This window comes from Lycorma delicatula, chromosome 8 (genome assembly GCF_047948215.1).
Source record: "Lycorma delicatula isolate Av1 chromosome 8, ASM4794821v1, whole genome shotgun sequence".
NCBI lineage: Eukaryota > Metazoa > Arthropoda > Insecta > Hemiptera > Fulgoridae > Lycorma > Lycorma delicatula.
The window spans coordinates 11,735,374-11,966,861 of NC_134462.1; the positions used below are offsets into that span (position 1 = coordinate 11,735,374).

General features: G+C 30.7%; 2 protein-coding genes, 1 long non-coding RNA gene and 1 pseudogene across 7 annotated transcripts; 2 read left to right on the forward strand and 2 right to left on the reverse strand.

Annotated features, from left to right (window-relative positions):
- Positions 1 to 27,428: 27,428 nt before the first annotated feature.
- Positions 27,429 to 59,027, reverse strand: LOC142329447 (queuine tRNA-ribosyltransferase accessory subunit 2). 2 transcript variants are annotated; one of them, XM_075374086.1, is made up of 9 exons: positions 58,804 to 59,027; positions 57,145 to 57,294; positions 53,482 to 53,600; positions 51,152 to 51,308; positions 46,161 to 46,355; positions 43,226 to 43,389; positions 39,185 to 39,301; positions 38,811 to 38,936; positions 27,429 to 33,906 (listed from the first exon to the last, which is right to left on the reverse strand). In XM_075374086.1, the coding sequence occupies exons 1-9, from the start codon at positions 58,927 to 58,929 to the stop codon at positions 33,825 to 33,827; spliced, it is 1,236 nt and encodes a 411-aa protein (XP_075230201.1). In that variant the 5' UTR covers positions 58,930 to 59,027; the 3' UTR covers positions 27,429 to 33,824. The 2 variants fall into 2 exon arrangements, with proteins under 2 accessions (XP_075230201.1, XP_075230202.1); XM_075374087.1 differs by lacking the exon at positions 58,804 to 59,027 and adding an exon at positions 58,395 to 58,504.
- A 23,699-nt stretch (positions 59,028 to 82,726) lies between these two features.
- On the forward strand, positions 82,727 to 121,406 carry Snx16 (sorting nexin 16). Of its 3 annotated transcripts, XM_075372881.1 has the most exons (8): positions 83,170 to 83,462; positions 83,658 to 83,837; positions 92,182 to 92,320; positions 95,771 to 95,860; positions 100,206 to 100,421; positions 102,827 to 102,966; positions 105,929 to 106,099; positions 121,286 to 121,406. In XM_075372881.1, exons 2-7 carry the CDS (start codon positions 83,686 to 83,688, stop codon positions 106,074 to 106,076), a joined length of 885 nt encoding a protein of 294 aa, XP_075228996.1. In that variant the 5' UTR covers positions 83,170 to 83,462; positions 83,658 to 83,685; the 3' UTR covers positions 106,077 to 106,099; positions 121,286 to 121,406. The 3 variants fall into 3 exon arrangements, with proteins under 3 accessions (XP_075228997.1, XP_075228996.1, XP_075228995.1); XM_075372882.1 differs by lacking the exons at positions 83,170 to 83,462; positions 121,286 to 121,406 and adding an exon at positions 82,727 to 82,824 and having other exon boundaries at positions 105,929 to 107,160; XM_075372880.1 differs by lacking the exon at positions 121,286 to 121,406 and having other exon boundaries at positions 105,929 to 107,160.
- A 951-nt stretch (positions 121,407 to 122,357) lies between these two features.
- On the reverse strand, positions 122,358 to 162,052 carry LOC142328978 (uncharacterized). 2 transcript variants are annotated; one of them, XR_012757396.1, is made up of 5 exons: positions 161,943 to 162,052; positions 159,279 to 159,480; positions 145,676 to 145,913; positions 132,744 to 132,872; positions 122,358 to 122,440 (listed from the first exon to the last, which is right to left on the reverse strand). It is a non-coding gene; the product is annotated as an uncharacterized LOC142328978 (long non-coding RNA). The 2 variants fall into 2 exon arrangements; XR_012757395.1 differs by lacking the exon at positions 122,358 to 122,440 and having other exon boundaries at positions 131,879 to 132,872.
- A 2,790-nt stretch (positions 162,053 to 164,842) lies between these two features.
- Positions 164,843 to 230,601, forward strand: LOC142329125 (serine-enriched protein-like; annotated as a pseudogene).
- The last annotated feature ends 887 nt before the right edge of the window (positions 230,602 to 231,488 follow it).

Consider the following 231,488-nt stretch of genomic DNA (forward strand, 5'->3'; position numbering starts at 1 on the left):
AGACCAAGTAAAAGTATTTATAACTAGAAAATTTATCGTTAACTAATTTCTCCAAAGCTATAAATAACAAAATGAATAATTTAAAATATTATAGCTTGTACCATACCTTATTTTTGAGCGATCCATTGATTCCGTCTTTGTTTTTTTTATCACATCGATGTTATTTTTAATTTACTTTATGTTTTTACTACTACGCGCACAGTTAGTTACACACACACACACAAAAATTTTGTTTTTAAAAATTGTTGGTTCTATTATCACAAAAAAAATAATGAAAAAAATAAAAATTAAGCAAAATAAATAATTAGTTAATACCTTTCAAATAAACTTTATATTTTACATATTTACATGTAGAAATATATTTTTTTCGAAATTCTTTGATGTAAGTCTATTTCGCCTTTCTGTTATTAACTGTCCCGCTTTTATTTTATTTTTTCTTTATTAGGCATGTGTGCGTACTGTTTAAAAGTAAAAATACAGAAACTATTCTGAATGGTAACGAGTAGTTGATCAAAATGAATTTACTATTAAAAAAAATTACAAATTTATGATTTATGTAAAACCTTTACATAGTAACACAATTTCAATGACATATTGGAGATCAGCACCCAAATTACAGTGAGGAAAGTTGTGTAACATGTTGGATACAAATTTTGCGTCGTCAGTATTATTTCAACATTTGACAATATGTTTAAATTTAAACAATGTTTTATTTAAATTTAATTATTTAAAACAAATCATTTTAATTAACTATTTTACATCTGCAATGATATTAGATTATAAGAATTAATTACATTTTTAGTAAGTAGAAGCAAAGTATATAATGCGCTAACACCAATCAGCTATGCATAATCTAATAACATGTTCTTTCATTTAATGCTGGTAAAAGAGTAGTCGATGAAACACATGATGTTACTGTTCCCGACTGTGAGGTACATTTCGTGAATAATCTTCTGTGACCTAGCAGAAGTTGTAACTTTGGTTATTGAATTACATAATCTGTCATAATCACAATGTAGTGATGAATATAAAGCACAAAAGAGGTAAGAAGTACAATTGCTTTCTATTTCATTAAGAATAATGATTTTCATACGCAACAAGTTCGCAGTGGTGAACGGAGCGAAGGTGTTGCTGGTAGAGCTGAAAGATTTCCTGCCTTTTAGTGGGCTTGGCCTACTCTGTGTAGAAGATGACGGGCAATTGTTTCAGCCCTCACTTTCCTTACTAAGCCCGGCATGAAATGCTTTTTTCTTGAGAATGCTAATGCCATTTTGTTGGACAAGCATCTCGTATCTTGTCGCATTCAATCTTTTGTTTATGGCAAATGGTGTATATATATATATATATATACGATTATAATTATTTTATTGATTTATTTTTTCAAGTACAATTTCTACTTAAGTAACTAGAAAAAAAAAAAATTATCATAACAGCTGCGATTCCGCTATCATATTTTAAAATAAATATCTAAATATCAATCAGGTTTAAGTAATTCTCGATTACATACCATTGTTCAGCTGTTCTTCTTCAATGTTAGGGCAAATTAATAAAAACTGCCAAGTTTTACTTTAGTAAAAAAATCATGACTACGTCACTCATAATATTAGTATAAACATGAGATTATAATCTACAGATTTTAGTTTCACTGTATGCTTGCTCACAAAAAATGAATTACAAAATGAATTACACATTGCAGATAGCATGTCCAGAATTCCCATTAATGATACCGATACTATTTTTGTTGTCTGTAAAGCAAAACGTCTGGGTTTTTTATTTGATAAATTCTTGTGGGATGATAAAATTGATTCTGTTTGTTAACAAAATGGAGTGAACCGTTTTACTCTGAAGAACCTTTACAAAACACTAAGCTTGTAATCATTATGAATACATATTATGACTAAATATTTTCTCGTATAATGTGTAATGTCAAGTTTTTGGGGTTCCTAAAAACATGAGCTTTTAGATCATTAGCGATGCATACTTTATGAGAAAGGTAACTACTGTACAATCAGTTTATTTTACAATTAAAAGATTTACTTTTATAAAAACAATATTGTTCTGTTGATGAATTAAAAAAAAGACAAACATTTGATTTATCTGCGATCACTTCAACATGTACAGATATAAGTATATGCTCTTCTTTCTTTTTCCTGTTTAGCCTCTGGTAACTACCATTTAGATAATTCTTCAGAGGATGATATGTATGAGTGTGAATGAAGTGTAGTCTTGTACATTCTCAGTTCGACCATTCCTGAGATGTGTGGTTAATTGAAACCCAACCACCAAAGAACACCGGTATCCACGATCTAGTATTCAAATCCATTTAAAAATAACTGGCTTTACTAAGAAGTATATGATCGAAATAATTTTCAGTAACGATTTCTTAACCATTAATTATTTTGTAGTAACATATTATTGATGTATTTACATTAATATTATTTCATGTGTTTGATTTAATAATTCAAATGAACTTGAAATAAAACTATAATTTTTTTCAAATTTTATATATGTTCAGATCAGAAAAAACATTTATTTATAAAGTAGCAAGTTAGGTTAAATAATTTGTTATAATAAAAAAATCACCCTTACCAACAATTCATATTACATCCCTAGGGCTTTGGGTTATTCGACAATCCTCAGGAGAGATATTTTTTTTGTAATTTAAAACATTAAAATTAAAAACGTAAATAAAAAATTATACACTACTGATAACCTACCTACGCGTCGTCATTGTATACTAACAATCAACTGGTTAGGTTTAGTAATGGGAAGAATTGTGAACGAGTCGGAATGGATAGGAATGCAAAGTGGCGGGAGTTTATAGATTCTCCCTACAGATCGCTGAACCTGGACAGTGTCCCTTGCTGCTGGATGATTCTATCGGGCGTGTTTTTAAAGTTTTATTTTTAGGTGACGGGTCTAATTTTTCAATTTTTGTCTTATTTTAATATTTTGTGTTTTTAAGGACGGATTTAATTGCATTCCAATCCGTTGTTAAACCAGCGTTATCGAACCCATTTTATGGGCCGACCGCGGAAGCCTAGGCTTATGAAACGTGTCCTCCCGACGTAATTCCCCTTCAGACCGACCACTGAAGTCCTTTCAGTGCTAACGCTTCATAGGCTAGCAGGAATACGCCACAACGGGGCACTAACTGTATAGAGGAAGCAATGCGCCCCCTTCTCAGGAGGAGTCGCAATTGCTGAATTAAGTTAATTTAAATGTAAGTTTTAAAAGGAGACGTTGAGTAGACGCTCTTCATCCACTTCTGTGATGGCTGCCTTTCGGGACGCATCTCTGCTTGGCTCTTTTCCGGACTCCTGTCCGTGTTGTTGGGTCGAGTAGAGGGTCTTCCTTCTTCTTCTTCCGATGACCTGAATGAGTCGTTCCTTCAATTCGTTTCTTTATACTGAACGAATGAATTGAGAATCGGTTTGCGGGAGAAACCGATTCTGTTTACAATTCTCACCAGTTAATTTGATAGGGGATAAAATCCAAATAAATCTTTCTAGTTTAAGATCCGATTAATAGCAATCTTTCTTAAGGAGTCGAATAAGAGTTGAAAAGAGACGAATCGAGACATTTGGTTGGTATGCATCAGTTGAATCGAACAAGTGTATGAAGAGAGATGAACCGCTAAACATGGGTGAAGAACAGAAAGAGAGCATAAGCATTAGAGTTTACAATATTGGTATTGTGGGGCAAGTAAAAGAATCTTTGAATTGGACGACAAAAATATTTTGACGCAAATTTTTTCAGGTCTTCAGGATGGATTAAGAAGTGATAAATTGAAGAAGAAAATGGCAGTCTTGGCTTTACTTATAACATTCTAACTGCTTTTGAAGAAAAAATTCTATATTGCTGTTGCTATGTTTTGTGATCTGATAAAGCATTTGAGTGTCTGCAGGGCAGTGTATTGGGTCCCTTATTGTGGGTGGTGGGGTTTGATTCACTTCTGCGGCTGAGGTTGCAGTCGTTATTTTTCTGTTCAACAGTGACGTTTTTTGGGACCAATTTTGCACAAACTTTTTTCTAGTCAAATTCGTTTTTCAAAATTTGATGGTTGTGTTATGGTTCAAAATCAACTGTTCTGCAATTATTCTGACAATTAATACCGTATCAAATTATATTTACTTAACATTGTAATCACTTTTTGACGTTAACAGTCTTCCAGAGCATAGATCGTCCACAACTGATTCCCAGCCATCTGAAAATGCTTTAAATCACCTAAAAACTTGGGCTCGTGACAGTGTCTCTCCATATGCTCTTTTCAATTTTGAAAAAGTTTCGGTAGCATTCTCATAGAGTTTAACACAAAACTTGATTGCACAATGTTGCTCATAATTATAATCATTCATTTTTTAATAATAATAATTAATATCACACACAACAAAAACTCATTTCACAAAATGTTTGTTTACATGACAACAGTAGACCAAAAATATTAATATCTAATATAAATCAGTTGTTCATATAACCATATATTTACTAGTAACTTTACTTGGCTGCCAAAAGAAACTAGTATCATTACTTTATTTATAGACCTCATATGCTAACGATAGGCTCCTGTTGGTTGAAGGAGGTTCACGGAGGAGGGTTGAATTCTGAGCCACTCAAGCATGCAGGATACTCAATCTACAGGGTCATCAACATAGAATGACTTTAGCCTGGAGAAGAACGTGACGATGCTCCTAAAAGGCCATTTGGTTGTAAGTTGTGGGTCAACGTGCTAGAGTACCCGCGATGCTTATTAATGAGAAATTGCAGTTTAAGAAGCACCTTCAGTACGTTGCAAGGAAGGCCTGTAATGCCTTCTTTGGAATTCGATGTGTAGTCAATCCTGATTGGTCTCAATTTTAAGACTACGAGTATCTTGTATAAGGGCATCTGTGAGGCAATTATGCTATATGTGGTGCCTCTTTGGGCAGATAGGCTAAAATTTAAAAGCTCTCGTGTTCTATTTTTACAGAGTTAATATTAGATGATAAAATCTCATAATTCTATTTAATTAATAGAAAAATTTCAATGCTTATGAATATTAAATAAATGTTGAGTTAATCATTGTATCATATAAATGTTTTTATAAAAACTTTCTACAATAACTTGAATTATGAAAGATAACTTGTAATTTGTGATGAGAGAGATCGTCACAAACTTATTGAACGGACTGTAGACAAAGAGAGAGGTATACCTCTAAATCAGCTATCTTTGTTGGCACGGATTTCTAACGCTAGTGCCCATTCCAGTGCCTAAAACTGAACTAGACTACACTCACATATCATCCTCAGAAGTAATACCAGACTGTGATTCCCAGAAGCTAAAGAAGAAAGCTCTAAGAAAAAAAAAAGGAATTGAAATCAACTTGTATACAGAGTTATAAAAAAGTTCTCCCGGGATTTTCATAACATATTCTACACCTTAAATTTATGGAAAATTTAATACAAATGTATGCCCTAAAATGCTTTGTTTGTGAGTAATGGCTAATGACAGATTTCACTCAGACTTCAGCAACCCCCGGTGAAACAGGTCGTACTGAAATTTTTTGGATATTGATTAGGGGCAGAATTAGTGATTTCAATGGTTTTTTATCTTAAAAATTAAATAAAATACCTACCACAACTGTATCTGCAGTAGTTTTTAAGGAATCTGGGATGAAATTCAATAAATTAGGTAAAAAACCCGCTTTTTATGTTTGACGTACAAAAACTTTGTTAAATGTGTAATAAACATCTAAAACCTTTAAATAAAACTTGTAGAGAAATTAATTCTGAACAAAGTGGTGTAAGATAATTCGAATAAAACAAAGAAAGTTTAGAAAAATTAGAATTTTATTTAGAAGCAATACAGAAGATCATACCTATCAGTTTATAATAAAAATTCAAAAACAAGTCTGCCAGTTTCAAAACATTTCTTGGCTCGCTTCTGTACTGCTTTTGTAGCTCTTCATAGTTCTTCAGGGCTATCCTTAAGTTACTAGGCAGCATCCATAATGCGAACAATTAATTCCTCATTAGAATGTATTGTATATATACAATAATTTTCATGCATCCACAGACGCAAAAATCTAAAAGGTGTTAGATCAGGTGATCTTGGTGGCGAGGAATCTGAACCTCCACGACCGCTCCATTTCTCAGGGAAATGATGGATACATTATCCATTACGTTTATTTATTTTATCAATTTTGATTCTAACACAAGTATTTAAAAGAGTATTTATTTATCTTTGCAGATTTCATCTAATGTAGGATCATCATGACAGAGGGAGTACAGCACTTATAGTTAAGATTTCATCATATGATCATCGGGTTCAGAAATTAAGGAACCAAATCGTCAAATAACATGCAAATTATAATTATTTTTGTTACCTTCATCAGTTTGTAAATATCAATGGTCTTAAAGATTAACTAAAAAGCTGCTTACAAGGTACTTAATATAAAAATCATTTACAAATTAACTAACTTAAGAAGATGCATTAATTTAAGAGAATACAGTGTAAATTCAAGTGAGTTGTATTACAGTAATATTATTTATATTTAAAATATTGATTCTTTTGAATACTGTTGTCGATGTATTGAAAATTACTTCTTTAAAATAAAAGATTTGTTGGATGTTTAAATCCACTGAAATTAATGAGGCAGACTTAAGACTTGTTGGCATACCCTACATTCCAAATACTATCAATTAAACATTTTATAACCGCAGATTCACCATCTTCTAAAATATTTATTCAGCTCATGAAATTACAAAAACATCATTTACGACTGTAAAAAGGTTCCGTACATTAAGTCAAATGAATTTTTATTCCAGTAACAGGCTGTACTATTATCTGTCTTACTGAGATCATAATAATAAACTATGAACAAAGTTTAACATTTTGAGGTTGCAGAAGGATATACTTTCAAATGATTTCATAATCGAATCGTTTTCTATGACTTTGTGTCACTACTAAACTTATGGGATAACATAATCTTATGTAAAAACATTAGGAAATTATTTAAATACAAAATTATTAGCAAATAATTATTAAAATTAATACAGAAAATCAGATTTTCAAGTAAAATGAAAACAAAATCCTAATTTATCTTTTTAATTCACGTTTTATTATTAAATGTATTGTAATGTTATAAATCCTTATTTGGAAATATTGTGCAGAAATTTTTTATTAAGATTATAATTCTTAGTTTTATATTATGTAAAATTAATTTTTTTTCAACATTTAAAGTAATATTGTTAATTACTATTTCAAGTACAATAATTTTTTAATATTTATTCGGTTAATTTCTTTCTGATTTTGTTGTGTGTTAAATTTATATTAACAATTATTTTATTACTGAAAAACTTTTTATTAATTTAATTACTTTTATACTATTTATTTATGTAATTGTGAAAATGGTTATTTCTTTTACAAAAGAAAAACTAAAAATATTTAGTGTTAATTAATTACAAATATTATGAATAAAGACTTTCATGTTGCCCAGTAAGTATACATTAAGGTATTAAAACTTAATTTCATGTATATCAAAACAAGGGTTAATTTGTATTTATAATCGTGAATGTGTAAAGACAATTGTAAATGTTTGATGTTAACTAATGTAGGGCTCCTTCCTGACAAGAATATGTTTAAAAAAATAAGAGATTTTTCTTTCTCAATTTATTTTATTTCAGAATGTAATATAACTGGAAGAACTTACAATTATTTCTGATCGTAACGTTTATTTTTTTGTAATACTGTATGGTTTAAAATATTGTCGATGTTCTGACCAAAGTTTTTCAATGGTTTCCCTTGGTTGTAAGGCAAATGCCACAACAGTTTATTTTGCTTCCATGGTTTGTGCTTAAATTTTTTTGTGAGAACATACTATAGTTTAATCAGAATAATCAACCAATATTTATTTTCTTACAACAAAGATTTGTTTGTAAATATTTAATAATAATAATGGACATGTTATAAAGCCATACAAGTATTAAGTGAATTTATTTACCTTCCCCTACTACACCTTTATTTATTTACCTTTTCTTCTATTCGAGTAGGTACTCAAATAAAATATAATATAGCACAAATATTTAAAACTTATCTCCATTGCCTACAACATCTAAAAGTAAATTATTGGTGGGGGGGGGGCAGAGCTTTTGTCATTTCAACATTGTTGTGAGAACCCCAAAACAACTTTGTTCAAAGTCGCCATTGTACATACAGTACAGTAGCACCACATGAAACATTAATGACTGTGTTGTATTATTTAAAACCTTTTTATTGTCTTCAGTCATTTGACTAGTTTGATGCAGCTCTCCAAGATTTCCTATCTATGGCCAGTCATTCCTTTTTGGTATAATCCCTACATCCTACATCCCTAACAATTTTTTTTACATATTCCAAACATTGCCTGCCTGTAAAACTTTTCCTTTCTACCTGTCCCTCCAATATTAAAGCGACTATTCCAGGATGCCTTAATATGTGACCTATCTCTGTCTCTTCTTTTAACTATATTTTTCCCCAATATTGAAATTCTTCTACCTTCATAATCTATTCTCTTCCTACTTTATATTCAATGATCCATCTACATTATTTCTACACCAGTTTATATAATCTACCTATCGCTTCCTTACCTTCACTGTGCAGTAATTCTGCAGGTATTCCGTTTATTCCAGGAGTCTTTCTGCCAATCAAATCTTTTAATGCTCTCTTAACTTCAGATCATAGTATTGTTTCTCCCGACTTCCTCTTTTTCCTATATAACACCACTTTCTAATTCATTTCCTCTGTATAACTCTTCAATATATTCCACCCACCTATTGATCTTTCATTTCGTATTATAAATCAATGTACCATATTTGTTTAACACATTATTAGATTTTAATTTATATACCACAAAATTCTTCATAACTTTCCTGTATGCTCCGTTTATTTTACAAATGATCATTTCTCTTTCCACTTCTGAACACTTTTCTTTAATCCACTATTCTTTCGCCAGTTTGCACTTCCTGTGCAATAGTATTAAGAAATACTATTTATTTCTTAATTGTTGATAGTTCGTCTTACTTTCTTCATCACTAGCATTCTTATATTTTCTACGTTCATCCATCAGCTGCAATATATCGTCTGAAACCCAAGGTTTTCTACCGGTTCTCTTTGTTCTGCCTAAGTTCACTTCTGCTGATTTAAGAATTTTGTTTTTAACATTCTCCCATTCTTCTTCTACATTTTCTACCTTATCTTTTTTACTCTGACCTCTTGCGACGTCCTCCTCAAAAATCTTCATTACCTCCTCTTCCTCAAGCTTCTGTAAATTCCACCGATTCATCTGACACCTTTTTTTCAGGTTTTTAAACCCCAATCTACATTTCATTATCACCAAATTATGGTTGCTATCAATGTGTGCTCCAGGGTAGGTTTTGCAGTCATCGAGTTGATTTCTAAATCTTTGCTAAACCATGATATTATCTATCTGATACCTTGCAGTATCGTCTGGCTTTTTCCAAGTGTATATTCTTCTATTACGATCTTTAAATTGGGTGTTGGCAATTACTAAATTATACTTTATACAAAACTCTATAAGTCGGTTCCCTCTTCCATTCCTTTTGCCCAGCCCGTATTCATCCACTATATTTCCTTCATTGCCTTTTCCAATCTCCAACTATTATTAAATTTTCATCCCCTTTTATGTGTTTAATTGCTTCATCAATTTCTTCGTATACACACTCTACTCATCATCATCGTGGGCACTTGTAGGCATATAGACATTAACAATCGTTTTCGGTTTAGGTTTTGATTTTATCCTTATTTCAATGATTCTATCGCTATGCGTTATCAAATACTCTACTCTCTTCCCTATCTTCTTGTTCATTACGAAACCTACTCCTGCCTGCTCATTATTTGAAGCCGAGTTAATTATTCTAAAATTACCTGACCAAAAATCGCTTTCCTCTTTCCACCGAACCACACTAATTCCTACTACATCTACATTTATCCTATCCATTTCCCTTTTTAAATTTTCTAACCTACCAACCTTTTTTAAACTTCTAACATTCCCGGCTCCAACTCGTAGAATGTTATTATTTAATTTTCTGGTGACCCCTTCCTTAGTAGTCCCCACCCAGAGGTCCGAACGGGGGACTAGTTTACCTCCGGAATATTTTACCAAGGAATGCGCCTTCATCATTGCTATATGAAAATGCAGAGAGCTACATTTTCTTGGAAAAAAAAGCAGCTGTATTTTTCCATTACTTACAGCTGCACAGTACTCAGAGGACTGAATGATGTTGATATGGCCGTTTAAGTCGTCCTAACTTACGTCCTTAACAGCTACTGAAAGAGATGCTGCCCTTTTTCAGGAATCATTACTTAGTCTGGCTGTCAACAGATACCTCTACGATACGGTTGCACCTTCCGTCCAGTTACTCTGTATCACTGAGCACTCAAGCCCCCTCACCAACGGCAAAGTCTCATGATTCATAAAGGGGAAAAAATAAATAAAATAAATATACGAGATTAATACCTGAATCGCTAGAAAATAAATATTTTAACAACCAAGTTATTTCATTTTGAGCACAACTTCTAAACAATAAATATTGTGATACATTCTACAACAAAAATTGAAAAATTAGATATATTTCCCATGAAAAAGGATGGTGAGTGGGTTTGTTTGTTGTATGTCTTTACATTTTTATTTTAGTATCTAATGGCGCAGAGCGGAAACATCTGTACCGGGCAGCTGCGCGCAGTGCACGAACAATTCATTCGTTCGAACGTTTATTTTTCCTTATATGAACGATTTACATAAATTATGTTTTGGGGATAAAAATGGAAAAATAGGGGATAGAGCTGTGTTGAATAATCACAACTCAAGAAACAGCCAAAAATGTTCAGGATTTTGAAGAATTTCGTTGTAAAAGTTACAATTGGCAAAATCATTTGTAATGAAACGTAAACCATGTAATATTTTTGTGGCGGGATATAGGTATACCTTTTTCCTAGTTACAGCTAATAACTGGTTTAGATCGTATATTAATTCTTGAAATTGCATTTTTCGTATCGCCTCTTGTTACGTAGCCTTCTTAAACTGCGTTCGCTGGGATTCGTAACTTCCCGGAAAATTATGGTCATGTAATTGTGAATCGCTCAAAGAATTTTGTTAATCCTCAAACGTGGTCACACACCCAAACATTTGAATGTGCATGAAGATATTTGTTGGAGAAGAATCTAAATAAGAAACGGTTCACATCTACAGTCAATCGATCGATTTGTACAAGAGTGTGGATCAATGGTGGCTGCATGACATATACATTAAAATTTTGCTAGGTATTGCTGCTTCCCGGTGACTGTTGTGGCGCCAGGGGGTAAACTGGGTAGCATAGTTAAAAACACCCTGGAATTCTGGGCAAGAAAGTATAAAAGGAAGGTTACTATGTTTCACTCAGGTGACCCGACCGAGGAACGGCGTGAGAGACAGATCGAGACCGTGGTCCTACGGCAGACGGGCAAGTCCTATGCAGAACTACTACGCCAAGTGAAGGTAACAGTGGGAGAGGAACTGGCTCCTAACATACTCTCAGTTCGTAAAGGCAGGGGCGAGGATGTCGAGGTACGGGTGCGGGCGGGGACCAACTCTGCCCAATCGCTACGAGAGAAAATGGCACAGAAGGCGCCAGAGCAGAGATGAAGATTGGTGGGAAAGGGCAGTTGGACAGAAAAGAGGTTGTCCACATTAGAGACCTCGACGCTGAAGTGACTAAGGAGGAGGTAATGGCGGCAGTACAACGCGCGCTGGAGGGAAAGACTTCTGCTAGGATCACATCAGTCCGCCAAGCATATGGACAAACGCAGAACGCCACTGTGGTGCTGCCGTTGGAAGAAGCGAAGAGGCTTACGTCCACCGGGAGGCTCCTTGTAGGGTGGCAATCGTGTCGAGCGGAGATACGAAGACCAGATGTTAACTGCTTTCGCTGTTGGGAGACGGGCTATGTTGCGGCACACTGCACGGGTCCCGATAGGAGAGCCTGTTGTTACAATTGCGGAGCGACGGGGCACAAGAGGGCAGAGTGCCGGGAACCCACCAAATGCGTGGATTGTGAAGTGATTGGGCATAGACTGGGTAGTAGGGACTGTAAACACGCTCGGAAATGAAGTGTTTACAGCTCAACGTAAACAGAGCCGTGGCTGCCCATGACTTGGCATGGGCGGCAGCGCTGGTTGGGGGATACGACCTACTGCTGGTCGTGGAACCTAATCAGCGGCTGGTTAACTCAGGCCACTGGTATGTTGACCAGGATGGCGATGCTGCTATACGGAATGTCACCGGCAGGTTTGCAGTCACGAAGGTAGTTAGAGGTAGAGGGTTCGTGGCTGTAGACATCCATCGACTCACGGTGATCAATGGGTACATCTCTCCCAACAGCGGAATGGATCGACATGAAGAATTCATCGGAAACCTGGAGGAATGCATACGGAGGGCTGGGTTCCCGGTACTTTTGACCGGGGACTTCAACTCCGAAGGCACTGAACTCGAAGGGTGCCGGTCCACGCGGAGAGGCTACACCCTAGCTACAATGCTTGGGGCCGCGGGACTGGTGGTCATAAACATGCCTAGGGTGCCTACATACGACCCAAGGGGTGATGGATCGGTGTTGGATCTGACAGCGGCCTCAGATAGGGTGGCAAGAAGGATAGTGGGCTGGCAGGTAGTAGATGATTTTGCCAGCACCACAAAGCCATAATTTTTGAAATACAAGGAGTCGGAAGGGGTCTAGAGGAACAGGACCCTATCTGGAGGCCGTCGGAACAGCAGGCCGCGACGGTAGCGGATAGGACGGCGGCAGAGGTGGCCCGTAGGCGCGTTCACACCCCCGAGGAATTCAAGGCCATCCTACAGGGGGAATGTGTGAAACAGCGGCCACAGCCTGGGAGATGCGTAAAGAATGTTTATTGGTGGAACAGGGACATTGTGAGACTGCGTGGTGAAACCAAAACAGCAAGGCGGAGGATGCAGCGCGCACGACGAAGGGACTCTGAGCGCCTACATGAGGAAACGGAGGTGTTCCACGCGGCACGAAGAAGCCTTTGTAGAGCCATTAAGGCTGCCAAACAAGAGGCGTGGCAACACCTCGTGGAAGACCTGGAGCAAGATCCGTGGGGCAGGGCCTACCAGATCGTCACCAAGAAGTTTGGTAGGCGCCTGACCCCATTGACAAGGGAACAGTCTCTTACAGCGATAACGGAGCTCTTCCACGTCGAAGAGGAGGAATGGGAACCGATAGTTGGTGATCAACAAAGGCGCTTCACTGTAGAAGAACTACAGTGGGCGTCCAAGAAGATGAGCCTGCGGAAGAGCCCGGGCCCACATAACATCCCTGGGTCCATCGTGAAGGTTTTGGTGGATAGGCACCCGTGGACGGTGTTAGACATGTTCAGTGGGGCATTGTCCACGGGGAGTTTTCCCGGCTGTTGGAAGGAGGCCAGGCTGGTCCTCCTCCCGAAACCGGGATCCGAAGAAACCAGGATATACCGGCCGATCTGCCTCATCAACACGATGGGAAAGCTGTATGAGAGACTGATCGCTGAAAGACTGCGGTCGGAGATTGAGGCGGGCGGAGGTCTTTCCCCAGACCAATACGGCTTCGTTCGGGGAAGATCGACCGTCGACGGGTGCTAGAGTGGGCCAGAGTCCAGTCTGCAGGCATGTCGCGACGAAGGAAGATCCCATTGATCATTCTCCTAGACATCAGGAATGCATTTAACAGCGTGCCAGGGGAGTGATCATGGGAATACTCCGGGAGAGAGAGATCAGCGGCTACTTGCTCGCCGTAATAAATGACTACCTGCATGAGAGATCTCTGCGGGTACGCACAGAGGAAGGAGAAGATGACTTCAACATGTTTGGAGGCGTTCCGCAGGGGTCGGTGCTTGGGCCTCTTCTTTGGAACATCGCGTACGAAGGCCTTCTGCGGGAAGAACTCCCGGAAGGATGCCAGTCGGTCGCGTACGCAGATGACCTCGCGCTGATGGTGTCGGGACGGACGGAGGAATGGTAGAAGATAAGGCAAACTTGGCGGTGGCAGTCATCAGCAGATGGCTGGGAGAGAGAGGACTACGACTGGCACCGCACAAGACGGCGGCTGTCTCGATCACCGGCAGAAGAAGACTGAGGGGAATGTCCTTCATGGTGGACGACGTACGGGTCCACACGTCAGGTTGCGGTAAGTACCTGGGCATGTGGATTGACAAGAATGGGCTGTCTAACACCCACCTCAGAGAGGTCACGAAGAGGGCCGAGCAGATACAAGACGCTCTACAAAAACTAATGGGCAACAAGGGCGGACCACGGGCGAGCAAGCGACGGCTGATCCTTTCAGTGGTTTCCTCCGTCTTGCTGTACGCGGTCCCGGCCTGGAAGGACGCACTTTCGAGAAAGAAGAACGTACGGATGCTAGCATCCCTTACCAGAAGAGCGGCGATACGCATAACATCGGCGTATCGCACCGTATCTGGATGCGCAGTGGCAGTCATTGCAGGGGTGCCTCCCATCGAGCTGCGGGCCACGCAGCTGGTCTCCACATACGAAGGAACGCCGAAGGCGGAAGCCGGGACGTAGCTGATGGTCAACTGGCAGGAGATGTGGAGAACGGCTACGGCTGGGGCATGGACCAGGAGACTGATCCCGGACTTGGGACCGTGGGTCAGGCGGAGGCACGGGGAGGTAGATTACTTCCTCACGCATTTCCTGTCTGGACACGGGGAGTTCGGGGTCTACCTACATCGGTTCAAGAGAAGACGGACACCGAGGTGCTTCTACTGCGGCCAGGATGACACGCCGGAGCACACCTTTTACGAGTGCGAAAGGTGGGCTGTGGTCCAGCGTAGGCATGGCACAGATGGCCTCACTCCAGAAACCACTGTAGCTCACATGCTGAAAGGGAAGAGAGAATGGGAGGCGGTACAGAGCATGGTGGCTAGCATCCTGAAGACGAAGGAGGTACATGGAAGAGAGTGGGGAGAAGACTTCTAGGCGCGGGTAAGCAGCAATGTCCCTAGCAAGTATACTGTGTGTTTCTCCTATTATATATTTTATTTTTGTGTTGTATTGTATTGTGAATTCATTGTCTCCATTGTCACTGTGGTTGGTACTCTACGGCCGGCTCGAGATGACAAGCACGGTCGCTTCGACCGTGTGCAGGAGGGCCACGGCTAGAGGTGACATCGTCGAAGAGACATGAAGTGTGGGTTTCATTTATTATGTATTTTCCTTGTATTGTATGATTGTGGTATTATTTTATTTTATAGATTGTGTTTCCGTTCCTGCTAACGGCTACGAGGGCACTCACAGCGAACGTGCCCGCGACTTGCGGAAGGAGGAATAAGTTCAGACGCCAACGTGATGGGCTTCAACTGAAGGGAGGGTTCTTCGCTATTGTCCTGATTGTGTTTTATTTTATCTTATTTTATTTCATTTTATTGAGTTGTTTTGTGTTTTGCTGCCGGTTGAGGAGTGCAATCGCAGCCAAGTGTCGTGGTCGAGGGCTGCTGCATCTTGATGAAACTGAGAGGACCCCGATGGGACGCCAAAGAAAAGGCAAGACAGGGGGGCAGTCGACTGCCACGACACTCCAACATTCCTGCACATAGCCTAACGGCGGAGGCCGGGGATGTTTAAAAAAAAAAGAAGAGATTGCTGCTTACTGGCCACCTGAATGTTTTCCTTCCATTTTGGGGGTTTGCTGTAATTAAAGAAGAATTGAGCAATCTGCTCACATTTCTTTACAGGGAATATTGATTACAAGTATAATTATTTTTTTATAATTAAATGATTGCTGACCTCTGCGGTGGGATGGTAGCATCTGGGGGTCCTAAATTCAAATCCCAGTCAGCATTCCATTTTTCATATACTACAAACCTCCATTTCCATAATCCAATGCTACAAATCTTCAAAAGTGAATTAAGGAATTAATTCATCATCACAAAAATAATGGGGAAGATGCTATTAATAGGTATTATTTGAACAGTAGTTTTACCTTAATTTTAGATGTACTTTCATTTGGCTTGAAATTCTTATTTACATCATGTTCAATTTTGAGAAAAAGCAAAGTAAAATTACATTTACTCCTTCCTTATTTGCCCTCGTATTCTGGAGAAAGTTTTTGGTGAGAAAAGTTTGTTCTTAAGGATGGTTTGAACCTTTCCACAGCTATCTCATTGGGATGGATGGTAGAACATGATTAATATTTTTTGCCACTTTTTTTTTAATTATTAAAGTTGAATCATCTAATAAGTAGAAGATATAACAAAAAAACAAACAACCTACAGGCCTTTTTTTTTCAAACTGGTTTAGCGGTTTTTAAACCAAAGTACAATAAATAAATAGACAAGGGACAGAAATTTGATGGCGGATGCAATCACATCTCTAGTAATTTTGTGTACTTTTGCCTAAAATTATTTGGAACATTCAATGAAAAACAAAAAATCCCTCTTAATACACATATTTTTTATTAATAATAGACGTATTTTAATAGCCAATTTGTCCAATCTTGTTCTTTATTAGCTCCTGACTACATTTAGGCATTGATTTCAATTGTTTTTTTCAGTTCAACATGAAACCATATCTTGATTATTGAAGAAATCACAGAAATTTTTGTTGCATTCTTTGGCAAGTTCAGATAAGCCATGACTTCTTGATGGGTTGAATTCTGGTAAGTAGCCAGAATTCAACCATGGAAAAAATTTATACCATTTTCAATGAAGTTTTTGCATTTTTTAGATATATGGCAAGACGAAAGATCTTCCTGGAAAATCCTGTGCCAGCGGGAAAATTTTTTATAAGAGTGATACAACCACTCTTCCCGGAAGTAAATAGATGTATTTATCAGAATTCTTCATTCCTTTTACAAAAACTAATGAACCTAGTCCATGAAAGGTCATACAGCCACAAAACATTTTCTTTGGAGGATGTTTTGCTGATTGTGGGATATGAGAAAATGATATAACTTCATTTGGGCTTTTGCATACAAACTTTATGCTCCTGGGCTTTAAGTGATTCATCAGAAAAGGAAATTCATTTCCATTGTTCTGCTGTATATTCTTTATAATTTTCATCCTATTGCAGAAATTTCTTGTGCATTATTGCAGTAAGCAGATGCTTTTACATAGGTTGGTGTGTTCTCTGACCAACTTCCTAGAGTCTTCGTTAAACTGTACTCAAATGGATATCAATACCATTTTCCCTCAACTCTCTACTTAAATCAACACCAGAAAACTAAAATTCATTTTGACTCATCTATCGAGTGAGTGGTTTTCCTTTTATGACCATGCTCTCCTTCTCTTTTGGGAGAAAAAGTATTTTTAAACTGCTTTAAAATTCTGTGTACAGTAGCCAAAACTGACCTTACATTCTTCAGCAATCATCCTCTGTGACAAGCTTGTATGCTGAGATAAAGTAATCTGCTATGTTTTCAAGGTATTGTATCCCTCTTGTTTGGTAAATGAATAAAAATGCTTAAAAAAAACTATTACATTATACTACAGTATGTTTAACAAAATACTGCAAATAATATACGAAACACTAAACTCACTTACTATCTAAGAGGTTATGTGTAACGAAATCATCTGGTTAGAGCAATTGCAGTTTGGCTAACTGTGTGTTACAAAAAGTATAGAAAAATTTTCATAATGTTCCACTTAATTAGAGCGGTACAGTGTATACAAAAAAAGTGCCTAGAAACATAAATAATTTGAAAAAATCAGTTTTCAGGTAGCTGTAATGTAAGATTTTTTTTGGTTGATGTATACATAAAAAAAAACCTTGATCGAGTGGGGTTACAAAGTTAAGTAAGTCAGAGGGTTAATGCTAGTTAGTCTTCCTGTGTGGGAAGTTAATAGTTAACTTCTAGCTGGAAAGCCTCGGCTGAACCAGTTAATAATAATTTACTGGAATAGCTCCTCATTACTCTCTCCAACCATAATTCTGTTAAGTTGTTTATTACTGTACATAGCAATAAACATAAAATAAACATGCAATATTTACTATATTAATGTAAGACAATACCTCCTTGAGTGAAACAAACTTAAAGTACACTTGTTATCCAATGGATCAGGTCTGAATCAAGAAAGCTGCACTAGATATAGAGAGATTTCCTGAATATCTTATGTATGTCAAAGTACAATATAATTTTTATATAAACTATAAAATGGGGTTTGGTGGACACCAGTAAGTACTCCATGTATACAAAAAAATAAGCGTTTGTACACAGAAGGTTAATTGCAAATGTAGATATTTTCTGATTAATTAATCCATGTATAATTAATTTTTTTTTAAATATTGAATTATTCTGTTATCATAACTGCAAAGATTATTTTTAATTTTTCACAGAATTTTATCCCCTTTATGCTAATAAAATTATAATTCTTCTAAAATAAGCCCATAATTGTATGAAAATGGAAACCAATTTCTGAAGTTTCTAGCATTAAGACAAATGTATAGCTATTCACATGAAATTTATACTAGTTTTAGTCAAATTTAATTTTCTGAAGGCTAATAATTTTTCTAAGTCATAGTAAAATATATAGTGAAAATTACTTTCAAGACAAATATGTAGTTGAAGAAAAGATGCTGAATTACTAAGTCAACATGCAATATAATCACTAATAGATGATAAATTTGTAACAGGAAATTTATAATTGGGATGACTTTATACTAACCCTCCTAATTACATGAGTTTGTTTAATAAATGAAATCAGTAAGAGTTTTGTAACAAATTTTTCTATTTTTTTTGCTTATTATATGGAATGCTTAAAGATTTCTTATTATTATTGTATGTCTGTTGTCTACATATTTAACACGTATTTAATTTTTAAACAAAATCCTAAATTAAAAACAGATTTTGATAATAGATATGTAGTCGTCTCTCACCTCGTTTCATATCATTTTGTTATCTGTGAGACTCTTACCATATGATTTACAATTTCATTGCAATTTTCTTGTATTGTATACTTTGTGTGTCCAACTTGATGTTTAATATTTGAGTTTAGTTATTTTCAGATTTTGTTTTTGCCTCAACAAGTTATTTTAAGTGTATGAAAAATATATTTGCAAAGGTAAGTGGTCGCAGATTACATTTATATAGCTAAAATATTCAGTTTCAAGATCATTTTGTCATGATTACTCCTTGTAACAGTTGTGTAGTGATTTTATTTAATCCTGGGTTGAGGTTTTGTTGTGCTAGGTGTAATTATTATCTTTTATATTATGATTATTAATATATTTTTAAAACAAATTTCTCATTTTTTTTGTTATTTTTGTACTTATTTTTTTTCTTATTATTAAAGTTTGTTTAATGTATTTTTCAATAATATTTCTCTGTTAATTAAATAATTTTCATTCATAGATTTTATGTATGATTTATAATATGCAACAACTACTTTCATTCACTATACATAATGTTTTACTTTTATTTGTTTTGGTATACATTTTTCTTAGACAATGCAGAATCTTGACTGATTTAACAGAAAGTAATTTTTTCTCTAACTGTAAGAAATGATTTTTTCTGGTGATTATATTCATCATTAATTGTTTTTTTCTATCAAAGCACAATTTAATTACTATTATTTTCTGGGTTTTGTTTTATAGATACAAGATGTACAACTTTTTGCATAATGATGATTGTCATTGCAGCCCTTGAAATACCTACAGTAGTGAGGATGATTTGGACTATGATTCGGGTGAAGATTCTGATTACCAGTCAACAACACATCTTCAGTCCTACACTGACAGTAATAATGAAGTAGAACCGTTTACCACAGAAAGCACTGTTAATGGCGATACTCGTCCAGATACTAACTCACCTGGAAATGCTGCATTTCAGGTAACTATCTTGCCTAACAATGTCTCAAAAATACATAAGCCTGAATCTAGAAACATTATTTGGAAAAAAGTGTCATAAATTATGATGAAGAAAAAATTAAATTCCAAGGGAATTCATGTTATCATCTAGTGTAAAAGATTTAGAAACACCAATCCAGTCTTTTGAGTACTTCTTTGTTAGTGACATAATAAGCTTAATTGTAGAGGAGTCTCACTATAGTACACAGTGTGACCCAAGTAAGCCTTTCAATGTTGATATTGACATAAAATATTACATTGGTATTTGTATTATGTTCATTTACCCAATGTTGGAAAATACTGGGGGTAGTGTAATTGGAAATGATGTTGTAAAGGAAACTATGCCAGTGAATAAGTTCAAAAAAATAAGTTCTATATTTTTAAAATTCAGAAGAAGTACCTCGTGATCAACCTGAAATGACCATCTATTCAAGTTAAGGCCATTAATCAATCGCTGACGGAAAGAAAAAATTTCAGTTTATACCTCTTGAGGAATCCCTTTCTATTGATGAATAGTTATGTGCAATGAAAGCAAAACATTACGTACAATACATACCTATAAAACCCCATAAATAGGGCTACAAAATATTTGTTTTATGTGTCGTATCAAGGTATGCTTATGGCTTTGAAGTATACTCTGGTCAGAAAAATTGTGCTGCTGAACATTCTGCAAACAAGGAACCAGATTTGGGTGCAAGCTCAAATGTTGTTGTAAGACTGAGTCAATGCAAAGAAAATAATTTGAACCATAAATTGTACTTTGATAATTATTACTTCCTACAGAGGTGTATTTGGAAAAAAGAATAATCCACTACCTTGGGACTGTTCGTTGTAACAGAATTCAGAGTAAAACTTCCAACAAAAGCAGAAATTAAAAAAATGGTTCATAGAGAATCTGTAGTATGTACTGATGTCTGAGTTTCTGATGATGTGGAATTATCTTGTACATTTTGCAAGGATAGTAAAGCAGTGTCTGTGTAGACCACTTTTGTTAGACAGAAGCCTTTTATTACATCCAATCGACAAAGCAAAAAAGGTAATAAAACTATCAAAGTCAGTTTCCCCAAAGCAGTCTAGATTTACAACAGGCATATGGAGGGGTGTGAATCTTATGGGTCGAGTCATTATAAAATATAAATGTACAACAAAAAATGGTACTTTGTATCTTCTACCATTTGGTTGATATTACTGTAATTAATGTTTGGTTGCTTTCTAAATTGTGACAAATGAAAAAGGATACCTACGAATAGGAAAACGTTGGCTGATTTTCAAGAACTAGCTTTTTCATTTTATAAAGTGAAGACACTTTTAACACCTACTAGAGGAAGACCAAGATCAGAAGAAAATGAATTGGTTTCTAAATAAGAAAATCAGGTAATGTGTCAAATGTACTACTTGATATTCGCAGGCATCAGTTATTACACTGGCCTCAGTATTAAATTAAAACATTTATTTCTTGCTCAAGTGCAATATTACTATCTGTTTTAATAAAGACAACACTATTTCATTAAAATTCACAATCAATAAGTATGATTTTAAATTTAAATAATATCAGTTATATAATGTTAAATAATAGTTATAGTTATAGTGTTAAATAATATCAGTGCAAATAGTCATTTAACTTTGATTTTTATAGCATATATATATTTCTAATATAAATATAATTGATTTTTTTAAAAGTATTTAATAAATTGCAGTGTACCTAGCTGTAATGTTTGTTTTTTATTTTGTTACCCATTTTCAGTTAAATTGTACACACACACTGCACACTATGCCATATGTGTGTGTACAGATAAAGAAAGTGATTTAAATTATAAAATATTGTGAAATCTTTTTTCTATTTTTCAAGAATGTATGAGCAATTTAAAATTATACAGATTTGTTTATACACTTAAAAAAAATCCATGCAGTGAAGGGTTAATTCACCACAGAAGCTTGTACGTGGGAATATGAAAAGGAATTATGTAGAGTATAAAAAATGCCATGCCTAACCAGGATTCAAACAAAGGACCTACTGAACTAAAAGGCCGAGATGCTACCACTCTGCCATAGAGGCAGAGTGGTAAAATTTTATTACTTACTTAAAATAAAATATAGTATAGTAATAATCTTTTTTTACGGAATGGTATTGTACAAAAATATCTAGAAAGGATTTTCTTGTACAAATTACTTTACAGAGAACAACATAATATTTAATTTACATTTTTAATTCAATTTTATAAAATATCTGTATTACAGACAATTTAATTGCAAAAAAAAAATATTCATTTTTATCCTATTTTAAAAACAAGCCATTCAAAAAATTAATTTCAATTCAATAGAAATTTTAATGATTTCATTAAAAAAAAATAATATCATGATAACTTTATTTAATATTATAAAAAGTTAAAATTTAATAACATAGCTAAATTAATACTTTGCTGAAAGAGGATGTAATTAAAAAAAAATATTTAAAACAATTTTTCAATAAAAAAGGGAATGTAGAAAAAGCATTTTGCATAATTTATATCATTTAAACACAAAATATATAACTGATTATTACATAAAAATTAAGAACAAAGTTATATTAACAAATGCCTCAAATAAAAAAAAATTATCTATTTGTCAAAATAAAATTTAAAAAATCATATTTTTTTCAATTTTTAATATAAAATTAAAATCAATAACATCATTTTCGAGTATTCAAATTTATGTTTTAAAATATAATAAATTAATGAAGAATTATTTACATTGTTAAAAGATTAAAATAAATAAAAACAAATTAAGAATACCAAAAAGAAACAATGAACTTTCATACTTATGCATTCATTAACTTTATCCTCATTGATTTATATATTAAAGATTTTTGTTTATTTATTGCAATTTGAGTAATCAAAATTAACAATTTTTAATGATTGCATACATCTTCTTTTTTTTTCACAAAAAGCAATCTGGATTTATAAAAAAAAACTTTCAACACATACAAGATGTACATAAAAGAATTTTTGGGTATTACAAATTCATATTACACTTATTATTAAGGGAGATACAACTATTCTTCGTTCAAGCACATTCTGTTAATTAAAAATATCTTATATTAGATTTATCCATCAAGTTTGTATGAAATAATTCACATTCAAATGGCCTCAAATGAAAATTATACAAGAGATTGGATCTGACATTATAGTCACACTAAAGAAAAAAGCACCACAGTAAATAACAATTAAATGAAATGGAACTAAATTATAATTGCTACTAATATCAATATGAATTATTTTTTAATATCTCTTCAAATGAGATTAATCACTAGTAACTAATACTTTTAAAAATAACAGGATCTGTTATAAAAGAAACCATCAGGAAGCCATTGAAGAAGACAACATGGAAAAAATCTGAGCAATCCTGTACTCATAGTCTGTCCTTAGAGAGCAATACTAAAGCAAAAAATGGGTTATTTTTTTCCCATCAAGATCTTGATCCAACCCCTTAGAGTAATTATATCTAGGTTCCAACTAACATCTTGTTTTCAAAAAGGTGGACTGCATTATTATTATTGTAGGGTTATTACTTGATTATTACAAGGTCCAACAATTATTATACAGTTTGATTTTTTTTACATAAGGAATATGTGAAGAACATGATTTACTAAACCTTCATCATTTAAAATAGGGGATAACCACTATTGTAGGCATTATGTCCAACATGCCTGACAATGAAATGGGGAGAGATTTAATATAATTGAGGACATCGGTAGGACCATGAATGGAGCACTTATTAACCACCTACTAAAAAAAAATAACTTTATTATATATAAACATATATATACCTTTCATATTACATATTTATTTAAATGACAATTTGTATGTGAAATACATTTTAATCTGTTCTTTTATGAACCCTGTGTAGCTTTATTATAGAGTACTTCAAAGCTAATATTTTACTTTTTTGTCTGTAGTGAAATCTAACTATGATTTTTTTTTTAAGAAAGCCAATGTATAATTTGTTAAAGATCTGGTAACCAGTGATTAAAAATAAATTAATATATTTAAAACAAAAAAACAACATTTCTTACGCAAATTGAAGCGATAAAATTACAGAGTTGAAAAAGTGACATATTAAAAACATTCCCAACTAAAACAGGGCATGAAACAGGTCTTCTGATTATCAGCAAGTCATTTACCAGTGAGCTATTACAATGACTTAAGACAATTACTTTGGAAGCTTATTTATTAAAAAACACAAAGAAGAAAAACTGTATAATTATTAAACACAAATCAAGAAAGTGTCAAGTGAATGTAAAGTATCACAATTTTTAATATAAGGAAATAAGAAACTAAATAAGAAAGGCCTAATTTTTATATTTTAAATAATACTGAAACATTTAAGTACAAATACTGAACTAATATTAACTTTTACTAAATACTGAGTAATTCTATTGTACTTAAGATATAATTTCATTATAACAATAGATTTGTTAATGCAGTGAAGCCCCTATTATATAACTGTATTATACAAATATAGCTCTTTTGTGGTCACCAAAATTCCTTACGGCAAGTAAAAAAAAATCTTTGAGATAAGGCAATATCCTGTATTTCATCTCTTTTTATGATCATATTTATATCTTTGAAAAATTGTGATAAATTCATCCAAAGGTTAGTTTTTTCTTATTGTATATATCTTTAAATGGTCTCCAGTTGGAAAACAAAAGGATTTTTCAATAAATAACGAAAAAAAGAAACATGAAATCACATCTAAAAATAAAGAACTTGTTCTAATTTTACCATTATAAGATCCATCTAGAGGTCATTACGCTCTTCCATCCCCTACTCTCAAAATAAACAATATGCATAAAAACATGCCCTTACCCAGAAATAAATACAATTTCTACTCACTATAAGTTGTTTAGCAACTTTCTCCTGATCAGAAACAGTCCGTCTGTGGCTTAACTGTTCCTTTCCTCTTTAATTGTAAATTTTAAGTGGTTCAGATTAAAAAAAAAAACATTGTGAAGCTATGAACCTACAACCACAGCCATTTTTAAAGATTTATCTTCATCTAGGTTACTAAAAGTAACCCTTTTTTTTTATACGCAAGTTAATAAATTTTTCTCAATCAACTGACATTAACTGTAGGGTAAATTTTTTCCATATTCTTTCAAGTAGTTCAGAGAATGAAAATTGACCTAATAAAAAGAGGAAACTTCATTCTTCTTTAAAAACTTTTAACTTGTACAATCAGTTTTAATTCTCAAATTTAAATATGCCCCTTCTATTATGAGTTCACTTCTTCAGAACACATAAGAAATAGAAGAAAGATAGAAAGAAAGAATTGTAAATAAGGTGTTTATTGTTCTCTTGTTTTCAGGCTTTGTTAAATTGTAGATTTTCAAAATGTGTATTTGAAAAATGTATATTCATGTATTTTCTCATTTAATATCATTATTCATATGTTGATTTCAGCTGATATTTCTTATATAAAATTAAGTTATGTTTATTTCATAATTTCATTTAATTTTTTAAGGTTATGATTCAACATAAGTTCATTTGTTTTCTTTCTAATTAAAGTCCAATTTCTTTTGGCAAATACGAGCTGTGTGACTTTTATTTTTGTTAACTTTACCCAACAAAGACTTTATTCAACCAATGAAAAAATGGAAACTATGCCTTCATAGTTTCTTCAAGCAAGTCCCAAATATATCAACCAGTTCATGTTCATGTTAGTTACAAAAGCAAAGAAAAAAGTTCTTAAGCTTTAACTTTTCAACTCTGCATTGATAACTTCTAAGCTTCTGATTGTTGGTTGTATAAATTTAAACAAGAGTATGGTCTCACTTCTAAAAAAAAATATAAAAGAACAGAGAAGGAAATAATGTAGACTGGGACACAGTCGAAACTCGAAGCAAAATCTTACTGAAATTACAAAGGAAAATACCTAAGTAATAAAAAAGTACAATAAACCAATGGTGTTTAAAGGAATTAAGCACCTTCCCCACAAACATAAAGAAAAATGTACTAATAATCTTTCACGAAAGTACACTTTTTGAGATGCCTCTCCCCTTACTTCTACATGGGATAGCATTCAGCAAGCATATTTTCAAAAAATTTGTCAATAGCAGTATGCAGTTCATACTACTCATATTATAACAGAACATGACCTTCATCAAGAGAGTAGCACCCAAAAAGATTGATGTTGTAACTGGGGTCAATTGTAGTAAAGAATCTGAACAGTGCAAAAAATAATTTAGTCTAAATTTAAACATTTTGAAGTAAGAGGTTAGAATTTTTGCCCCTTCTTTAACATAATTAAATATACAATAAATTATTAACAATTTCTCCCAAGAAATAAAACAGAACATTTAGATTTGTAAATAAATAAAAAGTAACAATATGAAAAATTTAAAGTCCCATTTAGTTTGTGCAGCTTATAATATACAAATAAAACATACACTTGAGATTTTAAGTGATGTTTTGTAATAATTCAGCTGAAGAGCAACAGTTCCAAAAATGAAATGATGCTATGCAGCAGAAACTACATAATTTAAGTATAGATTTTATATACTATCTATTCTCTATGCAAACTCTAAATAAGGCTGATCCTCATATAAAGTTCTTTTTTGATGACCTATTAATGAGTCTTATGAAGGGATTTCACTGTATTAAACACAACAAATGTACAAAAAAAATCATAACAAATTTGTTTTTATTATAACTGATAAAGTAATCTAGTAAAACTATTTTATTCTACTGATAAGTAAATTGTCTGCTTTTACAATAAATTTATATTGCTACTTAATCCCAAAAACATTTTAAATAAATACATAGACACAACTGCTATTGATGTCTCTGTGGTAATGCTGTTAATACTTGCAAACAATGCCACTAATACCTCTACAACTTATTCCTATTACTATTTAACTTTGGATGTTTTATCTAGCTATTAATAATTGTACTATTTTAAAACTTTGCTGAGACAACTTTTAATTTGAAATTTGCATTAAACAAAAAAATATTCCCTTGACATCCTGATTGTTCCACAGCATGTCATTAATGACCTCAGAAGTTTATGGATTTAAGAAAACATACACGTTTATTTAGTAATTAAATTGCAATAAAAACAAGATTATTCAAATAATAGAACACATAAAAAAAAAAAAAATTTTAAATAAAATTATCTCAAACAATAACTCATAAAACTCATTCAATTTCTTCACTGATATTTTTACTGCTATTTTATAAAAATAAAAAAGATATATTATAATATATACTTGTTAAATTTAATGTTAAAGACATATTAGAGATACTTATTAAAGATGAAATTTAACAAGTCATCTACTGGCCTAACTGTGGTAGACTCTCTGTGATAGCACTTTTTTCTTTTCTTTTTTTTTTAGCAAGATATAAATTATTAAAATGTAATCTGCTGTCATAGTGTCAACCAGATTTTAAACCTCTTTGATATTATTTTAATTTTATATACTAACACAAATCCCATGTTAACATAAAAAAATTAATTAATAAAACCAAATATTATGTGCGCACATGCACACACACAGATAGAGGGGGGGGGAGAGTGAGTAAACACAACAACAAGGAAAACGAAATTTAATTTGGTTAAAACTGAAGTTAATTCTTAATATTATGTTTATAAGACTACAGTTTTACAACAAATTGGCAATAAAACCAAAAATACAGTAAATAGCTGATTAGTATTAATCCAAAAATACAACAGCTAGACTGTTACTTACTTCATTACAATCTCAACTTTATTAATTAACATGCTTAAGTCTAAAGTACTAAAAGACCAGCTTAATACAATAAAAATCCACTACAATTTTCACGTTTAGCTTAAAATGTATCAAATTATAAGACTGAATAATTTTTGTTTTGATATTAGTTCACTATTATCTTGTATTATATAAATGTTAAAATTGGAAACTTTCTTTGGTTAATTATCAGGTAAACTTGAACTAAAAGGTTATATACATTCTAATTTCTGTAGATGTAATATTTAACTATAAATTACATTATTTTTTTACATTGTACACAAAGTTTAGAATATACACTATTTTCTTAACTCATCTTTTAACAACTTCAATAAAAACTTTAACAACTAGAACCGATAAAAATTTAGGCTTATCTAGAAAGCAAGGTTGTAAAAAACTTTTGCGTTGGAAGTTTGATTAAGTTGATATACCCACAATAGCTTATTTTTACCCCTATGGATAAGTACAACGTTAAGTTAACATTGTTTTAGTTCATGGATTTCTGTAAGGTCTACCTATTTATGAAAATAGGCAGACATTTACATCTGTAAATGTATTTTTCTGTAATAGATATATACAAGGTCTACGGTGCCAATCCTAATTTGTCGCAAATAAAACTGCAATGTGATAGAATCTTCAAAAGCAACGTCTCATAATAACTGATCTGATAAAATCATTTTGCCATTAAAACAAATATTAGGCTCTGGTACTATTAATATACCATGTAAGGTATAGTATATATATCAAATAGGCTTGAATTTAACATAATATCATAGTCTGAGAGAGAATGGCTTTCCTTCTTTATAATGTGGATTTAATAGGACCTGAGCTCCAGGATTTTATAAATTATAAAAATTCACTTAACTTTGAAGGGCAGTAAATTTGCTGTTTGGTAGGGCACTCTGTGGGGTGGTGTTTACATAATGAAGCCACCTGAATTTCTGTTAATATGAGTTTAAAGGGCAACAGGTATATAGGAAACCACTTTTACAGTTTATAGGAATCTGCCACTTGTAGTGTTAGTTACCAATTTCTCTTATTTCAGCGGTAAATGATCTGCCATTTTGTTGTTGCAAGGTTTTGTTTACATGCCATGAGTCACTGTGATCCTGCGTTTGATTTGTTTTACCTAACAAAAAACTCAACTTTTTTATGCTTTTGGTTTAAAATACATTAATTTATTCGTCTTTTTCCACGATATATTACATTTTTCTAATATATCAAAATAATATAATAAACAAACTATTTTTTAAAGGTTACAATGTGTAACCTCTACCCGTGAGTGATATTTTTTTAATTCAAAAAATGGCAGCAAAAGTAATAACAGAAGAAGAAATTCTGAAGGATTTGATGGATGATAGACGGTGAAAGTGTTGTAAGAAATCTGGGATTTGATTCTGATGACTGCACAAGGGAACCAGAACCTGAAAATTGGCCTAGTGATGTTTTTCCAGATAATTTGGACAATTACGTTATTTTAGATAAATATGATAGAGAATTATGTGAAAAGACTACAAATAATAAAATCAGTTGAGATACTAGAGGTAATACTCAAACTGTACTACAGTTTAATAACTATTTTGATATGGCTGACCATGTAAAAAAAAAAATGGATTCTCCAGATCCTTTTAAAATTTTTAGTTTGTAATAGTTTCCCACATTGTATTCCATACAAATTTATATGTAACACAAAGATGTATACAATTTAAACTTACAATCAATAAAGAAATTAGATGCTTTTTAGTTATTAATTTGTGTACATCAATTAACAAAAGATATAGCTATTGTGATTACTAGTCATTAGATGAAGACTTGCATGACAGTTGTATCTCTAAGCAGATGTCAATAAAATGTTTCAATCTTTTATTACGTAATCTAAATTTAAATTACAATTCCATTATGCCAAAAAAAATTAATCTTAGATAAATTATATAAAATATGTCCATTCATAAACTCTTTTTCTGAATATTTTGCTTAATGTTATAAACCACATTGTAATGTTATTGTTGATGAGTATGGTGAAATTCAAGGAGCACTCCTCAATGAAACAATTTATGAGAAATAAACCTATAAAAAGAGGTGATAAAATCTGGATGTTGTGTGATGAATCGCTTACAACCTTAAATTTCAAGATTATGTGAGAAAAACAAAAAATAAAATTGAAAAGGGTTAAGTGAGAGGGTGGTTTTTGATTTAACAAATGATTTGGAAAATAAAAACCATGTAGTTTTCATAGACAATTTTTTCTTCTATTAAGCTGTATAAAAACTTGAAGGCTATGGACATTTATGCTTGAACTGTTAATCCTAACAGAAAACGATTACCAACACTTGAAAATGAAAAAAATTTAAAAAGAGACGAGTTCTCATTTACAGTAAGCAATACTAGACTTGCATTTTACAGATGGAAGGACAACAAAGGTGTAGATGTATTGGGTACAGCCCATGGCCCTTCAAAGCTTTGTGCTGTAAGTAGAAAACAAAAGGAAGACAATAAAAAATTTTGATGCACACTTGCTGTGCAACAGTATAACTGTCATATGAATATTTTTGACAAATTTGATCATGTAAAAACTGATTTTGCAGTCGATAGAAAAAGTAAAAAGTGGTAGATGAGATGATTTTTCCATTTTATAGACTATTGCATGATAAATGTTTTTATAATACACAGAGCTGAACATGAAACAGTTCACAAATAAAAATTTGACTCTTGCAAGGAATATACAAAGACATCTTGCCCCAAATTTTGTCGTTGCAAAAAACAGAAGTGTAACAAACACTTTAGAACCAAGTCAATCATATTTATCTAAAAAAAAACCTGTGTAGACGTAAATATCAGGATAAATTCCCAAAACATATGGATAGGCCATGTAGATGTGGACACAGCAGCACTTTAAAAAGATCCCAGTACAATCCAGGTGGTATGTGATGTTTGCAACATTGCACTGTGTTTAACATTAAAATAGACATGTTTTAAAGATTTTCACACAAAAGAAGTTTGTACTAAATAAAATAGATATTAACTTTATTAAAGAGAAACATTATATGATAGCCTTCTAACATATTACAGAAGCTACATATATACCAGAAAATGGCCAATTCATGTGTTTAACAGTTAATGTAACCATAATTAACTGTTAATTGATATATAGAAGACATTGCAAAAGGAATGGGATTGAAAAGAAAGATCAACTATCTCTAATTCAATACAAATCGCAGCTAGCCAATAATTACATCATCCTCAATTGCAAAGAGAAATATTGCAAGTGAAGAGGAATCTGAAAATGAAGAAGAAAATGACATCATGTGCCAAGTACAGGAAAGACGTATCACAGGCCCTTCCTGGGGTGAAGTATGGTAACGTGGGATAGGGGCAAATGCTGCCCTGTACCTTGGGTTGGATGTACTTTTGGTCCGTCTCCATTGTGCTCTATCTGAGCAGGAAACAGTAGATTTACTGTCCTTAGTTATTTGATTTACAACTAGGAGCACTGTGAATATTGTTTACTCCATTGTGTACTGCTAGATTTTTTCAAAAATAGTATTAGCTTTTCAGTGGTAAAAGTAAATATTTTTGATTGAGTTTCTTATTTTTGGTGAGAAACATATTAACAAGTTGAAAAAATCATACAGGTAATTAGGTTGTATTTTTCTCTAATGATATATAACATCTGTAGCTAACCCACAGGATGCGTGCCACTTTTGGCACACAGGGTCACTGTGAATGGCACACCGACGATATAAAAATAAAATTAGTCATTGAAAACAATAACTTACAATGGGATAAATTAGATAGCATAAGCACAGATGGAGCCCCAGCTACGATTGGTAAAACTAAAGGTTATTTATAACAACTCGAAAATTACTTGAAAAGGTGCTCAATGAGGAGTGTCTCTTAGTGACCACCTCTATATTGTATTCTGAGGTGGCTCGAGATATGAGCAGGATAAACAGTCCTTCAAGGGCTTGAACTCAACACCAAGGATTTGTAGAAATTCACTGAAGTTTTAGCAGGGAAACTGTCTGAGGGTGTCGTTACGGCTTATGCTCTATCAGGGGTTCTGTCCAAGGCCCTTGAGGTCATTCGTGAGAATAAGAATGGCCTCCATACGGAGGCTTACTGGCGGAATGCAGAAATTTCATTTCTAACGATGGAGTGTTGGAGGGCTAGAAGGGCTCTATGGAGAAGGAAAAGGACCAGCTCTGAAACTACAGCTGCTAGTGACCGGCTAGTAAGATGTGGGCACACAATGAGACTGAAGATTAAGAAATCAAAGAGAAAAAGATGGAGATAACTCTGCGACAAAGTAAATGAGGATCCATGGGGGGACAAAGTATAAAATTGTTATGGGATGGTTTGGAAGAGCATTACCCGTTCTCTCAGGGGCACAGACACTGGAAGTGATAATATGGCTGTTTCCCAGAAGTGTTCAAACAAACTAAAGGGAGACAGTGGTGCCAGATATCCCTCGTTTTACTGTAGGGGAGCTCCAAGCTGCATGCAACAAGTTGAGATTTGGTAAAAGCCCTGGATTAGACAAGATACTTGTTGAGACAGTGAAGGCAGCAGTCGAGGTGTAATCTTAACAGTGTAGAAGGAATGATTGATGAAATTGATTCAAAACTCCTTTAACAGACTAATAATAGCAAATATATGAAATAATATCGTAGGTAATGAAATATTTTTTTGCAACAGCTTACACCTTGCTCTTCAAAATAACTTTCATAAATTGAAATAATAAAAAATATCACATATGCACAGCAAGTTCTCAATTTATAAACAATCAGAGATATACATTACCAGGTATCAGGTTTTATTGTAAACTATTTTAATACAATGCAGCAAAAATAATTTGTTTCAGCTAAGTAAGTGGCGATTAGTTTACTCTCTTTAATCTGTAATACTGACCAAACAACAAGTGTGCACATTTTCATTAAGTTCTGCTTTTACAGCAGTACATGTAAAAACAGCTGTTTATAAAATCTAACAAGTTCTGAGAATAAAACCTTGTGACAGTTGTAAGCAGTCCATTTATGGATTTCATACTGTTTAATCTCATAGACTGTTATCTCATACTGTTTAATCTCATAATTTGTTTAGTCTCATACTGTTTAATCTTCATTTCTTGAATAATTTTAACATGCTTCATTTCTTAAGAATACATCCAGTTCTATGCTGATAGGTGACCCAGAAAGAATGTAGCAGATCAGTTAACCAACCCAGAGAATTTTTTCTGGCTGCCTTATAGCATATCAAAAATAGCTAGGCTACACTTTATAATCCTTTCTAAAATTATGAATATTCTCAAAACATGTAATATTCTTTTATATCAATTAAATGTTGTACTGGTTTTTATAAATAAAAACTAATATCACACCTACAACATAAACAATCTACTAATTAAAAGCAATAATCAATTAAATCAAAAGACTACTGGCAATACCTTTCAGTGGGCAATAATATAGTAATATAAACTTCAGTATTTACAAAAACAATTTAGTGTTTATAAATATTGTTCAACTAAAACAATTAGTTCATAAGAAGAGAACTTATTATGTAGATATTACAAACTGTACACAATTAGGCATTGATATAGATAACAATAATGTACAACATTATTACTTATGAATAATTAAAATAATACAATATCTATTATATTAGAAATCACTATAAACCACGCTAAAAATATTACCTTATTTAGGCTGGAGATAAGGACATTTAATCTCTAAACCTGTTAGAAATTCTGTTAAAATATAAAGAAAAAACTAACCTGATTTATTCACAGCAAACAGTTAATGCATACTTTTAACAATGATTTCAGTATACATTATCTTATAAAGGTAACCAAGATCCATGCAGATGCATTACAAATTAAACAATATAGGAAGCTATAATTCATCTGTCAAATTAAAGTTCTTATAGTTTAAATAAATAAAAAAATAAAAAATATTAATAATGGAAACAAACTAACCAACACAGATCGATAATACTTATCTGGTAAGCATAATCCATACAAATATATAAAAATTATAACTGATGTAATCTACATGCCTTTTTGTCCTCAGCCTGTATAAAAAAAGACCCTGAGTATGGTAATTCAGAAAAAATAAATAAAAAGTATGAAAACCAAAGTGTATAGAAATTACAACTGAGCAGAACCTTTCAAACACAACTAACAAAATTAAATGATAGTGCAAATGATAAAAATTGAAATTTTTGCTACATTATATCAACACTTAGGCCACGGCGAATGCTACTTCTGATAAATTTGAAGAATTCTAAATAATGATGCAGATTGTGTCTGTAATAAAAAAATAAATAAAAAATAAAAAGCTAGAAAAAATTTATAAAATACAAAAAAAGGTTGTATGAAATTACTCTATAATTTAGATTATTTATTTTATTAGTAGTTCTAATGTAAAAAAAACCTTTAAATGTTGATGTTTCAAGATCCCACCAATCCAAAAAATAAAAATAAAACTTATAGAAATTTCTAGAAGATGTATGTACATAAGGACTGATTGGTTCAACATAAATTCTTCAGTAATGACTAACAAATTTCTATGAATGGCATTCAATTTTAGACAAAATGAAGAAAGTAGCTTGGCCACCGTTAGATGCATTAAGAGGTAGTTTTTGCCATTAAATTTTTTTTACTTTTTGTATAGTTGTATGGGAAATTGAGCTTTAGTGCAACGAACGTGCTTATAAGATTACTTAAAATTCCCAAGTTTTAATTGTATTTAGAGGTGGGAGATATTCAACATTATTTCTAGCAGTTTTTGCCTTGTAACTCAAAAAATTTGAGATGTCAAGCATCTATATAACCAGCTTTGACCTGATTTTCAACCCACATCAGATATTGGAGTATCAGAGTATACTGCTTGCAATGAAACTTAATTTCAGTACTTCATTTTACGTTTTGTTAATTTTCATTTATCATTTAACAGATTTTATATTAAAGTGCAAAATTTAATTAAAATGTTTCTTTACAAAGGAATTATACGACAGATTAATTTTTACATGAAGTAAACATTGGTTCACTTTTTGCCCTTTACCAACTAGTGAAATATCACCAAAATTCTGTCAAAATATAAATTAATTTATTCACAGCAAACAATTAGTTATTGTATATGCAAACTTTTAACAATGATTTCAATGAGGATACATTACCTTATCAAGGTAAACAATGTCCATGCAGATGCATTACAAATTAGTGTTCTAGGAACATTGTAGAAATTGATTTCCAAAGTAATTTTCTATCTGTGTTTAATTAATTAAACACAAATAGATAATAAATAAATATAAAATAATCTATTTCATAATAGATTTAAATCTATTCAATAAGAAAAGAATGACAATAATTTTTTTATATTTTTTTTGTCTTCAGTCATTTGACTGATTTGATGCAGCTCTCCAAGATTCCCTATCTAGTGCTAGTCGTTTCATTTCAGTATACCCTCTACATCCTACATCCCCAACAATTTGTTTTACATACTCCAAACGTGGCCTGCCTACACAATTTTTCCCTTCTACCTGTCCTTCCAATATTAAAGCGACTATTCCAGGATGCCTTAGTATGTGGCCTATAAGTCTGTCTCTTGACAATAATTTAAAAAACTGATTGATTTTAAAAACTCAATAGCGAATTTGAAGTAAAAATCTGTCAAGAGTAAAGCCGGGAAAGTTATGCAACCTTTAGCTGGAATTTTTGTACTCCTGATCTACTATATCTTTTGATCTATAAGATAAAGACTGAATGAACTTAATCACAAAACTGTGGAAGTAAATATAATATTTCTAAAATAATTTTAATTTTAAATGCATCAATATGCATGGACGTGCATTAATTTTTTAATCTATGTTGAACATGGCTCATAAATACTGGTGATTCTTATGATAATTGAGCCACATATATATATATATATATTAAAGATAAATAAATATATATATCAAAAAAACTTAACCACCAACAAATACAGTAATAGAAAAACCTAAAAAACTAATACAAATAATCAACTTCTACAGGATCCTACATCAATTGGTTCATAATTCTACAATTAAATCAAAAAACAAATACAAACTTAAAAATTTAGAAAACATAAATTCAAACAATATAAGGTTGTTTGATTATGTTGTTAGGGTTTAAGTTTTCTAAATTTTTCAAGTTTTTACGTCTTTTTTGTTTTTGTTTTTTGATATAATTATAGAATTATGTACAGCCTGATGATGCAGGATCCCACAAAAGTCAACTATTGATATTAGTTTTTTAGGTTTTTGTTACTGTGTTTGGTGATTAAGTTGTTTTTTGAGTTTAACTGGCACAATGGTCAGAATGGTAATGATTTGAATTTTCAGAAAATATATATATATTTGATTTGGAATCACCATTATTTATACATAAATAATATCTTATCTCAAAAAATAAGATTTAAATATCTTATTTCATAAGAATCAAATATATATATATATGCTTATCTGGTATGTATAACACCTGATATCATTTTAATTGACTGTTGTATTTTCTAACCCTATTATATCAGGTTAATATGCTTCCAGTATAATAGAATAAATACTAATAAGTTAACAGGTTTGGAAACACTAAGATACATACTCGCAGCATGTAAATAATTAGAAAAATATTCCACATCATAATCTATCTTATATAACTCTACCAGATGAATAAGAAACCAAAAATCAAAACAAACAGCATTATCTTTTTTTTAATCTGACCAATGTACTAATTAAATCTAAAAGCAGAAGGAAAATGTGAATAAAGTTTAAAACTGATTGGATTACATCAATTTACTAAGATATACTTCAATGCTTATGTTATTGTTCAAACCTTTCTTATAACTTAAGAAATGAAAATTTTTTATAATAAATGAATATATTTAAGATATATGAAAATTAATGGCAGACAGTAAAATTATACTGAATTTCAGTACAATATTACTGAATTATTAATTTTACTAAAACATTACATTGAATTTTCATAGAACTCATATTTTGGACTCTTCATTTCAATTATAAAGATGAGTAAATTTTTTCAACCATTTCATTCTTATTATATAGGCATGCATGCACACACACACACACATACATACATATACACACACACAAAATTAAAAATTTAGATGAAAAAGTTACAAAAAAAAATTCATTGATTGTAAATGCAAACACTGCAATATTATTAAAAATAGAATATAGATAATTTTAATGAAATTACATAGTGTTGCTGCAGAATAATAGATTCTCTGACTGAAAATATACCTGCAATAATTGCCCAAACATACAAATAAACACATGCAGCAGTCTACTAGTTTATACTTTAATCACACGATCTTAATTTAAAAATACATTTAACTTAATAAATAAAATACCCCAATAAATCATCTATACTAGGAAGTAGTTTTTTCTTGAATATTTTTTTACAGAGGAAGAATAAACAATTAAATATATAAAGTAAAAGTAATTACAAAACTAAATCGGAACTCATACATTCAATTTCAATCACAGAAGATTTTTGAAAAACAGTACAATAATTCATGATATGATATATTTAATAAACTCTACAGTAATGTCTTGTACTGTAACCTTTTCATCACAATATTTTGGAAGAAAAGTCTGCTTCTGTAGGCACTGTTAAAAGGTGTTACTGTTATTTAATAAGACACAATTATTCATTTTCAGTCCATTTTCTCTATTTTAATTGTGTCTTTTCTCTATTTTAATTAGATCTGATTATATATATATCTACTGTATTGAGACTGAATTAATTTATGTGAAATACAAAGTTTTTTGTAACTTTAATTATACAAATAAAATATTTTCTCATATCTAACACAAAATGTGAGAAAATAAAGAGAAATAGATTTCATTCTATGTAATACAGGACTGCTCACAAAAGACACAACTGCTGGCCAGAGTGTGTCTACAAAGCTCCAATCTTTAATGAATAGACTTTTGTATGTAATGATGAAGAATGATCACACCTTTTGTAATAAAATATAAAGATATTCTTGATCACTGCATAAATTACAAGTCTCTTCATTAAAGGTTTGGAGCTTTGTAGACATACTATTTCATTACAAAAAGTGTGATCAAAAAGTATCAAAACTTATTTATTTTTTTTTTTGCAATAAACAGTTGTAGTATTGGAGGGGGACCATCGTGAAATGTGACCTTAACTCATATTGATTGCATATGATCCACTATATTGCTGCCATTGTAGACAGTCACTGCTTAGTAGCCATGAAAGTAAAATGTATAAGTAGAGTTGTCATGCTTAAGTTGCCATTCAGAATTGATGAACGGATTAAGCAGATAATTTGCATTAAATTTTCTCTGAACTTGATGACATGCAAGTGAAAACCATAACGAAGACTCAAACAGTTTTTAGTAATCAAGCTTTTAGGTGTTACACAAAGAGTGGTATCACTGTTTCTGATGGGCAAACGACGTTGAAAGTGATGAATGCTCTAGCAGACCTACCATCAGCAAGTCTCCAAAAAATTGAGTAAGTTTAGCAGATTGTGACGAACAATCTTCAAATAGCAATTAGAGAACTTTAATATGAAGTAGGAATTTAATTTCAGGCTAGGTATAATTGATTTTAACAGAACATCTCAAGTTATGGTGTGTAGCGCAAAATTTTTCTCATAACTTCTCACTCATGAACAAAAGGAAAAGACTGCAAGTTGGGCAAGACATGCAGGAATGTGTTGCCTTGTAACGACCAGAAGCGTTACAAGGCGTCTTCCCCTATGGGGTTAGGATGTAGGAGTGGAATACTAAACAATTAAGCTAATCCACCAATGTTAATCATTAAAGCCATTCTTTTTTTCATCCGTATAAAGTCAGGTTATTTTTCTTTTTTAAAAAGTAGAGACTATAATAATACCATTATATGTGAAGAAGATTACACAACTGAGGGTGGGTTTTTATCACATAGTTACCATAAAGATCATAGCAATCTACAAAAAAAGTATTTCATTTCAATGATTCAGCAATTCTCACATCATAAGCTGAAAAATAAATAAATACATATATAGATTAAATGAACAATCTTGAAAAGTCTGTCATGAATTAAAAAAAAAGCAAATTCAACAAATCTGTCATTCTAATTAAAAAGATTGATAAGAAGAAAAAAACAGTATCCAAAATTCCCATAAATCTAAATAATAATGAAAAAGGTATACTGACATCATCAACAGTACAGGTCCTAGAAGTTCTCTTGTATTATAAAGATGATGTATATATGCCCTGGTATGATTTCTACATGCTGCACAGGTACATCCTTCTAAAATAGGTGAAAAATCATCAAAATATCTGAAAAAAATACACACTATCAAAACAATTTATATAATAACCAAACATAAAGCATTAATGTTTTTTTCTTGCCAGCAGTCCAATTTGTAATTTTTCAGCAAATAATATATATCAATTTACATACAAAAGTTAATCATAACAAAGCAGGAAACGCTTACTAAGAATTAATATACAAATTAACTACATCAAGAAGTAAGCCAAACAAAAATAAATATAAATTAAAAAATTTGCTAAAGTAAATAACTTACATTTTATCTTTAAGGCATATTTCCATTTTATAATCTGAATCCATTTTAGCATTCTTTTCTAAGGAATCTTCTTCATGATTAATAGATGAAAGAATTCCAGTGAAAGGTTTCACAGGCCTAAAAAATTAAATAACAATATGACAATTTAAAATAGATTCATTTATAAATATACATATAAATTAAAAAAGATACGAACATCTACTAAAGGTCTAACTCCTGGAACTATAACATTATGGTATGGAATCAGTCATAGTGGTAACTATGTTGTACCTATCATTCATTAGGTAGTAGACAGTATTAACAGATATGATGACATTTTCAGTGTTGTTTGAGTTACTGTCATTTTTTATATTTTTAAAAAATCATAATATCAAAGAACCAGTATGTTAATTCTGCTTTTAAACAGGAAACAAATAAAATAATGTTTTTTACAATTAGCAGATGCACAACATACTTTTCACACAGATTTTAGACTCGCCTACTGAGATCAACAAACTTTACAAGTAGTATTAAAAAATTAACTTTTCTAACGATAAACCAAACCACAATTTATAATAAAATTTGAGTGATGAGTCTCTGAGATTGGCTACAAAGACTACTGAAAACAATTAGGAGTAGGCTTTAAAAAATATTTTATTATAAGTTCTAGTTAGAATTGTCATTGCAAATGTTAATAATTTCAAATTAGTATCATCACTAATATTACAGACAAAACATGGCAATCAGAAAGTGAAAGAGGTGCTGGTTTGGTATAGTGCCTCATAAGGAAACCTTTGATGCTGATAAATGGTAAATAATAAAACTTATTTTTCTATTTCATTTATAACAATCTTAAAAGCTTTTAAACGAAGCAGGAGCGATATAAAATGCCGAATAGCACAAGCTAAACGAGCCTTCAGTAAGAAATATAATTTGTTTACATCAAAAATGAATTTAAATGTCAGGAAAAGATTTTTGAAAGTGTATGTTTGGAGTGTCGCTTATATGGAAGTGAAACTTGGACGATCGGAGTATCTGAGAAGAAAAGATTAGAAGCTTTTGAAATGTGGTGCTATAGGAGAATGTTAAAAATCAGATGGGTGGATAAAGTGACAAATGAAGAGGTATTGCGGCAAATAGATGAAGAAAGAAGCATTTGGAAAAATATAGTTAAAAGAAGAGACAGACTTATAGGCCACATATTAAGGCATCCTGGAATAGTCGCTTTAATATTGGAAGGACAGGTAGAAGGGAAAAATTGTGTAGGCAGGCCACGTTTGGAGTATGTAAAACAAATTGTTGGGGATGTAGGATGTAGAGGGTATACTGAAATGAAATGACTAGCACTAGATAGGGAATCTTGGAGAGCTGCATCAAACCAGTCAAATGACTGAAGACAAAAAAAAAAAAACAAATTAATTTAAATAGACAAATCACCATCAGTTGTAATTTCACTGCAACCAATTGTTAAAGATTTTATGAATAGAAATAAAAGGTTTCGTTTTTAGGTAACTTTTATAACTTAAAATAAATGTTTTTTATAATGAATAAAGAAAGATTATATTTTTACTGATTTCAGCTTTTACTCAAGATTTAATTTCTATATTATGAAAATCCCACTAAAACCATATGCATCGGCTTTCAGAGCATTGGTTTTATTGCATATTAACTATTAATAGTAAAGAAGATTTAAAAAATTACACTGAAATTTATAATCTTCAGTTAACTCATACTTTTACTTCCTGCACTGTTACTGTATCACCACAACATAGTGAAAAACAACTAAATAATAATAAAAAATTTAATTTAATTTAATTTAACTCAATAGTAAGAAATTAATGCTTTGTACAAAGCAAAATAAAATTACTTTAAACAAAGTAATGAAAAAGCTGACCAACTGCAGCTACAATATTGCAAAATTTAAGTAGAAAAGACTAAATTATTTTATTATAATAAAGATATTAAGATGCACTACTGATACAGTTCTTTTGATACAAATTAAATATTATGCAAAATATAAACTCGTAGCTAAGAAATTTTATTTACAAATCCAAGAAATAAACTGAGAAAGAAGATAACAAAAATAGCAATGAAAAATCACAATAACATAATATACCAGAAATTAATGCAAAAACTATAAATTAATGCAGGAGCCATCCCAAAAGTAAAGAATATAGAGTTCACATAGGTAATCTCTCACCACTGATGTAGTCACCAATTTTCACCTTAGATTAGGTTAGTCAGCTTTGTTACAGTAAATACATTATGAATCCTTCAGACATATAAAATATGTGAGAAGGTAAAAAATCCTACCTGTCAATATGAAATTCAAGACATAAGACAGTTTTTAAGTGAAAAAAAAAATCACTATGAAAATAGACTTATAAGTAAATAAAGGAAATATGTAATAATACTATGAATGAATCAAGATTAAAGGTGCATACATATACAAGATTACTTTCCAGCACAGACATGCTTAAAATAATGTCACTTACATAGATAGTTCAATAATGCTTTTACGTAAAAAAGCTGGTTCAGCTACTCAAGCACTTGCCAATCAGTAACAATTCTGCTTTATTATTTAAACATTTATTTAAGCACTTGGATGTTTATATTTACACTGTGTGTATTGATAGGCTACTTTACTGATCTGTTAATTGACTGCAAGTGATGGTTACCAGTGCCAGTTGGTGCTACTACCTAGCATCACAAACCAGTTTTGTATGTGAATACACCCAAAAAAATGTATGTTTAATGAAGATGTTTATCATGATTGTTCTGGATAACTTCTCTTACAACAAACTGATGCAAAAAATAGACAATGAAATACAAGCTGACATTCAGCTCATTATTGTGAATTGTCTAGCTTGTTTCTTCTTAAATTTTAAGGTCTCTTCTACACAAAATTTATTAAAAAAAATGTTACAGGTAAAAAAAGGAAGCAGTTTTGACATTATCAATCAATAATCAACTCAGAAGTGATAAGAGGTTAAAAATGTTGTCAGCAAGATCATAAAATTAAACGCAAGCTTTTATAATAATAACACCTTGCGAAACTATATGTATACAAATTATAATTTAGTTTAATTATAACAGATCACTTTGGTAGCAACTCTAAAATTACCCTCTCTTTCCATCAATCAATAAATTAATAATAAATTTAAAAATGAAAATTATAAACATGTGACACAAGGTAAAGTGAAATTGGATTGTATCACTGGAAGACAAATGAATACTAATCCTGGACACCAATAATGGAAATGGTGAATCATAAAAAAATTATGTGCTATTACTATCTTGCAGAATACTTCGATAAAATTGGAAAATTGGTATCTATCAGTCACTAAAATGAGTAGTATGTAAGCAAGACATTGTTACAGTTGGTACAACCTAGAAACTGTACAAAGTTACTTGCACTTCTGGGAGGGTGTAAGGATTGGACATGTATCATCTAAATATTAAAGAAACAAATAATTGCTTGAATTAAATTTTAAATATGTAAAATTTCTTAAAGTTTCATTGTCAGCAAAAAAATAAATATTTTTTAGTAATTAGGAACATTCACATAGTAAATAATTCTTCTAGTGTCAAATATAAATTTTAGGGCTACAAATAAATTCCTTACAATATTTTATATGTATTGTGTCTGGGTCTTTAAGGTAGTGAAACAAGGACAATGGAGAAGCCAGAAAGAAGAAAAGAACATGAAAAAATTTTCTCACTACTTTGGTGGGTAATATCTTGAGATACACAAAATTAATTAATTTAAATAACCAGGAATAATAGGAGGTAAAGTATGTAAAGGAAGATTAGTATGTCTAACAAAAGAATGACAGACAATACAAAACAATTTAATGCACAATTACTGTACTCATTTCAAATATTTTAAAAATTAACCGCAATTATAAACTCAAAGAATGTTAGCTCCCAGTATATGATTTCAGCAGGTAAAAGGTACAGGATTAACATATACAACACACCTTATTATTATTATAATGCTTTTACTAAAATTTCTCTGAAAAGACAAGAAAAAATTATTACATATGATAGTCTATAACACACCTTGGAACTGCTCTCCAGTGAAATGTAAGAGCATTGTATCTATCAGTTACTACATCAACAAGAGATGAATCAAACAAATCAATACCTAGATTAACTAAACCGATAACAACATCTGGCCGCCAACATCCATGAATTACTTTCATTTTATAATCAGGTAATAATTCCTGTAAAAACAGAATATAAAATGTATACATAAACATTTAAAGTAATCTCTTAGTATGTCACAAATTAACAACAAATGAGTTGCTTATATATGACATAAAATTTATACTTTTATCAAATTAGTCTAAGCAGAAACGTAGGTCTATCTGCCCAGGTATCTGGGCAAAGCCAAAACAAAGTGAGTATGTTGTTGACAAACAGTCAAACAACTCTCACACACACACACCCACACCCACACACATACACTGAAGTCCTTCACCATTCGGTTAATCCATACATTAAATTCATTACGATTAATTTCACAATAAATTCAAAGAAATTTTTTTTAATTATTAATGAGTTATTAATAATTACTTCACTATTATACTATATATTTGTGTTTTTCAACTATTGTAAATATACCAAAATAAATGAAGAGCAAGTAAATAAATTTGTGTAAATTTACTAAATCCACAATATAATTATTTTTACTGCTCATTTTCCTTGTGTACTGGAGTAGTTTGCTGGATAAGAATAAATCACAATATACACACAAAAACAAGAGAAACCTTATCTTTCAGTTAAAAAATAGAGATTAACCATTAATTTATGGTTGTCACAAACAGAAGTAACGAAGAGTTAATTTTTTTTTTTTTCAATTATAGCAATTTCAAAGCTAAAAATAGTATTAGTAACAATTACAGTTAAGTCATGGACTTAGTGTTGTAAAAGTTTTTTTTTTTAATATATTTACTTAAGTCATTCACTTCTGATACAAAATTAAATACAAAAGACTACAGACAAACTATTTACATAAGCTGCTTGTTGTGTATAAAAATTAATCTATAAAAATTTAACAAGAATACATTTCTTAGAAATAGGTTTACAGAAATTAATTACAATGATTCATATGTAATATTGGGCTTAAATAAAACAACTGAAAATAAACTTGGGCTGATAACAAGAATAAAAGAAAATATCTCTGGATGTCATTGGTAATCTCGATTTCTAAAATACTTTTGTTTTTTCAGTTTTTCCTTAGTAAACACAGTATGTAACTTCTTAATTTCTTCTTTTCAACATTACTTTACTCTTTCTCGTTTTCTGTTTATTCTGAAATTATATTTCTTATTTTTAGTTATATTCCATTCCTCATACTCAATATCCTCAAATCATCACAAAAAGATAGAATTTTATCTTCTGGTTTGACTTTAATCAAACTCATTAGTGTCATCAAAATAACATATAGGTGTCTTCATTACACAATACTTTTTTTTATATACAATATTAATAATAAACATTAAAATAATTTACAAAAATGATATAATTAGTAAAGATATAAAAATTATGATATACACTAAAAGTTAAATGTATATTACATTATATATTACATTACATAAATATTACATTACATAAATATTACATTAACAAACATAATAAAGTTAAACTATTGTAACAGGACCAGTATAATGGACCAGGATAACATATTCCTTCAAATTAACAAATATGAGAAAATAATAATGAAAGGAACTAAAAGGGATCCTTTTCTTAGGATAACAGGTCTGTTTGAAAATCTGTTCTTTGTACAACAAACAGTGGCTCCTCCAATAGCTGTTATTCAATGAGAAGGGTTACCACACTGAAATAAGAAATGTATGGGAAAACATAAGGGCGTGGCCAATGATGCCAGTTATTACACTTCAACAGTTAAGGAATGAGATGGGTTCTGGTTCTGCAGGCCAGGGAATATAAATACTACCTGGACCAGCAGGAACAATTAGTAGTTAGTTAAGCGAGTAGTTCTGTGAGGCAACATTTTGTGTAATTGCAATAACAGTGAGTAGTTCTGTGAAGCTGTGTTCAACGCGACTGTGTGACTGCGTTATCAGTAAGAATTTTGTATTGAGTGAAGAATACACCACACGCATTCCAGTATGGGCAGTGGTTGAATGCTAGAAATTGTTTGGTGAATTATTGGTAGACAAGTAGTGAAAGTGATAGTATTATATTCATTCATAAAGTGTAGGGTAGTTTCACTGTAAACAGTAAAAGTAATAATATTTGCAGATAACTGAATTGTATAAACTTTAGACTTTTCTAATGTTATCTTGTTGTTAAAACAATATCAGGTTTTAGCAGTCATGAATTTTTGAGTAAATTAGACTGAATTCTGTTTTTTTATAATTTAACTACCTTTAAACAGATCCTTATTTGAATTACTATTTTTATATGTCAATTATTCATCATTATTATTGTTGTTACTATTACTACCAACATTATTATTATTAATTTTCCTTTATATGTTCTTAGAGTAATAAATTCTATTTATAAGAAATTTTTACTTTGTTAGTCTTTTAATATCCTGGTCGAGCCACAAATATGCGACACTATGCATGATTAATTAGCATAAATTAAAATTAATTTCTAAAAAAAACCCAAGCACTACAGCACAGTTCATACAAACATAATACAGTAAAAAGTGATTGTAAACACTTTAATGTTATTTTAATTAAAATAACATAAATACTACATAATATTATACATCATAATATTATATATTATTACGTAATATTATAAGTTATGCTAAATAGCATATTCAGCAAGTTTTGTTATAAAAAAACTAATAAATACTATTAAAAACAATATGAATAATGATACCAAATCTGCTTTCAGCACTAGCAGTTAGCAAAATTTCAGTTATCCAGTACAATTTTTAAGCTGTCAGATATTTCATTTTCTTTTTCTATAAAAAAAAAAAAAAAAAAAAAACACCAAAAAGAAAACATAATCTTACCAGTGTTTGAGAAATTATGGGCACTATTGATTCTAAAGATATTGATTTGACATCAGGACCGTTGTAATGTAGTCCACTAATAACAAAACCACTTAAAATATCAGCATGGAGATTAAGATTATTAACAGATAATTCTCTAACTTTCATATTGTAACCACCTTCGACTACACCAAGGACAGCACTATTTTGGAGCACCTTTAACACACAATTTTTAAATACATTTACATCAAAATTTTATTTAGAAAAATAAAATAAAGTTACTATTTTATCAAAATAACGGTTTTACATGTTAATGGTCTAGACTCAACTGGAATTATTGTTCTCACAAACACACCCAAGGAAAGTCTATTTTGTATTTTCTAAAATAAACTAACATACCAAACTCCATAAACAAAATTATAGTAAAAAAATCTGATAGAAAATCTTGTTGTTAATGTTGTAATTAATTACAACATTAATTACTATGAATTAATGTAATTCATAGTATAAATTACATTAATTACTGTAATGTATGAATTACATTAATTACTATGAATACACCAAAATAGCAAGTTTAATATAAAATGACAAATTTATATAGTAAGCTTTTCTGATCCAAAGACTCATTAGTTTAAAAAAAAAAACTATAATATTAAGTAATGCATTACCTGTAACATTTAAAAGCAAACAGTTATCATAACCAACCACATTAAACAGTGGTTACAAAAAGATACTACTGAATATAATGACTATTGAATACACAGTCTGAAAAGTTCCTGAACTAAATTAAATAAAAATACAGATTTAAAGATAAACAAATTTACTCACACCAGCCCTCTACATAGAACCCTTCTTTAGTACTTATACACCGGTAGAGCTCATCATACGCTTTGGATAAATCACTTTGTGGGATCGCCTTCAACTGCTTAGTGCAAGGCCTTTGAATGGCGGAAATGTCATCAAAAAATCGGCCTTTGATCTTCAACTTGAGTTTCAGAAACAGAAAATAGTCTGCTGGAGCCAAGTCGGGTGAATAGGGTGGGTGGGATAAAATGGTGATTTGATATGCAGCATAATAATGTGTAAAACTGTTGCAATGTGTCCCGAGGCATTGGTCATGCAAGAGAGTCCAACTGCTCACATCCTGGTACTTGCCGAATTCAACAAATACGACGCATCAGGCACTTCATTACTTCCAAATAGAATTTAGAATTCACACGTTGACCAGTGGGGGCAAATTCATGATGAATCAGGCCCGTTTGAGTCGAAGAATGCAGTCAACATCATTTTCACTCTTCGTTTTTGTTACCTGACTTTTACCAATCTTTGTGCTCCAGAACTCAACCAAGCAGTTGAGTGACGCTTTGTTTGCGGATCATACATGAAGCACCAGCTTTCATCCCTGGTTACAATTGTTTGCAAAAAATTCAGATTGCTATTGTCAGTTTCAATGAAGTCTTGAGTGCAAGAAAAACCCACCTGTTTTTGTTCTTCGTTCAAGAAGTGTGTGGAATGAAACCAGAGCACAACTTTCGGCAGTTCATTTTTTCAGTAAGAATTGTATGTACCATATCTTTACCGATGATTAGCTCTTCTGCTATGGGCCAAAGGATAAGATAAGATTCTCTGAGCAGGAGTGCATGCACTTTCTCAATGTTTTCATCATGAACAGCTGTTGATTGCCTCCTGCTACATTCATAGTCATCCAACGATTCTCTACTGTCTTTAAACCACTTCCACCATGTGTATGTTGTAGTACGAGATGCGGCTTCATCACCATATGCTTGCTGTATCATAGAATAAATTTTAATGAAATATTTTTGAAGTCAAACACAAAATTTTTCACGCTTCTCTGCTCCATGTCGCAAACTCACACAAGGTCGCATGAACACAACATACACAGCCAAATATAACTCGAGACTGGAGTGACAAAATATTATGAAATTTTGTACACAAACTTGTCAGACATCGTACTACATAGTTCCTTGGTTGTCCGAGAGTACTTATATCGACATCAGAAATTTAGTTCAAGCACTTTTCAGACCTACTGTGTAAAATGTAGCATGAGAGAGGTATTTACACACAAGAGGATCTGATGGGAATTTCTCCATTAAGTCTGCAAAGGAGAGTGAAATATTTCAAATACAATGGATAATTGAATAGTAGTTAAGATAGAGACAAGTTTATCAATAAATTTAATCTTAATTATACAATTATGTTAAACATAAATAACTAGATGCAAAAATTAAAGAATTACTGAAGTTAATAATACAAAAAAAAAGAAAATTCTAAACTGATATCATCCTCCTTCCATTTCATCTTAATTAATAATAGGTCAGGATGTGGGCTATGGACTTTGTTTCTCTACCATTCCTCCTGGATAACTATCAACATTCTTATCATCATTTTTTAGGTCTCATATCATGTAATCATCTTTCTTTGTCATCCTCATCATTTTAATCATTTTCATCATCCTAATCATCACATTTAAAATAAAATTTCTTGAACTACTCTTCTACTTGCCATTATCCGTTAGTGCTTACATTCCTTAGTCTGTACAAGTTAATTCTCTCCTACAGCGTTTCACATCCTAGAGTCTTCTCTTATTGTAGACTTTCTTACTTGACTTCTTCAAAAGACTTAACAATCTAAGGAGACTAGAAATTTGAAAATATCTAGTGCTTCTTTTATAATTCCTCTATTTTTCTCTACACTTATTTGCATTCTCAAATTTCCTATTTTGTCTAGCATACAGTAAGATGAATTACATCTTCCTTTTATTCCATAACAATGTAATCAGTAATACTTATTACTTTCCAATTCTTCTCCACATGAATCTTATCTAGAAAAATGATAAATAACAAAGGTGAGAGTAAAGTACCTTGTCATATTCCAATTTCCACCAAAAAACTTTCAGTCTTTCCCACCATGTTCCTTCCTAAGCTTTCACATTCTATTTATTTTGTAAATAATTTCTGGGTACATTCATTTCTTTCTCCATATGTATTTTATACATCAAGACTATGAATACATACATAGAAATTAAATAAATTGCAGAACAATAATAATATCTAAATAATCAGCAGACTCTGTGATCACCACCTTTGGTACGAGGCACATTCATAAAGGAAGGGCCAACGGCTTATATTTAAATATTAGCGGATCTGAACACAGTTTCATGCATGCAGAGTCATCTTATCAGTTATTTACGAAGCCACTGCAGTTGTTGTTTTGATTCAGTAGCTATCTGCCTGCCAGTGAATGCAGATCACAATGTCTGCAACAATTGTTTCTCCCACCAGTTGTGAAGTGTGCACTGTGATTTGATATCGATTTTAGTGTGCAAATGGATCTTCAGCTGCTGAAATTCATTGGGAGTTATGCCTAGTATATGGACCTACAGTAATGAGTGAAGTAACGGTTAGACAAAGGTATTGAGACTTTAAAAATGGTCACACAAATACAGCCATTTTACGTTGAACAAGTGAACCAAAAACTGCGATGTGATCAGCGATTAACGATTGATTAGTGTTCTGGCAGATGAATTTCTGCACGTTGGATGCACCTTTATCAACACGACTGTCACAGAAAAACTTGAATATCACAAATTGTGTGCAAGATGGGTACCGAAAATGCTGACCAACACAAAAAGCAGAGAACGTGCAGTGGATGAGCGTTTTTGAATTGTTATCAACAAGATGGAGATGATTTGAATTCCCACATTGTTACAGGCGACGAGATGTGGATCTTCTACACCAACGCAGAATCGAAACAACAGTCAATGCAGTGGCACCATTCAAGTTCCCTAAAAGTGAAAAAGTTTAAGCAATCTCTGTACTAGAGTCGAAAAATGTAGGCTACCATTTTTTGATACAAACAGGGTTGATTTCATGGAACGTAGATCAATGCTCAACAAACTGAGATGTGCAATCCAAAATCAACGATGAGGGCAACTGACATTCGGCATAATCCTCCTTCACAACACATGTCCTCACACCACTGCCTTAACAAAGAAGATTCAAGATTTTCGTTGGGAACTTTTTTGACCACCCTCCATATAGTCCTGACCTTGTACCTAGTGACTACTTCCTCTTCTTGCATTTGAAAAAGTAGCTAGATGGAGAATGGTTTGAAAACGACAAGGAACTCAAGACTACCATTGTCAACTGGTTCAATTCCCAGGCGGTGAACTTCTATGCAAAGGGATTAAAGAAACTGGTGTGGTATTACAAAAAGTGCTTAGAACTGAATGGCGATTATGTGGAAAAGTGAAGTAGAAGTGTAGTAAACTAAAACTCTAAGTAAAACCTTTTCTCACGAATTAATTTTTTTTAATACCCAAATGGCCCCCCTTACTTTATGAATATGCCTCGTTAAGTCATCAACTGTAAACTGAATTATATTCTATAAAATAATTTTTAAAATAAATTGACAATACTGTAATTTGCCAACCTCAGTGATGGGATGTAACATGTCTTACATACATAAGGTTCTGGGTTTAAATCCTAGTCAGGATTGGTATTTTTCATACACTAAAAAATTCATCACTTATTCATAAACAAAAGCGAGACTACCAGTGGTATCAGTCTGTAATAATCAGTATGAATAAATAAATTAATTACTTACAGCAGATATAGTTTATACATGGATACCATACTTCACAATAATCAAAACACAACATAAAATTTAACTTTCAATTTTGTTATGAAAATGATAACAGATAATGTATTTCACTGAATTTTGATCACAAACAACAGAAAGAGGTACACAACATGACAACATCGTCTGTATATAACACTAACAATATTTTTTTATTGTTTATTTATCAATTGTTTTCTTCTAATATTATTTTGAGACAAACTATTTTTGGCTATTTTTCTTTACAACTTATATACATCTAATTTATAAATAATAATATAAATGTTTATATCTATTACTGTATGTCACTCTATAATATATAGAATGATATCCCTCTAAAATAATATATAACAATTTAAAAAACAAAATTTTACCTTACTATCTTTATGTCTATTTAAACAACATTTCAAAAAATCAGATGAGTTATCAACTGATTTACGGACACGTTTTGCACTGCTGCTGGCATCGGTGTCGCTATCAGACATAACTTCATATATATCAGGCTTAAATACTTCAACCATATCCATAAACCTATAATAAAAAAAATTAATCATGAAAACTACAAAACATGTACAATCAATAAAATAAGATACAAGAAAAGTTTTTCCTTTGTTAAGTATTTTCACTTAATAATTGCTAAAACATTTATTTAACTATTTTAAACCCACTAATTAATTTCACTAGTTCTTTTACACAATTTTAAAATAACTAAAAATAGAAAAGTAAAAAAATAAACCATTAACAGATTCAACTGTAACTATTGTTTGCTTTTTCTTCTCAAAATTCATATCTCTGCTAGAAATTAATTGCTAATAATAATTAAAATAAATCACAGAAAAAAATTACCAACTTCCAAAAATGTAAAAATACTGTACATAATGGAAAATTGTAATACAGATTGGGATAATCACAAATGAATTATTACTGCATTTATGTATAGCTTAACTAATCAGAATTCAATAAACAAGAAGTGATGAAATCATAATTCAGAATTATTCATAAAATAACTGATCCCAATAACACAGTAATAATAAGCAATTGCATTTTATTGGTACAAATACAGAAGTCCCACCTAAATGAGCCTTAGCAATTAAAATAGATGGACGATTCAAAAAATCAATCTAAACTAACTGGTAGAAAGAAAAAAAAAGTAAAAACTATATGCACAATTACCAGTAAAAACCACACAAGCACACCAAATTAAATTAATTAGCAAGCCCATATAAAATTACCAATTAACAGAATAAATACTTTTTAAAACCCAGGATTTACAATCAGTTACTTAAAGTAAGTAGTTTGTTTATGACAAAGGAAACTTATTACCCTTGACATAAGTTACAAATGATAATTTTTATGATCAACTGATTTAAAATGACTTACAACAAAACCAGCTATCAAATAAAGAATCTGTTGGTTTAAGAAATGTATATTTCTTTAAATCCAGTTTATATAGGTCGCAATTATTAAATTAATCCTATGATGTAGGTTTAATATAATACAATATTTTACTGAACTATTTATCAGTCTAAAAGATATATTGTAATTTTCACCACTATAATTTTACTATAAGTTCCTGTGGAGAAGACAGCTTGATGTGCAAGAAATTTGGGTACATCTGTTTTTTGTTCAGTGTACCAGTGAAATATATTTTTCAAACAGCTTCTTAGCAAGCAGTAACTTTGTTTAGAAGTTATCTGTAAACAAATTATAGGCCTTATCTAACAACCTACTCTTAGTTATCAAAATCAAATGTTATTTTTTCAGCAAAAGGAACATCCCTATCTTCTACATTTTTTCCCAATGATAGCCACATTTATTACTAAAATATATATATATATATTTTTCATTTGAATGGTGTATATATAAGCTGATCTTTGCAATCTAGAAAAGTTTTCATTTTCCCAGAATTCCTCTACACACTTATGTTTTTTGTTGGGTATAAGCGCATTGGTTTCTGCAGCCAAGAGATTCCATAATTCTCTAGTGAAAAGTAAATAATAAGGCTACTGTTACAAGGGGGACAGTTTCTTATTCTGGGATGTCTAACCTGAAATTTGCAAGAAAACTGAGTGCAATGCCACAGTGACTTCGCATTATAACTCTTAATTTCAACAGCTATACCTTTACATAATTTTCTTTAAAGAAAATTGTAATTATGGTTTTTAAAAGTGAAATTTTTACTTCTAATGGTATATGATACATTAATATTTTTAGATATTAAGCTAAGTAGTGATATAAAACCATAGTCTAAGATTCTACATAATACATTGATCGCAACTCCAGCACTTGATGACATAGCTAATGTATGGTGATCGAGGTGGTTAGCAATTCTAGGATTAAGTTTTAACTGCCTTGGGAAAACATTTATTGTAACATATTAGCAGAGGATGCATCTAGCAAAAGATTTTTCTTTTATTCTGAATGGGTGAATAAAAAAAACCATTCTTAAGATTTCATTTTTTTAGAAAACCGTGTATTATGTTTTACTCATTTTCAAAAACTGCAACTGATAAGAATAAAAGAAAGTAGAACTCCTCCTTATTGTATAAAGTTTTCCTTACAATTTATGGTGGCAACATGTTAAAAAAAACTTTTGGAAACACAATATTTGTGAAATATATAACAGGATTTTAATTGGGAAGAGTTTCTTTCCAGCAATATTCAAGAATAAAATTTATAATAAAAAGTATAAAATAATACTAACCTATCAGGAGTCAATGCAGTTCTACCATTTACAGTCCATATTGATATACTAGATTTATGGTTATAACCATGTGGTGTATTGATAACAGGATCCTGAACAGTGCAATATGACACATACTCCTAAACAAAAATATTTATTAACTATTATTTACAACTTTTTTTATAATATAATCAAATATATGTCAATAAGAACATATATTTACATTTTTTATATGAATGGACAATCAGACAAAACACACACTTACAAGGGTAAAGCTTAATTTATGGCCCAGCAAAAAAATTCCACGTAATGAAAGTATTAATTTCAAATACATGTGTTTTTAGACTCTCGACTGATTTTATTAAAAATTCTAATTCTCTGTTTTCCTCTCAAAATGTATGGTATATCCTGAGAGAAAAATTACATTCAAACTCTGCACAGTGAAAAATTTACCAAATTACAGTAAAACTTTCCAACATCGGACACGGCTCGGGAACAACAATCTGTCCGTTATTTAGAAACATCTGCTATTCAGAAAAATGTAAATATAGTATTATGTTCAGTAATTGTACATAAAAAAAAAACATGTTGAATAAAACAACAATTGCGTATTTATTTCACGGAAATTAAAATAAAAATTATTTGCCAATTAAAACAACTTTGAATTAGCTGTTTTCTACTGTTTTTTTCTGAACATAAAACACTGTCCTCTTTGTTCATACGTTAATAAAATAAATAACACTATACTACTGTAACCAATAAAATAGAAAATGAGATTACAGTACTATACTAAAATGGAATAAAAACAACGTACGTAACAAAAATATCAATCAAAACACATATACAAAAAATAATGTAAAAATAAAAATTCAAATATGATACATATAATTCATTTATATATAGATGGTTTAAAATAGCTGCCTAGTTTGGTTTGAAAGTCCTGGTACATATTTTTTTCAATAAGCGACTGTACTTCTGATATTAAAATAACACCTTCTGGTAATCATTTTTGTAACAAATATTGCTTTAATATTCTAACTTCTGTCACTTCCTTACTTGTGATGGTAAATCCAGGTACACTGTCATTCATTTTGGAAGTAATCAAGTCTGAGACAGCAAGATAATGGATGTCAATCGATATCTCCTCTGTGCTGAGCGTGTCATCAATATTCAGGTACTCTTTGTAGTTTCAAAACAGTTCAATAAGTTCTTGTAATTCACTCATCCACAGAATTTTCAAATGGTTCAGTAAGATTATCAATGTCAGAATTGAAGTTAGTTTGTGGAGGTTTAATACCAGCTTTTACAAAACAATTTCTGTCATTATAGTAACCTGCTTTATTGCGATGTGATTTCATAAAACAGGATCCAGCTCACTAATGCTTTTAGAAAGCACATCGGCATCCATAACTTCATTAATTGTTGACAATAAGTGCTGTAACACCTTTTTTCTGTACCGAATTTTAAATTTCTGAATGATCCCCCCGTCGAGCAGTTGATGTAGTGCAGTAGTATTTGGGGAAAGAAATATCAATTTTACATTTCCTACACTAATGTGTTGGGGGGGACTTTTGCATTGTCCAAGAAAAGTTTGATTTTCCTATTTTGTCTTCCCATTCTATGATCAAAACTTAACAATCAGTCCATCATTATGCCCTAGTCATTCAAGTTTTTTAATTTGAATACCATTCAATTTCAAATTAATTTATGTTTACATCATAAGACATTAACATTAACTTTTCCTTCCACTCAGAGTGCAAATTCTCATCTACAGCCCGTACATTTCATCACAAACATTTTTAAATGAAATGTTATGTTAATTCAGAATTTATTTAACCAACCCCCTGATGCTTTAAATTCATCCTAACTGAATTCTTAAGCAATTTCTAGGGCTTTCTCAGACATCAAAGTTCCAGAGATTGGAATAATACTACCACGAGTCCTGCAAACACACTCATAAGTCAAATTGTTAACCGCTAGGCCGGCCATTTTAGGAAATGCACGTTTGTTTAACTGATTGTCTTTTTCAGTCCACAAATTTAAGATATCACTTATGAGTTTTCCCAACATCAAAGCATTTGCCACAAATGTTAATGAATTATAAATATAATTCATTAACATGTTGACCACTGTGACAATTAAATTCAAAAAATAACAACTCAACCACCAAAACACAGTAACAGAAAAACATAAACAACTAATACCAACAGTCGACTTTCATGGGATCCTGCATCATCAGTTGGTACACAATTCTAAAATTACATCAAACAAATAAAAAATTAAATAAATAAAAAAAAAGGTTGTTTGCTGTAACCGATTGTGAAACACAATCATTTTATTATTAAAAATCAATCACCAAAGAAATGACAGCAAAATGATGCAGCGTGCAACATGATAAAAAACTAAACATTTTGGAAAAATCTAAAATTAAAAAATTGTGTACCAACTGATGATGCAGGATCCCACGAAAATAGACTATTGGGATTGGTTGTTTTAGGTTTTTCTTTTACCATGTTTTGGTGGGCAAGTTATTACATATACACATTATATATATAATACATTTACATATAAATGTTTTTTTTTTATGTAAATTCAAATAATTCATCAACATATTGACCACTATGCTAATTAAATTCAACATTAACTGAAACTTAATCACCAAAACACAATATACAGATAAGTAAACTTACCAAATTAACACCAATAATCGATTTTTGCAGGATCCTACATTATCAGTTTGTATTTAATTCTACAACTACATCAAAGCCAATTATTTCTAAACATTTTTAAATTGTCTAAACTATCACTGTTCTATAATTCTGAAACTTTGTTACAGACGAAGACGCAACTCTGCTGCCCAATACTGGAGTGACAAAGAATGTAGCATATCTTATCCTATAAATCAAAATCCTTTTTCACTATTTTCTTTCTGTGTAATATATTCAGAATTCAAATTTAATGTAATAGAATAATGAAAATGTTTGTTTTCCAGAAATGGATGCTGTTCATTCCAGTAATGAGTGGCAGAGTTGTGTGTTCATCCACAACAAAGATTCTATTACAGATTTTTATAAAAGATTATAGAACAGTGATAGTTTAGGCAACTCTAAATTTAAAAGTTATATATATATATATATATATATATATATATATATATATATATATATATACAGATATTGTATTACTAGAGAGTTGTTTACTGTACTGTGACTAACCATCGCACAATCATTTTATCATTAAAGGTCAGTCACCAAAGTGATGCAGCTTGTGCAACATGATAAAAAACTAAAAATTTGGTAAAAATCTGTAATGAAGTGAAGGTAGTAAAAATAATAAATCAAGATAAGCTATACAGTTTATCAGTTGATAAAAATCTTATCTAACAAAAAGCACAAATGAAAACATTTTAATTTTTCTAATAAGATTTCTTAAGAGATTTATTTTCAACATTTTACAACTTAAAGATTAATAAATGTAACTGATTAATGTACATGATAACAAACATTCTGAGCACTTTAATAAGATAAACTTTAACAAATCAATACAAATGTTTTTAACCAGTGAAAACTCAATTTGATTTTAATAGATATATTTTATAAAACCAAATAAATTTATATAAACAATTATTTCAACATAAAAATTAGAAATTTAAGATATAAAAATTAGCAGACGTATAATGCGTACTTTATGACCAATAAATTCGGCAATACTTCCATTAAAACCTTTAAGACCATTATAACACCTAGCTGAATTTGAAAGTGGAATCTGTAGAGCTTCAACTTTACTGGTAACTTTTTCTAATACTTCACGAGTTAAATGTGTAACACTGCCACACTAAAAAAAAAATTAAATACAAATACAAACAATATAAGGTAAAAAAGTGACAAAATTTTAAGAAAACATATAATTAATTTAAGTTTCTGTAACAACTAAATCTCATTTTAGCACTAAAATTAATTCAACATCCAAAAAATGCTGCTAACCAGCACAAGTCAAAATATAGTTTCTATGTTTAGTAGTGCTTACCTTTCTTAGATAAAAGAATGAACCTCAGAAAGGTAGGTAGTACTAAATAAATAAATCTCTTAATACTTTAAAAGTAATACACTGTCGTCAAATCTATTATTTTAGTTTCTTTAATAAGAAAGGCTGCAAAAGATTGGTTGTACCAAGTGCTAGTAAAGTTTTCACACTTTCATTTCCTGCTAGGAAAAATATATGTATTATATGAATTTAGCATTAAAACAAGTCATAATACAATAAAATAATAAGGTAGCATGTCTTTACACTGCAATTTACTGATATGCAACATTTTTTATATTTTACTGAAACTGCACAAAATTTAAATTAAATAACAATGAATGTAGTAATATCACCAATATTACTGTAATTGATTTTGGTGGGGTTCTTACAGCTTTTTCTTACAAAAAAGGGAATTTTTTTAAGCAACTACATCACAGTTTAGAAAGAGATCTTATGGATGCATTATTTGCAAATACTTAATAGTCAAATGCCATTAGATTAATCTTTTGTAAAGTTTAAAATAAATGAAAATTTATTACCATTTTATTTTTTAAATATTTGTTTACATACATTACTATGGGCAAGACAAAATTGTAAATTATCATTTTAGTGATTATGGTGTAGGTTTGACTCTTCAAGAAAATCTTTTTAATTATTTTGGTAGCAATAAACTAAAAAAATTCATGTTCCAACTAAAACAGGAGCTGATAAATAACAGTGATTTTGCTAGTCATACATAATGTCTAACTAGAAATCAAGCAATTACACAAAATCTCGTCCCTTAGCAATTAATTATATAATATAATTATGTTTAATTTACAATAAACTGCAAATAAATAAAAAAAAATATTTTAAGCAAAACTGCATGAGCGATTTTTAAGTAACTAATACTGCACGAATTAAATATTTACACTCATCCACGCAGCGCAACACAATGTTGTAACGGAGAACAAACAGAATTTACCCAAAACCTTATTTTTTAATTTAATACATACTTCACAAATAACATGAAAGTTTGAATGATAAAACTATAGTGTGATCTACCTCTAGGAAAGAATGACAGTTTTGCGTACAATGCGCTTATCACATGACAGAATAGTACGCAAAATATTTACAACGTGTTTTACAGAATACGAGGAACTGCGAAAAGCAAACAGTTTCTTAACCTAAACCACATACAAACACCTATTCTGCACAAACAAAAATATAATGACAGCATAATGAGCAGTTATCATATCTGTACATATTTACTATTTTGTTAATAAGACGCGGATCGATGAAACGTTTCACAACAGTTATTTCCTGACGTAAACAAATTACCTTTGTATGCAATAATAACGTTGGAGTTTCCAGTTCGACATTCGGTAACCTCGGGAGGTCGGATAATTTACCTAATCTACTTCTACTGCCAGTAGCAGGAACACCGCTAAGAATCGAAAACTTCATATTTACAAAATAAAAACTCGCCAAACACAAATTCACAACCACTCACTACTCTAATAACTTCAGTACTGAGAAATGAATGCAAGACTACTACTAGCATCTCTAACGGATGAAGTCGTAACAAGGAACAAACTAACGGTATTAGGGATAAAGACACAAAAATCCGAATTCTGTTAATATCGATCATTATAGTTAAAATGTATTATATAGAGAACTTTTGAATAATTTTCCCAATTTTATCTCATTCGAAGGATTCTTAAACTGGAAATTTCTTGCTAGATAATACTTTAACAATTTGTTTAGCATTATCACAATGCTATCTACAGACTTAAATGATAAATTATATTGAAGAGCCCCGTGGAAACCGCGCTGTGCTTCACCACTTCCAAATCCCTATAAATAAAAAAGTTAAAGTTAATTGTAGCATCACTACTTTTCGTTTAAATAATGTATATTTAATGAAAACATGAGGCAACATGGTCTATATCTAGCAGATGGTATAAAATGTTATTTGTAAGCCTTAATTCATTTTTATAATTGTAGTTAACGATAGTAATTAAAAGTTTCAATTTCAATATTCATGATTCGTCATAATTTAAAAAGTGAATTTTTGAGGTAAATCAACTATATTACACTTTTTTAAAGTTAAAAACTGTTCACATTAAGGCTACCAGCCGCGAAATAGCTATCGGTCTACGTTTAGATTCTCCGGAGAATGCCGTTGGGAGCGCTGAATGTTGTAGTATGATTAGAATAGTGATATTTGCCAAAGGATTTACTCCCGAGTTTCCGTCAAAAGCATAAAGTTTCTAAACCTACGTAGTTACAAAATCCCTTAACACAGTTGCAGGAATATAAACATAACATACAATTTTTGATCTACATAAAGTTCACCTCAATTTACACACTTATACACAACTCCTTTATGCTGTGTACAAGGAATATTTCATTTTTTAGAACCATAATATACGAAATTACAGTTTCACACAAGTACTACTAAACAACATTCACATAAAGATCAGAATGAACCAACACAGTAAATCATTTAGCAGAAACAAATGGATTTACGTTAATAATTGTCATCAAAACAAAAACAGCAGATTCACTTTCACTTACATCAAGAACCTCATTGAAAATTTCATATTTAAAAAAAGCTATTTCAACATTGCATCAGGACCACAAATAAAACACAATGGATTTTACAAAACCAGAAAAAATCTTATAACAAACAATCCAGAAAATTTGACTTACCTGTGATACAAACTTGACTACTCTAACTGTATTAAGTTCTACAGAAGATAAAAATGAGACGCAGCTTTTCACAATGATACAAAGAACATGTAAAAGCAGTTCACTCCACCACTGAATCCACTTTCATAAGCCACACACACGTTACAAATATCAACATGAAAATCTTACATATAAAAAATAAGGGACACAAACTAGATATACTTCAAATCAAACACAGTACAAAATATCCATATAAAACACACTCTAGAATACAATTTTAATCTCATAAAACAAAGAAGGAAAGTCCAAGCAGAACATCACACCCATTCAGCGGTCCTCTCTTTGGCCAAATAAGTAATAAAACTTTCCACCCATTCAGCACAGTTTTTCTAATTAACATGGGGATCAAGAGTTAGTCCGATAATATCAAGCTGACAAATGGTCTCTGTGCGCACAAAGTCATACCTAGCACATTCATATATCACATGATAAGCATCGTCCAACAATTTGCATTGCAGACACATACCAGAGTCCACCAGGCCAAATTTCTGTAGTTTGTTCTGAAAAACACCATGTCCTGAAAGAAATTGCATCACATACTTGTTCTGGTATACCTAAGAGGCAGCCTGCAAATCAACAACATTAGGGAAAAGAGTATAACACCCACACTCTGTCATCCCATCTGGCCTGCCAAAGGGTGACACCATGCTGTTCTATATCCTTTATTTTGTCCGAAGTCAGTTACCCTGATTTCTTAGCAACATAACGCTAATGCCTCTTAGAAGCAATCAAGACTGCAATCACCAAGATCGCCCCCCGTGAAATTGTACAGTAACCTCCCGTTATTCTTAGCAATATAAGGTGTTGGTCCCGTAAAAATATAACACGAGAGCTTTTAAATTTTAGCCTATCTGCCCAAAGAGGCACCACATATAGCATAATTGCCTCACAGATGCCCTTATACAAGATACTCATAGTCTTAAAATTGAGACCCCAATCAGGATTTACCACACATCGAATTCCAAAGAAGGCATTACAGGCCTTCCTTGCAAAGTACTGAAGGTGCCTCTTAAACTGTAATTTTTCATTAATAAACATCGCGGGTACTGTAGCACGTTGACCGACAACTCACAACCAAATGGCCTTTTAGGAGCATCGTCACGGTCTTCTCCAGGCTAAAGTCATTCTATGTTGATGACCCTGTAGTTTGAGTATCCTGCATGCTTGAGTGGCTCAGAATTCAACCCTCCTTCGTGAACCTCCTCAACCAACAGGAGCCTATTGTTAGCATATGAGGTCTGTAAATAAAGTAATGAGACTAGTTTCTTTTGGCAGTCAAAATGGCAACACTGTAAAGTTACTAGTAAATATATGGTTATATGAACAACAGATTTATATTAGATATTAATATTTTTGGTCTACTGTTTGTAATGTAAACAAACATTTTGTGAAAATTTGTTGTGTGTGATACTAATTATTAGTATTAAAAAATTAATTAGTATTATTATTAAAAATGAGTGATATTAATTATGAGCAACATTGTGCAATCAAGTTTTGTGTTAAACTCTATGAGAATGCTACCGAAACTTTTTCAAAATTGAAAAGAGCATATGGAGAGACACTGTCACGAGCCCAAGTTTTTAGGTGATTTAAAGCATTTTCAGATGACTGGGAATCAGTTGTGGACGATCTATGCTCTGGAAGACTGTTAACGTCAAAAAGTGACTACAATGTTAAGTAAATATGATTTGATACAGTATTAATTGTCAGAATAATTGCAGAACAGTTGAATTTGAGCCATAACACAACCATCAAATTTTGAAAAACGAATTGGACTAGAAAAAAGTTTGTGCAAAATTGGTCCCAAAAAATGTCACTGTTGAACAGAAAAATAACAGGGCTGCAACCTCAGCCGCAGAAGTGAATCAAACCCCACCACCCACAATAAGGGACCCAATACACTGCCCTGCAGACAGTCAAATGCTTTATCAAATCACAAAACATAGCAACAGCATTATAGAATTTTTTCTTCAAAAGCAGTTAGAGTGTTATAAGTAAAGCCAAGACTGCCATTTTCTTCTTCAACTTATCACTTCTTAATCCATCCTGAAGACCTGAAAAAATTTGCCTCAAAATATTTTCTAAATTGTTTTTTGTACATTTCCAACAATTTGGCAAGTACAAGTATATTTGAAAACTAAATGCTTTCAGATATCATATCAACAATCTGGCCACAGAATCAGAAAAGTGATTACTTCTGTCAGCATTAGATCTGCCATCACATCACTTTCAGAACGTTCCTTGAATATGCGTTTCTTGAAGGTGCATTATGATTCTGCATTAAATCCAAAAAGCTTTACATGAATGTGCTTCTTCGATGAACTGACAATTTTCCTTAGCCAGTTTCATTCTATTTACAGGAGTTTGTTGTGATGCATGTAGTTTATTTATTTATTTTCATCATTAATTGCAGCTGTACACTTATGACAATGAATTCAATTTTTATGATTATTTTTCTTTTAAAAAGTTGTACTGACTACTAATCATTGAAAAGATCTTAACACGTCGACCATTCCTGAAGTGTGTGGTTAATTGAAACCCTACCATGAAAGAACACTAATATCCACAATCTAGTATTCAAATCCATTTAAACGACTTTACTAGGATTTGAACCTTAGAACTCTCGACTTGCAATGACAAGTTAACCACTAGACTAGCCACAGTGGACTAATGCCCTGACCTTGGTCTCTGGTACAAGGCAAGTGATAATGGCTGGTTGAATTCACAGAGCGAGTAGCTCCATTACTTGGTTGCTCTAACTGAAGCTAAACATTACATAAATGGATGGAGTCTTAATAAATACTAGTATTATCATGAAATTATATGGTGTAGTAAAGAATTAGTAGTACCTTAATATTTTACCATTTGGCAACACAGCTTTACATTCATCGCCACGGTCCATCGAGCAGCTGAGAAAATCGGTCGATCTGGTAGTCTGAAGAAATAGGATGCAGCATGAAGTGAAGAGTTGATGAGATGTGGAAAGTAATCTGGTAATCTGTATTATTTCTAGTCTCATTTTTATTTATAGTTTGCAAATTTTTGTAGTGAGGAAGATAACGTTCATTTCACACTTTGATCTTGATCGCACTTTAATTTCACACTTTATTTACACCAATCACTTATTTCCCCCACAATTTCAAAATATGTGAAAGATAAAATAATTACACACTAAAAACCAGGGTCAGTTCACGCCTTTTTAATATCCAAGGCAAATATATTACATATAAAAATGATTAAATTCTGAAGTAATTTGGATTACTGTGTTATGCTAGATGGATTTTTTCACATTCTACAGGATTTTACCACAAAAAAATGGTTAATTTTGCAGGTTAATTTTTTTAATAAAAAAATTAGCGAATAAAGTGAAATAATTTATTATGGCACCTCTAAAATCAGCTGACCCTGGTTTGAAAAAATTAAACTACCATGCAAGCATGCATCTTCTCTGAAGCAGGTGGCTGAACGCTGATTGGGGAAAGCAAAGGGGTATTTAAAATTTAAAATATTTCAAAAAGAAAAAAATAAAATTTTTAGAACTGTAATTAGATATAAAAATGCTCTAACCTTCAATTTGATTAACACCTACCAAAATAATTTAAGAAAAAGCTTATGTAAAATAATAAATATCAAATAAAATAAATATATATATAAAAATAAACAGATTATATCCTACATGAACCAGATTTAAAAGCTGCATTTAATTAAGAAATTGCCTCTATATATTTACTTATTTTTTTAATTTCTTGAACATATTTAAATTATTAATTTTATCAATGAAATGAATAAAGTTTAAATAATTTATAAAAAAGGAAATTTAAAAAACCCACTCATTAATATTTCAAATAAAATTTTATAAAACAATTTAAACTACACAAAGGAATTTTTATGTGATTAAATTAAAATTAAAATTATAAAATTTAATTTTTTATGAATTTAAATTGATTTATAAGGAGGACTTCAGCCACTGGTAGCGAAGTGATGAGCTGAAAAGACAAAGAAACATACAAAAAAAACATAGAATAATTATAAATAAAATATTTCTAACATTATCATATTTATATGATAAATACCCCCAACCAAAACCCGATACCAGGATGATGAAATACGGTCGCGACGCGGTACGAATGCTTTATGTACCCTGCGCTGTACTATTCATTGCATACAACATAGATATTTACAATTTCAATATGTAATCAAGAACTATAATTAAAAATAATTGTACATCATATTTGGTACATGATAAGCTAATATGTGAATAATACACCCTGATCTGTGCAAGAGCATATCAGATTTGCCACATGTTGAACAAAAATCTAAAATGATCTGTGTGTTTTTACAGTTACATAATTTGAAGCTGTATTTCTAAAAATGAAACCGAATTAGAAGACTGAACTAGGGAAATATTAACCAGAAGATTTAATTTCAATAGAAAAATGTTATGGATTTGAAGAAACATAACTTAGGGATTTTTCTATTATTTTCAATATTAAAAATAGAAGATTTTTCAAAGAAATCAACTACTCAGAGAGTATTTAATAATAATGAATTTACTTGTATTTTACATATTTCTTTTTTTCCCTTTTGTACCTGTGCAGGTGTATGCATTACTATCCAGACCTCTTAACTACCCCTTTTAAGATTCTCTTAAGATTGCATTTTCACAGCATAATTTGGCCAATCCTGGTTGGAATTAAAGTCTATAATTTATATTATTGAAAAAAAAGGTAAGTTGCTAATCATAGCAAATGGAATCAAGTTGTGATTGATGACAATGCAAGTGAAAAGGGGGTATTAAATAATGCAAATACTAAATGTAATATTGAAGTTACTTTTATCTGTAAGATTATAGAAAAAAAATAAATTTTATTATTCAGTAATCCATAAGGAGGTCTTTTTTCATCAACAGTATGAAATATAATAACAAAGAAATTCAATATGTGAACAGTGGGAGGTGCAGAATGATTAATAGCAGGCGACAGGTACTGATTAAATTACAAATTCTAATCTTGTATAAGAAAGAGAATGTGCTTGATTTCAGTTTTACATGGTTTTGGAAAATGGTTTTAAAAAAATGTACATTATAGAAATAAACTAATAATTTCAGTGGATAACCACCAGACAGCATATTGGCATATACTACTCTAGAGGACTAAAACCAGGGGGTTTATATATATAGTTTGCTCATACGAAAGGTTTAATGTAGTGTATTTTTAGGTTGTAAAAATTATCAACAGTAATACTGACGGGTTCCTGATGGATATACTCTAATAGTTCCTTGATGGTTCTCCAGTATACTTTCAAATACTGTTTGATGGTGTCAAAAATAGATTTATGTAATGTTATATGGTTAGGGTGAAAAGTTTTTTTTAAATGAATGCCAAAAAACCGATTGTGTTCTATTCTTAAATTTGTTTATATGTAGATAATCAAAGGGACATTTTAAAATTAATTTTGTTGTTAAATATGCTTATTTATTTAAGAAATTACTTAGGATAATTATAAAATAAAAGCGAATCCACAAAGAAAATAAGATGCGAGGCTGTTTTACATAAACAGATCAAATACGATTGAAAAAAGCCCTATACTATGAATTAGCAAATCAAAATTTATCCTTATTTAAAAATAATAAATTTAAACAAAACTGGAGAAATTTTATAAACAGCCTGTTAAGTGGTTTATATACCCTGTTCCTTAAAATTAATTATATTATAATTTAACCTCTTTGAAGACACAGTTATAATTTAATAATTGATAATGGATTTATATTACATTTAAATTTAGATATTCAACTCAAATACAGCAGAATGAATGATATACATAAAATACCCATCAACTAAACTTAAATTAGTGTAATTAATGTTAGTAAGTTAGTAAAACAATTTTTTATGATAAAACAGTTATATTTCTAAGCTACATAAAAAGAACATGCAATTACAAGCCGCATGAAATTACTAGCTACCTAACAAGTACATGCAATTACAAGGTACCTAATTATTTTATGTATATTATTAAAATTACTGTATATGAGCCAACAAAACCGTGTAAACATAATTTGTATACAAAATATACATAGTAAAAACATTTATCTCTCTCCAAAGAGGTTAAATTTAAATATTTAATTAAAAGGTTAGGAAACTAATGCTTATTAATATTTTTGAAAAAATTGTATTGTTTGCATTACATTAAAAAACAGAGAATTCACATAAAGAACAAGATTATAGTGTACTACTTGTTATTATGAAAATAAATGGAACCTTTACAGTATGTGGTCATTTGACTATTTTCGTAAAGGTATGAATATAAACTGGGATTGTATTTTTCTTCCAGTATGCAGTTTTGTAAACGGCTATACATAATTAAATAAATTCAGTAAAATAATTGTAACTGAAGAGAAAAAGCAGAGTAAAAAGTTGTAAATGATTTCAATGAAGAAATTATTTGAAATAATTGGCTAACTTTTTGATATGAATGTAGTGACAAAGGAGGTATAGGACATTAGTACCTTAACCACCAAAGTACCTAATCAAACAAAGTTGAGAATTACATAAAAAATATATTAAAGCGTAGACTAAATTCATTTAGAAGAAAAGTGAGTAATTAAAAAAAATTATGTCCTTATTTTTTTTTCTACCTAGTCATCTGTATAATCAGAATAAATGAAAACTAATGATAGCAAATGGAATCAAGTTGTGATTGATGACAATGCAAGTGAAAAGGGGATATTAAATAATGCAAATACTAAATGTAATATTGAAGTTACCTTTATCTGTAGGATTATAGAAAAAAATTAAATTTTATTATTCAGTAATCCATAAGGAGGTCTAAAATTTTTAAATAAAAAATTTGCACCTGCTTGAAAATAATTAAAAAATATGATAAAACCTTTTTGATTGTATTACAATATTCAGAAATTTGTGTGCCGGTTGGCAATTCACTACAAACGGTAATGGATCAAATGAAAATGGATTAGAACAAGTATTACTTGGATTTGAATATTCTGTTTTTATTTATTAGTGAGCTGAAAAAAATTAAAATAAATTTAGCTAAAACAGGTTTGGTTGATTACACAATAAAACAGCTTTACAAAAGATTTATTTTTCAGGTTACAATTGAGAGACCCAGAAATGAATGCAGTTAACTACAACTGACGTCCAGAAAAAATTTAGAAATATGGGAAACAAAAATAAATTTTAAATTATCTTTAATCAAGATAAAAGATAATTTCTTATTATTATAAACTCTTGAGAAATAAAGGAAGAATACCTCTGCAATAATGGAAAATATTTGTAGAAGTGATAATTTGCTTTTATTTAATTTCTATAATTTTCTAGAGAATTACAGAAAAAAGAAATTGAACTACATAGATGTGAAAATGTGAGGATGTCCAATAAGATTTGGTTCAATGATTTTGTATGAAAGAAGATTAAGATTGTTCAGGTGGGGAAATAACACAATTAGTATGATCTGAAAAAACTAAAAAAGAATAAGAGTATTTTAAATATGATACATAGCTGCACATTATTGTTTTTTAATTCAAACTACAGTCTTATCTTAATACAGTTTCTAAAAAATATTTCCTAATAATTAAAGTGTTTGATACATCAAACAATAAAATTTGATAGTTCCTGCAAGATATTCATCGTACTAAGGTATTGTACTTCTTTTCAGTAGACATTAAAGGTAGCCAAGCGCAAGAAAAAACATGTCTATTCAGTGCATATATTACACTTAACTATTTATACAAGTAATGTATCCAGATGTAATATAAAAATTAGGCAATTCTTATAAAATTATTGAAAATATATACATTTTATAGCATTTTCTTGAATAAAGTTCATTTTAGTTCCTACATAAAATTCATCAGTAATTAATTTTATAAAAATTTTGCCATGTTGATGTATCAATTTCAAAAAAATATTACATCACCCCTTTTTTTTGAATAAAACAAATTTTGTAAAATGGAATATTATTATTTATCTAAAATAGATTTTAAATTAAAAACAAAATTTCATGTAAAAAAGATCATCATATAAACTGTAGCAACGTGCTTTAAAAAAATCTTCGTTAAATTTTAATTTTCATTAAACTGTAATTAAGAAAAAAAATAAAACTATGTTGTATGCAATAAAATAAATGTTCCTCACTTTAAAATAATGTCCTAAATTATGTGGTTATCCTGTCTAGAAGATTGTTCCAGTTACCACATGAAATAGATATACACAGTTCAACGATTTCGACGACACTGTCTTTTACTTCGTATGAGGTTAGAAGATTGAAAAACAAGTTAATTACCTTTCTGCGTTTCTGATTGGTCAATCATATCGGAGTGTTTCGTTACAGACCCGAGCGACTCCCTCGTGACATATCTTATCCGTCCAACGTTAAAATTTTGACAAACAACTATGTTTGTTATAAGAATGGAAAAACAAGTTAATTACTTTTCTGTGTTTCTGATTTGATTTTCAGTTGTTTAATCGTTCTAATGAATCCCTCCTGATGTAACTTAGTAATCTTCAATATATATAATCGCTTTAAAATATATATTTGAATTTAAAATAAAAGAAGGAAGCAATTTCAAAACCTTTTTTTAACTTTTACCTGTATTAAAATATTTAATAAAACAAATTACGTCATCACAATTGCCGATGTAGTCGAAAATTAACAGACTTTTTTTTCAATAGTAATTTATAGAACTGAACTTTTGTTATTATGTTCGGTACTTTCGTTATATGCCACCCAAAAATTGTTTACTAAATCACTCAAAAATAATTACCATGTTAAAAACCAATTTTAAGTCGAGAAAAAATTGAAAAAATTTTGTCAACAAATTTTTTCGATTTTTTCTATATATTTTTTTAAAATTATCGTAACGTAAAATTATAATTTTACATTTAGACCGTATATTGTAACAATCGGAGGGGCTCTGCCAACCCCCCCAAACCCTCCTGAACAATCATATTTCCCTGATTTTGGGCATAAAAATAATTTTAAAATGAAAAAATATTATTTTCCCCGCTAATCAAGTTTAAACATCTTAGTAACTCATTCAATATAACAATTTATATTTATTTATTTTATAAATATAATTTAATCAAACTTAACCTACGCTCGCTTCGCTCGCTAACCTTGCCTAATTAACACAGTAATGTTTTGAGTATTTAAATAATAAATTGCTGATGATATAGTAATTCTAGCCGAGAGTAAAAAGGATTTAGAAGAAACAATGAACGGCATAGATGAAGTCCTACGCAAGAACTATCGCATGAAAATAAACAAGAACAAAACAAAAGTAATGAAATGTAGTAGAAATAACAAAGATGGACCACTGAATGTGAAAATAGGAGGAGAAAAGATTATGGAGGTAGAAGAATTTTGCTATTTAGGAAGTAGAATTACTAAAGATAGACGAAGCAGGAGCGATATAAAATGCCGAATAGCACAAGCTAAACGAGCCTTCAGTAAGAAATATAATTTGTTTACGTTTTTTTTTTGTCTTCAGTCATTTGACTGGTTTGATGCAGCTCTCCAAGATTCCCTATCTAGTGCTAGTCGTTTCATTTCAGTATACTTTCTACATCCTACATCCCTAACAATCTGTTTTACATATTCCAAACGTGGCCTGTCTACACAATTTTTCCCTTCTACCTGTCCTTCCAATATTAAAGCAACTATTCCAGGATGCCTTAGAATGTGATCTAAGTATGTGGTCTGTCTCTTCTTTTAACTATATTTTTCTAAACGCTTCTTTCTTCATCTATTTGCCGCAATACCTCTTCATTTGTCACTTTATTCACCCATCTGATTTTTAACATTCTCCTATAGCACCGCATTTCAAAAGCTTCTAATCTTTTCTTCTCAGATACTCCGATCGTCCAAGTTTCTCTTTCATATAAAGCGACACTCCAAACATACACTTTCAAAAATCTTTTCCTAACATTTAAATTAATTTTTGATGTAAACAAATTATGTTTCTTACTGAAGGCTCGTTTAGCTTGTGCTAGTCGGCATTTTATATCGCTCCTGCTTCGTTCATCTTTAGTAATTCTACTTCCAAATAACAAAGTTCTTCTACCCCCATAATCTTTTCTCCTCCTATTTTCACTTTCAGAGGTCCATCTTTGTTATTTCTACTACATTTCGTTACTTTTGTTTTGTTCTTGTTTATTTTCATGTGATAGTTCTTGCGTAGGACTTCATCTATGGTCTCTGTATTTGAACCCTAATTTTTTTAAAATGCTGAACATTTTATTCCAGTCTACGTTATCGAATTCCTTTTCTAGGTCTATAAACGCCAAGTATGTTGGTTTGTTTTTCTTTAATCTTCCTTCTACTATTAATCTGAGGCATAAAATTGCTTCTCTTGTCCCTATACTTTTCCTGAAACCAAATTGGTCTTCTCCTAACACTTCCTCCGCTCTCCTCTCAATTCTTCTGTATAGAATTCTAGTTAAGATTTTTGATGCATGACTAGTTAAACTAATTGTTCTGTATTCTTCACATTTATCTGCCCCTGCTTTCTTTGGTATCATTACTATAACACTTTTTTTGAAGTCTGACGGAAATTCCCCTTTTTCATAAATATTACACACCAGTTTGTATAATCTATCAATCGCTTTCTCACCTGCACTACGCAATAATTCTACAGGTATTCCGTCTATTCCAGAAGCCTTTCTGCCATTTAAATCTCTTGGGCTATTTTTACCTCTTGGGTAAAAATATTTATTTTGAATGATGAATATAGATATAATGAAAGTTAAATAAGAATTCTAACTCCAGAAATTGATACTAACGAATCAGGATTTTCCGCTAGTGATCGGTACATTCTGGTGCCTACATTTTGGTTAGAGTTCATTACTTTATGAACATAAATAAATAAAAAGTATGTAAAAAAAAAATGTTTACACTCTTAAATTATAAACGCACTAAAATATAAAAAATAATTTTTGGACGGTATCTCAGAATGGATTTGACAACAAGACTTGATGCAGATATCTAAGATTATGTGAAAGTCATAGCTTCTAATCAAAAATTTGATGTTTTTGCCAATCTTTTCTTATGCGTGTTTCAACCCCACTCTTTAAGCCATTCATCACGCACAAAAAAAATTGTGAAAAACATCAAATTTTGAATCTGAAGCTATGATTTTCACATAATCTTGAATATCACCATCAAACCTTGTCAAATCCATTCTGAGATACCGTTCTTTTAGTGCGTTTAATTTAAGAGTGGTGTTTTTAAAATATTTTTTATTTTCTACTTTTTAGTCTTTATAAGTTTATACTTTACAGCTTCGCTAGCGCACAGGCTTGAAAATATTATTATCTGACGGGAACCGATGAGAACGGATGGAATTGTCGTCCAGGGGGGTTGAGAACATTTTTCAGAGCGCTAGGACCGGTTTTAACCGGACCTAAAATTCGGATCCGGTTAAAAAGTACTAATTTTTCCCAAAACTTCAATATAAATATATATATATATACATATAATATATAAGAAGTATCCACCTGACCACTACGGGACAAGTACTAATGAATCGGGATTTTCCGCTAGTGGTCGGTATTTTCCGGTAACATAAGCGGGACACACAGACCCACATACAAATGCTCTTTACTACGATAGCATAGAGTAAACAATAAATTTTACTGCTCGATCTTTAATCGATCGAGCAATCGATTAAAGATACTCGGTTTCGAAATTGAGTACATATAATAACGATCAAAATAAAATTTAATTTATCTAAAACATCGACCTAGATGAGCTCGATTATAGACTGTTTGAACACAGATCACAGTACTTGGTAATGGTTAAAAGCACTTAACATAACCAAGAAATTCCCTTTCGGCACTCCCGAAGTAGATTTCACCGGCGCTAAGTAGGGGATAAAAAGATTTCCCCCTTAAAGTTAAGAAAAACTTCAAATTTACTCAATACGACAATGGTTGCATGTTTAGCATATGCCAAGATACGCATGATGGCATACGCCATCTTCTTACAATTCCAGCAATATTCTGGTCATTCCTTGACGTAAGGGTTGGTCATATCAAAACGTTTTACGTAATGTTTGGAGAACTAACGACCACTTTAAATCGATTCGATACTGTGCCTATTACGGAAGGAATGATTTTTTTTTGTCTTCGAACTCCATTTCTTCCACGCTTGGGTCAATGGTTGGTGATATCAAAAAACTTTACTTAAATAAATTCTAGATATAAATAATATCAATTTTATATCACTAAGTGCGTTGTAATGGTAGGTCTGTAATACAATTTTAGCTAAGGACAATCAACAAAGAAATATTTTAATAAAAATAGCAAGAACGGAAGAAAAAATTAAAGACGTGAATTTAAGGTTCAACTTTTCATTTAATGAATTTATTTCAGTGTAAAATTTCTTATACATTTCCAATCGGTTAGAAAATTTATAAAGTCCTTTATTTTAATTTGTACCCTCAAATATACGAATATATACAAAATAAATTGTGGGGAGAGGGTCGAATCATATTATTATTTCTACGGCATTAGGGTATACTTTGGTTTACTACAGTTTGTTTTGTTATTATTTTTTTACAGCGAAAAGTAAATTCCTTGTGATATGATAAAATAATTTGAAATTGCAGAAAGAGATCTTATTTAAATTTTCACAAGAGTTTCGCATTCTTGACACAATTATATTGAATTGCGTTAAAAATAAGGTAAATTTTCGTCGTTTTTTTTCCCCTACATCCCTGGGCCGGACATCCAATTAAGTATACTCGGCCCAGAGACGTGTCTTTTGACTCTAAGGCGGTCTTCCCCCCCACCAGTTTTACACCCGGCACGGCAGGTCAACCGCCCCGGTACTAGATCTTTTCTTGCCTGCCTCTAATTCCCGCCGACGAGGGCAAAGCCCGGCTATGCCGTTACCCACCCTCGCCGACAGAAACCGGGTCTCGGTCTTTATGCCATTTGCCTCAAACCAGCGCGACCAGCACAAGGAGCGCGCGCACCCCCAAAACCAGCCACGCCGGGTCTAGGTCTTTTAATTTTATCCCCGCGAAATCTCCCCGGAGTCCCCGTCCCCTCACCGAAACCTGCACGCCAGGGCATACAGGCTCTCAGAGACGGGGATGTCCACCTATCCCTATTGACAATTGAACCTAACGATTCCTTCGTCGCGCCTCCTCTTCCTTAGTGCGAAGAACCGTACCGGCGAAATTGTTAAAACCGTTCCCGTTCTGCTCCCTCCTTAGCGACCACTCTAGTATGTTATTCGCGTTCAGGTTATTGACTGTTATGAATTGTCTGTATTGTGCCCATCTTCGGCATTCGAACATCGTATGCTCTGCGTCGTCCACCTCCCGGCAGTAGTCGCAGTTGGGTGTGTCTCTCTTGCCGAATGTTTTTAAATAGTAACCAAAACATCCATGACCCGACATCATCTGTATTATGTAAAAGTTAACCTCGCCATGTTGGCGATCCAGCCATGCGTCCAAATCACTTATTAACCTTCTGGTCCAGGCCGCAGCGTTAGTCTCTGCCCGTACTTCCTTCCACCACTGTCGGGTCATCGCCTCGGTCTCAGCTCTACTACACCCTTCCGCTCTCGCTTTCCTGCTCTTGATCTGAAGTTCTATCGGCGGGATCGACGCAAGCACACATATAGCTTCATATGATAGAGTACGATACTCTGCCACCACTCCCAACAATGCCGTTCTGTGCATTCTTCGCAGTCTATCCTTGTTTCTTTGTATCCTGATTGCATCAGCCCAAACCGGCGCCGCAGACACCGCCGCCGACGCAATCAGTTTCCGTTTGGAGGCCCTCGGTACTGTGTGTTCTACGAATAATCTCCTGATGGCTTTTATGGTGAGCCCTACTTTTTTGCACACATTTTCTATATGCCCACCAAATTTGAGACTTTTATCTATTGTCACCCCTAGGTATTTTGTATCCTTGACCTCAGTTATAACCTCTCCACGGATCACGACCCGAACGCCGCGCAGTCTTCTCCTACCCGTGAAGAGGATACACTTGCTTTTTGCCGGGGACACCTCCATGTTGTTGTTTATTAACCGGTTGTCTATGAGTTGGAGGGAGCGATTTGCTTTATCCTCTGCATCACCGATTACCTTATCTTCCACCAATAGTGCAATGTCGTCAGCGTAAGTGACTACGCTGACTCCTTCCGGATAAGGTAACCGGAGCACCCGGTCGTAAAAGATGTTCCATAACAAGGGGCCTAACACAGACCCCTGTGGAACTCCACCGAAGACCGGAAATCTCACCACCCCCTCCAAAGTGCGAACCTCCGTCAATCTATCAGACAGGTAGCAGTCAACCTGGTTTAGCAAGTGGTCACTAACATTCATTTCTCTGAGCGCCGCTACAATGGCCGTCCACGGTACCGAGCCAAACGCATTTTTGATATCTAACTGGACCATCAACGGGATCCTTCTGGTCCTCCAAGTACCGCTCCGTACCTCTGCCGCCCAGCTAACCACCCTGTTTATCGCATCCAGAGTCGAACGGCCCTTACGGAATCCATATTGCTCCAAATGTAGGCTTCCGTTTAGGTCCAGCTCCTCTTGGATCCTGGTAGCAAGAAGTCTCTCAGCAGCCTTACCGATATTATTTATGAGGCTGATAGGACGGTACTCGCAAACGCCTGGGTTTGTATTCGGTTTGGGAAGAAACACCGTTCTGACCTCCTTCCAGCATTGAGGGAAAGTGCGGTGTTGCAGCCCATAACTCAAAATGTCCGTCATCTCCCAAGGTACTATTCTGGCCAGGCCTTTAATGACCGCTGCCGGAACTCCATCTGGGCCCGGACTCTTCTTGTTATTTAACTTGTTAATTGCGGCAATCACCTCATCCTGTGCGAACCTGCCACGTTCGCACAAGACTGCCTCCCGTCTTATCTCCTCCTCCCGTGGGAAAAGTACGGACATCTGGCGCGCCGCTTCGTCCTCGTTCAGCGCAGGCACTCGCCTCCCCCAATCGCTTCATTACTATTTGGAAGGCTCGCCCCCATGGGTCAGCGTCGAGCTCACCACACAGTTCCCTCCACTTAGATCTCTTGGCGTTCTTAATCAGGTAGTTCAACGTTTTCCGGGCCGTCCTATAGGCCTCCATAGTTTCTTCAATCTGAGCCTCAGATCCCTGTCTAGCTCGTAATCTTTGGGCCGTTCGTTTATTTCGCTGAAGTATGATTGTTTGTTCGGCGATCTCCTGGTTCCACCAGTACACAGGGTGGTATCTATGCTCCGTTTCCGGTATGCTGGAAATTTCGTTTGAGATTATTTCTTGGAGTACCTCCGGATCCAACCTTCTGCCGTCGGAGATTTTTCGTGCCGCTCTCTCCACAATTATGTTCACCTGTCTGCTAGTGAGTCTTCTTGCCGGGTTCCGTACAGCAGGGGTCGCCGAACAGACGTGTATTATCAAGGAGACCGCAAGGTGATCACTCCCGGTCTCCTCTTCCAAAACTCGGAATTCGGTTCTATCAGTGACCGTTCTCCCATCCACGATCACCAGATCGAGGATGGATTCATGGCCCCTCGCCCGATAAGTCGGAGTTCCGTCGTTCAGGCATGTGGTACCGGTAGCTGCAAGGAAGTCCTCCAGGACACTTCCTCTGTTATTCGTGATCCCAGCGCCCGCCGCCACTGTCCTACGGTTGAAGTCCCCCAAAATAATAGCTCTCTTGGGGGACTGCATAACCAAGCGTTGCAACTGTGTCATCCGGTGTTGGTACTCTTCAACGGACACATTAGGGCTAATGTAGACACCGTACATAATATGCTCTTCCAGTTCCACGGCTACCACACCCTGCGCTCTGTGATACAGACCAAAGTCCCTAATGCCTGTTGCTCGCTTCATCGCGACATCCCCCGCCATATCAGACATCCACTGCGAGTGAGCGGCCGCGAGGACATTTGGCTCGGTAGCCACAATAAAATCAAAACACCCACGGTTGGCAATCTCCTCCACCAGATAATTGGAGAGGAGACTGCGGTTGTGATTCGATAACAGGATCCTTAACATGTCTTACAACAATCGGAGCTGCCCGACCTGTGCGTCGAGCTCTTACAGTCTAGGCACCTAGTGGCCTCTCGACATTCTCGAATAAGGTGCCCCGCACCGCCACAGTTGTAGCATAAGCAACCACACGGTCAGGACCCTTGCAATTTCTGCTACCGTGCCCAGTAGCCCAGCATCGATGGCAGCGCTCATTTTGTGTTCTGATATACGTCCGACAGTGGACCCACCCCACCCGAAGCCTGGAGGCAACCAGCTTGGTCGCCCCTCTGTGAGTAGTGATGACCGTAGCATTTTTGTTTCTCCATATGCACCTCTTACAGATGTTATTCTATAGCTTTCCTCTTTTCCAAGGACCCTGTCTAGCGCCTCCTTTATTTCGTTTTCCGTGGTGTCATACTCCAGATCTTTAATATGCACCACGGTTCTTCTGTCGCCTCTCGTACGAAGATCCACCTGTAGGTCTGCCGCTCGGTTTCTTAACATATTAGTAAATTCGCCGGCCTTTTTGGTTCCTTGGATTCGAACCTCCACTTCCTGGTTGCGGCCCTTTCTAATTGAGAGGACTTCTCCTGCTTCCTCCCTGGAGACTCTGTCCTTGACTGTTTTTAAGAGGTCAGCATACGTCTTCCCAGGTGCTCTCACCACCACTGTCTTACTCTCCGTCACCGGTGGGGCGGCCCTACGCACAGAAGCCGATCGCGATCTGGCTCGTGTTTGATCCCCCAAATTAGGATGGATCATTTTTGGAGGCGATTTTTTCTCCCGTGACAGGTAAATAACTATTTTCCTTATAAATATACCCTCCGGTCCAGGCGGTATGACGAATACCACTTCCTCGGGTTTACTGACGACCCTCCTCATGGCCTTAATCACTTGCGCTGCGGCTGCCTTTTCTCCTTCTTCGGTGCTGTACACCACCGTGTACCTTGTACCCCTCGAGGTAACACAGTTATCCTCCAACACGGTGGAGTCCTTGATGATCATGGCCCCTGGTTTGGTGCCATGAAACTGGCTGCCGGGTCTCGTCTTGGTCAAGTTAACATAGTGGCAGCTGTCCTCCCCAGGCGTTAAGTTGGTCACCTGGGTAAGCCTGTTCATCGCCCAGGTTGACCATCTGCTTGGCAGTCTCTCTAATAGTTGGTCATCAGTAAGGTCTTGTTCTAGAATATCGTCCTCCCTGTGGGGTCTATCTGTTTGTGTCCCCTGCGTATTTGTGTCAACACCAGCCGCTTCCTCCTCTACCAGTTGAAGCTCCTTGTAAATCTCAGATAACTCCCGCTCATGCGCTTTCATAAAAGCCGGGCTGGATTTACCTAGGCGGAATTGTAGTAGGGCGTGTCCCAGTCTGCATACAATATTCTTAAGAGTTAGCGGGGCATCCTCCTCCTCGGATGAGCCCGCCCTGGCCCGTTTAACGTTCTTTGTCTCCGTAATCCTCCAAGTTTTCTTTTCCTGTGTCCTTGAAGACCCTGAGGCACTTACCTCCATGGGGTTGATGGATATTAACTATTTTGGTGTTTTTGGGCTCTCCGCCCAATTCCTATTACTTTAAGACCCCACAAGGGGGGGTTCAAAATTTTCAAATTTGGGGGCCCAAAATTGGGCAAAATTTTTGGGGGCACCAGATGTACAATCTTATGATTCGTCCAGAATCGGGAGGATTTTCCTCTAGGCCCACCCAGTCAAAAGTTATCTGAGATCAAAGTTTCCCAAATTACTAGGCGGTTTGACAAAAATTTCCTGATTTGGGAAAATTTTTTTGGGGCGCCAAAAAATGCACAAACTCGTGATTCGCCTAGATCCGAAAGGATTTCGTTCTAAACGCACCCGTTCAAAAGTTATTAAGGTTTGAAGTTTCCCTAATAACTGAGCAGTTTGACTAAGAAAAATTTTTCACTTGTCTTACAGCAAACAACGAAATATTTTCTAAGTTGTTGTTTACTTCTATTGACAGGCCTGTATTGCCCTGCCAATCGACCTAGAAAATATTCAGCTGTATATCTTACAGCTATAACCAATGTTTAACCGATAAATTATTTTAAATATTTATAAATAATTTTCCAGTTCACCAAATCTCATGAAACTTTACGTACGTTTCTTGAACCCTTCCTCTTGAAAACTTATTAACTTCCAGAACCTGGCACCAAAAATTAACTGTCCAAAAAACACTTCTCCAGTACTTATATTCTTGTATAAGCCAAATGGCTTCGTAACCAAAAAAAACGTAATAAAAATGTAATCCGTTGACCAAATCTCACAAAATTTTAAACACTTGTCCGTTAACCTTTCCACTATAATCCTATGTACTTTCCCGATCAAAAATCCGTAAAAAACCAACCAAATTCACAGTATAACGCGGAGCTACAAACACACGTCCGAACGGCTCGAGTATCCAAACTCAACTAAAATTTCGTGGTTATCTCAGGTCTTTCACACGTATCGCTTCAGAACTGTTCACTTATACATTAATATATAAAAATTATACTTTAAATGTTGTTAAATATATTTAATTTGTACGGTGTCGCCAGCTCGTTTTTTCCAAATCGCATAATTAAAATTTTGGAAATAATATTAAAAATTACCTTCCCGTAAGTACATCAGTATAAAGAAAACTTATTTTTATTAAGTTCTTTTCTTAAACTTCCAATGGTTCAACCTAGTTCTCAAATTTTGCAACTTTAATTAAATAACCTTATTTCCCGATGTCATACATCGGTGACATTTTACGCAGCGACGTAAGTCGGGTTACAATACAACATTCCGTGGTTAATTTCATATATTTTATACTAGCATTTCCGTCGTCTATCGCACGCACTATATGGTTACATAAAATTAATGAACGCTAATCATCTGATTTAGTTATAAATAATTGGTATCATTTTTAATAATAAAAACGAATTATCCAGGTCGATAAAATTTCACATAAATATGTTTTCTTTTGCTAAAGAATTTAAAAAAAATAAAACACAAAATTTGTTCGTCAATATATTATTTTCACAACTATGAGAGAAACGTACAGTCGGGGGTTCAGGGGTTGGTGCCGTCTGGGTAGAAGGGAATGGCGAGCGAAGTGTGCTCTTCGGTTATGGGATAGGTCCCGAGGACCCCCTGAGTTGGCTCCGGGATTCGCCCTGGCTGACCTGAGCCCCGAGGATTCAAATTCTGACTAGACAGGACAGCAAGTTTAAAATAATTTTAAATCGTGTGATATGCCAGGAAATTTGATTAAAATTCTATAATAAGATAAAAAGCTCATTAAAGCTAGGATAATTATAATGAAAAAAGTTTTGGAATTTTTTAAAAATGGTTATTGTTTTTTTGTGAACATCCAAATGCTGTAGGGAAGACACCCGCCTTGTTACGCTTCCTGTTGCCACACCCCAATCCCGTTCTTAGCCCTGATGGGCTTTAACGGGAGCATTTTTTGGACAGCATAGTTGTGGCGATTTATACAATTAGGATGTCATTTTTAACCTAACCGGATTTACGTGCGGGAAAAACTAAAAGGGAAAATAGGGGAAAAGGGAAATAGGGAAAAAGTGAAAACTTAAATTTTTTGAAGTTCCGTGATGTTCATTTTGTTAATGTTTTAGGAAACTTCTTTCAATTGTGTTTATTTAATATATATATATATATATATATATATATATATATATATATATATATACACAAATCTAGTAGTAACAGCGAAGCATTGCTGGGTCTGCACGTATATGAATAAAATATGAAACAAATATTCAGTCAAACATTTACTATACAAAGTAATGAAATAATGAAGTTTTTATTTCATTTAATTAATTAACCATCACAATTTTCGACAAACGATTTTTTGAGTTTTTATAAAAGATTTCTCATTCGATCCGTTTTTGATAATCCATTATTAGTGCAAATTCTTCTTCCTGTGTTAATTTGGAGTTGTCCAATTCTTCGATCCTAAGTCCATCGAGAGATCTAATTCGGCTAAACCTGACATTTACTTGACCTTCAACAAAGTGATTTTGACCCACATAAACAAATGCGTATTGTACAATGCTTCTTTCTTTTTCCTGTTTAGCCTCCGGAAATTGCCTTTCAGATAATACCTCAGAGGAATCATCCTCTGAGGTATTATCATACATATCAATGTATGAATGTAAATGAAGTACAGTCTCAGTCCGACCATTCCTGAGATGTGTGACTAATTGAAACCCAACTACCAAAGAACACCGGTATCCACGATCTAGTATTCGAATCCGTGTAAAAATAACTGACTTTACTAAAACTTGAACGCTGGAACTCTCGACTTCCAAATCAGCTGATTTGGGAAGACGCGTTCACCACTAGACCAACCAGCTGGGTTAATCTGCAGTGCTGCCTATGGACGGTTAATTCCCGTGATATAATTAATAGCAGCATTCGACTATCAGCTGTTCCGTAGGAGTACAGGGCAGGAAATTCAATGGCTTTTGGCTGTATTACATGAGAGACGTCTCTGCCGAAGTCTGTTCTTACTGAAATGTACTATTTTATATATATATATATATATATATATGAGGTCTGAATATAAAGTAATGAGACTTATTCAGAAAAACGTTTTATTTACAATCCAATTATACATGGACTCTTATCACTTTCAAAATAGTTCCCTTGGGAAGCCACACAACACTTCAAACGGTTTTCCCACTCTTTATAGCAGTATTGGAGCTCAGAAACCGGAATATCATTCAGATGGTCGGTTAAATTTTTTTTTATCTTTTCAACTGTTCCAAAATTACCACCATGTGCAACGTAATGGTAGGTCTGTAATACAATTTAAGCTAAGGGCAATCAACAAAGGAATATTTTAATAAAAATAGCAAGAACGGAAGAAAAAATTAAAGAGGTGAAATTAAGGTTCATCTTTTTATTTAAGAAAGTTATTCCTTATACGTATGAATAAACGTAGTTATAAAATTATGTAGTCCTTTATTTTAATTTATACCCTAAATTATACGATTATAAAGAAAATAAATTGGGGTTCGAATCATATTATTAGTATTTATAGTGCCTGTCTAAACTCCATTAGGGTATATTTATGATTTACTACAGTTTGTTTTATTATTTTTGTTCAGCGAAAAGTAAAGCCTTGTGATACGATAAAATAATTTTAACTTCTAAAAAGAGGTTTTATTTCAATTTTCCTAACAATTATGCATTCTTGAGCCAATTACATTGAAATACGTTAAAAATGAAGTAAAGTTTCGTCGTTAACTTATTTCGATGTTACAAGTTATAATCTTTTCATCTAGGTCTTATTCAGTTAGCTTAAAGAGTTCAATTAAAAAAATTACGAGTATGAGTGTTCAGGTGACCGATTCACAAATATCTCTTGTAAATCCTGATGCATTATAAATGAAAACTACGCGACAAAAATATTCAGTAACAACGCGCTCAGTGGCGACTCGCGTATAAGCACTGTGGAACTGCAGCGCCCCGTATTTCCACTTGATATTATCGATAACATGTAACATAATGAGTCCTTTTTTTATTCTTTCTTCATAATTGTACAGTATACAATCCTCAAGTTTAATGTCAGTAGCCATCCCCCAGCTGATGAAAAAGATATGAAATCTTTGTATGGAACAGTGCAATTCACAGTTCCAGGGACATTGTGTTTGGTAGTTGTGCACATGCGCACATACGAAGCGGACCGAGGCTACGAGAATGACATAGAACTGTTGTTCCCGCAGTGACGATTCTGAAGTGCTGGTAGAAGATCGTTTTTTTTTTTGACTCCGCGTGCGTATGGAACGTTCCTTTGTTCGTAATTAACCACCACAGAATCCCAGATTATCAACCACCAAAGAATAATAAGATCATGGATACAATCTTGGATTCAAATTTGTATAAAAGTAGTAGGATTTTAATTTTAGAACTATTGACTTTGAAGTCAATAGATTTGTAATGACGAGTTTACCACTAGACCAACCTGGCGGGTCGGAGTTAATTATCTACTATAGCAGTTTAGTCACCTTGCCACCTTCCTTGAAGAGTGTATTTAACAGAAATAATAAAATCAGTAGTAATAACACGAGTGATGAAAGACAGCTGGCTATATGCATCTTTAGTTACGGAATCTGCATGATTAGAGTTCCAGCAGAAACTCACTATTACAGCTATTTTTTATATTTAGTGTCATCTTCATCACGTATTTTATCTTAATATTATTTCAAGTTTTTTTTACATTTAATAATTAATATAAACTTTAGTCAAATCTATTTTTGACTTTATAATTATTTATTTTGCGATGCTGCTCTGAACAAGGTTTTACCTGAGGAATGCTGTAACAGTTCCTTTGTCACCTATGAAGTAGCATATCTATCCGTTCCTTACACCATCTACTTAATGCATTGTTATTGGGTCTTTAAGCGTAATTATGTTAGTCTCTTTGAACAAGAGAATTGTTGTATTATTATCAGTTTATTTATAAGTTTATTTTAGAGTATTGTAATAATTCTGTTAACAATTCATGGAAATCTACAGGACCACTCTTCTCTGGTTGTGTGAAACTGACACAATAAAGATGCGCAAAGTTCACAGAAAGGAGTACGAGTAAAAGCAAGTTAAGGTTAGAAAGAAGGAACAAACGAATAATTTAATTCAGAATACTTTTCCCATTATGTGTCAGCTTATCTAACTTACTTTATTTATGAGTTTTTTCTTAACAATGAGAGAATTATTTAAAGACTTGTATTTTTACAACTTTTTTAATTTATTCAACACTTTTTTCATTAAAATTTTTCGCGTAACGAAACTGTAGTTTTTACAATAAATCAGATTATCTTTTTCAATATTAAGCAACTTTTTTAAATAAAGAAATTATGATAATTCGTATTTTGTTCGCTAGATAGGAGTAATGTTGATTTGTTTGGCAACAAGGTATTAAGTTGTATAGGTTATGATACGTGTTGAATTCTTACAAGGTTAATAATTCAAGTGATTCGTTACTCCAGTTTTTTATTTATTTCAAAATAATGATAAGTTTCAAATTACATTTAAAAAACCGGTTTTTATTGCTTTTAAATATAATTTCGTTTGTGATGTACTAATTTTGTACTATTCAATTATTACTGCGTTGAGTGTATCCTTCGTATTTAATAATTTAAAATCAAAAACACTCTCCATTCAGCTATAAAAAACTCTTATTGTTACTGTGTATGCATTATGCAATTCATACAAAAAATTAAACCTCAACCTTTTGTCAGAGTAAGTGCATTCCTTCCAATGTAAGATTTAGTAGTGTAAACTAGTGATTATGATCGTGTGTTTCTTTTTATTGAATGCATGTCTTTAAATAACATTATAGTTTTTCGGTAGTTTCAAAAGTTTTTTAGTTGTGGTTTAAATAAGAAAATTATTTTTTTGGGATGTTTAATATCAGGCCTTGTTTTTAATTTTTAGGTGATGTAAATGTCTATTTGTGAGAAACATGGCAAAACCCAATCCTCGAAGCCTAGATATGGACAACTTAATTTCTCACTTAAGAAAAAGGATTACAGAAATAACAGATGATTATGTGCAAAATCCTGAATGTGCATCGTATGCACAAACTTTATCTGAAACGTTATCTGATGTTGTCAGGTAAGTAATAGTCAAATTTTTTATTTAAGATTTTTAATTTCACTGAGGTTATAGCCTAGTTTGCTTCATAACATCCTGTGGCTACTGATATTAAGCTTTTCCTGTATATAATGTTTTTTACTATTAATGAGTAATTTGTTTTATATATTGTAATTTTACTAAAGATTTTTGTTTGTTCAACTACTAACACAACTAATATGTTCGATAATTGATGATTGTGGGAATTAGGTTTGTAGAATTTATTGACTGATAACTTTGGATTAGATTTAAAGAAAAAAGAGAGCAGCTGTTGATTAGAGATTTTATGAACTGAACATCAGGATTTGTTTTTTAAATTTATTAGGCTACTTTTTGTCAAGAGTTTAAACATGTGATCATTTAGTATGTATACTTAGTCGCTCTGTATAACATATTTTGAATGTTCTGTTATTTCATAGCTTTTTGATATTTTGGTTGCGACAGTTCAGAAAGTTTTGTAACGTGTGAGATTCTTTCATGGATAACAGTCATTGATTTTGTTTCAAGATTGATTTAATGGATTACTATGCATTTACTGGAGTGATTATCAGATGGCCATTTTATTCAATTTTCCCTGGCTTTCATGCCCAGTTAGGCCGGGAATTTTTTTTTTATCAATTCATCATCTAAATTTTTCTGGGCATTGTCTAATGAGTAAACAGAATTTTTATTAAACATAATCAACTGCCTACAAACATAATCATATGCCTACAAGCGCCCATGATGATGATGAGGTAGAGTGTATATACGAAGAGATTGATGAAGCAATTAAACACGTAAAAGGAGATGAAAATTTAATAATAGTTGGAGATAGGAATGCAAGCATTGGAAAAGGCAAGGAAGGAAATATAGTGGGTGAATACGGGCTGGGTAAAAGGAATGAAAGAGGGGACCGACTTATAGAGTTTTGCACGAAGTATAATTTAGTAATTGCCAACAGTCAATTTAAAAATCATAATAGAAGAATATACACTTGGAAAAAGCCAGGCGATACTGCAAGGTATCAGATAGATTATATCATGGTTAAGCAAAGATTTAGAAATCAACTCGTTGACTGCAAAACTTACCCTGGAGCAGACATTGATAGCGACCATAATTTGGTGATAATGAAATGTAGATTGGGGTTTAAAAACCTGAAGAAAAGGTGTCAGATGAATCGGTGGAATTTAGAGAAGGTTGAGGAAGAGGAGGTAAAGAAAATTTTTGAGGAGGACATCGCAAGAGGTCTGAGTAAAAAAGAAAAGGTAGAAAATGTAGAAGAAGAATGGGAGAATGTTAAAAAGGAAATTCTTAAATCAGCAGAAGCAGACTTAGGCGGAGTAAAGAGAACTAGTAGAAAACCTTGGGTTTCAGACGATATATTGCAGCTGATGGATGAACGTAGAAAATATAAGAATGCTAGTGATGAAGAAAGTAAAAGGAACTATCGGCAATTAAGAAATGCTATAAACAGGAAGTGCAAACTGGCAAAAGAAGAGTGGATTAAAGAAAAGTGTTCAGAAGTGGAAAGAGAAATGAACATTGGTAAAATAGACAGAGCATACAAGAAAGTTAAGGAAAATTTTGGGGTACATAAATTAAAATCTAATAATGTGTTAAACAAAGATGGTACACCAATATATAATACGAAAGGTAAAGTCGATAGATGGGTGGAATATATTGAAGAGTTATACGGAGGAAATGAATTAGAAAATGGTGTTATAGAGGAAGAAGAGGAAGTTGAGGAGGATGAAATGGGAGAAACAATACTGAGATCTGAATTTAAGAGAGCATTAAACGATTTAAATGGCAGAAAGGCTCCTGGAATAGACGGAATACCTGTAGAATTACTGCGCAGTGCAGGTGAGGAAGTGATTGATAGATTATACAAACTGGTGTGTAATATTTATGAAAAAGGGGAATTTCCGTCAGACTTCAAAAAAAGTGTTATAGTAATGATACCAAAGAAAGCAGGGGCAGATAAATGTGAAGAATACAGAACAATTAGTTTAACTAGTCATGCATCAAAAATCTTAACTAGAATTCTATACAGAAGAATTGAGAGGAGAGTGGAGGAAGTGTTAGGAGAAGACCAATTTGGTTTCAGGAAAAGTATAGGGACAAGAGAAGCAATTTTATGCCTCAGATTAATAGTAGAAGGAAGATTAAAGAAAAACAAACCAACATACTTGCCGTTTATAGACCTAGAAAAGGAATTCGATAACGTAGACTGGAATAAAATGTTCAGCATTTTAAAAAAATTAGGGTTCAAATACAGAGACCATAGATGAAGTCCTACGCAAGAACTATCACATGAAAATAAACAAGAACAAAACAAAAGTAACGAAATGTAGTAGAAATAACAAAGATTGACCTCTGAATGTGAAAATAGGAGGAGAAAAGATTATGGGGGTAGAAGAACTTTGTTATTTGGAAGTAGAATTACTAAAGATGAACGAAGCAGGAGCGATATAAAATGCCGACTAGCACAAGCTAAACGAGCCTTCAGTAAGAAACATAATTTGTTTACATCAAAAATTAATTTAAATGTCAGGATAAGATTTTTGAAAGTGTATGTTTGGAGTGTCGCTTTATATGAAAGAGAAACTTGGACGATCGGAGTATCTGAGAAGAAAAGATTAGAAGCTTTTGAAATGCGGTGCTATAGGAGAATGTTAAAAATCAGATGGGTGAATAAAGTGACAAATGAAGAGGTATTGCTACAAATAGATGAAGAAAGAAGCGTTTGGAAAAATATAGTTAAAAGAAGACAGACTCATAGGCCACATACTAAGGCATCCTGGAATAGTCACTTTAATATTGGAAAGACAGGTAGAAGGAAAAAATTGTGTAGGCACGCCACGTTTGGAATATGTAAAACAAATTGTTAGGGATGTAGGATGTAGAGGGTATACTGAAATGAAACGACTAGCACTAGATAGGGAATCTTGGAGAGCTGCATCAAACCAGTCAAATGACTGAAGACAAAAAAAAATAATCAACTATTGTTGTGTTAAAAAATAAATAAATTTAATATTGTTTTAATAAAATTAATTTAAATAAAAAATAATTTAAATAACACCAAATTAAAAAAAAAAATTGATTTTAGTTTCCCATGCCCTCAATATTTCAGTCAGAAACCCACAAATTTTCAGAGTACAATGCACTACATACGTTCAATTAATGACTAGACCTTACACACAAGCATCAAGTTTCAACTCGCTCATCACTGCTGTGACTTGCTATATAAACACGTATGAAAAATACACTATTACACAGTCTGTTGTCAACCTTAAGTTGAATGTAGCCCAAGAATGACTAAATCAATCTTCATCAAATTTTCACATGCACAACTTAAGATACACTACTACAGCTTATCTAAATTTCAATGATTTTAATGTAATTTTGGAGATCTTTGAAAAATTTGATACATAGACCTACATAATACATACATATATATGAAGAAATCCCGTTTTAAGTGAATGCTATTTGTGTACTTCTCATAACTTAATACCGAAAGTAATACTGTAACTTTCTTCAAAGAGTCAGTAAAAAAAAATTGCTGTTTTATTTTAGGAGTGCTTTTATACTAATTCAGTAGAAAAAAAATTTGTAAATTACATGTGATTAGTAGTGCCAGAGCAAATGTAATTAAATCAACGTGATAGGTGTTATTAGATTGACCAAACTTCATTAACATACTTCATTATTTTCTGCTATAATGGATGATGCAGCTCTCTTATTAATTTTGGCTACAATTTACAATGATGTGTTTTCTTAACATATTTACTGATTCATTAGAATTTTTTTTTTTACTTGAATTATATAGTTATTTAATTCTAAACTTGTTCATACGTTTATGTATATTAATTGTGTGGTATTGTTTTTTTTTTGTGATCAGTCATTTGACTGGATTGATGCAGCTCTCCAAGATTCCCTATCTAGTGCTAGTCGTTTCATTTCAGTATACTCTCTACATCCTACATCCCTAACAATTTGTTTTACATATTCCAAACGTGGCCTGCCTACACAATTTTTTCCTTCTACCTGTCCTTCCAAAATTAAAGCGACTATTCCAGGATGCCTTAGTATGTGGCCTATAAGTCTGTCTCTTCTTTTAACTATATTTTTCCAAATGCTTCTTTCTTCATCTATTTGCCGCAACACCTCTTCATTTGTCACTTTATCCACCCATCTGATTTTTAACATTCTCCTATAGCACCGCATTTCAAAAGCTTCTAATCTTTTCTTCTCAGATACTCCGATCGTCCAAGTTTCACTTCCATATAAGCGACACTCCAAACATACACTTTCAAAAATCTTTTACTGACATTTAAATTAATTTTTTATGTAAACAAATTATATTTTTTACTGAAGGCTCGTTTAGCTTGTGCTATTCGGCATTTTATATCGCTCCTGCTTCGTCCATCTTTAGTAATTCTACTTCCCAAATAACAAAATTCTTCTACCTCCATAATCTTTTCTCCTCCTATTTTCACATTCAGTGGTCCATCTTTGTTATTTTTATTGTTTATGTATTATTTAAAGTTCATCTACGTTAATGAAATTTTTATGATGCCTATTAAAACTGATGTTAAATGATCTGTTAATTCTACCTATGTAAATTTTATTACAGTGTAACATACAAAATTTATATTTGTTGGATGTATAGATTTCTTTATTTTGGTTGTCAGTTTTAGTCTACATTTGAATATAAAGATTTGTATTGTCTATAGACTATATTCTAATGTTCATTTTTGAAGGGATTAATTACTTTTTTGATGTTGGTGTCATTTAGATATTGGTGTCATTATTTTTAATGTGTTATTAGTATGGTAATGATTTTTAAATATTGTTTTTGTATATTTGTTGTGCTAAGGTTATAATTCATTAATTGTTCATAATAGTTATCTGTAACTATTTGTTTTGTGTATTTATTAACTGCTTTTTGTGTTATTTATTTATTCTGTATGATATTGACTGAAACTACTGGGTTTGTGTGTCTAAGTATGTTTGAGTTGTTCTGTTTACAAATTTATAACTCTGCTAAAGAGTACATTGATTATAATTACATTAACCCACAAGGTTGGTGTAATGGTAAAACATTTCATTGTAAATCATCTGATTTTGAAGTTGAGGGTTCTTAGGTTGAAATCCTAGTAAAGGTAGTTAGTTACTTTTATATTGCAGATATTGGTATTCTATGGTGGTTGGGTTTCAATTAACCACATGTCTCGGGAATGGTCTGGTTGAGTCTGTTCAAGACTACACATTTACTGGCACATTCCAGTCGCTAATGACTTCAGTTGTTGATATGACTATAAATAAAAAAGAAAAAATTAATTACACTAAACTACTTCCAGGAAATACAAAATAAAATTACAATAATAAATCTATATTATTGTATAGATTACATGGTATCCCAAAGATACATTAATGAAGTGACCTGTTTGATCTTTAATGAACTTTTATAACTACATAATATTCAAAATTACTAACAAAATAGTATGATTAAGAATGAATCTAGCAAAATAAGCATTCTATGTATAAAAAAATATTTATTGCATCATTGGTATTCTCTCAATAACACAAACAACACTACTATGTTTTCATATGATATTCTGATTGTGCACCCAAATATTCCTATAGAAAAAATAATAATTTAATTAGGAATAGATAATGCACAGAAATAGTGCCAGAGTGCTCCTTGAATAAAATTATGATTTAATTCTTAAATAACACTAATAAAAATAAAAATGAACTTTATTCATTAGATATAATATAATTAGAGTTCAGAAAATGGTAAATATTATAAACAAAAAATCTATTTTACTGTAAGAAATTAAAATAAATAATTAATTTACAGAGATATATGATAGAAGTTGCCTACAGAGTTGATAAAAAAAAAACAAAAAAACATTGAATTAAAACCTAAATTCTGTAACTGGACAGTTTTTTTCTTCATTTAACTTTCCTGTACAATTAACCAAATTATACCAATTTTCCCATTCAAACAACACTTAAATTAAAGAGACTCTGATCCATAAAATGATAAACATCTGTTTCTCACATGTCAGACACTGAATGTAGTTTTCCATCCTTGTCTTGTTGTGCTGTCTTAACTAATTGTGTTCTAAATGGAATTTAATATTAATAATTTGATCATATTCACCTTTTACATGAGACTTCTCCCCATGACTCAGATTAATGTATAATAGTTTTTTCATCATGCCCTCTGCCCAGTTATACTCCTCTCTTCACATTCCTCAATTTTATCTGAATATTCTCTGATTACAATGGTAGAATAATTAAAGTATCATATTTTATATCTAATTGATACATTTTTATTTATAAAAGATAGTTTACAGTTATGTATATTCAAATGAGACTTTTATTTGAGAGATACATTTTTATGACATGAAAACTGCTAAACTGACTGGGTTGGAATCTAGAACTTTCCAGATGAAAGGTTGTGATGCTACCATTTCATAATGGAGATTGGCATCTGTTAATCACATGTAATTTACATAAATATTAATATTAAATTTATTACGATTTAATTTATGGAATGATAATTTTTTTTAAATTAATCTGAAAAATGTTTATACATTTTGTGTCTTAAGAGTTGATACCTAATTTTAGTGTCATTTAAAATCAGAACATATCATTTGATCGTTATTAAATTTTAATGATAATAACTATATACCCCTTATAAAATTAAAAATTTCTCTGTTTATGTTGAAATGTTACTTGTTTTTCAAAATAACCCTTTTTTTACCAGAGGTCTATGAAATAATTCAAATGATTACCTTTTTCAGTCATAAAGGAAATTTTTACAATAAGTGCACCTTTTTTCTTCTGTTTAGCCTCCTGAACCACCATAAGGAGGTATTACTTCAGAGAATGAATGTGGATGATATGTATGAATGTAAATGAAGATCTTGTACTGTCTCGTATCAACCATTCTTGAGATGTGTGGTTAATTGAAACTCAACCACCAAAGAACACCAGTATCCGTGATCTAGTATTCAAATTCATATAAAAGTAGTTAATTTTATATATATATATATATATATATATATATATATTTTTTTTTTTTTTTTTTGGTAAAGGCTATACCTAAGTATAGCCTTTACTAGGATTTTAACCGTAGAACTCTCGACTTTGAAATCAGCTGATTTGCAATGATGAGTTCAACACTAGACCAACCTGGTGGGTTTACAATAACTACTGCAGTTATTGTATCATTACAATGATACAAAGAATGCCTAGACATTAGGCAAAGAATTGCCTAAACAAAGAAGCACTCCACTGTGGAGTGCTTCTTTGTTTTATATAGTTACCAAAAATTAATCCAAATTGAATATTTTTTTCATCTGTAAATTTCAAAGTTTTTACCAAATTTTGTTTCAGTTTGATTTATCACATTCAGCTTCTAATGGTCCTCAGTTTAGTAGTCTCAATAATACAGTTTAGTTAATACAGATTACAGTTTAATAATCATAATACATTTTTGAACTGAGTGTACTGTTAGCCCCACTTGTTTAGATACAAATCATGTATACCAAAATAGAAGACAGTTTATGTTGATTTCACTGTTTTTCTTAACTTTCAATATCTTTTAAAATATATATATTTTGTTTAATTTATTCATAGAACATTTGTGAGCCACAGAACAAGATTTAGTGCTGTTCACCTTCTGTTATTCTTGCTGTAAATCAAAAGTAGCATCTCTTCTGAGGTATGTTTGCTTTCCTTGCACATTCAGTGGAGTGTTAATGAGAAAATAGATTAGTTTCAGATGGACAGAGTAGGTCCAGGTATGGTCAGTTCAACCACAGTGGCTTCATCCAGTGGCTTACTTTTCAAGACTACATTTAGCTTTTTGCCAAGTGTGACTATCTACTGAAGCCAAACCTGGTTGGGATCCAATCTACATGCAGTATGAGAACTCAGTTTTGCTTAAGGGCTGTATGAGAAGCAGCATATCAAACTGAAACATGTGACAACTGAGGCAATCAGATTTTTGTAGATGCAATCTTCCTGCTTGGCAGCCCAGGATTGGGCCATCACTAACTCTGTTATTCCAAATCTCAGTTGGTTTACACATAAGATGTCTTTTCATTGTTTCCAAGCTACTAAGGTTAACAGCTGCTTGGGTATTAAATCTTCTCTTCATTTTTGGAATACAGTTCAACAGCTATTTATAAACCTAAGTAGCTGTTCCTCTAATGTGACTCCTGCATTTTGCCTTATTTGTGTTGTTAATTTTGTATTACAATTTTAATAACATTATTTTTACTTATTTTTATTGTATAAATTAATATCAATTGTCTTGTTTTAATAGGTTACATAGTCTAAATTCATCATCAGTTTTACCTGGATTGTCAGGTGATTTAGAGTTTGATGCTATGGAAGCTCCCATTCAACATGTTAGTATACCTATTGTTGGTTATGAAGTGATGGAAGAGCGTGCAAGATTTACAGTAAGTATTTTTATTTCTTGAATTATGATTAACAATTTTAATAAATATTAAAGAAATAACTAGCTACTGAGTATTGTTGGCTATTATTTGTTGTTTTTTTGACATTATCAGTATGACATAATTAAATATGATTGAAAAAAAATAGTTATGTTATTGCAGTCTTATGTAAAGTTATTGTTGATTAAATTACAGTAATTATGAACTAAAACAGTGTTAGAAAGAATTGAAAATCAAAAGTGAAAAAAGTAATAAATTAAAAAAAAAAAAAGAACAAAGCTGAGTGAACAACAGAACATTAAATTAAATTTCATTCACCTGCAGTTGATGCAATAAACAGATAGCTTTTCTGTAGGAAATTAAATCATGTTGTAAGATGCTTAATACTATCAGGAAGTGGGATTACTTTTTTGTTAACTCCCACTTACATCATAGAATTCTTTTTTTATACCTTCATGTTGCTTAGACTTTATAACTTATAAACTATCAAGAATATAATCAAATGAAATAACAATCTTTTTTTTTTTAATTAAGTGCCAAAAATGATTTTGGGGCTGGGCTAAGGATAGTGTGTATTGGGATGTGCCCACTAATATTTTATTTTTATTTATACTTATTTTTGTAGAGCATTACAGAAGTACTTATCTCCCTGCCAAAACAGAAAATTAGTTGTACTCTTTCATGAGTAAGTTTTAGTTTTTCCCATTCATTTATGAATATTCTCAGTGCATGGTATTTTTTTTGCCAACACTGCCTACAAATATATTTCTTCAATTAAAATTAGGATTGTTAAAGCAATATACTTTCATAATATTTTCAAATATGAAAGAATTTGTTTTTCAAGTCACTTTTTAGGTGAATTAAGACATGGTGGTCACTGGATGTGAGGTTTGGACTGGAAAAAACAGAGATCAAAAAGATCCCATGTGTATTGATAAATCGTCTTAACAGACATGAATAAGAGCAATTTCTAGTGACAGCATGCCATACTACTGATTCTGAACTGTTCTATTTTGAATAGTTTTGAAAATGTTTCACTGCGTACCTCTGCTGTTATTGTTGTTCCCAGCTTTATTAAATCCACTACTAGGATGGTTTTTTATCCAAGAACAGTCACCATGCTCTTACAAGGTAACTGGGCTTGCTTGAATTTTTTTGGCTTCAGTGAACTTGATTAATGGTACTGCATATTTTGATTCTATATTGATTTATGAAATTCTTGTTTTTCACCAGTTATGGGGAAAAAAAAATTTGACCTCTTTCTTGCAGCAGTCGAAAGATGCAGAAGTGATGCTATTCTTAGATTTTTCTGAGCGCAGTCAACAATTTCAGAATCCATCTTGCACACAGTTTATGATAGTCTCGTTTTTCAGAAACAGTTTTGTTTATTGTATTGTGTGAAACTGGAAATTTCATTGCAAGAAACTAATTGTAAAGCATCAGCTTCTTAAAACGTTTACAATCACTTGTTCGTTAGTAAAGTCATCTTTCTGAACATCAGGTCTTCCACTATTTTTTACATCATGAGTTGAACCTTCATTGAACTCATGACACCACTGCCTTTATTCATTACTTTAGAATTGTAAACTTGAGACAATTTACGATGAGTTTCAAAAGCATTACAGCAACAGAGTGCTGACAATATGGCTGATATATAGAAAATGAAGTGGTTGACACTACTGCGAATAGATGGTATGATTCATTTTAAGTAGCTACTTTTTATTAGTAAAAAGCCTCTTTTTTTTCTGTTTAGCCTCCGGGAATTACCTTTCAGGTATTACTTCAGAGTATGAATGAGGATGATATATGAGTGTAAATGAAGTATAGTCTTGTACAGTCTCAGTTTGACCACTCCTGAGATGTGTGGTTAATTGAAACCCAACCACCAAAGTACACCGGTATCCATGATGTAGTATTCAAATCCAGATAAAAGTAACTGGTACAGTCTCAGTTTGACCATTCCTGAGATGTGTGGTTAATTGAAACCCAACCACCAAAGTACACCGGTATCCATGATGTAGTATTCAAATCCAGATAAAAGTAACTGCCCTTTACTAGGACTTGAACGCTGAAACTCTCAACTTCCAAATCAGCTGATTTGGGAAGATGCGTTCACCACTAGACCAACCCAGTGGGTTTAGTAAATGGCCTGATATTATTTATCTTAACTCTGTCTTAAAACATATGCCCCTCCATTTATTCCTTTCCATTACCATTCCCATTTTTTCACAATTTTCTATTCTTCCCTCTTGTTCAGAACTTTTACACTCTGCTGAACTACCTCTTGGCCTTTCCCAATGCTTGTGTCTTATATATTATCCCTTCATCCATTCTTTTTCATATCCACAAATCTCATTTTTGATCTTTTTATTTTCTTGAGTTTTTTCTTCCTTATGTCTTTGTCCCTTTGGTTTCTTATTCTGTGAATCCTTATAATTCTCATGCAATTCTTTAGAAATTCAGAAGCCTTTATTTCAGTTATGTTCCTTTTATCTACAATCCATGACTTACATGCGTAAGTTTTAGGAATAGCAGATTTAAATCGTAGTCTTATTTTTTGGGAAGTACATTTTGGCTCTAAATTGCAGTCCCTATATTTTCCAAAAAAGTAAGTATACTTGTGTGGTCTTCTCACTAATATGTTTTCTATTTTCACCTCTTTCCTTTGTGTTTTTGAATCAGTAACCACCTTTGTTTAATATCTTGGTTAGGTGTACTAATTCTTTATCTTAATTTCGCTGGTTCATAATTCAACTAAATAATAGTCATTATTCAGCCATGATAAATATAATTTAATATACTCTTTAAATTTTAACTATAAAATATTACATTGAGGTGTAGATGAAGACTGGATAATACAATAAATTAGATACATTATTACTGCCAGCCTCTATGGAGCAAGTAGCATCCCGGTCTGGCATGGCATTTTCACTTGCTACAAATCATTCATCTCATCCTCTGAAGCAATACTTAACGGTGGTCCTGGAGGATAAAAAAAAAACATTGTTACTGTAAAATATCACATAGCCAGCTGAATATAAAGAAATTTACAAATGAATAAGAAGAAAGTGACAGTTTATATGTTTATTTGCCTTTACAAATGAATAAGAAGAAAAACAGACATTACTCTTAACATTTTGTTAACTTCCAGGAAACTGCCCACATTATTTAGCTATTTTCCAATTGTTATTACTTTTGTGGACCTATACTTGTTTTTAGTTGTGATTACTTATGCATACTTCTCTCTATTAAATCTTATTCCTTATTGCTAAACAATTTCAAATCACACATCAAACTGTTGAGCTTTCTGTTGTGTTTCACACAACGTCAGATCATTTCCTAATGTTTTTGCTTTCATCATTTTCTCTCAAACGTTTTCCTGTATTTTTAATAGTGAACTTAAATTTTTTCACTAGTAGTGGATAGAATTAATTAATTTATTTTTTATTTCAGGTATACAAATTAAAAATAGAAAATAAATTAAATGGTGACTGCTGGTTTGTTTTTAGACGTTATACTGATTTCGCTAGACTTCATTCAAAGGTAATGAAAAAGTTTAAAATATTTTGTCATAATTTTTTGCTATTACTTATTATTTTCATTTATTTACTTCTGTTTATTTCATTTTCAGTTTTCTGAATGATGTATAATTTTTACCCAAAATAGAGTGGTAATTTATGCTTCAATAATTTTAGTAATTATTTGAGCCTGTTACATTGTTAATTATGTTTTGTTATAATGTTTTATTGTAATGTATAATAGATTAGTGAAGCAAGAAAATCTGAATTTTGTATAACAGATGGAATAACTTTAAGCAGATTAAAAAAATAGTTATGGAAGATATCAAAATTGCTGAGTACATGGTTTAGAACTTCTTAATAATAATAATTGAGTAACTAGAAATTAAATTCATTGATTACTTTATGAGTGGGTAGTAAGAATCATAAAAAGACATGTATAAAGCATATAAGGAAAATGTTTTAATGGTGTTAAGATTATGGTAATATTTAAGGTTATTAAGTTTTAAAGGTAGTTGTTATAATCAAAATATATAGAAAAATATGAATTGTATATTCATAACATTCAGACTCATGAATTTATTTAAATATATTTATTACTTTGAGATAAATAAAAACTGAAGGCTTTTGCTGAATGAATAAGTGTCAATTACTGTAACAGTACTTAGTATAAACTAAGTTTATTGTCATGTAATGAGTACAAATGTACTCTTTTTCACTATAACTGGAAAATATCTTCACTATTTATATCACGGCTTGAAGGCATTTTGGAATTTTCTACATATCAAGTGCATCTTTATTGATTGGGTCTTATAAACAGCTTTTTTCCTTGACTGTGTACTTGCAACTTGTTACGTCTCTGGATTATCTACCAGAATCATTTGTTGTTGAAAGAACCTCTTCAGTGAAATGAATCGGTGTAGAAGTCAACTGAGTAACATACACACAAATCATATGTCACATTGTAAGTCATTGAAAAGTATTTGACTTGACGTACATATTTTATGGCATTAAATGTATATATTTCTTAAAGATAATTAATTCCACAGTGTTTTTTGATTGATTATTCTTAAATCAGATAAGAATGTAATGTTCTGCCCTTATGTAGTACTTATTGAAAAATTGCTGTTATGTTGTAATCATAACAACTCTGTAGATGTATAAATTGTTATTATCTTAATTTAAATTATAGAAAAATGACTATCAATGAAAAAATAATTAAAATTGGTATTATTTAAAGTTTTCTTTTCAATGTAAAATTAAATATTAAAAGCAACTGTTAGTCTATCTGTATTTATTTACAGGTATTGATTTTAAGTGTACCACCATTAGCTTATCTGAAACTATAGGAACTATAAAAAAAGTTTTAATGGGGAACACTGCAGTTCTTTTTCTCTAAGCAACGGAAGTATGTATTGGCAACTTTCACTGCAAATCCATTTTTCTAACATGGCAGCTTACTTTATTTTTTAAAAACAAGGTCATTGAATAATTAGAAAGGTAAATAACTAGAAAAATTATTATTTATCCAATGACAATGAAACTAAACTACTTTAGTGTCAATGTAATCCCCAGTTACATTCAGACACTTGCCCTGTCTTTCTGTGGACTTTATTATTCCAACACTCAAAAAAAGAAGACCTAACAAAAAAAAAACAACCGATGGTTTGAAATTGGGACGGTAATTTGGTTGTGGCAATACCTCTCTAACCAATTTTTGAATAGCTTCCTGTGTTTTTTGAGCAGTATGGGGACATCCAGAAAATTACGCCTTGTAAGAGTGAATCAGGATGTTTTTTCGTTTTTGCAGGTCAACGTTTCTGTTATTTTGAATTACCTTTCTCATAACCTATTATGAAAACATGTTTTTCGATATTCAGTTTATTGTGGATAATGAAATGATCAGTGCCAATACTCGCAATACAAATTTCAGCAATTTTAAATTTTTATGCATCTGTCCTTGTGAAAAAGATTATTAATGCAATTTTGCAAAGCATCTGCCAAAAGTTCCTTATTTAAACTGTTTGATTCACTTATAAAAATTTAGATGGCTATATATGTTTTATCGTACTGTTTTAACATATGGAAGTGAATTTCGGTCAGTTTTATACATTAAGAAAATAAAAATCTTATCACTGCACATTGTTCTTCTACATAAAATGTTTCAAGCAGAGCTAACATTTTGAAATAAACAGAAAAGGTTGAATAATGCAAATTCCCTTTGAACAGCTGATATTTTTCTATGTAGGTGTGCCAACTTGAATATCAGACAGTTCCTGTTTTATTGTATTAAGTAGTTCAGTAGAAGACCCGCAGAAAATTGGGAGTGTTCAGGCGGTCTAGGAAGACAATGGCTGATTAAAAAAAAAAGAGCAAAAATTATATTTTCCTAATATCTTAAACTAAAATTAAATACCTACTCCACTAATATAACAAATTAAAAACTATAATTGTAATTGCTGTTTTTAAGAGCGCATCTTAAAAACAGCAATTGCAATTATTATTTTTAACAGATGGTAATTTAAAAAATTTTTGGGTACGCTACAAAATTTTTGATTCTCAATGTGGGTGGTGGGAGAAAAGATTTGAGAATCAATGGTTTAAATAGACCAAAAAACGTTTTAAAAATCAAAAATCAATATTTTAAAAAGTTTTTTTGCACCCCCACCCTCCACCAAAACAACCTTCCAAGAATTTTTTTTGAATTTTCTGCATTTACTTGAATTTTTAATTTTCTTCATTTATGATTAATGAAAAAACTAAAAAAAATTCTACAAAAAATGTAATGTAATAAAATATTACCTAAGATTTCTTTTTTTTGGGGGGGCGGGGTGGTAATTTATGATAAAATTTTATTTCAACATTTTGCAATTTTATTTCCCACAAATTGCCCTGTATACATGAGTATGTTGAAAATTTCATCAAAATCAGTGCATCCAGTTAAAAGTTAGCTTCAAACACATCAATGATGTATGTACATATGAACTTTACCCGCACTTTTTTTTTTGTTTTTTGGGGTCCCTGGGTTATGAAATGTCAAGAAATGTAAAAAAGCTACACCACATTTTTTGACTGATTACCATACTTTCCTTGTTGCAACATAGCTCTAGAGCCTATGATGCCAGGAAAGTAAAATGCCAATATTATACTTTTAAAATTGAATGAGTTCTCTATTTAAAATGTCTTAGTTTGAGGAATCTTAATGAATGACTCATTTAAATTGGACACTATGTACATGTATTTTGCTTTTTATATTTGAAAATTACCTATAAATTTAAAAATAAATTGAATTTTAGAATATTCTACTTTATAAATACATTGTGGTTGTTTACATTTATATATATATATAAAAGAGCTGTTTTTTTTCAACCTCCGATCATGCATCTATGTAAACGAGAGATAGGCAGGAACCAGGTCTGTGCATTGTGCAATTGCGCCTCCACTCCAAAATCTCTGCCATTGCCAGCTCCATTGCGTCAGTCTGAGCCAAGCTACAAGCAATTGAACATGGCTGCTGTGATCGATGCTCCTGCCAAGTGAGTTGTGAAGTGTGATACGTTTTCTGCAAGCAGAAGGATGTAGCGCTGCTGAAATTCATCGCAGAATGAGTCTAGTGTGAATGGTGAAAACTTTATGAATGATGGTAATGTGTGGGAATGGGGTAGGAAATTTAAAGAAGGGTGAGTAGACATCCATGATGAAGGTGGGCAAGGCCACAAGTCTGTCACTACTATATGCCTGGTTGAGCATGTTGATGATTTTGTCTGTGACAAATGGAGGTTTACGATAAGTCAACGTTCTGCAGAAATCCCAGAAATGTCAAGGTGTTCTGTGTACAAAGTTGTGACTTAAGACCTAGGATACCGGAAACTGTGTGTAAATTGGGTTCCAAAAATATTGAATGATGATCACAAAATGCAGTGAATCAGCCTTAATGTTTCTCACACGTTATGATAATGAGGGGGGAAGAGTCTGTTGTTACTGGCGATGAGACATGGATCCAGTACAACAATCCAGAGACCAAAGAACAGTCTAAGCAGTGGTTGCACACTTCTCCAAACAAGCCAAAAAAATTCAAACAGACACTGAGCAACAGGAAAACAGTGGCTACAATTTTTTGAGATCTTAAAGGTGTCTTGTGTTGGTAGACTTTATTTTTATTAAGACTGTTTTCTTAGTATTTTTATTGTAATCTTGTGTAATCATTTTTTTTAAGATTTGATTCTTAAATATGTTGTATTTAAGAATTTGCTTGAAAATTATTTAGATGTAATAGTAATATATCAGCAATTTTATTATAGTGATTTTGACTATTGTATGATTGCTATTTTAATTGTAAATTTTAAATAAATTTTTTTTATATGTTTTAGTTAAAGACAGATTTTCCAAAGTATAATCTTAATTTACCTCGTAAAAGATGGTTTGGTGATAATTTTGATGAAAGATTTATTGAAGAACGTGCATCTGGATTACAAAAATTTATTGATGACATTGTTTGTGATCAACAGTTAATTATGTATCCACCTGTTAGGGATTTTTTCTGCCTTGATGAACCACCACTCAATGAAAATGGTGATGAATCAAAAGTAAGTTTTAGTTCATTTAAAACTACTATATATCGTATTAAAAGAAAGCCGAATAGGTGAACTGAACTTGGTTTATACGAATCTTACACTAATACAATACCCTATGTTGAAAACTTTCTTTTTTTTTACTTATTGTCGTACTAAAACATTACTTCTAATGTGATTTTTTATTGTATAATTTTTATTTTTAGACAATATATATTAATTGTATTACTTATGATTTACTCCTTTTTGTATTAGAACTTTATTATTATACTATTTTAAAATTGTTCTCTTTCACATATTGATATTGTATATTGCTATTGCTAAGAAAAGGTAGCCATTTGCAGTTTATTAAACTTCAAATAAATAAAAAAATGTCATTATTTGCGTATAAATCATTTTACATGACAAATAAAGACTTTTTTTAATTGCTGTAATTTTTGTAGTCATTGGTGCATAATACTGATTATCTCATAATAGTAGACATAATTAATAGTGTTAAAGTGAATGCTCTTCTTCATATCAAACTATCTTATTTTAGCACAATGTACATGTAAATAGTGGTCCATCCTTGTTAGAAAAATGCTTTTCCGCATGGTTATAATTATTTTAAAATATCTGAATGGAGAATTTAAATTGTTTTTTGTTTGGATGTTTAAAAATATTAAACTTATGATAAGAATGATAATTTTCATTTAATTAAAATCAGTATTAAATTTCAGAAAAAAATTTATTTATTAGAAAATGTATTTGGCTTATTTTATTTAACTTTCATGTGTTATTTTATATTCCATAGAAAATTACCATTTTACTATCTTTGTGTTTGACCTAAGTGTGTTGACATGCTTAATATATGTCAGTCATTAAAGAAGTAAATAAATATTATAAAGGTTCCTATGAAACTTCTCCAAAACAAAAATCTATAAAAATATTAACTATTTATCAGTTATTTGTTAATACAGTTATAATATTCAGTGTAATTAATTTTTCATTATAAGTTCAATGTTCATGTAACATTTGTTTATAAAGTTATTTTAGTATTTTAAATTAACATGTACTAGATTTCTTTTTAAGTTTTGTCTATTAGGTACATTGTTTGCTTTAAATCTTTAAATATCAAATAGCAATTGACCTTATTATTAAATGTTACTAAATTTATGATTGATTACAGTAGATAAATTAAATAGTCTATTTATTGTTAATGGCAGTATTAGAAAGGGTTTCTTTTACTGAAATTATTAACAGCCACTTAGCTATTTATTATTATGAATTTCTTATGTCATTTATTCTTTATGTAATAGTAGACTAATAAAATATGTCATACAATTAAAAATAGTCAATTTTGAGCATATTAAAAGCATGATGTACATTGCATTTAATGCGTGAGTATATGTGTGCGCATGCAGTGCATACACAGATGCGCATGCACACACACACACACACACACACACACACACACACACACACACATATATATATATATATATATATACTTATAAAAAATACAAAACCTTAAAAGTGTAATAAAATTTTCAATTATATTAAAATTTGAAGAAACTATTTTTCTTTAATACTTTTTCTACAAATAAGTTTTTATAAAATTTTTAGATAACATTGGAATTACTAACTAACTTTTATTAATAAATTTTTTTTTTTTTTAAGAATGTGTAAGATTCCTCTGTTAAAAAACTGTCTTTCTATAATTTTTTAGAAAACTGTTCTAAAATACTGAATATTTCTCAAAAATAATTTTTTTAACTCGCTGATTTCTAAAATAATTGTACCCTGAAGTTTGTGTACAAAATTTGTGTTATTTATAAACAAATTATATGATTGAAAAAAAAACAATCAGACAAGATAATAAGTAAACAGAACTTTTCAATAATGGAGAATGATTAATTATAAGATTCAGTGAATGAAATCTTTAAAAGTGAAAAAAAAAACAATAATTACTATGATGATTTTAATGTGAATGATGTTGAATAAATCAATCCAGAAATAATTGGAGAGATAGTTTAAAAAAGTCTGAAGAGAGAAAAAAATTTTAATGAGATGAATATTTTTTAAATGTTAATACTCTACTTAAAGGAATGCAAAATGTTTAAAAATAGATAATATTTTATTAAATTTTTTAAAACATTAAAAATAAAGTATGAAAAAACATTATTTACTGTTTTCAAAAATGTAATAAAATCTTTTAAAAATCCTGTATAAAAACACTAAATTAAAAAAAAATTATCATTGAATGTTTGTGATACAGATTTTTTAAAAACCTAAAGCTATAAGTAATTAATTAATTCCATCTTTCAAACCCGTTGAAATATTTGTTGTAATGTGAGTTCAAGAGATAATGTGCTATATATAATTTTTTAAATAAAATAATACAATATATATTTTCAATAAGACCTCATATTTCTTTTCAGCAAGCAGTTTTTGAAGCTCTAGATGAAATAATATTTAATTTCAATAAAGTTATATTAGAGAAAGATCAAAAAATTGAAACACAAAAACATACTATACATAATCTACAACGAAAATCATTGGAATGGGCGTTAAATGTTTGGTAAGTAAATCTATATTATCAGTATTTTTAAAAATCTCGAACTAGAAGTATTAAAAATTCTGTTCAAAAATTTAGATATTTCTTATTTCTGGCCTGATAGAAATTCTCGCAAACTCTGCAGTCTGAGACTTTTTTGATGTAGTCGATATAAGTTTGCAAATCTAAAATAAAAATTTTGTTTATTACAATGATCAAATTAATATTTCTGTTCTTATAAGAACAGAAACTCCTTTTCTTGTTTAGGGACAGGACACTAGGCTTAACTTCTGAAGTGCATTACGGTAAAACCATGCTTCTAATCTGCACTGAAAAAATTATACAGTAATTAATCTCACAACAAATATTATTGTATTCATTCTATCTTAGATAGTATGACATTTTCACACATTATGAAATTGACATTTCATATAATCCTCAGAAGCAATATCTAATGGTGGTCCCAGAGGCTAAAAAAAAAATAACCGTATTGTACAGGGTGTTCAACTTACAAGAGGCTTCAGCACTCAGTAGTTTATACTAAATGCATATTTTTGTTAAAATGCATATATTGGTGTGAGATGGGTAAAATGTTGTGAAATATTTTGGCGCAACTACTGGAGCTGGAGTTGAGAGGATTGCTTATTGTATACACATTTGAGTATTGCCAGTCTGAGTCAAGCATTGGATTTTAATAAGGCTTCATAATTGTGTGTTGAGATTAGATTCAGTTCGCATTGCAGTGAGGAGAATGCTGAAATGTTATTCATATCAAATGCAAGCTTTCCATGAGCTAACTAATGCTGAATATACTAAAAGGGTTCACTAACTGTCAATGGTTCAAGAACTTCATTAGAGGCAGCATTTTACTCAAATATTTTTTTACAGATGAAGCGTGGTTTCATCTTGCTGGGTATGTTAATAGTCAGCCTACTAGACCTGGGGTACTGAAAACCTGCAAATTTTCTTTGAATCTCCCTGACACCCACAAAAAATAGGCATATGGTGTGCAGTTTCAAGGTGACGAATAATATGACCCTTGTTTTTTTTTAAAAAATGGATGTTGCCGTCATCCACACCATAATTTTATTGAATAATTTCACCAAAAAATTATTCAACAGTTCATAGCCTTACTGCAAGAGGTTTATGGTTTATAGCCTTACTGTTGGTTGCAGCAAGATAGTACCATTTGCCATACAACTCACTCTACTGTAAAGATGCTACAGGATTTCTTCAGTGGAAGAATCATTTCTAAAGGATTGTGACCAGCAAGATTCCCTGATCTGACTAGACCAGATTTCTTTCTATAGAGTTACCTGAAAGAAATTGTTTATAGGAACAATCCACACACCCTGCAGGAATTGAAGATAAACATTACAAATGCCAACCAGAAAAAGGGTACAGCTAACAAGAGTAGCCAGGAACATGGTCAAACGTGTTGACAAGAGCATAGAAATTGATGGACATCATTTTCATCAACCTGTTGAAATACCCAGTTGAATACTTTGACATTGTAGTCATACTGTATTATTTGTTTATTTGTATCCCTAATTGAAGCTTCAATAGAAGTTATTTTAAAATATTGGACAGTTGCTATATTACTGATTAAACATTGTACAAATTTTTTTTAATTTGTTTTCCATTCTTATACAATAAACAGTCATTGTACAGAAATATTATGTTGTATCAAAGTGGCTAATTGTAGGACATTACACCTATTGTGGTCATTTATCTATCATCGTACAATTTACTTTTTTATTCGTTTATATATACTGTTAGTCACAGTATGTTAAGATACTTTATTTTTACCTATTGAAATTAGTAAATAAATGTTGGTTTTTATTTGTTTTTGTTTCATTATCTCTTCAAAGGTTTTTTTTAGAAGCAATGTTTTTCACTTGTTTTAGATCATCTGTCACTAAACCTGATTTGATACTAATCTCCTCTCTTCTAAATAATCGTTTAATGTCAACATATATATTTTATTAGGGAAGGTCAGTTTTCTGTTTTATACATACTCCATTCTGTGTGTCTGTTATTTTACCCTGTGAGGGCTACCTACAAAGAATCCAAACTTTATATTAGACAGTATTTTATTTGGTAATTAATTCATTACTTTGGCTTATCTTCTTCAAAATACTTCCCTACTTGTTAATGCACTTCTGCTAAAGTTTTTTTACTGTTTTTTTACTTTAGTAACCATTTTCTGTCGGATAACAACATTATCCTTTCATGTTTTTAAATTTTCCTCCTTCCCATCCACTATAACAATACAATTTTTAAAAGCACATGGAATATAACAACAGATACTAACTTGCTTTTTCTTTTTATTAGGAATTAGTGAATTCTTTGAGCATGACATTCCAGTCAGAAATGAAATTTCCTTTTGTAAAAGTAACATGCTAGTTTACTGCATATTAAAATTATTATGTTTAGTATTGAAGAAAAAGTTTACAATTTGGCTCATTGTTAAATTTTCCTGATCTCACAAATTTATCTACATAGATTTATAGAACTTTAAATTATTTAAATATTCATAACTATTCTGGATATTTGTAACTTAACAAAATTTTTTTGGATGAAACAATCAGTAAATCTAAAGAAAATTATATTCAGCTAAAATAAAAGAATGAATTTGTATACAGAGCACAGTATTATGATTTAAATGTGTATTGTGGATGTGGCAAATAGCAGCATGTTTTCATACAAGATGGCAATTCCATGAGTACTATGAGCTATTGATTGCTCTACTTATAAGCATAAAATTCACATGAAATGAAATCTGATAAAGCAGAAAATGAATCATATCAGATTGTAATAGAGGTGTTACACATTTTGAGAGAAAAGAGATAAAAGTATCAGTAAAGAAGATGAGATTATAGAACAATGAAATCTTATTACTTGTGCTCAGTCATGTAATGCAAAAAATCGGGAAGTAATTTTTTATGTGTACTTTTAATTAGTTTATTTTTTTTATTTTTTACAGTGATAAAACTAAAACGTGTAAAAATTGTAGTCAAGAAGTATTTCAATCATTATCTGAACTTCAGCAGATAATATCATCCAAGGAATTCTTACCTTTCCAATCAGATAAGTCTGTTACATCTCCAACCAGCAGCTTTTCATCAAATTGAGAATAACGTTTTTTTATTTAAAAGTATGTAATATTATATTTCATATACCAGATTGAATCATTAACATTAGTTATAAATTTTGAAGAATCTCAAAAAAGTACAATATTAATAAAGCAGTATATTCATTTTATGTACATACTGATACAATTGTAATTAGATTATAAAATTGGTAATTATTTTTCATTTTTGTAAATATAAATATAATAATATTGCTTAAAGTATTTAAAATCTCATATATCCTATAATCTGGTTTTTACATGAATTTGTTATTTTATTATGTACACATGTTGATGTACAGCACTTTATTTTATGAATTTTATTTGTGATTATATTTAAGTAATTATTAGATTTATGTTTAAACATTTGCCATGTTGTTATAAATATACTAGGGATCTGTGATGGTTCCCAAACTGTATTAGGCGAATTTCAAAGAGTTTATTATATAAATTAACTGAAGTATACTTTATGTTATCCCAAAAAGATACTCATTTCATTGACTTGCAGTTATTAGATCATGTATTTCTTACTAAAATAAGTATTAAGTAGATATCTTTAGTTTACAGAGTTCATTGGGGAAAGAAGTTAATATTGCTATTAAAATGTATGAGTTAGTAAATCACACATTGTTTTAATGATTTTATTATTATTTCAATTGTCTTAATACTACTTTTAGTTTTTGAATAAGTCTTCCTATTTTAAAATTGTCTGAAAAGAGTATTCTTTTTGGGGGAGGTCATATAATTAGAACATGAGAGCTAACAGACCGTGAGTTGTAAACATTGGGTATCGCTATTGTAAGCTTATCAATAAACACAAAAAAAATTATTCAGAAAACATATTTATTTTATTGAAAAAGAGTTTTGTTTTTATTTCTGTTGTGCCAGTGGCAATGATTGTGCTTAAAATGTTGTGCTTAGAACATAAAATATAAGCTATAGCTTAAAAAAACAAAATATAAAACTAAAAACATTTTATTAGTTCTAGAATATTCATTTCTGAGTAATTTTTTAATTATGTCTAATTCATTCATAAAATATTGAAGTAAAAAAAAATTATTATTTTCTGCTAATATTATAAGTTTATTTACTTATTTTAAATTAACTTATGACATAATAATTAAATAGAGACTAGCAAATGTAATTCAACATACATCTAATTTCTAATAGTGTTCAAAGGAAAATTTTATGAAATGTTACTATGATTTGATTATGTTATTTGATTTATTATTGAAATATAGTTACTCTAGTGATTTTGAAACTATTTAATTATTAGTAGTCATGCATTCTATACTTTAATGGGTAATACATATTTGTGGAACTGTAAAATGTAAAAATACTAAATGAAAGACTTAAGAAGTAAATCTCATGTTAAAATTATTTAACTGTAAATTTATTTCTTTTATTTGTAAGAATATATGAGTTTAACGTTTTAATATTTTATTGCCGTAAAATCTATTCATAATAATATCACTCATTTATAATAATATTATGGAAATACAGGTAGGTATCATAGAAAATGCAACTTTTTGTTGGGTTCAGTAAAATGTGTAATTTTAATTTGATTCAGTGTTAACAGAATTGATAGATCTTGTGACAAGCATTGCAACTGATAAGTGCCTTACTATGTTCATGTTTCATGTTCATTACTGTAATTCTTGATTGTTTCTTATTAACCAAAGTGGAATTCCATTATAAATCTCAATGTTAATGTTATATATCATTATTAAAATCATATATCTTTTTCCATTACAGAAAAAAAGATTCTTGCACTGCAATTAATCATGTTCTGAAATATGTCAGATGTTGGATGTATCAGTTTGAGGCAAAGTGAACAGTCTCTACCGTTCACTTTTCCTCAAAAATGTGAATTATGTACATGAACATCTCTTTGTTCATGTACGTAATTCACATATAACTGAATTCTAATCAGTGGGTTTTTTTATATGGAACGTTCTGTAAACATAATACTATTGTAGTATAATTTGATCTAAAGCCTACATAGATTCTTTCTACATAGATAAATGCTGATGACTTAGTATGTATATATATATATATGTCAACATTTTTACTTCTAGTAATACTTTTTCTGTCACTTTGTGGTTATTGTTGGTAATCCTTCCTAGTTTACTTCATAGATATCAAAATACTCTAATTGTAATTGCTTTTCTTTTACTAATTCTACATAGTAATTAAAGCAATGAACTCAATTATATGTTAGATATAAAGTTTTTTCTAAGAAGAAAATTTTTTACCAAAAAATTTTTAAGTCGTGCTATATATAAGGTAGGTTTGGTATTAGCAATATACATTTTAAATATTAAAAACATTTCTAGGAGAGACATTTAAATAACAAGATTTCTTGGTATATTTATGTACTGTTATTTATTTATTATAGTACTGAACTTAAAATTCTTGATTCAGAGTTACACTAAATAGTTATAACTCAGACTTAGGGGGTGGCTCCCTAAATTGTCATAATTGCTTATTTCAAAATAATAGATTTCAATTCTACTTACAAAAAATATTTTATAGATGATTTTGTTTTTGGTCTTTCTCTTCCTCTTTTATCGGGTCAGTTTTTGGGTTTAAGGATTATTAGTTTGTGGTTAGCGGTATACTTTACAGAAGGATGTATCCTAATGTTAGATTTAATATTATGCGATCATAAAATCAAAAGGACTTCAAGTCCGGTGGTGTTAGTGAACTCTTATCTAAAAAAAAATATTATAGTTTACATTTTAAAATTATGTATGTAAAATCAGATATAAAGTTTTATATATTGTTGTTACATTCATTTATAATGCTTTCAATCCAAGGATTAAATTATTAATAATAATAGTAGGTATTTATCAAATTATTACAATCACAGTTAATATACAAGAAAAACCGCTTACCAACAATTGAATTTGACATGTTCAAGCGCTTTTGGAATTAAATTCCATCTTCTGGAACTCTCATATTCATCCTATTTATGACATTAATTAAAACTTCATGTGTAAATTGTAAGAAAATTGATATTTGCATAAAAACATAACAGTTGGTTGTCATATGTTTTAAAAATTATGTCAATGTCCTGTCAATTTGATGGTCTCAACTGTTGTGTTAATATAACTATATTATTATAGTTATATTAACTGTAACTACTTTATATAAGCAGGTTAAAAAGTAATAATAGATTATGTTGGCCAAACTGATCCAATTTCCTTTTAACACAACAGTTGAGACCACCAAATTGACATTGACACAATTTTAAAACATGATGACCAACTGTTATGTTTTTACACAAATATCACAATTTACTTCATTAACTATAACTATATATTTATACCAACGAGCCATGCTTAACAAAATTATTATTATAGTCATTACTAGTATGATAACTTTTATCCCCTACCTCCCAGAGCTGGACCCGCATTTAAGCATTAACGCAGCCCTGGGAGGTGCCTTTCCCTCTAACCACCAGGAAGGAGCAATAACCAAGCCTGGGTATGCTTTTCCCAGTAGTCGGGACTTGGTCTTTTAGTATCTTACCTCAAGTAAGAGCACTCCTGAGAGGAGGCACTCCTTCTGGGACTCTATCTTAATTGCGTGGGAAGTTAGCATTTCCAGTGCTTCATCACCGTCACCCACCCGAGCTAGCCCAGACTAATGACAACTCTGCAGAGGGCTGTCCATCACTCACTTCTGAGCATTTTACTTATGACATTATCTACAGTCACTGTTTCCACTTGAAGCTCACAATTGTGGAGCTCTTGTACCCATCTGTCACAATTAAACACGATGTGTTCAATTCTGTCCCCATTATTGCAATAAGTACGCACATCGTCATAGGCCCTCCACCTCTCGAAAAATACCCCCAAAAAGCCACATGTCTGGTCAGAAACTGGGTGAGCCAATAACTCAGTTCACCAAATCCTTTCCTGAACCAACTTCTGTGATTCGTATTTTAATCTCAGAAGATGGTGACAGTTTATGTAATTTTTTGTATTCTGTTTGAGAAGTAAAATATTAATACTTATTTTTATCCTGTTCTAATTGTAAACTGGTTCTTGAACATTAGCACTGTCTATTAAAAAATCTTCTTTTCCATAGATATCCTTTACAAATTACTTCTCTGAGAAAACTACAAAGTTTTCTCAATAAATTTCATGAGTACATTTTTCTTATAATGCTGCACCTGATGGAAATCTAAAATGTAATTTAAAATCTTGTTAATTTTTTATTGTGATTTGATTTTCAGCCTGGAACTCAACATTTTAATATCATCTTTTAATAGCCAATTTTGTGAAACTAGATAACTGTTTTCTGTTTAGCCTCCGGAACCATCATAAGGTATTACTTCAGAGGAAGTATAGTCTTGTACAGTCTTAGGTTGACTATTCCTGAGATGTGTGGTTAATTGAAATACAACTACCAAAGAACACTGGTATCCATGATCTAGTATTCAAATCCATATAAAAGTAACGGCCTTTACTAGGATTTGAATCTTAAAACTCTGGACTTTGAGATCAGCTGATTTGCGATTATGAGTTCACCACTAGACCAACCCAGTCGGTTGAAACTAGATAACTATACAAGGATACAGAAAAATAAAATGTTTTAAAAGTTGTAATGTTTTGAAATATAATCACAAAAACAGAAGAAAAAAAATGGAGCCACAGAAATATAAATGATAAAGACAAGTGTTTATGAGGAACTGGCTTTCAGATGCTATATGACCACTAATGGCATTTCATCACACTGGTGGGATGTTTGGATTTAAGAATATTAGTTGCTATAGGCCTCACTCAAATTCCCTGATGTTGGTTAACTTGACAACTGTTTTTTTTTATTATCGGACATGGAACGTTCTAGAGACATCTGTTTACTGTGGGTCTGCTGCATCAGTCTTCAAAGACAACAGTACAAATCAGTTTTTATATGTCAGGTCATTTGGTACTTGCCTTTCAGGTGTAGAAATATCTAATTTACAGGAAAAATCCTAATATTTGTTGAGATAGATTAGATTAGCAGTATTTTTTGGAGTGCTCATTAAGTATATCAACTAAAAAAAAATCACAGGCTTTCTCAAAAACATAGCAGTGTAAATCAGGGCAGGATTTAAAATTAATTATAAAAAACAAAAATTTTTTTAGAGCTAGTTTACATTTTTTCTTATGTCCATCTTTCTACAAATTCTATTCACATGGAAAAATTCATTATTCATAGGTCACTATTCATTATGGGAAAAGTAACAATTTTGTACTTATGATCAACAAGTTTTAAGTACTTATAGTATTTGATTTAGAGTTTTCTTTTCTCTTCATGCTTTTCTCAAGTAACTACTTTTTATGGCCTTATTATAAATTCTCTTACGACTTGCAAGTTGCTTTTAAAGAAAAGATTTGTAATTTTTGAAAAAATATTTATTCCATGCACTTTCTTTAATATGTTACGAAATCATGGAAAAAAGTAGTAGGGGCAATTAGCGTAACCTAAAATGCATTTAAATCTAAGTTCATCTTAGTCATCTTAAATCTTTATTAATTCTTACTCTTCTTAATCTTTACTTATTACTTTTTAATTCATTATAAAAACATTTTTCTTGGTTAAATTAAAAAAGTATAATAAAATTAAGTTGATCAAAAAAAAAGATGTCTATAGATAGATGTGTATGATAAATGATGTAATTTGTTGAATACCAATTAGGATGAAATACACATAATAAGATGTTGAGGGCTGCTATTTTATACTGCTTGGTTTAAAGTTTGAAATGCTTTAAAGCAGTGATAGTCAACCTTTTTATACCTACCGCCCACTTTTGTGTCTCTTTTAGCAGTAACATTTTCTAACCGCCCACCGGTTCCACAGTATGGAGATTTGTAAAGTAGGGATGTTACTTTATAAAATTTATAAAGCAGAGTTACAGCAAGTAATTCTGCTATGAAAATTTTTTAAAAAGTCAATTAAATTTAAAAAAAGGATAGTGCTATAGTATCAGACAAAATCCCTGCCACCCACATGAAAGCTGGAACGCTCACTAGTTGAGTGGGAGGGACCAGGTTGACTACCACTGCTTTAAAGGGTAATAGTAATTATGAAATAAATGATTCATCATGGCAGTTCTTTTGCTTTTACTTTAATTAGTTTATTTGTTGTAACAGGTATTGTTACTTTTAATATTGTACTGTGTTATCAACTAAATACTGTATTTAAATAAATAAGCAGCTATGTGCCTTTATTAAGTGCATTATTCTTAGTATGGATATTTAGCATAATAATTTATTATTTTCACAACTTTTAACCAAAAAGAAAAAAAATTACTGTGATATACTTTTCTTTAGCTTTTAATATTGTTACATATTATTGTTATCTCTTGGTATGTGCGTTACTAAATAATAAATAGATATTAATAAAACAATAAATTATTTTATTCTTTATGTACTGTGGGTGACAAAAAACTGTTTTACAAGTTTAAAATAATCACTACTACTTCTGTAAATCCCGTTTACCTGAATTAAGCAAAACTGAAAGTAATTTAGGTAAATAATAATCTAACATTAATAGAATAAATTAATCTTCATTGTATTGCTTTTATTATAACATAAAATTATAATTTACTTAATTTCAATTTTTTTCCCTTTTTTACACTAGGTTTGATTCTAAAATCAAATGTTTATCTGATTCAGTTTTTTTTTTAAAATTGTATTTTTTGTTGTTTTTCACAAAACCAGCATAATTTTTTTTAAAAATGAAACTTGTTTTTATCAGGATTATTTTTATGAAGACAAATATTAAAAATTAAAAAACATGACTACCAAAAATAAAAACATTGCTCTGTAATATTTTTATTTTTGTCTTCAGTCATTTGACTGGTTTGATGCAGCTCTCCAAGATTCCCTATCTAGTGCTAGTCGTTTCATTTCAGTATACCCTCTACATCCTACACCCCTAACAATTTGTTTTACATATTCCAAACGTGGCCTGCCTACATAATTTTTTCCTTCTACCTGTCCTTCCAATATTAAAGCGACTATTCTAGGATGCCTTAGTATGTGGCCTATAAGTCTGTCTCTTCTTTTAATTATATTTTTCCAAATGTTTCTTTCTTCATCTATTTGCCGCAATACCTCTTCATTTGTCACTTTATCCACCCATCTGATTTTTAACATTCTCCTATAGCACCGCATTTCAAAAGCTTCTAATCTTTTCTTCTCAGATACTCCGATCGTCCAAGTTTCACTTCCATATAAAGCGACACTCCAAACATACACTTTCAAAAATCTTTTCCTGACATTTAAATTAATTTTTGATGTAAACAAATTATATTTCTTACTGAAGGCTCGTTTAGCTTGTGCTATTCGGCATTTTATATCGCTCTTGCTTCGTCCATCTTTAGTAATTCTACTTTCCAAATAACAAAATTCTTCTACCTCCATAATCTTTTCTCCTCCTATTTTCATTCAGTGGTCCATCTTTGTTATTTCTACTATATTTCATTACTTTTGTTTTGTTCTTGTTTATTTTCATGCGATAGTTCTTGCGTAGGACTTCATCTATGCCGTTCATTGTTTCTTCTAAATCCCTTTTACTCTCGGCTAGAATTACTATATCATCAGCAAATCGTAGCATCTTTATCTTTTCACCTTGTACTGTTACTCCGAATCTAAATTGTTCTTTAACATCATTAACTGCTAGTTCCATGTAAAGATTAAAAAGTAACGGAGATAGGGAACATCCTTGTCGGACTCCCTTTCTTATTACGGCTTCTTTCTATGTTCTTCAATTATTACTGTTGCTGTTTGGTTCCTGTACATGTTAGCAATTGTTCTTCTATCTCTGTATTTGAACCCTAACTTTTTTAAAATGCTGAACATTTTATTCCAGTCTACGTTATCGAATGCCTTTTCTAGGTCTATAAACGCCAAGTATGTTGGTTTGTTTTTCTTTAATCTTCCTTCTACTATTAATCTGAGGCCTAAAATTGCTTCCTTTGTCCCTATACTTTTCCTGAAACCAAATTAGTCTTCTCCTAACATTTCTTCCACTCTCCTCTCAATTCTTCTGTATAGAATTTAGTTAAGATTTTTGATGCATGACTAGTTAAACTAATTGTTCTGTATTCTTCACATTTATCTACCCCTGCTTTCTTTGGTATCATGACTATAACACTTTTTTTGAAGTCTGACGGAAATTCCCCTTTTTCATAAATATTACACACCAGTTTGTATAATCTATCAATCGCTTCCTCACCTGCACTGCGCAGTAATTCTACAGGTATTCCGTCTATTCCAGGAGCCTTTCTGCCATTTAAATCATTTAATGCTGTCTTAAATTCAGATCTCAGTATTGTTTCTCCCATTTCATCCTCCTCAACTTCCTCTATAACACCATTTTCTAATTCATTTCCTCCGTATAACTCTTCAATATATCCACCCATCTATCGACTTTACCTTTCGTATTATATATTGGTGTACCATCTTTGTTTAACACATTATTAGATTTTAATTTATGTACCCCAAAATTTTCCTTAACTTTCCTGTATGCTCAGTCTATTTTACCAATGTTCATTTCTCTTTCCACTTCTGAACACTTTTCTTTAATCCATTCTTCTTTCGCCAGTTTGCCCTTCCTGTTTATAGCATTTCTTAATTGCCGTAGAATGTTATTTTTTAATTTTCTGGTGACCCCTTCCTTAGTAGTCCCCACCCGGAGATCCGAACGGGGGACTAGTTTACCTCCAGAATATTTTATCAAGGAAGGCGCCTCCATCATTGCTATATGAAAATGCAGAGAGCCTCATTTTCTTGGAAAAAAAGCAGCTGTAGTTTTCCATTGCTTTCAGCTGTGCAGTACTCAGAGGATTGAGTGATGTTGATATGGCCGTTTAAATCATTGTGACTCACCCCCCTAACAACTACTGAAGAGCTGCTGCCCTCTTTCAGGAATCATTCCTTAGTCTGGCTCTCAACAGATACCTCTCCGATATGGTTGCACCTTCGATCTAGCTACTCTGTATCCCTGAGCACTCAAGCCCCCTCACCAACGGCAAGGTCTCATGATTCATAGAGGAGGCTCTGTAATATAGGATAATTAAAGAGCATGCGAGTGACAATTTTGTATATAGTATAATTTTTTTTAGATTTATTTAAAAATATATATATATATATATATAGCCTATGACATTCCCAGTAATGTAAGGATTCCAACGCAGGGTTATACATCTAAACTGGTTCAGCCATTTAGCTGCTACAGTGGAACATAAATATATACATACAGCCTAAATAAACTATACACTTCTTTTGGGAAATCATGTAAATATACCAAAGAGAATACCAAGCAGTTACAATTAAATTAATTTATTCGGTCTTGTTTTTGCATTTAAAGAAGATCAGTTTTTCTATATCCGTATGTACTGTACCCTTAGTGTATGATGTTTGTTTGTTTTATCGTATAATATAAAGAAAGAACCTTCTTAATTTTTAATTTATTTTATTACATTGTTGTCTCAAAAGTAGTAAACCCCATTTGATTTATTTTATTAGTTAACAGTATTTTGAGTTGCTATTAAAATTTAAAAATATATATTTATGTATTGAAGCCCTGTGGATTTGATTGGAGATTATTTATGAAATAATTTTGAGCCATATGACCATTCATGTGCCAATCATGATAGATCCTAGCCAAATTGGCCAATACTTGCAAATTTTCTTGTTAGAAATTGCTAATTATATGCCCTTTTGAGTAGGAATCACTCCTGGTTTATTCCTATTGACACTATCCTTGATGAATCCTCCAAGGAAAAAATAGGAGCTGTGGTGATCTTGGAGCTAATGGTTCCATTGCAAGACATGTACTTCCCATAAGTACATTATAAATTTCTGATATTTAAATGTATTTTTAGATAGATAAATTACATATAAATTCATTTAAAAAAAAATTAAATTTTGATCTGTTAAACAAAAGATCTAATAAATGGGGTTTTACTAAAGTAATAAGCAAGTCTAATCTTTATTTTATACACCAAGAATTTTTTTTAACATTATATATTTTATTATTAATTTATTTTAATATAGAAATGATTCATTTTTAAGTATATAGAATGTATTTCCAGAAGCATTTTTGAAACTAATCCGTGAAGGATAATATTCTAGCATTTGAGTTAAAAAAAAAATTCATTACATTTTGATTTTTTTTTATACTATTCCATGAATTTATTATACTATCCCTAATATTAATAGTATCACATAATAAATGAAAAGCATGGTAATATTTACTGTATTTGTGCCTTAAATTATTGATAATAAATTTATGTTACGTGAATTTTTGAATTTGAGTATTTTGTTGATTCACTTGATATTTTATTATATTATTGTTATGTATTATTGTGTATAAGTGCATGTGTTTATTGCGCATGATGCATGTAAGCAGTATTAGCATTTGAATATATATTATATGATTAAATTATACATTTGTGTAGTAATAATTGACTTTATTAAACTATGTATAAAATTTTGTTTGAAATTAAAGTGAAAAATATTGTTATCAAAAAAAATTTTCATTTTTTTAAAATTTTTTATTTATAAATTTCAATCTTATGAATTTTTGTCATTGCATCACACTTATTATTGCAGTTGACCTCAGTGAATTCCTCCAGTGTGTTTAGGCATAATCCCGTTGTATATACTTTGTTCCATAAATTTGTGGGTCCTGGTAGTCAACCTTTTTATACCTACCGCCCACTTTTGTGTCTCTGTTAGTAGTAAAATTCTAACTTCCCACTGGTTCCACAGTAGTGGTGGTTTGTAAAGTAGGGAAGTAACTTTACTTTATAAAATTTGTAAAGCAGAGTTACAGAAAGTTAAAGCATATAATAGTAATTAATTAGCAAATACTTATGTTGGACTTTCACTAAGTTTGGGAGAATAAATCTTTATAAGACAACTTATAATGTTTTGTTTGAAGCTGTAGGCACGTCCTCACTCTCACAAATCTAACTGTGTACTGATTAGATGCACGAGCTATTCTGGAACAAGGCTCTTTTGTTTGTGGTTGCACTATAGCGCAGTGCCATTTAGTTTTAGTTATGTAACGTGAACTAAACTTTTGCGTGGTGATACAAATAGTTTATTTTTTTAATTTTAATTGTCACAAAGAATTTTATGAAAACTTAATGAAAATGTTTTTTAAATAATGCTATGAAAATTTTTTAAAAAGTCAATTAAATTAAAAAAAAAGGAAAGTGCCTACAGTATCGGACAAAATCCCTGCCACCCACCATGAAAGCTGGAATTTTTCATTCCAAATAGCTCAAAAATTTCCAGTGTTAGGAAATATTTATTTAATTTGCTGACATTTTAGCCATTTCATTATAAACAAAGTTTTACTTTGATTATAATAATAAAAAATATAATATTGCTGCGTGTTTGCAGTTAAACCAGGATATTGAGAGACTGACAAACTAAAAATTTCTTACAATTTATTACTCTAGAAACATATAAACAAAATAAATAATAATAATAATGACAATGTTTATATATAACACAAAATAGTAAAAAAAAAAAGGACAAGATTTGTTTTGATGACAGTTAAATTATAAGAACCAGAATACAGTCCCATTTAATAAAAACATTAAAATGGCTGATAGAAAGTAACATTGCAGGAACAACAAGATAACAATAGTACAGTCTAAGTTCATAAAATTCACTTTCTGCATTCTTTTACTGTTTACAATAGAACTATCCTACACTTTATGGATGAGTAGAATACGGTCTGTTTCACTAGTATTTACCAATAACTCACCACTCGTTGCCCACGTTGGAATACTCGTGATGTACTCTTCACTAATTGTTACCACACACTTATTAATATCACCATCACCATCACTGCATCAAACTTGGGCTAGTGAAACTACTCTATTATTGCTTATTATCTTGATTGCACGAACATGGCCTCATGAACCACTGACTGTGGTCCCTGGCAGTATGTATATCCCTTGGCCTGCAGAACCAATACCTACCTCATCCCTTTAATTGTTGAAGCGTAATTTTCATTGTCTGCGCAGTTACGTTTTTCTATAAATTCTTTTCCCGGTCCAATAACCCTTCTGGTCAAACAACAGCTTTTGAAGGTGCCATTGTCTATATTACAAAGAACAGATTGTTAAACAGACCTGTTACTCTGAGGAAAAAATTTCTTTTAGTTTCTTCTGGATTCTTCTTTTCATTGTTATTTTCTCTTTCTTTTTTCTTAATTGAAAGAAATCCGTTACCCTGGTCTTGTTACAATATATAATAAAATATATACTTAATGTATATAAATAATAATGTACAGGTGTCCATATAAAACGCAACCCAATCTTATATTGGTAGGTATTGAAATAATAAAAAGCCATATGTAAATGTAAATGTAATTGTAATTTTTATTATTACCATCCATTACCTTACATTTAGAGTAAATGTTGGAAGTGACCACCATCTTCTTGAATACAAGCTTCAATTCTTTTTACAGCGTTTCTTGCAACTTTTTTCAAAGTTTGTGGCTGGATATTTAATACAGCTTGTTCAATATTGACTTTCAAGAGTTCATGATTTGTTGCTATAGGCTTTTTCTTTGAGGTAACCCCATAGAAAAAACTTCGCCGCAGTAAATCTGGAGATCTTGGTGGCCACAAGCCTCGACCGATAACACGATTACCAAAGAATTCCTCAACGAAATCAGAAGTTGAACCTGCGTAGTGCGATATTGTAGCCATCAGTGCCTGTCTTCCTCTTCCAAGAGTGCAATGAACTGAAATAAAATATCCTGATATCGTTCTGCATTAATAGTGTACTCGAAAAAAATAGAACCGATTATTTTCTTCTTGGGCGTGTGGTGCGATATCGTGCACCACACGCCCAACTTCTGTGGTTGTAATTATTTTTCATGATAAACGTGGGGATTTTCAGCGCTCCAAATTCTACTGTTTTGGCTGTTTACGTAGCCGTCCAAATGAAACCGTGCTTCATCTGTGAAAAATAACGAATCCATAACATTAATTCCCTCACGCAGAAATCGACGGAACCGTTGACAATATTGTAGTCGTTTTACTTTGTCGGGCTCAAGAAGTCGATGAACCGTTTGAATGCGATAAGGTCGTAATTGTAATCGTTTGGTCGCCCGATGAACAGTTGATTTAGATAAATTAATTTCAGCGGACAAACATCTGAGCGATTTATTTGGCAAAGCGAGTAATCGGTCTTTGATCTCAGCGACAGTATCTGTATTCAACACTGACGCAGATCTTTTGTGTTCCTTGTTATTAACAGAACCGGTCTCTCTAAATTTTGCGACTAACCTTAATACTGATGATTTGTTAGGAGCTGGTTTATCTGGCTACTTATGGCGAAACAAATCTTGCACTGCAACCGCTGATTTCGTACTGAAGTACGACTCGACAATGAAAACACGTTCATCTAGCGAAAACATCATCTTGTCTCTAGCAATACACTGAACGTTATGATTGCATTGTTGTTACTATCGGTAGTGTTCTACTGCGTCGCCGCGATGTTCAGATGTTGGACGAGTCCATTTCAGTAACGAGTAAGGGAGTAAGCTTGACTTTTGAAATTTCATGGACGAGTGATTGATGGGTTGCGTTTTATATGGGACACTCTGTATAATTATGTTATTAAATATATAATAAAATATATATATATAAATGATAAAATAATAATAAAATAATAAGCATTTCATGCTATGTTTACTAAGGAAAACAAGGAGTGAAGAGGTTTCCTGTTGCATTCTTCATTAAATTAATTAAAAAACTGTATATCTGAAGCTAATCCCATCAAAGTGGAAGTGATATTCAACTCTACTAGTGTCACCTTCACTAATCACCACAGGGATTGGTTGTATATGGTTCTCATTCAAGACAGGGACTGGTTGAACATCATTATTCTCAGAAGCAGAAGCTCTGATTTATCCATCTTACATTAAGTGCTTTACATGTATCACAGACAAGAAAAACTGGAATAAATAAGAGTAAAAAAAAATTGCTATTTTATCCCATTTTGTTTTGAAACAGTGCTAAATATATATATTGCTTCAACTCAGCTGGGAAGTAATTACCCTTCAGACCTAAAATATAGTGCACAAAGTGCAGTTAATGAATTAAAAGTAAGAAACCATTACTGCACTATATTAAATTCATCGTGAATATAATATAATTATATGAAAAATTGTACTTTTACATGATGGCAGTAGGAAGATGTTAATTTAAAATTTTAAATTATTTATCAAAACACGATACCAATTGTATAATAAAATTCTTTAAAAAATTTACTTCAAGTCTTTGTAGTGACAAATACCTCTGAGGATAGTAACAAACACCATTTTTACTTTCCCAGTTGTGTTATATGCTGCTATAGCTGTAATGGGAAAGTATATAGATCAGTAAAAAAAAAAAATTTTAATTGGTATTTTTTTAAGTTTGTGTCTTAAAGAGACATTTAGAGATTAAAAAAAAAAATAGATTTAATTTAATTGTAAGTAATCTCAAAAAACTGTTTTATTGCAATGCACCCCAAGTCCAAAAAATTTATTTTTGTCAGACAGATGTTTGTACATACGTATCTATTTTGGCTTGTATTTGTCTTGACAAATTTTGTTCAAACTTGGTAGAAAGGTACTATCTCTGGGGGATGGGGGGAGAAGAATGTATTAAATTTTTGCAAAAAGGAGAAATGTTTTGATCCAAATAAATTAGAAATTTTTACTGTGGCACTTTAGCCAAAAATTTTTTTATCAATATCACAAATTATCAAAACATTTTATATTCACCCCCTCGTCAACTTATATCTTTTTCTTTTTTTACCTTTATCTTCCTTAAGAAAAGTAGTTAATGGGAGTATTTTGCACCTATACTTTCTACATCAATATAGTAGCCTGTTGATGTAGAAAATATAGATGCGAAAAAACTTCTTCCTTCTAAAGCAAGATATAGCTAATAAAAGAAAAAAAATAATCATTTTTTAGTAAGGGGGTATTAAATAACATTTTTTTAATAATATAGTCTTGATAAAAAACTTCAAGTTTATAAGAGAGAGTTTTGCTAAAGAGCTCCAGTAAAGATTTTAAATATTTAAACCACTTTAAAAACCTTTTTGCTCATCCCACTCCAATAGTCTGTGGTTACAAAGAATATTTTTTTAATTTAAAAACTAAAATGGCTTTTTTTAATTTTATTTCCAGCTTAACCTTTAGAACTTAGACAAAAGAGGTTTGGCAGATACATACCAATTGGTAGAAAATATTGAAATTATGAAAAATATATTAGAACTGATGGATTGTTTCAGAAAATTTTAAAACACAGAAGATGACAGTAGAAAATTTTTTCAATTTAAAACAAATTAAATTAATAGAAATTGCAAAACTGCGAAGGAAGATAGATTGAAGATAACATTTAATGATATAGAAAAAGCAATAACAGCAATTGTAGATACATACAGAAATAAGAAAATTTTGGGGAAATGAAGGCAAAATATGAATATCAGCAATCCAGATGGGAGATCATTGTTGTAAGTGAGAAAAAAATATATTGATTATGATTTCAAAGGAAATTACAAATTGAAGCAGAAAAATTTATTACACTCCATTTGCATTACTAAACAGTATAGAAGTTGAGTTCAACAAGTTACTTATCTATTAAGTCTAATAGAAAAATAACTTGTGCATAATTAATAGAGCAAATTAAGAGATATACCCTCAGATTTCTATAAAGGCATTATTTATTATTCAATAGAAATCAAGAATACTCGTAGTTAGAAATGAAAAAATATGACATTACAACTTTAACATCTCATGCTTGTAAATTACTTAAAAAATATATAGAATAATAGAACATGAGGTAAAAGATTATCTACTGGCTTATGACCAATTTGATTTTAGAAAACGAGAAATAATTAGTTTTAGAAAACAGGTTGGAAAAATCAGAGCTATGACATAGACATGACATTTACAGCTTTTGAAAAAGCATTCAATAATCTAGAATAGAGTAAAATGTTTAAAATTTTGAGTTAATAGGATTGAAGTTTTAAGAAAGAAAAGTTATTTATAATTTGTACAAGAATAAAGTAGATACATTCATTTCACCAGCTAAACTTTTATTATTAATAATTCTAAAACAGATATTACTTAAAAAATATCACCTGTATTAATTTTTTTTTTTTTTTTTGGAATCTAATGAATCATTTACTGATAATATTATCAAACAGTGCATATTTACAATATTTTACATTACCACTAGTATACATACCATTAATTCATTTTCTGGCTGCAAAATTACAAATTAATAGAAGTATGCAAATTTTATTGGAGTATTTTGTTGTACAGATGTTAAACTTGGCTCTGAAAAAGAAATATCTGTAATATTTACATATATATTAGACAATGGATGAAAAGATATATTGGAAAGAAAACCTGTTTGGATAGAATACATCTTGACAAGAAATTTGCAATAGAAAGAAAATAAATTGAGTGATCAAGAGAAAAAAGTAATAGGAAATGTGCTTAAAAGTAAACCAAGGCAAAGAAAATATTATGAGATGAAGGGATTACACAAGACAATTCTAGAAAGGTCAGTTCAATTAAAATTTGTCTAGGTGTGTAAAATTTTAAAAGGGAAGAAGCTGACCATGGTTTTATAATAGTTGATTAATACACTCTTTAGTACTACTTAAAATTTATATTACAGCTGATAATAGTAACAAAGTTAACTCCAGACATTGGAGCTAGTAATTAATTATCAATAGTTTTATACTCAATTTTTCCAGGAGAAAAATTTTTGTAAAATTTGAATTTTGTTATTGTTACAACAGTGGCAGCTCAGAAATAGGCCTAGTCGTTTGTTTACAGTGAGCATTTAAAAAAAAAAACTTTGTGAAAAAATGGAAATTTCCCGTGAAGGTTTTTGTTGGATGATTTTTTTTCTAGGCCTTAACAAAACAACAATGCCTCGAATCGTTTCAACTTTTTGATAACATTAGAAAAACTAATCAGAATTGGTTTGCTACAGAATTTCGTTGTGGTCGTGCTTCCGTCAGCGATGAATTTCGTGAAGGACGACCAAAATCGATTGTTTCAAGAAACATCGATGCTGTGCGCAACATGATTGAAGAAGATCGGCATGTGACTGATCATGAGATAAGAGGCCTTAGGCATATCGAAGACTACAGTACATTCGATTTTGCAAGAAAATTTAGTTAAGAAAGAGATCCTGTTCCCGATGGATTATGCTTAATTTACCCGAAACTCAAAAACAGGCTCGTGTCAGTTGGTGTGAGGAAATGCTCAAAAAGTCACTGAGAAAATGCAAAATCCATGTACATCTTCGTAACAGGAAACGAAACTTGGATATATTCGTATGAGACAAGATGTACCGAAACCAACAAAAGCGGTTCGTTCGCGAAGCACTTACAAGAAAATTATTGCTTGTTTCTCTGGTTAAACTGGATATGTAGCAACCATTGCTTTAGAGAATCGAATAAGAGTTAATGTTGAGTGGTATACAACAATTGTTTGCAAGAAGTCATCAATGAAATCAGGAAAAACAACCGAAAATGTCACATCATTCTTTATCATGCAATGTCAACACAGCACGTCAAACAATTGATTATTGGGTGGAGAAAAACACTGAATTAATGTCTCATTGTCCGTATTCAACTGATTTATCGCCTGACGGCTTCTTTTTGTTCCCAAATGTCAAACAAAAAATTCGTCGACAGCGATTTTCATCAGCTCAAGAAGCTGTTGAATCCCTGTAAAACCATGTTTTTGAGCTATCAATTTTTTTGAAAATTTTTTTTCAGAATTGGTTCGAACAGTGCAAAATTGTATAAATATTCAAGGTGAATATTTTGAAAAATAATAAAATGATTTGTATCAAAAAACGTTTTTCTGTCAATGTTTTTTGTAAAAACTTAAAAGGCGGCCCTCATATAATATTCAATGGATTAAAAAAAATAGCTGCCCCACAATTTGTCCACATGGATTAAGATAAACTATGATTAAACCTTGTGATCAGAACCGCATCTCGGAATACACAATTTATTATAAAATATCAAATAGATGTGATTGAAGTTCATATTAATTATTTAAAATATAAATGCATAAAATAATATAAGTTAATGTATGAAGAAACTAAATTTAGAAATAACTACCTAATAATTCACAATTCAGATGTTAATGAAAATTATTTGAATAATGTATTCTTTCTTGTAAGCCGAAGTATTGTGCTGAGTCAGAGGAAAACAATTCTATTGTCTTTTTTTTTGGTAGTAGAGGGAATTATTATTTTTTTAAGAATAAGTAACTTTTCCTTTTAGTAAAGGTTGCACATTCATAAATTTATAAATGTATACACAAGTATAAGTAAGCATATTTCATTTTTTTTTTAATTTTACATATTTTGTTATAACACACTAAAGTAATTTAAACTAAATTAAAAATATATTTGTTTTTGAATGATTTAAATGATTTCTAACAAAAATAAATAAATCTTAATTTCAATTTTATAGTTTTTACGAGTATTAAAGTAAGTTTACCTGCTCATTAACTGGAGTGTGAAAATTTATTTAGGAGAGTAAATACCCCTCTACATAGATATTTTGAATGTTTATGCAGTTTCTTGGAAAACCATATAAATTTCTTAAACAAAAAAATTGTGATCATTGTTACTTGTATTCTTTACCAATTAAGAGAACACTTGTTTCCATTTCATAATTCAGAGAGCCTCACGTCTTTAAAAAAACATTTATGGAAGTCTTTTGTTAAACAAATACTTACTTTGGTAAGTACACCTAACATTTTAAAACACACTGGTTAAAGGATTAATGATTATTGTTTTCCTTTAAAAATTTTGTTATCAGAATTTTATGCTTTTTCTTTTTTTTTTAATTATGTGGGGAATAGAAAGAGGAAAATTTTATTTGATAACAGATCTAGTAAGATGGTCGTAATATTAATATTTTTTGTTTACAGTAAAAAATGTTCTTTGTTTAACGATAACTTTTTAATTGATGATAAATTCAGTTAACTAATAAATCTTTCAAAGTGAAAAAAATGTATAATATAGATCTAATAACTATATTTTATTCCATTTAGTCATTTACATGTACCTTGTCATAATCTTCACTGATTATTATAATTATTAGGTGGTTTCTGTGAATATAGAGAGGGTGTATAATAATACCTTATTATGCAATTTTATATCATTATACTTAATATTTTAACTTTGCTGAAAAAAAATAGTTTCTTAGTTTAGTTTTATGTGTGATTTTGTTTGGAAATATGTTAAGTACGAGAGTACTTAACATGAAATTTGAGTTATGATGAAATTTGCTTTACACCATAAAGTAACAGCTGTAAGGTTGGTGTATTCTCTACTTTTTTATCTGAAGTTTCTGATCAGTTTAGAATTTTTAACATACTATAAAATTCATTAAAAAAAATATAATTGTAGGGAAACTGTAATTAGGTATAAGCCTGTAATTTTCATACAAGATAAATGATATTCTTTACATATGTATTAGAAAAACTAATAAAATACAGGATGTTTGACTGAGTGTTTTGAACGAGGAAGATGGGTAAGACAAGGGTGCTGTCTATCACAAACCTTACTTTATAATTAGTTGAGAGTTTGATAAAAATGCTTTGGAAGAAGGGGTCAAGTTAGGAGAAAAAATAAATTATATAAGCTACACACTTGACATAGGCTTTTTAGGAGGTAAGAAAAGGATTATTCAACAGACGATTTCAAACGTGCCGAGCTGTATAATTTGATGATTATATTTTCTTTACAATTAAGGTTATCTAAAATAAAATATAATAAATAATTCAATATGTACTACTACTGGAATGTGTACTATGTAATATCTTGAAAGGAAAAATGGATAAATAATAAATAAACAAAAAGTAAGGATTAATAATAAATTGGTTCAGAATCAAGTTTATTACTTTTTTAAAATTATTTATAATAAATCGATTGTGAGATCATTATCTGTTGTCCATAAGTATGAGGTGTTTTGGCTTACATTTAAAAAATTAAATTTGTTAACTTATTCTTGTTTTTATATTTATGAATGTACAGTCTTTGCCAAAAAAACAACAAATCCACTTTTACCAAACAAGACAATAGAGCTGTTTTCATATAACACAACGTAATACTTCGGCTTAAGTGAATAGGCGCTATTATTCTTCCTTTGTCATTTTTAATAAATTGCCAAACCATTTGAAAAATCTTCCCACCAGTTTATTTAAAATACAATAAGAAATTTTCTCCTACAAAAACAATATTACTTTGTTAATGAATTTATAAATAATATAATTAAAAAAGAAAACATTAATTTATCTGAATTATATTCAAGATGTACATAAATATGTACTCAAAATAATTTTCAATTGCAACATCTGAATTGTGGATTATTTTCAGGTAATATTTTTATAGTTAATGAATTTATCTTAACATTACTTAACGAGTTTGTATTTTAATAATTAATATGTACTTTAACACATCTAATTCTTATCTTAGAGTTTACTTTTATATTTATAATTTATCTTTTATTGATGTGATCTACATAATGTATTTTTATATTCGATTAGAATAAAAATTTATTTATTTATTTCTCTCTCCAGAAACAACAGGCCTATACCCAATTACAGCTTATCAATTTTTTTTGTGACTGTTTAGAAATGAATCTTGTAGTATGTAAAAATTGCCAAACCTTACTGGAATTTAAATCCAGAACCTTCCAGATGAAAAGCAGAGATGCTCCACTCTGCCATAGAAAATTGGCAGTTTGATCACTGAATCATAAATTTGTACTTTTCACTTTGGATTAAGTATTACACACAACTGAAATATAAAAACTTATGACCATAATAGTTATTGAACATAAATTGAATGGTAACTTCTAAAACTTCAGAAAATATTACTTTCGTAATTGAGAGATTTTTTATTTAATACAAAAAATATTGCATGAATGCTTGTTTTAAGGTAAATACAGTCTTGGAAAATAACAGAAGAATGTATATATGTATGTCAGCTTATTTTTTGCTTGATATTTTATAACTGAATGGATTGATTTGGATGAAATTTAGTATGATGATTTCTGTATAGGGGGCACTAGTGCTTTCTACTTCTGATCATAATTGGTCAAGGTAGCGGGGAGATATGTTCATATCTCCCTGCTATCTTGATACAGGTTCTGGTATCTCAAAATTTTACTCAACGGATAGGTAAATTTTTTCATATATTTAATATACTTTAGATAGCTAAGATATTTCTGGTGATGTTTGGTGCTTATTATTCAATCCTCCTCTCTAAAGGGATGGGGCAAAAAATATTTCTTTATTTTTGTGTAGTTTCTGAACTTAATCATATTCTTTTTTATGTTCTTTCCATTTTCACAGATTCCAGTCTTTTCTTATTTCATTTCCATACTGACCACATTCTGTGATCCACGTATCACAAACTTCCTCATGTAACCTTCTATTTACATTTTAGTTTTATTTTCAACCAACACATTACTTCTTTCTATTGCACTTAGTAATAGCAAAACACATTTTAATAATTTTATTCTTCTACTAATAATCACTTAGCCTAGCTCAGAATGTTACTGTATTTCTTTTTATCCTTTACATTGTTTTCACTGCTGATGTGTATAAAAACTAAGAGTAATCAGGTAGGTTCATTACTTCATTTTATTTTGAAAACAAATGGAACAAATTTAATGATACCTTATTATTTGATAAGTGATTCGATAAATGGAAGGTCTGAATCAAGATGTCTGAATCATCTTTATTTATTCAGGCCTATAGATAGTTTAATTTCATTTTCATGAAATGATTAGACGAGTTACATATTTATTTATAAAGCAACAATAGGCTGACACCTAGTTACAATTACTGATGGATGATAATAAATTTTGTAGCAAGTGAAAGAAAAGATGTTAACCCGTAACCTCCAGATCAAAGCTTATGTATAAGCTTTACCAGTCCAGGGATGGACGTTTTAACTTGTTAATTTCTTAATTAATGGTTCTAATTAGAAACTAATAAGGCTTGCTTGCAGGGAGATAAATGGAAATCACTATAAAACAATACCACGCACTGGATCATTGTTTCCTGGCTCAATGACTCTTAGTTATTTTATTGTGTTTCATTGAAAAAACAAGAATATTAAGATTAATTACAATAAATGGGTGTTGATGTGTTAACCATTCAAAGAAAAAGCAAGTATTTAACTTTTGTTTAATCTCATATGTAGCACAAGACATAATTTGGTTAATTCATAATGAATTCAATAAGCTATTTAAATAAGATTTTCAGGAAAAAGAAATAAATAATTCTGGTAGAAAATTAATCCAAATTTTTTAGAGAAATAAACAGAAAGCCTGCAGAAGTGAATTCCTTCTCTTTAAAATCGATTAAAACTGATAAATCACTGTTTGGCATGTTGCTGTGGGTATATAAAATAATGTTTTTCATACAGTAAACTTCATTAAATTCTTGGTATTTTCTTAGAAGTAATAATTATACAAAATTTGTTTGACATAAATCTATTATCATTTCATCAAACTGGTTAGTACAATACTAGTTTCATATTTACATCTTTTACCTCCATGTTTCTTTTAGAATAAAGCAAATTGATATGATAAAAATTGATAAATTAATCAATAGTAATTGATATGTACTATTGATTAATTCTTTTGTAATTAAATAATTTTATAACCAGATTATAATCTTTTAATATTGAGTTAATTTAATTCGCGAATACATAAATCATTAATGGTGAAATTATATATTTTTAAGGTTATTTACGATATACGACCGTTTGTATATAGTCGAAGAAGTTAGTTTCGGTCAAGTACTGTAATAAAATAAAAATCAGATTTTATTGGTAATTTTGATGTCCAGTTATACTCCCCGTTATCTATTTATATGAATTCGATATACTCCCTCCATTGTCACTAGTTCTGCCCTAAAACCTTGTCTGTTATTACGAACTTCACCCTATCTGTGTACAACACTGAGAATTTTTTTCTGTGATCCATGTTAAAACTTTTCTTAAATTCTTAATAACATTATGACTTACTTCTTGAAATGGATTAATTTATTATTGTAAAAATTTGCCACACTTCAAAAGATATCCAACTTTAAAAAAAAAAAACCTATAATTAACTACACAACACTTAGCAATCAATAAATGAACACTGAATATCTTGACTTCACGGAAGGTACATTTATACAGGTTCATGCTTTCTTACATGATGTTATTCCACAAATAAATTATTTAAATAAATAAAATATTTTAGCTCATATTTAATATTGTTAACATAAGAAAAAAAATGGACACAGATTATGACTAAACTAATGTTGTAGTAAGCTTCAGTACATTTTCTTTTACAAGTTGTATTAATTACACGACTCATTGCATTACATCATCAGTAGCCATTTGTTTAAGTTGAGATATACTATTTCTTATTACTAGAAAAAACAAATGAGCAACATATTACCTCATTACTTTCAGTTTCTTTTTGAAAGACATTTTATTTGATTTTGCAAATTCAGCCAACAAAAATTTAAGTTTTTACCACCTAAAAACCCCCCAAAAAGGTATTTTTGCTAAAACATTGATATACATTTTTTTCTCCTAATCCCAATGCAGTCCTGGTTTCAAATCTGCACAGCTACTTTATAATATAATGATGAATATATTTTTCATAAAAAAAGATCAAGGACCTGTTTTTTCTGAAATTCACAGTTAAACGCTAAACATGACAACCTTGAAATAAAGATTCATGTAAACATAGGCTTGCTATATATTATATGAAAGAGTATCAAATAAGCTTTAATTAAAGTTCAACATTCTACCTTAATAAATAACAAACTTATTTCAATCTAACATTATTGCCGCTAGTCAAACCATTTTTCAGCAAATTTGAAGGGCTCTACAAACAAAACGGTTAATGATAGGGATCTGAAATTCAGCATTTTCTCACAACTCTATCAAAAGTTAATTCACAAAAAATTTCATGAACATCCCAGTCGGTCACACCTAGTTGATTCAACATGGAAGGACCCGTATTTTGAATTCTAATCTTATACCAGGTAAATACATACCAGATTATAAAAATATAAATTTTATACAAAATCTACTAAATGAATTTGATTTCAAATAATATTAATTTATTCTTTATATCACCAAAAAAAACTTGAAGCTTTTACATGGAACATGAAAATGGAATTTTGTAGTGTAAGAAAAATACCATGCTTGATTGGGATTTGATATTCATCATCGTAAAGAAAGTTTTCCAGAGGAATTACAACAATGTATTAAGAATATTCTTAACTGTCATATACCAAAAATACTTATACAAGAAGTGCAATTCTCATAGTGTTTTTCTGGTGTCTAATTATCACTATTATTAATAACAAAATGCTCCATAAGCTACCTAAAAAATATAAAACTACTTGTTATGAATAATTATTTCTGAACAAAGTGTGTGTAATACTCTTAGTCATAAAAATCAATTATTAAATTACACTGTTAAAGTTAAGGAATCTTTGCCAAATGATTACAAAAATTTTTAAATTTGCTAAAAAAAAATTTACGATAGGTCTTAGCCATCTTATATGCTTTTGGAAAAAAGTATGCTAATACTGAAGAACAATTTGCTAAAAAAAATTGGGGAGTGTCTACTAACAATGATCTTTCCTAGACTAAATTACATTTAACTGTAATGATCTCTGCAGTAAGATTATTTTAACTGAGAATGATGTTGAAGTGGTCATCTGATGAATTAATGATTCCTCTTTAGTGAAGAAATGCTCTGCCATTTTTGTGGTTTTTAACTAAGCTCTTCAACCATTCATTAAGTACTCTACTTTTTCCTAGTGTTTGAAAAATTTGCTCCATATGCCCGTTATTTAAAAAAGGTCACATAAGATATCAATAATTATCACCCTATCAGCAAATGCAATGTTTTTGCAAAACTCAGAGATAAGTTATTTTATAATAAATTACATCTTGCAAAAAAAATTATAGTTTCTCTAAACAACATGGTTTTTTTGGAAGGTAAATCTATACAAACAAACTTGTGTGCAATGGGCTAAATGAGTATTATTATCTTGATGCAATTTATACTGATTTTCGCTGTGCATTTGATTTAGTTAACACCAAACAACTTATTTAAAAATTTGCTGCGTGTGGACTTAACAATAAATTGTTGTCTTGGATACACTCATTTCTTTCAAATAGAATTCTGTATGTTGAAAAGATAATTTTATCTGTAAGCCTATTTATGATAAAGCCAAGGCATTCAATTGGGTTCTCCAGGTTTCCTAATATTTACAAATTATATTAGTTTAATTATACGCTACATATACACAGAAGATGTATGTACATTCACATCTCTGAGTCACCATCATGTCTAGTTAGTTCATCATATATTTTTTATTAAATTGAATGATAACAAAACTAAATAAATAGAATCTTAAATTAGAGTTTTGTCAAATTTCATTGCAACAAAGAAATATATGAGAAAAAAATAAAGGGCATAATAATATTATTTTCCACTTAAATAAAGGATTAAAAACAGTATTTCAATGCAATTAAAAATTTCAGTCTAACTGCTAAAAATGAAAGGAATATCCAAGAACTGAAACAGAAATAGGCCAACAAATGAAGAAATCTTGTTTTAATTTTTTTTTAAACAAATTTATTATCTATGGAATATTACAAAAGCTATTAAAAATATATACATTTTATTTTTTTTAATGTGTATTTGCAATTTGTCCAACTAGTGAACAATAAACCAAATTCTACCACGGTCCAATTAAATGAGGATGATCTGTAATCTTTTACACTCAGGCCTACCATTCCTGAGACATATGGTTAATTGAACCCCTACCACCAAAGAAAATTATTATTGTGCACGGTTTAGTTTTTAAATCCGTATAAAAGCAACTAACTTTTATTAGGTTTGAACCTGAGAATCTTTGACTTCAAAATCAGCTGTTCAACAACTGATTTATCAGTTAACCACTAGACAAACTTGGTGGGATAAATATATACATATACACGCACACACGAGTTAAGAAATAAACTACATGTAATCCAAAATTTATTTATTAGGTAATAATGAAAAGTTAACACAGTGGGGCACCAATTTTCCAGATGTCCAACTAACTACATTACTTAAATTCAGTCTAGGTAATTTAAAAAAAAAACTAACACATTATTTGAAAAATTTAAACACTATTGAAATAAGTATTTGCTTCAAAAGGACTTTTTTTTAATCAACGTTTATTTTACTGGATTAGCAAAAACAATATGTATATTTAGGCCTTTTTTAAACTAACTATAAAAGAAAATTTCTGCACATTCCTTTTTAATACCACATTACTGTTTTTTTTCTTACAATACATATATTCAAAGTTTTATTTTATATTTTAGTTTTATTGAAATACATTTATTTTTCTATATATTTTCCTTTGTGCATTACAGATTAAATATTAGAATGATATGTAAAGTATGTATAATAGCCGTTTTTTTTTTTTAAATTACCCTTTCCAATTAACCAGCTTTGGCCTCGCAAAGGTCCATCTGGGTAATTGGTATTCCATTGAATACAAAATCTAATACACTTACCCTTTCATTTTCAACTTTTACATTTTCTAATTTAACCAAGTTGGTCTCTTCAATTGCTAAAGAATCTTTTTCAATATCACTACTAATAACATCTAGTGGTTCCTCTTTCAGTTGTACTAAATCTACTTGCTGTAATAAAAAACAAAATATGAATGCTACAAAATAAATATGTTTATGATTATTTGTATAATTTATAAAATAAAAATAAATGTATCTCTAATTCACTCACCATACACATTAACAGTGCAGCCACAGTTACATTATTATTAGGTGAGTGTAATGTGCAAGGTTTTGTGTGGGAAAACCAGTAAAACACTTGTAAAACGTCTCCTAATATATTTACCACAGCTACCATACACGTCATTCCATGTTAAATCAACAAGGCACACAACTTGAGCAACTGGTTTTTTTCATAAAACTGAGTAATTAGTTTTATAACAAGACTGCAATGAATATTAATTAAGTCAAAATGATGTTGAAATTCATTTCACTTTATGCTTAATAGTGAAATTAAGTTAATAATTGTAAGTAAAACAATAAATTTCAGACATTTTTAAATGATCATATAAAAACACAAGCATAAAACATATGTACTGAAAAACAACTAAACAAGAATGTACTCAAGCGATAACCTCAAGGATATGAGATTGAAAAAAATGTATGCAAACTATGAAAACATTGTTACGACCTTAAACAAGCTTCAAAGTGTTTGTATAAATACTTAACGTACTTCTTATAACAGTGTGTTCTAGAAGAAAGCAAGAATGATCCTTGCATGCATCACATTAAGAAATTGTGGTGTTTTTCATGTTGATAAGTCTTATTATAAGTCCTTCTTCAAAGATCATGAGCATAATAACAAAGTTAAATTCTGAATTTGAATTATAATCACATGAACTGGACAATTATCTTCGGATAAAGATTACTTTAACGGAAAAATTTATACAGATAGACAAGTTATGCAATAGATATGACCATGCAAAGATAATTTTACAAAAATATAGTTTTGACAACTGTAAACCATTACTTTTACCACTTAAATTTGGTTGTAAACCTGGAAACTCTCCTCTAATCTCCCGGTGGACATTACAGGGAAATGGTTGGAAACTTAAATTATTTAGCTTCAGGCACACACACCAGACTTAAGATTTGCCTTAATTATTCCATCTAGAGCACAGTCAGGCAATAAAGGACCATTTTAATTTGGTAAAAAGGAATTTTCAGATATTTGAAATTATTTCTGAAGATACAGTAAAACAAACAGTAGAAAATTGAGGCAAACAGTGATGTAAACTATGTTAGTGACAAAGTGACTTCAAGATCAACTAGTGGAACTCTCCTTAATTCTTTAAAGACCACTTGACAGTTTTTCATCAGGTTCAGTTTATGCTAAAAGACCAACAGCTGATTTTTTGTCAATCTCATTTTGAGCGAGAAAGATGAACTGATGAAATTTCATCAGTATCAAAATGTTGTTTGTACTGATCACATGTTTGGGTGTCAGGACAGTCCACTTGAGAGAGGTTATATTTGTTATTGTTGAAAGGCAAACACAACAACGCAATTAATATTCAGATGGTAAACAAAAATAATTACTTTGAACTTAACAACTGTTTATGCTCTTATTTTTATAGAACATTTAATCATGTTTGTTAAGTAATATAACAAACAAACAATTGTTATTGTATTGAGTTGGCTGTGGAAATCATAGTTTGTTCAGAATGAAAAGGAAGCTTTATTTTATTTATATTACAATATTGTATTTATTGGCCTATGGTATAGTATATAGATAAGCAAGAACACTGCAGCACGTTTATCATTGTTTCTGATGTTTGTAATAATACATAAAATGGGTGGTAAATTTCAACACAATTAAGATTGATCAGGATCTTAGGAAGGCTCAATCTGATAGTGATTTGTGTACTGACAGTTCTAAAAAAACTTAATTTTACAGATTTTACTAAAATTTATCAATTTCTAGTCAAAAATCATGAAATTTTCAGGTTTAGGCACTGCACAGTTTTTTTTACCAACAATAATATAAGCATGTAATATTTTTTTTAAACAATCTCCAAAAAATGCTTGTATTCATATTAAATGTGATCAACTCAAAAGTACCTAATTTTTATGCATATATATTTCTTAAATAAAATTAAACTTTTTCTTAAACTGAGATAAACACAATGATGCATGCAATTGGTCAATTGCAACCTCATATGTAATATTACATAATTTCAAATTAAACTAACATTACAGAAAACACACCAGGTTGGTCTAGTGGTGAACACATCTTCTCAAAGTTAATTTAGAAGTCAAGAGTTCCAGCGTTCAAATCCTAGTAAAGGCAGTTACTTTTGAATGTATTGGAATACTAACTAGATCATGGATACCGGTGTTCTTTGGTGGTTGGAATTCAAACCGCACATCTCAGGAATGGTCGAACTGAGACTGTACAAGATTACACTTCACTTAAACTCACACATATCACTCTCTGAAGTAATACCTAAATGGAAATTCCTGGAGGCTAAACAGGAATAAGAGAACATTTCAGAAAAAAATGATTGTTTTTTCTTCATTAAATTTTATTGCTTTCCATACATGAAATCATTTATTTTCAATGTTATGTAAATTAAGGCATTTCTTCAATGAATTTTATTAGTTACCTTATGAGATTATTGAATTCAGCAAAATTTTATCTTTTTAAAAATAAAGTACAGAAATGATAATTTAGATTCACTGACTTCAAGCGCAACACCTTATCGATTGGAATGTCATTTCATATTCAGTCATCAATATCAAATGTTATGTTAAACTCTTATTGGTCTCCTGAGCATTATTATAGTCTGTCATTTTTAACAGAGATTAGTAAGAATGAAATTTTTTCAAAAGGCTGAGAAAAGCAGTAGACTAACTCAGTCTGTATTTCAAGTTAACATTAATTTTAATATAATTTTTACAAATAAAATGGCTAGGATTACTAATCAATCATGTTATCGGTTGAAGTATCTTTGCTTAATCATTTATAAAAGATGTTCGAGTCATTTTAGTCGTTATGATGCTTTCAATTTTTGAATGCGGTAATTACTGTTAACACTGTATTAAGATTCTGTATGTGGTCCTCCCTATTCTTAACTAATTATTCTGCTGTTACATCTCTTGAGCTTACAATCTGTTGAACTATAGGTCAAGGTTTCACTTTAGAAAAACACCATTGAAATACATGTGGATCTCAAATTAATCGATTCTTCTTTGAACATAGAATCTCTTATTCAGAAAACTTGTTTCTGACATTATTCTTTTATTTATCTCTCTTTTCATTCTGTCTAAGAACAGGACCGATTAGAACTGTTTCATTCTCAATAACTTAGGTTCTTCTGAAGCAAGGATAACGTTTTTTATTTAGGTTTATTTTCACCTTCATTTTTGCAGATAAGGTTACATTTCAGATTTTTGACAAATAGGCTACCTTTGAGTTCTTTTATTTATCTCTTTCCATTCCATCTAATATATCAGGACTAATTGCATCTGTTACATCTTAAATACCTTAGGTTTAATGGAAGCAAGGATATCGTTTCTTATTTAGATTTATCTTCACTTTTCTTTTACCATAAGGTTACAGTTAAGATTTTTTACAAGTAGGTTAGCTTTGAGATTTGTAAACTATACTTTCCACCGATAAATAAATTTTTTCGATACAATTTGTCACTGTCTATAAAACTTATGAAAAGATACAGGAATTATGTAGAACAACATTTTTTCACTAAATAACCTACTTGAAATGACTGAGATTACATTCGAAATTCTGAAATAGTTTCAACAAAAAAAATTTCATTAAAGAATTAAAGTTTTTAGACAAACTACTAATAACTGTAAATTTAGAGGAAATGAATGACAGGTTTTTCAAATTAAATCTTCATCCCTTCTATCACCGACATTGGTATTAGGGGAATAACTGTCTTTATCATCCTTCCTGGATGCAATTACCTTTATCAGCCAATCAAATTTCCATTTCTTTATTGAAGTTATAGCTGTTGTAATATATGTATAATTTCTCCCTACCCATATTTAATCTGGACTCGGGTATGTTTCCTAGTAAAAGTTACCTTTGTCTGCTTGACCGGTTAATCAATCTTTCATACTTATTCAATGCACAATGGATTACAAATATTATAACCGCTACAATTAATGTTTTTAATGTTCAATGGACTCTTACAGCATTATTCTACGTTCAATTGTGTTAATTATTTTTTTTAATTAATTTTATCAGCTGTGCGATAGATGAGGTGAAATTTAAGTGTAAGAACATCATTACTGACTTTTTATTAAAACTTAATCTGTGTTAACCGATAGAAAATAAGGCTGGAACTAGCAATTTATAGAGGCATTGGCAAGACCCAAATTAATATTTCACAGCAAATGGAAACCGATGAATCTCGAGTGTGCGTGCAAAAAAAAGTGTAATCAGAAAAGAATCCCAATATTATTGTTCATTGTGTGCTTTGCAACCAGCTCTTAATTTAACTCCTTGTTTTGAAATCTACCATAAGTACATTTAGTCTAGTTTACATTTAGTTTCAACTTTTTATTGTTACTATTTCCATTTTAATATTTTATTATATTTACTACTGTTTATGTTATTCCTTTGAACTGTTTTTTTCTGTAATGTAATGTATTATGATCGTAATTGATTAAATATTAACATTTTGTTTGATTATTATAATAAAATTAATAATTATCAATTTTGATATTTGTGTTTTTATTTTATGTCTCGCCCAGTATAACAATTTACTTTGTTTAGTCTACAAAGTTCATAATATAACGCTTCTATTACTGTAGATTGTACAGTATGAATAAAACTAATGAAAGTATAACATACTAATTATTTTGTTGTTTGGTGGTGAACGCATCTTCCCAAATCAGTTGATTTGAAATTCAAGAGATCCAGCTGTCAAGTCCTAGTAAAGTCAGTTATTTTTATTTGGATTTGAATACTAGATCGTGGATACCGATGTTCTTTAGCGGTTGGGTTTCAATTAACCAAAAATAAAATATGAGTTTTTCAAAAGGAAAACTATAGTATACATTTTTCATAAGTTTCACTTAAATTAGTCTATATAATTCTCAATTTAAGTCTATTTATTGTATTTGAAATACTACTAGTTGGAATATACTTACATGGAATATTTTTGCTTTAAAAAAAAAGGAAGTATTTTTGAGAATTGCTGCTGTTTTCAGAAGCGATTCATACTTTATGTCTGGTTGTAAAAAAGGAGGAAAATCTAAAAATCTGATTTTTTCCTTTAGATAAAAAGTAGTACCCGAGTTAATTTTAAAAGCCAATAAAAAACAGTTATTTACTGAAGATAAAAATTGAAAATGTTAAATTTAAAATATCAGCTGGTTTGATAGAGCTGAGTTTTAAAAGATTCACATATTTCCACCATAGATAGATTGAGAATAAATAATGTAAAAATTTAAAACTTATTTTTGCAAAAAAAAAAAAAATTATAAGATGATTATAATAATCATACCAAAAAATTAGAGATCGGGAATTAATATTTATATTTCTAAAATTATTAAAGGCATATGATTCAATAGAAGCTCTAGTTAAAATATTGAAATAATTTGTCAATAACTCTAAAGCATTATAAAATAAACGTACTCCAAAGTTAAAATTTAAGGTTGAATTTTCAAACCCATTCAAATAAAAATGACAGTAAGACAAGGTGATGGTCTCTTACATCGTTCAATTTTGCTCTGGAAAAATTAATTGAAGAATAGAATATGAAAATACAAATACTTGTAAACAAAAAAATGCAAAAGTAAGCATCTAAATGTTTATATTTTACTATTAGCTGATGACATTGTAACTTTGGAAAAAACTTTAGATAGGAGAATGAAATTTCAAGAATCAGAAAAACATGCAAACAAAATAAATCAAGCTATAAATTTAATATAATGGGTTCGAATAATAAAAGTAGATAGATGCAAACCATTAAAATTTCAGAAGAATCAATCAAAAGAGTCAAAAAGTTGAAATACTTAGGTAAAGTCACTACTGTGAATGTTTAGAAAAAAAAAGAAATAAACTGCAGAACACAAAAAATGAAAAGTGGCTTTCATCTTAAAGAAACATAAAATAAAAAATTCTTATTAAAAAACACATAAACACTATAAAACCATTGTTTTACCTAGTACGGATGGCATACAGAACTTCTTAGGAAAAATCTAGTAATTGCCAAAAAAATTACTTTAAGGAAACTCTACTGCGAAAACTCAAATATTTATAAAATAACCAAATTTTGAAAAGTCATAGAATTAGAAGAAAAGTCATGGTAGAAAAAACTCAAATTTTATGGTCACTTGAACGAAATGGTTGAAACTAAATTAATAAAACAAATATGTAACTTTTTTTTAAAAAAGGGAAGCAATTTCTCAATGATGGTCGATTGAAGTTCTTATCTGAAGATCTCAAATTATTAAATATTTCCAAAGAAATAATCTTTGATAAATTCTTTCAGAAAATTTGTGTTTGGAATCTACATTTCCAAAGAAACAGAAAATGAAACACGGTGACTGGACCAAAGAAAGGAGAGAAAGGTTTAGGGAAAAATGAAACAATTTGGAAAATAAAGAAGTGGACTATGCATGGGTGAGCCTTTGAAGGTCTAATCACAAACAAAAATAAAAATAAAAATAGGATATGTTATAATGTTTTAAATGTAGTTTAGCTTATCAAAACAAAACTGAATAAATCTGTTACAACACTCTTCACTATTGATTCTGTACATTATTTTAGTTATTAGTTCATATCTTTTTGCATTGACAATTGGATTCACACATTTATACATTGAACTTCCCTAATTGAATGACTGTAATTACAAAATTTATCAGAAACATCAAAATAAAAGATCTCAGGCAGATTCACTTTATAATTTCATCCGGCTTAAGAAGCCAAATTAAAATAACTTGATCAGAAAATCAACAATTTTTCTCACTAAGACTTAACTTTTTTAAAACTATAAAACTTTTTTCAAAAACAACAAAAGTAGCTTCTTCAAGACAAACAATATAGTACATTTATCTAAAAAAGTGTCTTCATGAAAATAATTTAATTTAAAAACATTTCATTACAATGAATAAACATTGAAAAGTATTTTTTTTTAAATAATGATTGCCTTTACATAGTCATTTGCTGTTACTTTGGCTTAAGTTAATGTGTATTAACTTAAGCCAAAGTAACAGAACCACCCGCGAACTTACCCATTCATGTTCCATTTACTTTAGCTGGTTTACATAACTCTATGATAGTAATTTATGATAAAAACATCATGAAGTGTTATTTATAAAATTATATTCACTAAAAAAAGTTTTCCCTGAAGTCTTATACTGTTCGAAAGTCTTATGGAATTTCTTAGGAAAAAATAATAAAAGTTGTAAATATACATATATGTAAATACAGCACAGAAAGAAACCCAGAAAGAAAAACAACAGGAAGTATAAAAACTGGTTTACAATGTTACAAATTAACGTTCAAGATTTTGTACCTAATTTAAAAAAAATTAGTTTAACATTCATTCTCAAAGTGGGTGATAATGCTCCCTTGTGAGCGCTGGAGGCATTCATGGGACTCACAGAAGATTGGGGGTGTGTTCAGGCGGTCAACAAAGGCAATGACATTAAAAAAAAGGCAAAAATTATGTTTTCCTGATACTTCAAACTAAAATTAAAAATACCTACTACGTACAAAAAATTTTTCAATTGAAAACTTTGTATAGATACAACTGTAATATTTTTGAAAGCAATTTTAATAAAAATACTATTAAATATGATTAAATATCTGTTTTCACTGCTCTTATTTAAAATGTGAGTTTCAACTATGAAATTGCTGTTTTTAAGATGCAACTATTAACAGATACCAAGTTTAAAATTTTGGTGGCACTAGAAAATTTTTGATTATAAATGTGGATGGTGGGCGAAAAATTCAGAATCAATGGTTTAAAAGAATATACATATTAAAGAAACATCATGAATATTTTCACTGTACAAGTCTGGCCAGGGGTTTTGTTAAGCCCTTCATCATTTGCCCATTAGCATTTTCTTTATAATCTTCAATTTTCAGGATCTTACTCTGCACTATGTTGTGAAGCCATCAAACAGTAAGGAGTTGATGGTAGGGTATCATCTTACCCAACCGCCCTTCCTCCACTTAATTATAATTTAGTAATGGAAAGAATGATCTACTATAAAAAATATGAGAAAATATAATGTTAAGAATTAATTAACATCAGGTAATTATTAAAAACATTGAGATCAAAAGATAAGTAAAATTTGGAGAAGTGTTCTAGTGACATAACTTGAGCTTATAATCACAAATAAAAATAAATTTTGAATTGTTTTGTAACAGGGAAAAGTTAAAATTTGTTTCAATTATTTCCCTTGAAAAAAAATTGATTCATATAATCTCTTCCATTTTTTCTTCCTTTAAAAATCTGAATTCTAGTTTAAATAATTTTCTAAATATGTTGAGAATCAGCGGAAAATAAAGTTTGACAACCAGTTTCAGAATAATGAGACTCTATCTTCCAAAATGCCCTATGCAGCTAATTACCGTTTCATTCCTATTTACTCCAGGAAGGAGCCAATAATTAGCTACACATGACTTAGAAGAAAAATTTCACTAATCTGAAACTCAATTATTAATAACTTTAGTTTTGTCATGCCGTTCAATGAATAAATCCACTACGCATTTCACAATAGTGTTATTATAAATTTGAATTAATAGAGAAAAACGTTTGGGACTTACATTTAACATTTACATTTTTTGTGTGCGGAGGTAAATGTTCATGCATTTCTTTAAATACACGTATTAACCACTTTAAGCAAACCATTAAAAAGATAGCTAGGACGGGTAAATCATTACTGATATTCAGCGGCAATAACCAGTATACATTACGAATAATAAAACAAACTTTGTTTACGAGCACAAAAAATATTTTAACAATAAAAAAATTTCAGATAAAAGGTACACCAAAAGGTTAGGTCTAAAAATTAACTATAAACATAACATCTTAAAAGTTATTTATAATTTTATAGAGACCACTTGTATCTAGACCACTTACTTACTTTTAGTAAAGGACCACGGTGCAAAATAGTATTTCTTTATTAACAAAAGCCAATCGGTAGACCTACCACATTATTTTATCTTAGTAAGCACTCAAGTAAAATTATTTGGATTAAAAAGTAATCTACGTCGTTAAATTGAGTAATATAGCCATTAACAGTATGGTTACAAAGGACGCACACCCATGTCGTATAATGTATTTAAAGCGTTCTCTCGTTTTTTACAAGATGTAGAAACAATTTTAATCTGCCGACATTTTTGACACGGTTTTTTAAATGTACGCAGCAAACAAGTCAAGCGAGTGTTATAAATGTATTAAAAAAACAATATTATTCTGGAGCTTATAAAAACCTAATAAAGAAGATAGATTAAATTAAAATACTATACTTACATTATATATTCACACAAATTCATAATCTTTTTTTTATAAACATACATTTTAATTTTTTTTTATATCCACAATCACAGTTTAGATTATTATTATCATCTTGGAATGTTCTTTGATCATTTACATACATTACAACTGTAAATAATTAATGTAAAACGGGTTCAAAAACTTACAATTATGAAAATTAACTATATCATTACTTATTTTTAGTAGAGGACCACAGGCACAAAACAGCATCGTTTCATTATTCACAGAAACCATTCAGTAGACCTATCAAATTATTTCTCTTAGTTTGCATGTTGTGTGTTTGAAATTTATTATTGAATAAAAAAAAAAAACCCCTTTGATATTTATTTTATTTCCATCAAATTAGTACAGATTAGATAGGTATCTTATTCTTTTTACTGCTTGTTTTTCAATAAACATTTATTGTAATATTTAACAACGTTAATTTACTATTTTTTTACTAAATATTTGTACCCCTTTGTCAAAAAGTGATGCTGATTCTTTTAATAAATTAAGTCTTGCATTTTTGTGATTATAAATATTATATTGTAATTGTAAATATGATTTATGCGTATAACATTAATAACTTGTAAATCTTTATGTAAGTTTATTGTATTAATATATGTAATGAGTGAAATAAGATGTGAATCCTTAGACTTGTACTAGTCTCTTCAGACTATAATAGGACTAAGTGAAGCGAGGAGCTTGCTTACAAACTGTGTATGGAGGTGCTGAATCATCAGGAGCCGAGTACATCCAAAAGAAGCTGAAGATCTTTAAATTTTTAAAATCCTCATGAATGAAACTAAGTCTATACATACTGTTTGTACGGGAAAGACGCTGCCGTCTTATACGGGTAAGCAGTGGCTGGTAGAGCTTTCCCCTCCACCTTGGCAAAACAAAAAAAATCTAGTTGTAAGAATGGGAGAGAGGTTTTAATCAGTGAGAGCACTAACCTGCATGTACATAAATATATACCTCTAAATACATTTTAAAATATAATATATATATCTTTTACCTGGGCTGGTCAAAAAGTTCTCACCCAACACAGATGTGGTGCAAGTATGACCAAATTACTATTTAAGTATGATTCTTTATATGTTATGCTATGAAGGATCAGATGTATACATTTAGAATACTAGATCGTGGATACCGGTGTTCTTTGGTGGTTGGGTTTCAATTAACCACACATCTCAGGAATGGTCGAACTGAGAATGTACAAGACTACACTTCATTTACACTCATACATATCATCCTCATTCATCCTCTGAAGAATTATCTAAACGGTAGTTACCGGAGACTAAACAGGAAAAAGAAAGAAAGAAAGAAAAGATGTATACGTTTATTTTCACGGTTGTATAGCACAAGAATAAAACAAACAAGTTTGATATTTTTTTGGAATATGGATAAAATTTATTAAGTTTGAACTGTTACTAAGTACTTGTGTTAAAAATGGTAATTCTAACAGACATAAAAAAAAGTTTTAAATTCACTTTAAAGAATTCTTCGTTTTCATTTTTTTTTCAATTAAAAAAGTGGGCTGCTAAATGTAGATCAATTTAAGACGATAAAAGCTCAGCACATCCAAAACCTGCTAACACTGAAAAAATCATTAAAAATTTCCCAATGTTGTATTAAATGATCACCGACTCATGACGGTGTCCGCTACAATTATGCACATGAGCTAGTTGACATCAGAAACATTTCAATAGAAAACATTTTAGGTGTGAAAAACTTTCTGCTCTATGGGAGCTGCATTTGTTAACAACTGACCATAAACTTCTCAAGGCTATTATAAATTTATTTAAATATAATTCCACTCAGTTTCTTCAACGTTCTATTACACATCATGAAACACAGATTCATCGTTACATGTCACAGACCAAAGAATAATGGTTGCGTGAAATTGTGCCAAAGAAAGAGAAAATGGTTCAAAATAAAAAAAAAACACGGCTACGCATTTTTTTCTGTTATTTAAAAAAGATTCAGCTGGGAAATTGTTATTTCAGTAGTTTTCAACAGTTGAAACTCAATAGAATTTCAACCACGCTGATTATTATCGATACATGTAATTCAAGAATTTGTGAATCTATTACCGGTCCTTTTTTCCAGAAAATTAATCTTTAATATTGTAAATTAAATACTGTTAGTTTCTTTTACAAAATAATAAGAGATTTTGAGGTTACTGATAAATCTTCTACTAATGAAAGATTTATCGATTAAATTTGTTGTTTATGACTTAAGTATTGAGAAAGGAATTCCATCAGTAGCAACTGAATCTTTAATTTTTATGTGCAAAGTCCGTGTTTTAATTTCTTGTATATCGACCTTAAAATAATAGTAATACAATAATTTGGGTCCCAGAAAAATGTAATCACTTTTTTTGCCATTCTATAAAAGAATAATTTACACGTGTAGGATTCCTCTAGTTTAGTAGAGACCAAAAGACAAGCCAAGTCTTAATAGCTCTACATTCACATAGCTAATTAGCAGGGAGCAGATCTCACATTTTAAAATTTGTACTTAGAATCCCAACTCGATACTAGAATATTGTTTCTTCCAGTATTAGAATAACGATTCGGTATTCTACATACAGTGTATTAAAGATTGTCAAGTTTTTCCTTTATTTTTAACTACGGGTCAGTCAGAATCTCTCTCCATTTACTTGTTTCCTGAAATATAAGTCTCCATTTATTTTCCCTCAGTTCCTGAGGGCCTGGGAAAAAAATTTATGCAAAAAAGATTTGTGCAATAAAAGAATCGTAAGTTACAGATTAACGTATTAAGGATTTACTGATTTCTTTTATATTTAAATTTATGAACAAAATTCTAAAAATTTTACTTTATTTAAATTCAAATACCTGCCATACAAAAATATTGTACTCGTAAAAATATTACTTAAATTAAAAGAAACATGTACAAATATGGATGCAAATTCATGTTTTTGAATTAGACCGCCTAACATCATGCATTATTTATGTTAAATCATAGAATATTATTGCTTCACTTCAGTCAATATTATTTCCTTAAAATGTAGCATTAATGTTATTTGAAGACAAAAGCTGGTTAAGCTTCTGTCACTTATACTTTAGAAAAAACTGTTGAATCTTTATTCTTAACATCGTATTCATTTTCGTATAAAAGATTTATAGCATTTAAAAAAAATACCAACTAGGAATATGAACCAAGAATTTCACTCTTTTAAACTCACCAATTTGTGAGGTTATGTTTGTATTCATAATAAATGTGATCACCTCAAAAGTACCTCTTTTTTATGTATATATATATATTTCTTAAAAATTTAACTTTTTTCTTATTCTGAGATAAACACAGTGATGCATGCAATCGGTAAATTACAACTTCATATGTAATACTACATAATTTCAAATTAAACTAACATTACAGAAAACTCACCAGGTTGGTCTAGCGGTGAACACATCTTCCCAAATAAGTTGATTTAAAAGTCGAGAGTTCCAGCGGTCAAGTCGTAGTAATCAGTTATTTTTACACGGTTTTGTATACTAGATCGTGGATACCGGTGTTCTTTGGTGGTTGGGTTTCAATTAACCACACATCTCAGGAATGGTCGAACTGAGACTGTACAAGATTACACTTCACTTAAACTCACACGTATCATCCTCTGAAGTATAACCTATACAGGAATAAGAAAGAACATTACAGAAAAAAATGAATGTTTGTTCCTTCATTAAATTTTATTGCTTTCCATAAATAAAATCATTTATTTTCAAGGTTATGTATATTTAATTATGAATATGAAGATGTGACTATCCACTACAAAAATAAAACAAAAAGGCATTTCTTCAATGAATTTTATTAGTTACCGTATAAAATTACTGAATTCAAAAAAAAATTTTATTATAGTTTTGAAAAATAAAGTACAGAAATGATAATTTAGATTCACCTACTTCAATGCAACACCTTATTCAGTCATCAACATCAAATGTTACGTTAAAATCTTATTGGTCGCCTGAGCTTTATTAGTCTGTCATTTTTAACAGAGATTAGTAAGAATGACATTTTTTCAAACGGCTGAGGAAAAATGATAACACTAACTCAGCCTGTATTTCAAGTTGACATTAATTTTAATATAATTTTTACAAATAAAATAGATAGGATTACTAATCAATCATGTTATCGGTTGAAATATCTTTGCTTAATCATTTATAAAAGATGTTTGAGTCATTTTAGTCGTTATGATTCTTTCAATTTTTGAATGCGGTAATTACTGTTAACACTGTATTAAGATTCTGTATGTGGTCCTCCCTATTCTTAACTAATTATTCTGCTGTTACATCTCTTCAGCTTACAATCTGTTGAACTCAATGTCAAGGTTTCACTTTAGTAAAACACCACTGAAATACATGTGGATCTCAAATTAATCGAATCTTCGTCCAACATAGAATTCTCTTATTCAGAAAACTTGTTTCATTATAACTTGTTTCTGACATTATCCTTTTATTTATCTCTCTTTTCATTTTGTCTAATATCAGGACCGATTAGATCTGTTTCATTCTCAATATCTTAGGTTCTACTGAAGCAAGGATAAAGTTTTTTATCTAGGTTTATTTTCACCGGTAAGTTTAAATTTCAGATTTTGGACAAGTAGGCTAGCTTTGAGTTCTTTTATTTATCTCTCTTTCCATTCCATCTAATATATCAGGACTAATTACATCTGTTACATCTTAAATGCCTTAGGTTTAATGGAAGTAAGGATATCGTTTTTTATTTAGATTTATCTTCACCTATTTTTTACCATACGGTTGCAGTTAAGATTTTTTACAAGTAGGTTAGCTTTGAGATTTGTAAACTATACTTTTCACCGGTAAATAAATTTTTTCGATACAATTTTATCACACTGTCTATAAAATTTATGAAAAGATATACGAAGTATGTAGAGCAATATTTTTTCACTAAGGAACCTATTTAAAATGACTCTGAGATTTCATTCGAAATTCTGAAATAGTTTCAACAAAAAAAATTTAATCAAAGAATTAAAGTTTTTAGCCAAACTACTAATAACTGTATATTTAGAGGAAATGATGATTTTGCAAATTAAACCTTTATCCCTTCTATCACCGACATTGGTATTAATGGAATAATCGTCCTTCCTGGATTCCATTACCAGCAGATCAAATTTACATTTCTTTATTGAAGTTACAATTGTTGTAATATACAAGTATGTATAATTTCTCCCTCCCCATATTTAATCTGGACTCGGGTATGTTTCTTAGTAAAAGTTACATTTGTCTGCTTGACCGGTTAATCAGTCTTTTATACTTATTCAGTGCACAATGGATTACAAATATTATAACCGCTACAATTCTTGTTTTTAATGTTCAATGGACTCTTACAGCATTATTCTACAGTCAATTGTGTTAGTTTTTTTTTTTTTATTAATTTATCAGCTGTGCGATAGATGAGGTGAAATTTAAGTATAAGAACATCATTACTGACTTCTTATTAAAAATTAATCTGTATTAACCGATAGAAAATAAGGCTGGAACTAGCAGTTATATAGAGGCATTGGTAAGACCCCAATTCATATTTCACAGCAAATGGAAACCGACGAATTTCGAGTGTGCATGCAAAAAAAACGTGTAATCAAAAAAGAATCCCAATATTATTGTCCATTGTGTCCTTCACAACCGGCTCTTAATTTAACTCCTTGTTTTGATTAAATCTACCGTAAGTACATTAAGGCTGGTTTACATTTAGTTTCAATTTTTTATTGTTATTATTTCCATTTTAATATTTTATGATATTTACTACTGTTTATGTTATTCCTTTTAACTGTTTTTCAGTAATGTAATGTATTATGATCGTAATTGATTAAATATTAATATTTTGTTTGATGATTATATTAAATTAATAATTATCAATTCCGATATTTGTATTTTTATTTTATGTCTCGCCCAGGATAACAATTTACTTTGTTTAGTCTACAAAGTTCATAATATAACGCTTCTATTACTGTAGATTGTACAGTATGAATAAAACTAATGAAAGTATAACGAGATAATTATTTTGTTGTTTGGTGGTGAACGCATCTTCCCAAATCAGTCGATTTGAAATTCGAGAGTTCCAGCGGTCAAGTCCTAGTAAAGTCAGTTATTTTTATTTGGATTTGAATACTAGATCGTGGTCACCGATGTTCTTTAGCGGTTGGGTTTCAATTAACCAAAAATAAAATATGAGTTTTTCAAAAGGAAAATTATAGTATAGATTTTTCATAGGTTTCACTTAAATTAGTCTAAATAATTCTCAATTTAAGTCTATTTATTGTAATTGAAATACTACTAGTTGGAATATACTTACATGGAATATTTTTGCTTTAAAAAAAAAGGAAGTATTTTTGAGAATTGCTGTGTTTTCAGAAGTGATTCATACTTTATGTCTGGTTGTAAAAAATGAGGAAAATCTAAAAATCTGATTTTTTCCTTTAGATAAAAAGTAGTACCCGAGTTAATTTTAAATGCCAATAAAAAACTTATTTACTGAAGATAAAAATTGAAAATGTTAAATTTAAAATATCAGCTGGTTTGATAGAGCTGAGTTTTAAAAGATTTACATATTTCCACCATAGATAGTTTGAGAATAAATAATGTAAAATTTTAAAACACTTGTTTTTGCAAAAAAAAAAATAATAATTATAAAATGATTATAATAATCATACCAAAAAATTAGAGATCGGGAATTAATATTTATATTTCTAAAATTATTAAAGGCATATAAATCAAACAAATCAGGGCATAGATAATTTGAATTCTCAATACGTTCAAATTTTTGAACATTCAGTATATTATTATTAACTAATATTATAATAGAACACTAAAATAAATTATGGAAAACGATAAATACTCAATGTCATTTATATATTTTTATTGTGGAAGTTGAATAAATTGCATAGAAATACCTTACAGCAAGCAACAGCAGAATATTTTTAAATGGCCAGAATCATAATTAATAGACTATTAACAAAATATTTATTTTTAACAAATGAAAAGTTATGAGAAATTTTGCTAATTTTTTTATGTATCATTACTTTACAATTTATTACTCCAAAATTTAACTGTAGTAATCTTCTTGAATCAGAAGATTCAAGTCTTCTGAGATAGCTAGTATAGTACAATCTCTACTAGAAAAACACCATAACAGGATGCAGGTGGATTGGAGGAATAAGAGAGGATCTTAAGGAAACTGTCTTACACCAGAAGACACCACATTAAGATAAAATTAAACAAGAAAATCAAAAACAAAGACGCCTGCTTCACACTCGCCAGAAAAACATACAACACGAACATTTTTAACACTAGAAAGGGCACAAAGAACAGAACTTATTAAAAAGTACTGGCAGGAACGCAAGGCTCAAACAGTCCCATCAAAGAGACTTTGATAATGGCTGACCAAAATGTTCTTATTATGTGGTCATAAAAAATTATATATATTTATATATATATATGTCTCTTCTTTTAATTAAATTTTTCCAAATGCTTCTTTCTTCATCAATTTGTCGCAAAACCTTTTCATTTGTCACTTATCCACCCATCTGATTTTTAACATTCTCCTATAGCACAACATTTCAAAATCTTCTAATCTTTTCTTTTCAGGTACTCTGATTGTCCAAGTTTCACTTCCATATAAAGCTATGCTCCAAACATATACTTTCAAAAATCTTTTCCTGACGTTGAAATTAATTTTTGATGTAAACAAATTATATTTCTGAATAAAGGCTCATTTCATCTGTGCTATTCGGCATTTTATATCGCTCCTGCTATGCCCATCTTTAGTAATTCTACTTCCCAGATAACAAAATTCTTCTACGTCCATAATCTTTTCTCTTCCATATTCAGTGGTCCATCTTCAATATTTCTACTACATTTCATTACTTTTGTTTTGCTCTTGTTATGTTCATGTGCTAGTTCTTGTGTAAAACTTCTTCCAAATCGTTCATTGTTTCTTCTAAATCTTTTTTACTCTCGGCCATAATTACCATGTCATCAACAAATCGTAGCATCTTTATGTTTTCACCTTGTACTGTTACTCCGGATCTAAATTGTTCTTTAATATTATTTACTGCTAGTTCTATGTAAAGATTAAAAAGTAACAGGAATAGGGAACATCCTTGTCGAACTCCCTCTTTTATTACAGCTTCTTTCTTATGTTCTTCAATTATTACTGTTGTTGTTTGGTTCCTATAAATGTTAGCAATTTTTCTTCTATCTCTGTAATTGAAACCTAAATTTTTTTAAATGCAGAACATTTTATTCCAGTTTACGTTATCAAATGCGTTTTCCAAGTCTATAAATGCCACGTATGCAGGTTTGTTTTTCTTTAATCTTCCTTCTACTGTTAATCTGAATGCTAAAATTGCTTCCCTTGTCCCTATACTTTTCCTGAAACCAAACTGGGTTTCTGCTAACACTGCTTCCACTCTCCTTTCAATTCTTATGCACAGAATTCTAGTTAAGATTTTTGATGCATGACTAGTTAAGCTAATTTTACTGTATTCTTCACGTTTATCTGCTCCTGCTTTCTTCGGTATCATAACTATAACACACATTTTCGAATCTAACGGAAAAGAGATGCGATGTATATACTATATTATTATTATTTACTCATCAGAATACAAGATTTAATTAACTCATTTAAATAAACTTTCTTGGATGCTAAAGTAACATCTTGAAACTTCAAAGCCAAGAGGAAAAATGATCTGTCATTAACGGTGAGCCCTTATGGCGTAAGCCATACTGGTGGATTGAATGTACAAGAATCTGTCAATTCATTCAACTACAGCCAACAAGTCTATGTAGATACTTTCGATGGCTAAATTCTTGCTTGTGACCATAACGGTGTATAGACATCGACCGCAATTGTAATCGCGCAGCTAAAAGAAGAGTTGTTACAGTAAATTAGTCTAGTCATAAAAGGGGAGTCCGTCCCTGACTTCGTTTAACTTTATTTTATTTTACCAATTATAAGGCCAAATTTGGTATTTTAAATCGATGCAAGAGTAGTCTACATACATTTGACTAAGGGACTAATAGCCCTATCTACGCTATTATCTATTTTATACCTAAATATAAGTTTTAAATATTTAGCTTTAACAGTAAATTGACTGCTAACTACGATTACAATTAGCAACAGTTCCAAAGACCAGACTGCAGGTCTCTATGCCATCATTAGGTAGCCTAAAGGGGTAGCAGAAGAAAAATTAGTTAAAAAATAAAAATTGATTCATTAAATTTTAATCTCCCTCATCTAGAGTTGAAAACGATTTGTTTGTTTACGTCACTCGTATGAAAGACAATATTCTGTTCATACATTTTGTAAATTAAGCATAGTAAACGATATTTGCTCATTAAAGCACAATAATTTTTTGATTTATTTATAACTGGAAAATAACTGATGTGTTTTTTTTTTGTTGCAAAACCCAGAAATACACACACATATATATATATATGACAAATATCAGTACACAGGATCAAAATACTGTTCAGATTTTTATCTGGAACCGATCAGAATAGATTACGTAATTGTAAATATCTATGTTTGAGTTCATTGTTCAAAGAACTTTTATTCTGTTAATCCACATATCGATTACATTCATTGTAATTTTCCTTATATTATATAAGACTTTTTTAATATTTTATCAAAAATGTATTCATAATTGATCGTTAGAATTGAAGTAATGCTTTTAATGAACCACCGTAACACATAATGTGTTTTTTTTTACTCCATTCTTTCTATATTCTCCTGAAGACGGGTGTAACAGGTGAAAACCTTTCGATACATTCTATTGATAAGAGATTGTAGATTGTTATTATTATATAATTTTTATTTCTTTTTGCAGGGAAAAAGGATGGATATCACCAGATGTGGAAGAAATTTATAAATCATAAAGATTTATTATAATTAAAATTGTAATATTATCGTAATGTATAAATTTTTTTTTTACTATGTTATAAGCCTGTAATGTGAAATGTATCGTAGACATACATATTGTTAGGCTGTTCTTATCAAGGTTTTGCCACGGTTTCCCTTGATACAATAGGGCAAATGCCGGAACAGTTCGTTTAGTTTTCCGTGGAATTTAATCTTTGATATCCTTATTCTTACCTAAAATAATGAAAATAAATATTTATTTATAATTTTATTTTTTGTATTTTTTTTTCATTACCTGCTTAATGCCGAATTAATGTGACCCCCATTAACCACTAAAAGTTGAAATTTAGCTCAAATACATAATTTTCTATCGGCTAGATGGCGCTCCGCCGTGTTACAGCAACCGTGTCCGTGCTGCATTATACATCGGTTTCAAAACAAGCGGAATGGAAGAGGAGGGCTGATCGCACGGCCACCAAGGAACCTAAACCCCATTAGATTTCTTTTTGGGAGGCATATAAAAATCATTATTCGGAGAAAATCCGCGACATCAACCATCTACAGGAGAGGGTTGTTGCAGTGCGACGGTAGCATACATTACACTCGACATCCTGACCAGTACGTGGGAAGAGCCGGATTACCGTCTGGACATTTGCAGGGCAACGAACGGTACATATATCGAAGTACACCAAGAAAAACTTCAAAATCTACCCGTTAAGGATAGACACTCATGTACAGTAAGTAAGTTATACTACCTTAAATATAATGCCGTTTAAATCGTACTTGAAATCAAACAGTTCTTATATAAAAACTCTGTATGTATATTTATTTGAGAGTAAAATCATATTTCTATGGTTTGCATATTTTTTCCATACGCAAGACATCCACACGTGGATCTAACTTACGAAGGATATCTCTACAGTAAATTTAAAGTAAAGTTTTAAGCGATTCAACGGAACATTTTTCCGATAGGTTATGTATAGTAAATACAATTCGATGCCGAGTTGTAAATTGTACTAAATCGTGGTTGTGTTTTTTTAGTATTAATACAATTTTTAGCTGATTTTAATTTTTTTTTTCATTTAATTAAATATTTTGTGACACTCATTGTCATGAATTTATCACGGTTATGTATTTATCATGATTTCCCTTGATCCATCCAGAAAAATGTTGAGCGGTTCTTTTATTTTCCCGTCTAAATAACGCTATAGTACAGCTGTAGCTCTAGAAGGAAAAAGTATCCGTAATCTGTCCAATTTGGGCATACGCGGTGTTCGCCTCTACGGAACCCAAAAAACCGGATGGAAATTTTCCGAATGTTAATGTTCGTATGTACGAGTGTGCGAGTTCGGTGTTAGCCTCTAAATCGTCTTATATCACCAGATCAACCGGACGATTTTGACCAAACACGGTCAGATTACTTCTATATACGGGGCATTGATGAGTTAAATTTTCAACTTAAAAACTCAAGGGGGCGAGGATGTAGGACAAGGGCACCCTCGGTATCTCGAGATTTCACCTAATTAAAGTCGTATTTTTCTTAAAAATAAAAATATTTGCGAAATCGCACCTCCACCCCAAAAAATGCTCTAAACTACTGTACGAGTATATTGTGACGTCACAGGTGAGCGGTAAAATTAAATAAATTAATAATATTTAAAGTGTAAAAAAATAATTCGGACTGGACGGTGCGTTAAGCCTCACAGCTGCAACAATCTGCCGACGGTGTAAGCGAAATTTGTTCTGTGTAACTTGTGAAATTACATTAGTTAATGCCGACCGTCACACATGACGGTATGCGAATTAAATACGGTATGCGCGCGCGCTTTAGTTAGAATCATTGAATTAAGTAAACGAATAAATATACTTAAATAAAATAATAAATATTTTAAATTAAGTTGTGTGTGTAAACCGTGCATCAGAATTAGAAATAATGGCTAATTGAAGACTACAGAATAAAAAATTCACAGTCCACTTACTTTATTCTATTTCTATAAAAAATTATATTTTATTTATATATTTTTGTAATTTTTTTTTTTTTTTTTTTTTTTTGAGGAAAATCAAAACTAGTCAACGGTTGCATAACTTCCCCAGATTTCCTCTTGACTGATTTTTATTTCAAATACGCCATTGATATTTAGAATACAATCTCGAAATATTTTTAAATATCGAGTAATAGAATTCGAGTCAGATTTGAACCCCTTTGTCAAATGACGTTTTTAATATAAAAATTATGCAGTATTGAAATTATATCGAGGAAAAAATCAAATTTCTTAGTAAAACATTTTGTTTCCTAGTCGTTCTCCCCTTCATCAAATTATTTATATATATATATATATATATATATGTGTGTGTGTGTGTGTGTGTGTGTGTGTGTGTGTGTGTGTGTAGATATAGATCTATTACAAAAAAGCTGTAATGAGGATTACTTGAAATTATAAAAAAAGAAAAAACACAATCATGAACCCCTCAAAAAGAAAATATGTTTCTTCAATTAAAAATTTACATACGCTTACATTCAAATAGTTTTAAAAATTACATTTTCTTGGTTAGCGATTCTTGTCTGATAAAAGTTTTACATTAATTCTTGCCAGTTTGGTAAAGTTAAGCCAGATTGTAGATCTAAATAAAAGAGTAAATGCTATGTTTTCTTTTCTTTACGAAATCTGAAGTGAAAAATCGAAAGAAATTGGTTTGAGAACTGTATTTTTAGTAGTTTCTGAGAAATCACGGGTTAAAAGACAAACGATGTGTACATTTCCCGCATTATGCTTCCGTTACTGAACCGTTTCAAAAAAAAATTTAACATCGGTTGTTTATTTAAAAAACAATTAAATTATTTCATTCTACATAAACAATATTACTGTGTCGATAAATTTTTAAATTATACCGATTAAAAAGTAAAAAAACCCTCAATTTCCTGTATCCTGTTCACCGTGTAAACAAATACAAATAATTTTCATTAACGCCTTCTGAATTGTGAATTATTATATATTTAGTCGCTTAATTTAGTTATCTCGATATTATTTCATCTGTTTTTATATTTATGGACTTTAATCGAACCTAATTTTATTTTGTAATCGATAGTGAAATTTTTCATGCCGATCTGATTAAGTTTTTACCACGGTTTCCCTTGATCCATCCGCACAAATGCCGGGACAGTTCCTTTTTTTTTTATTAATGAAATAGCGTATTTACGCGTTCCCGAGTATTATATACTCTTATGTAATATATTATTCTACACTAATCGGAATAAAAAAAATTATTTATTAACTTAATTAAACCCCAAAAGAAAAATTTATAGAGGTATCTTTTACTTTCACGTCTCGATTGAAAGTAGATGAATAACTTTAGGCGACAGAACAATCAGATAGTGTAATGCGGTAGTGTGTATCTTTTATTGTATCGATAGTCGGTTTGATTCACGGTAAGGGTGTGACATTTTTTATCATATGATCCTCATCATCTATATCGATTCACTATAAATGTTGAATATCTCTCTAGAGAAACTGAATTTGAACCGCAGTTCTGCTATCTCAAACATTAGACGTAATAACAACTTCCTGACAGCCGTGCACGATGACTGAATCGGTCGCTGTTACCATCTATCTATACGATGTTTATCGTTCATTTATTATTTATTTTTTTACGATCGATGAATTAATTCACCGCAGAAGCTTACAAAGACACTTCTAAAGCGAGAACGTGAAAATGGAATTTTTAGCGTATGAAGAATACCGTGTCTGGCCGAGATTAGAACCCGGTACTCTGAATGAACGGCCGAGACGCTACCGCTCGGCTACGGAAATCGAGTAATTAATTTTATTTTTCACTTTTAAGTCGGTTCAGCTATTAACTACGTTTTGATTGTTTTGTTATACGTTTACCATACCTAGGCGCCAATTCAACCCACGACTTTTAGTGTAACAGGGGGAGCAGTTCTTTTTCCGTTGTTACAATCTTCATTCATTTTATTTATTTAATTTTAAATATTTAGCGATATTTGATATGAAATTTCAATGCGCACGCGTGCGATTGTTTTAACGTGTACTTTTATATTAATAATAAAGTCACCTGATTTGTCAGAAATGGAACATTAAATAAACGGTAACTATCAGTTACCGTTAACTAGCATAGATGTCGCTCGGATTTCAGTTCCCCGGTGAAATAAGTCATACTGAAATTTTTAAGGCGTTATATAAGGGGTAAAATTGATGGTTTCTTATGTTTTTTGACCCGAAAAATTGAATAAAAAAACCCATTACTATCATCCCTTATTTTCACGATATCCAGCGTAGAACAGAAAAGTTCAGTAACGAAAAACGTTTTTTTAGGTTTGAAGTAGAATAACTTTGTTAAACAAACTTGTAGAGAGTTTAATTCTGAGAAAATCGTTGTAATATACTATATGGAGAAAAAAAACTTTAAGGATTTGTAAAAGTAAAAACAACCGTTTTCTTTTTTTTATTTAGTAAAATATGTTTAACCTTTGAAAAATTAAAATAATTTTAATTCACTTTTTAAAAAAAATACTCACTGTGGTTTATATTTTTTTAAATTTTAAATAAACGTTGGAAAATTCCACCGTTGTCATCGATGCACTTTTCAACTCGTTTCCTTGCGTTCCTTGATGAGGGGCAACAGCACTGAGAATGCAAGCGATCAGTTCGTCACGTGCTTCTACACCTCTCATTTCATCCGTTCCCGTAAACAATAATCTAAGGGATTTAAGGTTCAGCTATCTACTCGAACAATTTACCAGCCCTCTACGTCCAGTCGTAGAGGGCTGGACGTAGAGTTTACGTAAATACCGGTACATTTTTCATCTAAAAACCGTCTTACTTTATTCGGGAAACGGGTCGGTATTCATCAAGTCGATAATACATTTCGATTTGTTTCTACGATGACAAATTTTCAAGAAAAAAAAATACATCGTTTAAAATTTTCTCCCCGTGACACGTTTTGGTAAGAAAGGGCCTAATTTGTTGTCGATCGTGCCGCATCAAACGTTCACCGAAAATTATGGCTGGAAATTTGATCCGACTGGAGCGTGTGGTTTTCTTCACACCACCGATGTGAATTTCACGTGTTGTTTACGCCGTTACGGATACAAGTAGCTTTGTCCGAAAATGTACGAACGAGATTTAAAAGTAATTATGTTAACCCGCTGAAAAAACTCGTCCGGCACGGTCACCAAGCTTGAGGTGTTTTATTTTCTGGACGTGACAAGGATTCAGTCCTTGAGCGTGTAATGTCCTCCGTACTGTACTTTGTAGAATGTCGAGTAGCGAAGAAATTTTTCCCGTGCTCGTTTTGGAACTAAACTGTACTACTTGAAGAATTTTTTTCTGTTCATCAGCTTGTAACGGTCGGCGTTCAGATGAAACACGAGTGCTGCGAAGTGTACTACTCTCACGAAGATTATTAAATTCTACAAATCAATTTGTTGTTTGCGATCTAAATTTATTACACTAAAAAATTGTTTTTAATTTTCATAAATTCATTTGTTTTCTGTTAAATTTTGTTCCGTTTTGTTTTAATAATAAGAGTTGATATTTTTTTGTTTTTACCGGAGGCTAAACAAAAAAAAAGTTTTGAAGGTACAGATTTATTTACTGTAATACATAATTTGTGCTAGATTTAAAAAATTCACATTATGATAAAAGAGAGTGTTTGATAAAAAAAAAAAAAATAAAAATGTAATTGTAAATATAAATAAAATAAAATAAATGTAATAAGTAAATTTGTTATAATAATAAATGCTTTAATAGAAAAACAATTGTTCGATAGGCAATGATAAAATAAAACAATAATTTATAAAATTGTATCGTTCATATGCTGTCAGAGGTAATTATTTTTTGTTTAATTTTTTTGGGATGACGCAAATAAAATCAACTGTCAGTCTGACTACTGCGACGTCGGTGAGGGGGAGGGAGAGAGGGGGAAGATGAACAAATGCAGCAGGTGGCTAACTTCACTCTGATTGGCTACCCTCGGACAGTACTGGTCACGCGATGGTACAACAATTCAAATACAACCGTAAATGTGCGTACGTGTGTGTGTATTGCGGTCGAATAACAAAGTTAATATCCCTAATATATTTCTTATATAGACGTTCGATATAAATTAAATTAAATCAAGATTTGTTGATCATTTTATATCTCTATTATTACATTTTATTTAAAATAATAATTAATCTCCCTTAATTTTAATAATTTTTTTAAAAATATTACGATTAAATTTATCAGTTTTGTAAAGTAATTTACAAAAAAAAATATTACATAATAACAGATAAAATTTTTCCAGTTTTATTTACAATTCGACCTCGTAATTAATGCTATTCCTAACACGTATTAATACCTAATACATTTTTATATTTATTTATTTGTACGGGCAATAGACTCACATTCAGTTCGTCACTTACTTTTATTTCAAATTTTAATAAAGCGTATAAAAAAGCCAATTCTGACCGAAATTTGAACATAGAACTTTCTGTCTACCTGTACTACCTACAATTCTGGTGTCTTTTGCCAATGTTTTACATTACTATTATTTTTGTTTTTACTTTTTATTCTCGTAAATACAAGTTTAAAATTTAATATTTCAGAAACGAATAAAAGTGAAATACAAAATACCGTAAGAATTTGGTACGAAATTATATACTTATTTAGAGAATACGATTATCAAAATAAGAGTCGCTCTTGGAAAGTAATAAAACATCACAATCACTATCATCACCCCGTCTCTTAAACCTCACTCTGTCCCAGACAGCGCGAAAATTCTCTAACATTCTCTCTCTCTCTCTCTCTCTCCTCTCTCTCATTCTCTCTGTGGGTGCGTGTGAGCGCGTTTTTACACATTAACCGTACTTTGCTTAACCCACGAGTACGGTACGTTTAGATTGTGCAATAATTTTTTTTTCTATTTTATTTGGTTAATTATTTATCGGCCGATTAACCTAAAATTTATAAACAAGCGTGTAACTTTTGTTTATTTTTGGGGGATACTATGTAGCCGGTGTTATAAATAGAAAATGCAGTACGTAATAAGAAAACAAAAATAATAACACTTATTTTAAGCTATATTAAAATAATATTAATATAAAGAAACTTACCTCGATTAATAATGAAGGTCATTAAACACCAAAACAAAATAAACAACGTATAAGAAATAGTTAAACAAGAATGACCGCAGACACGAGGATCCAAATTGAACTGCATATCAAGGGCCATCTGTAATGTCGCTAGATTCCATAAGCTTTCGTTCTCTGCCACGCACGTTATTTCTCTGTCGCTTCAAACAACGTCCGAACAAATCTGCAAAATAAATTATGAAAATTGGCGCGCCAACTAAAATGTATTACCTACACTGTACTGTTTCTCCTCTCATAATAACAACCGACAGTATAGCATTAATGTTTTACAGATTTGAAAACTTTTAATTTTACAAAATAATAACTGAAACCAAATTTTCGCTTAAACCTATGTATACAAAGTTAACAAAGGAACGTAACCAACGTTAAACTGTAATGTTAAGGTTTTCAGTTATTTCCTTTTATTCGAACCCGGGACCTCCGGATAAAAGGCCCCGCAATTAGTCGAAAAATGTTTGAGATATGGAGGTCCGAATAATCGACGTTTTAACAAACATTAATCTCAGATTATATTTAATTTGAATCACAATTTTGTAACAAGAAAATCTCTGATAATTCGAGTACTTAAACAAGCAATAGTTTATGTAAATTTTACGGATAAATAAAATATGTAAGTCCGGTTAACCAAGAGTCGGATGTATAAAATCAGAGATTATTTTACTAATTGTATTATAACAACATAAAAAAAAATTAAAATAAAAAAGTTATCGAGTATGATTTTTAAGTTTTTAACACTAATACATAAACGATAAATATCAAAGTTCATTGACCTTGTTGTCAAACAAAGAATTTAACACGATTTAATTTTTTTTTTTTTTTAATATATAAATATAAATAATAGTAAAATAATAATATGATTTATTATTAAATTAAAAAAAAAATAAATAATAAAAATTTTACGAAAAATATTAAAATTATTTTTTTCATTCATCTTCCTTACTGGTTAGCTTGCAAGATGTATTCTATGTAAAAGTGTTGAATAACTCAAATACAAATTATATACCACTCCGTATTAAGAATAGTATTAGACGAGAAGAGAAGTAAGAGAGAGTGAGAGAGACCCTCTGTCTCGCTTCCTCTCCATCAATGATCCCCCTACCAACCCCTCTCTCAATTTCTCTCCATCGCCCTCGCACCCTCTCCCACCAAATCTCTCTCACACTACCCGCTCAGTCTCTCACTCGACCCCTCTCTCTCAAAGTCACTCTCTCACTCTCCCCCTCCGTCAATCTCTCTCGCTGTATGCGGTGGGCTACTTAAACATGTTTGTATTTTTTCAATTTTCTCACTCAAAGTGCATTTTTACAAAAACTTTGTAATAAAAAAAAATTGACCGTTAAGGTTTTTGCCGACGAGAAGAAAAGTTACAACGTCGTTTGTAGTAATAAAAAATTACGCGTATAGAATTTTATTTCGAAAATACGAGTACACCGTTAAATTATGTTACTTCAATTGTTTTTAAATTTCAGAGCTCCTTTGATCAGCTAAACAAACATAGTTTTTTTGTAATTTATTTATTTCGCGTCGTTTATTATTGTACGTAATGAATTAGATGAATTGTAACCTATAAGGAATGCCGAAATTCAAACCCAGGATTTTCGGTATATCAGTCGGTTAATTTACCAACCGATCGATCTGAGGGTCATTAAAACTTTCTTAAAAATAGTTTTCCTCTAAAAGAATGATCGACTATACATTTTCAACAATTTTGTGATTTTTTTTTTAATTTAGCTTAAAAAATATAAATTAAACACGGGAAATGTTAAATATAAAAATCTGTAATGAACTATTTGTTGTATATATCTCGCTGTACTGTTTACGAATAATTTCTGCTTTAAATATTATGTACGCATAATTATTAAGATGATACACGATTATACAGAGTCCTTACCGGGTGTCGACTCATATTATAAAATATTGGTTGCCTTCTACAAACTCATACCTACGTTTTTTTTTCCTTTCTTACTTATATTATTAAATATATATAAGTTAAATAAAAACTACGCCGATAAATTTCTAAAAATATTTTTACAAATTTATTAAAACGATTATTTGTTACTTTCTTTCCTATCAAAAAATATTTTTCTTCAAATTTTTGTGTTATTCCCGAGACATTCATTTATGAATATTTAACGACATTAATTGAGATCGGTGAATAAACGGTAAGCTATTTAGGTGTCGAACCCAGGACTCCAGTAAATATATTCTTATATATTATTCTTATATATTATTTATTATATATTTATTTATATTTATTATATATTATTCTTAAATATATTCTCCGGTATATTCTTTATAACGATACAGATGCGAATTATTTTCTTAGCTTCATTCTCGTTACCCGACTTAAAACATAATATATTTAACACGAAATACATCTAATATATCACTCACGAAATACTCTTACAAACATATAACTTGTTTATTTTTTCGATACTGTTTAGCCGCTATTAAGAGATAAATAAACAAATTTATTATTATTAAATTTATTTTGTAAAAATAGACGAGAGTAAATTGGGTTCTAACATTTTTAATCTAATAAATAATTTGAATAACACATACACAGAATAAAACAACTGCCAATAATAATTGGCCAATAATATTAAAAAAATAAATACAACTCACCTTAATCAGTAATAAGAAATATCTCAGTAAAAAGATGTAAATTGGATGACGTCAATGTTAACTGGAAGCATTACGTATTCAGTCGGCTATCTACCGATAATTCCCGCCAATAACTAACCACAAAACAAAGCATCTCGGTGAATTTCTTTAGTTAGACTCATCTTCCCCCCACTACGGAATCGACGTCATCGAAAGACATCCGCTAGTTTAACAACAAAATTGTAATGAAAAAATATTATATCTAAAATTTGGTTCGCAAACTGTCATTAACCATCAATTTTTTTTTTAACATTAGACCATCCATTACATGTCGTCTAATATTAAATTGTTTTTAAAATTGACTATCGGTCTTGCCCAACTTATAATTAGATAAAATATTAAAGAGAATAAATTTTCGCTTAAAACTATAAATGGACATATTACAACAACAGCCAACCGTACACAAAGGGGTTATAACGAGATTTTTACTTATTATTTAAATACGTATAACATATCAGTTTATATACGTAATCAAGCTCAATATATAGTACATCCGGGCGATGATAACGTTCAACCGTTTTTCGCCCTCAAAAAAAAAAATATATATATATATATACTACATGTAAATACGGACCCCCACGCGCGCGCACGTACAATTTTGTTATTAAGTGTTACTATATTTTTTTAAATATCAATCAGGAATTAAAAAAAAATTGTATTATTAATCTTTTCTTTTTTAGATGTAACATGACCTACATGCTATTAGAGAAAAGGTAGCGCTAGCTACCTTACCTGCTAGACTAAAAGTTCCAGATTCGATCGATATCTGGAACTGCAGTTTTTTTTTGAGAAGATGAACAAAAGATTTGCTTCTTTTTGAGAAGACGAACAGTCATCTTCTCAAAAAGAAAAATAACAGAACCGCATCTTTTACGATGTAGATTATAGAAACTACGAACAGTACGCAAGGAGGTAATGAATGATTAGTATTATCTCTAAATTTCACGGTTCGGCCCGTCTACAATATCCAAATCGAATGGATGTGTAAGAGCGTACATACACCCGTAGATCTATTTATTAGTTCACTTTATTATACGTATAAAGCCTAATTTTATTTTATTTAGATCTTTTAAAATATATTTCGTCGTTTTTAACTAATACCTGGCTCTCAATGAACGAAACAGTTTAATCCAAAAATTATATTGAGAGTTCTTTGAGTGACATGGAATTAAATTTTGTCGGATGTCGGATTTTTGTAATCTATTTTGTCACCTCCGTAATAGAACAACCGAATGATATACTGAGGGTTTTGGGTCCGATTCTTGGCTTGGACTTAAGGTCATATGTTTAATGCCTATCTGGGTATTGCCAGTTAAAAGAACGTTACTCGTAGTCTGAAGATCTAAGGTTTTTTTCTCAGCTTGAAGAGGGTTTACAGCAGCGTAATATGCTTATAATTAAAAAAAAAAAAAAAAAAAAAAAATTGTTCATAACGTTAAGACACTGTAGTTGATTGTTAGTTGCCGCACAGAATTACCTGCGTAATGCTTCTGTCTCAGATCGCTTATATTCATATAAATATTAGATACGAAATCGATTTATTCTTCCTACAGTTCAGCTCTATCGCGTAAGGGATTTATTTATTAAAGCGCGTCAGACTGTTAACCTTGAACCTTTGTAGTCGGCTGGAGTGAGTAATATTACATAACTGTGTTCAACAACGGGCGCTGGCCAGACAGCGCGGGAAGGAACTTGTCGTGATCTTAATACGCATTATTAAAACAAATATTCATAATCTATTTTATATTAAACAATTTATTAATCTAAACTGCCAACAAATTAATATCCGGTTATTTTTTTCTCTTTAATTATGAAATGAATTTTTAGGGTGTAAGAATATTGATCCTGTCTGGGATTAGGGATTCGAAACCAGAACCTTTTGCAACATATCTTTATTTTCAAACGGTTTTTTTAATACAAGAATCAACAGTATAATTTATTTATTAATCTATCTTATTGTACGCATTTTAAAATGTAACAATTGTATTTGTTAAAATGGAATATTTGAGTAGACAATGATTTATTAAATACAATGATACGTAGTTTGTTTATTTTGTATAAATAAGGAAAGGAAAAAGACGATTTTCGAGTTTAATATCGCACTCAATAGTCTGTAAAGGGAGGTTAATAAAATCTTGTGTGCGTGTGTGTGTGTGTGTGTGTATGTGTGTGTTTTAAACGATGGCAGATTGTCATATGTACGTAATCTTTTTACTACAGAATAAATTAAATATAGATAGGTTTTATTCGTTGAAAAATTTAACGTTTTGTTTTTGAAATAACAAACCTTGAAGAAGTTTCAGAACCGTCTAATTTAGCTCCCGATTCATCGAGGATATTTACTAATGATATGAAACTTTATATATTTTTAAATACGGTTATAGAGTTCCTAGACTGTAAAATCATTAAACGTTACTTAATTCCGATCACAGATGGCAGTTAACAGGTTGGAAAGCAACATAGTTAAATAAACCCGATTACTTTTTTATAGTCAAAATTTCTTTTTCTCAGAAAACCATTGAAATTCAGTTAAGATAATGCGATTCTAATTGAAAATAAGAATTAAAGCAAACCAAATCGAATGTCCTTTAGAAATCAATCCTTTTGTTTTTTTTTTGTGAAAAAATTATTAATTACATTTAAAAAATACATTTTTAAATATATTATATTAAAAAAAGTTTAAAAATATTTGAATATAAAAACATTAATTAGAAAATTAAAATTAATTATGCAGATTAATAAGAAAATAATAGTAAAAAAAACCTAACAGAATAAAATAAAAAGATGGGTTCTGAACTACGGATAGAGTGGAGAAAAAATTTACTAACTGCGGTAACTTGTACGTGTTGGTGTATGTAAAAGGGAGTGTACAGATAGAATTGATCAGGAAGCGTAATTGCTGTGACTGTATCCGACTATTTCGTCCTTCAACTTGGTTCGGCTACAATTAGTCAAAACAACTGCGTGTGTCAAAATATTTGTTACGTCATGAAAAATTATATTTGTTTATATTATTTATTAGCTGCTTCCATTATATACAGCGATGTAGTAAAAATAAAGAAAACTTAGATTGTAATATTATCTAATATTTTCTTTCTGATAACTTATTAATCTAATATAAGTAGTATTAACGTACGATTAACGTTGTCATGTACAATAAATGATATTTATTTCTTTCCGATCTAATGGTGTTTTTAAAACCGTATCAAATTTTGTTTACTTATACGTTATTTGTTTTCAGTATATATAGTAGTGTTTTACACGAATCTAAACGACCATTTAGAGAAGAATTCTACATGTAAATTAGGTAAGTTCTTTCAATAAAATATTTTGTAATAAGCAAAATAGTACACAAATAATGTGATTAATTACAAAAGGTTAACTCATTAGCAGGAATTATGGGAATTTAATGAACGTTTCATCATTTGCAAATTTTGTTTGGCAAAAATGATTATTTTTAGCTTAGCGAAATATATTTTTATTCTTGTTATTTTAATTTAAATTAAATAAAATTTATATACGTAGATTACTTTATAAAAATAATTTGCTTTCAAGTAAGTACCGTTACACTAGAAAAGGGGTTGCTCATTTTTTTGTATACTAAATTTATTTTTATTTAAATGTGCTTTAATAATTGCTACTTATTATTTCGGATATCAATATTTTATTGAAGTTCTGTTTTTTGTTTTAAAAAATTTACGTTTCTGTTAACAAATTGTTTTACCTGTGTCTGCATTTGGTGATTAATAATTTAGCTATCTATTTTAGGAAGGTAAATTTCCTTTCATTGTCACCGTGAAATACTTTACAAATATTTTCACACTTTTCTTGAAATTTATATTGATGTGTTCTGCAGATCGAAACGGTCGGTTTTTACGTTAGACGGTCAGATTTATTATTAATTTTTTTATTCGACAAAATTTAGCCAAAATTTTTGTTCTGACTTTTTTTTCACCGTGATAACTTACAAATTGTACAACATAATAAATGAAAACGACTTTTAAAATTCGCCTGTATGTGTTAGCTAAAAAACATAGCTAACGGTACATAAACGGGTAATTATGAGGCTTTCAATTATTTAATTTTATCTAATATTCAATTTATTATATATAATTACAACCGCGCACGTACACATAATGATTGCACGTATACAAAAGCACATTCGCGTGCTTGCTTTTATACTTTTTTTTTGGTAAATATAATTAACAATAAAAAATGTAATGTTGCCGCTTCAGTGCCACAGAAAACGTGCTTTGCTTACTAAATCTTAAACCAAAGTCTTGGGTTCGATTGCAGATTAGTATCTGACAAATTTTCCACAACTAAACTGAACCGCAAATTATTATAGATTATAAAAAAGATTAACAAGTGGTATGTAAGGGGGTAATGATATGATTACACTAATTATAAATTTATCTAACTTAGCCGATTACAACGTTTACTGTAAGCAAATCTACAATACAAATACGCACGCGCCCAAACACACACACACACACAGAGTGAGAGAGAGATGAGATCTATTTATTTATTAATAATACTAAGATTAAGTAATGTGTGAACTAATCTACCTTCGTTTAGACATTTTAAGTTAAACTTTTTTCTTATATACCAATTAGCTGTCATATAGCACAACAAATTTATTTTTTTTTTTTAAACTTAATTGTACGAAGTAAAGTAAGTATTGTGATCGCGAAAAATTTCGTTTTTCAGATTTCAACGGAAATATCCATCTTGACCGTTCCTGAATCCATTTTGAATAGTTTCGGCATGACGTCTTTACGTACGTATATATCTCTCATAACTTAATAACGATTAGCCGTAGCATGTTGAAATTTTGGATTTAAGACTGTTATAACATCTAGTTTTGCACCTTCCTTTTGATTGCAATCGACCGGGCTAAAAGTGTCCAAAACAGCCCAAAATCCAAAAAAATTTGGATCCTGGTCTTTTTCTTAATCGCAATAATAAATCCTCATCGAGAGTTTTTCAACGATATAAGTGATAATTATTTTCATCGGTTCCAGAGTTATAGCCAAATAAAATTTTATTAATGAATTATTTGGATCTTACAAGAGGAAGGCACCTAGGTTCGAATCAGACTTCATCTCTTTTTTTTTTTAATTTAAATATATTGATTTATTAATAATTATTAACATCTGTTAAAAAAAAAAAATTACAATAAATTATAATTCCATAACAATAAAAAAACATTTTTTAAATGAAAAAATATCAGAAGTTAATGAAATAAAATTTTATGTACTTTTCATTTAAAAAAAAAAAATGCGTATATGTAATTTAATAGGCGTAAAAAATGAAGACAGTGATGTCCTCATCAGATTTTTTTTAGCCTCTGAGACCAACATTAGGTATTGCTTCAGAGGATAGAATAAAATGATACAAATTTGAATTTTGTAGACTGTGAAAATGCCATGCCTGACCGGGATTCGAACCCGGGACCTTCGTAGGAAAGACCGAGACGCTACCGCTCGGCTAAAATGTTAGTGTTCATTAACTGGCATGCAACTAAATATTATCGTGTCTCATTTTAATTTTTTTTTTTTTTTTTTTTTTGAAAAAAATTGTTACTATCTTTCGCGTTAGAAAAACAAATACTCAATTAACCCATTTAAATTAATTTAAAAATTTGCTTTATTTTTGTCTTAATATACACAAATTAGGTATATATATTAGGATAGATATAATATATAGATGAATAGATGAAACCTTGGAAGTCCGAGTAATTGAGAGTAGGATTAATAAAATCACTGAGAGAGAGCGTATTAATACGACAGTACTGAAAGGAATGAGAAAATTTAAACAACAGCATTACAACTATGAATTTCATTTATTTTTTTTACTGCAGATTTATATACTACGTGCTACGGAAATGTATACGCGAATGTAAAATGTGTTATTTTACTGAATCGGTTACATTTTATCGTCGGTGGTCCTGAAAACGTCTCCAGCATTATTCTGTTGTCGAGTTCCGTTAACAAAATATCCTAGCGTGGAGAGTATGTTTTATGTAAATAGGTAAAATCGGTTTAAAACAGCAAGATAACATCTTGTTTTACAACGGCCGCATTAATTTGCTGTTATATTCTATCCGCCCCAGACTTTATTGTAGTTATAATGTATCTGAAATATCTCAGATACTAGAGGTAAGGGTCAGAATTGCTTTCTCTGAGAGTAATAATATTTATTATACGAAACTCTTACTCTTGTATTTTGGTGGGCTTCGTATGTCGATTTGCAATCGTATATTCGGTTCGGTAAATCGTTATCTCCTGTCTTCACTTTTCCTTGTAAGCCTGGCACGAGAACTTGCCTTCTTTATAAAATTATAAAGAACTTTTTACTCAAAAATTAAACCAAATAATTCAACATTAATATAGAAGTAAAAAAAACGACACTAAACAAAATAAAAATGTATTTTAAACAACGATAGCGAACAGTGCGAGATAACTTTATGTGTGCGATTACGACGTTGTTTTAAGACAAAGGGAGAAAAAAGTATATGTCGTATAATTGCTTTATGTGCATTATTTGCCTGCTAGCTGTTGTAATCGGCTCGTTGAATGTCTTTCTCTAAGCTGATTCTTTCTCACTCATTATCTCTTTCTTTCTATCCGATTCGTACCGCAATAGTCATCTGATTTATTGCACGCGTCAAAACATCCTGTTACGTCGATGAAAAATGCATTTGTTTATAACTTTATTTTTAGCGCTTACAATAAAATATATATTTTTAATGCTTTTTATAAAATAAAAAATAATCTGTTATACTCTGCGATCGTCTATTTAAAACCGTATCAAAGGATGTCGTATTTGTTTAAGCGGTTATTTGTAATTAATTTGTCTCGTGTTTTACAAGTATTTTTACTTCAATACAAAAACAAAATAGAAAATTATTTTTTTACACAAACTGTTAGAAATTTGAATAATAATATTTAATATTAAGAAAAATATAGTACGCGATTAAATAATGCGATGGAGGGTATAATATAGTGGGTTAATATAGCGTTTATCAATCTTTCAGTATTTGCGACCCGATTTTCAATCATAATTTTCATCGCGCCCACTAACACACCCAACGCACACAGAGAGCAGACTGGCGACAGCTGGTAACGGCATCGCACACAGGTCAGAATTGTAATAATAAACAAGCTTGGGTTATGTTGTTTATAACACCATTCACTGATTTGTTGACAAAACCTAGTCCGTTTAATGCGAAATCGGAAAAACCGTTGTTTTTTTCGAACGTTGTGTCTGCGACCTTGACTAAAAACTGAACAAACAGCCTTCACTAAACATATACCTTATATTCTGTAATATAAATTCATATTTTGATAAATAATTAAACGAGTCAATAATATAAATTAAATTAAAAATTCCAACCGTGTCTAAGATTCACCCGGGACCTCCGGACGAAGCTTCTTACTTAGGAGGTCGGTCGGCAAACGGTTTAGTTGATGTTTGTTGATCTATTAAATAACATTATATTTTATGTTCTTATAAACATTAAAGAATTGCATAAATGTAGGAATGTAGGTTGTTTATAGCGTGTAACGCAACATTGTATTTATCTGGCCGTCTTTTACGTTATTTATTAGAAACATTAATAATCGATTTAATTATAAGTTTTACTGATTATTTTTTTTTTTATCCTTTAATGCTTTATTTTAAAGTAAGTTTATAACAATCATATAAAAAACTGGCCGTTCAGTCGATATAGTTGTTAGCTTCTAAAAAAGCTGGGCTCGGGTTTGATTCTATTATTCCTCGCTCGTTAAACTACACGTGTAGGATATTACGAGGTCGTATTGTAAATAAAACAGGAGAAATTTGATCTGTTATAATTTATTGTTAAATTTTTTTTACTTTACAAAACGAATATAGTTTATCGTAATATTTTTAATGTATTTATTAAAATTAAAGGAAATTATTAATATTATTGTAAATAAAATGTAATCGATATAAAATAATGGACTAATCTTGATTTAATTTAATTATATCGAACATCTATATAAGAAATAGTGATGCTGTTATTAACTTTGTTACTCGTTTAGAAGTGATGACCGTTACGTTAGCGGTTGTATTTGAATTGTACCATGGCGTGATCAGTACTGTCCGACGGTAGCCAATCAGACGCGAAGGAAGACAGCTGGCCGTTCTGTTGTTCGTGATTAACAGTGGGACAGAGGCGCAGCGGGTCAGTGAGGGGGGTGATTCCCCTCACTGTATCACTCCACCCTGGCATTAGTAACCGACTGACAATTCTTTTCTTTTGGCGCGTCATCAAAAAATCAAACAAAAAAATAATTATCTCTAAAATTCGTCTTAGTAAAATAGTCCTCTATGAGCTATGACCGATAGAATTTTACAAATTATATTTGTCATCGGCTATTGAACTATTATTTTATTTTATTTATTAGTATAAAAAAAAATATTTTATTACATTTATTTATAAACATTTTGTTTTAATCGCAATCTGGATTTTTTAAAATGTATTTTAATAATATATCGCAAGCGATGTATTTACAATAAATTAAATAAAACTGTACCTTCAAAACTAGATTAAATTAATATACCGACGGTACACGAGGGGTTGATATTTTTATTTAATTTAATCAAATCTGATGTTCCGTCTTGATAGAACTACATGTGTACAACATAGGTTCATCAGTAATACAAGAATTCACACGTAAATGCACGCTTGCAAAGGGAAAATAGCTTGTTAATCTGTTACCGGATAATTACAATTTTCGCTTTTTAATTTTTATTAAAATAATAAATAACATTTACTTCTTAGCAAATGTTATACATTCATAAATATAAATGCACGGAAACATCAGAATTTTTAATTTACGAAATAATTTACACGAATCACATTTACCGGTACAAAACGAAGTTCTGATAGTCTATTTTAGTATATTTTTTTTTTTTTACTTTTTCAAGTAATCACAAAACATAGTATTATATTTTAGATAGGGTATACATAAACGTATTGATAAATTACGTTTACGTTTACGTATACCCTATCATCGTTATCGTTTAGATAACGATGATGAAAGATTAGCGTTTAATAAAATATTTCAAAGCGACACAGTGTGATTTGACCCACTGTAAATGAAATCGGGTTATTATCTAATGAAAATTTATTATCTAATTAGACGGTCCAAACATTTTACATTACGTATAACAGAAATTTTACTATTTTTGACATTTATATTTATATATTTCTTACTGAGAAGTGGATCACGCAAACTTTATCCGTATTTAAAAAAGTTAGGATTTGCACGGCGTGTCGGTAACTTTATGTAAGAATTCAGTTTCCACGAGATGGTTTACAAAGGTTTATTCTGTTTTGTGTTGTTTTTGTTTGTCGAACATGTCCAACTTGCTTGATACAGTGAAATGTAGAACAGACTACAATTTAATTGTATACTCAAATTTGTGACGGCGTATATTTAAGTAGGTTTTCAAACAGTGAGAGTTATTTTCTATAGTAATATCTGTAATATCACTAAGCAAACTTTCAAAGTTCTGAAAAAAAAGTTGTTTTTTGTAAGTATACTTCTGTAAACTACGTTTGGAAAAATTCATTCTGTTCTTCGATAAACGGTAAAATTAATATTTTTTCACGTTTCAGGGCCGGCCCTTGGCGGTAGGCAAGGTAGGCGATGCCTACGGCGGCAAAATATAGTAGCGACAAAGCCGCCTGAATTAGATCGCAAAAAAAATAACTACCCGCAAAAATATATTTCGATTACTTCTATGTAGAAAATAATATTATTTACTATTTATTAGTAGTTTTGTTTATTTTTTTAAAAGTATATTTAAATCATCTCTGAACATAGTAGGTACTTGTTTTAGTTGTTAACTCGTTAAAAATGTAATTTTTTTTTTCAATAAAACAATTTTCCGTAAATCTGTATTAGTATTATTGTCTTAATTCAATTATATGTCATTTTTCTGGTTAACATAGTTCTTTTATAATTCTGTTTTTTTTTTTTTAATTTTAAACTTTTTTTGAAGCTTGGCGGTGGCGGGATTTTTGGGGTTTGCCTACGGCGGCAAAAACGCTAGCGTTAGCCTTGCGTGATATCTGTTTTAATTTGACGCGTTAACTTTATTCTCATATAAAATGCAAGAATAATAATTAAAAATTAATCGAGATAAAAGCTAATTAATAAATAACAAAAGAAAATTTATATTTCAAAAAGTCGATATTTTAACGCGCCATCAGGAATCGTTTACACCGCTTCTGAGGTCGTTATCGCAAGATCTGACTGACGAACACTGTTAAAAAATGTAGTATCTATAATTAAAACTCGAAATCTCTGGTTAAAAGGCAGTCTTGCTACCTACCATCAGGAAAATCAGCGTGACATCATTTCTTCAAAGAAAGATATCCAATAAATCATATATATCTCCATTTTTACTTTCCCGTCTAGATAGCGCTATAGGTATAGAAGGGAAAGTATTGTATCGGTCCAATTTGGGCATATGTGGTTTTCACCGGATCTTGACGTTTTGACACCCTGGAAATTTTTCGGATGTTAAGGTTAATGTTCTCTCTCTCTCTCTGTGTCACACACACACACACACTCTCTCTCTCTCTCTCTCTCTGTGTGTGTGTGTGTGTGTTTGGGGTTGGCCTCTAAATCACTTTATATCAAGAACTACTGAACCGATTTTGACCAAACGTGGTCAGATTACTTTTATATATGGAGCATTGATGTCATTACATTTTCAGCGTAAAAGGTCAGCGGGATGAGTCTGTAGAACAAGGTTGCCCTCAATATCTCCAGATTCTGTCTAATCACAGGCGATTTCGTCACTTTATGGGGAATTTCGCCATATTTTTCTTAGGCGCATTTGTTAACGATTAAAAAATAACAATAATTGCAAAATCGCAACCCCACCCCAAAAAAGACGATTGTTTTTAACGTATCCCCGTAGAAAAAAGTCTAGGAGTGTCAAATACGGGTTTCTCGCAGGCCAAAGCATAAGACCGGCTCGACCGCTCAACGATTAGGAAATCTTTCATCGAAAGGCCCCGTCGAACGCCTAGGTAAAGTGCGAGAGCGCATCATCTTGTTGAAACATTACAGCAACGTTACTTTGTTGTTCGATTCGGTCGATTTCCGGGTAAACGTACATTTGTAGCGCGTCTAAATAAATATTCCCTGTATTATAATGCGTATGATATACTTATACCGTGCTCGTGAAAAGATAATAGGTCTATCGTAAAATTATTATTTAATTTGATACTAATTTACAATACTAGAATTAACAATATATAAAAACAATTAATATTTAATCGAATTGAACATAAAGTGGAGGACATGAAAACAGACACAAAATTACAACTTCAATTATCTGCCATAACTCGGCTATTTTTTAACCGATTTAAAAATAATAAAAGGCTTAATAATATACATTTTGATAAAACTTATATTTATGGAGAACCTTATATTTATGTAACGGATCAAAAAATTAACATTTTTTGATTTTGTAACATTTTGTAATTTGTTAAGGTATTTAAGTCCTGATATTTTGCTAATTTTAAAACTTTTATTACCAAGACTTTTACCAAATAACGATGTGATTCTTAGATCTGAACTTGAGATATAAATTTTTTTATAAAAGAAACAAAATTACCATTTTTCCTATGGATATTTTTTGTTTAGTTTTTAAAGTAGAATCAAAAACGTATAGCCGGCTCACCATCGTATAAACATTCTGTATAAATTTATGTAAACGGTAAATCACAATTCCTGGTCAAACCGATTTCTAACATCACTCATCGGAATTACAATATATCTTGTATTTTCATTATTCTCTTTCATCTTAAAGTAAAATTATTATGGAATATTCTTTTGTTCTAATTAAAAAACAGAAGTTTAAAAATTAAGAAGAAAAATTAACTCATAGTAATGTTGAAAATTAACTCATAGTCTTAGGTTTCATTCATGAAGACTTTTAAAATTTAAAGATCTTTGGCTTCTTTCGGTCGCATCCGGCTCCTGATGATTCAGCGGCTCCATACAGTTCACGCAGCTCCTTTCCGATGCACTCAGCTCCTGTCAGCATCGCTCGGTTCTTTACAGTTTACACAGCTCCTTTCACTCGCCTCCTGACGATTCAGCGGTTCCATACACAGTATATAAGCAATCTCCTCGCTTCATTCGGTCCTATTCCAGTCTTCTAAGAGACTATTACAAGTCTCAAAGGACTCATCTAGTCTTATATCATTGATTACATTTATTAATACGATAAACATACATAAAGATTTATAAGTTATTAATGTTATACGTATAAATGATATTTACAATTACAATAAAATAATTATAATCAAAAGAACTCAAAAATTATTTAAGAATCTTCATATTCAAAAATCTACTGCATAAAGGGATTCACAGTGTCTTAATTTTATATCATTTATGTAAGATCTTTCTTAAATTATTTCACATTTAATTTACATTATCAATAATTTATATTAATTTAAATCGCTATTATGCAAAAGGAACAATTAATTAAACAAAGGGGGTCAATAAAGGCCTCTATAACTAGAATTGCCACATTTACTGACAAATTTGATCCATCACAAGGTGATAGTCATGCCTTGTAAATTAAATTAAGGAATCTTGATTTACAATGCAAATATGACCTCGTTCAATCAAAACTTGAATTAGATTATGACTATGATGTTTTATCATTGCATCATGAACAGGTCAAGGAAAACTAGTGTACTGTAGAATGCAAATTGCAACATTTAATAAATAATATTAATCAAAAATCATCTAATCAAGAAGTTAGTACAAATACATCATTTAAACAAACTCAATTACAACCTATAAATATACCAATATTTAAAGGTAATGTCTTAGAATGACAGTGTTATATTAATATATCTTGTATTTATTAATTTAATTCGTAATAGCGATGATTTAACTAACATTCAAAAATGACACTATTTACATTCTTTAAAAAATTAAATTCTTTAAAAATTAAAGATCTTCCAATAACAAATGAAAATTATCTTGTTGCTCTAGAATTATTAAAGGTACGGTTTGACAATAAATATGTAATTGCTTTTCATAATTTATTTATCGTAGTTCAGTTTTTAACATCTAAATTGGATCATAACACCTCAAGATTATGGAAAGAAAGGTTGTCAAATGAGAGGTTTCCCACCTTTACAGACTTCATTGAATTTCTTTATTCTAGATGAAAACTTTTAGAAAATATTAATTTATCCATTTCAAACACGCAAGTGAATACGTCATAAAATACAACCAGATCTTTAACCAAACGTTTTAATTTAAATCCTAATGAACAACACAAAATTCATAATGTTAGTTATGTAAAATCCAATTTGTATCGATTTTCATTTTGTTAATCGAATCATTACTTATATCGATGTAAAGAATTTTTTAATTTGTCCGTAGATAATTGTAAAAACTTTTTGGCAAATAATTGTTGTTTAATTGTTTATGTAAAGGTCATTGTATTAATCAATGTTGTTCTGTAAGATTTGTGATAAGAAACCCAATACGCTTGTTCATATGGATAAAATTAACATTCTAAGGTTGATGGCAATAAACCTGAAAGTATAACCTATTGTTTGTTTAAAAATCAGTCAAAAGAAAATGTAATTCTGTCAACAGCTGTATGTAATACTACTGATATACGTGGTAATACGTTTTCATGTAGATTACTGTTAGATTCTGGTTCGCAAGCAAATTTTTTTCATTTAGTTTTGCCCGCAAATTGGATCTTAAACTTAATAAAAATAATCTACTCATTTCAGGCATAAATAATTTATTAGTTTAGTCCAAATACAGTGTTACACTCGCATTATAGAAACATTTTGTTCAAGTAAAATGCGTTGTTTTACCAGATATTACTGACAGCCTCCCTTCATCTGCATTTGACATTTCTCACTTCAAATTACCTCATAATATATTTCTGGCTGATACCAAATAACATTGATGTACTAATTATAGCTCAATTCTATTTATTCTTCCTGAGAAATTCATTTATATTTTCAGATATCCTATTATATAGGAAACTAAATTAGGATATGTAATTAGCGGTAGTCTTCCTAATAACAGTGATGGCAACAATAATGTTGCATCTTTTCTTGTACGTAACGCTCATAAAAATTTTATGTGATGATCTACTACACTCAAGAATTTCTGGAAACTTGGAGAAATTAATACTGATACTTCAGACAATGAAACCTCAACATGTGAAAAACATTTTCAAACCAATACTATTCGAAATAATCACAGAAAATTTGTTGTGTCATTACCATGCAAGAGTATTAACATTCAACTAGGCGATTCCTTTGTCTATACTAAAAATAGATTTTTATCTTTGGAAAGAACGCTAAAGAACTTTTCCAAACTTAGATATTCCGCTTTCAAACAAAAATATTTAGATTTATATCATTTATCACTACTCAACTCCAATGATTTGTTAATAAACAAATCGAATGTATGTTATTTACCTCACCATCCATTATTTAAACCATCAAGTTTAACTACTAACATTCGAGCTATCTGACTGTTCAGCGAAAACCACTGACGGTTTATCCGTCAACGATACTCTCTTAGTTAGACCTGTAGTTCAATAAAACTTAATTTCCATATTGCTTAGATTCAAAATCAATAATTACATCATTACTTCTAACATAGCTAAAATGTATCGTCAGATATTAGTTAAATCTAGCGATTCCAATTTACAATGTATACTTTGGCGTGATTCTCCAGATCAGGAGATAAAACACTTCTCATTATGTGTGGTAACAGTATGGAACCACTTGTGCTTCATATTTGGCCACACGGTATTTAATTAAAATGAATCTCCACATGTATGCAAGTCCATTCAAAAAGATTTTTATGTTGATGATCTAATAACAGGTTCAGACAACTTTGAAGAAGTTATTCAGTTAAAAATTGATATTTCTAAATTATTCAACGATATGGTTTTCCACTCCATAAATGGTTTTCAAACAATAATGTCATTTCTTCTTTTGAAAACAATACTTCCTTTCCTTTAAATCAAAAAAAGAACTTATGTACTTTAGGAGTTCTATGGAATAATTCCTCAGATAAGCTACCAAACTGTTCACGCTAATGGTTTTAAAGAGTAGCATTTGATTAAATCCATTAAAATAGGTCATTTCATGAAATCCAACATCGGTAGTAGAATTGTTTCTATTGAAATACATGGGATTCTCTGATGTCTCTATAAAGGGCAGTAGCTGTAGTAACTGTATACACTATTAATACAATTTCCTCTAATTTACTGTGTTCCAACTCAAAACAGGCACCCTTAAAACAAATTACACTCCCAAGATTTGAAAAATCAGCCAACCAAAAAGATACTGCTATTTTTCTGATGCACAGCTTACACATGCAACGATTTAAAATATTTATCATTTAAATATAATATTTTTTGTTTATTTAATTCAATGATTCCAACTAAAGCGCGCGCACATACTGTATTTCATTCATGTGGGTGTTGGGTACTAGCGGCCACTTTAAATATTCATTTATTTAATTATAATGTTACAACATACCAAAACAACTACAGCAGCTGTACATCAGTGCTACACTAGTGCTCCTTGGGGTGACAGTGGGTACTAACAAGTCACTATACCCCGGGATTTCCCGATGATGGTATCAGGGACCCTTGAGGTGTGTGAAGGGCATGCGAAATGCATGCCTGGATCCATTAGGTTAGGGCCGGGAAGGGTAGCCCTCTAGCAGAGGAGGTTGCTGGCTTCCAGGATAGGTAGTCGGCCTCCTTCGAGGATGCTTGGGGGACCCCGACGGGAGAAACCTCATGTTGAGGTGCTACAGGGTGGGCAGTGAATACCGAACACACATACATGTACATATGGAATATTTGCATCTGGTTTTTTGGGTTCCTAAGGTGTCAAAATAAAACTAGAGTAGTTTGATTTGTGCATTACATAACAGAAACATAATAATAAGTATTCACCACCATCATAAATCAGCTGTCATTGACATGGATCAGATCACGATCACCATTATTCATTGAGCACCGATCAGGTCATAAATCACCGTTCATTGTACAGTTGATCCCTGTTCAGTGAGCACCGATTAGATCACAGATCACGTTCAATGGGTACCGATTGGGTCACAGATCAGTCATTGTTCAGCGATCATCAATCATCATCATCATCAACAATAAAACTAATATCAGAATGCATTACAAAACTTGTTAATTCTACAATATGGTAGTATATGATCACTAGTGTAGTCTACACAAATTCATGGTCCAACTGTCCATCAGTAGGTTTAAGGGAAGGATTGTTGTAAGATTACATTTAATATTTGATTTGTGACCTCGAAAAGCAGCAACAACACACGTATTATTCAGGTGTACAGTTAAGCAGAAGTATCTAATTACAAAGGAAAACTGGACGTATGAGTACAATATTTATTGTAAGTGGAATTGCAGGTTTGTTTCTATTGTTATATTAACATAATTATAAAAGTTTACATAAATTTCCAAAAATATTCTAATATGACATTATTTATACCCCCATGCTGGTGGTTCAAAGTTACTTGTACTAATTATAAATTGAACGGGCATGCAAGTGATCATCAATAAAACCATTATCAAAGTGGCATACATGATGTAAAAGAATTTCTTAAAATTCAGCTCTAATGATAATTTGATCTCATAGAACTAAACTCCTCTTGCACACTCGTATCTTTTGATTCCAGTTATTTTCTGCCTATTGTAACAGTTAATTCTTTGATGAAAATTTATCCTTGGAGTAGATTTACAACATTATAAAATAAATCATAGTATACTGCTTACTAAGTAGTCCAGCATTTTTAGAATTTATATTACAATTGTTCATCAAAAAAGATCATTACTTTGATATTTGTAGTTCTATTGAAAATGGCTAGAACGCTTATTCTTCAGGTTTATTGTTAAGCATAAATATCAAATTGGAAACATGATTAATGTAAAATATTAAGTAGATTTGCAGGTTTGTTTCTATCGCTACAGACCTCAGAGTTCCTGTTGACTGACTCCTTTGTTCTCTTTAGAGCACAAGATTCATTAGTCAATATATGAACTTTCCTTACATATTGTGTAGTTTTTTGAAGGCAGATAGTATTTTGAAAAAACAGTTAACAGTGCAATTCTCTGATTTTTATCACTGTTGAAGCTCAACAGTTGAACTGATTTATATATGTGCCCACATTGTTATCCTTACGTTTCTGAGTGTCATAGGCTATACATTTATATGTTTATGTTTCAAAAAACTTGAAAAAAATTCGTATAATTTTTTGTACAAAATGTCACCTGCATGCTCTTTCAATTATCCTGTATGAAAGAACAATGGTTTTTTTAATATTTGAAACTCTGCAAATAACTGAGAGTAAGTTTATGCACGCATAGATTTACATTATAAAATAAAATATGTATACTGCTTAGTAAGAAGTCAAGCAGTTTTGCAATGTATACTACAAATGTTTGTTGAAAAAAATAATTACTTGTGAAGTTTTATTGATTGAAACCTGCTTGCCCTGCGTTCAGGTCTACGATTAAGTGTAAGTATCAAATTAGAAAGCGGCGTTGGAAGTAAAATATTAAAAAACAATTTGCAGGTTTGTTTCTACTGCTACAGAACTTGGAAATCCTGTTGACCTCCTTACTAGACCTCAATATGTGAACTTCCCTTACATAATTTAATTTTTTTTTTTTTTTGAAGGTAGATTGTATTTTGGGAAAACAAAGTTTTAACAGTGCAATACTATGATTTTTGTTGAAGGTGGTAGGCTACAGATTTGCAGGCAAGAAGGGATTTGAATCTCCTTCTACTAGATGGTATTTTTATTTTTTTTAATAAAGTCCATTTTGAGAAAGAATATTGCTGAATCTCAATTTTTACACAACTGCCCAAAAAGGGGTGTAATGTACTTCAGATATATGTATGTTCCACCGTAGCAGCTCAACAGCTTAAGTCATTAAGTGATTTAGATGTACTAGACCCTGAGTTGTTATCCTTATATTACTAGGAATGTCATAGACTATATATACAAAATTATCATCCACACACTAATTACCCTTATATTAAAGAGCAATGTTTTTTTGTTTTTTTTGGCAGTTGTGATTTTTAATATTTTAGATACTGAAAATAATTAGGCAAGTTTATCCTTGGAATAGATTTACAACATGAAATTAGTATACTGCTTCATAAGAAGTCAAGCAGTTTTATAACCAATGTATCCTTTCAAATTTACCTTGTGCCTCAAAGTAATTTATAGTTGGTTAAGGGGAGGTGGTATACAAAGTTTGGTAATTTATTTTGATTTTCATATTTTCCACTAATTCAAGTAAATTTTCAGGTAAAACCTAAATTACAGCTTTGAGATCACGGTTAGTGATTTTTGTCCCTGGAAATATTATCTTGCATTTAAATTTTTGCATTATCTCAGAATTAACAATTTCCTAATTTTTAGCACTCATAAGGGTACTTTATGTTCATTTTTTGGCTTCATTGCTAGAATTATTGCAGTTTCAAGTAATCAATGGGTGTGAATGCCTATAAATAGTTAAGTTGATCGTTAAGTTTTTTTTGTTTATAAAAGAATGGCCTTGAAAATCCAAATATACAGTTTAAAAACCGGCAGACCACCCAGGAAGAAGTTAAATAGAAACAATTAATGTGGAACGAAGTACTAGTTCAGGTGACGACTAGCCCATTGTTTTTTATATAACTGTAGTTGCATATGAAAATATTTTACCTGCAAAACAAAAGCTTGGCCATAGGTGGGAGTACCAAATCAACAATTATAATTTATTAGAAAAAAAAATTTAACTTCTTGCCAACCCCCCCACTTTTCTTCAATTATCTCTCTCTTACACACATACACAACACAATATTGACACCAACCATATATATTAACATAACATTTAAATTTAAAGTTGACTACTCTTTCATGTAGATTAAATCATTTTCAATTGTAAAGTAGAAATTCCACTCTAAAAATTAAATTTAAATTAATATTGTAAGTACTTCTTGCACACCCAGCTGACAGTTAAAGAACTTAGGTCTAAAAAAAGAAAGGTTTTTGAAACAATGTACAATAAGGCCTGGAACAATAACATTTTGTGTAAAAAATCTCTTTAGTAATAGCTTTCATCCTTACCTATCATCACCCTGATGTTACCACTTCATTTTTAAAAGATTAGAAGACCTTATAAACAAAGAGATCTAATGAAAATACAGATATTTACTGAAAAAAAAGGGAAAGGCTTTCCCTACTTGCACCACACATTACATTACAATAGTTTGCTAAATTCATTTACTATAGCATTTTCCAAAATTATCAGATGAAGGTAGCCAATAAGTTGATGCCCAGCAATGCATCCATATAATCCATAGTCTAATTTTTAATGAACTAGACTAAAGTAGATTTGACAAATATCTACTGAAAAAACTTATAATATATTTAATGCATGTAAAAAATCTCTTCAAAACTGTACAGGTATATGCAAATTCCTTGATAATATACAATCTACCTTCAACCGTAAGTATTTAATATAATTCATCCAAGATATGTTTGAAAAGTGGCATTGTAGTTTAATATGAGCACAATCAACACTAGGGTATATAAATGGAGCTAACAACCTAGAGGCAGATAATAAGGAAAAAATTAGATAATTTGATTTTTAAAGCAGTCCAGATCAGCCTGCTACCTATTGATATTCTTAGATGAATGTACTAGAGCAACTTCTACCATAGTAGCTTCCTCTTGCCATAAAATTTATGTGAAATAGGTCGTTAATAAAAATTGTAAATAGAATTGGTCCTAACTAACCGACCCCTGGGGATTAAACAATTCACCTGAAGGTTATTGTTCACTCAGTCGCCCATAATTATGCACTTATTTCTGCCTTCCAGATAATACGCAAACCATTTTAAAGCTAGACCTCTAATTTCAGTATGTACATTTTAAATTAAAGGGAATTTTGCTGATTAACTATATCAAACATTTAATATTTAATCAAGAAACAATACAGAAAGGTGCATTGAAAAATAAATATTACTGAATTGTAATTACTACAACGGTGATAATGACAACACAACACTTCAAATAACTAAGATGTGTGGTGTAATTTTAATAATAAATATCAGTATTCGTATGTAGTACAATGATCTAATCAGAAAGTATGAACATGCTTGCTAAAATCTAACATAATCACCTTAATTGCACTAACCTATTGATGGGGGACTACCTTAAACGCTCAGGAATGAACATGAGTTATAAATTTTGTTAATACAGTCGTTTATATGTGCAGCAATAAATGTAATATAATTCATGGGGTAATGATGTTCTATAAACTAGCGAAAGGATAACTGAGGTTAACCTAACATACATTTTTCCTAGTATAAAATATTTCTGCTTTTCTATTTTATTACCTCTTTCACTACTTTTTTTTGGAGTAGGCTAAATTAATTTTATACTTTGTTTCAATTTTTTATCCCAAAACTGGTTTCTCACTTGCACATGGATTTATTTTTTGGTTTGTGGAATTACACAGGTGCTTTGAATCTTGCACATGGAATTTGGAAATGGAATTTTGTAGTATGAGAAAAATTTCATGCTTGACTGGAATTTGAATCTAGGACCTCTGGATGAAAGGCTTTCTTTTCTTTCTTTTTCCTGTTTAGCCTCTGGAAATTACCAATCAGGTATTACTTCAGAGGATGATATGTATTAATGTAAATGAAATGTAATCTTGTACAGTCTCGGTTCGACCATTCTTGAGATGTGTGGTTAATTGAAACCCAACCACCAAAGAACACCGGTATCCACGATCTAGTATTCAAATCCATATAAAAATAACTGCCTTTACTAGGACTTGAACCCTGGAATTCTCGAATTCCAAATCAGCTGATTTGGGAAGATGCATTCATCACTAGATCAACCATCGGGATGAAAGGCTGAGATGCTACTACTTCACCATATGATCTATAAATTATCAACAGGGTTGAATTCAGCAGTTTTCCTAGCCTGCCTAAGAAAACGGATATTATTGTAATTCTTGAGATTATTTGCTGTTTTTGAAAAATTACAGAGAATAAGATCTTGGTGGAATACCCTGATTTTCTTTTCCAAGGGCAGAGCTCTGTTTTAGAAAATCATTATATATTTTTTCTAAATTCATCTTCCCTTTGATTGAAACACAATGAACTCCTTCAACAAAAAAATGGCCCCAAAAAAATTGTTTTATCAGGTGTTTCACAAATAAAACAAATGTGTTTAGAAGAAACAAATTCTCCATCATCCATTCAAACAAACTGCAGACATTTTCCTTCCTCAGTGAAATGAATTTCTTGGAGAAAATCAACCGTTGAAGAATCTTCAAAAGTCTAGTTTATGTATTTCTTAGCCCATTGTAATTTCTTTTTATCATATATACTGTTAGCGGTGAATTTTTCAATGGATGATTCACCTTGTTCTAGCCACTTTTACATGCAATATGGAATAGTTACACAGTTAAATCATGAATTTCAACATCAATGCCAAAACTTGATTTTTACCTGATTTATTGACCATTGTTTTACAGCACAGTCGATGGGAATGCAATGAGATTATAAATAGCTGGTGACTATTGTGGCTGCTTTGAATTGTTATGGCAACCAGTTAACTTTCAATCACCAATCAGATGTTAATTTTTGGATTGTCCCTCATATGTTTTGAAGGCTTTTAAATTACCCTGGCGATGAATCTTTGAAGATTTGAAAGAACTAATCTAATTAAAAACTACATAAGTTAGTGTCAACATCTTAAAAAATTATCAGGTTTTAATTTTATTGTAATAATAATTTAATTTTTGTTTGCAGTTAGGATGCCTGAAGTGCAGGTGGTACCAAGCAGTGTAATGGCTGAAGCTACTCTGATGACAGATCTTAGTACGTTTGAAAATAAAACTGGTTTAGCTGAAGATATGAAATTTTTGGCTAGCATGCCAGAATTGTGTGACGTTACATTTCTTGTTGGTGATACAAGAGAACCGGTTTGTGCTGTAAAAGCTGTATTAGCAGCCAGAAGCAGGTAATTTCTAGTTTGTATTTATTAATGTTTGGATGGAAATATACAGTAGTGAGTTTATGTACATCATTTGTTCAAGAATAACAGATGAATTTGGAATGTTTGCTATTGCATTAAATATTGAAGCTATAATTTTTGTTGTCATCATTGAAATTATATGCATTTGAGTTTGAATCCTTATAGAAACCAAACTATCCATCCAGTTTCAAAACAAATCACATCAAAATTTATTCTACATTTGATGGTTTTAGACTTTTAATTTTTCAAGATATATTTTTACTGTGAGTTTGGAAAACGATTATCTTTCGTGTCTTTTGTTGATAGCTAGACTTTGATCATATGGTATTAAAGAACTATTGCACCATCTTACTCAAAGTTTTATGTAAGCTAGTCCATTTTTTTAACTTATCACTTATAACTTTTATCACTCCTTAAATTTTAGATCTATATCTTTAACTGATTATGAGCTGTTATTCAATTTATAAAACCATTTTTTTTTCAGAACTATATGACATATAAACGTTAGTCAGAGCTCTGTGCTTTTGTTGTTATTTTAAATTGGCCAGTATCGTATTTTATAAATGTTATTACTAACTTAAAATTATTTTTTATAGATTTTTATATATAAATTACTTTTAATTGAACTGATAAAAGAGGAAATTAAGTAATATCTAAAAAAATGTAGAATGTAATTGTAGAATGTAGAGTGAGGTCAGGAGTTTAGGAAGTGTACTTTTAACAGTCTTATTTCAGTGCTGGTGAAATACTCAGAACAAACATTAGAGCAGTGTGCTGGAGTGTTATTGTTGTGAGAAACCATAAATTTAGGCACTGTTTTTAGATTGGTTTGACAACTTTAGGCAGGCATTCCTAAGTATACCACTCCCCTGTAACTGACTTCTGAATTTTTGACACAACTCGTTCTAAAATTTCTTCACTGATTTGGATTCTCAAACAGCCAATGGCAGGGGGGTCCCCACATATTCAAGGTATCATAATGTACACCCAAGTTTCATCACATATCACAATACTGTTCACGTAGGGATTTCCTGTTTTCAAACTTTTTCAGCATTTTATGGCACTATGAAAACGTGACATGCCATCTAATCATTGGTCAAGTTATGCGCACCCAAAGGGTACAAAGGTTCCTAACATGAAGGTGATCTCGCTGAATAGCATGAACTGTGGGTCCGTTAATGCCCAAGGACACCTCGTTTGGTTGTAGACAGGTATGTCTGTCTGTCTCAAGTATATTTTGTACTTCAGCAATGTTTCTCTTCATCACAGACAAAGATGGTCAACCTTGGAGAATTCTCTATGCCAAAATTTTTTCTTTCAAACTTTCGGTACCTCTTAAATATTGCTGTATGATGAGGATAATCCTCTCCTAGCATAAGGGTCATTTCCTCTGAACACTGATTAATATTTAATCCACGTGCAAATTTGTACTGCAAAAGTACTCTATTCAGTTTTTGACCATGGTGAGATCATTACTAGTTTTCACTAATACAGCTAAAAACCAAATGACAGTGAGGAAATAACTAGACCAGGTATAGTGCGGGTTGGGACTTGTCTAAACACACCCTAAATTGTAACTGCCTGTGATTGATACGTTCTGTCATATTGCAAATTTCTTAGTCTCTTTGTATTCCTGAACAAATTGCTAAAAGAAACAAAAGTAAAATAATAATTCAAAACTAATATTTACTGGTATGTGGTAGTATAATATATGAAACTTAATAAAAGCATTTTGGCTTTGTATCCATAGGCAGGGTCGAAAGAGAGAGAGAATTTACCTACTCCTATAATTTATTACTCATTTAGAAGTTCAGTTAAAAGACTTATTTCTTTGTGTGTAAAAATTAAAAAAAAGAAAAAATTCAGCTTAGTGATGACTGATCTCTGTGGTAGCGTCTTGGCTGCTTATACTGAAGCCCTGGGTTCAAATCCTGTCAGGTATGGCATTTTTCACATGTTATAAAATTTCCATTTCTTATTCCCTTGCACAGGCTTCAAGCTTTTATTGTGAATTAATCATCCAGAAAAAAAGAAACTTATAAAATTCATCAATTTTAAATAATGATGCAGACAAAAAATCTTGTTTGCTGTTTCTACATTGTATCTAATTTAAAAGATAAAATGGTTGTACAAAGTGAATAATAATAGCTGATAATTGATTAAAGGTACAGATTTGAAATTTAAAAGGTACAGATTTGATATGTTAAAAGAATGAGTTATTTTGTGTAAAAATTTAAGCAAACATGTGCAAGTTAACAAATTATTTTCTTCGTATGACAAAACATAAATAGGATTATAAGTCTTTTTTTACATTTAGTTTAGACCTAAATAATTTTATTCTTCATTAGTGACTTCAAAAGTATGTTAAATGATTATACATTATTGTCAGAGATAGTACGCTGTTACTGGTTTTTCATAAATAAAAATAATGAGAACGTTTATGTTAGTTTTTATTAATGGTAAATTTGCAGATTGTTCATTGATATGAGGTTAATCAAACATAAACTGTACTTTTGTTTTCACGGTCTGCATACCAATATGCAATGGCTTAGTGATGGATTACAGTGACAGAGGTATTGATGTGGTAAGGGGCTCAAATCGCCGATATTTTAGTATTCAGTTATCTCTGGTCAGAAGTGTTATGTTAGATCAAGAGGTTCCATTGTCAGATGCACAATGTATTATTGTGAAATTTCTTATAGATGAGGGTGTCAAAACTGTATGAAATTTTGACTCGACTGCATGCACAGTTTGGGGATGTGACATTGTCACGTAGGCAAAACTATGACTAAATTAAGAAACTGGGTAAAATAAGGTTTGAAGCTGTAGAAAATGAGTCACAGTTGGTGTTCAAGGAATTGTGACTGTTCAATCCATGATCAGATTGAAGATGATTGACATTTTATAGTATAAAATTATTTCGGCGGATCTGTCAGGAATGGTCATTCCATTATCACAAAGCTCCTTGGGTTCTACAAAGTATGTTCCAAGACTTTTAACCCAAAATCAGAAACAGGCCCTAAGAAAATTTGTCAAAGGCTCTTGAATCGATTTTGACAAGAGAGAGCCAATGTTTCACATCAAATAATTGTTTGTGATGGATCCATCATTACATTCTGAAGTATGTAGTGGAATAGGATGGAGAACCTGTCTGTAAAGGTGAAGTGTGTCAATCAGCTGAAAAAGTTTGTGTCTCCATCTTTTGGGAATGGAAAAGAATATTGCTCTTCAATTTTCTCCTCAAATGTCACATTCAAAGTACAATGTCTGACATACTGCCAGCTTTTGGACAAAATAAAAACTGTCTACATGAACTAAAAGTGCCATTTTGATTCTCCTTTACGATGATGCCAAGCCTCACACAGCCGATCTCAACACTCGGGATAAAGTGGATGAAATTTACTGGAAAACCTTAAATATCCTTATACTGTCCAGATTTATCCCCCTGTGTTTTTTTTTTGTTCAGGCCATTGAAGGAGGTACTAGGAGGATATTGATTTTAGATTGATAATGAAGTAGGAGAGTTCATTTGCATTTGGTTTGTGATGTTTCCTCATATTGTTTTTCCCACAAACTCACCAGACATTGGTAAAATGTGTAGAACTACACAGATTACATAGAAAAGCAATAAATATGTTTTGTATTTTTATTCTATATTAATAAATGTTAAAAATAAAAGTATGGTTTACATTTGACTGACCCTTGTAGTTAGTGTATCAAAATAAGTAAGATAATTTTCATGACTAGTAATCTGTTGGATGTTTTACATGTAGGTCAGGAAGTGTTTATAAATAAAAAAAGCTGACAAAGTATTGCATGACTATCCCAGCTATGTTGATCAAGTATAACTTATTAAAAAGTATAACTTTTATTAAAGTAATGAAAAAAATTGCTTCTCATTTTGGATCTGGGATATAATATAGGTGCTGAAGCTACTTTAATTTTAATAATCTTTAAGTGATGAAGAAAAATATTTAAAAAATTTTGTTAATATTAAAAATTAAAAGAGTTTGAGCGAAAAAAAAACAAAAAAACAGCATGTATATTTTTTAGAGGTTAGGAATAAATTTTAAGAAAATGTTTTCAAAAATATTCATATAATAGGTTAAGTTTAAAAAAATTGTTTAAGTAAAGTTTTCTTCAACTCTAACAACATCCCATTCATTAAATGCTAAAATAAGAACTTTTTCTGCAGTTTAAGTCCAAGATCTATGGTTTAAAAAAATGTACACTTTTCATGATAGCTCTATTTATGAAGTTTAAAGTTTCAAAATATGTTTGAAATAAATATTTAAATCAAAGGGAGATAGAGAAAAAGAAAAAAAACATATTTTTCAATTTTAAGAGGTGGGGGTTGATCCTTAAAAAAAAATTTTGGATTATTTATATATGAATATGAATTGTAGGTAACAACAAATTTGGCTTACTAAAGTTTTCAAAAATGCGTCTGAAGAAAATCGAAATCTGTTTTTTTTTTTCAATGTCCACCCACTACCTTAAAGAATTTTGAAAAAAAAAATTAATATGGTTGAATGTCCCATATATAGAAATATTTGAACCAAACTTGATGAAAATCAGTTTGTTCAATCCTGAGATACAAGACCAAAAGCAATGTGATACACATAATACTTACATACATTTTTTGGTCTAGATGAAATAATTGGACCCTAAAACATAAAAATTTGTTAAAACCTGATACCCGTTCTTTGCATGATCATCATACTTTCTGCTTTAATGTTGCTATTCTAGCTATATTTACTGGGAGAATAACTCATTATTACATATAAGGGTGTAATACAAAGTTCTCCTGGGACTTTTAATAATCTATTCTTCTCATGAAAATAATGGAAAACGTTCACCTAAACTTACGTTCTAAAACGCTTAGTTTGTGAGTTATGGCTAATGAAAGATTTCACTCAGATTTTAGCTACCCAGGTGAAATTAGATAATACTGAAAATTTTAGGACATTAATTGAAGACTTATTGATTTTTTATGGGTTTTGACCTGAAAAATCGAATAAAATAAGTCCCAGAACCATATCTGCAATAGTTTTTGAGAAATAGGGGTGAAAACCAATGAATTGGTGGATCAATCACGAAGGTCCACATACCTGGCCACCAAGATTGCCTAATCTAACACCTTTAGATTTTTCCATCTGGACATGGATGAAAAATATTATATACAAAACAAAAATACATTCTCATGATTAATTGTCCGCATTATGGATGCGCTGAGAAACTTAAGGACATCCCTGAAGAATTTAAAAAAAAAACACTTCTGCAGTACAGAATCGTGCCAAGAAATGTAAAAATGGCAGCGTCATTTTTGAACAATTAATATAAACTGGTGTGTATAATACGCTTTGGTCTAGTGTACTGTTTCTAAATAAATTTTGAATATTTTCAATTTTTCTTTGTTTTATTCAACTTATTTTACCCCATTTTATTCTGAATTAAAGTCTCTACAAGTTTTGTTTTGTTTGTTTTATGTGTTATTACCCATTGGGCAAACTTATTATATGTCAAATATAAAAAACAGGGGCTTTCCCCCAATTTATTGGTTTCACCCTATATTTCTCAATAACTGTTGCAGGTACGGTTCTGGGACCTATTTTATTTGATTTTTCAGTTCAAAATCCATAAGAAATCAGTAATTCTGCTCCTTAATTATCTTCCTAAAATTTCAGTACGACCTCATTTCACCGGAGTAACTGAAATCTGAGTGAAATCTTTCATTAGCCATAGTTTGCAGAGGAAACATTTTAGGATGTATGTTTATGTGAACTTTTTTTGTTATTTTCATGAGTAGAATAGGCTATGAAAGTCCCGGGAGAACTTCGTGATATATTCTGTATGTTTAACTATCATGTTTGAAAAAAACCATTATAAATTCATGCTACTATATTATTAAGTAACATAATTCCTTAACTTCCACATTACTAAAGTCTTGCTTTTCATGTTATTACTGTTTTTGTTTAATACTTAAAACATGTCCCTTGTGAATAACAAGACATTATTTGTTCTTGAATAGCAAGTCAACTAATTTAGTTCTACTCCTTTGGGAACATTCGTTTGTCTTATTTCAAAATTGTGTTGTAGATTATCATCCTTTTCTAACTGTTATTTTTTCCCTTATCTAATGTATTTATCTTCCCTTGGGGACTCTGTGGATTCTGACGACATGCACAAGGGAGCTGTGCTAAGATTTTAATGACTAGAGAGAATCATTTCATCTAATAATTTATTTCATTGACTACAAATTATATACATAAAAAACATCAACTAACATAAATACATAAATTTTATGTACAAAAATAATTATTCTTATTATTTTAATTCTTAATCATACTTAAAAAAATGAATGAAATAATTGAATGACAAATAAATAAAAAACAAAGAATTTAAAAAAATAATTGTCTTCAAATTGTTTATTTAGACAATGTAATATTTCATTTTAAAAAATATTTTTGACTTAATTGTAAGGGGAAAACTTACAATGGAACCAACATAGGAATTATTTCTAGAAAATAAAAATCATTAAAACTGATCCATTTAGTGAAGTGTTAAAGCTTGAACACTATTAACACATACAGTGGTGCTATTGTACATCATGTACCAACCAACATGCCTCATTAAAACCATATACATGAAACCTTATGTACTAATAACATTCCTAATATTGTACTTTTTTCAACTTCAGTTTGTTCTTTATTTCAAGGTATATCACACCTTGTAGACTGTGCCTGTTAAGCGGCATTACATCAGAAGTTTAAACTGGGGGCTAACATCTGAAATATCTTAGGCAACAATGTACATTATGTACATTGTTATGTATATTGTACAACAATGTACATGTACATTACGATTTCTTAAGGCTGTGCATCTGGATTCAAATATTTTGTTTTTGGCTTTTGACTTACGTTAATAGTTGTTTTAAACAACAATTTTATTGTTTCATGTTAGATTTTTAATATTATTTTTATTTCGCACTTAAGATACCGCATAGGTGTTTTAATTTTTAATCATTTACTATAGTAATTTTGTGTCTGGGTGCTGATAACATGTTGTGCCCCCAAGAGAAAATGAAATCCTTGAAATTTTTTGATTGAAAAGATGACTAAATGTGAGGAGAGTAATGTCTGACTAAAATGTAAGGAAAATTTTAGAAAACAAAATAGGTGATGAAGATTGTGATAATAATAATGAATAGAATTTTGGCTACAGAAGTGATAATAATTATGATTTGGACAGTGACAGTAAGATTGAAAACATTGAAACACTTACTTCAGAACAAAGTTCTAACAACAAAGCTATTAAAAATATCGCTAACAAACAAAATTGGAGCACAGACTACTGCTGCTTTTGATGACCAATCTGCTCAAAATTTCCAGATAATGTTTAATGGCCAGTTAAATCATTAAATTTGAGAGCTATCCCATTTGCCAGGAATACTTTATATAATCTTATAAATGTACCAAATGAAGAAAAAAGTTAAATAATTAAAAACAAAATTATAGTACATAAACAGATCTGTTATTTATTATTAGCTGGTCAGAGCTTGTTTCACTTGCTATGTCTTGCCATGGGGCTTCGCCACCTGGACCCCTACTGTGTTCATTGCTTGTGAGAATAATACTGATAAAAATTTTCTTTAATAAGACCAGTGGTCCAGGACCAATGGTTTTTTATTTATGATTTTTTTTTCTATAAACCCTTACTACCACAAAAGTAGGTGTGCACACCATAACAAAAATGGCCGTTACAGGTAAACTACTTAAATAAAAATAATAATTTCAAGGTCCTGAAATATATAGGAAACAAGTGGGTAAGTTTTAATTTTTTTTTTTAATTTGTCAAGCAATCAGCTTATGTTTTTTTGGGTCACTTCAAATAATTTTACCTAGTTACGGAAACATATTTCATATTGCTTCGAGAATGACCAATTGATATTATATTTGTTTTAATTTAAGTCATATTAACTGATTTTAAAAATAATTTAAAAAACACAATGGTTGTGCTTATCATATAAAAATAATAGCGTTTAAATTCTGCTTAGGGTTGCATTTTAGTTATTCATATTTTAATTAAAAATATGTTATTTTACAGAGTGTTTCATAAGATGTTGCACCAAGTCCACAACGTAAAAAAGAGCCTTCACCCAAAGAGAATAGATTAAGATTATTTCTTAAAAGAAGCAGTGAACCTCTTTTGAACCTTCAAAATGCTGCTCAGCAGGTCTGTTTATTTATTTACATGTCTAATGTACTTGTAGTTATTAATTTTAATATTAATTGTAGTGGTGAAATTTACTGTTTATAAAAAATTAATTTATGATTTTTTTTTGTAGATTTTTAATGCTTTGATTGTTTTTTGTTTAATTGTTGGTCCATTATAGGAGTTATATTTATAAACGGTGCTTTATGCATTTTAATTGTTATAATTAATAGTATACATTTTGCAGGAAAAATAAAATTTAAGGGAATAAAATAACAAACACTATTATTTTTTTATATAATGCAATAATCTAAGTCAACTAGTTTGCACTAATTTGAGCCTAAGAACCAGCTACAGCTTAAAAAGATGGCTGAAACCATGTAGTTTCTTTTTTCTAATACTTTGCTTATGCACAGTTGCTTGTTTAAAAAATGTTCAGTGTCTTAAGATTAAACATATTTGTTATTATTTTCTGTTTTAAATAATGAGTTATAGTAAATAGTGTGTGAAATTAACTACTAAAGAGAAATATTCAAAATCTATTCACAATCCCTGGCAGATTGGTATCATCTTTGCCTAACAACCAGGTTATGACGGTTTTGATTCCCAGTAAAGTTCGCATTTTTTTCACATGACACAAAAAATCCATTTATCATTAAAAAAAAATATGTAGGGTAAATATTACTGAGTGTAAGCCTCAGTGGAACAATAAATAAATAGTAAAAATAAAAATCAAGATTAGTTTTACATCTAATTGTTAAACAGTAATCATCAACGGGTATATCAAGAATAAAAATAAATGAATGTAAGGTGATTCATGAAAAATGTAACAAAATTTTGGAACTTCTACTGGTGAAAATAAAGAAAAAAAGTTCATATAAACAGGTTTGAAAATTCTTGGTTAATGAGTGTCGGCTGGTGAGATTACGCCCTGATTTTTGCACCTTCAGTAAAATTAAGGCAGATTATAATTCTTGGGATTCAAATTAAGGGGTAAATTTAGTCGTTTTGTGTGAAATCTGACATGAAAAGTTGAGAAAAAGAATAAGTCCCAGAACTGTATTTTTAGTAGTTTTTGATAAATCTGGGGCAAAAGACAAAAGGTTGAGGTGAAAAGCACTATTTTTTTGTTTGGTTGGTATAAAATAACTTTGTTAAATAGGTAAAGATTTAAAAGTTTTAAACAAAATTTGTAGAGAAGTGCACAGAAATCAGGCAAAACTTTTGCCAGGTGTCACTTGCTAACAAAGTGTTCCTGCACCTATGTTTTTATGAACTTTCTTCTGTATTTTCATCAGAAGAAGATATCCGGCTGAAAAGTTTGTTACATTCTTGATAATCATTTTTTATAAAAACTACGAGGTTTGTTCAAAAAATAACTGAACTTTTTTAATTACACACAAGTGGAGATATTTAGTGACATATGGTTGGCAGCATTGCGTTCCTCTGTAACCACATGTTCTTGGATTGTTGATATCTCGTTTAGTTTTTGTGTTGTTTGAGTACAACATGTTTGGTTAGTAGCAATTTTTGTAATGTGTGATTTTTTGATGACTGGACTTTTGTTTCAATGTCGTAACCATAAACCCAGCTTTTGTCTCCTGTTACGATCCTTTGCATGAATGTTTCATCATCAGCTTGTTCAAGGAGTTGCTGGCAATTGTCCACTCGATGTTCTTTCTGCTGTTCGGTCATCAAATGAGGAACAAACTTTGCTGCAGCTTGATACATGTTCAATTTTTAATGTCACACCATGATCCAATCGAGATTCTAACCCTTTCTGCAAATTCTCTAACAGTCAATTGGTGATTTGCACGCACCAGATTGTTAATTTTCTGAGCGTGTGCCATTAGTTGAAGTCGAAGGCCTTTTTGGTCGAGGGTCATCTTCAATTGACTGACAACCACTTTTAAATCATGAAAACCATTTGCAACATTGCGTATGACCCGGAGTATCATCTTTGTAAGCTTGTTTCAAAACTTTAAAAGTTTCTGTGAAAGTTTTCCCTAGTTTTGCGCAAAATTTTATGTTGTATTGTTGCTCCTGAAAAACACACATTACAAAAATCGCTGCTAACACTTAAACACATTGCACTCATAACAATAATATGAAAACTAAACAAAAATTCAAGAACATGTGGTTACAGAGGAGGTTATGTAAAACACAATGCTGCTAACCGTACGTCACTTATTCATTTGTTATTTTTTGAACAGAGCTTGTATATACTTAGATTAATAAAAAAAAAGTACAAAAAATAAATAAAATAGAACATCAATGCTTACAAAATGTCAGAAATTGTTTTCTCCTGTTATTTTTGAAAAAATAACTGTAACTTAGGTTCTAGATAAGAGAGTAAACTGTATTTCTTACGTTGTTGAATTCAAAACTAAAAATTACATAATTTTTCCAGTGCGTAAAAGTAATTTATTTGGCATTAGTATTCTTGCAAAATATTTGTGTGGGTGTGCTACTGTTTTAAAAAAATATATGGAAGAGAAATCAAAATGTCGTCTTATTTTTTGAAACTGGTTCTCAGGCTTGAAATTATGAAAATTTGATGCTTTATTTATTTGTGTTATTGTTACAAACATGAATCGCATATTATACAAGAATTTTGATAAAGTTGTTGTTAAATATTTGTTCTGTTTTCCCTAATAGTTGATCTTATAATAAAAAGTGTCTGTTTATTTTTGTTTATTGTTTTTATTTGAAGTTAGTTTTTAATAATGATAAATTTGATTTAATTTCAACTGTAAGGAATAAGATTTCATTTCTGTTGTGTGTGTTTTATGTATAAATATATGTACACTTGCTAAATTTTTATTATATTAAGTGGTCTAAAAATATTGATGGATTAAAATGAAATAGTAAAATTATTTGAAAAAATGATTTATATCCTTTGTGTCATGTTTGACAGACTTATAGGCCACATATTAAGGCATCCTGGAATAGTCGCTTTAATATTGGAAGGACAGGTAGAAGGGAAAAATTGTGTAGGCAGGCCACGTTTGGAGTATGTAAAACAAATTGTTGGGGATGTAGGATGTAGAGGGTATACTGAAATGAAACAACTAGCACTAGATAGGGAATCTTGGAGAGCTGCATCAAACCAGTCAAATGACTGAAGACAAAAAAAAAAGTGTCATGTTTAACCTAAATTAATATTTTTTTTATAACATCATTTTCTTGTGTGTACCAGTGTGTATTTATAAGTTAGTTCCAAAACATTCTCAGAAACATCTATTTGAAACGTATTATATGAGGTATGATTCAAAAGTAAGGGCCGATGAGTTATAAATAACGATTTGCAACACTGATTGGTTTGCATATGTAGAGTAGCTTTAAGTAGTTCTATTAGGCATGTAATGTAACCGTCACATTGCCATCAGTTCATTGTTGTTTATCTTTGCAAGACAGTGTGTTAAAATGAGTGTGGTAATAACAAAAACTGCCAGTTATGAAGTTCGATCAATGATTAGATTTTTAAACGCAAAAGGACATAATGCTGCTGAGATTTACAGTCAATTGTGTGAAACACAGGCCTACCGCATTAAGTGATAGAAAAATGAAACAATGGAATCATAAGTGTACGGAAGGCCATTCAAATGTTTATGACAAACAGAGATGATGATCTCGTTGAACGTGTGTATGCAAAAGTGAGAGAAAATTGTTGTTTTACAATTAGCAATATTTCTTTAGATTTCCAGAAGTTTTAAAGACAACATTGTTTAAAATAATGACAGACACTCTAGGCTATTGTAAACTGTATGCACGATGGGTGCCTAGAATTTTGAAAATATTATAAAGATCACAGAATGACATCTGCTCATGTTTATCTCGGCTGCTTTAGACACGAGGAGACACATTTTTTCCCATATTATTACTGGTGATGAAATTTAGATTTTTTACATCAATAATGAAATGAAATAACAATCCATGTAGTGTTGTCATTTCATTTCACCTAAACCGAAAAAATTCAATCAAGACCAATCTCAAAGGAAAATCTTGGCAACTCTATTCTGGGACCAAAAGAGTGTGCTTTTGATTCTTTGATTGTTTTCATGGAACCAGCCACATCCATCATATCAGAAGTCTGTTGTGAAACACTTTCTAAACTGTGTTGTGCATTTAAAGCTTACGGAGTGCTGGGATCAGGAGTTTTTTTCATAACGTGTGATGCACAACAGAAACAATTGAAAAATTTGGATGGTAGATTTTTAATTATCCATCTTATAGTCTTGATCTCACGCCCAGGGACTATCATCTTTTTGTTCACTACTCCTCCCTTTTACACCTCAAAGACTGGCTTGCGTCCTAAATTTCGAGGAACGTAAAAAGTTAAAAATCTTGGTGCATAAGTGGCTATAATCCAGGCGTTGGAATTTTATGCAGTGGGTTAGAAGAAGCTTGTTTCATTATATCAAATGTGTTTAGAACAAAATAGTTATTATGTAGAAAAGTATTTGAAAATAATAAATTTTTCAACCATTTTCATTTTATTACCGATCAGCCCTTACTTTTGAACTGTGCCTTGTAATTTCATAAAATTATTGACACTCATTATAATGCAATACAGCATCACATTTTTGTTCCTCTCCAATAGAAAATGCTTGTGATATTTTTACAGTTTGAAATTATCTTCATTAAACTGAATAAAAATGTTAAATTTTACTTTTAGTTTTAAAATTTGCTGACAGACATTAATGTTGCTTGCAAAAGCATATAGTGAAACTGCAATAAAAAAAAAATAATTAAGTTTATGACTGGTAAGGAGGATTGAGTTGTTATTATTATTGCTGATAATGGTAGCATATATGAGGTATGGCTATTAAATAACAAGACTGGTACTGCTACAGAAGAACTGTGCATGCGTCAAATTCATACAATTGATAGTTGTGTAGTCTTCTCTTTCGATTGCTGTCATTCCAGTTTCTGTAGACATATTAGTCTGACTGTGGCTGTTGTTTGGATAACATCTGTTTTTTTGTTTTGCCAAAAAAATTGTAAGTGTTTTATTAGAGCAAAGAATTATCGTGAAATTTAATACGAAACTTGGAAAAACTGGTACCAAAACTTATCTTTTATTAAAAAAAGTATATGGAAATGAATGCTTATCACATGAACGGATTTTGAGTGGTTTAAGCGTTTCCAAGATGGCCGAAAAGACGTTGAAGATGAGGTACGCCTAGGTTGCCCTTTCACGTCAAAAACGAATAAAAATATTGAAAAAATTGGTAATCTGATCCGATCTGATCGTTGGTTAACTATTCTTGTCTTTATTCAAGATCCTTGCTTAACTCCATGAAAAAATAAGAAAAACGACCTGAGTTGTGGAAGAACAAACATGTCATGGGTTCTTCGTCAGGTCAACGCATCGGTTCACACTGCATTGTCTGTCAAGACGTTTCTAGCAAAGTATAACATCCCAGTGTTAAACCATCCGCCTTATTCACTTGACCTGGCACCATGTGACTTTTATTTGTTCCCCAAGGTCAAATCTGCATTAAAAGGAGCAAGATTTCAGACCGTTGAAGCTGTGAAAGAAAAAGCGGCACACATCATGAAAGAGCTTACAGAAGAAGACTTCCAGCACTGTTTTGAACAATGGAAAATTCACATGGAGCATTGTAGGAATTGAGTAGTGGTGTATATAGAAGGCGATAGTAACTAAATATGTATAAATTTAAAGTAAATTTTTTACAGCATTAATCTCATTATTTAATAGCCACACCTCGTTTCCATTTATTATGACAAATGACAAAAGGGTAGCATCAGAAGTTGAAGTTTCAATTGAACTTAATCATTGTATGGTACCATAATGATGGAAATATGGTTTGTGAAAAAAATTATTCCAGTTGTTGTTTGTATATAAAAAGGAAACGCAAATGACAATAACAGGAGATGCCATCATTATGACTGATAGAAATAGAAACTCTCTGAAAAGTGAAGTAAAGAGGAATTGGATTGTTTTGTTTTTATTTTATACATTTGCAGAAAAAATCTCAATCATTTGAGTGGAAACCAAAGTCATCGTAACAGACTCAGAGGTGTTCTTTGAATAAGAACATGGAAAAACTGGAAGATTTTTTTTTAATTTACCAAATATTACCCATCATGAGATTTTTCCAGATAGTCAACAGTAACAAAGGGAAAAAAAGAATATCAGTACCCTTGTCATCTAAGTAGTACAATTACAAAGAAATATTTTGTAAAACTGAAAATAAAGTCGAATAAGTTTTTTCATAGTAACAACACATCAACACACTGATCTTTTGATGAACAAAAAGTATTTTGTATAGCAAAATTATGATATCCCTTGCACTCTTCCAAATTTGCTTCAGTTATTATTTTTTTTTACATTTTTCTTGCTGAGATTTATTGTGAATGGAAAATGATATAACAACAACAATTTCATTATTTTGAAATCATTATTTTAAAGTTGAAATTAGGAATTTTTATTAAAGTTGGCAAAAGTGTTCGACAACCAAAGAAAACAACTTTATGAAAATAATGCGAAATAATTTTTTTGTAAATAATTTTCTTAGTTTTGTATATCCATCCAACGATAATTAAGTAATAGAATTAAAAAATTCTGTAATTTTAATTTAAAAAAAGAAAAAAACTTGATTGAAATATAGATAAAATTGTTGTTGTTTATTTCAATTAGATATATCATTATTATTAATCCAGTTCCTTTATATTTCTAGTTTTGTTTTCTACGTTTCTCATTTTCAGATCAAATATGTCATCACTAAATTACAATGGATTCCTTATTCCATTGCTAATTTTCCTTTCATATATCTGAATTAATTATAAAGAGATGACAACACTTCCCTGTATAATGAAATTTACTTAAACTATTTTATGAATTCAATGTTCAATTTTATATACATCTTATATTTTCCTATACAAAAATTTGTCTTGGAACGTTTTACTTGCACCCTAATTCTGCAGTGCTATTTGAAATGATATTTGTTTAGATATCATATAAAAAATAAGTTTTCTGTGTAAATAAATTTGATTAATCATACCTCATAGAACAATATATCTATTGTGCTGTAAAAATAAAAAACTTTTTTTTGCGTTTTGTAATGGATGAATTTTATGTGAATATTTTACTAAGGGTGCCTAATTAGTGTACATTTTATATTCATTTAATTATAAATTTTGAAATAGTTATTTAATATAATATTAAACGAGTGAGTATTTATATAAGCGTTGTCAATGGAATCTATGTTTTTATTTTGTATGTTATCATAACTGTTAGTTTTAACTAATAATGTCATTACACATTATACAACATCAATATATTTATATATATATATATATATATATATGTATTTAAGTTATTTATTTTTTTGTTTTATACAAAAAAATTAACATTTATTTTTTTATTTATTTATTTTTTAATCTGTCGTTATGTAAGTATACAAAGAATTTTTTAACTTCATATCCGGAGTAATTCTCTTTAGATTAATTTAAGAGAATATGAATTCAGTGCATGAATAGGTAAGAATTAATCTCAGCGATTAACAAGTTAAATTAGATTAAATGAGAGAGTTGATTGCAATAAACCTTTCAAGTAAAGGTAATTTGCTCTGAGTAACTGACGTTTGAACACGAACTTTTGATGAACAACACGAAATGTAATAATTGTTATCAATAATAATATATGAAATATATCGCACATAAGTTTTATGATTCTGAAGTAGTTTAAATTAAAAGTAGATTTGATGAGAACGATAGTTTGCATTTAATAACCCATAAAATGGGCTACACATGAATAAGGATAACATAAACGTTTAATATGAATAATAACGAATAATTTACACTTGCCTGTATCACACACAAATATTAGCCAGAGATGAACTCGTAAAAGCAAGTACCGATGAATACATATGTAATCCTGGGCGTAGTCCGCACGGGTGTATCAGGAATACAGAAGTGTGAGGTGGTTTGGTGGTAGAATCTCAGATGTGTAGTGACGAGTTTGGAGATTCTGCTTGAATGAGAATATTACCACAAAGTTTGCAGAGAGTATGGCCATAGGCGACTGCAGTGGTGAGATGTTGGATCTACTCTGCCGAAAAGATGGCGAAAGAAAAAGGGGGAAACCAGATCCAGGTAGTGGACAGGAGAGAGTGTGTGTAAAAGCCAAGAGATGTGTGTATGTATTAGTAAGGGGACGAAAGAATAACGGGTGTATGAAAAGGGTAGTTAAAATAATTCTATAGAAGAATGGACGCGGTCACTAAGGATGACGGTGGGAGGGTCGAACACACGAACACAAGAACAAATATAGAAGAAACAGGTGGATTTGACAAACACAGAAATACGTTAAACATTCCTTGCAACAAAACAACGGAACCCACCCTAGCTTGGAATTCGTAGAAAATAACGGAAAACTTTATGCCAGAATGGCGTAAACAATGTATATATATTTTTTAAATTATTTATAAATATCATTTTAAATATTTTTTATTACAATACTTTACAACTGCATGTGTTTATTTTAATTGTGTTTTTTGTTGTTTATAAATAAAAAAATAATTATTATGTACTGATTTTTATTATTTTCACTATTGAAAAATCTCTTTTTAATTAATTAAAAAAAAGTCTATTGGGGGTTTCACTCACAGCAGACTAATACTTAAGAAGAAAATTATGAATAAATGCTTAGCTTTAATAATTTCACCAGCCTTTATATACCATTATAAATAAACTGTTAGTCTTTTTATAAATATATGTAGGACTTATATATACTGCTCATTTTATTTTTTAATAAAAATGTATAAGCCTCCTAAAAAAATATTGAATTATGTAAAAAAAAAACTGACAACACAGTTGTAGGAATTTCCTGTCACGCAGCTAAAGTCACGTTCTAGGTAAGTCCTACAACTGTAGGTTGTTTCTGATTTATGACTTATATACACATACACACACAATTTAAAATATTTATAATTTTATTTAAATATAATATTTTTTTGTTTATTTAATTCAGTGATTCTAACTAAAGTGCATGTGCATAATGCATTTAATTCGCATGAGTGTGGCAGTACTAACAGCAACGGTCGGCACTAACTAAACTAATGTAATTTCACAACTTATATAGAACAAATTTTGGTTGTACGGTCAGTAGACTGGTGTATCTTTGAGGCTTAACACACCAGGTACTAAGTCAACCAGGTGATCGAATTTGAGACCCAGCCAGACTGAGTTACTTTTTTTTTACACTTTATATATTATTCATTTATTTAATTCTACCGCACTCACCTGTGATGTCACAACATAGCAGACGACTAACTTACAACTGTATTTTTTGGGGTGCAGGTGCAATTTTGCAAATATTGTTATTTTTTAATTGTTAACAAATGTGCTTAAGAAAAATATTACTTATAATTAAGGCAAAATCTTGAGATACTGAGGGTGATCTTGCTCTACAGCTTCACTCCCTTGACCTTTTAAGTTGAAAATTTAATGGCATCAGTGTTCCATATATAGAAGTAATTTTACCAAGTTTGGTCAAAATCATTCCAGTAGTTCTAGAGATATAAGGTGATTTAGAGGCCAAAAGCCAAACACACACATATGTACGTATGAACATTAACATCTGGAAAATTTCTACCTAATTTTTTGAGTCCCTTAGATGTCAAAAAGATCCAGATCCAGTGAAAACTGCATATGCCCAAATTGGACCGATTACAATACTTTTTCTTCTAGAATTATAGCTCTGCTATAGTGCAATCTAATCGTTTGTGCATTTTGTTAGGTAGCTCTGAGAAGAACTGTTTGGTCCAAAAGCTGGTCTCCGGTGTTGTTGGCTTGACTGTAGTCGGGGATTTGCTGCTCGTCCATTGAAATCAGACCAAGCTTCCCCTCAGCAATTGGGTCCCCAGTACAGCTTGGCACTGGTGGCCCCCAGATCCCCGCAGGGTAGGATTGGCATCGGTTGTATTCCGCCGATGCAGCTGAGGTGGTTCTCCCCAAGCGATCCCACACTGGGCCTGCTGGCCAGGGGAATTGAAGCCCAGCAAACTGGGGTGGAAGATAGCATCCTCCCTTGTTGGGCTAGCCAGGTCTGCTGCTCTGGCGCAGATGTTGGCATCTGCTGGGAGGTCCCACGTTGAGTTGGCTAGGGAACCTCTTTCTTCCTCCATCTTCTTTCTCCAGGAGGTGGTCGACGACGAATTAAAAATTCGCTCTTTTATTGGAGCCTATGAGTGGTGGGGCCGCAGTGACGTTTTGGTGAGAAAGCTGCGCGGTCTGCTACTTGGTGCGAGTGATGCTTGTGCAGACATGTACATATAAAAAATTAAAGATTGCCCAAAAGCAAAATCATAGATATGGTAGTGCGATTTTTATATTAGTGTATTTTTAGATTTATTAACAAAATGAACTTATATATACTTCTATAAAATACTTTCATTGTTTTTAAATAAAGAAAAAATTTTTAATAAGAAAAAAAATGTACATCATAATTATTTTATTTTTTTATTTTTATTTTTTTAGTTTTTGTGTGCATAATTTTTAAATGTGTTTATGTTTTATGTTGCATGTAACTCTAAATGAATTATTCATAATTTTTATAAATTCAAAAAAAAAAACTTAAAATGTGTTTAGATTTTACATTGATGTTTTTTTTATGTGTTTTCTGATATTGGAGAATTCATACAGATCTGATTTTCTCTGTTAACAATATTACAAAAACATGCAAAGGTTTTTGTATGTCTAATTAAAAGTTTTATTTTATTTTTTTTTTATGTAAAAAGGAAAACATTTTTATAAAAAAAATTGAATAAATGCACATTTTAACATTTAAATGCTCTTTATTTATTGTTTATAGGTGTGACTAAACAAATGTTTAATGTGAATTTTGTGGGCAACTTTAAAAAATATGTAAATGGCACTATTTTTAATAAAAGTATTAAGAAGGGTGCAAAAGTATAATAGGTTTCATGAAGTATCATAGATTTGAAATATTTAATTAAGATATTCCGAATTGCATCGACTTATTACTAAGGTAGAAATTAGAATTGAAAGTAAATAGCCAATCTCCGTGGTGGAATGGTAGTGCCTCGGCCTTTCATCTGGGGGTCCCAGGGGACCTTCCCCCATTTTATATGCTACAAAATTTCCATTTCATATTTCTCATGCACAAGCTTCGAAGCTTATATGGTGAATTAAAAAAGAAAAGAGGGTAATGAAATATGATGAAAAGAAAGATAATAAAAAATTAAATGTTAAGATAGGGAAGTGAAAGGCTCTATCAAACCAGACAGTAGGTTTAAACCCCATAAATGGGGAAGTTTCAGATTCATTTGAATTCGCTAGATGTTAATGAAAGCCTTTGTGTACCTGCATTCTACTGACTAAAACTCCTACCTCACCGTACCTCCCTGTCCGGGGCTGGACCCTCTATTCTTCTCAACTCAGCTCTGGGAGGTGCCATTGGGCTCAAGGGTTTTAGAGTCTCTGTACCTCATCACCGTTGCTGATTCACACAAGCGCAGACCAATGACAGCCTCATTGGGAGCTGTCCTCCTCCCCTTCGCCCTCCCCTTCGCCCTTCCCTACGCCCAGCCCTCCCCTTCTTCACCTCAAAAGAGGATTTTTCAATATCTGACATCAGCACCTCTGCCACTTGCTCGAACTAGTCTTCTTTTCTTCTTCAATTGTTGACCTTCTCAGTCCACTCCCCATGCTCTGCTCTCCTCTTCTTTCTGTTTGAGTATCGCAGTCACCAGTCTGTTCATTGCTTCCCACTGATTAGGATCTTCCAGCATTTATCTTACAGTATTTTCAGGATTCAGTCATCCCAAACCTATGGAGATAAGAGGAGAATTCCCCATGCCCTGTAAGGAACTGGGTTAGGTAATAATTTACCTTTCCAATTTTCTTCCAACCCAAACATCTATCCTAGGAATTAACTTTTGGATCCACAACCCTGTCCCGGTAGCATCTCACAGCTCTTGCCACCTTTTTGTAGTTCCTCTATGTGCCTCTGCTTTTTTCATACCTTCTTATTTTCTCACCAGTTGGTCTGTTCTTAATTGTATTGGGGGAACGCCTGCTATGACTTCAGACAGAGGATAAAAGTTATGGTTCCGTTGCTATTTTTATAAATTACTGAACTATTTAAAAAAATTGTCTCGCCAATTGATTTAAAAGACAATTAAAAATTTTCTTTTTTTTACCATCTTATATAACTGCATATGATCACTTTAGTCAGTCTATTATCAAAGTCTCTTTGAAGGGACTTTTTGGGCTTTTCACAGTCCTCCCAATACTTTTACATATGTTCCAATCTCTGTGCCATTTCTGGTGTTGAAAATGTTCATGTTATGAGTTTCTTTCTTGTGAGTATGAAGCGAGTGTTTTTATCCTTGATTTTTTTATTTAAATTTATCTTGTGTATGGTATCTTCTAGTGTAAGGCCAGTTTCTTTCAGATCCTCTTTTATTTCTACCTGTCTTTCTGTTGATGCAGGTTCTTGCAGTTTTTCTTTCGATTTTCTGGAGTCTGTCGTCTTTGATTGTTCGTTCGGATGGAAGAGTGTTTCTGCTGCATTTGTGGTTTCCAGTTTTATAACTGTGTTGTAGTGTCTTATTTTTGCATTTATGGATAGATATTTTTTACTGCAGGTGTACCAGGTTAATTTTTGTGCCTAAGCTAGTTTGTTTGTTCTTGTTTGGATTGAGGTTTTTTTTGTTTAGGTTGTTTGTTATTATTTCTCCGAGGTATTTAAATTGGGTTACTATTTTGACTTTGTTTCCGTTTATGTTTATTTCTTTAATTGTGTTGGTTTTTGGCACACAATTTCTGTCTTTTCGAATGACATTTTGTGGACAATTTTATTTACAATGTTTTGAAATTTGAATATCTGTGTTGTAGTTGTTTGCTAACAATACCAAGTTGTTGACAAAATCAAGGCACTTTGTTTTGATTTTTTGACCTATTTTTATTTTTTGAGCCATCCCCTCATTATCATTTTCAGAGCGCAGTTGATGGTAATTTTGAATAAGTTCATTTAACTCCTCTTAATGATTCTCATCAGTCATGGAATCCAGTTGACCACTGTGAGGCTTATCCTCAATATTTGTTTTACCAGCTTCTTATACACAAAATTTTATTGCCCGAATGACATTGACAAATTTTACATGACAAATTTTACATGACAAATGACATTGACAAATTTTACATGACAAATTTTATTGCCGAATGACATTTTGTGGACAATTTTATTTACAATGTTTTGAAATTTGAATATCTGTGTTGTAGTTGTTTGCTAACAATACCAAGTTGTTGACAAAATCAAGGCACTTTGTTTTGATTTTTTGACCTATTTTTATTTTTTGAGCCATCCCCTCATTATCATTTTCAGAGCGCAGTTGATGGTAATTTTGAATAAGTTCATTTAACTCCTCTTAATGATTCTCATCAGTCATGGAATCCAGTTGACCACTGTGAGGCTTATCCTCAATATTTGTTTTACCAGCTTCTTATACACAAAATTTTATTGCCCGCCTATTCATGTAGGTATGATTGAAATATTGTGAAGTACTTCGATCAACAATTTATTACCATAAACAGCTGTTAGACAACAGTTAAAAATTCAACCACTACATATTGTTTAAGATGTATTGACATAGCAGGCATACTCGACTCCTCAACATTGGTGACTAACAGAAAATGAATTTTAGATATTAGTAGTAAGGGAATGAAATTACAACATGGCTGAACCTGTCCCTTCGTATGACTTTCTATTCTCCTGTTAAATTTTAGTGTGGATTACATTTCAGCCATCCCTTGTATAATTACACCCTGATTTGAATAAAATATTTATTTACTTATTAATTTCAATTGAAAACTATAAAAATTATTGACAGAAGGAAAAGGAAGTGATTATGTAAGTTTTTTCTATTTTTGATTCCTGTAATAAGTTTAAACTATAACTCTTGAAATCGCTGTCCCATTATACAGATGTAAAGAGAAATTACTATATATACATGTGTGTGTATGTGGATTTTATATTCAATTTTTATTAATATTTTTGTTTGTTTTTATGTTGATTAATGTTGTATACATTAAATACAATTAACTGTTGTGTATGTTTGTGTATTGTTGTTCTCTGTTTGTTGACAGAAGGGAGGCTTTACTCAACAGCTTGCCCCTATACAAGAGGTAACAGAATACATTCCTTTAAAAAAAAAAATATTTAAATCTCATTCTTTTTAAAAATTAAAGAGAAATAATAGTCTCACTTTTTTGTTATTATCATAACCATATTTTTAGCACTTTATATTCCAGATTTTTAGTTTGTAGAAGTAAATTCTATGTAATGTTTGTTTTTGTAACACATTAAAAAATTGTAATTTTTTATCTATTTACTGACTTTCCTTTCTTTATTTAGAGCAAGGTTTTTTTTATATTTATGAACTATCAAAATCGTGGTAACATATAACTGTTATTTGTTGTAACATTTTTTTCTTTACAAATGTTATGAATGTAACATCTCTGAAAAATAAATCAAACGATTAATCATATTGGAAATTATTAAATATATATATTTTTTGTGTGACATCAACTGTCATGATAAAACCTCTTAATAAGTGTCAGCAGTATATAGTGAAACTGCATCCAGTGTGGTTTAACTTAGTTACTTTCAAAAAACTGATTTATTTAAAGTATTACTTAATTGTATTAATACTTAAAGTATTAATTAATTTAAAGTATTACTTAATTAAAGCATATCATCTTATTTCACTATTTGTAATTTGTAGGATGCTACTCCTTGATATATTTTCCTTGTGTTGCTAAACTATCAGGTTGTAAGGAAAGTACTTTTTTACTTCTTTGGTTTTCAGATTTCAATGGAAATCTGACCTCCCCTTTTGACTGCAATTGACTGGACCAAAAGTGTCCAAAAAACCTCAAAATCAAAAAAAATTTGGATTTAAAATTTTTCTTAACTGTAGTAATAAGCTCTCATTAAGAGCTTTTAAAAATATATCATAAGTTGTATTTATTATCATTGATTCCAGAGTTATAGCCAAATAAAATTTTAGTTATTGAAATATTTGGATCTTACAAGGGGAAGGCACATTGGTTCAAATCTGACTTCATCTCCTTTCTTTTTAACTCTTTTTTTTATTTTAATATTGATTTATTAACATTAAAACATAATTTTTTATTTTTATTTATATGATTTGTCCATCCCCTTACTTTTGGTTGCAATATGTCTAAAAAGAATATAAGTATCAAGAAATACTGAATTGCTTTCTCTGAGAGAAATGATGTTTAATATACTGCTAGTCATCTTGGTGAAAATTGAAGTGTCATTTGTTGGAGTAAAAAAAGCACCTAAATTTTAGTGGACTTAAATTAGATGTAACAGTTTATTCTGCTCGAACTTGGCGTGGGGATTTTGTTATCCCTGAAAGTGGTTGTTTCATTTTCGAGATTGATTTACGTCTTACATATATATTTATATGTTCTGTTTTTATGGGATTTATAGCTAAGGCAATAAGCAATCTAAAAGGTAAACATTGGTGATATATTAGATTTTTCATATAATATTTACTCATAGAATATTTTAAAAATGCAAATCTTTTACTTGCTGTGTTTTGAATATTGTTTGAAGTAGTTTAGAAAATATCCTGCTGAAATTTGTAGCTCGATTTTTATCATAGAGGGGTAGCATCTTCAGCTTCATCATTGATTTTCTGCATTTAAATTTTTGGTTATGTTTGAAACTTTTCATACGCTACAAATAAATATTCCATATATTCATTTATTTATGTTGTGATTAAAAATAAATAAATGAGTAGATTGTATTTGACAATTGTTCCTGGTTAATAATGAAAGAATGTTAAAAACCTCAATGAGAGGTTCTACCTGAGAAAACAAATATTTGTTTTTTTTTAATATTTCATATATGTTATATTCATTAAATTACAACATGTAAATATTGACGTTTTAGTATTAATATTTACATTTTAGAGGATTTCATTATTATTTATTTCTTTATAAAATATTTCATTTTATTAATGTGTGTCAATAGTGATAGAGCTTGCCTTACCATGTGGAGGGTCGATAGTTAAAGTCAGCTCTGACCAGTTATATTTTAATGCTGTTGGCTTTTCAATATTAGCTACTAGCTATCATTTCATTATTAAATCGTAGTTAACAAATCATCTTGACTTTGTGTTCAGCAGAGATAAACAGAAATGCTGATATCTTTGATTTAACTAAGTCGCACATTATATTTAATCTTTTAGAATATTATAAAAAATAATCAGTTAATTAATTTTACTGATAACGTAGATTTTAAACAGCTCTTCTTTTTCTTCTTCTTTTAGTTATATATATCTTTATACAGCTGTCAATTTTCCCTGCCAATTGATAACAAGCTTGTAGTTTCACAACTGTGTATATTAATTTTTTTTTACACCATTTATCCCACTGTTTCTTATGGCTGTGATGTTTGCAGACTGTTTGAGATGCAGTAGACACCAATCGGGGTTGCTTTCTCTGAGAGTAAAGATATTGATTTTACTGGTGATCTATGAGATGGACAAATTGAAAGTTATGTTTTTAAGGTTGAATATCAACTGCAGTTTGCCAAGTTGGGCAATCTAATATGAAATATGTTCAGTTCATTGACAAAAGCAATGCAAAACCACCACCAGTTCATTTTTCTTTGTAAGAAGGGTAATGGATATTTATTATTCTTTAAAAGCTTATGGGTTTTTAAAACTAATTTGTGGCATTTATCCAGTTGACTACACCGTAACAAATATGTTTTATCATATTTATTCATATTGGTTCTTAGTTCTTTGTTCTATCCTTAAGAGGACTTTTTAAAGTGTAAAAAAAATTACACTTTTAAAAAAAAACAGGGTAAAAAGTAATACATATTTCTCCCATATTCTTGTTAATGTACTCACTCCTTTATTTTTTCTAATTTTTTTTGTAGCAGTCTCTTTACATTGTTTTTATAATTTTTTTTAGAAATATTTTTGTCTACAGAAAGGTTATCCTTATTATTTCTGGAATTAAGCCCATTGATATCCTTACGCCTGAGCCCCAATTACGTTATGATATTAAGAAGGTGAGCCAATTTACTTCTCGGTGCATAAAAGAACTAGACAACCAGGGTTTCCATTTATGGCAGGTTAGGTGGACTGAATCACCTGATGGCCATTACATGCATAGAATTTTTCCTGATGTGAGAAGTATGCAGGTAGTTAGGTAGATTAATATTACACAGTTTTTTCTGGATATTGTGCTTTTCGAGATAAGTTGCCCAGGTACGGTCTGATTAATTCAGGCTTATGTCCGGAGTGTAGGGCCATTTATGATGTGCACTATGTCTTATATGTCTGTCTCAGGTATGAAGGTGAACCTACCAAAGTAGCTAGAGTGCATTTATTACATCATTTAAGCAGTGGAATAAATGGTGTATAAAACAGATTAATATACACTGTTGTGAAACTACATGCTTGTTACCACTCAGCAGAAAAAATTGACAGCTGTATAAATAAATATAACTAAAAAGAAGAAGAAGAAAAGAAAGGCTATTTAAATGAACATCATCATTAATTAATTAATTGATTATTTTTTTATGTTATCTAGAAGATTAACCTACCAAAGTAGCTAGGTAGCTACTTAGGTAGGTACCTAAGTAGACATTAGTCTAGACAGATGGGTCGAAACAGAATGATACCATTGGATGTGCTTTTGTAGTAAATGACAAAATCTAGATGTTTGGTCTACTTGGTATTTCAAGTGTATATAATGCTGATCTGTACGCCACCAATAAGATTTTGAGTACCTTTAATCCAAAATACCGTCACATCTTATTTGTAGTAATTCGTGTAGTGCACTCGAAGCTTTAGAACAGTGTTTCTCAACCACTGGTCTGTGAGATAATGCCACTCCTGAACAGATTGTCCACATAAAAAAAAAAAAAAAATAAAAAATATGAGAAAAATTTCATATAACGATAATATAGAATTTATACACTGTTGTGTAATTATTTAATAATGCTCTGTACGTATACATTGGTGAATAGTGGTGCATGTTTAATTTATTAAATACATTATATTCTTTGCACAGTTGGCAACAAGAAACTATCCTGCGACGTATGAAGTGTAGGAGTGGAAGATATCAAAACAACGCCGCCCTAAATAGTACAGCTTTGGTGCTACTTTTGTTTTATGACAGCTATGTGCACGTACAATTGCAGCTAACTGCAACACTACATTTACAATTACATTATTTACTTTACACAGTTGAGTAGTAGTGTTATAGTCAAGTGGTTTACTTTTAATTATTGCAAAAACACAAATTTTTATTCTTCTTAAAATGAGTAAAAAAAGACAAGTTCTACTCTGGGATAAAATCGACTGAAACAGAAAGTGAATGTCCACCAAATAAGAAAAATAAATCTGCTTTCACAAGATGCTATAATAATGAGTATTTAAAATATGGTTTTATACTTTGGGCAGATTCTACAGAAGATAATATACATAATATGTAAAGGAAGTTAAGAATAATGATACGATGAAACTGTCCAAAATGTTGCGACATTTAAAATCAAGACATCCCAAATGAGAAAAGAAACCATTGGAATATTTTGAACGATAAAAACAAGAATTTAATCTCCAAAATAAAAAATGTAAAGAAACTTTTATTCAAAATAAATCACAATTGAAATATTCATATTTAGTTGCACTACGTATAGCCAAAACAAAAAAATTGTTCACAACCAGAGAAAATTTAATTAAACTGGTGTAAATTAATGTTTGCAATGAAATATTTGGACTCTCAGCTGCAGATCAGATCAAACCAATTCCTTTTTCAAATGATACAATTAGTCATTGAATTGAAACTACCTGAAAATATTGAATGCCAGTTAAAAAGTATTAAAAAATCACCAATGTTTGACATCCAGATCGACGAATCATGTTATATCCTTAAAAAAAGCTATTTTGCTCTGTTACGTAAGGTACATAGACTATTCTTCGGAAGAAATTAAAGAAGAATTATTATTTTACAAAAATTTAGATTCCCACATGACAAGTTCTGAAATTTTTGATTAATTAAATTTGTGTTTAATAACTATTCCTTAAACTGGGAAAATTATATCAGTCTATGTACTGGTGGAGCAGCAAATATGACTGGGAAACATTGCAGAGTAACAAAAAGGAATCAAGAAATTGCTCCTCCTGACATATTATTAACACATTGCATAATACATTGCCAGCATTTAGCAGCCAGAATATGTCACCTGAATTAAATGATATTCTCTTGGAATCGACAAAAATTGTTAATTGTGTGAAGAAAAGCTATCTTAACTCTAGATTATTCACCATTCTTTGTCAAGAATTAGGAGCAGAACACCAGCATCTCTTATTTCATGGAGATGGCTCTTGCGAGGAAATGTGCTTACAGGACTTCATGAATTAAGGACAGAAATGGAGATATTTTTGGTAGAAAACAGCTTCTGTTATCAAAATGTTTTTCCAATATGTATTGGATTGCAAAACTGGCATATTTAAGTGACATATTTTCTTACATAAACAAATTAAATTTAGGTTTGCAGGGAAGTATAACAATTGCATATAATTTTTTTAACAAAATTGATGCACTTTAAAAAAATTGAAGAAAATAATCCTGATGTATTTAATTCTTATTAATATTTTATTACTATACAAAAAGAATATTGATAATCTGAATGTAGTAATAAGTCAACATTTAAAGTCATTGTATGATGGATTTGAAAAATATTTCCCTATAAACATATATTTGCAGGAGATGAATTTATGGATAACTTTTACTGAGAATAATTGCAATAATAAAAATTTAATTAACGAAGACAAGAACATCTCTTGGAACTGAGTTCAGATAACATTAAAAAACAAATTTTTAACGACAAATTTAATTAAATTTGGACTGCAATAAAAAATAAATATCCAAATTTATATAACAAAACCATGAAAATACTACTTCTTTTTGCTACCACATATTTGTGTGAAGTCTCATCTATGACACTTATTAAAAATAAAACAAGAAATCGTTCATCAATAAATCCATTTCTTTGTATTAGGTTTAAGTAATTTACAATCCGACATTGAAAAAATTGTGCAAAATGAGCAACAATAAATTTCTCACTAACTTTCATTATTTACGATTAGTTTGTAATATGATTTGTTCTTAGTTCCTATTATAAAATAAAACAACCTACATTTAATTTTGGTTATTTATTTTCTGATTTTCATTTATATATTGTTTTGTTGTTTATAGATAGAAATGATATTAATTAATATTATGCATATGATAATTTAATTACTAATAAAATAAAAATATGAGTGGAGGGTCTGCCGGTTCCTGTATATTTATTTTTCTATAATTTTATGGGTCCGCCATAAAAAAAAGGTTGAGGAACACTGCTTTAGAAGGTTTGTATTCTAGACATCCTATCAGAAATTCATGATGCATTTGTTGAGTTGAACTGTCACAACACACAAGTAAGTTTCTGCTAGATCCCTAGCCATGTGAGAATCCTGGGTAATGAACTTGCAGATTCCACTGCTAAAGATGCATATAGCCAACCGTTTTTCACCACTCAAGCTTGCGAGGGTCAATTGTAAGTTTGATCTGCAAGTTAATAGGAAAATCGAAAGGGAATGAAACATAGTTGCTGGCTTCCTTAGATTCTTAGCCCTGCAAAGGATGGCTGAGAGAGGCTGAATTTGTTACAAATGTATAGATAGAATAGTAAATCTGGGTTGCTAGGGGCCCATCTTTGTGCTTACTTTGCCAAGATAGGCATTTTGGCATCGAGCCCTGGATAACTTAGATATTCACTGTTAGGATGAGAATGGATATGTGAAGAACTCTGCGGTAGAGCTCCAGTGTGGGAGACCTTGCTCCCAAAAGTGGATCAGAGCAGAGGAATGTTTTCATTAGATGCTAATTAAATTTGTGGCTAATTAAATTTTTTACTTTAAGTAAATTGAATAGTAAGACAAAATTGTCGTTATTGCGATCAACACTTGTTTTTTTGGTATGAGGATAGAATTTCTGATGTTTAATGACTTGGTCAAGTAATGATCTGAGTGTATAGTCTAATTGAAGTTATATATAGGAAGAGTTTTTGTGTGAAACCTTCGATGTTAGAGAAAAGCACAGGGATTGTGCTTTCAAGAATCGGTTAATTTGATAGTTGAGGGTTGTAAGATACGGTAGGTGGTCATGGTTGGAAGAGGCCATATGCAGGCGATAGTAAGTTCTGTAAATACACTGATTGAAATTTCATCTGCTGAGGTATTTGCATCGGTGGCATCTTGACAGAAGCCAAATTGATGACTGTGTTGTGATATCAAATTTAGAGGATCTAAAAGATGACCTCTGGTAAAGCCCATCAGGGCTAGGGGATGGTATAGCAACCAGGATCGCCACAAGGCGGATGTCTTTCCCTAGAGGGGTCAGGATGTTATAATACTACTTAGGCAATGTATTATTTTTTTATAACGATATATAAAATGTATTACTATGAGTAGTTACGATTATGTTTATCCAACCTTACTCATAGATTTTTACGTTAATATTGCTAAATTCTAAGGTTTTTTTTGTGTTTGTTTGAAGATTTTATGAAATTATTTTTAAATAATCAATTTCTTTTGAAAATTATAGTCATATATATTTTTTGTAATAACTTGAATATTCCTTAAAAAAATGTATGCTTTGAAAATAATACATTAATGTTAAGAAATATATTTTAATATATCAGTTTTAAATTATTTTTTGGTGGGGAGAGGATGTTCAGTTTATTTATAAAATTATTATTGTTTGTATTCCTAAATTATATTTGAAGTCCTCTATAATGGAAACATTAATAAATAATGTTACATTAATATTATTTGTATTTGTTTAATGTTTCTTCGTTTTTACATTGCTTTATTTTTTTATTTTATTCACAATTTGCACTCATTACTTTCCGTATTATTGTTATTTTTAATTGTAAAAATTTATATTATTTCTTTCTTCTATTAATAGTATAAGATTATAGTATATTATTATTTGTAAAAAGAAGACAATTATGTGTTATTAAATGTTCAAAAACTGTGTTGAATTATACAATACCAGTTTTACCAGGGTCACATCCAATCACCCCCCCTCCCCAGAGAATGTGAATGCATCTTTGTATCAATTTTTTTTTACTGAAACTTAATAAGAGTTGAAATGAATGTTATCATAACCTTTTTTTGAACAATAAAGCTTATAATAATTTAGAACAAATTTTATAATAATTATTTTTAATGTTTATATATGAAGTGCGAGAATTTCAGGAGGAAGTGAGGTGATAGGGTGATTGAGATTGATTTTTTTCTATAAAATTGACGAATATTATTTTAAATATTCAACATTTTGCAAAAAAATCAAATAAAATTTAATAAATATTTTGTTTTCAAAATATCATCAATATTTTTAGTCAGATAGTTTTTTTAACAAAATATTTAAAATGCGGTAAAAAAGAATAAAATATGAATTCTGTTTGTTAATTAGTATATACTTGTTTGTTTGTGTATTCATGTAGATTATATCTACATATGTTATAGTGGGTTTTTTCTTAGAATCATTATTTGTTAAAAATTTCTACAAATGCATATTTAAACGTTATGACATGGGTTTAGAAAAGTTATATTTAAATAAACTTGATTTGATTTATAATTAAAAAGTTAATTTTAAAATAAATTTGTATATTAACCTTATAGATATTCAATCAAGGATGCATAATTGTTTTGTACCAGAACTAGTTAATGTATTAAATAAATTTTTGTATTGTAGATTCTTATACATTATCTAGACTACTTACATATTACAAGTGAATGGAAATAAAATGAATAATTCAATATCCAAAAAAATAAATTCAATTATCTTTTTATTGCTAAAAAATAAAACAATAAAATTAATAAATAAAACCTATTTGTTAACAGTTTTTTTTTTGTGAAAAGTTCCCTTAGGTTTTTTTATGACTAAGTTTTTACTAAAGCCATATGAATTTGCTTTAAAATGAATAAAAAATGTCTAGTAACAATGCTTTCTTAATTTAAAGCATAAATGCTTTATTTTTGCCTGATAAAAAACTTTTCAGTTAGTTAAATTTTTTTCTTTTTTATATTCTTATTTATAGTCACATTAAATTTTTTTTTCTTCAGTCATTTGACTGGTTTGGGTCAGCTCTCCAAGATTCGCTATCTAGTGTTAGTCGTTTCATTTCGGTATACCCCTTACATCCTATATCCCTAACAATTTGTTTTACATATTCCAAACGTTGCCTGCCTGCATAATTTTTTCCTTCCTATCTGTCCCTCCAATATTAAAGCGACTATTCCAGGATGCCTTAATATGTGGCCTATAAGTCTGTCTCTACTTTTAACTATATTTTTCCAAATGCTTATTTCTTCATCCATTTGCGACAACACCTCTTTTTTTGTCACTTTATCCACCCATCTGATTTTTAACATTCTCCTATAGCACCACATTTCAAAAGCTTCTAATCTTTTCTTCTCAGGTACTCCGATTGTCCAAGTTTCACTTCCATATAAAGCGACACTCCAAACATATACTTTCAAAACTGTTTTCCTCATGTTTAAATTAATTTTTGATGTAAACAAATTATATTTCTGACTGAAGGCTCGTTTCGCCTGTGCTATTCGGCATTTTATATCGCTCCTGCTTCGTCCATCTTTAGTAATTCTACTCCCCAAATAACAAAACTCGTCTACTTCCATAATCTTTTCTCTTGCTATTTTCACATTCAGTGGTCCATCTTCGTTATTTCTACATTTCATTTCTTTCATTTTGTTCTTGTTTATTTTCATGTGGTAGTTCTTGCATAGGACTTCATCCATGCCGTTCATTGTTCTTTCTAAATCCTTTTTACTCTCAGCTAGAATTACTGTATCATCAGAAAATCATACCATCTTTATCTTTTCAGCTTGTACTATTACTCCAAATCTAAATTGTTCTTTAACATCATTAACTGCTAGTTCTATGTAAAGATTAAAAAGTAATGGTGATAGGGAACATTCTTTATTTTTTATTTAAGTACGTTTTTTATTTACAACTAGTTGGATCGTAAAACGGAAATATTTCGAATAAAACTCATTACCCCATTTTTGACATGATCGTAATACTTTTCTCTTTAATTTAGCTATTCTAGCTTTATTCACTGAGAAAGTATAAATAAAGAAACTACAAAGAATCAAACTTTGAATGCATAAGAATTAATTAATGCATTATGATAAATATTTTTTATTTATTGTCTTGTCAAAAAATAAGAAATTTATATTTTCATTAGTCAGATAAGAAAGATATTAAATTTTTTATCAAGTAAATATTCTTTTCTCTTATTTCATTGCTTAATTTATCCTTTATTTATTTCTTAATATTTTGATAATTTTTTTTTGCTGTAAAATATCAGGTTTTAAGATTTTGAATAGCGGATAATTTGATTTTTCTTTTTGAGTGTTTTTTTTTTTAGGAAAAAGGGAAAATTGACAAAAGTGTATTAAAATATTTTTTAATTTATGTTCATTAGACAATTTTTTCTTCATTTCCTTCTTAATTTAATATCATCTTTTAAATTTCTAATAAATTTACGTGAATGCCTATCTGTAATTATTAATAACTTATCTATTATAAAATATTTTATATCTTTAAAGATTTGTAATGAAATTATAATTTTATTGTGGTGCATGTTCCATTGATTCAGTTGAGAAATCTTTTTCAGTTTAAAAACGGTTGTATTCCATCCACTTCTTGGTTCCATATTGTTTGCTTAGATTTTCTTTTGTCTTATTCTTTCTATAAATTTCTTGCACTAATTATTCATAACTAAACTTTTATAAATATGATCTTGCAGTTCTGTCTTTTTTCATATGAAGAAAACTAATTATGCTATTCACTTCTATAGTTGGTGTGTGAAACAATGACAGCTTTACATTACTTGTTGTTTACTTATGGATGATAGATGAGTGTGTAACAGAATTATAAATGTTAGTAGCTGTTGTACATGCATCATGTTGCTGTGGTAACTGGTTTATTTTCAATAACCAGAAAGGAGTTTAGTTTTTGAATAACTTATTTATGTATTATTATTTTAATTCTTTTTTCACTGAATATTTTTTGAAAAAAAATATATTACCTATTTTAACAGAAGGAAGAGAATTTATATGTAGTTATGGTTAAATATGCAGTTTAGAAAAAACACTGTTCAGTATAAAAATACTATGTTAAATATAAAAATCTTACTTTTAAATCATAACATTTGTTTTAGCAAAAACAATGCAGAATTTGTATAATACAATCAAAAAATGTTTTGAAATTATTCAATTAATGGCAAGTCATTTAAATTTATACGTATTATAAAACTATGATTAGTTATTAAAAGTATCATTGGAAAACCAGCTAATAGAATTATTAAATATTTATTGATTTATTTTCAAAACACTGGAACAATTTTTCCCATCGGATCTTTCAAAGTTAATTAGAACTCAAAAAAAAAAAATTGTTGGTTAAGGTATGTTTTTTGTTTTCTCTTGAAGCATACTACCTGTATGAGGGCTGTTTCAAAGTTCTATATCTGACAGAGGAAATAAAAGATTTTTCAGAAATTTTTATTTTCAACATAATCATCTTGCAGTTAGATAGATTTAGACCAGTAACTTTCCATTTTTTTAATACCTTCAGTATAATGTGACTTGTCGAATTCAAAATAAATGCTTGTCTCAGATTTGACCACATCATTTGAAGTGAATCTTCATCTAATGAGCTACCTCTTCAGGTTTAGAAAGAAAAAGCAATTGCTGAGAGCCAAATTTGGTGAATGCAGTCATGTGGAAGCAAGTTAAAGCATAGGTCAGTATTTCCCAAACTGTGCGCCAAGGCACCCCGGGGAGCCACGATCTCTTCACAGGGGTGCTTTAAAATATTGTAAAAGCTTCATAATTAATTAAAACAAGACATTTATAACTATTAATTTAATGTTAAATTAAAAAAAAATGAAGATACACGATTTTTATTTATTTTTATCACTTACTTACAGGTAGTCATACTTTTACTTAGGGTAGGGCGCCATGGAAAAATTTTAATTGAAAATCTGCGACTTGGAAGGGGTGCTTTGACTTAGAAAAGTCTGGGAATCACTGGCGGTCATGGAGTTTTTCAGCCAGGATGCAACCTGAGATGTATGTGCAATCCCCAGGCGTGTTACTGTGGTGAAAGAGTCCTTTTGGCCAAATGTAGACAATTTAATAGCAATTTCAATAATATCAGTAATGAAACTTAATATTCGCAGTGATGGTCCTGCCTTTTTCCAGATATTCTATGAGTACCACACCATGTGAATCCAAAGAACCGCAGCTACGGCTTTTTCTGTAGATGCAACCATTTTCGCTTTCTTTAATGCACTTTCACTTGCTCCCACAATAGCAGTTTGGACTGCTATTTCATGTCTGATATATAATAGTGAGTCCATATTTCATCTACTGTTATAAAATGTTGAAGAAACTCAGTGAAATCACATTTAAATAATTCCAAACACCCTTTAGAAGTGTTCAATTGAATGCATTTTTGGTTGATTGTTAACAAATGCAGCATTCATCAAGTAGAAAGCTTTTTCATACCTAAAAGATTATGTAAAATGTAGTGGGACAGTCTGTCGAGATGTTTGTCATATCAGTAAGCTCGCTTACCTTCAGTTGGTGATAATTTAGTACAAAACTGTAGATTTTTATGATGGTTTTGTTAGTTTTTAGGTGTTTATCATCTTGAATTTATGTGTGACCATGTTTAAATTAAGCAGATAAATTTTTTACTATTGAAAATAAAGGGGGAAAATTCCTATAAAATGGAATGTAACTCTTTTTTCTATATCCATATGGGTTTGTAAACCTTTTAAAGCAAAATACTTTATAATAGCTTGAACCCAATTTTATCCAATTTTCAGAAAATATCGAACCCTGTTTGCTTTACTTTATTATCAGAAACAAGCAACTGAACTCATTCATCTGGAATTTTGCAACACACTATCTAAAAGATCATACTTTATAAAAATCGTTGACATATTTCTGCCATCTCTGTTTAAGGCTGAGAACTTTCTGACTGAACCTCATCTGCTTCACAACAAAAAACAACTAACATATATTAACCATCAATTACGTAAAATGGTTAACATTCTCAGAAAAGAGCCTTTTGCTGATCTTTAAACAATCCCTGAAAATGTTTAATAATAAAGGAATATGGTGCTTCTTTCAAATTGACAAACAGATTATAGAAAACAATAAAAAAATATACTATAATAAATACAGCAACCTATTATTATACAGATTAGACTTCAGGATTATTGCAAATCGTCTCAGAAACAGAACAGACTCATATAAAGACATTTAAACACAACATATAAATTTTGTGTGTACGATATCTCAGTATTTTTTAACAATATAAGATTCACAATTGCACAAAATTTGTGTAGAAATTGTGCAAAAAAATGACACCAAATTTATCCACAATTCTGCGCAAAATTTCACTATTGCACAAAATTATTCAAAAAATATCATTTTAAAACGCAATATAGATTAATTATATTATTCAAGTACATATTTGAACGGGTTTTTAATATTTTAAAATAGGTGACATTAACAGTTGTGTTACTACTAGTAACTCTCTTGAATAATGTGCTTATAATTAGCTCTAAAAAAAAAATTAGTATTTTGAGAGTTATTTAATATTTAATTGTTTTAAAGTGTTTCTATGTTTTGTAATGCTGTTCAATAAATAAAATTTGATTTCTTGGGTTTATCTGTAATAAGCAATTCATTAGTATATGATATATTTTATTATATTTGTTATTATTTAAGTGAAGCTACACTGACTCTTACTTGACTTTACCTGACTAGACTGCGATTATGTTAGAAAATCCAATCGTTCATTTTCTAATGAGGACAATTAAATTATTTCCTGATTAGACTTGACTTCACAAATAAAATTGTGTAGTGCTCTTGGGTTGATACTTAATCAAGTTCCCCTACCTCTTCGAAATAGTTTTGAGAACACTGATTTGTGTTTCTCTCCTTAATATTTGGTGTACACATTTTGTTTGTTACAGAGTACAGTTTAATAACCATTTCAGTTTACTAATAAAATAGAAAAAAGAAAATTGACGGATTTAATATGGGAGAATACTATAATAAACAAAACTGAAAATAAAATTTACAAATTAATGAGTGGAAATTTCCATATTTTTATCTTTTTTCTTTACATATTTATTCATCCATTTTTGTTTTCTTTTCACTGTGCACCAAAAATTCAAATTCATAATCTGGAGTTTGTTAGTACAAATCTCAGAGTGTGAGTAGAATGGATATACTTCTTTAACAAGGTTTTACAACAAAGTAAACTCATATTTGGCCTGGAAGCCGCACTCAAGTGCATTTACTCTAATCAAGTCAGCATCTGATGTAGCCTCACCTTTAATATTAAAATTATCTTAGTATTATTTATTAATAATGTTATTTATTTACATATTGTTTTTATTATTTGTTATTTAGCCTGCTTCAAATCAGCATTTTACATTAATTATTGAAGAATTTGAACCAGACGTATTTAGACAGTTGATTGAATACATACATACTGGCTGTGTTACTCTTCAGCCTCGTACATTATTGGGTAGTTAATTATATTTTTTAATTTTGTCATAACAGTTTTGAACTGTTGGTGTTATAAATATACTGTTTTTCTGGTAACAAGTAGGAAATCATTTTTTAGTTATTTGTATTTAATTATTTAGTCATACCTTACCATATATGTCTTTGCTGATTTTATTTTTCATAGATTTATTTAGATGGTTATGAAATTTTTATACTTATGTATTTTTATTTCGCAATTGTATTTTAAAAAAAAAAAAAAAAACATAATGCATAATTGTGAAAAGAACTCAAAAAAATTATTGAATTTGACAAGAAAACTGTATGCTACTGTATTATATGCTGTATGAATTACTCTTCCCCACCTATCTCTCTCACTCCCTCCCTTCACAGTTTGGGAATCTGTCCTAGACCAATCCAATGGGTCTAGAAATATAAACATAAATGAACATTCATAAATAAATAGTTGAATATTAAAAATGATGAATTATTTAAATTGCCACACTTGAATTGATAGCTAGCTTAGTTGAAATCCAATTTTAATTCAACTGATCATATTACCTAAAATAATTGATGATTCATTGGATTTGAAAATACTTATGTAAATTCGTAAGTTTACATTTAGCTTCCTATTAATTTTGGTTTATTTATGATGGTTTTTGTCGGTAATTATAAAGTTTATTATAATCTTGTAATTACTGGTGTAGTATAAAATTAAAAATGATTTTCTAATTTTTGCCATACAAATTTTCTGTAATTATGTAAAATTAGGAACTCACCTCTGATTTAAATAAAATTTTTCATATATCTTATTTAGGATCTAAGTTGTTTGTTAAAATTGAAATTATTCATTGGAAACAACTTTCATTCAAGTTACACCCTTCGTAAATTACACAGAATCGAAACCAAAAATTTTGTAATTAAGAATTAAGCGCTATATATTATTTTTGGACTAAATAGGTGAGGCAAGTTCTTAATTGTTTATAATTATCAGATTATCTTTTGTTTTAATTATTTATTTACTTACTTGTATTTTATTCACAACTTTCAGGTTCTTGAGTTTGTTGACGAACATGGTAATGAGGTTTTAAACCTTGGTTCATTTACTTTATTACCACAGCATGTTGTTCGTTTAATTTTAGCGAGAGAAGAATTGAGAGCTGATGAATTTACAAAGTTTCAGGTAGATTTTGTTTTATTTTAAGTTGGATTTTAATCAAATTTGTCTTATAATAAAATTACATACTTTAAAGATAATAATAAGTGTGATCTTATATATATATATATACTATATGTGTGTGTGTGTGTGTGTGTGTGTGTGTGTGTGTGTGTGTGTGTGTGTGTGTGTGTGTGTGTGTGTGTGTGTGTGTGTATGTGTGTATATATATATATATATATATATATATATATATATATATATAAATGTTTGTTTGTTTGACCCATATGTGTTCCTATACATTCATCTGATTGCAACAAAACTTTCATGAGTAGTTGTGTGCATGCCTTTGAAGGTTTCTAAATTAGTTTGGACCCGCTAGGTGGCACAGGGGTCAAGATATTTAAAAAAAATTGTATTTATGGTCCAATTTGGCTCCTATTCAGAATATGTATTATTTGCATAAAAGAAATATTTTTGCGTAAAAGGCAAAAAAGGGAAAAAAATCTTTTTCCAAGATGGAAAAAGGAATAAGGGATGAGGGGAAAAGGTAAAGATTGGAAGAGGGAAAAAACAAAGGTTAAATTTTGTGATGTTCAATTTTTTAATGTTTTATCAAACTTTCATTTACTGAAGATCATGGGTGTCACAACTAACCTATGTAACCCATGATGTCACCTGTATGTCATCAGCTATGACGCCATACTAATAATTATTGGCACCACAATAAAAGTGAAAGATCGAAATGAAGCATTTTATAGCGAGTGGTAAATTGCAATGAATATACGATACCTTTCATCATCCCAACCCCCATCGGGGAAGACTTGTGATAATTCTGGTTGCCACTCTCCACACCCACGCCCCCATTCGCAGCCCTGATGGGCTTAACGGAGGTCGTCTTTTGACCCTGTAACTGATTACATTTCAAAGTAATTAGGCAGGCCTCATTGGGATGCCACCGATGTAAACATTTTTGTAGACATTTACATCAGTGAATTTTGACTCGTCTTAGCCTTCACTGTAGGATTCTTTTGGACATCTTGATTGTTCTACTTCGTTGCCATCTGAACTAGCTAACTGAGTTCGCAGAAGCAGGAACCCTGCGCCTTGTTCTGCATTTAAGTAAGCTACTAGTGAGTAAATGCCTCATAATGTTTGAGGCAAATTCAGTAAAAATAAAACATACCACAAGAAAATGTTGTTCACAAGAGCTTTCAGAGCAATACCTTTCAACAGCTGGAGTTCCAGCCGATGCTATTGTGTATATATTTACCGGTTGATCTACATCTGTATGCACATGAATTGATACTAATCAATTAATACCATACTACATATGTTTAGTTCAGAGCTAACAGCAGCAGTTCATTAGTATAGAGGTAAATGTTATTGAGCTTTTGTAACACATTTTGTCACAGAACTAGATCACATCCCCACGTTATAATGGGGACGAATACTGTGCGATATCTGTGGAGGTATTAGGATTTTATATATCAGATCAAGTAGTACTTAATGAAATAGAAGCTGGAGATGTTAATCTTTTTATAATGTGGATACAATAAATGAATTACAACACCACGTCTTCTTTATATATTCAACTGTGAAAATGTTTATGACATATACTGTACTGTTGGTTTTGATGAATGGTTACAAAATAGAAGACCATAACAGTTCTGTGGTAGATTACCTGGCTACGTTTGGCTATTTAGAGAATGATAATAAAATCAAAGACTAAAAACTTATTAAAGAAGCCGTAATGCTGTTTCAAGAAACCATAAGTTGCTGATAGATGGTGAACTGAACAACGAAACCCGGCAATTAACAAAGACACCTTGTTGCGGAGAGCAGGATTTTTCAAACTTTTATGGACCCGTTCTATAATATAGAGAAAGTTGAGACTGTCTTGGCATTATATGTTGGTAAAGCAAAGTCTTTTAGATATCGCTGAGAGAGCGTTTTGAGATGTGGTCTGTTCTCTTAGGACTCTCATTTTACCACAACTGAAATAATCCTGGTGTACTGATATTAAACAAACAAGGTAGTCACAATAATGATAGGCGGAAACCATCACTATCTCTAGTAAAATTCGATGGTGAAGGTTTATTACTAGCTCATGCGGTTTACTCTGTGAGAAATAATTCCTTAGTTGAAATCCATATAGACTCTGAAGAACAGTGGGATTACAGTTCCACGAAATAGGTCACACATTAGGTTTTGTTCATTCAAATGAAAAGAAAAATATCACGTACCCGTATTACTCTACAAAACTGGAATTGGATAACGATGATGTTGTAGTTATACAAAGCCTATATGGAATGGTTGCTGCTTCAGTGGGTACAGCATTTACACCGGTGACCGAAAAGGATATTGAAGACAACCCTGAAATATGTAGTTTTGTATCTTCAACTACAATAAAATTTTTAATCGTCAATCAATTTTTTTTCATTGTCGATGAAAACCTAGTATGGATCTTCCAACTTTTTTGTCAGGTTTATTTAGTCAGGCTATTTTAGAATAGCCTATTTTTTCAAGGCTATTTAGTCTTGGACTATTTTGACAGGTCACGACTGTTGCAATATTTAATAAGTTGCCAAATCTTTAAAAAAATCCTCCCACTAGTTTATTTAAAATAAAACTATTTATCTGTTTACTGTTCAGCGTGTACATACTATTTGCTCAAAATAGTTTGAACATCTGAACAGTAAATTATTTTGTAATAATTTTTTACATTTATATATTTCTTACCATAATATTATTTCATGTGTGTGTGTATTAAAAAATTTAAGTGCATTTCAAAATCATCAATTTTTTATCTTAAAATTTGTTTTTCTGTTTGTAATTAATCGTATAATGTTATGTTCTGTGTAATGTATTTTTATGTACAATCAAATTAAAGTTCTATTTATTTGTGCACGTGTAAACTTAAAAAAATAAAAAAATAAAACTGATTACAAATAATTACACTAAAAATTGGAAAGTAATACTTAATTTTTTTTACAGTTTTAAACTGTTCTTATTTTGATGACAAAATAAGAGTTAGTTGTTTGTATTATCTCTGATTTATTAGATTATTTTCTTCAGTTGCGCAAAAAATTGTATGTAAGATTTTTATTAATTTTTTAAATTATATAATGATATTTTTGTTGCAGGCAGCATTAATGTGGAGCAAAAAAGTATTGTGACAGTAATCAGAATATGGTATTAAAAGATGTTATTGGTAATTTTCTTGAATATATCCAATTTCACAAAATACCAGCCAACGTGTTAATGAGAGAAGTTCACCCTCTTGGCCTTGTACCTTATAGCATTATTATGAATGCCCTCGCATATCAGGTCAATCATTCTTTAATATTATTATTATTACATTTTTTACGTTTATGTTAATATTTTTTTTCAACTATGTGTTTGGAACTTTACTAAGATGTTGATTATAATCATAATATGTACAATCATTTGTAATCTTACCAGTATGTTTCATTCACTTCAGCACAGTTTTATGTTGTCTGTTTTTATTTTTGACTGTGGTTGGATTCAGAATTTTTATTTTCCCACTTATAGCAATATGGTGGTATAGCATATATAGCTACAATGGTAAAGTATATAGATCAATAAAAAAAGAGATTCTAAAAGGTTGGTCTTTTTTTTAAATTTTGTACCTAAGGAAATGGAAATTAGACAATCATTAGAAATTATCTAAGCTATCAAAGGGTTATTAAATTATGGGAAAAATTTTGCCTATGGTTTGAATAAAACTTTGAGATACATTTCCCATGATGTCCATATCATTGTGCTTCTTTGACCAATTCTGTCCAAAATTAAACGATATCAATATCTTTTATATAGAAATCATTGTGCCAAATTATATCCATTCTGAAGATATCAAGCAAAAAACAGGCCAACATATGAGGGTTGATCAATAAGTATCCTATTTGAAGATAAATGGTGTTGTTGAGGAATTACTACAGTATCATCTGTCAAACGACCTGTACAAAATTTCAGACTGATTCATAGGTTAGTTTTTATTTGACAGCCATTTGTATTAAATATGTTTGGTGTTTTTCGATACAATAGGAAAAAACAATATCGATCTGTAATTCGCTTTTAATTTTTGGATGGAAAAATGTGCGAAGAAATAAAAGCAAAGTTGTATTCTGCCTATAGAGACTCTTCACCATCTATGACAACTCTGAGATATTGATTTAATAAATTTAAATGTGCCTGTACATCTGTTTTTGATGAGGAGCGCCCAGGTCGCCAGTGGATGTGATTACTGAGAAAACCATTGAAAAGATCCGTGACATGATTCTTGCTGATCGCCAAATGAAAGTGCACGAAGTAGCAGAAGCTGTAGGTGTGTCATATCGAACAGCAATAAACATTTTGCATGATAAGTTAAGAATCAGAAAGATGTTGGCTCAATGTGTGCCACAATTGCTCACTTTGGACAACAAGCAGAGGTTGTCAACTTTGAAGCAGTGTGGTTGGATTTCTTTAAGCGAAATCCGCAGGAATTTTTACATCAAGTCATCACGGTCATCAAGTCATTACTATACACCAGAGACCAAACGACAATCAAAACAATGGGCTTTTCCAGGCAAATCAGCCTGTTTTTCCAATCAAAGAAGACCAAGGTGGTCCCATTGGCCAGAAAGGTTATGGCTATGATTTTTGGGAATGCGAAGGGAATAATACTAATAGATCTTCTGGAAAAAGGAAGCACAATCATGGGGCAGTACTGCAGTGAATTAGTGGACAGATTTAATGAGAAATTGAAACAGACACGGTCCCATTTGGCAAAGAAAGAAGCGCTGTTTCATCATGAAAATGCACCAGTTCACTCATCCGGAATCTTCACAGCAAAATTGCATGGATTGCTGCTGCATCCACTGCATTCGCTCGACCTGGCTCCCTGCAACTTCTTTCTGTTCCCCAACATGAAAACTTGGCATGCAGCAAAAAAATTGACTCAAACGAAGAGGTCACTGTTGAGACAGAAGCCTATTTTGAAGAGTTTGACAAATCTTATATTTTAGAGGGTCTAAAAAAATGGTAACGTTGGGAAAAGTGTATCCTCCTAAAAGGAGATTATGTTGAAAAATATGAAAAATGTTTTCTAAAAAACTTGCATTTTCATCTCTAACCGATTGATTTACCCTTGCGCATATAGTATACACATACGAGTATAGACATCCTTCTGGAATTTTTCAGTGCTAATATTTTTTTTTTTGTTAGATGGGGTCATGAAATGCTAAGATCTACAAAAACCCCAAGTTTCAAAATTTGACCTGATTAGCATACTTTCTCTTACATAATATGTAGTGCATATTATAGTTGTACATTATTATTGTACAGCCGGGAAATTAAAAATTAAAAGTTTCATCTAATTGTTTATGGTAGATGATTTATTTTTTGTTTAAAAAAGCCTTCCACTTAAGTTATATAGAAAAACTTATAATAGGAGAAGAAGTTTATCTATGAAATAAAAAATAATTAATCCATTTGATGAAGAGTAAGCCTTGAATGCATATAAAAATATAATTACAGATAGAATTGAGGACCTCCTCCTTCTGTTAGTGGTTATAAATAATTTTCCCAAATTTCAGACTTTGTTCACACACAGCAGTAATCACTTAATGTCATTGCTCTGCATGTCTTTTTTTATATTTTTATAAAGATTTCTCACTTTTTCTGTTTCTTGTGAATGGCCTTTAAGTCATACCAATAGTGTTTTTCTATTAATCCACTCATATTAACCAACTGGATTGTTATAGAGGGCACCTCTTTATCACAAATCAGCTGATTTCAAAGTTTGAAATCCTAGCAAAGGCAGTTTTATACAAATTTGAATACTGGTGTTCATGGTGGTTGGGTTTCAGATAACCAAACATCTCAGGAATGGTCAACCTGAGACTGTGTAAGATTACACGTTATTTACATTTACACATATCATTCTCATTCATCCTCTGAAGTAATACCTTACGGTAGTTTCAGAGGCTAAATATAAAGATTGGTCCACTCATATTTTAACTAAAAATATAAAAAAATAAAATTTTCATTAAAAAAGATATGATAATTATAATGCTTTTTCAGTTATTCTTAATTTTATTTTTATTCTGAAATCTGTAGAAAATTAATTGTTAATTAATAACTAGTTATCATTTTAATTATATTTACTTATTAGGGTTGTCCCTAAAAATAATGCACCATTCTTCAGGATTCAAAGAAAATTTATTTGTACACCAAATCAAGTTAACCCTTGATTATAGTACACCGATCGTTTCCCAAGCATAATTGATAAAAATATTACCGAAAGAACTCGCAATATGTAGGCATAATTGAAACAACACTATCATATTTTTCTGCATGTAGTTTTGGTTTCAAAACCTTCCAAATGGAGTTTCTCTAGTAAGCACTAGTCACACTAACACTATTTGGCACCTTGTCCCCAACAGTAATATACTCTTTATTGTATATGAAAATCATTATTTGTTTCACTTTTGACTGCATGTAATGACATTTCTTTGGTCTCTGAGAATGTTGACTTTTTCAAATGCTTTATGAATTCAGTTCAGGTTTGAAATGACGTATCTATGTTTCATCAGGAGTAATTATTCTATTAAAAAACTGCTTGCCTTCCCTTACATAATGTGTAAACAGTTCTTTTGCAGTTTCAAGGATGCATTCCTTTTGGTGTCTTCATTAGTCTTGTGTGGTACCCACGTGCTCTGAATTTTTTTTTGTGCTGATGTTCTGTTAAAATGTGGTGAATACTATATTTTATGGTATTCTGGTTTGATTTTTGATTTCTCTTGTCGTGTGATGGTCTTCGTCGATCATTGTGGTAACATTAGCGATTCTTGTGTTGTCTATATAAGTAGACGATCAGCCAAAGCATGGCTCATCTGCTATATTTCTTCTTTTCAACTTAAACTTTTTATATAATGGTATATTGTGCTGCAATCTACAGTATCATCACAACATCCTTCCTGTAACAATTGGTAAATTGTTGGCACAGTATTGTGTCTTAAAGTTTCGATTTTTAATATGCAAGTTGCTTGAATTCTTTTATACAGGTGATTTTTTAGTCCTGTTACTCAATTGTTAATGTCTGGTCATTTTTTTTCTAAGAAAGGGAAATTTTGTTTTAGTGACACGAAGTTGGTAGTACTACTCAACCGGTATAGATACGGCAGTGTGAGTTGATTCTCGTTGATCTGTGTAAACTTTTGTGCCATTTTCGGTTGTGTTATGAACAGAATGTCTTTTACCATAGAACAATGAGTTTTCATTCTTGAACAATATTTTGCTACGAAATCGTAAGCTAGTGTAAAAGAATCATTTCAAATTAAATTTGTTGGTCCTTCGCCAGAAAAAATTCAATTTCTAGGCTAGCAAACCGATTTTGAGAGACAGGTAGTGTTTGCGACAGAAAACGTAGTGGTCGACCAGCTCGCTTGACAGATGATGTTTTAAAGAATGTGAAAACAAGATTGCTCAATTCTTCACGGAAATGTTTATGAAAACTTTCCACACAAGTCGGTTTGTCATATTCGAGTGTTCAGAAAGCTGCTAAAAAATTGAAATTGTATCCGTATCGCATACGATTAGTCCAAGAGCTTCAGCCTCCAGATTAAAACAAGCAATTGCAATATTGCTGTTCATTTAGGTCTCTCGTAAACGATAATGGAATCAAATTTTTTAAACAGTGTTCTTTAGTGATGAAGCTTGGATCCATCTCGATGGTTATGTAAACAGTCAAAACTGTCGAATCTGGGCGGTTGAAAATCCTAACGCTTTACAAGACAAATCTTTGCATCCTGAAAAAATTGGTGTGTTGTGTGCGATATCTCGTCATCGTATAGTCGGACCCGTATTCTTCGAACAGACAATAGATGGTGAAGTATACAGGAATATTGTGCGCCAATTTGTGTCCCTCCTGGAACCTCAAGAATGGTATTGCTGGTTTCAGCAAGATGGCGCTACATGCCACAATCTCGAGAAACCATGGATTTTCTGCAAGAAAATCGATGATAATTTATTGATAATTTTATTTAAAATTATTGCTTGTTTCTCTGGTTAAACTGGATATGTAGCAACCATTGCTTTAGAGAATCGAATAAGAGTTAATGTTGAGTGGTATACAACAATTGTTTGCGAGAAGTCATCAATGAAATCAGGAAAAACAACCGAAAATGTCACATCATTCTTTATCATGCAATGTCAACACAGCACGTCAAACAATTGATTATTGGGTGGAGAAAAACACTGAATTAATGTCTCATTGTCCGTATTCAACTGATTTATCGCCTGACGGCTTCTTTTTGTTCCCAAATGTCAAACAAAAAATTCGTCGACAGCGATTTTCATCAGCTCAAGAAGCTGTTGAATCCCTGTAAAACCATGTTTTTGAGCTATCAATTTTTTTGAAAATTTTTTTTCAGAATTGGTTCGAACAGTGCAAAATTGTATAAATATTCAAGGTGAATATTTTGAAAAATAATAAAATGATTTGTATCAAAAAACGTTTTTCTGTCAATGTTTTTTGTAAAAACTTAAAAGGCGGCCCTCATATAATATTCAATGGATTAAAAAAAATAGCTGCCCCACAATTTGTCCACATGGATTAAGATAAACTATGATTAAACCTTGTGATCAGAACCGCATCTCGGAATACACAATTTATTATAAAATATCAAATAGATGTGATTGAAGTCCATATTAATTATTTAAAATATAAATGCATAAAATAATATTAAGTTAATGTATGAAGAAACTAAATTTAGAAATAACTACCTAATAATTCACAATTCAGATGTTAATGAAAATTATTTGAATAATGTATTCTTTCTTGTAAGCCGAAGTATTGTGCTGAGTCAGAGGAAAACAATTCTATTGTCTTTTTTTTTGGTAGTAGAAGGAATTATTATTTTTTTAAGAATAAGTAACTTTTCCTTTTAGTAAAGGTTGCACATTCATAAATTTATAAATGTATACACAAGTATAAGTAAGCATATTTCATTTTTTTTTTAATTTTACATATTTTGTTATAACACACTAAAGTAATTTAAACTAAATTAAAAATATATTTGTTTTTGAATGATTTAAATGATTTCTAACAAAAATAAATAAATCTTAATTTCAATTTTATAGTTTTTACGAGTATTAAAGTAAGTTTACCTGCTCATTAAGTGGAGTGTGAAAATTTATTTAGGAGAGTAAATACCCCTCTACATAGATAATTTGAATGTTTATGCAGTTTCTTGGAAAACCATATAAATTTCTT

Coding starts and splice junctions, on each gene's coding strand:
- Snx16 (XM_075372882.1), top strand. CDS start 83,686: ATGGCAAAACCCAATCCTCGAAGCCTAGATATGGACAACTTAATTTCT. Junction 83,838..92,181: donor ACGTTATCTGATGTTGTCAG/GTAAGTAATAGT, acceptor TTGTTTTAATAG/GTTACATAGTCTAAATTCAT. Junction 95,861..100,205: donor TCGCTAGACTTCATTCAAAG/GTAATGAAAAAG, acceptor TATATGTTTTAG/TTAAAGACAGATTTTCCAAA.
- LOC142329447 (XM_075374086.1), bottom strand. CDS start 58,929: ATGAAGTTTTCGATTCTTAGCGGTGTTCCTGCTACTGGCAGTAGAAGT. Junction 57,295..58,803: donor CGTTATTATTGCATACAAAG/GTAATTTGTTTA, acceptor TTTTTTTTTTAG/TGTGGCAGTGTTACACATTT. Junction 53,601..57,144: donor CCGAATTTATTGGTCATAAA/GTACGCATTATA, acceptor ATTTTTGTTTAG/GAGTATGTGTCATATTGCAC.